We start from the raw sequence: 288358 nt of genomic DNA, 5'->3' as shown, positions 1-288358 counted from the left end.
GAGTAGTCCCCGCCCGGAGATCCGAATGGGGGACCATTTTACCTCCGGAATATTTTACCCAAGAGGGCGCCATCATCATTTAATCATACAGTAAAGCTGCATTTCCTCGGGAAAAATTACGGCTGTAGTCTCCCCTTGCTTTCAGCCGTTCGCAGTACCAGCACAGCAAGGCCGTTTTGGTTAATGTTACAAGGCCAGATCAGTCAATCATCCAGACTGTTGCCCCTGCAACTACTGAAAAGGCTGCTGCCCCTCTTCAGGAACCACACGTTTGTCTGGCCTCTCAACAGATAACCCTCCGTTGTGGTTGCACCTACGGTACGGCCATCTGTATTGCTGAGGCACGCAAGCCTCCCCACCAACGGCAATATAAACTGATTTATTTCTTTTATTTAAATTGTCTTTTTATATATATATATCACCGTTAAGATGAGTACTAAAAGATTATAATTAATGTTAGTCTGGTTGGGAATTTGGTAAGCTAGGCTGGATACCTGGTGAAACAGTTGCTCAGTAATGCAAGGTTAACTTCCTCAGATAGCTCACAGCTTTTAACCCACTTTTATGGTTTTCAATATCAACACCGCTTTCAGAACAAATTAGTGCAATAACATTTCAAGTTACGGTGTGCATTGTATTCTTTCCGTCCACTTTCGGACGTGATATCTACAGGTATCGTCTATGTCTCAAATTGTTTCCCGACTGTCGCCCAGATAATGATGTTGAACATGAGGAACTAGTTAGAAAACGCGACGAGCGTTAGGAGGCGCAAAATCATGTCGCTGCAGAGAGATTCAAAATTTTTAATCTTAAGAAGCACCCTGACCAGTTATTAAACAATGGATTGCTGAACTTAGGAGGCTAAGAAGACATTGCAGGTTCAAATGTTCTTGCGGACAAAATTATAGTGATGTTATGCTACATAATGTAATCACGCAAAACATGTCAGATACACGCATACGAGCTGCTGTCCTAAAATTGCAAGATCCGGGTTTGAAACCAGTTCTATCAATAGTAGAGTCTGAGCATTGTGATTTTGAGGATACATGTGTTTCTCTTGTTCATAGTGCACAAGGCACTCAGTCTACAATTAATGTTAAGGTAAATAAATACAGGGCTCAGGTAAAAGTGAAACATTTTGGTCACGTTGTACACGAGGTGTAAGTCAGAATAAGGTACTGAAGTCTTGTCCACGGTGTTTTTCTGTCCATGATAAGAAATCATGACCATGTCGTGGTGCTTCCAGTGTGGCAAGGTCATATCTCTTTACAACTCCGCCAGACAAGGCGCTAGTCTAATGCACAGCCACATAGTAGCTAACAGCAATTTAATATTGTAACGACTGAGCCTGAGCGTAAGGCACAAACAAGGTCTCACTTTTCTGCATAATGGATACCTTCTGCTGCAGTCCAGAGACAGAACAAACTTTTTGCCCACTTAACAGTGGTTCATAAAACAGTTAAATTTCAGTTAGATGCAGGTATGTCTGTTTCCCTAATCAATAAAGACGTCTATGATATGTTTGGTAGCCACGGCTATGAAAACCTACTCTGTCTGCTCATAACGGACACAAAATACCAGTACCAGGCTTTTGCAGCGTGCCAGCAACTTTTCGTGATGTTAGTAAGGGTTTCAGTCCATGTACTGTGTTCCAGAAACAGTGGGAACGTATTCGCATACGAATGTATGGTCTGGCTTGTAACCACATAGGATCAGTTGCGTACAAACATTAAAACATGGTACACAACATAGCGAAGACAGCAGAAGGCCAAAGCTTTTTGTTAAATCCATAATGTCTGTGGGGTGCATAGTCAATGACTAAAAAGTTGGGCGAGGGAAAACTTCGGCATATAAAAATGGTAACAAACATAGTGGAAAATGTAGAAGGCCCAACCTTCACAGTTAAAGCCTTACTGTCCGTGGGACAGATGGTCCATATGTCAACTTTATTTACCAATTGACTATCTTCCATACGGACATGAAGGTTTTGACTATAAAGATTGAACTTTCTACATTATCTACCATGTTGGTTACCATGATTTGATGTTTATATGCAGGTTTTCCGCCTCCAAACTTTTTATTTATTGACTATCCGCGCTGCGGACATTATGGTTTCAACTAAGAAGGTTAGGCCTTCTACATTCTTAGCCACGTTTTGTACCATGTTTTAATGTTTATACGTGCCTAATGATGTAGCTACAAGATAAGAAACCGGCAGCGCCTTAATAAAATTGGTCTGAATGCAGGTGTTTGCGGAGTTCTTGTTACAAAATGAATATTTTTGCCTGATTTGTTGGATCTGTGCATGTGACAAAGTGTCTCATTCCCTGTTTCTGGCATGTGCAATAGGTACAGTGAACTTTTTGAAGCAGGATTACGAAGGGCTAGAGATTTTTAGGTGCTGTTCATTGTTAAAGACAATACATAACCATGAGTATATCATGCTAGACACTGTACCCCGTGCTATATATGAGCAGATTGCAAATTAAATGCAACAGTGGGCTGATACAACCCATTTTTGCAGGCCTGTGGACATCCTTCTGGTGATCCGAAAAAAGCTGTCATGAGGTATAAGTCTGCGTGCTGATTTCAAATCCACGATAAATCCATAAAGTATCGTAGATTTTTTTTTCCTCTGCCACGATCGGGGCAATTAATGCATGGGGGTATTCTTCTCGAAGATTGATTTACTTGAGGCTGGATGAGCAGTCCAGGCAATTTTTTGTGATTAATACTCACCTGGGATCGTTCCAGTTTCAAAGACTACCATTCGGAAGCGTTTCAGCGCCTGCTATTTTTCAACATTTCCTGGAACAATTAACAGCTAAAGTCGCTTTATGTACGAACTATCTGGATGATATAGTTGTCGTGGCTCGTTCTCCTGCTGAACATTTGGCAAATTTAGAAGGTTTGTTTTATGTTCTCACCGAGGCTGGCTTATAGCGTAAAAGGAAAAAGTGCTCCTTTTTCCACGAAGAACATGAGTATTTAAAAAAAGTAATAAATGCACAGGGTATTCGCCCTGCATTTGTCTGTGATCAACGATTTGCCGACGCCCCGTAACATTAAGGATTTATAGCACATCCTGATGAAACTAACCTATTACATTAATTTTATTGCTAATGTTGCCAAAATTGCTACTCCACTGAATAGACAGTGCTGGAAAGGTGTTCCGTGTGTGTGGTCCCACGAAGATCAGGACGCATTTCAGCATGTAAAGGACTTTTATTTAAATTGTAAGTAGGCTGTTTAGGTTTTTATGTTGGTAACGCCACGTAGTGCTCTGTATGAAAATCGCCGACTGCGCTGTGTGTAGCCTGTGGCTGGTTGGACTCATTGTTGGAATATTCACTTGTGTAGCGTTGGACAGTTGGATGTGAACAGCACGTAGCGTTGGACAGTTGGAGGTGAGCCGCCAGCAGTGATGGATGTGGAGGGAGAGAGATGCAAGAGTTTTGAGAGGACGATCTGGATGTGTGTGCGCCAGAAAAAGGAAATTTGTAAAGATGATTGTCATGAATTGATATATATATATATATATATATATATATATATATATATATATATGTGTGTGTGTGTGTGTGTGTGTGTGTGTGTGTGTGTGTGTGTGTGTGTGTGTGTGATGCTGATGACTTTTGAACATTATTAAGGTAAATACATTGTTTGTTCTCTATCAAAATCTTTCATTTGCTAATTATGCCTATCAGTAGCTAGGGTGCCTTCAGTAGTTTGAATCTTTTATTTAGTTGGCAGTATTGGCGCTCGTATTGTGTAGTGCAGTAGTTCGAGTAAAGAAGATTTTTGTGAGGTAAGTGATTCATGACAGGTATAGGTTAGTGTTTGTCAGGGCCATTCTTTTGTAGGGACTATTGAAAGTCAGATTGCATTACGCTAAAAATATTGTGTGTCAGCTTAAGTGATGATCAGAATAAGTAAAGAGAAAACTGTTTGAGTACTTTGCGTTTTGCTCAGCTGTTTGAAAATCATACAACGTAGAAGTTTACCAGCACGGTCATTCACAATTTTTCTAAGGGGACGTTACAAAGTAATTGTTGTCTAGTTCATTTCGATGCAGCCAAGCCTTTTGTGTTAACTGTATATGGAGCTTCTTAAGGATTGAAGCACTGCTCTCCCATAGAACTGATTCGTCTGATAGGCCTATTGCTTTTTCCTCAAAACTCTGAACAAAGCGCTGCACTGAAACCGAGGCACACGCCACCGTTTGTAGTGTTACAGAGTGTTATTAAATTATTTATCATCGGCCGTCAACAACTTTGTTTGTTCCTTCCAAGGCTGTCCCACCGCGGTCAACGCAATGCAAGCTGTTGTACAATTCCACTGCACAATATTCGAACACTGATTTCTTATCTCGATTACCGGTCAGTAGCGACACAGCGTTTGATTCGTCTGAAGAATCATGTTATCAAATTGACGCTCAAGATTTCGAAATTCTTCAAAATTTTCACCTTTCGTTTTTGGCGTATTACCGCTGCAACATGCTTCCGATTCGGCTCTTTCGGTGGTATGAAAATCTTGTCGAGCCATATCGCTTGATACATTTATTTTATTTCACAGTGACTGTCATCATTTGATCTTTGGAAGTTTTCATGTGACATGCTTGGGCGACGACTGCAAATTCTGTTTACTCACCTTCAATCATGGAAACGCAGTTGATGCAATGAATACTTTATATGTTGTTTTTTTACGAGACTTACAAAACGACGTTGTGTCGTTTCTTATGAGTGGAAAGTCTTCTCATTGTGTTTGGGTCCGTATGCACGTTGATAATAATGCTCGAAGATCCGATGATGACAGCAAGATTCTGTCGAAATTGGTTATTGTGAAATAAAATAAATGTACCAAGCGATGTTGGCTACAGAAGACTTTCATATGTAGCAGTGACAGATCACTCCCTACGAACATTTGCAACATAAACAAAAATATGCAGTGCCAGTTCTTCGGGTAGTTTTGCAATATGTGCACTGTGGGTAGCTACGTAATTTGAAAGAAATTTCCCACCCAGCTACACGTCGCTACCTTTCGCAACATAACACGTCCGCGGTCAGGTGCTCTACTGCGGTAAGTTTTGTCTTTGTTACATCAAGGTCAGCGGGGCGTCGTTAGCACAAAGCAACGTCCCGACGACGTCATTGGACTTGGTAGGGCACGGATGACCAAATGCAGCAAATGACCTCTCGTTGCACAGCTTGTGCGGGCATCATCCCGCTTCGCCTCCAGGCTTTTTTCAGTAGCCCCGTCCACTCTGAGCGTGGCAGCGCTTGCATACCCAATTGGCGGGTCCATTGTGGAAAACGCGATGGTTGTTGTTTGTAGACGCACACAATCCTCATTACCACTACCGTTAGTACTGTATCGGCTTTATCCTCTATGTCCTGAGGTCCTTGTCCAAAACTATGAACCGCAGTTCACGTCAACCGGTTTTGTCCGCGGGTCGTGGTGCAGTGGCTAGGCGTTGGAGCGTCTGCATCACGAGGTCCCGGGTTCGATCCGAAGCCGGGTTGTGGGAATTTCTTTGCCCGGGGACAGGTTGTTTGTGTTCTTCTCATCATTTCATCATCATTCGCGACAGTGGCTAGACTGGAGTGTGTAAAAATTGGGAATTTGTACAGGGGCTGATGACCGTGCAGTTGAGCGCCCCACAAACCAAATATCGTCAGCGGTTTTCAACAGTTTTGTACTGACAGTGGCACACACTATGTAACTCTTCCTCCTTTTTTATCCTCAGTCTAGCGGTTAGTTACCGGGCGGTGTGGCCGAGCGGTTCTAGGCGCGTCAGTCTGGAATGACGCGACCGCTACGGTCGCAGGTTCGAATCCTGCCTCGGGCATGGATGTGCGTGATGTCCTTGGGTTAGTTAGATTTAAGTAGTTCTAAGTTCTAGGGGACTGATGACGTCAGATGTTAAGTCCCATAGTGTTCAGAGCCATTTGAACCCATTTTTGAATGGTTCGTTAGAACGTTCACACGTTGAAATTCCGTACCTCCTATCGCCCCTTGCCAAATGACGAGAAGTCGCGAGCAGACTTATTACAATGTTGGCGTCACCATAACCTGTTGCATCCTCTGCATCTAGTCGAGCGAACACCACATTCCATCGAGTCAGCCTAAGTTCCAACCGCAGGACGAAATTTTCTTCAAGGGTTTTGGCAAAAAACAGCGTTGTGAGCAAGGTTTCTTTACACGAAACTTGGGTCGTTCATCTCAAGATATTCACGGTTTCTCTGGGTTGCACTGGTGTTACCAGAGGTCGCTGCAGCGCTCCACCGCTGAGTTCGTGTCCGTAACCCAGCACGCCGCTGGGATCCGCAACAACAGACGTCTCTCCGCTCCTTACGGTCGGCACGGTACAGCGCGGTGGCTATGGAAATAGACGTCGCGCCGCCGCCGACTTCGTTGCGGGTCTCGCAGCCAGAGGATATGTCTGTGGAGGAACCGCCTCCGGGCAGCAGCCTCGACACCTCTTGAGTTCTGCCTCTCATTCATCCCGACCACGCCGTCTGCGTCCTGGTTCGGGAGTGCACCTTGTGGATGGTTTTTCTGCCTGTGTTCCCGGTCACTCGCAAGGTGGATACAGGGATGCGTACAGGGTGCGCCCATTGGTCATCGCTTCAGTCTGTCTCCTCACCTATGACCACATTCAGGTGACTTCCTCTCCCCCGGTCATCACGTGTCCCGCCACTACATGACGACGGTGTGTAGACTTGTGGTTGTGGTGGTCGGGGTGGGGGGGATGGTGTAGATGTGTAGATTTGGGGTGGCAGGAGTGAGGGGGGGGGGGGGGGTGGAGGAATGTGGTGTCGTGTGAAAGCGAGGTCCCTTGGTGCAGTTGGCATCTCACGACGGAGCCGCAAGCCAAAGAGACTCACTGCCAGACGCTGCCACGAATGAGAACCGTCGACGAAGACAGTCCCTCAAGAAGTTCCGTACGCCGCCGCCACTAGAAGCTTACTTTCGTCAGAGCGCAGAGCCGCTCATCCTCTCCGGCAGCAGCATCATCGTAGTTCGGCTAGTGTCGTTACTCAGAACAGTGTTCTACATTTCAGAGTTACACTTAACGTGTGATATTTTATAGTCGTGTTACGCTGACAACATTTCTATGTACGAGGGTGAGTCAAATGAAAACCTTAAATTTGTAATAACAAATCGAAATTTCGCGCCGTTATCCTGTAAGTTGGTAAGCGTGATACAAACAGCGTGCAGAATGGCTTGTAGGTGGCAGCATAGTGCAGATGAACACAGTATCAGTATAAAGATGGCCGCCCAACTTGCGACTTGCACCAGGGAAGAACAGCGTTCTACTATTCGGTTTTTGCTTAGTGAAGGTGTGAAACCTATTGAAATTCATCGACAAATGAAGGTTTAGTACGGTGATGCATGTTTGTAGAGTGTGCATATTGATTAAAATTTAAAATGAAAAGGTATATAGTAGATGAGCTAAAACGTTTACCTTCAGGGTAATTGTCAACTTCGGAAAAATAGAAATCGATACGTTAACGTAGTCCGCAAATTTTCATTTAAGATGCCGCGTGGGGTGATATTCGGAGGAGCACGTCACTTGCAAAAAGGATTCTTTGCGCAGAAAGCAGTGATGTTCACAGCTATAAAATTCTTTTGTAATAGGGCTATGGAAATAAAATTTCCAATTAACAGTAGGCTTATTTTCAAATATAAGTTAAACATTTTCTCCACAACAATTCCGTCTATACCTCAGATGAATACTTGAAAAGAAGTAAGTAGTCAACTAAAAACCTATGTGCTCACTAATATGTATATATTCCATGCAGTCTTGACATTTTCCTCATAATAACGTTTTCCTGAATATGATTTTCAGAAAATGGAACTTTCTAACTAGCTTCATCTTATTACTGTCATTTTACAATTTGATGCCAAATCTAGTCTACATTTATAAATAACTAATTTAACACAGTTCAATGTCATTCCTATTCATCGACAATGTGCGACAGTTTCTGTTTATGATTAGTCGCAATGTCATGCTGTGCCTTCATTTTCCTGGTTTTCTACCAGATCTCACGAGCTGCATTTCTATGTGGCGTGTTCACAATAGTGCCAGAAAAGTTTCGCTCTGTATTGTGCCTTTGTTTTCATCAACCGTGGCTGCTTGACGCGTATGCTAGTACTTTCTTAGAGGACCTGCAATTCTTTGAGTTTTCCTTCTGCTTGTTGTTTCATGATGTCCATGCAGACTGTGTGGGATCCTGCCCACTCGTTTCTTATAGGATGCCTAGGTAGCTGTTTTCTCGGATAACTAGACAACATGCAAGCAGATCATATTAATGGAGTTTATTACAGTAACTGAATTGAGAATACTTAACTTTCGTTTCTACATGACTGGTCGCAAGCAATTGGCGACATGCAAATAATCAATGTCCTTTGATAGATACAGTTTCCATGCAAGCTAATCACACAAGTTCATAAGTCAGTGGTATCGTTAATGTCACTGTGGCTCTTCTAGCGCGCGTCTTCAACTGTCCGGCAGCGTCTATTTTTTTTCTTTATTGTTATTTTTATACCTTACAAACAAGGTAGGCCGGCAGCGGCCTATTTATGCCGCTCTTCGGCCATAGAAAAGACATAAAGTACGACAGGAATACAAAAAGACAAACATACATGGAGGACAAAATTGGAAGACAAACGTAGTAAAATAATGAAGTCGTTCACTGACGCACTGCTCGGATAAAAGACGAAAAAAAACGCTCAACACTGCACACAACGGAAAATACAGAATGTCACATGTGAACGGAGGAGCTCGGACGGAGAGACACTGATGCACTGACGGGCGACAAACACGAGCAGTGCGGCGACGATCTCCGGAGGGAGAAGACGCACTGTTCACACAAAAAAGCCAGGTGCCTGCCAGAGAGAGGAAGTCAGGGGAGGAATGAGAGGGAGAGGGGGTTGATGCCAGTGAGAGAGAAGAAGGGAGGGGGAAAGGAGAGGGTAGGGGTGTGTGTGGAAGCCCAGTGAGGGGGGGAGCGGGGGAGGGAGGAAGTGAGGAGGGATAGAAGGGAAAGAGGGTGCCCTTGAGGAAAACGGAGGAGGAGGAAGGGGAGGATCGAAGTTGGTAGGAGGGGTAGATGGAGGGGACGAGGGCATCATCAGGGAGGGGGAGTTAGCAGAAGCTACCTTGGGCAAGGGGATGGAGCGTGGCAAGATGAGTGGGTGGGATGCAGAAGTACAGGTGTGGCAGCGGATGGGGATGGGAAAGGACGGTAGAGACAAACGGTTGAGGGGGATCAAGTTTGCGGGAGGTGTAAAGGATCTGTATCCTTTCAAGGAAAAGGACGAGGTGTGGTAAAGGAATTAAGTCATAGAGGATCCACATGGGGAAGGGAGGCGGATGCGATAGGCGAGGCGGAGCGCATGGCGTTCCGGGATTTGTAGAAGGTAGGTGGGGCGGAGATCCAGGTGGGATGTGCATAACAAAGGATAGGGCGGATGAGGGATTTGTAGGTGTGGAGGATGGTGGAGGGGTCCAGACCCATGTGTGGCCAGAAAGGAGCTCGAGGAGGTGGAGTCGGGAGCGTGCCTTGGGTCGGATCGTCTGGATCAACCAGAATACCATACACGGTCGTAGGCACGTTCAAGGTCGAGGGAGAGGAAGATGGCGGAGCGACGGAAGTTGAGTTGTTCAGAGAGGAGGTGAGTGAGGTGAAGGACAAGGTCATCGGCAGAGGAGGATGGCTGAAAGCCACATTGGGTAGAGGGAAGGAAGCGGTGCTGGTGGAGATGCTGGTGGATGCGTTAGGTGAGGATGGGTTCCTTGACCTTGCTGAAGACAGAGGTAAGGCTGATGGGACGGTAGGAGGAGACAGCGGAAGGCGGTTTGCCAGGTTTGAGGAACATCAGGATCCGGGAGGTTTCCACAGGTCGGGGTAGTAGCTGGTGGACAGGACCACATTATAGAGCCTGGCCAGGGTGGAGAGGAAGGAGGCAGGAGCTTCACGGAGGTGACGGTAAGTAACATGGTCGTGACCAGGAGTGGTGTTGGGTTTAGTGCGGAGTGTAGCGATGATGTATTGAGTGGTGATCGGGGTGTTGAGTTCTGCATGTGCTATGTTGTCCAAGTACTGGAAGGCAGGAGCGAGGGGAGGGGCGGAGATGTCAGTTCGATCCGGCCGCGGCTAGGCGGCTCATCGCTTTTATTCATGTAGAGGCGGCTTCTATCGTGGTGACGGCCTAGTCAGCGTGTTATTGGCTGACGTCGCCCCACCGCCCTCTCTGCTTTTCCGTTCTTGATCTTCGTGCCAGCGCTTGTCGTTACGCCGGAACAGACTGCATGGAAATTTTTGATACTCCAATATTAAGTACTCGCTTTCTCCAGATCTGATTTTATGGTTTTTGAAATATCAGATTTCTATTTAGGACAGTTCTCATTTATTTCAATCCGTTCCTCGAACCAGATAGCACGCGTTTAATGTCATGCTTATTTCTCAATATCCTCCTTTTTTAGAGCAACAGACAGCGGACATCTTTCCTGCGTATGTTGTCATGTTGCTTTCCCCACACAGCTGTTCCAGCAGATGTAGATACAGTAATGTCATGGTGCGTTGCTGACTGCAGTTGGTATAAGAAGCTATGGCGTTCGAGACCTCATCGATTTCGGTGTATTGCAAAGTCACCGACGAACAATCCGACACATCTATATGACCACAAATGGTATGCCTCCGTCCACTATTTTCCTTCACCTAATGGTTTCGACCATCATGGGTTTGTGCTGTCAATAATAAACAATCCAAAGATTCGTGCACATATATTCTTTTGTATTAAGGCTGGTACTGACAATCCAGTGTAGGTCGATATTCTGCATCATTCTGATGTTTTTAAGGTCCGGTGTAGTTGATTTGCATTGTCTCCAACTCCCCAAGTCTGCGAGGAATCGGTAAGGATCGGAAAGCGAGAAAATCGTAGCGAAACTCGGGAAGGTGTGCAGAGGGTCGATCGTTGGTGCACGGACTGACAGTTGATGCTCAAAATAAACAAATGTAACATACTGAGAATAAACATGCGGAAATGCCCGTTGCTGTATAATTACACGATTACGCGATTGTCGAACAATCCCTCACAGCATTCACATTCAATAAACAGCTGGGAGTATGTGTACCGAATGACTGACAGTGAAAAAACTACGTAAAATTAATCGTATGAAGCGCAGACGCCAGATTGAAATTCACTGGAAGAATCCTCTGATAATGTGGTTTACTCACGAAAGAGGTAGCTTACAAAGTCGTCGTTCGACCGATATTTTAGTGTTGCTTCTCAGTTTGGAGTCCTTACCCCTCAAGAACCATGGACCTTGCCATTGGTGGGGAGGCTTGCGTGCCTCAGCGATACAGATAGCCGTACCGTAGGTGCAACCACAACGGAGGGGTATCTGTTGAGAGGCCAGACAAACATGTGGTTCCTGAAGAGGGGCAGCACCCTTTTCAGTAGTTGCAGGGGCAACAGTCTGGATGATTGACTGATCTGGCCTTGTAACACTAACCAAAACAGCCTTGCTGTGCTGGTACTGCGAACGGCTGAAAGCAAGGGGAAACTACGGCCGTAATTTTTCCCGAGGGCATGCAGCTTTACTGTACGATTAAATGATGATGGCGTCCTCTTGGGTAAAATATTCTGGAGGTAAAATAGTCCCCCATTCAGATCTCCGGGCGGGGACTACACAAGAGGACGTCGTTATCAGGAGAAAGAAAACTGGCGTTCTACGGATCGGAGCGTGGAATGTCAGATCCCTTAATCGGGCAGGTAGGTTAGAAAATTTAAAAAGTGAAATGGATAGGTTAAAGTTAGATATAGTGGGAATTAGTGAAGTTCGGTGGCAGGAGGAACAAGACTTTTGGTCAGGCGAATACAGGGTTATAAATACAAAATCAAATAGGGGTAATGCAGGAGTAGGTTTAATAATGAAAAAAAAAATAGGAGCGCGGGTTAGCTACCACAAACAGCATAGTGAACGCATTATTGTGGCCAAGATAGACACAAAGCCCATGCCTACTACAGTAGTACAAGTTTATATGCCAACTAGCTCTGCAGATGACGAAGAAATTGAAGAAATATATGATGAAATAAAAGAAATTATTCAGATAGTGAAGGGAGACGAAAATTTAATAGTCATGGGTGACTGGAATTCGTCAGTAGGAAAAGGGATAGAAGGAAACGTAGTAGGTGAATATGGATTGGGGCTAAGAAATGAAAGAGGAAGCCGCCTGATAGAATTTTGCACAGAGCACAACTTAATCATAGCTAACACTTGGTTCAAGAATCATAAAAGAAGGTTGTATACATGGAAGAAGCCTGGAGATACTGAAATGTTTCAGATAGATTACATAATGGTAAGACAGAGATTTAGAAACCAGGTTTTAAATTGTATGACATTTCCATGAGCAGATGTAGACTCTGATCACAATCTATTGGTTATGAACTGTAGATTAAAACTGAAGAAACTGCAAAAAGGTGGGAATTTAAGGAGATGGGACCTGGATAAACTGACTAAACCAGAGGTTGTACAGAGTTTCAGGGAGAGCATAAGGGAACAATTGACAGGAATGGGGGAAAGACAGTAGAAGAAGAATGGGTAGCTTTGAGAGATGAAGCAGTGAAGGCAGCAGAGGACCTAGTACGTAAAGAGACGAGGGCTAGTAGAAATCCTTGGGTAACAGAAGAAATACCGAATTTAATTGATGAAAGGAGAAAATACACTCCTGGAAATGGAAAAAAGAACACAGTGACACCGGTGTGTCAGACCCACCATACTTGCTCCGGACACTGCGAGAGGGCTGTACAAGCAATGATCATACGCACGGCACAGCGGACACACCAGGAACCGCGGTGTTGGCCGTCGAATGGCGCTAGCTGCGCAGCATTTGTGCACCGCCGCCGTCAGTGTCAGCCAGTTTGCCGTGGCATACGGAGCTCCATCGCAGTCTTTAACACTGGTATTATGCCGCGACAGCGTGGACGTGAACCGTATGTGCAGTTGACGGACTTTGAGCGAGGGCGTATAGTGGGCATGCGGGAGGCCGGGTGGACGTACCGCCGAATTGCTCAACACGTGGGGCGTGAGGTCTCCACAGTACATCGATGTTGTCGCCAGTGGTCGGCGGAAGGTGCACGTGCCCGTCGACCTGGGACCGGACCGCAGCGACGCACGGATGCACGCCAAGACCGTAGGATCCCACGCAGTGCCGTAGGGGACCGCACCGCCACTTCCCAGCAAATTAGGGACACTGTTGCTCCTGGGGTATCGGCGAGGACCATTCGCAACCGTCTCCATGAAGCTGGGCTACGGTCCCGCACACCGTTAGGCCGTCTTCCGCTCACGCCCCAACATCGTGCAGCCCGCCTCCAGTGGTGTCGCGACAGGCGTGAATGGAGGGACGAATGGAGACGTGTCGTCTTCAGCGATGAGAGTCGCTTCTGCCTTGGTGCCAATGATGGTCGTATGCGTGTTTGGCGCCGTGCAGGTGAGCGCCACAATCAGGCCTGCATACGACCGAGGCACACAGGGCCAACACCCGGCATCATGGTGTGGGGAGCGATCTCCTACACTGGCCGTACACCACTGGTGATCGTCGAGGGGACACTGAATAGTGCACGGTACATCCAAACCGTCATCGAACCCATCGTTCTACCATTCCTAGACCGGCAAGGGAACTTGCTGTTCCAACAGGACAATGCACGTCCGCATGTATCCCGTGCCACCCAACGTGCTCTAGAAGGTGTAAGTCAACTAGCCTGGCCAGCAAGATCTCCGGATCTGTCCCCCATTGAGCATGTTTGGGACTGGATGAAGCGTCGTCTCACGCGGTCTGCACGTCCAGCACGAACGCTGGTCCAACTGAGGCGCCAGGTGGAAATGGCATGGCAAGCCGTTCCACAGGACTACATCCAGCATCTCTACGATCGTCTCCATGGGAGAATAGCAGCCTGCATTGCTGCGAAAGGTGGATATACACTGTACTAGTGCCGACATTGTGCATGCTCTGTTGCCTGTGTCTATATGCCTGTGGTTCTGTCAGTGTGATCATGTGATGTATCTGACGCCAGGAATGTGTCAATAAAGTTTCCCCTTCCTGGGACAATGAATTCACGGTGTTCTTTTTTCAATTTCCAGGAGTGTATAAAAATGCAGTAAATGAAGCAGGCAAAAAGCAATACAAACGTCTCAAAAACGAGATCGACAGGAAGTGCAAAACGGCTAAGCAGGGATGGCTAGAGGACAAATGTAAGGATGTAGAGGGTTATCTCACTAGGGGTAAGATAGATACTGCCTGCAGGAAAATGAAAGACACCTTGGAGGACAAAGAACCACTTGTATGAATATCAAGAGCTCATATGGAAACCCAGTTCTAAGCAAAGAATGGAAAGCAGAAAGTTGGAAGCAGTATATAGAGGGTCTATACAAGGGCGATGTACTTGAGGACAATATAATGGAAATGGAAGAGGATGTAGATGAAGATGAAATGGGAGATACGATACCGTGTGAAGAGTTTGACAGAGCACTGAAAGACCTGAGTCGAAACAAGGCCCCGGGAGTAGACAACATTCCATTAGAACTACTGACAGCCTTGGGAGAGCCAGTCCTGACAAAACTCTACCATCTGGTGAGCAAGATGTATGAGACAGGCCAAATACCCTCAGATTTCAAGAAGAGTATAATAATTCCGTTCCCAAAGAAAGCAGGTGCTGACAGATGTGAAAATTACCGAACAATCAGTTTAATAAGTCACGGATGCAAAATACTAACGCGTATTCTCTACAGACGAATGGAAAAACTTGTAGAAGCTGACCTCGGGGAAGATCAGTTTGGATTCCGTAGAAATGTTGGAACACGTGAGGCAATACTGACCCTACGACTTATCTTAGAAGCTAGATTAAGGAAAGGCAAACCTACGTTTCTAGCATTTGTAGACGTAGAGAAAGCTTTTGACAATGTTGACTGGAATACTCTCTTTCAAATTCTGAAGGTGGTCGGGGTAAAATACAGGGAGCGAAAGGCTATTTACAATTTGTACAGAAACCAGATGGCAGTTATAAGAGTCGAGGGACATGAAAGGGAAGCAGTGGTTGGGAAGGGAATGAGAGAGGGTTGTAGTCTCTCCCCGATGTTATTCAATCTGTGTATTGAGCAAGCAGTGAGGGAAACAAAAGAAGAATTCGGAGTAGGTATTAAAATCCATGGAGAAGAAATAACTCTGAGGTTCGCCGATGACATTGTAATTCTGTCAGAGACAGCAAAGGACTTGGAAGAACAGTTGAACGGAATGAACAGTGTCATGAAAGGAGGGTATAAGATAAATACCAAGATTAGCAAAACGAGGATTATGGAATGTAGTCGAATTAAGTCGGGTGATGCTGAGGGAATTAGATTAGGAAATGAGACACTTAAAGTACTAAAGGAGTTTCTCTATTTGGGGAGCAAAATAGCTGATGGTGGTCGAAGTAGAGACGATATAAAATGTAGACTGGCAATGGCAAGAAAAGCGTTTCTGAAGAAGAGAAATTTGTTAACATCGAGTATTGATTTAAGTGTCAAGAAGTCGTTTCTGAAAGTATTTTTATGGAGCGTAGTCATGTATGGAAGTGAAACATGGACGATAAATAGTTTGGACAAGAAGAGAATAGAAGCTTTCGAAATGTGGTGCTACAGAAGAATGCTGAAGATTAGATGGGTAGATCATATAACTAATGAGGAGGTATTGAATAGGATTGGGGAGAAGAGAAGTTTGTGGCACAACATGACTAGAAGAAGGGATCGGTTGGTAGGACATGTTAAGAGGCATCGAGGGATTACCAATTTAGTATTGGAGGGCAGCGTGGAGGGTAAAAATCGTAGAGGGAGACCAAGAGATGAATACACTAAACAGATTCAGAAAGATGTAGGTTGCAGTAGGTACTGGGAGATGAAGAAGCTTGCACAGAATAGAGTAGCATGGAGAGCTGCATCAAACCAGTCTCAGGACTGAACAACAACAACCACAAAAAAATGGCTCTGAGCACTATGGGACTTAACATCTATGGTCATCAGTCCCCTAGAACTTAGAACTACTTAAACCTAACTAACCTGAGGACATCACACAACACCCAGTCACCACGAGGCAGAGAAAATCTCTGACCCCGCCGGGAATCGAACCCGGGAACCCGGGCGCGGGAAGCGAGAACGCTACCGCACGACCACGAGCTGCGGACACAACAACCACCTGGAACCCGTAGAGAAAATAGAGAAGATCCAACAAAAAAAAATAAAATAAAAGAGCAATGCGTTTCGTTACAGTTTCATTTAGTAATCGCCAATGCGTCATTAGGTTTTCACTCAGCTCCAGTGGCAGCCGCTACAAGAGAGGTTCGAATATTACGGTGTAGTTTACTGTTAAAATCCCGAGAGCGTATATTCCCACAAGAGTAAACCAATATATTGTTTCTTTCTATCTACACAGGGTGGTCAGAAACAGTGTAAAAATTTTGTAAGGGTGTTACAGGGTAGACTGTGCTGAGAAATATTTGTTATGGAAAAAATTCGAAGCTTTGTGCCGTTTCCGAGTTAACTAGCACTGAAGTTTATGAATCAGGCAGTCGTGTACACAAACTCAAGCAGCCCGTCGGAGACAGTGTCGCCAGACGTGTTCCTCGTTTGGTTTCCTCGACTCGAACAAGAGAGCGATGCAAAAATTGGACGTGGGGCGGGAATAATGATCGAACCCGAGCCAAAGGATGAGCAGTCCGGTGCGCTATTGTTTCATCTACTCAGTGAGAACAACTGACACTAATTGTATCTAGCGGGCCGCTTCATTTGGCGCGTGCAACGTTCTGATTGGCTAACTTAGATGCTAAATGACTCGGAAATGGCGTAAAATATCGAATTTTTTTAACAATTACTTCTCAGCGCGACCTATCCCGCAACACATTTACAAGATTGCCAGAACGTTTCTGTGCGTCCTCTATGTCGCGAAAAAACCTAGAAGATAAAAGTAGAGAAATTAGAGTTTACGTGGAGATCTATCAACAATAGTTCTTTGCGACTGGAACAAGAAACTAGAAACAGTAATACACAAAGTACATTCCGCCACACACCGTAAGGTGGCCTGTGGTGTATGAATGTAGAACGACCATTTGTAGCTATTGCGTCATGTCAGCAGGGGACTGTTCAAGCTGGTGGAGGCTCTGTAATGGTGTTGGGAGTGTGCAGTTGCAGTGTTATGGGACCCCTGATACGTCAAGATACGACTCTGACAGATGACACGTACGTAAGCATCCTGTCTGATCACCTGCATCCATTCATGTCCATTGTGCATTCCGAGGGGCTTGGGCAATTCCAGCAGGACAATGCGACATCCCACACGTCCAGAATTGCTACAGAATGGCTCCAGGAACACACTTCCGCTGGCCACCAAACTCCCCAGACATGGACATTATTGAGCACACCTGGGATGCCTTGCAACGTGCTGTTCAGAAGAGGTCTCTATCCCCTCGTACACTTACAAATTTGTGGACAGCCCTGCAGGATTCATGGTATTAGGTCCCTCCAGCACTACTTCAGACGTTAGTCGAGTCCATGCCACATCGTGTTGCGTCACTTCTGCGTGCTTGCGGGGCCCTGCACGTTATTAGGCAAGTGTACCTGTTTCTTTGGCTCTTCTATGTATAACAAATAACACACAAAGCTCTCCTAACAGAAACCTCTCCATGTAAATGGCTTTCTCAACGTATGGCTCAATGTACTATTTGTTGTTTTGAGACCTTTTATCTGAAATGACTAAATTTTGTTTTAAATTATGTTAGATCCTGAAAACAAGAAGGTAAACTAATGGAACTAAAAGGACGTGACAAACTAACTTACGTATAGAATGAGTGAGTATACGTTGTATATCGCCCATGAATCGAGCTAAGGACGATTTTAATATTTGTGTAGATACAGCAAAAGCTCAAAAAGCTATTAAATTGGTTTACATTAGGATTACGCTTAAATATATTTAAAAAAGTACTCCGTGCTTCAGCGAAATATTACTGTTATTTCATGATAAAAAAATGCAGTTTTCTGTTACGCATACCCTTATGAAGCTACATGTTACAGAACTGGATAGGGGTCGGCGCAGGATGCATCTGTGCCAACCTGCATCAGTAGCTTAGCATGTCGCCGTCGTAAATGCTACAGCTGATATCTGTGCTCATGGTTGGTGTCAAAGACCGTTCGTTATCACCGCAACTATAACAGGAACATTCTATGGAGTTATTCCCTTACAGTCGCCAATGGTCAGTTTGCGCCCAGGTATAATTAAGCTGCTCCACATCACTTGCTGTGAGGACTCCCTCAATGGATGCTACTTCCGTCGCCACAACTCGCATGTGTTTTAACGTATCCGTAATGAGTAGCCATTACAAACTGTAAAATAGTCCGCCTGCTTAGCTGAGTAGTAAGGTGCTTGCTCTGACGGTACGTCACATAAATGGACATTTGGAGAAAGGGAAAAGAAGTTTTTGTTATGAGACGTGTGAATTATAAGTTATTTCTAGACTGTGTACGTGTGCGCGATGTATAACAAATAGTAAAGAACGTAAGTTATTATTATCAAAACACAAATATCGATGTAATTAACGAAACACAGTTTTTTGGTATAATAATGAAGATCAGAGACAATGCTTTGATTGAACCAGCTCTCCTGTTTTGTTTCGTCTAGAGGTAGGCCGCCATTGTAGCGCTGGATAATATTTAATGTAAGTTTGGTTGTAATTTTGCAAAATATAATAGAAATTGTTATTAGAAAGTGTGTATTATTGACTTAGTTGTCACCTCTCATGATCGCAACCATTAATTATACTTAACAAAATTTTTGCAGAACTTCGTAGTGCAGGGAGCTCATCTACCCTAGCAGGATTTAGTTGGCCATTACGCTGACTGTATTATTTCATTGAAATTTCATGCCATAATATTAAATGTAAATGTGAGAGGTTTCTCTACTTTGATCTTACAACAGTTCCAGAGTTAACAGAATAAAAATAGATTTCGTTTATTAATATTTAGAATACTGAATGAGTTCAGTATGTTTCGAGTTTGGCCGCCTAACGGCATATGAGATTCTCTCTAGTTTTGCCTTGCAAATAATGAACAAGAAATATTGGAAAGCAGTATATTCAAAAAGCTCCGCAATATTTCAGTTAATCTTTGTGACATTTGATATATAAATAACCAGTATCCCCTGAGATCCATGTTAATAGTTTACGTAAGAATACGCATATTTTCTTTTCTAAATAGTAGTTCTCACGCAAACTATTTATTATAAGGCGGTGAGTGGGGCGTTGTGTTTAGAAAATATTATATCGTACGTACTTCGGGGCAGCCGATGTCCGTACGAGTGTTATCGCGGTATAAGTTAATTAAAATTCTCATGCTAGCCCACAATATTTAAAGCCACCCGAACCAATTATCATAAAAAATATAATTACAAAAACTAGAATATATAATTGCCCCGTGACAAGTGGCCTCACACACATACACACACACACATATATATACCGCGATATTGCGTCCCATGCTCTGGGCCCGGGTTCGATTCCCAGCCAGGTTGGAGATTTTCTCCTCTCGGGTACTGGGTGTTGCTCAGTCCTCACCATTTCATCCTCGTCATCGGCCGCAAGTCGCCCAATGTGGCGCCGACTGAAATAAGACTTGCACATGGCGGACGAACCGGACTGGGACATCCCGGCCAACAATGCCATACGATCATTTCAATTATTTTTTCATACTATAAAATAGGCGTGTGGCTGAATTCAAATGAAGAGAGTGGTATTTATGCCCCGCACGTATGTAGACGATGATTTGGATGGTGTTCGTGTCGCGAATCTCAAGATAATACGACAGAGAATATACAGTTAATAAAAGAAAAGGCGCGCTGAGGAGCCAGGTAAGAGATACGATCTTAGGACTCGGTAGTAATCAATGGAGACATCCATGTGCATTTGTCAGTATCAATGGCAAGCAAAAGTCTATACAAATGATTACAGCCCGCATCTCGTGGTCGTGCGGTAGCGTTCTCGCTTCCCACGCCCGGGTTCCCGGGTTCGATTCCCGGCGGGGTCAGGGATTTTCTCTGCCTCGTGATGGTTGGGTGTTGTGTGATGTCCTTAGGTTAGTTAGGTTTAAGTAGTTCTAAGTTCTAGGGGACTGACGACCATAGATGTTAAGTCCCATAGTGCTCAGAGCCATTTGAACCATTTGATTACAGCAGACCTAAGCAAACTACAAGATCTGCTTCAATTATCCCTTGAAGAGCAGACGTTTTGTAAGAATTTTCGACATTTGCTGAAAAGGATTACAGTGTGACTGAACCAATTTCTCGAGTAATGAAGCAACTATTCAGTTGTTTGTAAAATAGAAATAAATCCAGCACTATCATTGAGATCGAGAGTGAAATCGCAAAAGCAAAAACGTTTTGTGCCATTTCTAAACAATACGTCTTTCTCCATTTATTTCGCCTATGAGAAACGGTAGGATGTATTTATCTGAACTGGTTGTAATATAGCTCAATGACACAACTCATTGCAGAGGAGAAGAAGTAGGGAATCGTTTGCTACAAAACGAAATCTCACCACTCAAGCATATGAAAGTCTGGCGTTACATGAAGTCGTTAATCAATACCTGTTAGGTTAATAGATCGCTTATTTTTCATGACTGTCATCATGTGAACAAGATCATTTATTTAGTTATGTCTGATCATTTGTTCAGAAAACAGTGTAACGTCACAGTCCACTTATTATGTGAATCTGATGTATGGCACGTTACGTAAGGTGAGAGATACCGACGAGATTACACTTAATCTCATTTGAGTATGACACCTGGTCTGCACCCCAGCTGTTTGAAAACGACATAAAAGCCGAACTGTCAGTCAGAAATGAGAATATTTCTTTACAGCTGCCAATCTGAAATAATAATCTCTCTTAAAAATTATTTATTTGTGCTTGTTGTTCATTAAAATATAACATTACGGAAGAGCCAAATAATCTAAAATAGTTCTGTATTTACAAAACAGTGTTTTTCGTTTTTGCAATTAATCAATTCCTTTTAGGTGGTCTGCATCTGATATAGTATGTCAATTGAAGCCGTTTCTTTGAGCTGTGTGGCCATATTGTTAACTACAAAGGGTATTTAACAGTCGTTAGCACTGATGGTATTTCGTATTTCTAGCCATGTTGACGAGTTTTATTTTTATTTTTTTTTTTTTTTTGCGATATTTTTCGACGGTCAACCTAGTAGTCTTCTTTCGGTGGTCGATCTTAAACTGCAGCCAGATTGTGAGGTGTGAGGCATTGCAGGCAAAATGGAGTACGGACGTCTAAAAATGAGATTGACAGAAAGTGGAAAATGGGAAAGCAGGAATTGCTAGACGAGATGTACAAAAGTCTAGAACCATGGAAAATTAAAGCGGTATTTGAAGGAAAGAGAAACATGTGTACGAACATAGAAAGTTCAGATGGTAAGCCAGTGCCAAACAATGAAAAGTCTAAAGAGTGAAAGGAGTGTATAGAAGGTTCACACAAAGTAAACGAAGTTGATGACTGTAACTTAGAAAAAGAAGAGGAGGTAGCTGGATTGAGAACGGAGATGCGATACTGCGAGAAGACTTTGAGAAAGGACTGAAAGCCCTCAGTCGTTACAAAGCCCTTAGACTACTTGAAATTTCCACCGAATTGTTGATTTCTGCCGCAGAATCGGCAACGACGAAACTATTCTACCTGGTATGCAAGATGTACGCAGGAATATAATAATTTCAATTGCAAACAAGACAGATGCTGACAAGTGTGAATTTTACCGAACCGTCAGCTTAATAACTCAGGGCTGCAAAATATTGATGTGTATTACTTATGGAAGATTGGAAACTGCTGTGATTTCCGGAGAAATGTAGGAGCATACGAGGCAATTCTGACACTATGACTTAACCTCAGAAAATATGTCGAAAGAAGGTAAATCGAGGTTTATTGCAGTTTCGTATTTAGATAATGGTCTGACAGTCGACTAGATTACACTCATTAAAATTCTGAAGATGTAGGGATGAAATACAAGAAGCGAAAGGTTATTTACACCCTGTATAGATATCAGACCGCAATTATTGGACTTGAAGGACATGCAATGGAAGCAGTAATGGGGCAGTGTTGTAGCCTATTCCAGATGCTATTCAGTCTGTACATTGAGGAAGCTGAGAGGGAAACCAAGGAGTAATTTTCAAAGGAAATTTAATTTCAAGGAGAAGAGATTAAAACTTTGAGATTTACTGATGACATTGCAGTTCTGTTAGGACGACAAAGAACTTGGAAGCGCAGTTTAATGGAGTGTATAGTGCCCACAAGAGACTATAAGATGAAAATCGACTAAAGAAAAAGAAGAGTAATCATATTTATTCGAATTAAATTGGATGGTACTGAGGCAATTATAGTAGGAAATGTTACACTAAAAGCAGTAGATGAACCTTATTATTTTAACGGCAAAGTACGCGGTGTGGCTAGAAAAAAACCGGACTAGTACTGGTGAAACAATAAAACGAATGCAATAAGGCTGAAAGTCGCGTGGCCTGTCACGTGACTCTCGCTCCGCCTACTGCTCGAGTTTCATCTGCCTCCTGCACTCAGTCTGCCCGTGGCGTATGTTTTAAGTAGTTGACGTTTTGTCTGTGCGTCGGAAAATGTTGAGTGTACAGAAAGAACAGCGTGTTAACATCAAATTTTGTTTCAAACTAGGAAAATCTGCAAGTGAAACGTTTGTAATGTTACAACAAATGTACGGCGATGATTGTTTATCGCGAACACAAGTGTTTGAGTGGTTTAAACGATTTAAAGATGGCCGCGAAGACACCAGTGATGACACTCGCACTGGCAGACCATTGTCAGCAAAAACTGATGCAAACATTGAAAAAATCGGTAAACTTGTTCGACACTTTCCTTGTCAACTCCTATTAACTCAGACACTGCTCTGATTGTTAAACGGCGATCTTGTCGAACAAGTTTACCGATTTTTTCAATGTTTGCTTCAGTTTTTGCTGACAATGATCTGCCAGTGCGAGTGTCATCACTGGTGTCTTCGCGGCCATCTTTAAATCGTTTAAACCACTCAAACACTTGTGTTCGCGATAAACAATCATCGCCGTACACTTGTAACATTACAAACGTTTCACTTGCAGATTTTCCTAGTTTGAAACAAAATTTGATGTTAACACGCTGTTCTTTCTGTACACTCAACATTTTCCGACGCACAGACAAAACGTCAACTACTTAAAACAGACGCTACGGACAGACTGAGTGCAGGAGGCAGATGAAACTCGAGCAGTAGGCGGAGCGAGAGTCACGTGACAGGCCACGCGACTTTCAGCCTTATTGCATTCGTTTTATTGTTTCACCAGTACTAGTCCGGTTTTTTTCTAGCCACACCTCGTATGTGACGATGGTCCAAATAGAAAGGATATAAAATCAGATTGGCAACGGCGTGATGAATAATTCTGAAAAACATATATTTGTTGACATAGAATATAAATACATGTGTTAAAAATTCTTTTCTGAAGATATATTTGTGGAGTGTAGGCATGCACAGAAGTGAAACGTTCGGACAATAAATTCAGACAAGAAGCTAATACAAACTTTAGAAATATGGTACGAGTGAAGAGAAACCTCAAACAGTGCTCGATGCTAACCGAATTGCTTACCTTTTTCGCTAGTGTTTGTAGCACTTCTCGGCTATTCCAGTAGTGTGTTCTCTATACGAAATGCTACACTGACACGGAAATACATACAGACCTTCTTTGAGAGGTGGGTCGTCTGACAACTCTGTTGGTGGTAACGGAAAGGATTAGCTCCATGTTTCCGAAGGGGCTACTAACTTTTCCGGAATTTGGGGTGGCATAAGAAAAGTAAACAACCCTTCTCTCTCTGTCTCTCTCTCTCACACTCTCTCTCTCTCTCTCTCTCTCTCTCTCTCTCTCGACATCGTTCCCTTTCACATGTGAGGCTTATTCTGATTGCAATGGTCGCTTACAGTTTAAGAAAATTGGAAGATTTACTCAAGAAAAAGAACTTTACAAGTTGAGCAAGTCAGTAACGCGTTGGTCCACCAATGGTCCTTATGTACCCAGTTATTGCGCTTTGCATTCATTGACAGGGTTGTTGGATGCCCTCCTGAGGGATATCGTGTCAAATTCTGTCCACTTGGCAAGTTAGATAGTCAAAATTCGGAGCTGGTTGGAGGGTGCTGCCCATAATGGTCGAAACGTTCTCAGTTTGGAGGTGGGGGGGGGGGGGGGGGGGAGAGATCCGGCGACCATGCTGGCCAAGGTGTGTGAGTAGGCATTATCTTTCTGAAATGTTAGTCCAGTATAGTTTGCAATGAAGGGCAACAAAACGGGGCGTAGAACATCGTCAGTTGGTATCTCACCACTGTCGAAGGCATCTCCAGTCACGTCTTTGCTGGTCATCGGTGTTCTGTTCTAAGCGGGACTCATCACTGGGAACAATTCTACTCCAAAGACCATTACAGGCTGGAGGCATATCTGGAGACGTCCCAGGCAGGGATAGGATACCAACATCACTGTCGCCCACTGTACAGTTCGACAACCAGGAGTGATGGTCTAGGGTGCCATTTCCTTTCATAGCGGGACGCCCTTTGGCTGTCATCCTCGGAACTGCTACAGTACAGTGGTACGTCGACGATAGTTTACGCCCCATTTTGTTGCTCTGTATGTCAAGCCATACTGGGCTATGTTTCAGTAACATAACGACCGCCCGCTCGCAGTCACGGTTTCTACTGCTTCTATTCGTGCTTGTCAAGCACCTCCTTAGGTAGCAAGAGCGCCGGATCTCTCCTTAACTGAGAACCTTTCGAGCATTATGGGCAGGCCCCTCCATCGAGCTCGGGATTTTAATTATCTAACTGGACAGAATTTGGCACAATTTCGGTCAAGAGGACATTTTGTAAGTATGCTGTTTAGGTTTTTATGTTGGTAACGCCACGAAGCGCTCTGTATGAAAATCACTCACTCTGCTGTGTGCAGTCTGCGGCTGGTTGGCATTGTTGAAGTATTCGCTGTTGTAGTGTTGGGCAGTCGGATGTGAACAGCGCGTAGCGTTGTGCAGTTGGAGGTGAGCCGCCAGCAGTGGTGGAATTGGAGAGAGAGAGTTTTGAGAGGTTACTGTAAGCGGACGACCTGGACGTATTTCCGCCAGAAAGATAGATGTCATGAAATGATAGATATATAAGTGATGACTTTTGAACACTATTAAGGTAAATATATTGTTTGTTCTCTATCAAAATCTTTCATTTGCTAACTTTGCCTATCAGTAGTTAGTGCCTTCAGTAGTTTGAATCTTTTATTTATTGGCGCTCGCTCTATTGCAGTAGTTCAAGTAACGAAGATTCTTGTGAGGTAAGTGATTCATGAAAGGTACAGGTTATTGTTAGTCAGGGCCATTCTTTTGTGAGGGTTATTGAAAGTCAGATTGCGTTGCCCTAAAATATTGTGTGTCAGTTTAGTGATGATCAGAATAAGTAAAGAGAGAAATGTTTGAGTAAGTTCAGTTTTGCTCAGCTGCTTGAAAATCAAATACCGTAAGATGTTTACCAGCACAGTCATTCATAATTTTTCTAAGGGGACGTTTCAATTTAACAATGCTATCGATGTATACCAAGCCGAAATACTGCTTACAGGGAGACAGGTGGACCATTGCGTTACTGACTTGCTCAATTTGCGAATAATTCAATTTTTCTCAGACTGTACGTATTTGTTTGTCTGTATGTGATACATGTACAGTCGTGGACAAAACGAGCGAGACCCCTCGCCTTTTCGTTATGCTGATCCGCACGGCTTTAAAGTCTGCTACACAGCATAACAGGCAAGGCGACGAAGTGCTACCAACATACTATGCGCAGGCGTGAAATTGACAAACTATCTGAACTTTTTTAGACTGTATTCCATAATTTCTAAGACTATATTAATGCTGATTAGTGTGTTAAATACAACACGTAAACATAGGACAGAACTGAAAGAAGAAACGCTAATTTGTATGAAACGGACGAATAAAAATGAATTTCAGCTTATCCAGATAACAGACAAAGAACCCCAGACCGTTACGAATTAGCAAAATATTATCCGCATTCGCCCGCGAAACGGTCTGTGTCAACGTTCAGACCAGTCATACTGGATTACCATTGCTGACCTACCATGAAAGTGTGCAAATTTAGCAATGCGTGAAGATTCATAACGAAATTCACTTAAACATCATTCAGTGCCACACTTAAGTCAATTCCATTATTGACAGAAGCGGAAAAAGGAGGCAGTATCATGTATGAAATTCTACAAGAGTGTCATATTGACATCCACAGAGCGCCAGTACAGAATAAAGGTAGCGATAAATCGTATTGGGTGCGCGAGAATTTCTTAAAATTGCTTTACTGATATTCTACCTGCCTCCATAGAGATTAGAACCGAAAACAAACCAGACCTTCCTTTCACTATGCTAGCAGACAACCTAGGCAAACAGCCCTCTATTATTACCCCAGACATGAACAAGCCGGCAATTTCGCAATAAAAATCTGCAGTTTCTGTTGCATAGAGCTTTCTGGACTCAAAAACATGAATTTTCTTCCTTTATGTCACCACTTATGCGACAATCATTCGGGATGATTATCGAAATAACAAATTACTGTTATTAGAGAGTAAATTTTGTAGGATAATTCTGCACCACCCCAGGAAATAAACGGCTACATAGCTGCCAAACGTATTCTGCATTGTTTCGAATTCTCCACTAGACTCGCCACAGCCAGAAAACGTTCATTAGCAGAAGTGTTTCTTAAGCTAGCTAGCAATGAGAATGTTCGTACTTCTAAAACGCGGTGGCATTAATACTGGGATGTGAATTACCACGTGTATAGGCAAATACATTCTATTTGCATTCCTGTAAACGTGATTTGGATCGAAAACGTAGCTACGACTAATATGCTTATGTATCGACAGCAACTAGAACATTTCGAATAAAGAGTAGCGGGTGTTATTTATGCGGCCCTCATCTTCAGTGTTTTCGTTGTTAGGATTTCGTCACCTAAACCGGTAAAAACGGAACCCTACTAGTCTCACTTTCTTGACCGTCTATCGGTCTACCCAACCCTTAAAACCCGTTTACCTCCAGAACGGGTGGACATAATAAGCGGAAATGTATCGCACTTCTTGCTGTAACCGGTCCCTTGCTGGTGTAAAAAAGTGAGCTTCTATGTCAACGCAATCAAAAGATACGACGGTTTATGTAAAGAAAATTTACGCGAAAGGTCAAAAAATGGCTTCAAGAACTATGCGACCTAACTGCTTAGGTCATCAGCCCCTAGACCTAGAACTACTTAAACCTAGCTAGCCTAAGGGCATCACAGACATCTATGCCCGAGGTAGAATTCCAACCTGCGACTGAAGCAGCCGTGCGGTTCGTCACTGAAGCGCCTGGAACCGCTCGGCCACCGCAACGCGGCGAAACCCTACTCACCTCATGTATAATGATAATATATACTGTCTAGTGAGGATAAACTGTATTCTCCAGCAACTCAGATCGTTTGATCACGGAACTTTTACGAAGCTACATTCAAACTTTGTCGAAGTCGTCTGCAATATCCATTACAAACACCCTAGGAACTTCGTATGCGATATCCACTTCTGAATACGCTGGCAGATAATGCAGTACTATAACAAGTAGGTGGGAACTTATTGTTATTGGTCCATGCATGACACTTTATTTCAATATCACTTTAACGCGCCTAGGTGTTCGTATATGGCTGAAATTAATGAACAAAAAGTAAATAAACAGTAAACAACTTCGATGTTCAGATCAAGTGAAAGTCACATGTCGTAATTACAACATAATTTCGTTGTTACATCTACATGACTACATCAACAGGATTTCTTTGCAATCCGGACTTACGTGCCTGGCAGAAGGTTCGGATTATTTCTCTACCGTCCCACTCATTAACAGTGTGCGGGAAAAGGGACTACTTAAATCTTTTCTTGCGAGCCTTGAATTACATTATTACTATGGTTTCTTCTTGTGTAAGTACCCTAGGAAATAATGTTTTGGCATTCAGAACATATGGTGGTGATTGAAATTTCGTGAAAAGATCTCGTGGCAACGAAAAACTCATATGTTTTCATGAATGTTACCCCAACTCGATTATCAAATCTGGGATCCTCTCTCCCCTATTTCGTGACATTACAAAGCGTGCTACCGTTCCTTGGACGTTTTTGCGTGCACAGTCAATCACGTCTGTCAAGGATATTATAGCAGTGGACGGACAAACGTAGTGTAGGCAGTGTTTTCAGTTGGCCTGTTGCGTATTCTTAGTGTGCGGCCAATAAAACGCAGTCATTCGTTTGCCTTCCCCACAAAAGTATGTTTTCGATCTTTCCAGTTTAAGTTTTACTGGGTACTGAGATGAACTGACAGTGCTTCGACTTGTGTTTTGTCATGTAACCGAAAGTTAATTATTGTTATTGGACGCAGCTTTCGTGTTTAATGTATTCCTCAGTCAACAACAGTAGACTCCTCGTACACCACACATAACTGTTTCAAAGTATTAAATTGTTACTGATCTTACCATGTTGCAGTGGTCATCTTAACTTGCCGTTTTGAAAAAAAGGAAAATATTTTAGCGAAATGTAGCAACTAAGAAGCGGAGTATCCAAACAAACAAACGTTTCCGGTTTAAGTAGTTGCAGTAGGTCTACTACACAGTAACGTAAATTAGGAGCAAAGTCCATAAGTAGATCCTCATCAGGAAAACCAGCCCTCATAATGCAAAGTGCAACTACAACAAAGAAAGTTTCCAAACATGTCAATGAGTAGTCGAGGAAAGTGGACGCATTCTGTCTACTGAATCCCAACGCACGCAATTTACGAGGGGGCACGCCAAGTGTCAGACCCCGATCTTGCTTTTAACTACGCTCATTGAAAGAGGGGACAAAATAAGCTTAAACTCTACCGCTTCTGAGAAAACGACGGTCAAAGTGTTCAATGCGTTGTTGCTATAGTGTAGATACCGCTTAGCGGTTAAGGATTCAACTGAAGTGGTGGCTCTGCGGCTACCATAGCGACTTCGGAACTTTGCGCTGCGAGTTCGAAACCCGGTTTTTCCTTTTTTCCCCCCTCACTCTCTGAATTATCTACGAATGTTTATTCCAATTTATGATGAAACACTGTTGTCGTTATTCGTCAGTTAATTTATTGTGTAAAGAAATAAGTTAAAAAGGGAACACACAGTGCGTAGTGGGGCGATCACTCTGTTGTAGAAATAATTCAGAAGCCAAGATCGCTTAAATACTGTCTACTGGATAACCGGTTTCAACACACTAAAGGTGCCATTATCGGATCTAAATGTAGATTAACATTGATAAACCATTTGGATATAACGATACATGAGGCAGACGAGATGATTTTATATCAGCTTGTCTCATTCGTTTATTATTTTTTTAATTCATTAATTACACATAAAGTTAATTGTCGAGTAATGACAACATTATTTCAACATAAATTAGAAAAAAAAACATTCGAAGATAATTCTGATAGAGAGGCAGGAAAATAAAATAATTAAAAAACCCAATATGGTCTCGAACACGGGAATCAATGCTAAGAAGGAACGACGGTAGCCACTGAGCCACCGCTTCAATTGCGTTCTCGGATGCAGAAGGTATCTACACTAGAGCAACAGCGCGTTGATAACTTTGGCCGTCGTTTTCTCGGAAACGGTCGAGTGTCTGCAGATAAGCCGAAACACAAGTTCGCTTATTTTGTCCTCTCCTTCACTGACAAGGGGAGGCCGCCAATTGTGAAATTCAGATTCGATTCATACTGCGCATAATAAAAGCTCATGGCCAGAGGTGTAATGTGGCAAAGCACCAAGATGCACTTCTCAGCCGTTGTCGAGAAAATCGACAGTTAGAAGAAACCGCTGCGGTGAAATACTCTCTACGATTCATAATTTTCTACAGCGTCGTGGCGCAGCGGTAAGCGCTCGAGTTCGTAATCCGAAGGTCGGCGGATCGAATCTCGCTCCATGCAACTTTTTTTTTTTTTTAGTATTTGTTTTTTGTAATTCAAATGTGTGTATAAACACACACACACACACACACACACATATATATATATATATATATATATATATATATATATATATATATATATATATAATTCCCGGCAACAGGTTGCAACAATTATGCATATAATAAGTTGTTGAAAGTCGTTTGTCGTGGAAAAACTGGCGACTTCGAACATCATTATGTTTTCCGCAAACAAATTTGTATTTCACAAATGTTATTAATTGTCTTCATAATGTTAACCACGTATAGTTAGCGGAAGACGTAGAAACGATATTCCGAAACGAATACGTATAGCGTAAGTCAAACGTTCGAATTAGAATAGAAACCCCACGAACACAAATTTGCTGTGGCAGGTATGAAATATAAACTCCGTTAATCGCTCGTTACACTTGAAGGACAGATGTTGAATGGGCCGAAACGAGCCGCCGCATAACAGCGTAGTTGCCTGCTAACTTCGAAAGAAGGTAGATGCGGTCCCTAGCACAACTTATAACACCGTCGAAAATCAGTGCGGACGTGAGAGCTTTGGTACACCCTGTTAAACAAACGGTAAAATGGAGGCGGTACAATTGGAGAGCGATCCGCCTTCACCAACATGCATAAGCAATTCATTAATAGTTTATATATATATATATATATATATATATATATATATATATATATATATATTTGAATTACAAAAAAATAATAATAATAAAAAAATGTTGCATGGCGTGAGATTCGATCCGGCGACCTTCGGATTACGAACTCGAGCGCTTACCGCTGCGCCACGACGCTGTAGAAAATTATTAATCGTAGAGAGTATTTCACCGCAACGGTTTCTTCTAACTGTCGATTTTCTCGACAACAGCTGAGAAGTGCATCTTGGTGCTTTGCCACATTACACCTCTGGCCATGAGCTTTTATTATGCGCAGTATGAATCGAATCTGAATTTCACATTTGGCGGCCTCCCCTTGTGAGCAAAGTTTCGGGACAATCAGCCTATGACACTTGGCGAGTTCCCCTCGCTCGTCGAGTCGCTTCTTACGCCCGGCGAGAATTATGTATGCCTCCGAGTAAACTGCGCCACCTGGAAACACGGCGAGCGGGGATAAACACGTTTTCCTTCTTATAAGGCAACCCTCTACAGATAAAATTCATGAAGTGTTCTTCAGGTTGCCTCAGATATTTCAGAAATGTTTCTTGCCTCAGGCCTGCCGCATATGCAAAACGTAAACATTTCATTTCATGTAATATTTATCAGGATAAGACATGACAAGAGTGGACCAGTCCCTTCTGAGAAAAATTAGAGATTTTAAGTTGCTCCACTATGTAATGACACGGGTATGGGCTTGCGATCTCTCTTTTATGCCATCGATTTCCGTGTTACACATACTTGGCCACTGCGTTGTGGCTGCCATCGTGGAGGAGGCAGTCTGTTTCCTGCCAGCGCTGTTTCCGCAGCCAATATTAACCGCGACGAATCATTCAGTCAACGCTAAATGGCCCATCTGGCTGAGGCAGACAAGGGCGCTATAATAGAACTCCATGCAGAGGGATCTTCAAATGCCGACATAGCAAGAACTATGGGTCTTCACAAGTCGACGGTAGCCAGGTGGATCAGACGAAAGGAAGAGAGTGGTAACTTGAATGGGAGGCCTCATGGCCGTCGCCGCAAAACAACAGCAGCTCAGGATCAGCAGATACGCCGTTTCAGTGAGAACCACCCATTTGTCAACGCACGACAAATTCAGCAAACTTTGGGTCTCAATGTTAGCAGTAAGACCGTCACTCCTCGTGTAAGGGAAGGTGGACTGAGAGCAAGAAGCGCTGCTGTGAAAGAGACATTGACTGTTTCCCAAAGAGAAGCTTGCCTTGCTTTTGCTACTGAAAATGGCGACAAACCTCTCCAGTTTTGGAGGCGAGTGATTTACACGCACCAAAAAGTTTTCTCTACGGCATCATCCGGAAAAGTACTAGTTTACCGGCCTAAATGTGCTAGGTATAATCGAAAATATATTTACAGTTGCCGAAGGAGTGGCAGGTTGTCGGTGCCGGCCGGTGTGGCCGTGCGGTTCGAGGCGCTTCAGTCTGGAACCGCGTGACCGCTACGGTCGCAGGTTCGAATCCTGCCTCGCGCATGGATGTGTGTGATGTCCTTAGGTTAGTTAGGTTTAAGTAGTTCTACGTTCTAGGGGACTGATGACCACAGATGTTAAGTCCCACAGTGCTCAGAGCCATTTGTAGTCGGTAACGGTATGGGCGTGGATATCGGCCGAAGGGTGTGGGCTCCTGTGGGAAGTGGAAGGAAGATTCGATGCGCGCAATTACATATCAATTCTGGAGAACGTGATGTTGCCTGCTGTGGCAGCAAGATTTGGCGATGATCAGATCATGTTCCAACAAGATCGCTCGTCTATTCATATGGCACGTGTGGTTAAGAGGCGGGTCGACGACCATAGTAATATTACTGTAACGGAATGGCCACCTAAAGGAGCTGACACGAATCCCATTGAGAATATCTGGGCAGAAATGGTCAGAGTAATACGAGAAAAGGGCAGTCACCGTCGACTCGCCGACAGCTTTCTGATGTGATTCATGACGCTTGGAATGAGTTACTTGAATCTCCTAGTTATGTGGCTCGAGTTGTGGGCTCAATGCCCAACAGACTTCGAGCTGTTGTGGAAGCCAAAGGAGGCTTCACCAATCAGCTGTTTCAAACTTTGTTTCTTTCTTCTTCGTCTTTTTTTTTTTTTTTTTTTTACTTACAGACGTATATTTTATATAATTTCAAGGAAACGCAGTAAATGGAATGTGGACTGATTTTTGAGGCTTCATTTTGTGACGGCTAAACAGTGCTGCATCATGGGACCCGCTATTTGTCCACATGTGGCTGAACATCAGAGGTGTAAAAAATTTTGAGGTGCCGAAGGTCTCTGGAAGAATAACGTCTTTTAGACAAGGAGATGATTTTTAGTTCATTTCATTTTAACCATTCACACTATGATTTGACATTCTAATCTTTGATTTCATTTTATTATTATGTATCTTTTCTCCAGTGAAAGTCAACGGTAGTAAGTTTCAAGATATGAAGAATAACTGGAAGTTTCTAATTTGTGGAAAGCGTATTTAACAGTTAATATTTTCGACAAATCTGTAGTTATAGGACATATTAAGAAGCGAGTCAAAAATGGCATTGTGGAATGATCAGGTTGGTCTCTAAAGGGTAACGACGATAAAATAGCAAATATGAAACTATGGGTAACAACTATTGTTGATGGTGAGGAGCCATAATCGATATGTCACTTTTCCGTAATTGTATTTCTGAAGTTTATCGTCAATCCTAGGACTGACACCGATACTCTGTTTTACGTAAAGAATACAACCTTCAAAATTTATTTAGCAGCGCAGAATATTAAATCACAGTTTATAGATCAGGAACCTAATCCAACTGCCTTTAATTTTATTTTCACGGATGACATTGAGACAGTAAATAACAAGAGAAATAAGAAAACTCTCAGAATCAATATAGAGAATTCAAGTATCATGTGAATTCAAAAGTTTGCTATAATAGCGATTAATTGCTTTTTACAGACCCCTTCATGCCTACGTTTTCCGTCAGACAGACAATGTTTGAAACTAGGACTAACGAGGTAAACAATTTTTCCACAAATTGTCAAATTGGAAGTCGGAGAGCCAGTTACATAAATTACGATGACAACAAACGTTTTTCAAGTAAACTGATCACAGGAGGCATCCAACGCATTTATTGTGAGTTACATGCACAGTATGTAAACTGGCAACGCCACCAACACACAATACCACTAACAAGGGAACATCCCCATCGCACCGCCCTCAGATTTAGTTATAAGTTGATACAGGGGATAGGCCTTGAAAAACTGAACACAGATCAATCGAGAAAACAGGAAGAAGTTGTGTGGAAGTATGAAAAAAATAAGCAAAATATACAAACTGAGTAGTCCATGCGCAAGATAGGCAACATCAAGGATAGGGTGAGCTCAGGAGCGCCGTGATCCCGTGGTTAGCGCACGCAGCTGCGGAACGAGAGGTCCTTCCGTCAAATTTTCCCAGGAGTGAAAAGTTTAATTTTTATTTTCAGACAATTATTATCTGTCCGTCCGTCCGTCCGATGCGAGGTAACCGCGCCGTAGTATGATGACGCTACACTTAAAAAACATCGAAAGACATGACGTCAGTCGACTATAGCGCACGGAAGAGAGAGTATTCCTGCTAATGAGGCTCCCTGGCTGGCAGTTAACTGTTCGCTACTTTGGACGAGAGTGCATTAAATACGTGCGATGCATTGCGTGGGCAATATGAATCCAGCAAATATAGCTCGTGACTCCAATAACAATGTCAATGAATATTTTCCGAACTGTAAGGCATCGGAAAGTTCCTTAAGGGATCGAACGATTGTCGAACATTTGTATGATTATTTCCTACATTTGTTGAATAACAGTACGTGTGGTGATGATTGTCTGAAAATAAAAAAAATCAAACAACTAACCCGAGGGAAGCCTTAAACCAACGACCTCTCGTTCTGCAGCTCCTCACGCTAACCACGCGACCACTGCGCTCCCGTGTTCAAGCTATCCTTGATGTTGCTTATCATGCACACGGACTACTCAGTTTGTTTGGTTTGAATATTTTTTTCATAGGTCCACACAACTTCTTCCTGTTTTTCGAATGATCTGTGTTCAGTTTTCAAGGCCTATCCACTGTGTCAACTTATAACTAAATCTGAGGAGGGTGCGATGGGGAGGTTCCCTTGTTAGCTATGAAACAACTGTAGCAAAACGGAGCATCCTCGTTATCCATGTGATGGATAAGACGACTAATTCGTAACATAAATGTCAATGTAAGCATCAGTTTCTGTTGGAACGTGCTTCCCGGACCAAATAACATACATTTCCTACGTCTTCAATGCGAATCATGTAGCAAATGTAATTTAAAGGACATAAAAATATCGAGGGAATTTACTAAAATAATTATGAACCACTTGAATTTGCATTCAACAGGCAATGTTCAGAAGTCTGGTGTAGGAGTACTGCATGCTCTAATTCGAAACAACAAAAATCAACAGAGTAACTATTATTGAACGTCATCAGGTCACTCATCGAGCATTCCTATGCAGTACTGTTACTGGTGACGTGTTATGATGCCTTTATCGTTAACTTCCTAAGAAGAAATGAAAGGCTGAGCCCCACCAAAAGACGTAAACTCGAGGAAAGAGTTGCGTGAACATATTATTTTACATCTGATAAATCCAAAAGTGTGTTTTGGGCTACGAATTCTGCCCCCAGGGTGTGTGCAACACAGCTGGAATTTGTTGCCAACAACTGAGACACCTTTCGGTCACAGTGTAAGAAAATCGAGCAACAAAACTACATCACCTGTGCTACTGCATGATAACGCACTATGTTGATTTGAGAAACAAAACTATCCAGGAGATTGATAGGAAAGTCGTCTCTCAGGCACATTTGTATTGATAGGGAAGTCCTCTCTCAAGCACTTGTCCCTCTCGTCATATATTTGTAAAATTTTACCTTTCCCGCTCTAGATCGATCAACCGTCAAGGCAATTCATTTCTAGACGAAAATACTTTTAAAACTACTCTGGTTTATTGACATCGTTAGAACAAGTAGGTTTCTACAGGCGTAGAATTTGTAAACAACTTTACCATTGTCATATCGTTTTAGATATCGTGAAAGAAAATTCTGCTGCTAATTAATTTCTCTTTGATAATTACTGTTGCGTTTAGTAAACTAATGGAAAATGCAATTAAAATATTCACTGTACTAATACAAACTAAAGTCAGCTTAATACAGAAACATCACGACGGCAGTCTATCTTAATAAAGCATTAAGTTTCTGTGAGACAATTGGGCTTATTTTAACACGAATTAGTAGGATATTACAGACTTTACACTTAGAAAAGATCTGTATTTATTTCATTTCCTGTACCATTCGTAAGTGTTATGAAAATGGGGCTTTTCATAGATAAAATTATGTATTCACAACAACAAAAAAATGTCGGCAGAAAACAAAAGTGGCATTATGAATCTGGCAGTACCGTAAGGTTTTCACTCTGACACTAAGAGTTACTGAAAGTAGCAAGAAGAATTTTGCTCGAGCGTTGTCTTACGATTCCCTTATTAAGTTTTTATCTGCCTGCTTGTAGCTGTGCTACAAAAGAATTAAAAATCTGGCTTTCAGCAAGTCTCGAAAGGCGAACAAAAGCAGCTTGCACCTGGTTACTAAGCATGTTACCTGGGGACTGGTTTTTTCTTAAAGCGGGAAGACATCCTTTTGTGGTTCAATTGGCAAATGTCAGTCAGACGTGTGACGTTAGTCTAAGCGTTTCGGTGTGTTGAATTTGTACCAATGATTTTTCTACACGTTTTTTCTGTCCCAAATAGAGTTGAAGTCTCCCATTAGTATTTTCACGTCATCTTGGTGAATTTTGCTCATGGTATTTTCGAGTGTGTTCCAGAATTTTTCAACATTGTCGATGTTTTTCTTATTTTCGATGTTGGTGGGTTCAAATGGTTCAAATGGCTCTGAGCACTATGGGACTTAACTGCTGTGGTCATCAGTCCCCTAGAACTTAGAACTAGTTAAACCTAACTAACCTAAGGACATCGCACACATCCATGCCCGAGGCAGGATGCGAACCTGCGACCGTAGCGGTCGCGCGGTTCCAGACTGTAGCGCCTAAAACCTCTCGAACACTCCGGCCGTCGATGTTGGTGGGGACACGTGCATTGATGAGTGTATATGTTTTACTGGGGCTCTGAATGACCATAGTCATAAGTCGCTTGTTGACGGGCCAGCCGCGGTGGCCGAGCGGTTCTTGGCTCTTCAGTCTGGAACCGCGCGACTGCTACGGTCGCAGGTTCGAATCCAGCCTTGGGCATGAATTTGTGTGATGTCCTTAGATTAGCTAGGTATAAGTAGTTCTAAGTTCTAGGAGACTGATGACCTCCACTGTTAAGTTCCATAGTGCTCAGAGCCATTGGAACCTTTTGATTGTCGATCGGTGTGAATTCTTTGGCAGAGTTGATAGATCGGTGTTCGAGAAATGCAATGCCGAAGATTGGTACGCCTTTCGTTACCTTTTGTTGTATTCTGCTCTTGAAGATGCAATGGTTTCCCTAATGCACGGTTTCATTGTCAGTTAGTCGTGGTTCTTGAAGTGCAAGGATGAGAATTTTTTGTCGGTCCATTTCTTTTGTGAAATTATTTAGTTTTCGTGTTTGGATCAAGGTATCGATGTTTACTTTTAAATGCATGTTTTTTGCTTGTAGGGAAATTTACCAGAGATCTTCGATATTCTCTGTCGTGCTAACCTGGACTCCCCAGAATCCGAAAATCCAACTGCCGCCTGTCGACAGCCGGGTTGTGTACCACCTGGGATAAAGTTGACTTTGCTTGCATAGTTTACGTTTGCTTGTGTTTCATTGGTTGTGCTTGGGTGATACCAGGACCGGACAGGACCAGAGGGTGTTGAAGCCTTTGAAAGCAAATATTTTCAGCCAAGCTCATTGAGCTAACACGGTGACCAGAGTAACGGTGATTTTCACTCAGACGTGTCTGGATTTTGCGTTCAACGGATTGAGTAGCCGTTCAGGATTGTGTTAGTATTTGGTTCACCCCTAGTATTTGATTTCCTCGGTACCACCCATATGGGGGAGGGTTTCCACTATCCGCCACACGCGATTATTATTATTATTATTATTATTATTATTGTCATTATGTCTCAGCAAATCCCATATGGTGTATCTTCCCACCACTGAAATAGATGTGTATTGTTCGATTCAGTATTTCCATCACATAAATGTGGTTTATAATTACGTTACATTGCTACTAGTAGACATATTTCTCACTTTTTCTTAGACAGTTGCTACCTGTTACTCCATCATAGGAATTTATGTGCGAAGCATTGTTGAAATACAGACGTTCAAATTATCCGATTTCTGTAATTTCATTTCGATACCAGATCGTTCTAATCGGATTCAGCCAGGTAGTCTTAATGTGGATATCCGACCACGACTGTCATCATATGATAGACTGTGTAAACCACATTCTTTATCGGACTGTTGAATATAGATCACTTATCTATGACAGGACCTGAATTCTTAAAAACTGTGGAAAATAATAATCCGATGTGCTTATTACAAATACGTTATTCCAATATAAATATGTGAACTAACGAGATAACAGTTTATTTACATGAGCAGAACTAATGTTCAAATGTTCAAATGTGTGTGAAATCGTATGGGACTTAACTGCTAAGGTCATCAGTACCTAAGCTTACACACTACTTAACCTAAATCATCCTAAGGACAAACACACACACACCCATGCCCGAGGGAGGACTCGAACCTCCGCCGGGATCAGCCACGCAGCTCATGACTGCAGCGCCCCTGACCGCTCGGCTAATCCCGCGCGGCTACTAAAAGTATACTCGTCCACAAAACCCATGTGGACAATTATCTGATAATCGGTCAAGCTTTGCTTTGTCGCAGCTCTTTAGGAAACAAGTCCATTTACTTTCAGGCTCTTACATCCAATTCTTGCAATGCAAGGTAATTGAAAAAACTCATCCACTCGACGCCAACTGAGGAACTGACTGGTGCATGTGTTGTTCAACACACAGTAGTTGTCACCCTCACTGGAATCAATGAGTGTGTGCGTGCGTGTGTGTGTGTGTGTGTGTGTGTGTGTGTGTGTGTGTGTGTGTGTGTGTGTGTGAGTGATTTTTCGTGTTAATGCACAATCTGAATCAATACTATTAACATCAGACAGACAACCGGGCATCAAATATGACTGTAAAGTATGTTAATGCGATGGGAAGTTACAAACTGAATTTTCACCTAACCCACGTCCTGCATATTACGTTAAGTAAGATGTATTAACTCCATAGTATCGTTAGCAGAGAGTGCGCTCTTGTTGTCGAGGCCTGCGACAAGCGCAGCGATCAGCACTGCCCAATGCCGCCGCGATTTGTTTATGTTGGCTGAGCGTGGACACTGCAGCAGACGCTTCGCCATAAACAGAAAGAAATCACCTTGGCTCTGACTGCAGTGAGCGGATATCACTGCCTGCGTGTTCTTATAGTAACCAACGTGAGACTCTACTCACAGGTGCCATGGAGCAATTGCAACGGGTATCATGTCATTAGTCATGAGAATATTAACCAGTGATGAAATGTCCACTCTATTTGAATCCTAAGAAAATAGGAACCTTCTCACAAAGGAATGTGAGGTGATATCAAAATTTATCCAACATACAAAAATTAACTGCAGGGCTTTCATGTATGCAGTAGTAGCACACAAGGAAATAATATGTCTTGGAAGCGTATATTTCATTTCCTCTTCTCATATTAACGTCCTTGTTTTAGAATGAAGTGAGAAAATTAACGCGAAAAACTTAAGTTCCTGAGAAGCATATAAGTCATTTCCTCGTCTCATATCATAGCTTTTGTTTTAGTATGAGGTGAAAAAATAAACAGTTTACGGCTCTGAAACATAATATGACACCAGATTCTTATCATAGGCGCTATCGGAAACGCAAAAAGCAGGGAGCTGTCCATTCTTTTGTCCTAAAGAGCTGCGACAAAGCAAAGCTTGACCGATTATCAGATAATTGTCCACATGGGTTTTGTGGACGAGTATACTTTTAGTAGCCGCGCGGGATTAGCCGAGCGGTCAGGGGCGCTGCAGTCATGAGCTGCGTGGCTGATCCCGGCGGAGGTTCGAGTCCTCCCTCGGGCATGGGTGTGTGTGTTTGTCCTTAGGATGATTTAGGTTAAGTAGTGTGTAAGCTTAGGTACTGATGACCTTAGCAGTTAAGTCCCATACGATTTCACACACATTTGAACATTTGAACATTAGTTCTGCTCCTGTAAATAAACTGTTATCTCGTTAGTTCACATATTTATATTGGAATAACGTATTTGTAATAAGCACATCGGATTATTATTTTCCACAGTTTTTAAGAATTCAGGTCCTGTCATAGATAAGTGATCTATATTCAACAGTCCGATAAAGAATGTGGTTTACACAGTCTATCATATGATGACAGTCGTGGTCGGATATCCACATTAAGACTACCTGGCTGAATCCGATTAGAACGATCTGGTATCGAAATGAAATTACAGAAATCGGATAATTTGAACGTCTGTATTTCAACAATGCTTCGCACATAAATTCCTATGATGGAGTAACAGGTAGCAACTGTCTAAGAAAAAGTGAGAAATATGTCTACTAGTAGCAATGTAACGTAATTATAAACCACATTTATGTGATGGAAATACTGAATCGAACAATACACATCTATTTCAGTGGTGGGAAGATACACCATATGGGATTTGCTGAGACATAATGACAATAATAATAATAATAATAATAATAATAATCGCGTGTGGCGGATAGTGGAAACCCTCCCCCATATGGGTGGTACCGAGGAAATCAAATACTAGGGGTGAACCAAATACTAACACAATCCTGAACGGCTACTCAATCCGTTGAACGCAAAATCCAGACACGTCTGAGTGAAAATCACCGTTACTCTGGTCACCGTGTTAGCTCAATGAGCTTGGCTGAAAATATTTGCTTTCAAAGGCTTCAACACCCTCTGGTCCTGTCCGGTCCTGGTATCACCCAAGCACAACCAATGAAACACAAGCAAACGTAAACTATGCAAGCAAAGTCAACTTTATCCCAGGTGGTACACAACCCGGCTGTCGACAGGCGGCAGTTGGATTTTCGGATTCTGGGGAGTCCAGGTTAGCACGACAGAGAATATCGAAGATCTCTGGTAAATTTCCCTACAAGCAAAAAACATGCATTTAAAAGATAACATCGATACCTTGATCCAAACACGAAAACTAAATAATTTCACAAAAGAAATGGACCGACAAAAAATTCTCATCCTTGCACTTCAAGAACCACGACTAACTGACAATGAAACCGTGCATTAGGGAAACCATTGCATCTTCAAGAGCAGAATACAACAAAAGGTAACGAAAGGCGTACCAATCTTCGGCATTGCATTTCTCGAACACCGATCTATCAACTCTGCCAAAGAATTCACACCGATCGACAATCAAAAGGTTCCAATGGCTCTGAGCACTATGGAACTTAACAGTGGAGGTCATCAGTCTCCTAGAACTTAGAACTACTTATACCTAGCTAATCTAAGGACATCACACAAATTCATGCCCAAGGCTGGATTCGAACCTGCGACCGTAGCAGTCGCGCGGTTCCAGACTGAAGAGCCAAGAACCGCTCGGCCACCGCGGCTGGCCCGTCAACAAGCGACTTATGACTATGGTCATTCAGAGCCCCAGTAAAACATATACACTCATCAATGCACGTGTCCCCACCAACATCGACGGCCGGAGTGTTCGAGAGGTTTTAGGCGCTACAGTCTGGAACCGCGCGACCGCTACGGTCGCAGGTTCGCATCCTGCCTCGGGCATGGATGTGTGCGATGTCCTTAGGTTAGTTAGGTTTAACTAGTTCTAAGTTCTAGGGGACTGATGACCACAGCAGTTAAGTCCCATAGTGCTCAGAGCCATTTGAACCATTTGAACCCACCAACATCGAAAATAAGAAAAACACCGACAATGTTGAAAAATTCTGGAACACACTCGAAAATACCATGAGCAAAATTCACCAAGATGACGTGAAAATACTAATGGGAGACTTCAACTCTATTTGGGACAGAAAAAACGTGTAGAAAAATCATTGGTACAAATTCAACACACCGAAACGCTTAGACTAACGTCACACGTCTGACTGACATTTGCCAATTGAACCACAAAAGGATGTCTTCCCGCTTTAAGAAAAAACCAGTCCCCAGGTAACATGCTTAGTAACCAGGTGCAAGCTGCTTTTGTTCGCCTTTCGAGACTTGCTGAAAGCCAGATTTTTAATTCTTTTGTAGCACAGCTACAAGCAGGCAGATAAAAACTTAATAAGGGAATCGTAAGACAACGCTCGAGCAAAATTCTTCTTGCTACTTTCAGTAACTCTTAGTGTCAGAGTGAAAACCTTACGGTACTGCCAGATTCATAATGCCACTTTTGTTTTCTGCCGACATTTTTTTGTTGTTGTGAATACATAATTTTATCTATGAAAAGCCCCATTTTCATAACACTTACGAATGGTACAGGAAATGAAATAAATACAGATCTTTTCTAAGTGTAAAGTCTGTAATATCCTACTAATTCGTGTTAAAATAAGCCCAATTGTCTCACAGAAACTTAATGCTTTATTAAGATAGACTGCCGTCGTGATGTTTCTGTATTAAGCTGACTTTAGTTTGTATTAGTACAGTGAATATTTTAATTGCATTTTCCATTAGTTTACTAAACGCAACAGTAATTATCAAAGAGAAATTAATTAGCAGCAGAATTTTCTTTCACGATATCTAAAACGATATGACAATGGTAAAGTTGTTTACAAATTCTACGCCTGTAGAAACCTACTTGTTCTAACGATGTCAATAAACCAGAGTAGTTTTAAAAGTATTTTCGTCTAGAAATGAATTGCCTTGACGGTTGATCGATCTAGAGTGGGAATGGTAAAATTTTACAAATATATGACGAGAGGGACAAGTGCTTGAGAGAGGACTTCCCTATCAATACAAATGTGCCTGAGAGACGACTTTCCTATCAATCTCCTGGATAGTTTTGTTTCTCAAATCAACATAGTGCGTTATCATGCAGTAGCACAGGTGATGTAGTTTTGTTGCTCGATTTTCTTACACTGTGACCGAAAGGTGACTCAGTTGTTGGCAACAAATTCCAGCTGTGTTGCACACACCCTGGGGGCAGAATTCGTAGCCCAAAACACACTTTTGGATTTATCAGATGTAAAATAATATGTTCACGCAACTCTCTCCTCGAGTTTACGTCTTTTGGTGGGGCTCAGCCTTTCATTTCTTCTTAGGAAGTTAACGATAAAGGCATCATAACACGTCACCAGTAACAGTACTGCATAGGAATGCTCGATGAGTGACCTGATGACGTTCAATAATAGTTACTCTGTTGATTTTTGTTGTTTCGAATTAGAGCATGCAGTACTCCTACACCAGACTTCTGAACATTGCCTGTTGAATGCAAATTCAAGTGGTTCATAATTATTTTAGTAAATTCACTCGATATTTTTATGTCCTTTAAATTACATTTGCTACATGATTCGCATTGAAGACGTAGGAAATGTATGTTATTTGGTCCGGGAAGCACGTTCCAACAGAAACTGATGCTTACATTGACATTTATGTTGCGAATTAGTCGTCTTATCCATCACATGGATAACGAGGATGCTCCGTTTTGCTACAGTTGTTTCATAGCTAACAAGGGAACCTTCCCATCGCACCCTCCTCAGATTTAGTTATAAGTTGACACAGTGGATAGGCCTTGAAAACTGAACACAGATCATTCGAAAAACAGGAAGAAGTTGTGTGGACCTATGAAAAAAATATTCAAACCAAACAAACTGAGTAGTCCGTGTGCATGATAAGCAACATCAAGGATAGCTTGAGCACGGGAGCGCAGTGGTCGCGTGGTTAGCGTGAGGAGCTGCAGAACGAGAGGTCGTTGGTTTAAGTCTTCCCTCGGGTTAGTTGTTTGATTTTTTTTATTTTCAGACAATCATCACCACACGTACTGTTATTCAACAAATGTAGGAAATAATCATACAAATGTTCGACAATCGTTCGATCCCTTAAGGAACTTTCCGATGCCTTACAGTTCGGAAAATATTCATTGACATTGTTATTGGAGTCACGAGCTATATTTGCTGGATTCATATTGCCCACGCAATGCATCGCACGTATTTAATGCACTCTCGTCCAAAGTAGCGAACAGTTAACTGCCAGCCAGGGAGCCTCATTAGCAGGAATACTCTCTCTTCCGTGCGCTATAGTCGACTGACGTCATGTCTTTCGATGTATTTTAGGTGTAGCGTCATCATACTACGGCGCGGTTACCTCGCATCGGACAGACGGACGGACAGATAATAATTGTCTGAAAATAAAAATTAAACTTTTCACTCCTGGGAAAATTTGACGGAAGGACCTCTCGTTCCGCAGCTGCGTGCGCTAACCACGGGATCACGGCGCTCCTGAGCTCACCCTATCCTTGATGTTGCCTATCTTGCGCATGGACTACTCAGTTTGTATATTTTGCTTATTTTTTTCATACTTCCACACAACTTCTTCCTGTTTTCTCGATTGATCTGTGTTCAGTTTTTCAAGGCCTATCCCCTGTATGAACTTATAACTAAATCTGAGGGCGGTGCGATGGGGATGTTCCGTTGTTAGTGGTATTGTGTGTTGGTGGCGTTGCCAGTTTACATACTGTGCATGTAACTCACAATAAATGCGTTGGATTCCTCCTGTGATCAGTTTACTTGAAAAACGTTTGTTGTCATCGTAATTTGTGTAACTGTCTCTCCGACTTCCAATTTGACAATTTGTGGAAAAATTGTTTACCTTCTTAGTCCTAGTTTCAAACATTGTCTGATAGAAAATGTAGGCATGAAGGAGTCTGTAAAAGCAATTAATCGCTATTATAGCAAACTTTTGAATCCACTGGACACTTGAATTCTATATATTGATTCTGAGAGTTTTGTTATTTCTCTTGTTATTTACTGTCCCAAAGTCATCCGTGAGAATAAAATTAAAGGCAGTTGGATTAGGTTCCTGATCTATAAACTGTGATTTAATATTCTGCGCTGCTAAATAAATTTTGAAGGTTGTATTCTTTACGTAAAACAGAGTATCGATGTCAGTCCTAGGATTGACGATAAACTTCAGAAATACAATTACGGAAAAGTGACATATCGATTACGGCTACTCACCATCAACAATAGTTGTTACCCATTGTTTAGTATTTGCTATTTTACCGTCGTTACCCTTTAGAGGCCAACCTGATCTTTCCACAGTGCCATTTTTACTTGCTTCTTAATATGTCCTATAACTACAGATTTGTTGAAAATATGAACTGTTAAATACGCTATTCCACAAATTAAAAACTTCCAGTTATTCTTCATATCTTGAAACTTACTACCGTTGACTTTCACTGAAGGAAAGATACGTAATAATAAAATGAAATCAAAGATTAGAATGTCGAAGCATAGTGTGAATGGTTAAAATGAAATGAACTAAAAATCATCTTCTTGTCTAAAACACTTTACTCTTCCAGAGAACTTCGGTACCTCTCAAAATTTTTTCAGCTCTGATGTTTAGCCACATGTGGAAAAATAGCGGGTCTCATGATGCAGCACTGTTTAGCCGTCACAAAATAAAGCCTCAAAAATCAGTAAATAAAACTATTCTTGTACAGTTGCTCCGAATCGCATATACCAACCGCCCTTTGCTGCGACAACTACTCAAAGTCTATTGGGTATTTGATTTTGTTCTGCTTTTTCGGGCCTCCTTACCTCTCCTTCTAGCCCAACCTTTGTTCTGCAATTACGTCTTCATCGGGGAGCTTCTCCTCAACATTTTTATTTTGTGCTGAACTGTTTTGTACCCTTCTTGCATACACACGTGTGTCACGTATTTTATAGAGACTGAATGAATATATAAGGTGAGTATTTCTTCTCTTATCAAATTAAATATTACATATCTTGCTGTGAATTAATTTGTTTGTCCCCATTCCACTTATTGCGTTTCCTTGAAATTATATAAAACATAAGTCTGTAAAAACAGACAACACAACAGCTGGAAGTCTGTTGGGCATTGAGCCCACAACTCGAGCCACAGAACTAGGAGATTCAAGTAACTCATTCCAAGCTTCATGAATTTGCTGATTTGTCGTGCGTTGACAAATGGGTGGTTCTCACTGAAACGGCGTATCTGCTGATCCTGAGCTTGCGTTGTTTTGCGGCGACGGCCATGAGGCCTCCCATTCAAGTTACCACTCTCTTCCTTTCGTCTGATCCACCTGGCTACCGTCGACTTGTGAAGACCCATAGTTCTCGCTATGTCGGCATTTGAAGATCCCTCTGCATGGAGTATTATAGCGCCCTTGTCTGCCTCAGCCAGATGGGCCATTTAGCGTTGACTGAATGATTCGTCGCGGTTAATATTGGCTGCGGAAACAGCGCTGGCAGGAAACAGACTGCCTCCTCCAAGATGGCAGCCGCAATGCAGTGGCCAAGTATGTGTAACACGGAAATCGATGGCATAAAAGACAGATCGCAAGCCCGTGCCCGTGTCATTACATAGTGGAGCAACTTAGAATCTCTAATTTTTCTCAGAAGTGACTGGTCCACTCTTGTCCTGTCTTATCCTGATAAATATTACATGAAATGAAATGTTTACGTTTTGCATATGCGGCAGGCCTGAGGCAAGAAACATTTCTGAAATATCTGAGGCAACCTGAAGAACACTTCGTGAATATTATCTGTAGAAGGTTGCCTTATAAGAAGGAAAACGTGTTTATCCCCGCTCGCCGTGTTTCCAGGTGGCGCAGTTTACTCGGAGGCATACATAATTCTCGCCGGGCGTAAGAAGCGACTCGACGAGCGAGGGGAACTCGCCAAATGTCATAGGCTGATTGTCCCGAAACTTTGCTCAGTGAAGGAGAGGACAAAATAAGCGAACATGTGTTTCGGCTTATCTGCAGACACTCGACCGTTTCCGAGAAAACGACGGTCAAAGTTATCAACGCGCTGTTGCTCTAGTGTAGATACCTTCTGCAGCCGAGAACGCAATTGAAGCGGTGGCTACCGTCGTTCCTTCTTAACACTGATTCCCGTGTTCGATACCATATTGGGTTTTTTAATTATTTTATTTTCCTGCCTCTCTATCAGAATTATCTACGAATGTTTTTTTCTAAGTTATGTTGAAATAATGTTGTCATTATTCGCCAATTAATTTTATGTGTAATTAATGAATTAAAAAGTAATAAACGAATGAGACAAGCTGATCTAACATCATCTGGGCTGCCTCATGTATCGTTATAACCAAATATTTTATAAATGTTAATCTACATTCAGATCCGATGATGGCACCTTTAGTGTGTTGAAACCGGTTATCCAGTAAACAATATTTAAGCGATCTTGGATTCTGAATTATTTCTACAACAGAGTGATCGCCCCACTACGGACTGTGTGTTCCCTTTTTAACTTATTTCTTTACACAGTAAATTAACTGACGAATAACGACAACAGTGTTTCAACATAAATTGGAATAAACATTCGTAGATAATTCAGAGAGTGAGGGGAAAAAAAAGGAAAAACCGGGTTTCGAACTCGCAGCGCAAAGTTCAGAAATCGCTATGGTAGCCGCAGAGCCACCGCTCCAGTTGAATGCTTACCCGCTAAGAGGTGTCTACACTATAGTAACAGCGCATTGAAAACTTTGACCGTCGTTTTCTCAGAAGCGGTAGAGTGTAAGCAGATAAGCCGAGACACGTGTTCGCTTATTTTGTCCCCGCTTTCACTGAGCGAAGTTTCAGCAAGATCGGGGTATTTCCTCGGGAACACAGGAAGAAACCATAGTAATAATGTAATTCAAGGCTCGCAAGAAAAGATTTAAGTGGTCCTTTTTCCCGCACACTGTTAATGAGTGGGACGGTAGAGAAATAACCCTAACCTTCTGCCAGGCACGTAATTCCGGATTGCCAAGAAATCCTGTTGATGTAGTCATGTAGATGTAACGACGAAATTATGTTTTAATTACGACATGTGACTTTCATTTGATTTAAACATCGAAGTTGTTTGCTGTTTCAAAATGGTTCAAATGCCTCTGAGCACTATGGGACTCAACTGCTGTGGTCATAAGTCCCCTAGAACTTAGAACTACTTAAACCTAACTAACCTAAGGACATCACAACACATCCATGCCCCAGGCAGGATTCGAACCAGCGACCGTAGCAGTCGCACGGTTCCGGACTGCGCGCCTAGAACCGCGAGACCACCGCGGCCGGCTCGTTTGTTGTTTATTTACTTTTTGTTCAATAGTTTCAGGCATATACAAACACCTAGGCGCGTTAAAGTGATATTGAAATAAAGTGTCATGCATGGACCAATAACAATAAGTTCCCACCTACTTGTTATAGTACTGCATTATCTGCCAGCGTATTCAGAAGTGGATATCGCATACGAAGTTCCTAGGGTGTTTGTAATGGATATTGCAGACGACTTCGACAAAGTTTGAATGTAGCTTCGTAAAAGTTCCGTGATCAAACGATCTGAGTTGCTGGAGAATACAGTTTATCCTCACTAGACAGTATATATTATCATTATACATGAGGTGAGTAGGGTTTCGCCGCGTTTCGGTGACCGAGCGGTTCCAGGCGCTTCAGTGACGAACCGCACGGCTGCTTCAGTCGCAGGTTGGAATTCTACCTCGGGCATAGATGTCTGTGATGCCCTTAGGCTAGCTAGGTTTAAGTAGTTCTAGGTCTAGGGGCTGATGACCTAAGCAGTTAGGTCGCATAGTTCTTGAAGCCATTTTTTGACCTTTCGCGTAAATTTTCTTTACATAAACCGTCGTATCTTTTGATTGCGTTGACATAGAAGCTCACTTTTTTACACCAGCAAGGGACCGGTTACAGCAAGAAGTGCGATACATTTCCGCTTATTATGTCCACCCGTTCTGGAGGTAAACGGGTTTTAAGGGTTGGGTAGACCGATAGACGGTCAAGAAAGTGAGACTAGTAGGGTTCCGTTTTTACCGGTTTAGGTGACGAAATCCTAACAACGAAAACACTGAAGATGAGGGCCGCATAAATAACACCCGCTACTCTTTATTCGAAATGTTCTAGTTGCTGTCGATACATAAGCATATTAGTCGTAGCTACGTTTTCGATCCAAATCACGTTTACAGGAATGCAAATAGAATGTATTTGCCTATACACGTGGTAATTCACATCCCAGTATTAATGCCACCGCGTTTTAGAAGTACGAACATTCTCATTGCTAGCTAGCTTAAGAAACACTTCTGCTAATGAACGTTTTCTGGCTGTGGCGAGTCTAGTGGAGAATTCGAAACAATGCAGAATACGTTTGGCAGCTATGTAGCCGTTTATTTCCTGGGGTGGTGCAGAATTATCCTACAAAATTTACTCTCTAATAACAGTAATTTGTTATTTCGATAAACATCCCGAATGATTGTCACATAAGCGGTGACATAAAGGAAGAAAATTCATGTTTTTGAGTCCAGAAAGCTCTATGCAACAGAAACTGCAGGTTTTCATTTCGAAATTGCCTGCTTGTTCATGTCTGGGGTAATAATAGAGGGCTGTTTGCCTAGGTTGTCTGCTAGCATAGTGAAAGGAAGGTCTGGTTTGTTTTCGGTTCTAATCTCTATGGAGGCAGGTAGAATATCAGTAAAGCAATTTTAAGAAATTCTCGCGCACCCAATACGTTTTATCGCTACCTTTATTCTGTACTGGCGCCCTGTGCATGTCAATATGACACTCTTGTAGAATTTCATACATGTTACTGCCTACTTTTTCCGCTTCTGTCAATAATGGAATTGACTTAAGCGTGGCACTGAATGATTTTTAACTGAATTTCGTTATGAATCTTCACGCATTGCTAAATTTGCACACTTTCATGGTAGGTCAGCAACGGTAATCCAGTATGACTGGTCTGAACGTTGACACAGACCGTTTCGCGGCCGAATGCGGATAATATTTTGCTACTTCGTAACGATCTGGGGTTCTTTGTCTTACTGAAACAGTTAAGTCATCTCGATAAGTTGAAATTCATTTTTATTTGTCCAGTTCATACCAATTAGCGTTTGTTCTTTCAGTTCTGTCTTATATTTACGTGTTGTATTTAACACACTAATCAGCATTAATATAGTCTAACAAATTATGGAATACAGTCTAAAAAAGTTCAGATAGTTTGTCAATTTCACGCCTGCGCATAGTATGTTGGTAGCACTTCGTCGCCTTGCCTGTTATGCTGTGTAGCAGACTTTAAAGCCGTGCGGATCAGCATAACGAAAAGGCGAGGGGTCTCGCTCGTTTTGTCCACGACTGTACATCGCGTGTACCTATTTCCGTCCCATTCGGATAATTCTCTGGTGGTACGTCGTCTCTTTTTGTCTTACAATGTACATGGGTCATCTTATCCACCATAAAAAAAGCCAAGTAGACATTTATTTCACCGAATATCAGAATGAGCACAGGCAGAAAATTGAGTCATAGCGTAGAACGTGTGTTCAATACGGCTTTAGACAGTGTGCTACTTGGTGGGTAGCTCACGGTGCGGTTGGAATCAGAGCAGAACACAGACGCTGGACCACTGCTCGGGCATCTGACTGAGGTGACAAGGGGTCAGCCGTCGAAACACTGTCCGCAAAAATTCAGTCGTTAACGCGGCTAGAAACTCGGATACATTAACACAATGAAGAGAAGCGAGCCGCAGGAACGTCAGCAGTGGCACTGTGTGTGTAGCTGAACTGCCCGCCGCCGCCCGCTGCCGGCTGGAGTCCTCGCCCGCCTACTTGCGGCCGCTGCTGCAGAGGCTGCCGTAGTGCAGCCGCGAGTCGCTGCAATCGCTGGGCGCGGGCTCCCGCCGCCGGCGCACCGGCTTCGCGTCCAGGCCGCACTGCACGATGAACCGCAGCTCCGACACCACCGCCTCCCACGGCGTCATCTGCGGCACACACGTCGCAAGTCACATCTCTTTACGAAATTCGCCATGTACACTACTGGCCATTACAATTGCTACACCAAGAAGAAATGCAGATGATAAATGGGTATTCATTGGACAAATATATTATACTAGAACTGACATGTGAATATATTTTCACGCAGTTTGGGTGCGCAGATCCTGAGAAATCAGTACCCAGAACAACCACCTCTGGCCGTAATAACGGCCTTGATGCGCCTGGGCATTGAGTCAAAGAGAGCTTCGATGGCGTGTACAGGTACAGCTGCCCATGCAGCTTCAACACGATACCACAGCTCATTAAGAGTAGTGACTGGCGTATTGTGACGAGCCAGTTGCTCGGCCACCATTGACCAGACGTTTTCAATTGGTGAGAGATCTGGAGAATGTGCTGGCCATGGCAGCAGTCGGAAATTTTCTATATCCAGAGAGGCCCGTACAGGACCTGCAACATGCGGTCGTGCATTATCCTGCTGAAATGTAGGGTTTCGCAGGGATCGAATGAAGGGTAGATCCACGGGTAGTAACAGATCTGAAATGTAACGTCCACTGTTCAAAGTGTCGTCAATGCGAACAAGAAGTGACCGAGACGTGTAAACAATGGCACCCCATACCATCGCGCCGGGTGACACGCCAGAATGGCGATGACGAATACACGCTTCCAATGTGCGTTCACCGCGATGTTGCCAAACACGGATGCGACCATCATGATGCTGTAAACAGAACCTGGATTCATCTGAAAAAATGACGTTTTGCCATTCGTGCACCCAGGTTCGTCGTTGAGTACACCATCGCAGGCGCTCCTGTCTGTGATGCAGCGTCAAGGGTAACCGCAGTCATGGTCTCCAAGCTGATAGTTCATGCTGCTGCAAACGTCGTCGAACTGTTCGTGCAGATGGTTGTTGTGTTGCAAACGTCCCCATCTATTGATTCAGGGATCGGGACGTGGCTGAACGATCCGTTACAGCCATACGGATAAGATGCCTGTCATCTCGACTGCTAGTGATACGAGGCCGTTGGGATCCAGCACGGCGTTCCGTATTATCCTCCTGAATCCACCGATTCCATATTCTGCTAACAGTCATTGGATCTCGACCACCGCGAGCAGCAATGTCGCGATACGATAAACCGCAATCGCGTTAGGCTACAATCCGACCTTTATCAAAGTCGGAAACGTGATGGCACGCATTTCTCCTCCTTACACGAGGCAACACAACAACGTTTCACCAGGCAACGCCGGTCAACCGCTGTTTGTGTATGAGAAATCGGTTGGAAACTTTCCTCATGTCAGGACGTTGTAGGTGTCGCCACCGGTGTCAACCTTGTGTGAATGCTCTGAAAAGCTAATCATTTGCATATCACAGCATCTTCTTCCTGTCGGTTAAATTTCGCGTCTGTAGGACGTCATCTTCGTGGTGTATCAATATTATGGCCAGTAGTGTACCTTGACACAGACACAACCGTTAGAAAATCTCGTCTAAATTATATCAGCCATGGTAATGGTGACTCTCCTCTTTTGCACCTGGCACTTCGTAGCAGTACTTACCAATTTCATTGTTTTTCTTTTGTTTTATTGTTAATAGATGGACAGATTTTTACCTTTATATGAAACATTACCTTGACTACATTAAACAGGTTAGTTAATGTTAATAATTATAATGAAATTTATAATGTATTATAATAATAATCAATAACATCTGATTACTTCCACAAACTGATAAATGTCAAAGAAACCGCTCACTGACCCCAGTAAGCGAACCCGCTAGTCCTTGTTCACAGTACGAGCAGCCCTTAGCGGCTCGCCATCTCACAAGTGTTCGTGACGTCGCCTTTCCGGCTTAGATCTTTTTTAATATGTGACTTGTAGGTACTGCATCTTTTCGCGTCAGTACAAACTTTAGCCGGCCGGAGTGGCCGAGCGGTTCTAGGCGCTACAGTCTGGAGCCGCCCGACCGCTACGGTCGCAGTTTCGAATCCTGCCTCTGGCATGGATGTGTGTGATGTCCTTAGGTTAGTTAGGTTTAAGTAGTTCTAAGTTCTAGGGAACTGATGACCTCAGAAGTTAAGTCCCATAGTGTTCAGAGCCATTTGAACCATTTAGTACAAACTTTAATTCTATTAATGCACTATATACCTAATGTTTTAGTACAGTTAGTCTAATTCTGAAGACGACGCTCATAGTAGCGTCGAAACCAGGTCAATTTTGACTTAATATTTGTGACTGAGGGCTTATTCGTTACTATATAATTCTGACACGGTCACTGAACCTTAGCAGCTATGTTCAAAGTTTTATGTTTAGAGCCTATTACACTTGCAGAAAAATGTGAATCTATGAAAATTGCGCCCAGTGAGATTCGCGCCCAACCAGAAATGTGTGAGATTCGCGCCCAATACCTGCTCCCTTTGTGTCGGGCTTCCCGCGCCCGGGCCGTCCTAATCACCCTAAACTACCTGTTCCTCGGACACAGGGACCTGCCCACCCCTGCCCCCCCCCACCCCCCCCCCACCCACACTCCCCCACTCCCCGGTACTAGGCACAGCCGCCGACTGTTTGATACACAAACACAGCCTTAGTGCCGCTCTGACTGTCGAAGAGTTCACATCGCGCGATTCGTGTATTTTTGACACAGTAGTTCATATATGGAATTTTCAACCACTAATCACGGTAAGCCATGTTGCCACTACGAAGGTTATTCTTACATAGTGAAGAGAACTAAAGAAGATGGAACAGTAACGTGGCGCTGTTCAAGACAGAGAGCAAACCACTGCCGAGGAATGCTGAAAACGAAGGATTCGACAGTGCTTTTGTCATTCGAGCATCAATGTGGACCTCCGGATGTCGCTCGGTTGGAAGTAAGGAAGATTTTGTGTTGTATTGGCAGAAGATCCAACACCGTGTTACGAGAGGAGGCCGAAATGCATGCGTTTTAGCTCACGCAGGCTGGCGTGAGGAGGGAAGAACTATACTGACGTGAGGTCTGGAACATGACAAGGAATTAGAATTCAGAAAGCGGACGTGATTAGTTTCATACTTAACTTTAATCCATTAATGATGAATGTCGCTCTTGACGGTACATGATTCACAATATCAATATCAATAGTAACTGAATATGGCGCCTTGCTAGGTCGTAGCAAATGACGTAGCTGAAGGCTGTGCTAACCTGTCGTCTCTGCAAATGAGAGCGTAAGTAGAGAGTGAACCATCGCTAGCAAAGTCGGCTGTACAACTGGGCAAGTGCTAGGGAGTCTCTAGACTAGACCTGCCGTGTGGCGGCGCTCGGTCTGCAATCACTGATAGTGGCGACACGCGGGTCCGGTGTATACCAACGGAGCGCGGCCGATTTAAAAGCTACCACCCAGCAAGTGTGGTGTCTGGCGGTGACACCACACTTTGAACCACGCAAAGAAGAGGGCAAGAGACGAAGAGACGTCTATTTCAAAAATATATTCAGAGGAGCTGGGTTGCCTGCATAATCGAGGCTATGATTTTGTCACTGAAATGTCAGAGCAGCCAACAACGAAGAGAGCTTTGTACCACCAGCGGGCAAAATCACAGAGAAATGAGAGAGATCCACCGACAAGAGAAGAAATTGGCCTAAAGGCAGATTTACTAGCTATGAACGATGGCAGCAGTTTTCCGTTAAGCGACGACAAACTAGGAGAGAGGATAATAGTTTTTAGCGGAAGGGCAGGAAGAGAGGCTCTAAGGAGTAAACAAGACTTTTTTATGGATGCTACTTCCAAGTGCTGCAGCAAACAGTTTTCGCAGATATACACCATTCACGCCGACATTGGGAGTACAAATAATGAGACAAACATCTATCCAGTTGCCTTTGCACTACTGCCAAACAAAAGAAAAGAGACGTACATCCGTCTTTTCCGAAATTTGATGGAAAAAATTCCAGAATGGAAACCTGCAAACGTGACCGTAGACTTCGAATCAGCTGCGATTTCAGCAATTAAAGTTGTATTTCCGACAGCTGAAGTGCATGGATGTTATTTCCATATGAGAAAGTGTCTCTGGAGAAAAGTTCAAGAGCTAGGACTTACTCATGAATACAAAGAACGTGAAGAAGTGAGACAACATGTTCGCATGTGTGCTACACTGGCGTTTCTACGGCCTGAAGATGTATGTGATGGTTGGCTGGAGATACATTCACATGCACCGGATATCCCCAAACTTTCTGAATTTTTTGACTACTTCGTAGATAGATGGTTGGAGAATTAAGAAACCCCTATCAACCTTTGGAGTTGCTACAAACGGCGCCACCAAACAACCAACGCTGTAGAAGGTTGGTACCACAAAATTAATAACATGCTTGCTAAACCAAATCCGAAAATTAATGACGTTATTAGGTGTTTGAAAAGAGAAGCAGAAAATTCGGCGTGCGCCTTAATGAGGGCAGAACTAAGTATGGAAGGTAAACGGAAAAAACAGTCTACATGAAACGTGATGAAAGGTTGGGAAAAATAGTAAAAAAATACGAAGAGGATGGTGAGATCAAGGATTGCTTGAAAGCCATATCCTACCTACAAAAACGACTGAATTTATCAGAAGATGTATATAGATACAATAGTGTTTAAATGTAAATAGCAACTTATATAAAAATAATAAAAATTTTAAAAAAATGTTGATGATACTTATAAGCTGATTTTAAACACTCCTAAATTACTTTTGCTCTTTAGCCAATCCAAAACCTGGATAAAGTGTGATGGAAATCAGATTATTTTTAAAATACAGTATATGTGTTTTACAATACACCAAAACAAAAGCGAACCCTTTTCAGAGTCAACCCTTTACAATTATACTTCTCATTCAAGAGTCACCACCCCAATTCCTCGCTAGTTTTTATAAATTAAAAGTTAAAATTGAGTGACATTACTAATCGCTAAGTATAGAGTCACTTGATATTTCTGAGTATTCAAGAAGTGTAGTTGTCATAATAAGAGGTGGCCGTGCGGTTCTAAGCGCTACAGTCTGGAACCGCGCGACCACTACAGTCGCAGGTTCGAATCCTGCCTCGGGCATGGATGTGTGTGATATCCTTAGGTTAGTTAGGTTTAAGTAGTTTTAAGTTGTAGGGGACTGATTACCTCAGAAGTTAAGTCCCATAGTGCTCAGAGCCTTTTTGTTATAATGATATTGATAATGACTGCTGTATGGTACTGCAAGTGAAGCAAAAGAATGTAACCTCTTGTATTTACTCTCTCTCTCTGTCTGACGGCTGAAAACTCCAGCTCGGAAACCTCCAGGTAGCGTCCTTCAACTCTTTTGTCTGCCGGGCAAGGGGATTAGCGGACCCGTCCTCGATCCTTTCTGGGCGCGAATCTCACTGGGCGCGTTTTTCAGTACACCGAAAAATGTACGCCTCGGAATATCCATCGATGAAAATCAAATTAGGGCACTACACCAGTATCAGGCCGTCAGTCCTCTATGCAGGAGAGTGCCGATCCCTAACGAGGAAGACCCAGATAAGAATCCTCGAATTACAAGATAGGAAGTTTCTGCGAAAGATAGTGGGACCGAGGATACTATCGGGTGGGAGGCAGTGCTACAGACCTAATTCTGAACTCTACCAACACCAAGAGAACTCTACCAACACCAAAAGAACCTCAGCGATGGAATCACAAGAAGATGACTAGCTTTCTGTGGCCACCAGTACAGAACGGGCGCCCATAGGCTGTACTATAAGATCTTCAAAGTAGCCAACGACGATACAGACAATAGATCCCTGAAGATCACCCAAATAGAGGAAGACCTTGCAGTACTTTGCGTTAAGCAGCACTTAAATAACAGGGCTGACTACCACTTAGCTATTCAAATCAGGCCCTTCCAGAAATTAACCACAATGACACAAGGAAATCGTCAAAGGGTAGCGAGATAGAGTTCAGCAGGAAAAGAAGGATTACTGGGCTAGCAGTAAAGCTCAAGGTGCTAACAAGGAAGCAGCTACTAAGCGTCACCAAGAACACCAAAAGTGACAGACGACAAAAGCACAGAGAAAGTGCAAGCACCGTGGTCCAAGAGTTGTCCAAATGAGTTGAAAAAATTATAAAATTGTCAAATATTCGTGAAACTCTAATAAAAACGATATCTAAAGTGAACTTTATGGAAGAAACATCTCAGCCGTTTAATGTAAAAAGTGTTAGACAGGGGACAGCTTATCACATTCGTAGTTCAGCTGTGCTTTACGAAATATTTAAAGGATCTGGAATTTGCAGCTATAAAAGCATAAAACTGAACCGATAATGCTGGGGAGAAAATCAGATGGTATTAAGATTAACCGTATAGCCATTGCAGACGATTTTGCAATATTTTCAGGAAATTTGACAGCTGCAGTAACTTAAATAAATCTTCTGGAAAAAATAGCCAACAGAACTAGTCTCAAAATTTCAGCTGAGAAAATGATATTAGTGACAAATATACAAAATTCTCCAAAATACGTAGAAACATAAACAGATAAAATACAGCGAATTAATAAACGTGAATATCTTGCAAAAACTGCACTGCATAACTGAGTAGTAAAATTTGAGAGAGCTGTGCGAGTTAATAAAATAGAAAGACCGCATAGATCAATTAACAATACACATACGTAGACTCACCTCAGATGATGTTGCCCGCAGCTGGCAACGAAACGTCAGGGAGAAGTATTTCTACTATTGGACCACGGCCTCTTAGCCCGGAAGTTTTAATTACTGAAGACGCCGGCCGTGAAAGCCTACACGCTATGATTAATACACATACGTGTTATATTGGAAGTGGGTGGTTAGGGACAGTAAGCCTTCCCTGGTGCGAATACACCATCACTAAAATGCTAGGTAAAAGTTTAGCACAAAAAAAATATCCACCTAATGACGATGTACCGTCACTGCCCTCGGTTAATTGATGTGTACAGTAGAAAATTATCGGCGGTGCATCTAGTAATGGTACTAGGCACCGACGTGAATATACCTATCGGCAATTGGTTGTTGTTATGTTACGCAGCAGTGCAGCTATGGTTGACAGCAGAGCAGCTATCGTTGAATCAGTGAAGTTCTATGGACATTTTAGAGTGGAAGGAGGGAATCAAAATTACATATAATTGTGTTCTCATGGGCAGAGGAAAGTACCAGCCATTTATCAGCGAGGTTAAATCGCTAAAATCTGATAGACAGGTGGAAACGACACGAGTATTTGAAAAGATGTGAACTACTTGAGGTCAATGGAATAACAGAAATTAATACAATCTGTTACTGAAGAAGGCAAGATTTAAGTACAAAGTTTATGATGAAGAACTGTATGATATTCTGCATGATGCTCATGTAATGACTGGCCACACTGGACGCGACCGAATGACAAAATCCTTAAAGTCAAAATACCATAATATAACTTACAGAGATGTCCAGATTATTCTTAACTTACGTGAGCATTGTTCACAGATACAAAAAATTCAGAATAAGGAATGGTAGTGAGTTCCGTGCTGTTCAAAGAGTTGAATACAAGATGTCAAGCTGATCTCATAGACTTTCAATTGCAACCAGATGGAGACTTAAATTCATAACTGTTTATCAGGATCATCTCACTAAATTCTTTGTTTTCAGGGCAATGAAGTTAAAACCAGCTGAGGACGTGTACGAAAACGTTGTTGACACCTTCTGGCAAATTAAAACTGTGTGCCGGACCGAGACTCGAATTCGGGACCTTTGCCTTTCGCCTGCAACTGCTCTACCATCTGAGCTACCCAAGCACGACTCACGCCCCGTCGTCACAGCTTTACTTCTGCCAGTACCTCGTCTCCTACCTTCCAAACTTTACAGAAGCTCTCCTGCGAACCTTGCAGAACTAGCACTCCTGAAAGAAAGGTTATTGCGGAGACATGGCTTAGCCACAGCCTGGGGGATGTTTCCAGAATGAGATTTTCAATCTGGAGCAGAGTGTTCGCTGATATGAAACTTCATATCAGCGTAGTTCCATATCAGCGAACACTCCACCGCAGAGTGAAAATCTCATTCTAGAAACATCCCTTACGCTGTGGCTAAGCGATATCTCCGCAATATCCTTTCTTTCAGGAGTGCTATTTCTGCAAGGTTCGCAGGAGAGCTTCTGTAAAGTTTGGAAGGTAGGAGACGAGGTACTGGCAGAAGTAAAGCTCTGAGGACGGGGCGTGAGTCTTGCTTGGGTAGCTCAGATGGAGCTGGCACGGTAGCTCAGCGTATTCGGTCAGAGGGTTAGCTCCCTCTGTAATAAAAAAAAAACTGAGCTATTAAATCAACAACGAACTTAAACGGATGTCTTACGACGTCCGCCCCGAGCAGATGCAACGAACAAAATCGAACAAAATGAGATTTAAAAAAAAAAGATGGTAGAGCAATTGCCCACGAAAGGCAAAGGTCCCGAGTTCGAGTTCGGTCTGGTACACTGTTTTAATCTGCCAGGAAGTTTCATATGAGCGAACACTCCGCTGCAGAGTGAAAATGCCATTCTGGAAACGTTACTGAGATTTCTCCGTTGTCAGGCTCTCCCAGAGCTGCCGTCAGACAATGGTCGAGAGTTTGTTAGCAAAATGATGAGCAGCTTAATAAACCTATGACCAATTTAAGGATTGTGCACTGTAAACCTAGACACAACCGGAGCCAAGGCAGTGTAGAGTGAGCAAATCAGGGCATAGAAAATACGTTAACTACATGGATGCAGATGCACAACACCGCCGAGTGGAGCCCTGCACAAAGATTTATGCAGTTAATGAAGAACAGCGCTGTAAATTCTGAAATTAAAAGGTCCCCGAACGAAACGATGTTTGGGTGCCCTCCTAAACAATGTTTGCCTTCACAAAATTTACCTCCTGAAGTATTGGCCAACGTTCACTCTGAGGAGATCTTCAAAATATAATTAATCGAGTGAGTGCAAGCCGTGAGAAACAGACTGAAACGTTGCAGGATAATGACTGTAGCAAATCTCCAGTTCAAGAGGATAACACACCAACAGGAACAGCGGTTAAGAAGAAAGAGAAAGAATGTGTTCCAGACAATAATGAATACTCCCAGAATTAATCTCACGTGTCAGCTCGTGCTATTAAAAAGCGCAGAACTGAAGCGTGCAAATGCTTAGAGCAACAAGCACTAAGAATACAGCCGTGCTCGGATCGTCTTTTGTCGCCAGTGGAAAAGAGATGTACAGCAAGGAGAAGTGGAAGAGGAAGTGCACCGTCGATCTTCGGAGTCGTCTTCGAGACAAGGGCTGATCGCTTCTAGCGAATCGGAACGAGAGACGGTGTGCTGAACCAGGTTTTGTGTTTAAGTATTTCTGGAAGGTGCGATATGATATGCGACTGCGACTACACCTGTGACAACATTTGGTTTGATGGCCCAGTTCAGTACTTGCCCTCTTAGAATAATGTCAGAGGAAGAAGTCCCAGCTGAGAAAACTGTTGCCCTGAGGACAGGTGCGACGTCTCAGTCGACGGAAAGCGGCCAGGGAGTCTTCAAATGCAACTGTCGCCACAAATGTCGGGCTCTGGATTTGCTTTACCAAGGGAAAAAATGTGTTTTGCAACTCTAATTGCCATGGTACAAGTCATTCTCGCAATAAATTAATTTAATATAATATGACTATGCTTTCAAATTGCAGTTCATGAAATCCAGCTTTCGAAATATGGGTGTGTTTTGTTATTGTAGTACCATGAGTTTTATATAATACGACTATGTTTTCAAATTTCAGCTTATAAACAGCAACTTTCTAAATATGACTGTGTTTTGCTACTGAAACCATCGTTCACGTGTCTTCCCACTGACAGTGGTGGTATATGTCCACTAGCGATGATGCACTATCCACAGTGAATGTGTATTGTTCGGACAAACTTGAATGACTGAAGGAGTCAGTGGCGGTGCACCATCACCAGATGGTATGCGTTCCCTGAAGCATCCAGTTCCACTATAACATACACAACAAGAAATGCTTGTCCTGAAAAAAAGTGAAATGCTATTCTACAACAGTACGAGCCGAATGTTTACGTGCACGTGAATGCTTAACGATGGACTATAAGTTTTTCGAATGGCATGGTCGAAAGACGGATTATTAGGAAAACCGATAGAAACTCTGGATAGTTGGAATATGAGAAGCAATGAAGAGATCTGCCAAAATATTCAGAAAATGTAAAAGTAGTGGCAAAGCGAAGATTAATCTTCTCTGGGCACCTCAGCTGAATGAATGAGTCTAACGAAACAAATATTCCTCCATTTCTGGAAAAAGAGGTCATCAGTGCCATGGATTACAAAAATAAGAAAATAACAGGAAGAATCAACATCAAAGAATTGTAAATAACAGAAAGAACTTTTTCTATGAATAAAATACTCAATTTTGGACGTTATCGCCCTTCACTTTTCGTAACGTTGCACCAGTTCTTTCAGCCCCCTTGCACAGATATTTCCCGCCTGAGAACTTAACAAGTTGACAACGACGGCGTTTAACTGCTCGTCATCTTCAAAAAATCGTCCACCAAGGCACTGTTTCAAATAAGAATGAATTACTGGGCGCTGGGTACAAAATAGGGACTGTAGAGAGTTGATTGACAGAGGCCCAATGGAAATGCTTAATCTTGTCTTTGTACGTGTAACGATACATACACGCGGTTGTCAAGGAGGAGGATTATTTAGGACAACAGTTACCCCGTCATTGGTTCTGGATGGCACGTCTAGAGTTTAGTGAGCTTTTGGCAGTAGACGTCGGCAACTCAGCATCTCCGCTATATTGTGTGCAGCAACTTCCCTTTTTCATAATATTGTTGCATTCCATCCTGGATTTTCCACTGTTCGAGTAATAAGTATAAATTTTTCGATTTTGACGGAGTTCATTGGAATCACAGCACTGACTTGTTTTCATTCTGTGTTGTAAGATGTCCACATCTGGTCGCCCTTAACAATGTAGAGAAACGAATCATCTCCACGTTATCGATAGTGGTCGAAAAACGCTCGTCCGCTTCACATTCTCTGCTCTTTGTTTCGCTCAGTAAGCTATGTGTGCTGACCTTTCACACAATTTTCGGTATCTCAGATATTTTGTTACAATCGTGTGAACAGTGGTGCTTCCAAAATGAGCAAATTTACAAGCCAGAGCACCAGTCAATCGATGATCGGATGTCAGTTTATGGTCCTCAGGTTGCTCGATTTCATCGGTCTGCGAACTGAGCTTGCACCTCCATTCTTCATAACGCAAATTTGTGAGCCTGCTTTTAAAAGTCTCGATACCCTTGTCTAACGTTTCATCACTTATTGCTGTGGACCTACAAACCAGCACATATCGGATTAACGGAAGAGAGAGAGAGAGAGAGAGAGAGAGAGAGAGATTTCCGAAAGTTGCCTGCTAATCAGAGCGAGAGTGGCGTTGAATTGTTCAACGAATGCTAATGGGATGAAACTGCTGTGTATTACAGTGAAACTCGCTCTCAAAATTCTGGTAGTCCATGATATAAGATGAACATCAACAAAAGCAAAACGAAGATAATGGAATGTAGTCGAATTAAGTCGGGTGATGCTGAGGGAATTAGATTAGGAAATGAGACACTTAAAGTAATAAAGGAGTTTTGCTATTTGGGGAGCAAAATAACTGATGATGGTCGAAGTAGAGACGGTATAAAATGTAGACTGGCAATGGCAAGAAAAGCGTTTCTGAAGAAGAGAAATTTGTTAACATCGAGTATAGATTTAAGTGTCAAGAAGTCGTTTCTGAAAGTATTTGTATGGAGCGTAGTCATGTATGGAAGTGAAACATGGACGATAACTAGTTTGGACAAGAAGAGAATAGAAGCTTTCGAAATGTGGTGCTACAGAAGAATGCTGAAGATTAGATAGGTAGATTACATAGCTAATGAGGAGATATTGAACAGAATTGGGGAGAAGAGGAATTTGTGGCACAACTTGACTAGAAGAAGGAACCGGTTGGTAGGATATGTTCTGAGGCATCAAGAGATCACAAATTTAGCATTGGAGGGCAGCGTGGAGGGTAAAAATCGTAGAGGAGGGAGACCAAGAGATGAATACATTAAGCAGATTCAGAAGGATGTAGGTTGCAGTAAGTACTGTGAGATGAAGAAGCTTGCACAGGATAGAGTAGCATGGAGAGTTGCATCAAATCAGTCTCAGAACCGAAGACCACAATAACAACAATGTTACAATGCGAATCAAGAAACATACGAGGGGTATTCAGTAAGTGATGCAACACTTTCTTTCTGAAATCTGATTGGTTTTATTCAGGATTTGAATATATCATATTATTCGTCACTCTTTTGGCTACAAAATCCTACCTTTCAAATACAATCACCGTTCAATGTTCAATGCGAGATATTTATCCCACCTTACGGGGGGGGAGGCTGTATGCCCACATGCAACCGCTCAACTGGCCGATGGTGGAGCTAATGTCTTGCTGCATCAGTGACTTCCCCGCTATCCACGTACTGCTTCCTGTGGAGTGCGTCCTTTATGTCAAAAGGTGCGAGATCCGGGCACTAGGGTTGATGGGGAAGAGCAGTCCAACGAAGTGTGTCGCACTATCAGACAGAGACGTCCAGTTGTGCAGCGAGGTGTTTCACTGTGATCTGTCGATGACCTCGAGTGGAAGTGTCCGCACCTTCCAACAACTGCAGGAGTCACAGCTGTGTGCGGCCGGCCGGCGCACGGGAGATCGGACAGGTTTGCGCCAACTTGTTGCGATGATGACAGACGACTCACACAACGACTCCCCGTGATTTTATTTGCTGCCAGGTCTCCGTAGACATTGTGCAAGCGCCTAAGAAAATTTCCGATGCTCTGCTTTTCTACCAAAAGAAACTCTACATCTACATCTACATTCATACTCCGCAAGCCACCCAACGGTGTGTGGCGGAGGGCACTTTACGTGCCACTTTCATTACCTCCCTTTCCTGTTCCAGTCGCGTATGGTTCGCGGGAAGAACGACTGTCTGAAAGCCTCCGTGCGCGCTCTAATCTCTCTAATTTTACATTCGTGATCTCCTCGGGAGGTATAAGTAGGGGGAAGCAATATACTCGATACCTCATCCAGAAACGCACCCTCCCGAAACCTGCCGAGCAAGCTACACCGCGATGCAGAGCGCCTCTCTTCCAGAGTCTGCCACTTGAGTTTGCTAAACATCTCCGTAACGCTATCACGGTTACCAAATAACCCTGTGACGAAACGCGCTGCTCTTCTTTGGATCTTCTCTATCTCCTCCGTCAACCCGATCTGGTACGGATCCCACACTGATGAGCAATACTCAAGTATAGGTCGAACGAGTGTTTTGTAAGCCACCTCCTTTGTTGATGGACTACATTTTCTAAGCACTCTCCCAATGAATCTCAACCTGGCACCCGCCTTACCAACAATTAATTTTATATGATCATTCCACTTCAAATCGTTCCGCACGCATACTCCCAGATATTTTACAGAAGTAACTGCTACCAGTGTTTGTTCCGCTATCATATAATCATACAATAAAGGATCCTTCTTTCTATGTATTCGCAATACATTACATTTGTCTATGTTAAGGGACAGTTGCCACTCCCTGCACCAAGTGCCTATCCGCTGCAGATCTTCCTGCATTTCGCTACAATTTTCTAATGCTGCAAATTCTCTGTATACTACAGCATCATCCGCGAAAAGCCGCATGGAACTTCCGACACTATCTACTAGGTCATTTATATATATTGTGAAAAGCAATGGTCCCATAACACTCCCCTGTGGCACGCCAGAGGTTACTTTAACGTCTGTAGATGTCTCTCCATTGATAACAACATGCTGTGTTCTGTTTGCTAAAAACTCTTCAATCCAGCCACACAGCTGGTCTGATATTCCGTAGGCTCTTACTTTATCAGGCGACAATGCGGAACTGTATCGAACGCCTTCCGGAAGTCAAGAAAAATAGCATCTACCTGGGAGCCTGTATCTAATATTTTCTGGGTCTCATGAACAACTAACGCGAGTTGGGTCTCACACGATCGCTGTTTCCGGAATCCATGTTGATTCCTACATAGTAGATTCTGGGTTTCCAAAAACGACATGATACTCGAGCGAAAAACATGTTCTAAAATTTACAACAGATCGACGTCAAGTCTGTACATAGAATTTTACTTTCGAATTCACTGAACGCTTCTCGCGTAGCCCTCCTTACGCTAACTTTGACATCGCTTAGCTTCTGTTTGTCTGAGAGGTTTTGGCTGCATTTAAACTTGGAGTGTAGCTCTCTTTGCTTTCGCAGTAGTTTCCTAACTTTGTTGTTGTACCACGGTGGGTTTTTCCCGTCCCTCACAGTTTTACTCGGCACGTACCTGTCTAAAACGCATTTTACGATTGCCTTGAACTTTTTCCATAAACACTCAACACTCAACGACTCCTCTCTGCTTCAGGCGCACCACCGTTAAAGACACCATTGTGAAGGCTACGTATAGCGCCGTCACTAATCGGAACTTCATGGAACAATTGGGGCTAACGCGGGAATGGTCCACGATGTATCACAACAATTTTTTTAATTTTTAAACCGATCTTGGCCGAGAAAAAAATTTATTGCGTTACTTACCGATCGCCCCTCGTACCATATCGACAATGCAGTATGACAGTCAAGACATCGATGTATCAAACTGACAAGTAACAATTAAAATTTACTATCATCTGCCAGACTCACTGATCTTAATATTTCTTTTAAGTACTGATTTCAAAAATTAGACGTTACTCTAGCAGCTCAGAAGTTATTTCATAACTTATTGGTCTGCAAAAACATGAACGTGTAACTCAAGGAATAATCTAGTTTTAATTTCTAACGAAGCTATTATCCTTAACATTAACAAAATTTTTCATACACAATGTGACACTTGCGACATAGAATAATATGACATAAGTCCTGTTCCAGATAATAATGACTTGGAATAACTATAAGTATGAAACCCCAATTAAAGTTCACACGAAGTTTATATTGTAAAATTATCCAGAACACTAACGTGCCTCTTTTTTATCCGACCAGTGTCATGCGTAAATACGATGAAAGAAAAACTAGTTAAATTCAGGCTCATACAAGGTAATATCAATTTCTCTTCATTCAGCACGGTCGCGAGATGATCGGTGACACTCTCTAACTGCAACACACGACGCGATGTGTGTACAAGCCGTTTTTAGGATGTACTGTACATTAAAATATATGTCTGTTAGATGTCTACAGAAACTGTATTTTTTTTCCTTTCATGTAAAGAGTGAACACAGGGAGAATGTGTGACGCCTTTGAAGGCGGACCGCACTGTAGAGTATGTGGTTGCAAGACGCAGCGCGCCGTAGGCCATCGTCCCTGATCTTTCATGAGATTTTTATCCACAGACCACAGCTAGCATAAACTCCGTATGACGTCAGATTACTGAAACCAACACCTAAGTCAAGTGACTCGGGGTACGAAGCCAAGTATGTTGTTACGCATTTATAGTGCACAGTTTATGACATTTTTGTTACAGATTAAATGTTGTGCTTTTTACTAGAAACATATCTTCATTGCACAACATATTGTTCAAAACATTGAGATTTCATTCACGAAATTAACATATAATTTAAGATCATATGATGAAATATCGTTCATCAAAATTTTATTCCAGCTTCAACGTACAGGTGAATACTTCCGGTCTGAGCGCTACCGAAGCTGCTTGCAGTGTTCATATGAACCGAAAAAGATGGAGAGAGTTTATTATTCAGTTTACTCCCCAGTCGCAAGGAACGGATCGCTAGCTCAGTTACACTAATCTTGTGGAAGTTTATGTCCTTGGCGTTGCGAGAGGCACCATTCTACCATTTGCAAACCACATAAATTTTCAAATCTGGAAACCCAGCTGTTTTAGACTACGGATCTCGTGACGGTAACGACATACGATGGTGAGTCAAATGAAAACCTTAAATTTGTAATACCCAATCGAAATTTCGCGCCGTTATCCGGTAAGTTGGTAAGCGTGCTACAAACAGCGTGCAGAATGGCCTGAAGGTGGCAACATAGTGCAGATGCACACATACCGTCGCAGTATCACTATAAAGATGGCCGCCCCGCTTGCGACTTGCACCAGGGAAGAACAGTGTTCTGTTATTCGGTTTTTGCGTAGTGAAGGTGTGACACCTATTGAAATGCACCGACGAATGAAGGTTCAGTACGGTGATGCATGTTTGTCACAGCAGCAAGTCTACGAATGGAGCAGGAAGTTCGCAAATTGTGTGACTTCAGTGGAAGATGCTCCTCGTCCAGGTCAGGCACGAGTTGTGACTCCACAGAACATTGCAGCAGTTGAAGCCATAGTGAAGGAAAACCGCCGAGTGACACTGAATGACATTGCAGCATGTTTACAGATTAGTCATAGTTCAACACACCACGTTGTGCATGATGTGCTCCAGTTTCACAAAGTGTCTGGAAGATGGGTGCCACGCCAGCTGACTCCTGAAATGAGAGAACGACATGTTGATGCTTGTGAAGAACTTCTTCGGCGCTTTAAACGAGAAGGTGATGGCTTCCTTGAAAGAATCGTTACTGGGGACTAAACCTGGGTTCACTTCCACCAACCGGAAACGAAGAGAGCGAGCAAGGAATGGCGCCATTCCTCATCACCAAAACCAAAGAAGTTTCGAACAGAACCATCAGCAGGCAAGGTTATGCTGACTCTCTTTTGGGACGAAAAAGGCGTCATTTTGGAGCATTACATGCCTAGAGGGATCACTGTCACTAGTGCATCATACACAGATTTCCTAAAAAATCATCTGCGGCCTGCAATCAAATCAAAGCGATGTGGATTGTTGTCAGCAGGTGTCCTTTTGCAGCATGACAATGCAAGGCCCCACACTGCCCGTACAAAAGTTGCAACTATCACAGACCTGCATTTTGAGTGTCTTCCTCATCCACCATACTCACCAGACCTTGCCCCAAGTGATTTCCATATGTTTGGACCACTCAAAGACGCAATGGGAGAAAAGAAGTTCCGTTCTGATAAAGAGGTAAGCCACGCGGTGTATGAGTGGTTGCGCGGACTACCAAAAGAATTTAACCGAGCGAGGTGGCGCAGTGGTTAGACATTGGACTCGCATCCGGAAGGACGATGGCTCAATCCCGCGTCCGGCCTTCCTGATTTAGGTTTTCCGTGATTTTCCTAAATCATTCCAGGCAAATGCCGGGATGGTTCCTCTGAAAGGGCACGGCCGACTTCCTTCCCCATCCTTCCCTAATCCGATGAGAACAATGACCTCGCTGTCTGGTCTCCTTCCCCCAACAACCCCAACCAAAAGAATTTTTTTCTGAAGGAATTTATGCACTTCGTAAGCGCTGGAGGACTTGCACTGAGCGTGGGGGAGATTATGTTGAAAAGTGATACAGCTTTGTACCACTTCTGCACAATAAATAATATTTAAAAAAATATTTAAGATTTTCATTTGACTCACCGTCCTAGTTACTGGGCATAAAACGGTGGAGCGTTTAGTAGTGTGTAACACGAGAATGCGCGAATACTTGAACGGCACTGACCATTTCCTCTACAGCGATCTTTCGGCAGTTCCAGAGGAATTCCAACACGGAGACGGCGAAGGCGATGAGCGTGCCGAAGAAGAGCACGAGGAAGACGCCGCCCACGTTCAGGATGCCCAGCTCGGTGCTGTTCTTGTCCGGGTCGTCCTCGTCGCACTTCTGGCCTTCGGGCGCCTTCCACCAGCGGTTCTTGAGCGCGCTCAGGTTGCCGCGCTCCTGCAGCTGCAGCACCGCACCGCTCACCGCCGTCCGGTACGGTGAGTCTGCATCGGGAGGAGAACAATGTGTGAGCAGTTCTGAGCAAAGCCCTTCAGTAACATTTCTAGAAACTGCACTCTGGAGCGAAGTGAACGCCGATTTTGAAACTTTCTGACAGATTTGAACTTGTACGGGAAGAGGAATCGACGGAAGTGCATCTGTGAGGGCGGGTCGTGAATCGTGCTTGGATAGCTCAGGTGATAAAGCACTTGCCCGCGAAAGGCAAAGGTCCCATTTTCGAGTCCCTATCCGGCACACAGGGTTAATATGCCATAAAGTTTCAACTAGGTTTCTAAAGGAAGTACAAATGCGGTGTAACTATCAGTATATGGAATCCATGTTATCAAGGAATAGAAAACACGATGGGAAAACGAAGTCGAAAAATCCACATCGCGATGACAGGATCAGGGAATGATACGGATCGGCGTTACATAAACGTAAACCTGAATTTTCATTCATTTCAATAACGATCGCGGTTAAAAGGACCTTAGATATTCCTGCAGAAAATTCAAGTGGTTTACCAAAACCAAAATCTTCAAATTGCGCCTCAGGCTCTAAATATAAAAAAAAAAAAATAAAGAAAATGGTGTCTCACATTTAACTAGCTTGAAATATGCACATGGCTATCCATTCAATTATTTTCCAAATTTATGTTCTGCACACTCAGAATGTAAGGTAACGAGAGATCTAAATGTCCTGTCAGTCGAGAGTAAGGAATAAGGAAGAACAGTATGCACTGATTGAGAAACATGACCAGCTGCAGGTTGGCTAAAGCCGCAGGCATTTAGCGGACAGAGAAAAATGCCAACCGACTAAACACACAGTGTGAAGGACCTGCCTTTACTTCGCAAGCTGACTAGATCTTAATATCTCGTACATTTTGCCATTCCTTGCGCTATGCTCTCTGCCTCACATCCCTCTCACCTACATAACCTATCAGTTATTCATATTTCCTCCTGTCCTCATGTTCTCCGAACATCACATTCCTCCATTACTCTTCAAGATAAAACCTTTATCCCAGTACTTTTGAAGCCTGATGCGGTGTTGAACTTATACCAGAACATCTTCCGACCTTAGATCTCAATGCCCTCCTTACAGAATCCTCAGGCAGCTTTCAAAAGTTCCGTTTTACTGACTCAGGTATACATTCTAGTGATATCTACTAATCCCAACATAGTTTTAGCTCACAAACTCCTGCTCCTGTTTCCACAGCCCAGTCGTCAAACCTGGCGCTCATAAACGTCTCATTGCACGGTAGATCTGGCAGAATTTTTCTACTGACTGTCGGATAAAAACGTTTCCGGAGTGAAGGAGAAAATTTTTGTGTTATAGTAGTATTTTATAACTTCCACTATAGTTCGACACATAGACACGTTATTGTGCATTTGACGCGCCTCATATTCAAGCACAAAGCTTAGAATTTTTATAAAAAGGAGTAGCCTGTGCAGCAAGGAAAGAATAAATGGCTAGTGGGGCTTCTAATATCAGATTAGTCTGTCCGATATATGAAGTTTTGATGATGATTATCATTCTTTTCTATTCTCAAAACGTACCTCCACTGTGGAGGATGGCAACCTGCACCGTGAAACTAGAGTTGTAGGTTTCCTCTCCGAATCCGCTTTTATTTGTCCCATTCCCTTATTTACAGCACTCGTGAATCACACACACAACACTTGCGTCGAACTTATCTTGAAACAGTCAAAGCCGCTTTTTAATATGTACTAGATTTTCACCCATGGCTTCACCCACGTTTGCATTATCGCATGAGTTGCATTCATATGTGTCTGATTATCTGCTATTTTACACTGTATGACTCCAGAGAGGATGACTAATTTATCTGTGATATTCAGTCCTGTCGTATGATCTTTGATTCCGAAAATCGTTGGCAAAAATATTATGTCGCTATAGTGTTTATTCTCGCAGCCTTGCTGAAGTGCTGCACAGCACGAATAGAAGAAATTAGACTTCATAATTTTAAAGTATTACCAGTCAGCTAAATACAGGAAAGAACTACCAATAGACTTTTTGGAACATTTATCCCCATCCCTATCTGTAGGTGTTCTAGGGTTAACTCATTCCACAGTACAATTATATGTATATAAAGAGTCAGCTGTACAGCAAATTTTGTTGAAATAATTTCATCAAACTTATCAGGAACAATTTAAACCGCTCCCCTAATCTTACCCCTTCTGCCTCACTCATCCCTCTTCCACCTGCTTCATCACACCTGTCCATCTTCCACCTGTGTCTTCATACAGTACTTCTTTACAGACAGTGATCGATATATGTAGCAATTTTAGTTGAATCTGGTCCAGTAGTTTGGGAGGAGCTGTGGAATATGCACACATTCATGAGCACGTATACATTTCCATTTTTATAATATACTAGATGAGTACCCAGCATCATCAGGGTATATATTTATTACAGTCGTGTATTAGAAGACTCTGTCCTCTGCCCAGCTTCTCCTCCCCTTCTCTCTGTCAACCCCCACCTTCAACTTAACTCTGGCCATCTCTTCCTCCTCCTCTCTCTATACAACTAGTCCACCCCCTCTCTTAGTCTTGGCCCCCCCCTTAATCCTCTCTTTGGCCATCTTCTCCTCCCCCTCTCTCTGTACACCTCTGTACACCTCTCTCTCTGTCCATCCCATCTTCCTCCTCACTCTGTCCATATCTCTGTACATTTCCTCCTGCCTCCGCTTCTTTTCCATCTCATCCTACCTCCTCTCTCTGTCCAGCTCCTCTTTCCATCTCTCTTTCTGTATATCCCTTCCTCTGCTTTAACTCTGTCCATCTCATCCTCCCCCCTCAATATCCATCTCCTCCTCCCCTTCTCTCTGTTCAGCTGTGTCCATCCACATATACACCCTCTGGAACAACCACTCAACACACCAGTCATGCAGGGCAGCCTAACTGTCAGGTGTTACCAATCATTTTCACAGCCACTCCTATCCCTATTTGAGGTGGTGAGTCTTACAATAACCAGCAAGTATACCAAATGCAGTTGAAATCTATCCAAATGTTTATGAGGTGATGTGGTACACCAACACTCACACATTCACACACACACACACACACACACACACACACACACACACACACACACATATATATATATATATATATATATATATATATATATATATATATATATATATATTCATGCAATGCTGGGTATATATATACACTCCTGGAAATTGAAATAAGAACACCGTGAATTCATTGTCCCAGGAAGGGGAAACTTTATTGACACATTCCTGGGGTCAGATACATCACATGATCACACTGACAGAACCACAGGCACATAGACACAGGCAACAGAGCATGCACAATGTCGGCACTAGTACAGTGTATATCCACCTTTCGCAGCAATGCAGGCTGCTATTCTCCCATGGAGACGATCGTAGAGATGCTGGATGTAGTCCTGTGGAACGGCTTGCCATGCCATTTCCACCTGGCGCCTCAGTTGGACCAGCGTTCGTGCTGGACGTGCAGACCGCGTGAGACGACGCTTCATCCGGTCCCAAACTTGCTCAATGGGGGACAGATCCGGAGATCTTGCTGGCCAGGGTAGTTGACTTACACCTTCTAGAGCACGTTGGGTGGCACGGGATACATGCGGACGTGCATTGTCCTGTTGGAACAGCAAGTTCCCTTGCCGATCTAGGAATGGTAGAACGATGGGTTCGATGACGGTTTGGATGTACCGTGCACTATTCAGTGTCCCCTCGACGATCACCAGTGGTGTACGGCCAGTGTAGGAGATCGCTCCCCACACCATGATGCCGGGTGTTGGCCCTGTGTGCCTCGGTCGTATGCAGTCCTGATTGTGGCGCTCACCTGCACGGCGCCAAACACGCATACGACCATCATTGGCACCAAGGCAGAAGCGACTCTCATCGCTGAAGACGACACGTCTCCATTCGTCCCTCCATTCACGCCTGTTGCGACACCACTGGAGGCGGGCTGCACGATGTTGGGGCGTGAGCGGAAGACGGCCTAACGGTGTGCGGGACCGTAGCCCAGCTTCATGGAGACGGTTGCGAATGGTCCTCGCCGATACCCCAGGAGCAACAGCGTCCCTAATTTGCTGGGAAGTGGCGGTGCGGTCCCCTACGGCACTGCGTAGGATCCTACGGTCTTGGCGTGCATCCGTGCGTCGCTGCGGTCCGGTCCCAGGTCGACGGGCACGTGCACCTTCCGCCGACCACTGGCGACAACATCGATGTACTGTGGAGACCTCACGCCCCACGTGCTGAGCAATTCGGCGGTACGTCCACCCGGCCTCCCGCATGCCCACTATACGCCCTCGCTCAAAGTCCGTCAACTGCACATACGGTTCACGTCCACGCTGTCGCGGCATGCTACCAGTGTTAAAGACTGCGATGGAGCTCCGTATGCCACGGCAAACTGGCTGACACTGACGGCGGCGGTGCACAAATGCTGCGCAGCTAGCGCCATTCGACGGCCAACACCGCGGTTCCTTATATATATATATATATATATATATATATATATATATATATATATATATATATATATATATACCCAGCATTGCATGAATGTTCATTTATTCCAGTCTTCTGTTAGAAAAGAAGAACATAAACTGTTTTTCTCTCCCCTCTTCCATCTTGTCCTTCTTCCACCCTGTCTCTGTTCCACCTACCTCCGCAGTCCTTCCCAGTAGGTATTCTACCTGTATCTTCTCCCTTAGTACTTTTTCCATCTGTCTTCTCACCCTCTCACCCTCGGCCGTGTGCTCTGTCATTTGCATTTGGGTCAGTATGACAGAGTACGCGGCAGCGCCGCCTCTACACGGTTCTGTATGGATCGGAAAAGCGATGACTATAGTACAACTTCTTTAGGACCCAACCACTATAATGAAATCCGGCAGTTTTTATTCTATGACATACCGTCTTTTATTGATGTTTTGTTTTGACGGGCAACGGAGGTTGGTAAAAAGATTCCGAGCTTTTTCGCGTTGACGCGTGAGGTACATATAGTCTGTAGCTGTGAACTGGGTTCCAGTCCACCACCAATAATGGAGGTTTAGCTTTGACAATGTCAGCCACTAGTGCTGGCGAAACGTCAGAAAAATCTTCAGACGAACGTCGGCCGAAGAACCCGAGACAGAAACCAACAGGCACTTTGTCAACAAGTGGCCACGAAAGCCTTAACAATTTTGTGGTACTTGTAATAGTTGCAAATTCTGTGTAGGTCAGTCTGGCAGGGAAATATGCACCCACTTGAAGGAAAACCACAGAAGGTGGAAACTTAGAAAAGGAAACTCTACTTTCGCAGACCATCTGCTTAAAGAAGGCCACAGTTAAAAGGTACAAAGTGAAGTATTAGATGATATCTATAAAGGAAGGAGGATGAACTTTCTTGAAAGAGTGGAAACTAATAAACATATGTCCATCTGCCCAATCTTAGTTGCCAGACACAGTTCCCTTAATCACCACTTCTAACCGCAGATACTACACATAGTCCAATCCAGACCGTGTTATAAACTACTCCTCTCACTCACATGTCCCATTTTTCCTTCATTTCAGTTACTACAATTTCTCTTCTCGTGTTAACAATTTTGACTTTGTATAATTACAGCTGTTTCACTTACATGCTTAATCTCACTAGTATGTATTATCTGCTTGTAATTTAGGACCTGTCAAAGAAAACATTATTTTGTTCAGCCACATACTTGAAGCATGGCGCCAAATTTTCTCGTTAAATTTATTTTCTTCTATGAACAATCGTTGTGATTTGTATATAGTTCATTAGTTAATTGTCACATACCTTATTAAATAATCTTATGTTTTACTTACTCTGAAATAATTCCTCCCATTTTATCCTAATAGAGCAGTAACATTTTCGTCTCTGGATATGGAGATAATGTGTAGATTTACTAGTTTAAAATCTTGACCCAACAAAATTTCACTTCATCAGATATTTATCTTCTACCTGATGATGGCGTAACAATAAAAAACCGGTTTGTGAAATAAATAACAAATATTGTAGAATATTACATCAGTGTTTTGTTGGTTTCCAGACATTATCTATTAATAAAAGTTAACCGAAGAACTATGCGACCATTCTGGTGCCTTCATCGTTTATGTTGCGCAGGGATCACGAAAATAAGAGATATTATGTACAAGGGAGTACAGAAATTCACTTATCCCTTTGTCCATAGGCAAATCAACTGAGATGCAAAGACGTTAAGGATTCTACGAAGTACCCCCTGCCGTGCAGTGCACAGTAATTTGCCAAGAAGCTGTGTATGTAGATGTAACGCATTAGAAATATATCGGCTGTCGTGATGTAATATACCAATTTTAATGGAAAAATGTGGAATGTAGCAAATGGTATTTACGGAAATCCGTGCAACCCGATGCTCAGTCTAGAAATGGACAATTAGATAATCGGACAGAGAAAATTAAATTTTTATTTCACTGTATGTCATACATAAGAGTATGTATTGGACCAAGTATGCATTGTTGAAATAAGACAGAAACGAAATCTATGAGACAGAAAAATGGAAGTAGACGCTGATGGATAGGGAACGATGGGCGACTTGGAGACTCGTTTTGTGACGTTATGGAAGGTAGGTCGAGGGAGGAAAGCTCTGAAGGTGATCAAGACAGATATTTATTGAAAATGTGAAAGAAATGTGGATAGGGACATACTTGTTCGTGCAACTGAAATTGATTTCTCATAGCTGTGAACATTTTGAGGGCTATTGTAAGACAAGCAGGTGGCCTGGGCGACCGAATGCCTTGGTAATGTTGATGATGAAAAGTTGAAGCAAATGTGAGACCTTACGATTTCTCACCTCGTGGCAGCGCTATGCCGTATCCTTTGGAGTCGAGCTGCCCGCCGACTTTGCGCAGGTCGCAGTTGAGCGCCGTCTGGTACTCGATGCTGGTGGACTCCATGAAGAAGGCGTAGTTGCCCTTCCCCTTCTTCACTCTCTCCACGCCCTCGTGGTTATCGTCGGTAAACACATCTGGCCGTGCCTGCTTCATCACTATCCACATCCGCTGATACAACGAGTCGTTAGAATTCTGCAAAAAATCGAGACATGTCTGTATCCATTGATATATCCTGGTGTCATTGAGACTGTTTTTGTATGCAGAATACAAGCAGACACAACCGAAAAAATTTCTAAACAATCTGATAATGTTGTGTTTCAATTACTTTGCACAAAATTTCTTGGATATATGCGTTTATTAATTAGTCTGTTTGAGTCTTTCAACAGTAGAAGGCGCTGCCGTGCTTTCTGTGTGAAACGAGGGAAAATTTGTACTCATGCTGAGCTCTAAAACCGGATTGTTGTGGCGGTTCAGATTCATCGTTATCTGGCGCACCAAATATCATGGCATAGTTTGAATCAAAAGTTTACAGTAGCCACTATACATCTACATATAATGAATGTTTCTTAATATTCAAGTTTGTATGCAAGTTGCCGCTTACTATGTCTGAATACTGCAGGGTTGTTAACCAAATAGTCATGAAACAACACACCGTAAACTTATAGTATAATCCTCAGGGAAATCGAATCAGCTTTCCCTAGTCAATAAATTTATAATCAAGCAAGATGAACGGGTGTATGCTCGTTACCTTCACTGAACAGTGAGATATCGATCGTTGAGTTTCGCCCCTGTACACAACAGTAACACTGTCATGGTGACTACAACAAGCCTAGGTGTCCACCAGCTTATACTTATTATAAGTAAGTCATATAACCTTGGGAAATATGTTGAGTAATGTAAAGAATCAAGACGCATTAATAGACATTTATTTGCTGTAATTATTGACATGCATCATAATAAAATTATGAGACAACAAAGTTTTATAAAACTCAAACCAACGAACTGCTCAGAATGTGGATTGCCCTACAATACACCCAAACCTCCAGCTGTCAGACACTCAGAGCTGACTAGATGTTGTATGTCGATAGAGTCTCTACCAAAACTCCGATTTAGTTCGAGCTGTGTGCTGTCGTCCAGCAGAACAACGGGCGTAAATGGTAGTTGAAAGGAACATCAGAACTACGGAGCATAGGAAAAGGGTATCTGTGAGTGATAGTTTTGTAGAACTTGCGTGGGTGAGTTGATAGATTGTGATGTCAACGTACCAAAAGTACCGCTGTTGTTTTAACTGTTTACACGTGGAACTGTTATATGGAAGAAATTTTCCTGACACGTAAAAGGACTTTTCGGAATTTGTAGCAGCATGTCGACATGTGCGACAGAACAGACACCACTCGTGATGAAGCAGCTAGTGTATCTGTAGTTTCATAGAATGAACATAAAAAATTGGAACAGTAGAGTAAAGAAACAACTTCATCACACCTGCGGAAGTATTAATAGCCCCATACAAAACTTTCACGCATAATTCAGTTAAAAAATTGTCATCATTGGGGCTTGAATCCATAACCCTTGGTACGATGACCTAACGCTCTACATACTTCCCCATGGAAACTATGCGTATTTTTTACAGTTATGCTTTTCCTGTGATTCGTAGTTCTAGTGTTACTTTTAATTACATTTTACGCCAGTTATGCTGGACGACAGCACGTAGTACAAACTAAATCTGTGTTTTGGTTGATACTCTATTTACTTGCAACGTTTGGTGCCGGTCTGAGTGTCTGATATCGGAAGGTTTGGATGTTAGATTTCCTCAACACAGCTAGCGTGAACCGATCAGCACCAGGATGGTGACCCGCAGAAGAAGCACCCAACATGGCAGCCCAGATCAGAATCGCCCAGAATCCTCAAACAATGTCATCATCTGCCTAACTTTCGAAAATACCATATGGATGGTATCACATTCTCCATGTCACAGACGCGAGTGTTGCCGATTTGACGAGAAAACTGGGTGCGCAGCAGAAACTTCCCAATCTTAGTATACAAAACACACATTAACAGACACGATGTTGGTGCAGGGTTGTAGCGTCACCTCGACTGGACGATTCCTTCGCGCCAGGTACGGTGGCGGGACGACTCAGCTCGATTCAATAACTAAAATTTTGGAGTGAATGCAATCGTTTTTCTCACACTAACTGGGCTACACCATATCATCTCCACCTTTAATGCTCATGCAGAAAAGGCTAAAATGTTAAACTAAACTGATCTCTGCGAACACCAGTGGCAGCATGGTGCCTCCTGACCTCAGCTATGTCCTTCTGGTGCGTCTGTTCAAAAAACCACGAAACGGGTTGCAGTCTCGCTTTTGAAGACCGCCTATCTGCCTGGAAGGCTCGCCTCCCCTAATGATATTCACTGACTACTTTCTGTTGACGACAAGACCCTCAGATGGCACCAGGAGTTCATATTCCCAAAGCGAAAAATGCAAAGCTTTCCTCTTGGTAACTGTTCCCAGTATTCGCAATAAAATATCACCAGATACTGGCAGGAAATGAAAAAAATGTTTCTTGGCAATATATGACAGGAATGTCACATCACCCCTTCATTCCTCGTTCAAAAATAATAAAATGTCCCCAAAAATTTCAATACTTATTCGTCACCTGGCTTAGGCATTCCAGAAATTAAAAATTCTGAGTCACATATGTCATACATCAATAAGTCAAGGTACTTTCCAAGACAGGTTAAAATATGCCTTTAATTAGTAAAATGTCACCAATAGCAATTTTTTATGACTTATCCAAAGCATTTGAGTGTGTGAACTATGACATTATGTTACAGGAATTACAATCTATGGTATTAATGGAACAGCATGTGAGTGGTTTAAGTCATATATACAGAGCAGGAAGCAAAACATTTCTTCGTATGGTTTAAGTGATTTAAGGAAGCTTCCCACTTCATCTAACTGGGGTGAAATTACGTTAGGTCTTCCACAGGGCTTGATCATGGGTCCTCTTATGCTTTTGGTATATGTGAATGACCTCCTTTCTTATCTGAAACAGGAAGCTAAACTGGCACTATTTGGTGATGATACAAGCACCATTATCAATCCAGTAAAAGAAACTCCAGTTGAAAATTATACAAATAATAAAATGGTAATTAAATATACACCCTAGCTGCACACAGGCGTTGATATACTTCAATGGGGACATGTTGAAAATGTGTGCCCCGACGCCTGTTTGCAGCTAGGGTGTCTATTTAATTACCATTTCATTTCTAGCAAAGCTGCATGGTCATCCACGGTATGTGTTCTTTCGAGAACAGATACTACCGTCATATATAATACAAATAATATCTTTGTAAAAGTTATTAATTGGTTTTCTGCGAATAGTCTTGCTCTGAACTTTGAAGAAACACAGTACATTCAATTTTCTGTGGCAAAGAGTACAGTTCGTTCACTTAATGTAACACATCAACAGAAGTCAGTAGCCAGGCCAAAGCATATTATGTTTTTGTGTGTACATTTAGATCAGAATCTTAATTGGAAAATTCATATTTTGGATCTCCTAAAGCGAATAGGTTCAGCAACTTTTGTAATCAGAGTAATTTCCAATTTTGAGGATATAGAAATTAGTAAGCTAACATACTTTGAATACTTTCACTCCCTGATGTCATGTGAAATAATATTTTGGGGTAACACAACATTTAGCAAAAAAACTATTCACTGCTCAAAAGAAAGTGATTAGAATAATGTGTGGGGCTCATAGTTGCCCATCCTGTAGGCATCTGTTTAAAAGGTTAGAAATTCTTACAATAGCCTCACAGTACATTTACTCCATAATGACATTTGTTGTCCACAACATGGACCAGTTTAAAAACAACAGTGACATTCCTGATTATAATACCAGAAGAAAGCAAGACTTACACTACCCTCTACTTAACCTATCTTTGGCACATAAAAGGGTAAAATATACCACTGTAAAAATTTTCGATAAATTAGCAGATGAAATAAAATTCTGACAGACAGCAGTGACAGTTTCAAAAGAAACTGATAGCAAATCTTCTTGACAACTATTTCTATACCGTAGATGTATTCTGGAATAGAAATAAACAAATGTAAAGGTATAATATAGGCATCTTGCGCCATTTAAGGAATTTGGGTAGGTTACAATAATTTTTCATTTAAAAAATAGAACCTTGATTCATGTGTGCTTTTCTTATGCTCTTGACACATTCCGCACCATAACGGTTACCGTGAGATTGATCGATGGGACACTAACTAACTAACTCAAGACAACCACAGGAACCTGAAAACGACTCACAACAGTCTTCCGTCAGAATAAAGATATAGGCAAGGCATAATTTTGCCTGTTTGATTCGTAAGAAGAAACATGACTTGAGGATGAATATGGAACCTCAAGTTTGTACATAAATAAAACGCAAAAGTAAAGTAACACGAAATTTTTTTGCACATCACATAAATCTAATATTTATAAAATTATCTTTCGGCATGAGTTCACAGTGCAGCTTTGATGATCAACTGACTAAATTAATCAAAATTTACTTGTGTCAAATTCCATTAAACCCTTCTGATTAAAAACTCTCCTTGCCTCTCTATGTCATGCTGGACTAGACCTGTCCGTGTATGAAAGAAATGAAAACATTGTTTACTACACAGTCTACTCTTGCTACAACAAATTTAACATCTGTACATAACCCCAAGCACTGAAATACCTTGAAACATTATACAAAAAATCTTGACTCTTAATGTAAATTTACTCAATAAAATCCACCAAAAACAATTACACATAAAACAACCAAATCATAAACAACATATAGTTTAATGCGCCTTGCTATAATATATTGCAGCAGCAGCTTAATGTGCAAGCCGCAAGATGGAACAAAGATGGTTGCTACAAATTTTTGCAGCCTAAGATATGTTTCACAGCGCCGACCTAACTGCAGTTAATAAATTCCTGGATAAGGGTCGACATGTATGATTCTCGTGATTGATGTTTATATGTGATGTTGAGAGGTAGCACGCTACTCTCTCACTTTAACAACACTGTCAGTCAGATTAATATTCATATTCTACGTCACGATCTCGGGGCTCCCCATTACTACATTTGGTATGTCTGTTTTATGACTTTTTACATGAGTACATCGTGCGCAGAATGTTCATATAATTGCCTGTGTAGCCAGTAGAGAACTTGTACCCGAGAGGCCGTAGTGGAGGCGACAGAGAACAGGGAGGAAGGTAGAGTGCGGGCCATAAATGCTGTGCGAGTCATTCTGGGAAGCAGCGCTATGTGGATTATACCTACAGCGGGACTACGCACCATGACACTCCCTTCTTCCCACTTATGGTCAGAGCAGGAGGGAGCCGGTTCGCAAAACATTTTACCAGGACCAAGCAACAGACCGCCGCGAAAGTGGCCAGCTAGCATAAAGTGGATGGAGGGATCCATTTAAGAGAGAATGCTGCAATCTGAGCTTTTGTGCAAATGGTGGGACGGTCATAAAACTCCATGCATTCTCATCTCAGAAGCTGGAATGATACAGACAGAGCGGCTGGTGCATGTGTTTAACAGAGGCAAGACTGTAAGTCACCTGATACCAGGAAGTCGCCAGGTCCTTTTAGCAAGTGGCAAAGACAAATATTTCACGGGCACGACCGTCCAGGAAGCTTATCAGCCTTCTTTCAGAAATTGTAAATGATCAGCCTGGAAAGATTAGATCTCACTGTGAAAGAGGGACTGAGGTCCCATCTAGATGGGCGTTTTTTCCCCAAAACATGGCCATGATTACTGTGAGAACAACGCGTCCTAGTATAGAAGTAGAGGCCTGCTCGCCCAGCGTAGGAACACCGGTGCTGTTTCTGGATTTAATGAATAGAGGATTGTTCGATAGTTTTGTACAGCATGGAGTCGGCTATTTTTTTAAATTTCCTTTTGCTGCTTTGGCTCCCATACCATTTCGAGGCTTGTTGGAAAGTGGTGGTGATTCTTTGTCTTCTTTATCTTCTGGACCTACCCTGGTGGAGAACTTCAGGTCTTTGACTAGTGGGTGAGACTTGTAGTCTGAAACTTGTGGCGGACTAAGAGCCAGTGGCAGTTTCCACCTGTACCGACAGTGGAACTGCATATCATCTCGGACATACCATGTGTCATGAGTCTGCCGTCTGATGTTTGACAATTCCAGCACACACTGTCGTGCCTGTGAGTCCAATTGGTTCGGCCAGACCAGCGCACGGGTGCTGCTCACCCTGAAATCTGCCAGGATTTCAGGGCTCTGTTAGTGAAGTTTCCCGTTTTCTGACAAACAGAACGCCAGGCCTCGTAGTTTGCAAATTTTGGTGGATGCATCAGAACATTACAGCTGCGGCAGCGCGCCGCTCCTCGCCCTCAGCGCGCCGATTTCTGCTGCCACCTGAATCGAAGTGAAAGGGAAAAGTATTGCTGCACCTGCGCACAGTTGTTAAATGATATTCACAGTTCTCTGATGTCTGGTGAACCATAGTTTGTGGTGTACTTGGTCGTAGTTGATTCCATTTGAATAGAATTGAGCCTCACAATTGATTCATGTGAACAAAGTCAGATTGCGTTGTAAAAGGTGTGAGTGTGTGAGTTTTATTTTGTCAAGTTGCGCACTGGGTTGATCCAACAAGTACCCTTTGGCTCCTGCAAGAAACAATTTCCACCTCACACTACTACAGAAGTCAGATAGACGCTCCTGATGTACCAACAAGAACTGCTTGAAAAACATTCAGCAACAAATATCTTCTGGAGTCGTCCGCTGTCAGGAAAAGACACAAAAGTATTTTATATTCTTACGTGACTAGTGGAATACTCGAGTACTGGAATATTGCTAGCCTGGACTTTTTCAACCTCGGTGCGCACTTGCGATTTACTTATTAGATTTGCATATCGCCTACACGAATTCATACAAAACTGACTCTACCTTAACGAGTTTGGGTTCGAATGAAGCGTCTTCATGTGCAGAATACGATTGTGAGGACAGAATATGTAAGAAATGAAGGTCCACCCCAACGAATACTTTGCCAATCAAGCACCATCCTTTTTCTGACTTGTCTTTGTCACTTTTTGTAAAATTTATCTGCTTAATTGTAGTTATAAAAGAATGAACAAAAACTAGTCATAATCTTTGTAAACTTAAATACGCCACTGTTATCATTAATACTCCCACTACTATTCGCCGTCTTTTTTATCTTTTCCTTATTCTTATGGTAATACATGGGTCCATCAGCAATTCATGGTTCAACGCTATATAATCAGTTAATTTGACCCTTAAGCTGAGTTCTGAAAGTGACCACAGACATAGGCAACAAAAGTGCCATGACTAAATTCACTAATTCCATAAACAAAAAATTAAGGCTGTAGCTCATGAGTTCAACGTTACTGGGAAGATAATTATTATTGGACAGATTATAAAAAAGACAATAACATTTAGCATCACTTGGAGATATATTTATGATCAGAGCAAGTGACAGCTTGCAATGTCGCTGCTTATTCCTGTGTGGTTGTTAACCAAATAGTCATCACAGTAAGCTTAAAATCCCAGAGGAAATCGACACCGCTCTCTATTATCAATAAACAGATTTCTATTCAAATAAGATAAGCAAGTGCAATCCTCGTTACCTTCACTGAATAATAAGATAATGATTATTTAGTTTAGCCACTGTAGAAGACGATAAGACCATCGCAGTGCTAACAACAGGCTTAGATTTGCACCAAACTATATTTATTATTATTAGTAGGTCGCCAGACCATGAAAAAGTTGTAGAAAAGCTTAAAGGATCTTGAAATCAAAATTGAGATGAACAGCTATTTATCTAAAAAAAAAAGCTGGAATCCGTTGGCTGTGTGTGCACAGCGACCGCTCAATATTTAAACTGAAGGAAGGATAGCAGTCAGTTGCGAAATCTGTAATTAATTGCAGATTTTGAGTTCGACCATAACATAGTCATTGTCGGTGCTGAAACACAAAATGGATAGAATCAGGAACAGGTACAAAACATCTATTTAACACAGTTACGGGAATCCATTTAAGTGGGAACATAACAATAACATATAATTATCAAAAAGCCGTATAGGTCCCGATGTGTCAGAGCATAACGTACAACTAACTCTGCATGGCAGACAGAGATCTGAGACTGTTGCTGACATCCAGCGCAGACCGCATGAACACACGTCGTACAGGAATTGTGGTGCCTTCTGTTGGAGTACACAGCCAAAAAACTATGTTTTTATTTTTTAAATAAAACCATAACCGGAAAATTGAGCTTATAATAAGGTACGTTTGTGTTGTTGTTGTTGTGGTCCTCAGTCCTGAGACTGGTTTGATGCAGCTCTCCATGCTACTCTATCCTGTGCAAGCTTCTTCATCTCCCAGTACCTACTGCAACTTACATCCTTCTGAATCTGCTTAGTGTATTCATCTCTTGCTCTCCCTCTACGATTTTTACCCTCCACGCTGCCCTCCAATGCTACATTTGTGATCCCTTGATGCCTCAAAACATGTCCTACCAACCGATCCCTTCTTCTAGTCAAGTTTTGATACAAACTTCTCTTCTCCCCAATCCTATTCAATACCTCCTCATTAGTTACGTGATCTACCCACCTTATCTTCAGCATTCTTCTCTAGCACCACATTTCGAAAGCTTCTATTCTCTTCTTGTCCAAACTGGTTATCGTCCATGTTTCACTTCCATACATGGCTACACTCCATACAAATACTTTCAGAAACGACTTCCTGACACTTAAATCTATACTCGATGTTAACAAATTTCTCTTCTTCAGAAACAATTTCCTTGCCATTGCCAGTCTACATTTTATATCCTCTCTACTTCGACCATCATCAGTTATTTTACTCCCTAAATAGCAAAACTCCTTTACTACTTTAAGTCTCTCATTTCCTAATCTAATCCCCTCAGCATCACCCGATTTAATTTGACTACATTCCATTATCCTCGTTTTGCTTATGTTGATGTTCATCTTATATCCTCCTTTCAAGACACTGTCGATTCCGTTCAACTGCTCTTCCAAGTCCTTTGCTGTCTCTGACAGAATTACAATGTCATCGGCGAACCTAAAAGTTTTTATTTCTTCTCCATGAATTTTAATACCTACTCCGAAGTTTTCTTTTGTTTCCTTTACTGCTTGCTCAATATACAGATTGAATAACATCGGGGAGAGGCTACAACCCTGTCTCACTCCTTTCCCAACCACTGCTTCCCTTTCATGCCCCTCGACTCTTATAACTGCCATCTGGTTTCTGTACAAATTGTAGATAGCCTTTCGCTCCTTGTATTTTACCCCTGCCACCTTCAGAATTTGAAAGAGAGTATTCCAGTTAACGTTGTCAAAAGCTTTCTCTAAGTCTACAAATGCTAGAAACGTAGGTTTGCCTTTTCTTAATCTTTCTTCTAAGATAAGTCGTAAGGTTAGTATTGCCTCACGTGTTCCAACATTTCTACGGAATCCAAACTGATCTTCCCCGAGGTCCGCTTCTACCAGTTTTTCCATTCGTCTGTAAAAAATTCGCGTTAGTATTTTGCAGCTGTGACTTATTAAACTGATAGTTTGGTAATTTTCACATCTGTCAACACTTGCTTTCTTTGGGATTGGAATTATTATATTCTTCTTGAAGTCTGAGGTAGAGTTTTGTCATGAATGGCTCTCCCAAGGCCATCAGTAGTTCTAATGGAATGTTGTCTACTCCCGGGGCCTTGTTTCGACTCAGGTCTTTCAGTGCCCTGTCAAACTCTTCACGCAGTATCTTATCTCCCATTTCATCTTCATCTACATCTTCTTCCATTTCCATAATATTGTCCTCAAGTACATCGCCCTTGTATAAACCCTCTATATACTCCTTCCACCTTTCTGCCTTCCCTTCTTTGCTTAGAACTGGGTTGCCATCTGAGCTCTTGATATTCATACAAGTAGTTCTCTTCTCTCCAAAGGTCTCTTTAATTTTCCTGTAGGCAGTATCTATCTTATCCCTAGTGAGACAAGCCTCTACATCCTTACATTTGTCCTCCAGTCATCCCTGCTTAGCCATTTTGCACTTCCTGTCGATCTCATTTTTGAGACGTTTGTATTCCTTTTTGCCTGCTTCATTTACTGCATTTTTATATTTTCTCCTTTCATCAATTAAATTCAATATTTCTTCTGTTACCCAAGGATTTCTATTAGCCCTCGTCTTTTTACCTACTTGATCCTCTGCTGCCTTCACTACTTCATCCCTCAGAGCTACCCATTCTTCTTCTACTGTATTTCTTTCCCCCATTCCTGTCAATTGTTCCCTTATGCTCTCCCTGAAACTCTCTACAACCTCTGGTTTACTCAGTTTATCCAGGTCCCATCTCCTTAAATTCCCACCTTTTTGCAGTTTCTTCAGTTTCAATCTGCAGTTCATAACCAATAGATTATGGTCAGAATCCACATCTGCCCCTGGAAATGTCTTACAATTTAAAACCTGGTTTCTAAATCTCTGTCTTACCATTATATAATCTATCTGATACCTTTTAGTATCTCCAGGATTCTTCCAGGTATACAACCTTCTTTTATGATTCTTGAACCAAGTGTTAGCTATGATTAAGTTGTGCTCTGTGCAAAATTCTATCAGTCGGCTTCCTCTTTCATTTCTTAGCCCCAATCCATATTCACCTACTACGTTTCCTTCTCTCCCTTTTCCTACTACCGAATTCCAGTCACCCATGACTATTAAATTTTCGCCTCCCTTCACTACCTGAATAATTTCTTTTATCTCGTCATACATTTCATCAATTTCTTCATCATCTGCAGAGCTAGTTGGCATATAAACTTGTACTACTGTAGTAGGCATGGGCTTTGTGTCTATCTTGGCCACAATAATGCGTTCACTATGCTGTTTGTAGTAGCTAACCCGCACTCCTATTTTTTTATTCATTATTAAACCTACTCCTGCATTACCCCTATTTGATTTTGTATTTGTAACCCTGTAATCACCTGACCAAAAGTCTTGTTCCTCCTGCCACCGAACTTCACTAATTCCCACTATAACTTTAACCTATCCATTTCCCTTTTAAAATTTTCTAACCTACCTGCCCGATTAAGGGATCTGACATTCCACGCTCCGATCCGTAGAATGCCAGTTTTCTTTCTCCTGATAACGACGTCCTCCTGAGTAGTCCCCGCCCGGAGATCCGAATGGGGGACTATTTTACCTCCGGAATATTTTACCCAAGAGGACGCCATCATCATTTAATCATACAGTAAAGCTGCATGTCCTCGGGAAAAATTACGGCTGTAGTTTCCCCTTGCTTTCAGCCGTTCGCAGTACCAGCACAGCAAGGCCGTTTTGATTAATGTTACAAGGCCAGATCAGTCAATCATCCAGACTGTTGCCCCTGCAACTACTGAAAAGGCTGCTGCCCCCCTTCAGGAACCACATGTTTGTCTGGCCTCTCAACAGATACCCCTCCGTTGTGGTTGCACCTACGGTGCGGCCATCTGTAACGCTGAGGCACGCAAGCCTCCCCACCAACGGCAAGGTCCATGGTTCATGGGGCAAGAAGGTACGTTTAGGTTATACTAATTACATAGAGAATACGTTGTTCTGTGAAAACGTGCATCTGAATTTACATGTAAATAAAGTCGTAAAGGACATTTTGCATCCCCTGCAGGATTATATTGCGACAGAAGCATAGCGAATTTGATAAGACTAATGGATTAAAAGCAATTTACAAAAGCTTCATACAAAGTATTGCACTTAATGTGTGTCAAAATATTTCAAAAAGCCCTAAAAATGTACAGTGAAGTAGAACAGGATTAATGTCGTGCCTTAAGGGTGTCTGGTCTTTCCTTTAAGTGAGGTGAGAATCTGAAGAGCTTCGTATTACAAGACCAAATATCTTTACAAATATACATTACACTCTGTCATATTTCTCTGCTACGACAGAGAGCAAACAAACATTTTAACTTTTTTCCATATTTGAAGAAGAATAGGGTGGTATGATAATGAAAACATCACATACATAAGTTTACATGTTATCATCGCAATTCCTTTTTATATTTGACTTACTGGTTTAGTTTTTACACGTTAATATATGCCCTTTATATTGCGTCACCAGAGAAGCTGAGCTTGGTTGGTTAAGAGAAACTTGTGTCCATGACTTGTTCGTTTTCACACTACCACGTCCTCCTTCAAATATATATTAAAAAAATTGCAATGGTCTCTATTGTATCAGACAGAAATATGAGAGTGTGTAATGTATATTCATCCAAATATCTGACTCATCAGATTATCACCCCACTTTAGTTCAAGCCCAGAGAGGGCGCATCATGACCCTTACGGCATGATTTCTATGCTACTTTACTTGACAGCACATTTTTCATGTTTTAGTGACAATGTTTTTATATCTTTTTACAGACATTAAGTCAAATATGTTGCATGACGCTTTTGTAAACAGATTTAGTCTTAGTATTAAATTCATTATGCTTTTGTCGCAATGCAGTCCTTTAGAGGACGCTACATGTCCTTTATGACTTCATTTACACGTAAACTCGGCTGTTCATTTTTATGAAACTACACTCCTGGAAATGGAAAGAAGAACACATTGACACCGGTGTGTCAGACCCACCATACTTGCTCCGGACACTGCGAGAGGGCTGTACAAGCAATGATCACACGCACGGCACAGCAGACACACCAGGAACCGCGGTGTTGGCCGTCGAATGGCGCTAGCTGCGCAGCATTTGTGCACCGCCGCCGTCAGTGTCAGCCAGTTTGCCGTGGCATACGGAGCTCCATCGCAGTCTTTAACACTGGTAGCATGCCGCGACAGCGTGGACGTGAACCGTATGTGCAGTTGACGGACTTTGAGCGAGGGCGTATAGTGGGCATGCGGGAGGCCGGGTGGACGTACCGCCGAATTGCTCAACACGTGGGGCGTGAGGTCTCCACAGTACATCGATGTTGTCGCCAGTGGTCGGCGGAAGGTGCACGTGCCCGTCGACCTGGGACCGGACCGCAGCGACGCACGGATGCACGCCAAGACCGTAGGATCCTACGCAGTGCCGTAGGGGACCGCACCGCCACTTCCCAGCAAATTAGGGACACTGTTGCTCCTGGGGTATCGGCGAGGACCATTCGCAACCGTCTCCATGAAGCTGGGCTACGGTCCCGCACACCGTTAGGCCGTCTTCCGCTCACGCCCCAACATCGTGCAGCCCGCCTCCAGTGGTGTCGCGACAGGCGTGAATGGAGGGACGAATGGAGACGTGTCGTCTTCAGCGATGAGAGTCGCTTCTGCCTTGGTGCCAATGATGGTCGTATGCGTGTTTGGCGCCGTGCAGGTGAGCGCCACAATCAGGACTGCATACGACCGAGGCACACAGGGCCAACACCCGGCGTCATGGTGTGGGGAGCGATCTCCTACACTGGCCGTACACCACTGGTGATCGTCGAGGGGACACTGAATAGTGCACGGTACATCCAAACCGTCATCGAACCCATCGTTCTACCATTCCTAGACCGGCAAGGGAACTTGCTGTTCCAACAGGACAATGCACGTCCGCATGTATCCCGTGCCACCCAACGTGCTCTAGAAGGTGTAAGTCAACTACCCTGGCCAGCAAGATCTCCGGATCTGTCCCCCATTGAGCATGTTTGGGACTGGATGAAGCGTCGTCTCACGCGGTCTGCACGTCCAGCACGAACGCTGGTCCAACTGAGGCGCCAGGTGGAAATGGCATGGCAAGCCGTTCCACAGGACTACATCCAGCATCTCTACGATCGTCTGCATGGGAGAATAGCAGTCTGCATTGCTGCGAAAGGTGGATATACACTGTACTAGTGCCGACATTGTGCATGCTCTGTTGCCTGTGTCTATGTGCCTGTGGTTCTGTCAGTGTGATCATGTGATGTATCTGACCCCAGGAATGTGTCAATAAAGTTTCCCCTTCCTGGGACAATGAATTCACGGTGTTCTTATTTCAATTTCCAGGAGTGTATATATTCTTCAAGTATTTTGCATATCCCAGACAAATCGTATTATAAGCTCCACTGCCGGTTACAGCTTTACTAAAAAAAATAAAAACATGCGTTCTTATATGCATACTTTAATAGAGGGCACTACAGGTGTTCTAAGACGTATATTCAAGATCTGCGCTGGATGTAAGCAATGGTCTCAGTTTTGTGTCTGCCATACGGAGGCAAGCGTCATTTTGTCATACGTTATGTTCTGACAGGTTGGAACGTATATGACTCTTTGGCAATGATATGTTATTGGTATGTTCCCACTTAAAGGGATTCCTGTAACTGTGTTACGTACATATTTTGTACTTGTTCTCGATTCTATCTGTTTTGTGTTTTAGCATCGATAATGACTATGTTAGGGTCAAAATCTATAACCGCAGTTAATTACGAATTTTGCGACTGACTGCTATCCTTCCCTCCCAGCGGTCGCTATGCACACAGACATCTAATGGATTTCAACTTAACTAAATTCTGGCTAGCTGGGCAAGTGCTGTTTTCCACAAATACTATAAGCATTCAGCATATACCCTTCAACAAACGATGCATTACCAACAGAGTGACACCAACATATGTACAAGCAGTTTTCAACATCAACTTCAGAAATAGGCTTATGATAAAATATAATTCGAGACGTAATTTCTGAGAACTGTTCTCCTGGAGAAATTGTGGTCTGGTCAAAAGAACCTCATAAATAGATTAAAGACAGTCTAGACCGCAAAAACATTTATTTCGGTGGAAACGGTTTCGGTCAGTGTATGACCATCCCAGAGCCCCATACCATGATGGTACGCAGTGGAGATCAATGGAGCGGGTGTTGACGCTCGTGACTTACAAAACCCACTCCATTTCAGCGCCACCGACTACCATCATGGCATCACTAACAGTAAAAGGTTACCACAGAAATAAATGTTTTTGCGGTCGAGACCGGTTTTAATCAATTTTTAAAGTAATTGTATATGTGAAGCGATTGCTATGCAAAATGAAATCATGGAGATAGTTATTAAAAAAGAAGTAATTGGTAAGAAATTTTATAATCTACATCGTGAATCGGCAGGGCTTGTAAAGCCATTAGTTTTTGATAATCTACTTGGTTGCGTAAGGGACATGGTCTAACACAATAGTAAATTCGCGTAAATTCGTAAGTTAATGAGTCAGTCAGTTGATATTAATGCATACAATCATTTAAAGACTTACTTTTTTCTATGGTTGCTATCCCTCACAAATATTTGTTTGAACAAGAAAGAACGACTATTGCTCAAATAAAGCCTGAAGTATAATATTGCAAGTAGCCTATTTGTGTGTTGCCAGCGCTATAGACTGTGTTAATATCGCTGTCAGCGCTCTGCGCCCTCGGCAACAGATTCTGTGTGGAGACTCTGTGTTGGTAGGACATGCATTGTAAAGTGAGATGAAATGATGTGTTTATAAGAAAATATGCAGGGAAATGTATAAGAATGGATGTTGTTGATTGGGTAGTGGAATTATTGACAACTATATAATTTTTGGAACTGATGTCACATGAATAAGGTAAAATTTTCTAAATACAGTGTTTGCTCATCAACAAAATCTTTCTTTTGCTAACCATATGCCTCCTATTAGTTAGGGTGTATAGTAGTTAGAATCTTTTTATTTAGCTAGCTGTTGTTGCTACTTGCTGTAATTGCTGTAGTTTGTGTTAAGAAGATTTTCTGTGAGGTAAGTGACTTATGAAAAAGAATGGGGTTTCCACTATCGGAATTCGTGACTGAAATGAGTTTAGGCAGTTAACAGAGTTGGAGATAGTTTCATATTTTTTGGATTTGTATTATTGTTGGGATTTCTTGAAATTCAGGGGCATTCTTTTACGTTAAGTACTGGAAATCATGTCAATGTACAGCAGTCAGGTTGCGTTGGGCTTGCTTATTGTGGGTGATAAATGAATAGGTTCGATTTGAGTTGTCTTTGTCGGGGAAAATTCTGTGTTTAATAAAAACAAAATAATTAAAGAGGTAGTTTCAATATAAATACGAAGGTAGATCATAGCGCTGTTAAAGATATTATAGCGAAGGTGAAATTTGTATTTGACAGTCTGAAAGCTAAAAAACTTGAACAAATAGGATCCCAATTTCAGCGAATTAAGTTATTTCACATCAATCTAATAAATTTGCCAAACTTTGTACGAAAGAAAAGTTTATCGCAGACAGTTTAAGGCTGAAACAATGTGAGGAGTGGGGAAAGTAATTATAACGAAAGAGCAGCTCGATTGTGATTGTGGAGAAGCTTGAATATATCAACAAAACCAAAAAAATTGATGAAAATAATAGTGAGAATTAACAGGCAATTAATAATGACTTGAGTGCAGAATCATATAGAAAGTTAAATGATAAACTCAAAATGTAAAGGTAAATTATTTCTGCTAGAGAAAGCAACAACTAAGGCTTATGAACCCATGTACACTTACTTTAAGAGCACAACTTACGGCTCACAAGGAGAATATGCCTGTGAGGCTAGTGGTTAATGGTTCTGGAGCCCCATCAGTACAGTCACTCGGAAGTGCTTACATTTATTGATTGCTCATCACTTTTACAGTCATCAATACACAGGGAAAGGTTATGAATTAGCAGATATATTCGTGACATTCCAGAAACAACCAACATGAAGTTTGTGCCTCTGGACATTGTGCATCTATACACTATTACACAGATTGATAATATTATTCATATCATTAGGGGAAATCTGATAGCTCAGAACAAGTTATCATAATGAGAAGTAAATGAGTTTGTTGATTTGTTGTCTTTAATCTTGAAATATAACTAATTCAAATTTAGTAATGAAATTTATCACCAAAAAAAGACCTTGCCATGGGGAGTACCACCTCATGTTTTCTCGCCAATATTTTCCATAACTGCCTTTAACAGATTTTTTTCTTGAGAACCCCCACTTAGCTAAAAAAATGTGTATTTTTTGTGTATGTGGGCGGCATGCTTCTGCCAGTTGAACGGAATGGACAGTGTCTTGAAAGGAGGATATAAGATGAACATCAACAAAAGCAAAACGAGGATAATGGAATGCAGTCAAATTAAATCGGGTGATGCTGAGGGGATTAGATTAGGAAATGAGAGACTTAAAGTAGTAAAGGAGCTTTGCTATTTAGGGAGTAAAATAACTGATGATGGTCGAAGTAGAGAGGATATAAAATGTAGACTGGCAATGGCAAGGAAATCGTTTCTGAAGAAGAGAAATTTGTTAACATCGAGTATAGATTTAAGTGTCAGGAAGTCGTTTCTGAAAGTATTTGTACGGAGTGTAGCCATGTATGGAAGTGAAACATGGACGATAAATAGTTTGGACAAGAAGAGAATAGAAGCTTTCGAAATGTGGTGCTACAGAAGAATGCTGAAGATAAGGTGGGTAGATCACGTAACTAATGAGGAGGTATTGAATAGGATTGGGGAGAAGAGAAGTTTGTGGCACAACTTGACTAGAAGAAGGTATCGGTTGGTAGGACATGTTCTGAGGCATCAAGGGATCACAAATTTAGCATTGGGGGGCAGCGTGGAGGGTAAAAATCGTAGAGGGAGACCAAGAGATGAATACACTAAGCAGATTCAGAAGGATGTATGTTGCAGTAGGTACTGGGAGATGAAGAAGCTTGCACAGGATAGAGTAGCATGGAGAGCTGCATCAAACCAGTCTCAGGACTGAAGACCACAACAACAACATGATTAAATTCATTGAATTATTCGATAAAATAAATTTTACATGTGAAGTAGGAAAATTATGGTTCCATTAAATTTCTCTATTTAAATATCAGTAATTTAAATAGTAAGCACAGTTCTGCGATTTTCTGCTACAAAAAAATTTACACTGTTCTTATAGTTAACTACTACTCAAATATCCACATCAGCATAAAAACGCATTTTTTTATTTGTTTAAACTCCCAGTGTCTCAGAAAGAGCGAGAATTGGGTGTGGGTACAATCACCTACATTACCAAAATGAATAACTAATCACTAATTAAGACATAAATAGTTTCTAGATATCAATACTCATTTTCAAATACCAGGAATTCCGCTTGCTTTAAAGCAATTGCTCTACAGAATCATCTGAGTGGAAGATATGATTTAAAAATTGCAAGTGTACAAACAGCGGCTGACATGCAGTTCACGCACCAAGCATTAGAACACACGAAGTACGATTAACAGGGAGTAGAACTGAGCAATGTTCTACGTAAGCGAAAACACTTGTAATGGTTTTTGATAAGAGACATCTCATAAGAGCACTAAAAACATTTATTAAAGTGATACAACATCAGCATATTTATTTACACTATTTAGAGGATATAATTTATATAAATACCTTTGTGCAAAGAAATTACTCTGTTTAGCACTTTCTCTGAGTTACTCGTTTGTTAACTGTTACACAATACGATCACTTGCTAGCTGTCACAACATTAATTGCGTCGCACTATGTCCTATTTTCACTGCGGACCTTCTGAGATTTTGTGTGGACATCGGTATGTGGCTTCTTAAAAACACGCACAGAGGGTTATATTAGCATGCAGTGAGCAAAATCGAAAACGCTGTCCTCTGGTGGCCCCCGTAGCATCATGCGTAGGAAATCGGCGGGCCCTGTAGAAAGCGATGTTCAACGTGGCATGCCTGATGGCGGCTCTTTTAGAAATAGATTCTTTTGAGGAGTGTGAGAGTTCGCGCCGCGCCGTGCGCGGTCGACAAAGACAACACCGACAGCGCAATTGAAGTGGCTTGCCTCAGTTACCCCGCCCTGTGTGTTGGAACGATACCGATACTGACCAACATCAAGGGGCTGTAGTGCGAGTCTTGATAAATAAACTGAGGGAAAGAAACGTCATTCAGCGACGCAACATTGTGTCGAAGGTGTAATACCAATATCCCCAACTTCTGTTTGCTGCAAAATTCTTGAACACATTCTCAGTTCGAATATAGTAAACTTTCTTGATGCTAAGCAACTTATGTCCACGAATCAGCATGGTATTAGAAAGCATACCTCGTGCGAAACTTAGTTTTCTCTTTTCTCACATGATAAACTGAGAAATGCAACAGGCAAATTCCATATTTCTAGATTTCCGTAATGTATTTGACACGGTGTCCCACTGCAGGCTGTTAACGAAGGTACGAGTATATGGAATAAGTCCACAGCTATGTAACTGGCTCGAAGAGTTCTTAAATAATAGAAGCCAGTATGTTGTCCTTGACGGCGAGTGTTTATGAGAGACAAGGGTATCGTCAGGAATGTCCCTGGGAAGTGTGATAGGACTGCTGCTGTTCTGTGTATACATAATTGATTTGGCGGACAGAGTAGGCAGCAATTTGTGGTTGTTTGCTGACGATGCTTCGTGTACTGCTAGATATCGAAGATGAGTGACTGTGGGCGTTTAAATATCTGGACGTAATGTTGCAAAGCGATATGAGGTGGGACCAGCATTTGAAGATTGTGGTAGGGAAGGCAAATGGTCGACTGTGGTTGATTGGGAGAATTTTAGGAATGAGTGGTTCACCTGTAAAGGAGACCATATATGGGACGGTGGTGCGCCCTATTCTTGAGTATTGTTTGAGTGTTTGGGATCCGTGCCATTTGGGATTGAAGGAAAACACCAAAGCAATTCAGACAATAGCTGCTAGAATAGTTACCGGTAGGTTCGAACAAACCTTAAGTGTTACGGGTATGCTTCGGGAACTCAAATAGGAATCCCTGGAGGGAAGGCGGCGTTCTTATCGGGAAATAGTACTGAGAAAATTTAGAGACCCGTCACTTGAAGTTGATTGTCGAACCATTCTGCTCCCGCCAGCATATATCACGCGTAAGGACCACGAAGACAAGATACGGAGGCGTACAGGCAGTCGTTTTTCCTTCGCTCTACTTGCGAGTGGAACAGGAGAAGAAATGACAAGTAATGGTACACGGTACCCTCCGCGACGCACCTTACGGTAGCTTGCAGAGTACCTATGTAGACGTAGATGTAATGGCTAACGCTTGTCGCTGGGGTACCCTTTCGATGGCGAACGTGAGTCCATTCACTGGTGGCCCACAACAATGTTGTTGTGACAGATGTGCACATGTTCTGTGCCATCTGACGTACTGAATGATGTGAAGCCATTGCGTTACGTTTCGTTTGACATCGATCAATGTCTGTAACCCAAGTTTGCTTCAGAAGAGTAGCCCCACGGCAGGCATGGGCACTAAAATTTCTGTGCTTTTTAGCGTAGTTGGATGACGTTTCCAGATATTGGTTCCTACCCTGAATTTGTTCAAGACTCCGTCTATCGCCCTTCACCACTTGTCGGCATCGTTTTGTTACACCCGTGTTCATGTCTCAAAAGAAATGTACAGGTCCCGTTGAAACGTGACAAACACATGGCACGAGAAGCCATCCTGAATAAACATTATTTGTAGATGTATTTGAAACGCAAGATTCAAGAGTGGAAAGCGAATGAATTGATAGCAGCAGGTACAGGTACAGGTATAGAGATACACGTACTTGTACCAGCCGGCCGCGGTGGTCTCGCGGTTCTAGGCGCGCAGTCCGACTGCTATGGTCGCAGGTTCGAATCCTGCCTCGGGCATGGATGTGTGTGACGTCCTTAGGTTAGTTAGGTTTAAGTAGTTCTAAGTTCTAGGGGACTGATAACCACAGCAGTTGAGTCCCATAGTGCTCAGAGCCATTTGAACCATTTTTACTTGTACCAAGGAGCATGCTGAGACATCAAAACATCCATCACCTCCAGACAGAGCCTCAATATCACTCCAGTGCAGGAACCAGAAGCAGGCTTCCTCTGGCAGAGCATGTTGGTAAAACTGCGCCCTCATTGGCTTGCACCAGTTATAACCGCTCTTTTAATTAAGAGCAATATTATCAGGCTTATTCTCATATAGGAGGGAGGTGATCGATAATATCGGAAATAATTAATACTATTGAAAAACACAATTGTTAAGGCTTTCGTGGCCACTTGTTGACAAACTGCCTATTGGCTTATGTCTCGGGTTCTTCGGCCGACGTTCATCTAATGATTTTTCTGACGTTTCGCCAGCACGAGTGGCTGGCATTGTCAAAGCTTCACCCTCCATTGCCGGTGGTGAACTGGAGGCGAGCTAAAAAATAGAGATGGGGCCCCTCCACGCCCGCACTAACGTGGTGACCAAACCAAAAGTTCTACTGTCACCTCCGTAAAACATGTTAGTTATCTAGTAAGTGGATCACAGGATGCTGGGCTGTGATGTTGTCCGTGCGTCTGGGTAAGGCTACGCATTAACACGGTCCATCAGGTGATAGATAGTGGACGAAACGCGAGTGAGGGTAGCGATTTGAAGAGCAGAGGGAAAAAAGTGCCATGGCTCGTGCCGTGGGAAAAAAACCTCTGCGACAGTGGGATGGGTAGTAAGAGCAGTAGTGGCTTACTAGCTGCGATAGCTCATGCAAGGTTGGATTTGTTAGTATGGGTATCATGCATCATTACCGTGACAAGCGATGGCGATGTATCCCAGTGGCTGCAGCTGCTACATTCCTGGAACATTCAAGATCGTTATACAGTAGTGGGAGATCGGCCATAGATCGTCTCACTGTGTGGGGGATGTGTGGAGCTTGTTTGCATGCGGTGTACGGTACGGCTTCCCTGTGTGGTGCCAGTTATTCGGCAGTGTATTTCAGCTGGAGATCCAGTAATAGCGTCTGATTAACAGGGGCTCGCCTGTGCCGTTATGTTTGCGTATGCTTGGCCATAGATGTTATGCCCTTACAAGTATGTCTTTTGGTCTTTTATGTTTCCATCTATGGTTATGGTCGTAGTTCCCCAGATTCAGAATAAACGGGTTCTGCGAATGTCTGGAGTTTCTGTATAGTCTTGTGGTGAGTTTGTGGATTACCTCCGTGAGAGTCTCAAGTCGGTATTCCCGGTGAAGGTCCGCGATGCGTGTGTATCGTGGAGCATTGCTTATGATTTTGAGTAGTTTGTTTTGTATGAGCTGCAGACGGCGCAGGCGTGTAGGCGCAGCGTATCCCCAGACAGGAGCTGCGTACGTCATCAGGGGTCGGATAAGTGTCATGTACATGGACCTCGACACCCTTCTGTTCAGTGTGCTACGCCTGTTGAGCATAGGATAGAGCTGTTTGAGCCTCGCGCTAGCTCGGTTGGTCATGTGTTGTATGTGGTCCCCCCAGAGTAATTTCCGGTCCAGCCAGACACCGAGGTATTTGACTTTCTCGCGGAAACGTATTGGACGTGCATGTAGGGTTATTGGTCTGCAGTAACGGTGTTTGCGCAGTTGCTTCGGTCTTCTAGTGAACAGAACGGCTTCGCACTTGTCGACGTTTACTCTAACACGCCATTTCTCCAACCAAGGCTCGGCCACTCTGAGTGCAGTCTGTAGGCGTGACGTAATGTTTGATGGTTTCCAATCTTGCGCAAGGATGGCTGTGTCATCCGCGTAGATTGCCATCATTGTGTTGTGTGTGGTTGGGAGATCGTTTATGTAGAGGTTAAACAGTAGGGGCCCTAGGATGCTTCCCTGGGGTACTCCCGCGTGTATACCGTGTCGTGTTGATTGTTTTCCCTGCACATCAGTGTTGAAACTCCTGTCTGTGAGGTATGAGTGTATTAGACGCAGCAGCCCGTCGGGGAATCCCGCGTTGCTGAGTTTGCGGATGAGGCCGTTGTGCCATAGACGGTCGAAAGCCTTTTCGATGTCCAGGAACACTGCCCCTATAGCTTTGTTTATGTTGAAACCATGTGTTATATGTTCAACGACCCGTAGGAGTTGTTGTGTTGTGGAGTGGTGATTCCTGAAGCCGAATTGCTCCGGTCTCAGGATGTCATTTGTTATGCAGTGCCTAGTGATGCGTTTGAGAATCACCTTCTCAACAATCTTACTGAGCGAGCTCAGAAGGCTGATGGGTCGGTAATTTTGTGGGAGGCTGTGGTCTTTCCCCGGCTTCCTGAACATCAGGACCTTGGCCGTCTTCCAAAAGGCGGGGAAGTGTTGGTGTTTTAGTATGGCATTCGTTATGTGTGTTAGGTACTCAGTTGCTTTATCCGTGAACTCCTGGAGGACACGGTTTTGAATGCCATCATGACCAGGGGCTTTCCTAGCGGCGGAATGCATTATAGCCCAGGAGACTTCGGCTGTGCTAGCATGTCGAATGTCGTCGCGCGATGGTTGGGCTAGAATGCGTGTAACCTCTTGGTCAGAAGCAAGTGTGAACACTGGATCTGATGGTACCAGGTTCGGTGTGAATGACGCTGCGAGTGTTCGGGCCATTAGTTCTGCTTTCTCTTCCGCTGAGTATGCAGGTCCGTCGGGTCCTTGAAGCGTTGGGGTGTATATTTTCTCCCTGGTGAAGTGTCGGGCTAGTTGCCACACGCCAGGTCGTGTGGTGTCCAGCCCTTCGAGTTTTTGGTTCCACTGTTGTGTTCTATGTGTTTGTATTTTATCATGTATGATGCCCTGTAGTCTGTTAATGTGCCGTTTGAAGTACGGACGCCTGGTGCGCTGCCATTGTCTCCTGAGGCGATTCCTCATTGAGATTAGGCCCAGGATTTCCTGGGGCAGGGCCGCACTGCGTTGTTGTGAGGTGCGATCAGGTATGGTGCCTGCCATTGCGTCCTGGACGGCGTTAGTGAGGGTTTCTACTGCCTCGTCAATTTGTGCTGTTTCATTAATTTCGTGTATAGGTGGGATGTGGCTATCGAGCGTTTGCTTGAACCTTGTCCAATTCGCACGCCCGTAGTCCAACATCTTGCGTTGTTCCATGTGCTGCAGTGTTTCCTCAATGTATAGTATTACAGGTTGGTGGTTTGAGGGCAGATCGTTTTCAACGGCAACGTTGAGTGTCGTTGTAATGCCCTTGATGAGGGCCATGTCTATCACGTCTGGCCTGAGTCCCCTCTGATAGGGAATGTGCGTCGGTTCAGTCGGCGCTAGTATAATGTAGTTTCTGCCAAGTGAATGTTCGTACAGTTTTTTGCCGTTGGGATTTCGTATACGAGAATTCCATTCTGGGTGTTTTGCGTTCAGATCTGCAGCGACTATTACTCGCGGTGAGATGTTGAATAATGTGCTGATATCACGTGTTGAAATGCCTACAGGGCTGTTGTATACCGATATCAGTGTGGTGTAGGCTCCGTTGAACTTGACTCTGACGGCCGTAGCCTCGATTTTTTCCAGTTCAGGGAGCTCTATGTTTGTGTGCTCAATGTCTTTGTGTATGACGATTGCAGTTCCACCTGCCACGGCGTCGCCCGGTCGGTCGGTACGATAGACACAGTAGCCAGGAAAGTTTAATTGTTTGTGCGGTTTAAGTTTAGTCTCGCTCAGTAGCGCGACAAGGATTCCCTTGCGCTCCATGAACGCGGCAAACTCTGCCCTTTTGTTGTGGATCGAGTCTGCATTCCAGAACAGGATCCGTGATAGTGTGTGCGGGTCTGCGTTATGGGCCAGGTGTGGTATATTATTCATGTAAGAGTGTGAAAGAGTGTTGTGATGGCAGTGTGTATGACAGCCCAGTATTGCCCGGGTTCGGCGCTCATGAGCTGGGTGATGAGTGTAGTGACGGCCATCAGCACCTTGGTAAGGATTTCAATGGTCGTGTGTCGGGGGAATAGTGTTTCCAATATTCCCCCAGGTGATGTGTTGGTGTTGGGTGTGGCAGCCTGAGGTGCTGTTGTGGGGTTAGCGGCCGCTTGTGCGGGTATTGGTGTGTTGTTTGGGGCGGCATTTGTGTTTTGTAACAGAGGTTGTGGCGCCTGCGTTACTTCTGTGGTGAGGGGGATGGTAGTGTGAGTTACAGTCTCGGTGTCTTGTTGACTGTTTTCCTGTGTGTTGCTGTTCTGTTGTTGCTGCGTGGCCTGTTGTTGTGATTTCGTGTTCCCCGCCCTGTGTTTGCGTGTAGGTCTATTCCTCCTCTGGGCTTGGGGTTCGGGGGGTTCTTGTGTGGATGTGTTTTCCTGTATATGGTGCGTTTCTTCGCAGCTCGTGATTTCCGGGAGTGGGGTCGTGTTGTTTGGCGGCATAGGTGTTGGTACCGATGCTTGTTGGGTTTCAGGTGTTGTCTGTGGCTGTTGTGTGGCTGTTGCAGCGGTTGTTTCACGTGTGTGTGTAGGGCGCTGAGGTTCCGCAGCCTGTGCCGTTCCGCCAGGGCGTGCAACCGTGGCAAACGTTACGCCGTTCCTTACTGGGTTCGGCGCTGGCCTTGGGCGTGGTATGTCGTACAGTATCCTGCTTTTGTCTTGTTTTCGCTTCAGCGCCTGTTTGTATGAGTTGCACTGTCTGAAGTTGGCCGCATGGGGCCCACCGCAGTTGGCACAGCGTCGCTGGTTTGGTTGTGTTTGTGTGCAAGTGTTGGATCTGTGGTTGCCAGCGCATCCGCGGCAGCGAGTTGCCAGGCCGCAGCGGAGGGCCGAGTGGCCGAACCGCTGGCAGTTGTTGCATTGTTGGGGGACGTTGGGTGGTTCGTAAAGTTCTACACGTACGTCCATCCGCAGAAAGCTCTTTATCTGCAGGATGGCGCGGGAATCAGCCGTGTCGGCTAACTCAACCATGTAGTGTGGTAGCGGTGCGTGTGTACGGAACCCTGTCATCCGGGAGGCACTTTTACAGTCGAATCCCAGATAACAAAGGGCCGCATGTACTGTCTCGTTGGGGGTGCTGGGGTCCACTCCCTTGATCACGTACTGCTGGGTTCTCTCGTCCAGCGTTCTGTACGTGTAATGTTCGATCTTCCGATCTTTGAGGAAGGTCAGAAGATCTTTGTATTCGTTGTCTGTGGCAACGTACAGTGAGGCCCTATCCCCCGAGTACTTTGCATGTAATGTGCTGTTTATGTGCCTCTCCGCGAATGCAGTGTTAAGGGCACTAAGGTTCCCGTAGTTTTGTATAACAACTGGGGGGAAACCAGTCTTGTGTTGTGTGGGCACTGTTGTGGCTTTGTGTGCTTTGTTGTTGTTCGCCACAACTGTGTTTGCGTTTTGTTGTGTGTTAATGTTGCTAGCCTGAGGTGAGCTAGTGGGTGTAGGCAACAGCGCCTTTCGGTTGCCTAGCGAGTTTGGTTGCTCGCTTGTTTGTGCTGGTGTTTTTTTGGGTCTGCGTTTTGGGCCCTCCACCTGCCAGGGCTCTGTGTAATAGTTTTCTGTGTCCACATCCGCCGTCGCTGCCTCGATCTCTTGAGGCTGCGGCGTCGGTGGGAGAATGGTGCATGACTGTCCAGTGACAGGTGAGTGTAATGTGATGCTAAGTGTACTTGTTTTTGTGGGAGAGACGTCCGCCCCGAAAAGTTCGGTGATTAGCCGGCGCGACTCGAGCTGCTTTTGCGCTTTCGCGCCAAGCTGTCGAGCGTCGCCAGCCGCTCCCTTGCCTTCGGTAGCGGGCGGGGCGCGAGTTCCGGCGGGTGCAGTCGATCCTCGCGCCTCTTGTGTTGCAGTCTTGCTGCGGGTGACAGCGGGGGAAGTGCTAGTATAGTAGCGTCCGCCATCTCGCACTTAGGACTATTTATTGGGTGGGAAGGGGGAAACGACAATTTTACTTTTCTCGAAAGGCGAGAGAAGTGTTGCTTGTTCCCTATGGAAGTGGGTGGTCCCTACTTTACGCTAACATGCGCTGTTCGTGCAAGCGCGGCACCTAAAGGAGGTGCGGAAGAAGAATGGCCTGCAGCACGCGGGCTTGGTCCCGTGAAGGAGCCCTGGTACTGCCTCAGATTCCCTAAAAGAACGTGAGAATCACGTTGGGGGCGTTGGGTAACCGGAGGCTACCGGGAGCTGCGAGCCGAAGCTCTTTCGCGGCAGTCCGCGACTGGTTGCGCGGCTTTGCGTCGAAGGGGAGCAGGCTCAACCCTTCGGCACTCGGCCGGTAGCCGCTGGGCGGCTGCGCCGGGAGCGGCTGATGCGCACTCCCCGGGCGACTGGCTGCGGAGCGCTGGTAGCGGCCGGCTGGCGCGCGGCCGGTTGGCGGCGGGGGGGGGGGGGGGGGGGGGGGGGGTAGCGGGCGAGCTACGGCTGCTGGCGGTCGGCGGCTGCGCTGCGAGGTCCTCTCCGCTCGGCGTCCACGCGACGACTCCTGGAGGCGAGCTCGCGGCCGCAGACTATATGTACCTGGCGCGCCAACGTTCGAGGGCTCCGCGGTCATTTCCGGTGCGGTTCTCCTCTTGCTACCTGCGACGGTCGTTCGCTGCAGTACCGGAAGCCAGGATCAGTTTACCTTAATCCCCTTTCTTGTTGAAACTGTTCGCGTGTTTTTGTATTTCTACAGCTTCTCTGAACAAGCACGTGTGATAGTGCTTCTCTACAGCCAGAACTTCCGTGTCGGCGAATTTTATTACGTGGTCGGTCTCATTCAGTGCGTGCTCTGCCACGGCCGATTTCTCCACCTGCCCCAACCTGCAATGTCGCTTATGCTCTTTGATCCTGGTGTTAATGGATCGTCTAGTCATTCCGACATAAACTTTTCCGCATGTGCAAGGTATACAGTATATTCCCGACATTGCAAGTGGGTCTCTTTTCTCCTTCGCCGATCTAAGACACTCTTTGATCTTCCTTGTCGGTTTGAAAATCGTCTTTACGCCGTGTATGCGCAATATACGGCCGATTCTGTCCGTCACTCTGGGAATGTATGGCAGAAAGGCCGTACTCGACATTTCTTTTTCTGGTTCCTTACTTCGCCGAGTGTTTGGCTCTGTTACACTTCTAATGTAATTTGTGGAGTACCCATTGCTCCTCAGAACAGTTTCCAGGTGTTGCATTTCTCGTTTGAGGTGTTGAGGCTCACATATTCGTCCTGCTCTCGTTACGAGCGTACTAATCATGCCTCTTTTCTGCCTCGGGTGGTGGTTTGACAGTTTGTGCAGGTATCGGTCCGTGTGTGTCGGTTTTCGATACACGCTGTGTCCCAGGTTTTCGCCGTCCCTTGTGACCAGCACATCTAGAAATGGCAGTTTCTTGTCCTTTTCTACTTCCATGGTAAATGTTATGTTGGCATGGAGGCTGTTCAAGTGTCTCAGGAATTCACCGAGCTGTTCTTCACCATGGCTCCACACCACGAAAGTATCATCGACGTACCTGTACCACACCTTAGGTTTGCAAGTCGCCGAGTCCAGTGCCTGTGCTTCGAATTGTTCCATGAAGAAGTTGGCCACCACTGGACTGAGAGGACTACCCATGGCGACGCCTTCCAGCTGTTCGTAGAAATCGCCATTCCACGTGAAATAGCTCGTGGTGAGACATGCATGGAAGAGCTTTTTGATGTCTTGCGGGAACATGGAACCGATGAGCTCCAGAGCGTCGCTGAGTGGCACTTTCGTAAATAACGAAACAACATCAAAACTGACCAGGATGTCGTTTGGCGCAAGTTTCAGTTTCTTCAGCTTCTCAATGAAATGTCCTGAGTCCTTAATGTATGTGTCGGTCTTTCCCACGTGTGGCTGGAGCAGAGAGGCCAAGTGTTTCGCCAGTTTATACGTTGGTGAGCCAGGAGCGCCAACGATCGTTAAAAACGCGAACAGTTTCAACAAGAAAGGGGAAACCCTTAAGGTAAACGGATCCTGGCTTCCCGTACTGCAGCGAACGACCGTCGCAGGTAGCAAGAGGAGAACCGCACCGGAAATGACCGCGGAGAAGCCCTCGGACGTTGGCGCGCCAGGTACATATAGTCTGCGGCCGCGAGCTCGCCTCCAGTTCACCACCGGCAATGGAGGGTGAAGCTTTGACAACGCCAGCCACTCGTGCTGGCGAAACGTCAGAAAAATCATTAGATGAACGTCGGCCGAAGAACCCGAGACAGAAGCCAATAGGCAGTTTGTCACTATTGAAAAAGTTTTAATTAAAATTATCGATCGCCCGCACCAAAGTAGCATTTCAGGGAAATCAAGGGCTGCTTTTGTTTCTAAATTCTACTATATAAACCATCAGCGGGTATTGTTAGTTCTCCTGTCTTGTTTTCTGCGCTCTGAATAAGTTGACGTAGCTTGGTTCAAATGGCTCTGAGCACTATGGGACTTAACATCTATGGTCATCAGTCCCCTAGAACTTAGAACTACTTAAACCTAACTAACCTAAGGACAGCACACAACACCCAGCCATCACGAGGCAGAGAAAATCCCTGACCCCGCCGGGAATCGAACCCGGGAACCCGGGCGTGGGAAGCGAGAACGCTACCGCACGACCACGAGATGCGGGCTTGACGTAGCTGCGGCGTGCGATATAGCGGGCATTTCAGTGTGATATGCTAGGGAAGGGATATGGGCACTTTTCTTAAACTACAAGAAAATTGACTATATGTTAATTTTTACGGGACAGACTTTCACCGTAAGGGCACGGACTAAGAATATCTGAGGAATTGTATGCGCGAGAAAAAGTAGCGCCCAGTATTAAATTCTATTACATGCCGAATAAATGGCAATAGGATCTGTGGAATATACAAAGGGGCGTTAAATCGAATATAAGAACGGAACTGGACGTAAGCTTTGTGAAAATAAAAGCGTACGAAGTTTGAATTACTGTATCGAAGTATAGTAATGGACTATAATCCTTTCTATAATATCTTTGAGTGATGAACTATAAAAATCACAGACATTTTAGTCGCCGTAATCGCTGAGAGTAATTGTAGAATCAACCCTCCTTTTCCCTCTATACAAAACGCCGTCATTCATGATCATTTAATCATTATTGAATATTCTTGATAAAAAACTAAAGTGATTTCCATAATTGTGTATTAGTAAATAACAACTAACATTCAAAGAGGTTATTAACAATCTTGTCTTTGGTGATGCAACAACAAATGAAGGGTGATCGACTGAGCAGCCCGCATCTCGTGGTCGTGCGGTAGCGTTCTCGCTTCCCACGCCCGGGTTCCCGGGTTCGATTCCCGGCGGGGTCAGGGATTTTCTCTGCCTCGTGATGGCTGGGTGTTGTGTGCTGTCCTTAGGTTAGTTAGGTTTAAGTAGTTCTAAGTTCTAGGGGACTGATGACCATAGATGTTAAGTCCCATAGTGCTCAGAGCCATTTGAACCATTTGAGAGCCGACTGAGCAAAAAGTTAACATTAATTATTACGAAAACCCGAAATTTAGTCGCCGTTGCAGTGAAGATGTTTGTGGATGCCCCATCTGATGTATAGATACAACTAAAAGTCGGGCATCTACAGCCGATAACAAAATCAATAGTTTACATCAGGGGAGTTGACGGCAGCAGATCGACTGAGGACGGTTACAACTGGCGCCCAACACGTGCCTCGAAAAAAGGTATGAAAACAATTATTACGAAATAAACAGTTGTAAAATATAATTTTTGTGATTGTGTAATGAACAGTGACTGAAAACTTTCAATTATTTGTTTCATATTCTCCCATACGACAACCCACGACGCACGCGCAACGACACAAGTTGATTGCGGACGGAAGATGGCATCTGCGAGTGCGGCCGGCAAAGAGGCGCCAACCTCCGTGAAGTACAAGACATCAAAAGCTGTAGGAAAGGTAGGAAATAATTGACTTGTCTTACTGCGGATCCGACTAGGGTAATTTCTAAGAATGATTGCCTCTCGAAGTCGCGGGACCCAAACAATACATATCGAACGCGCGATCCAAAATCGAACACGCGACTCTGGAGGCGGGCGTCATGAGTATGTTTACGGTGGTCACTACAGCAACGACAAAAGAAGAGCGTTACAAAAACACTTGCAATTACAAAGGATACGACTTACCTTACTCAAATAGCTCTAAGTACTATGGGACTTAACTTCTGAGGTCATCAGTCCCCTAGAACTTAGAACTACTTAAACCTCACTAACCTAAGGACATCACACACATCCATGCCCGAGGCAGGACTCGAACCTGCGACCGTAGCGGTCGGGCGGTTCCAGATTGAAGCGCCTAGAACCGCTCGGCGATTCCGGCCGGCGACTTACCTTACTCATTGTCGGTGTTGTCATGTGGAAGTTGGTGCGATGTGTACGCTACGGGAACAATTCCCTTTTTGCCATTAATTCGTGGAGGTGTGTAACTTAGAGCAACTAAGGGAACAACGGAAAACAGATAAAAATGACGATCACAAATAATTGATCATAACACCCGCCGCCAGAGTCGCGTAATCGATTTAGGATCGCACGTCCGATATGCATCGTTTGGACCCCGCGACTTCGAGAGGCAAACATTCTTGGAATCACCCAGACTTGTATGTTTAAAGACTTTTTATTACTGGCTGAACAGTACTTCATTGCGCTTCCTTTTAATTTTAATTGCGTGAATAAGGCAACTCCATGAAGCAGAAACTGTGTAAATAGTTAGAGTTATACTTTATTTATTATGTATTCTTATTTTGGTGTTATTCTTAGAGTGTATATTGATAACAATAAAACGGGGATACCATTTAAAATCGAATCTAGATACAAGTCTAGGGACTTTTGGGAGAGAAGATACGAGCGAGGACGAAAACCGCGTGAAAAATATAGATGTTAACAGGACAGAGCTAAATAAACTACGTAATCTTAGAGATAAAGCCTTTAGAGAGGAAATTTTAGAGTAAAACGAACAACGCGAGCTTATAGAAAGGGAACAAGAGAAACAACGCGAACTTGCCGAAAAAGCTTTTCGGGGGGGGGGGGGGGGGGGAAGATGTTAGAATTACAGAACCAACGAGATTATCAAGACCAAGAATTTGAGGAAGAGGTATTAAAGACTGTTAGTGATATTGAATCACATACTAAGAAAAGGGATGAAAATTTATCTTTGTCGGCATTTAAGTAGACATTAAGTGCAAAATCTTGCAATGAAATGAACGAAACATTGAAAAGTTCGGTCTCCAAATTAGAGTGAACGTGGAAGCAATAAAAAGAGAACAGACTAAAATAGGTGAACAGATCGACAGAGTTACTAAACAAGTAGAAGATTTAAAAATCACAAGACAGGAGTATATTGACGACTAAGATAGAGGAGGATTTGTCAGAATGGTTAGAAGCAAAGGCGGGAGAAGTTCACACGCAAGTTGAGAATGCTATCGAGAACGCGACGCTGCAAAGTAAACCAAATACACTGCGACGGCATTTGGTTTAAAAAGTGTACTTGGAAATTACATCACTTCTCGAAAGGAATGGTGCTGCAACGTATTGATGGACGATGGAAAAATAGTCCCGTGTACTGGATCACTGAAACAGACGACAGTGAACGTTGCTAACTGCAAGTATCTAGAGTACCGAAAAATACCACAGTGAATCAGATATATGACGATCAGATAGTTTGACCTAATCAATGTAGGGCTGTCTTGATTAAAGTTCTGGTACTGTTAAGACTTCCGTTGTTGTTCGAGAAAAATGTTCATTAATACTCAACTGATGTATGCAGCAGAACTTCATATATTTTGATAGAACATTTTGACCCGTTTGGTACAGTATTTTTTCAACGTGGTCAAATAAAACCATCGAATATTATTAATTTTCCAGCACCTGTACCCTTCAGATTTTGTCGTCTTTCGGATATTGGAGAAAGGGGGGGGGGAGGGGGAGATATATTAATAATTCTCTACTGCGAATGTGTAACATGATTGACCATCTTGTTACTAGAGTCTTTTCCCCATATTGTCAGCAAATGTGTATTTCGATTCTATGTGTGTTCCGCATGTGATAGTTAAGCACCAGATCGGAACTTAGAGTTAAAATTTTTTAGTTTGGCGTTAATCAGCTTCTTAGGATAGTCAAGCCGGTAAGAAAAGTGGAACACATGGCCTTCAGCGAAAACCAAAGATGAACTCTAGATTGGATGAATTCCTACAAATAACCACCATTCTAGAATTCAGTTGTCGTAGATAACTGCCATTGCTACGTGGAAGCTGTATCATCTTACTGGCTTCTGTAATGTCCCATTTCGGCTACATTAAACTCACTATTCGGCTTCTGGCGAACTTTGGTCGTGGCACTGAGACCCTCAAACATATATCAAGAAAAAGCCCACGATTGCTTCGTACACGCAAATCACGGGTTTCGCAGCTGTAAATCTCATACTGTGTCTTTTAAATGCTTGTAGTCTGTTCCAGATACAGTAGGAAATCTTCCGTTTCTAAAAAGGGTGACGTCACTTGTCGTAAAGCATGGTGAGGAAATGTTGAAAATTGACCAAATAAAACGCCGGGAAAATATTCATAAGACTGACCCGGAATTGACATTTGTTAATGAACAGGAAAACTTTCTAGCACAGGAAATGCTGGAAGCTATGATTTCTAGGCGCCAATCGATTGCTGTCACATGTCAGGCATTCGGTATTCCCCTCATGCTGTGTCCCGAGTAGTGCGCTGTGCCGTTACGTCTGAATGAATGTGAGGAGCACCCGTGTTTAGTGACTATCTAAATTCAGCACAAAATGGTGCTCATGGAAAAGCATCCGTATTCATCGTCGAGATTTATGTGAAGCAAAATTCGCGGAAAACGTACGGGGATCTGTTTGCGCAGTAATTTAAGACTGGAAGATTTTTGACAAAACCTTCAGCAAAGTCTGCAATGAAGAACTTAGAGACAAAATGGAGCGGAACGGTCTCCATTTCCAGCACCTTCTGTGCTGTTCGTTACCAAAATTCATTCTGCATATGATTGTAAATATTTTGCAGGCCAGTTTTATTTCCTCCGCCCTGCACAACATCATATGGACTCACGATGACATAACAAAAATATATGCCTTACAAAGGTGTAAAGTACAAAAAATACATAGGTAAGACAGTTGCACTGTTCACAGGTAATCTGTTAGCAGTTTCGCGTAGATGTTAACGTTTACATCCGACGATCAGCTGAAAGTTCTTTCTTCAAGATGTCCCACGTGAAACACTACATTCTTATATTATATTATTAGACGTTACTGCTAACGAATGGTCAGACTATGTTGGGGTACTTTAAAACTTGCCTTGAAGAACGCTGCCGTGGAGCCCCTGCCGAAGGTGCCGTACTTGATCTTGGTCTGTTTGGCCAAGTCCTGGACGCTGTTGATGGGTGACTCCATCCTGCTGATAGTGAGGAAGGCGGCCAGGTTGGCCGTGTACGACGCGATTGCGATCAGCGTGAAGAACCACCACATGCCCGCCAGCAGCCGCGTCGACACAGCCCTGAAAGCAGGCTGTGGCAGTTACACTTCATGGTGGCCACTTGGTGAAAACGAAATCTTATCTTCAAAACTGGAGATTATTTAACGTGTACTTCCTTGTAGATGAAAATGGTATCGTGAAAATCTGATATTTTAGAATGAATATGGAATATCATTGTTAGAACTTTCAGTCGCCACAAAACTGAATAAAATTCTCCGGAAAAAAATTGCTAGTTGGTTAACAAGTGAGTAAGACGATTTGTAAGTCTTTCAGGTGCTACCCGAGCAATGCTCACAGTGTCGTCCTCATCATGCGATGTTCAATACCACCGTCAAGCTCCAGAGCCTCATTCCTTAATCAAGGATTCAATTAACATTCACGTAATTTTGATGAAGTCAGTTGTCATCAACATTTGACTTACAAGAGTCAAAAAAATATTGTTATTAAGTTCCTCATCAGAAGACTTGACACCAAAGCTCTGACTTAAACGTCAAATCCCTCCGCAATATCTCGTAACCTGTAGGTATGTGCCACTGTTGTTGGATAAAGACATTCAGTTCGGTGGCCTCTTTGATGTTATATGAGACGAGAAGACCGTGTATCAGCATCGGATTTCGTCATCTCCCTTCTCTCTCTCTCTCTCTCTCTCTCTCTCTTTCTGCCTGTCCGCCTCTCACTATTATGAATAATATGGACAAGAAATTATACCATACAAGCACTCATCACAGAAGATATTTTAGTTCTCACTCGATAGGTAACTAATAAAGTGGAAGTTTGAGAATACTTCTCCTTAGCGAGTAAACCCCCAGGGGACTTCTCACCTAACAGTGAAGTGTACGTTATCTTAGTTAACTGGATGTAAACATAAAAGAGATTAGGCTCTACCTGGGTGCCTCACTAAACTTCGTGATTTTTCATGAAAAACCTCCGATCAAATTTTAGAAAGTGTTATTAGTAACATAAGTTCGCAAGGAGCATTAAATAAGCTCGTTGCTGAGATTTAATTCAGCTTTTAGCCACAGAAGTGTCCGGCAGCACAGTCTTTGCCTATAGCGCAAGCGTGAAAGGCCGTTCTTTGACTCCCGCCAGGGGTCACTTTGCGCACAGCTTTCATCCAACTGCGGGCGACTTCCCGCGCACGCTTATTGCTTGCTCGTAAATTTTGACACCGTCGTGCTGTTATCATCAGTCGTTTCTTGCAGCAGTGACTACAGTAACTAACACCACTTGAAGATGTTGAGCAGTTGTATCGACGAAATATTGTGGGATTTGCACAATATTGTCAAGCAGAAAACCCGAAAAATTTATTTAAAATATTATTTTGGTTTATTCATGTATTTATATCAACTGGCATCTAATCAGATATCCTTAGAAATTTATATTTCAATAACCAATCTTAAATAAGCTGTACATAATAATAATTATTGTTATTACAATTGATTATAATATTATTATTAATAAGAAGAACAGTAATAATAATAAACTTATAGTAAAAAAATTTGTTCTTGTAACAATCTTTAGTTTTTTTTTCCATAATGTGACGTTTCTGTGAAATGAGAGTAGTGAGATACCAAAAGAATTGCAGTGCAGGAATTCACAGACAAGCAAATCCGGAAAAGTATGTGGCTGCTATAGGGAACCAGCATCAAACAAAATAAGAAAACTTTAGCAGATAATATGTAAGAAAAACGAAGAGAAGCGGCAAGAATGCATGGATAGTTTTGAAAATGTGACAGAAATACTAGTTCGCTGTTGGACGCAAGGAAGCTATCTGAAAGAAATAGAAAAAGATTTTATGTTAAATATACGTTTAGCCAATACGTTCTATTGCTGTTATGGAATGATGATAGGTATTTGAAATGTGAGGCAGTATGTCGAGGACACCAGTGACTAAAAAGTCGGTGAAGAGAAAAAATCGCATCAGCCATCCTGTCACATTCACTCCAACCGAACATAGGAGGGACTTAACGTGACTAAACAACCCAACGTTACATATCTATCTTACGCAAATATTCATTGCTAGTTCGGTTCGTATGAACCTTTAGCTATTTGTGCCGTGTTAAGTTGCATCACAATAGTAAAGATGCGCCGGAATTATAGATTGGACTAGTTTTTATTTTATTTTAGGGAAGAAATTTTTCTAAATTTTGAACTGCACGTAGCAAAAGAGAGATTTCCTGCGTCTCTGACAGTTTATTTTTTCCCAGTTTAGATGTTCGTTCAAGATTATGGACTGATCTTCTAATATTACCTGATGAAGTAACTGTATACCACTGAAGAGTGTGCGAAGAACTGTTGCACAAAAATTCCGCAGTTAAAGTTTCGTTGCGAAATGAGCATGACCTGTAATTTCCTAGGGTTTACTTTGAAAGGAAGAAAGCAAGATTAAGATTTGATATCCCGACAATAATGAGATCATTAGAGACGGGCGGGTGGTTTGAGGCCCGGGTCTTGTGTTCTTCGTGATACTGAATAAAGGTTATCTTTCTTTTATATGTATAGTAGCGCAGCTATCCGACGCTGCCCATGTATTTACTTATAGCTGTGTGTCCACGTCCGTATCACGCAGTGTATGGCCTTGTGCTTCATACTTACGACGTCATACTTCCTGAGTTATGTGACGCCCAATTACATAATTTTCTAGGTACTTTCAGCGGCATGTGCGGATACTGTCTGTAAAATGTGTTGCGAATGGAGATAGTATCAATTAAGTAATAAATTTAAACGTCATGCACAATGAAGCAGTTTTTCACGCACCTCATTGTTTATGACGTCATATGTCCTGTACTGTGTATCGTACAGTAATATAATTTTCACTTATATTGCGTGATACATGTGCATACTTTCTTTAAACTGTGTCACGAATACAGTTAGTAGTAAAAAAGTAATAAATTACAACCCACTCCCCATGCGGAACTTTTACTGAATGAGCGGCGGAAAAATAGTAAGGGATAAACATATTTCCTTTCATGATTTTGTAGGAGTTGTAAGCGAGAAAAGGTATCGTAAAGATTGAAATTGTGCACATAGTTTCTCGCAAGGCGCTAAGTGATCTCGTTTTCAAATACTGAGTGGATGAAGTCTGGAAATTCATGCGTCGTTGGCTACACTTCTTTTTCATCTCCACCGCCCACACCTTTGACAGGTAGGTGGTTTTTACCCTCAAAGCGATTGTCGCCTGAATGTGAGGTGTATGTGTACCAAATTTGGTTGAAATCGATTCAGTGGTTTAGGACATCTGGAAGACACACACACACATTGTTATAAGATGTAATGATCTGCACTGATAATAAAACCGTCGTGTCTCCAAAACTGCTAGACGATTTTTGATGTGGTTTCCAGAGGCGACTCGAGCTTGGGGCAACATATAGACTTCATTTCATCAAAATCGCCTCACGGAAAAAATGCGCATCGTAATCTAAAGTTTTAGGAATCAGCGCAGCTTAGTAGTTCAGATTTTTACCTTAGTGACACGACTGTCACGGCGTAACACGCCAAAGAAACAACAGATGGCGCTATTAGTTTCGTAGTACACAAAAGAACCCATGGATGGCGCTGTTTTTTTTTTTTAACCTCAGTGAGACAAGTATTTTCGAAAGTTCACGTCAGTGGCAGAATTACGTTACAAATACAAACTGACACTGAATTTACATGGCTAGGATATTTGGATTTCATGATTTCCCTTTGTGCATTAAAAACGTAACGAAATTGCTTTGCTTCTTTCGATAGGTTTTATTTATATTTGACTTCTTGCCTAGGAAAAAAGGATTTACTGTATAGATGAAGTATCCCATAGCGGTTCCGTTTTTACCGACTGAGATAAGGAACCCTAAAAAAGGACGGTCTGCAAAGACCCTTCTTTAACTTCCGCTGCGAAGCACGGCCGTATAGTGAGTTCTAAATAAGACAAAAATATGGTTCAAATGGCTCTGAGCACTATGGGACTTAACATCTATGGTCATCAGTCCCCTAGAGCTTAGAACTACTTAAACCTAACTAACCTAAGGACAACACACAACACCCAGTCATCACGAGGCAGAGGAAATCCCCGACCCCGCCGGGAATCGAACCCGGGAACCCGGGCGTGGGAAGCGAGAACTCTACCGCACGACCACGAGCTGTGGACTAAATAAGACAGATGTAATGTTCTTGTCAGCAAATAAGTAATACTTACAAGAATATAACATTGATGAAATATCACTGATATACAGGGAGAGAACCAACGGACGAAGGGCCAAATCTTCGAGGATTCAGGAGAGCACACACTTCCAAGATGGCTGTTCCTATCGGCACGCGAATCTTTGGTATCGACAGACGTTGTGGTCGATACGTTGGGCATTTTCTTGGAAGCGATTTCAAATCATGTAATGCAATACTTCTTAAGATAAACTGTGTGCATCCACATGTGGACATTCCTTTCTCAGTAAGCTGAAGGAGATATTTAACGACTCACTTTGGTAGGAGATCGCATCCGGCACCCATGAGAGATCCCATTGTGAACCAAAGAATGTTTATCAAGCTGAACGTGTTTTCAAGTTCTGAGCTATCTTGATCACAGGGATGCGGTCTCGCCCATTCATTCGGTGCCATTCTGAAACGAAAAACATATGATCTTTTTTATGTAGTTATTACATTGGTGTGCATATGTGGGACAGATCACATTCATGGGAAAAGCATAAATCGAAGTTAATGAAAAATGAAATGTATCACGAAATTTTAATCTTATTATGTCCATAAACTTTCAATCATCATACTTCAAAAATGCTGTGGTTCTATTTACTAAATGGTCAAAGTAATAGAGAATGTAGATTATTTGTATTGTCATGCGTGCTTTTTTATCTCATTTGGTCTAATAAATGCATTCCTTCTGTATTACAATACACTATTCATTAGACTGAACATCACACACAGAAGTTTTGTAATAATAATCAAGCACATAATGCTAACAATTTTCACGCGTTATTCTTAACATTTCGCAGGACATATACCAAAATAAGTGCACAAGACACAAGAGAAGCCTCATTTTTGTTTAACAAGATTAGAAAGAAACACCAACAAAGACAGGAACTAATTTCAGTGTGAATAAGTATGTAGAAGTGAACAGACAAAACACATAAGGACATGTCTCAAGTTAAAATTTAAAATTTGCTTGCAGGTAATCAGAAGGTAATTGGATTACAAACAGTGTATGACACAAAGCTCATATGAAACTTCCCCATATCTAACAGCCACTCATCGGCCGTTAATAGTCTTGTATTAGAGTCATGGAAAAAATGTAACTTTTTGTTGAACAAAGAACAACCGACTTGAATCTGCAAAAAGTGTAGTTTGATTCCTTTTGTTATTAAGAAACATCTGCTTTATTTGGGTTACGCTATACAACTGTGAACTCGGCTTTGAAACACTATCCTGATTAAGTTTGAAAGTAATACCATTTCTTTCACCTAACTAACTTCCGCTTGACAACGATGAATTGGTTTAGTTATATCTTAAAAACTCTGAACAGAATATCTCCAAAGAAGGAAATGAAAAAAACATACAGTGACTTATTAATATCACAATAGCTTCGACAGCAAATAAAGGAAGTACGTAATTGCACAACAGGCCTGTTCGTAATACTAGACTTGATAGAAATGAAGTAGACAAGTGGAAAAATGAATGAATAAATAAACATAGGATTAACAGAAGTGATGCATAAATATAGTTTTAGGCCCAAGAGAAAGCAAAGACAACTGTATGAAACTTATGCTGTGTTAATTTGGTAGTTGATGAACTCTTTACAATGACAAAAGAAATACTTTATTGTAAACACAGCAAAGTAAAACATCGAGCCAAAGAATCAAAATGCCATATATTTAAGAAATTACGCAACGCAGAACAAAAAAGTTAGCGAAAGAAGCAACAGAAGTGTATCAAAATGCTTATTAGATAAAATGATTCCGGACTGAAGAAGAGAACAGATGTATGTAACCTCATGCAACATCTGTGTATTACAAACCTTGCTAAAACGAAGAAAATCGCAGATACGCCAAGAAAAGCAGTTGCCATGTAGATCCATACATCTATCGTGAATGGGTCCAGAAAAGAAAATAGGTTGGGTGGGGGCTTCTCGGGCTTGGTGTAGAGGATGCTGATGCCTGAAAACACGCCCATACTCAGCGTAGTTAAGTCGACTCTACAAACTTTTGCTAAAATAAGATCCACTTAAACTACCTAAAAAATAACAAACGTACACTCGCATCCTGTTCATCTCATTCTACAATGGCCAGCAATCTCCTATGTTGTCCTGTGAATAAAGGTCTCATTTGCTGCATAAATCATGTGGCAATATAATCTACAATATTCTGGACATCCTTGGTTTTGCTTATGATTTAGGCAGGGTCTAGAAAGCCTACTGCCGAATGCTAGCCTGTCCGTCAGTGGATCCATATCAGCGTGTTCTCACTAGAGTGTACATCTCATGCACATCTCATGGAGCATTACCAGCAGAAACGAGTAAATGAAAGCGCAGATCGGCGTTCCTTTAGCCATACATACTTGTAACTTATCTGTGGTTATATAAGTGATTTTTCATAACTAACCCAATTCTGACCTTATTGTAAATATGGAGTAGATGGTAGTAACTCCACAATGCTCATAGTACACAGTACACACATACCACGAAAAAATGCTTGGGTATGGCGATTGAAAAGGTGTACATCGATTCCACATTCGACAAGCTCATATGGTAACAGTAAACATGGCACAGTGAGTTCAATAGAAGAGTGTGTTATTGTAGTCACTGACTCTACGTTTTCGAGACTCGGTCACCTGCTAGTAGCCACAGTAACCAAAATTCTCTAAACACCCATAGCCAGAGTTGGAAATGACTTACGAAGGTGGAGATAGCTCTCCAAAGGTGTCCAAAATCATGCTGTGTGAAGCAGAGATGAGATTCTTACTCGCACGTGATGCTCGAGGCTTGTCAATAATTACTGAGAAAATGTCGCCGGTGGTGCACTCGTGTGTAAATACTGAACAATATTTTACTAAGTTAATTTTCTCTGCACGTTAAATTTACTGTTCAATATATACCAAGTTGCACCTTGTTTTCATCGGGTCGATCAACATCTATACTTGGCGATTATAGCTTTGAATTTTCAAACGCGCTGAAGTAGAATTTCTGCTTGTAATTTGAAATGAAATGATCGTATGGCATTATTGGCCGGAAGATTCCGTCTGGTGCTTTTCGTGCGCGTGATGCAGGTCTTTCTATTTGACGCCACTTCGGTGGCATGTGCGACGATGGTGATAACATGAAATGATTAGGGCAACACAAACAACGTGTAACCGAGGGAAGAAATCTCCGACATGTGCGGCAATCGACACCAGGACCCCCCGATCTAGAGGCAGCCACACTAACCGCCAGAGTAGGAGTTGCTTAAAATAAATCCCTTGCTTTTATAATTCTTGTCTGGACACTTTGCCTGAGTTGCGCCGCTAGAGAACTTAGCAATAAAATGGCCCTGCAGCACTGATAGTAGCTGCTCACTACATGTTTTACATACGTAATTTCGGTATTTGTACGGCCTATTAGTACCATTAGGGACATTTGAGGAGTGTTTGTGGAAAACGGCATAAGTGCCAAATTGTATTTTTTTTTTATGAAAGGAAAAAAATATCGAACGTCGTATAATATTTGTTTGCCATTAATAACTAATACAGAAAATAAAATACTTCAAAATAACAAATACAGAAAAAGAAATGTTAAGTGTTTTGAAATTTAATTCCACTCCTCTAGATTTCAATTTTTTTTTTTTTTCAGTGGCTTCACTGACAAATGTTTCTGTAAAGCATGTGGTATTTTTCATCCGAGTAAGGAATCTTTCTTGAAGACTGAATAAGAATTCCATTCCTCAGTTTCATTGAAAATTTTCTCTACCAGAATTTTGTTGGCCTTAGTCACTTTAGCTCAGTAGCATTGGATCAGCTTGTGTTTGGGCGTATTGATGAACAGATCTGCTAGTGCACCCATATCACTACGTTGTGATGTAGTGAGGCCTTCTCATGAGCTCCGAAATCTTTCCTGGCAGCCGATTTCTTCCTAACGGGATTACGTTCTGTATTTAGGTCCATCTTAACACAATAAGCAAGTAAATAACGAACTGAAGCACATAAATGTACATGTTCACGGGCAAAGCACAGAGAACAGAATGTATGGGAGGCCTCTAACTGTCAGCGTAGAAGGCACTTATATCGATCTCCATGAGGAATGTAACTGAGATACTCCAGGTGCCATATTTGAACATGCCTTTGAACTAAATGAGATAGGGTTGGTACTTGCATCGTTTCCTACAGTATTAGCAGCAGTACAGACAAAGACTTCAATGCAAAATCTGAAACTGAGATGTCCTGGCACTCATACAGTTTTTATACAGTGTCCTACAAACAGTCCTCGTTTGTTATTGTTAGAAAACTACTCCAGAGCTGCTTTTGGGCAAGTATAGTAACGACATCTAGCGAACTTAGATGTAAGCGTATGAGATGATGGATACATTAAAATGAATAAATTAAAGTAAAATACACATTTGACTAATATTGATAAAGCATGTGAATGACCAGCCAGATTTAAATGTGTCATAGTGGTTTGTAAATATCAAGTAAATTATTCAATACTCGACCACTGATTAGTATTGCATGGCCAGTCTTATCAGTCAGATGTGTATATTAATGTGTTAAATACATTCACTAAGTGTCTAGTGTTGAAGGATTGCTGGTGTAATCATATCGTGGCGTTCTGAAGTGTATCAGATAACGGTAAGTTATTAATATGTGTGAAGGATTCCAGCTAGAGTGAAATAACATACATGTGTTTGCGAGACACAATAAGTAAAGAGTATAAACGGTTACTTCGCAGATTAATATATTCATTGTTCACTCGAAAGTCTCTCGGCGCTGTAAGTGAAGGGAGCAACTGTTTCATTAGAACTGGAAGACAATGTATGACTTCAAACCGATATTCACTTGTTTACGGTCGCCATCAATGTTAGCATGCAATACTTCGTGCTGCTACTTTGACATTGTTGTAGCCATATAGTTTCGGAGTTAACGTCACCCTGTGATTATGATCTTCCGTAAAACACATCCACTTCCGAACATTTGAAAGCAATAATGTGTTTTGGACTATGAGCAGGGGAATGGCGGCTGTATGGGCCATTCAGGCCAAGATTGGTATAGAAATTTTGTTGTTTTTTTGAAATGTGGTATAGCTGCATAAAACCTCTATGTGAACATTTGTTTTGCTGAAAATGGCGAAAAAAAGATTTCTAACCAGACGACATAACCATTAAAAAAATTTGGAAGACTTACAGTCGAGATACTGAAGGAATGTCGGATAGTATGAACCATACAACAAAATACAGCTATTAGAAAAAAAGTTGTTTTTGTTGTTCACAAACAAATGTAAACTGGTTGTATATCAAAAGTACAACAGAAACATAAATTTTACCATGAAAAATAATATTTTGACTCTTTAGCACAAATTAGCTGCAAACACTTGTCTAATTTTCAAAGATGAAACTAAAAACAAAAGTTTTTCATTGTAATACAACGAATACTCAATTTCTGCACAAAGTTCGTGTGTCCATCCCTCAAATCTTTCACAATGGATCCAGTTTACGTAAAGAAATTCCCCACAAATAGCATTGGTGTGAAAACCTCATCATGTCTGCTGATCCTCTACAACTGATTTTTATCTCTTCTTCAGTATAGGAAAATTAAAATGATAGGCAGCAGCCCTTTCGGCCATTTCGGCTTCCAAAACTCTTGAAACCGCTCGGTTCACTGTAGTCTCAAACCACTCCCCTCGACCGTCAACGGCACGTTTGTTCTTCAACTCGACATCACATCTTAAAAACAAAATCAAAACAAATAAAAATATACTCGTTTATCCCACATCACCCGACATGGGCATTGCGCATACTACCCGACTGAAGCTGCATTTTTAAACACTATGGAAGCCGAAACTGTACTGAGTGAGTGGAATTTCATTACACCATTCAACCTAAGTCAGAAGTAAGTCTACGTGCGCGACCGATACGTGCCCATGTAAATCCCGCTTAATGTACCATTCCATACCTCCCAGGATCCTTAGGAAACTAAAGGGAGACAAATACGGCGTAGTTTTTTAGTTAATGCTGATTTTTACTGCACTACATGCTGTCTCTTTTGTGAAGACTATGTTGTAAGTCAACATGAACGATACTACTTGCACTCATCCCTTATCTGATTCAGAAGTGAAATTTACTGTCCGCTTGGGGCACTCCAGTCGCTGTGCATACGAAAAACGGGCAACAGTGTGGGGAGAATAAGCTGTTAGCCTAGACTGTGCTTAGACTGCACAGCACCCCTCATCCGCCGTGCCCAGACATACACAAATGTGCGTCAGGCGTGTCACAAAATATTTAATGCCTTCTAGTCTTCCGACCAACGGCCTTTCCGCAGTGGTAACACCGGTTCCCATCAGATCACCAAACTTAAGCTCTGTCGGACTTGGCAAGCACTTGGATGGGTGACTGTCCAGGTCTGCCTAGTGCAGTTGGCAAAGGGGGTGCAATCACCACCAGTATGATAAAACATATTACCTCTTACCGTCAACAGTACAGACCGATCTAGACTTTAGAACGTTCACCAGTTTCGACACTCAAAAACAAACAAAATTTAATTGTGACACAAACTTAACAGTTACATCATTTAAGTTGCACCAAATGATGAACTGACGTCTGTGCTTCATTCCAAGTACTGCATACGTCCGTTGGTCAGCGGCAGACACGAGAAGTACAAAGTGACCTATACTTCTAGTCGGCCCAAACTAACCACCGTTTCCCCTACGTAAATGCACGGATCGCAGCATTATCTGCTAGCCAAGATTAAGGACGTTACCTGCGTTGAGTAACTACCAACCGAGACCATTTGTCTTTTATCGAAATAGCTACTCCACCAGCTACCACGCAGAGAATTCTATTAGAGCAAACCATAAGCACACCAAACAGATTGATGTATGCTATGCAGTAGCTATTGCTGTGCAAGTCTCATAGACATCGTAGAAATCTCGGTATTTGTTAACACACATTTTGGACGTATATCCTTTTATTTTATGCAGTAGACCGTGAATCAGTGCAAGTTTGGGAAAGTGTCTATCAACGAGTATTCAACACTCTGCTATAATTGTTGGATTTTTACAAGTCTTCTCATCCAAAGATCAAAAGACAAATGATAAATACACTGTGTCACTGAATGTGTTCAACAATGACTGTTGTTGAACACCCTGTCCGTATTAGTTCAGTATTCTTTTCACTGATTTGCTTCGTGATTTTCAAAGTGTTTAGTGACAGAATAAGTCTCCTCAGGACACATAAACCTTTGATTGTGCATTAAAGTGTGCCGATGCAGAAATAGTTGAACGAAGGTAAACAGTGATTCATTATCATTTGTGCAGACACTCCCATGTGGAATAACAAAACTCTTTAAATATTATTCATACAAATGAAGAACCAACAGTAAAAAAGTTTTACTAGACACAAACAATAAATGAATGACAGCGTCAATACTGCACGTTGTATCGAATGCTTCAAGAAGTTCATATAAATTTAACTATTAATTATGTAGTAAAGAAAATAAATTACGCAAGGTATTCTGAATGGATCAACAGAAATGTAATTGAGCAATCACATCGTGGTTCCTTAGTGGGAAAGACCATTGGATAGTTCTAATTTATACAAGGTGGTCCATTGATCATGATATCTCACGAAATAAGCGTCAAACGAAAAAACTACAAAGAACGAACTTGTCTAGCTTGAAGGGGGAAACCAGATGGCGCTATGGTTGGCCCGCTAGATGGCGCTGCCATAGGTCAAAGAGATATCAACTGCGTTTTATTTAAATAGGAACCCCCATTTTTATTACATATTCCTTATTACGTAAAGAAATATGAATGTTTTAGTTGGACCACTTTTTTCGCTTTGTGATAGATGGCGCTGTAATAGTTGCAAACGTATACGTACGTGGTATCACGCAACATTCCCTCAGTGCGGGCGGTATTTGCTTACCCTTGTTAAAATGGACCGTTTACCAATTGCGGAAAAGGTCGATATCGTGTTGATGTGCTATGTGTGCTATGTATGCTGCTCGGTATCCTGGACGGCATCATCCAAGTGTCCGGACCGTTCGCCGGATAGTTACGTTATTTAAGGAAACGGGAAGTGTTCAGCCACATGTGGAACGTCAACCACGACCTGCAACAAATGATGATGCCCAAGCAGGTGTTTTAGCTGCTGTCGCCGTTAATCCGCACATCAGTAGCAGACAAATTGCGCGAGAATCGGGAATCTCAAAAACGTCGGTGTTGAGAATGCTACATCAACATCGATTGCACCCGTACCATATTTATGTGCACCAGGAATTGCATGGCGGCGCCTCTGAACGTCATGTACAGTTCTGCCACTTGGCAGAAGAGAAATTACGGGACGATGGCAGATTTTTTGCACGTGTTCTATTTAGCGACGAAATGTCATTCACCAACAGCGGTAACGTAAACCGGCAAAATATGCACTATTGGTCAACGGAAAATCCACGATGGCTGCGACATGTGGAACATCAGCAACCCTGGCGGGTTAATGGTTCAAATGGCTCTGAGCACTATGGGACTCAACTGCTGAGGTCATTAGTCCCCTAGAACTTAGAACTAGTTAAACCTAACTAACCTAAGGACATCACAAACATCCATGCCCGAGGCAGGATTCGAACCTGCGACCGTAGCGGTCTTGCGGTTCCAGACTGCAGCGCCTTTAACCGCACGGCCACTTCGACCGTAGGCTGAAGGCTATGCTAACTATCGTCTCGGCAAATGAGAGCGTAGTTTGTCAGTATAGCATCGCTAGCAAAGTCTGCTGTACAACTGGGGCGAGTGCTAGGACGTCTCTCTAGACCTGCCGTGTGCCGGCGCTCGGTCTGCAATCACTGACAGTGGCGACACGCGGGTCCGACGTATACTACCGGACCGCGGCTGATTTAAACGCTACCACCTAGCAAGTGTGGTGTCTGGCGGTGACACCACAAGAGGAATGTCGTTACACGTAGTGCCAAATGCATTGAGGTTGACGGACATCATTTTTAGCATTTATTGCATTAATATGGTATTTACAGATAATCACGCTGTAACAGCACGCGTTCTCAGAAATGATAAGTTCACAAAGGTACATGTATCACATTGGAACAACCGAAATAAAATGTTCAAACGTACCTACGTTCTGTATTTTAATTTTAAAAACCTACATGGTTTGGTGCGGCAATTTGGGAGGAAGGATAATTGGCCCCCATTTTATCGATGGCAATCTAAATGGTGCAATGTATGCTGATTTCCCACGTAATGTTCTACCGATGTTACTACAAGATGTTTCACTGCATGACAGAATGGCAATGTACTTCAAACATGATGGATGTCCGGCACATAGCTCGCGTGCGGTTGAAGCGGTATTCAGCATATTTCATGACAGGTGGATTGGTCGTCGAAGCACCATACCATGGCCCGACGTTCACCGGATCTGACGTCCCCGGATTTCTTTCTGTGGGGAAAGCTGAAGGATATTTGCTATGGTGATCCAGCGACAACGCCTGGCAACATGCGTCAGCGCATTGTCAATGCATATGCGACCATTACGGAAGGCGAACTACTCGTTGTTGAGAGTTGTTGTGAATTGGCAGGAGCCAATTCACGGGGTTTGGAGGAAGCCGAAATGCACGCGTTTAAGCTCACGCAGGCTGGCGTGAGGTCTGGAACAGTTAAAGGAGTTGAGTCTAATAAATAAAGTAGGGAGTTGCTTGAATACTTAACTTTAATCCATAATTGGAGAACGTCGCTCTTGTTGATACATGAATTATAATCTCAATATAAACCGGTAATGGCTCCTTGCTAGGTCGTAGCAAATGACGTAGCTGAAGGCTATGCTAACTATCGTCTCGGCAAATGAGAGCGTAGTTTGTCAGTATAGCATCGCTAGCAAAGTCTGCTGTACAACTGGGGCGAGTGCTAGGACGTCTCTCTAGACCTGCCGTGTGCCGGCGCTCGGTCTGCAATCACTGACAGTGGCGACACGCGGGTCCGACGTATACTACCGGACCGCGGCTGATTTAAACGCTACCACCTAGCAAGTGTGGTGTCTGGCGGTGACACCACAAGAGGAATGTCGTTACACGTAGTGCCAAATGCATTGAGGTTGACGGACATCATTTTTAGCATTTATTGCATTAATATGGTATTTACAGATAATCACGCTGTAACAGCACGCGTTCTCAGAAATGATAAGTTCACAAAGGTACATGTATCACATTGGAACAACCGAAATAAAATGTTCAAACGTACCTACGTTCTGTATTTTAATTTTAAAAACCTACATGTTACCAACTGTTCGTTCAAAAATGTCAAAATTGTGAGAGATATGTTTGTGACTATTTCAGCGTCGTCTTTCACAAAGCGAAAAAAGTGGTCCAACTAAAAGATTCATATTTCTTTACGTACTACACGAATATGTAATAAAAATGGGGATTCCTATTTAGAAAAACACAGTTGATATCCGTTTGACCTATGGCAGCCCCATCTAGCGGGCCAACCATAGCGACATCTGTTTTCCCCCTTCAATCTAGAGAAGTTTCGTTCTCTGTAGTTTTTTCGTTTGACGCTTATTTCGTGAGATATTTGACTCGGACATGATCAATGGACCACCCTGTACACTACAGACACCCAGCTTGGTAGTACACTTTACTGAAAACGCGTTGATATTGCTAATGGTGTCCTAAAAGATATTTCAGGTTCTGGACCGTACTTACACTTGAAAACCTCTTTAAAAACTATGTTTTAATGGAAGTCAACACCAAATAACGAATTTTTTGTAACTTTTTATGGTATGGACACCTCCTCCACCCCTTGGTATAGTGCGTTATGAGAAATGCGTCGGTACTGCTATGGTTAAACCAAGTAACAAAAAGTTAATTTACCAACTGTTCGTCTAAAATTGTGAGCCATATGTTTGTGACTATTACAGCTCCATCTACCACAAAGCGAAAAAAGTGGTCCAACTAAAACATTCATATTTCTTTACGTACTACACGAATATGTAACAAAAAATGAGGGTTCCTATTTTTTAAAAAAAACGCAGTTGATATCCCTCTGACCTATGGCAGCGCCATCTAGCGCCGGACGGGGTGGCCGAGCGGTTCTAGGCGCTACAGTCTGGAACCGTGCGACCGCTACGGTCGCAGGTTCGAATCCTGCCTCGGGCATGGATGTGTGTGCTGTCCTTAGGTTAGTTAGGTTTAAGTCGTTCTTAGTTCTAGGGGACTGATGACCTCAGATGTTAAGTCCCATAGCGCTCAGAGCCAGCCAGCGCCATCTAGCGGGCCAACCATAGCGCCATCTGGTTTCCCCCTTCGAGCTAGACGAGTTTCGTTCTTTGTAGTTTTTTCGTTTGATTCTTATTTCTCGAGATATTTGGCCCGGTCACTGTCAATGGACCACCCAGTATATTTCCCACTCCCACACTTTCCTCCCACAGTGTAGTAAAGGGTTTGTAGGCTTATAGACCTCGCACGTGTGTCAGTGAACGCTGATGTTTCATTACGAAACATTTTCCAAATTTAAGAGGCGAATAATATCTGTCGTGTTTTCTTCTTAGAATTCAGAAGCTTTTTAGTACAAATGTTCGACAGCCGTCATATCGTTCCACTGGCTATGCCACAACTCCCATTCTCATGCTACTGGGTGTGGTCAAAATTGTTGTTTCGAAATGGTGTAAAATATTTTTTTTATAAAGATGTGAAACTTGAAAGTCTGGACTGTTGGGTAAACTAGCGAACCTAAAAAACACGAAATTTATTGTTCGCGACGTATCCAACTTAATGACAAAAGATGTACATCTCACAACGACAGTGACGTGATCATCATGTGACTATGACGTCTTCTGTGCTACTCTTAAACTGCAGCGAGAATTTGATGCTCGCTTGAGACAACGGATCTGTTCGAACCATTTTTACTCTGAACTTTACCTCTCGGCTGCTGAATGATCCGTGTCACAAGATTCACAGAATGTACGCGAGAATCAAGAGAGTCCCATAAACGTTCATATCGATTACAGACCGGGGAATGTGCAGGTCAAGGAAAAACTGAGATTTTACACGTGAAGTTGCTTTACATTACTTCAAAAACCTCACCCACAGTAACTTCCTTCCAGCACAGTGACTGCTATTACTTAGGTGACGTTAACCCAAAGTCGGCCAACGGCCTTGCCACAGTGATAACACCGGTTCCCGTGAGATCACCGAAGTTGAGCGCTGTCGGACTGGGCTAGCACTTGGATGGGTGACCATCCGGACTGCCGAGCGCTGTTGGCAAGCAGGGTGCACTCAGCCCTTGTGAGGCAAACTGAGGAGCTACTTGACAGAAGTAGCGGCTCCGGTCTCGTAAACTGACCTACGGCTGGGAGGGTGGTGTGCTGACCACATGCCCCTCCGTATCCGCATCCAGTGAAACATGTGAGCTGAGGATGACACGGCGCCCGGTCGGTACCGCTGGGTCTTCCAAGGCTTGTTCGGATGGAGTTTAGCTTAGTTTAGTTTAACCAATAATCATAATGAAGGACTAGTACTGGACCATCCAGCAACACTAGCATCACACGTGGCTCCGTAAGTTTATTGTCGGTCTGAAGAAAATCATCGCCATTGGTGGAAAGCCGGCCCAACACCTAATAGTTATCAGATGAAGTGGACGTTTTGATTTGTGTGTACAAGGCGAACCCAAGGACAGAATAAAGAAAAAACTCGCCAGCCAATGACAGCCAAAGTGATTCCCTGTCTGAATAATTTTCTAGCAGTGCGAAAGCTCTCCACTCGCTGTTGTTCTTTTACAGAATACGTTTTGGCAAGGCCATAGCCTTTCTTTTAATGCTGAAAAGAAGAGCACTATTCAGCAACTACCACAGTAACGAGAGAAAGAAAAGAAGTTGGCAATCAAAAGTAAGGTCACATCCAGGAACGAAATTTTGCAGAATACTATGGAAGATATGAGAATTCAAGGTATTCCATCTATGGGAGACTTTCGAGTTACACTTGATGTGAGATAATTCTCCACGTTCTAGAAGATCACCCGTTACTTAAGCACAAGGGAAAACAACCAGTATAGAGTGACAGCTGCTAAACACTTGGTCCAGTCCTGCCGGGTTGCAACTACGCATACAACAGCCACTGGACACACAAAGCCTCAAGCTGGCCGCCCACCCATTGCTAATGAAATACACTGATGTACTCGAGTAACAGTCCGCCTGTCAATGTTCCGTTTGCTTCAAAGTATGTAACCATTGGGTTATCATTAATAAAATAGGCATTTTGTTGTAAATCTTAGTGTGAGATGGAAATATGTTTGTTGCCGTGGTTTAAACCCTGTAGAGTGGGTTATTGAGCAGTTTCGTAAATGATAACTACTATTAACTTATGCATCGTCCATGAAACAAATTTTGTGAGAAAAAACTGTCATGGTGTATTGCATTTATTTCTTGAAGCCTCCATTTATTTTACAGATCGTAAATGATGCACATAGGCACACTACTTCGATTAGTTTGACAGCAACAAGCCAAACCTTATACACATTATATGGCTTTAATAATCATAAGAAATGTAAATTGGTTCTACAAGCTGAATACTAGAAAAAATCATCTCTGCTTAAAATAGTATTTGGTTTTCTAAAATCTGCCGTGTGCAAAACACAACGTATTTATTTTTTATTTACCCACCCGACATGTTTGGACACCTATGTGTCACTTTCAGTGAGTATCGATTTCTTTCTGTAAAATATCATAGAAAGTTCATTGTTGTTTTTTTTTTTCTTTTTTAAGCTTGAAAACTGTACATTTTGCTTAATTTGTTTCAATTGCACACCTGTCCTCTCTGTGTTTGTCATTTGTTGGTGTTCATTGCTCTCTGTTGTCGATACTAATTTATACATGAAACTTCCTGGCAGATTGAAGCTGAGTGCCGGACCAAGGCTCGAAATCGGTATCTTTGCCTTTCGCAGCAGGGTGGGAGACAAGGTACCGCCGGAAGTAAAACTGTGAGGACGGATCGTGAATCATGCTTGGGTTGCCCAGTCGGTCCAGTCTGTCTTTAGCAGTTGTCGGGAGAGGACGTGCCGTACTTCCACCTGCAGAGTGTGACCTCGTGTTTGTTTACAATGCGACGTAACCTGAGAGGGAACTAGTAGGTTCAGGAAATCGGCATTACGTTTCAACCTTTACCCGGAATAAGCACTACCGAAAGCCTTAGATGTGGAACGGTTCGTCCGTGAGGAGGCGAAGAACCCACCATCGAAACTTCAGGGTATCTACCTCTCCATTCTTAGGATCACCGTTTACGTTAAAATGATCAATGACACTGCTTGAAAGTGCGATTTAAAGGCGATCAAACAGGGACTCCGTTTCTGTCACGCTGACGGTAAAGTCGGCGTTATCATAGTCGAACATGCTGGATTAGGCATTAAAACAATTCGCGTGTTCGAACTGCCATTCGAGGTACTTGCCGAGGACGTCATGGCGGCTTTCCGGCCATACGGCGCTGTTCATAACCATAAGGCAGAACGCTGAGCTCACCTCCGCACATAACCTGTTCACAAGTCATTATATGACCCACAGAGGATGTCGGGCCATAATCATGTACGACGGATAGTGGCGTACTTATTCTGGGTGTGGAAAAGACGGCCACATCAGATATGAAGATACCGTCGTCTACGATACTTCCGACCTCACACGCGACGGCGTTTAAGTTGCCGCCGGCCGCCCGGCGGCTCTCGGAATCACACGAACAGCTGATGGGTAGCGTTCCGATCCTTCCCGACGCGGTTTTGGACGAAGTGACTGGTGATGTGAGTTCAACTATGTCCTCAGTTCCTGTGGTTGCCCCTGCTGCGCCCGTGGCCGACACGTGACTCCTTGTCGACTCTCTGGTTGTCTCGAAGACGGCCTTTCTGCGTTACCGGCGCGACTCCTTCCTGTCTTTGGACACGCAAGGGCGATTGTGTAAACAACGCTCCCCATAACAACGCAAAAGTGGGCCCCGTGCGATTTCGGAACGAGACTCTTCTCCCTGTCCAGATGATACACTGAGTGTTGAGCAACCCAACGTTTCAGCGTCTGAGATCGTGTACGATGGCGTCGTCAGTGCGTCTGTGGAACTTTGGCCGTCAGTGGTTCCCGCATCGACGGAACGGAATGTTCCTGCCTCTGAAGTCCCTGTTGGAGAAGGAATGGTACCAGCCGATCTGACGGTATCGGCAGGCGTTGAGCATGCGGATACCACGCCGACGAAGTCACCGCTAGCGTGGAGCGGGGATTTGAAGAAAACAGCAGATCACGTACAGGAGTCTCCGCCGTTAGGGGAGGCGACCTGCTGGTGCCAACTTTTGCGCCGTGCGAGGGTGCCTGCCACCCTGTGCCCCGCCTCCTCGCAGCATCGACCTGTAGCCCCATCCCCCCAGTGTGGCGCAGCTCCACGAATACCGTAGCACTACACTGAATGTCAACGGCGTCCGCTTGTTCGTCAAGATACATCTCTTGGAAGAAATCATATGGGCTTTAGAACTAGACACTGCACTGTTACAGGAGGTGCATTTAGCAGCGCTACAGCGGGTAGCAAGCTATGAGTTCTAAGCCTCTCACGGCGGTCACCTTGGACATGGAATGGCGGTGTATGTAAGTGAAGGCATCCCAATTGACGACCCCATATATCTCCCATATGCCAGGGGTATGGCGTATAAGATTCACTCCACGCTTGTCATTAAAGTCTGTGCGCCTTCTGGTACCGGATGTCGGCGTGAAAAGGCACGATTTAATACGGAGGAGATTTCCCTACTGTTCTTAGGTCGACATGAACATCTTTCCTCTGGGGTCGGGATGGGGGGTGGACATTAACTGCATACTCGGCCAGAAAGAAGAATACCCGAATTTTATAACGTTCCAGGAGCTGCGTCTCATAGTTCGCAATCCAGTCCTGCACGATATCCGAGAGGTACGACGCGCAGACGACCCGGAATTCGCGTTTTACACTAACCATTCGGCTAATCAGTTAGACTGCATTGATGTACCCCGTTGGCTGGTTGAAGCGGTGTTCGATGCAGAGAACTGACCTTAAGTGTTCTCTGGCCATTGCGTGTACACATGTACACTGCTCCTTCCCCGCCAGTAGGTTTCGGGCAGTCTGGCACCATGGAAACTCAACACTCAGCAGCTGCAGGATCTTGATTGTTGCCAACGTATCACAGAGACGTGGATATGGTGAGAACGGCGTCTCCGATCCTATGTATCAGGGGTGGACTGGTGGCTGGAATGTGCCAAACCAATGATCCGATGCACATTCGTCACTTGCAGCGGCGAGGTGGCCGCTTGGCATAGGCACTACTTTAGCTTCCTCAGCGACCTTGATGACCAGCCACCTTCCCTGAAAGTGCAAACTGAACGCAGCACGATTAAGGCTAAGCATCTAGCGGCTACTCGCCGGAAACTACAGGGGAGTACGGTGCGTGCCCACAGACCTGATGTGGTGAAGTTGGAGAATCCCAGCATGCATCATATTGTGCACAATCGCAGGCAATGCAGACGGAACTTTATCACCGTACGCAACGCGTCATCAACCAAGCGGACATAGTCGATAGCTTTATCTAACGTCATTGCCAAGTCTACCGTGCCGCCGATGGGGCCGTCCTGGACTTCGACCCTATCGCAGTACACGTTCTCCCAGCCCTCACGCTTGAGGAGGAGGTTACGTTATGGAACCTTTCACCTCCTAGTGGGTCACTATCGCCATCTTCATGGGTGCGTTCTGCAAGTCATCAGGCATCGATGGACTCCCTACCGAATTTTATCGTACGTTTTGTAATCTCATGCTTACACGATGGGCGAAGATGTTTAATGAACTGATCACTTCTGCATCTGCGATTCCGCAAGCTTTTGTCGAGGGCATTATTGTTCCCATTCATAAACGACCACCTGGAATTATTATGGCCCACTGACGTCCTATCGCCTTATGCAATACTGATTACAAGATTTTTATGCGGTTATTGGTGGCGGGCTGCAGACCCATCTTGTCATATGCCCTCTCACCGAAAAAACAACGCCAGGTAACACAGTTAATGGCCAGACAGCCACTGAAGGCTATCGTGGCGTGATTGCCTGGCGGAGGCGAGCAGACTTCGCGCGGCGATCGTAGTCGTAGACATTGACGGCGCGTTTGACAGAGTGCGCCATGTATTTTTATATTCTACATCTACATCTACATCTGCGTGATTACTCTGCTATTCACAATAAAGTGCCTGGCAGAGGGTTCAATGAACCACCTTCAAGCTGTCTCTCTACCGTTCCACTCTCGAACGGCACGCGGGAAAAACGAGCACTTAAATTTTTCTGTGCGAACCCCGATTTCTCTTATTTTACCCAAGATGATCGTTTCTCCCTATGTAGGTGGGTGGCAACAGAATGTTTTCGCAATCGGAGGAGAAAACTGGTGATTGAAATTTCATGAGAATATCCCGTTGCAACGAAAAACGCCTTTGTTTTAATGATTGCCACTCCAATTCACTTATCATGTCTGTGGAACTATCTCTCATATTTCGCGATAATACAAAACGAGCCGCCCTTCTTTGTACTTTTTCGATGTCATCCGTCAGTCCCACCTAATGGGAATCCCACACCGCACAGCAATACTCCAGAATAGGGCGTACAAGCGTGATGTAAGCAGTCTCTTTAGTAGACCTGTTGCACCTTCTAAGTGTTCTGCCAATGAATCGCACTCTTTGGTTTGCTCTACCCACAATATTATCTATATGATCGTTCCAATTTAGGTTATTTGTAATTGTAATCCATAAGTAGTAGTCTTCAGATTTGTGTGACTTACCGCGTAATCGAAATTTAGCTGATTTCTTTTAGTACTCATGTGGATAACATCACACTTTTCTTCATTCAGGGTGAATTGCCACTTTTTGCACCATACAGATATCTTATCTAAATCATTTTGCAAGTCGTTTTGATCATCTGACGACTTTACAAGACGGTAAATGACAGCATCATCTGCAAACAATTTAAAACGGCTACTCAGATTGTATCCTATGTCGTTAATATAGATCAGGAACAATAGAACGCTTATAACACTTCCTTGGCGAACGTCGGATATTACTTCTGTTTTACTCGATAACTTTCCGTCTATTGCTACGAACTGTGACCTTTCTGACAGGAAATCACGAATCCAGTCACACAACTAAGGCGATACTCCGTAGGCACGCAGTATGGTTAGAAGACACTTGTGAGGAACGGTGTCGAAAGCCTTCTGGAAATCTAAAAATATGGAATCAATTTGACATCCCCTGTCGATAGCACTTATTACTTCATGAGTATGAAGAGTTAGTTGTGTTTATCAAGAACGATATTTTCTGAAACCGTGCTGACTATGTGTCAATAAACCGTTTTCTTCGAGCTACTTCATAATGTTCGAATACAGTATATGTTCCAAATGCCTACTGCAAATCGACGTTAGTGATACAATCCAGCGGATTACTCCTGCTGCCCTTTTTGGGTATTGGTGTGACTTGAGCAATTTTCCAGTCATTAGGTACGGATCTTTCTGTGAGCGATTGGTTGTATATAATTGCTAAATGTGGAGCTATTTTATCAGCATACTCTGAGAGGAAACTGACTGGTATTCAATCTGGACCGGAGGCCTTGCCTTTATTAAGTGATTTAAGCTGCTTCGTTACTCCGAGGATATCTACTTCTACGTTTCTCATCTTGGCAGTTGTTCTTGATTGGAATTCAGGAATTCTGCCTTAGAGCGGATGGGCTTCCGTGCCTGGTTCAGCAACGTCCTTCGGCAGCTCTTTAGCAGCGCCCGCTCGTTGGTCCAGGTCAACGGACGTGTGACGGGTCTGATCCAACCGCCGGTCCGCCAGGCTGGCCCCTACCCATGCAACCTTTGATCAGTAGCGCTGGAGCCGCTCATAGATCTGCCGACGGCGCATTTGTTTGGACTCTCCTTACACAGCTACACTCTCCGATGTCGCTCGTACGCAGATGACGTCGTGCTGTTGGTTCGATCTCGGGAGGAGGTCGCACAGAACCTCGACACAATTACGGCTCATTGGAGGGCAGCTGGAAGTGTGACAAATGTGCGCAAATCCATGGCGGTGTCTATTGGTCGCCATCTACGTCCGGACGATCTGGCGCCCCTGCCCCGTGTCCAATGTCTTCGCTATCTTGGGATCATCCTTACGTCGTCAACACTACGTACAGTGGCGATCAACTTTCTTCAAGTTTTGAGAACTACCAGTACGACGATCAGCCACGACTCGCTACGTCGTCTCGATCCCTTGCAGTGTGTTGCCTATCTGAATGCCTATGTGGCGTCCAGAATGGTTCATATTGCGCAGATTTTATCGATGCCGATTATGATAGAACGTTGTATTTAAGTTACATTCGGATATCTTCTGACGGATGGTCCACCTTCACAGTACACTGTGAAACGCTTGCTTACCCCCGCGTGCAGGAGGGTTTGGTCTTACGAAACGTACGGCTCCACTTTACACGGCCACGATGTACAAACAGCGGCGCGGTGTCGAGGCCTCCATTACACACCTTTACCTGCCGTCCTTACGCCGGTGTCCCTCTCCCCGCCGTTCCCGGTCTGTAGTATCATGAACGCGTTTGCACACATCGTGGCGTTCACTGTGGAACTGCCGAACTCTCACGAACGCGCCGGCCGCGGGCAAAGGACTTCTACGTCCTTTTACTGCGTAGCGTAGCCTGTAAGGTGGTAGAAAGCAAGTTCCCATTGTTACGGTGGACTGCGATTTGGCGGCACATTCAGCACAGTTTGTTTCCGACGCGTATCCAATCGACTTGGCATTATGTCACCTTTGGGAAGCATCCAACCAATCAGCAGCTCCATGCCATAGGACTGGCGAACTCTCCCCTCTGCACCGTCTGTCGTAGTGGCGACGATGATCATCATCGATTCAACCGTCTATCCATTACGGATGTCTGGTTGTTGGGGCGAAAAAAGGTCGTTTTCTACGAGCGCTGCTGCATGTTATTGACGCAGAGTCCTTTCTTCACCCAGCGGTAGAATATTTTCCTGTCACAAAGTCTCGGTCGGTTCTCTGGATAAAGAGCTAGAGACCTTGCCATATTTATATGGAGATGCTCATCACTCGCGCCTTGATTTCTGGCAGTTCTTGTGGATTACACGTGCAGAGGTTGCACTCTGTTCCCGTTATCGCGCATATTCTGCCAATTGTCACAACATTGTTTCTACCACGCCCTCACTAAGCTGGAGCGTTCCCGGCGTGGCAGGCATTCGCCCGATTCGGAAAGATACATGACACGCCTACATCTTGGACTAGGCCCGCCTGTCATCGTTCATCACCTTTGGGGTTTCCAGGGTTCCATATCGGTGGACAGGTTTCAACTTGTTTTTTCACTGTATGTATGTGCAGAAAAACAAATAAATACGTAAAATAAGAAAGAGCACTGTAAAGGTACAGCACAGCGTTAGGGGAGGGGGAGGGGAGGAATCGTGGCCAGGTCTCGGGATTAGACCTCTGCCCACCTTGTCCCGGCCGCCTCCATCCTGTAGCTGACTGTGACCCCAATAAAAATAAATAAAAATAAAAATTTTTAAAAAATTATTAATGAAAGTTCATATGTTTTAGTTGTTTCAAAACAATGAGAATTTGTAAAAAAAAAAAAAACTCAGTACGATTGTGCCAGCGAAAGGCGAGATCCCAAGTTCAAGTCTCGATCCAGGACACAGTTTTAATCTGACAGAAAGTTTCATATCAGTGTGCAGTCAGCCGCAGACTGAAAATTTCATTTTGGAAATTTATGTTTGGCTTGTTCTTTCTTAATTTGCCTTGTTATTTTATTGCTCATTTTGTGCATTATTTGTGTGTTATACGTATTCTCTCTCTGGCTACCTGATATGTTGTCTGTAGTTCCTGCGTATAGATCAGTTTGGCCAGTGTAATTCTGTTAAGTCTGTGAACTTGCATCTGAAACTTCAGTGTTTGTGTATCATTGGGTGACTGGGTTGGTTGTGAATTATTGTACCTGTGGCTGTACGATTACTAAATATTCCACGGTTATGTTTTTTGTTGATTCTATGTATTGTGACTTCTTAGAAATTAAGTTCCCTATCTTCTTCTGTCTCAATGGTGGACTTTATTTTAGGGTGTACTGTGTTCACGTTGCAGTGTAGTTGTTTTATCTGGGCGTCTTTTTCATCTACCAAATAAATGACGTTGTCCTCATGAAGGTATCAATATATAATCTTTTATTATTTTGAATGTATGATTTTACTGAATATTGTGTTTTCAAAGTGGTTCAGAAATATGTCTCCAAGTCAACCACTAGTGTGTGAGGCCACTGTTAGACCTTCTTTTTGTAAATAGAAGTCGTTGTTGAAAGTCCAGTAGTTCTGTTCTGCTATAATATTTAGAAAGGCTCCAACTCCATTTGGGTGTCCATTTATTGTGTTCCCTTGTTTCTCCAGTATTCTTTAATAGTGCCGATTGTTTCTCCCACTGGACATTTGTGTACATGGATGTGATATCCAAAGATATGAAGTTTGCTGTTGGGGGTATATTTATGTCGTTTACCTTTTCTGTCAGTTCTTTGGTATTTTGTAGTTTCCTACTAGTCGTGAAACTGTGCAGTTTCTGTAGTAATGTATGTGTGTCTAGCTAGGTGGTAGGATGGTGCAATTTGAGATTAATTGTCGGTCTAATAGGACAGCTGTGTTTGCATATCTTTTGTGGAGTATTTAGGTTGGGACTCCTTAGTGCCATACTCGTATATTTTATTTGAAATTTTGTGATGGTTCTTTTGACGGTTTTCAGAAGTTTCCCTGTGTTTCGTCGGTACCTCATTTTGGGATCAGTGATTAATTTAATTAGTAGTTAGCAAGTTCTCCCACAATAGAACAGTTTTCACCAAACATTCAAAATTAATGCTGTACTAAATAGAAACAAACCAATGAATAACTGAGTGGCTAAAATAACACAGGACAACTCTATGATTATGGCAACATAAATGGTTTACTCATATCCAATTTTTTTTAAATATGTGAAGGCTGGTTACAATGAAATATAAAAAAAAACATGGAAAACAGCGTGTTCAATAGCAACAGAAAATGGAAACCCATCAGAAATGCACAACTGGGTGAAAAATGTAAGTATAAAGACATATATAACCACATTCAGGAAAAAGTGTTTCAAAAATAAGCATATTTCTTCACAACTACTTTGCAGGTGACATACTGTCAAATATAAAAAGACAAAAAAATAAGCTGACTCAAAAATGGAAAAACAGCCATGAACTTTGCATATTTTACAGCAACAAATGGAGACCCACTGAAGATGACATATATGTGTCTAAACATTTTTTGGCAAATATAAACACAAATATGTGTTTTGTGTAAGATAGAGTTTAAAACCCCAAATTTTATTTGCAGTGACGGAGAGAACCTCAGCAAGGGCATCCAACCTATGCATGTCGATTTGCACAAAGTTTTTCGGTCACGATGCACCGACTTGGATTTTATGATGGAATGTGTAATATACAAGAAGGAACCAAAGTACTATATACTTTTTTGACAATTGGTGATTGTTTGTTCGCCCCAGTTTACTGTAAGTTTGTTGATCATCTGAGACCCTAAATGTGTTTGTGAATTTATTACACTTCGTAAATAAAAACATTAACTTAAATTTCAGGTTTTTGCTTCTCACTTGTTTTATAAATGGAGCCTCTAGTTTATAGTTTACAGGTAAAGATATAATCTCACATTATTTAAATTAGATTGTGTTGTCGTTGTTGTTGTGGTCTTCAGTTTCAAGATTGATGTAACTCACTACATTAATTTGTCTCGTGCAGGCCTCTCCATCTGTACAATTTTTACCGCCCACACATCTCTCTATTACAAGCTTGATGCCGAGGATTGTTCCATCAGCAAATCGATTCTTTTAGTCAAGTAGTGTTATTTTTTATCTCCTCATTTCGATTAGGTATCTCTTCATTAGTTATTCGATGACCCCACCTAATCAACAGCATTATCCTTAACACCACATTTCAAAAGCTTCTATTTTTCCCTGTACTGCTAACACTACACTCCAGATAAATACCTCCAGAAAATACTTTCTAACATGTAAAATTATATTAGCCATTAACAAATTTCTGTTTTCCAGAAACACTTGTATTGCTGTTTCCTGTCTGGATTTCACAACTTCTCTACTTCGGCCGTCGTTATTTTGCTGCCCAAATTGCAAATATTATCTATTACCTTTAGTCTCTCATTTCCTAATATTGCTCTCCCAGTATCACTTGATCCAATTCTGTTACATTCCATTATCCTTGTTTAACTCTTGTTAATGTTCGTCTTTGACGTGTTTCATCTACATCTACATCTATACTCCGTAAGACAGCTTATGATTTGTGGCAGAGGGTACTTAGCGCACAAGTGTCACTTCCCTCATTGCCTATTCCAACCACAAATGGTTTATGGGAAGAATGATTGCTGGTATGGTTCCATGTGGGCTCGAGTCTCTCTAATTTTATCTTCATTGTCTTTTCGCTAGATATACGTAGAAGTAAGCAATATATTGATTGACTCTTCTATGATTGCACACGATGATGCAGAAAGCCTCTCTTGCAACGATTACCAATGGAGTTGGCTGAGCATCTCTGTGACACTTTCGTGCTTAGTAAATGAACCTGTAACGAAACGTGCTCCTCTTGGATCTTCCCTATTTCCTCTAGCAATCCTATCTGGTGCGGATCCCAGCTACACGAGCAATATTCAAGTATTGGTCGCACGAGAATTTTTGAGCTACTTCATTTGTTGACAGACTACATTCCCTGAGGGTTCTTCAATTAAATCTCACTCTAGCATTTGCTTTACCTGCCATTAATTTTGTGCGGTCGATCCACTTTAAATCCATCCATACGCATACTCCTAGACATTTTATGGGAGTAACTGCTTCCAGTGATAGTTCTGCAACCGTGTAATCATATAATAATGACAATATTAATTCTGTTCAACTGGTCTTCCATCCCTTTGCAGTCTATGACAAATTTACAATGTTCCGAAAAGCTGAAAAAAGATTTTCCTTCTTCGCCCTAAACTTTGTTTTCCTTCCAAATTTATCCTTGTTTTCCTTTAGCTTTTGTTATTATTAATGGTGTGTGTCTAGCAATTATGTTTCTACTTTTCAGTAAGCTACATATCAAGTAACTTCAATCTTGTCACATATCTCCACAATTTTTAATCTGGTTATTTTGTTTAAAATCATTGAAATAGAAAGTTTTCCTTCATCGACATTTTCCTGCCGATATTGGTGGATGAAGGACGGAGGAGTGTAGGATATGGTGAAGTAGTTTACCGCTCACCACATTTGTCTAGTATGCAACAATCCAGAAACATTGATGCCCCACAGTGCTCTTCATCGTTTCATATGTAAGCTAGGCTATGAAAGACTTGCAGAGCTTTTAACTATATATAGTGCCTTGCTAAATAAGTCAGTAATAGGCGACTCTGAACACGAAAATGGACTCTGGGCTACAGCATACTGGATCTGCCACGCAAGGAGATCAGAGAAGACAGAGACTCGATGGAGTTCTGGGAATGATCATCGTCTGGCATCAAAGTGGAGACATTTCTGAGAGAGCACATCTGTTGTCAATGTAGGCCAGTGCACAGTCACAGGAAGCTTTCGGCTGATTCTAGGAACACGTTACTCTCCTCCTGCTCTCTGGTTTCTTAGAAAAGACAAAGTTACCATATCCAGTCATTGTCGCTCTTGGTATTAGCCTGAGATCTCCGATCAGTTTCAGTTTCTACAGTATTCTCCACACAATTACCCACTCATATCCTGATCATAATAACTGCAATGCAGCCACCCAGTCCTTCATAACCACGAAAGTCTCTCATTTTCCATCTTCCCAGCTCTCAGGATATGTCACAAAACTAAGTTTGTTCCGGGAGAGAGTTTTCCACAGGAAGTACTCAGCCTAAAATACCAACGTGAAGAAAATGCTGGAGAGAGTCTCACCAATGATACGCACCCACTCAGTGTTCTGTTGGCTAAGTCGCCAAATATAAGTGGCAATAATAATGTAAGGAAGTTGTACTGCAGCCTGGACAACTTGTGAAAGGGACGTTGATCGATAATCAACAGGAAACATTCTACATCCGTACCGACATCTACACTCAGCAAGCCACATGACGATGTATGATGAATGGTATCTCTGTTACCGTTATCACTTACTTCCTTCTCTGTTGAATTCATGAATGGTGCATGGGAAGAATGATTGTCTTAAACTTCTGCATGGAGAAGAATAATTTCCTGTAAACTTCCACATGAGATTTAATTTACCCGATTTTCTGATTCTTGTCACTTAGTGAGACACATGTGAGAGGAAGCAATATGTTGCCTCACTCTTCTTCGACTGTGTAATGTCAGAATATCAACAGTAGGGAATAGTGGGGCTTGTTGCAACAAGACGTAAATTGTTTCATGAAAATTATAAATTAATCACTGGTAGCAATGCACTGTCCTGCTAGTAAATGGTAGCACAGATCGTACGGTTCACTTGCCAATGGCTGGAGGGTAGGCTATCAGTGTTACAGAGAGGAAACGTTGTTTATATGTCTTTTACAATTTTTTCTTCTCTTAGTTTTCCTTTAATGGAAATAAAGCCTTTGTGTGTATTACTACAAAAGCTGTATCATCTGAAAGTCTGACCATCAGGGGAGTGATAAAATGTTTAAAATTTCTCTACAATCGAAAATTGATACGTATCTGACCCAAATACACTCCTGGAAATTGAAATAAGAACACCGTGAATTCATTGTCCCAGGAAGGGGAAACTTTATTGACACATTCCTGGGGTCAGATACATCACATGATCACACTGACAGAACCACAGGCACATAGACACAGGCAACAGAGCATGCACAATGTCGGCACTAGTACAGTGTATATCCACCTTTCGCAGCAATGCAGGCTGCTATTCTCCGATGGAGACGATCGTAGAGATGCTGGATGTAGTCCTGTGGAACGGCTTGCCATGCTATTTCCACCTGGCGCCTCAGTTGGACCAGCGTTCGTGCTGGACGTGCAGACCGCGTGAGACGACGCTTCATCCAGTCCCAAACATGCTCAATGGGGGACAGATCCGGAGATCTTGCTGGCCAGGGTAGTTGACTTACACCTTCTAGAGCACGTTGGGTGGCACGGGATACATGTGGACGTGCATTGTCCTGTTGGAACAGCAAGTTCCCTTGCCGGTCTAGGAATGGTAGAACGATGGGTTCGATGACGGTTTGGATGTACCGTGCACTGTTCAGTGTCCCCTCGACGATCACCAGTGGTGTACGGCCAGTGTAGGAGATCGCTCCCCACACCATGATGCCGGGTGTTGGCCCTGTGTGCCTCGGTCGTATGCAGTCCTGATTGTGGCGCTCACCTGCACGGCGCCAAACACGCATACGACCATCATTGGCACCCAGGCAGAAGCGACTCTCATCGCTGAAGACGACACGTCTCCATTCGTCCCTCCATTCACGCCTGTCGCGACACCACTGGAGGCGGGCTGCACGATGTTGGGGCGTGAGCGGAAGACGGCCTAACGGTGTGCGGGACCGTAGCCCAGCTTCATGGAGACGGTTGCGAATGGTCCTCGCCGATACCCCAGGAGCAACAGTGTCCCTAATTTGCTGGGAAGTGGCGGTGCGGTCCCCTACGGCACTGCGTAGGATCCTACGGTCTTGGCGTGCATCCGTGCGTCGCTGCGGTCCGGTCCCAGGTCGACGGGCACGTGCACCTTCCGCCGACCACTGGCGACAACATCGATGTACTGTGGAGACCTCACGACCCACGTATTGAGCAATTCGGCGGTACGTCCACCCGGCCTCCCTCATGCCCACTATATGCCCTCGCTCAAAGTCCGTCAACTGCACATACGGTTCACGTCCACGCTGTCGCGGCATGCTACCAGTGTTAAAGACTGCGATGGAGCTCCGTATGCCACGGCAAACTGGCTGACACTGACGGCGGCGGTGCACAAATGCTGCGCAGCTAGCGCCATTCGACGGCCAACACCGCGGTTCCTGGTGTGTCCGCTGTGCCGTGCGTGTGATCATTGCTTGTACAGCCCTCTCGCAGTGTCCGGAGCAAGTATGGTGGGTCTGACACACCGGTGTCAATGTGTTCTTTTTTCCATTTCCAGGAGTGTATGAAAGCCAATATGTAGGGCACATTGTTACAGTTTCGTTGAGCTAGCTGTTATCGTGTTACAATCTGCTCCATATCATGTACAGTTTATTATTATGCAATCTTCTTGAGAAGGCAACATGAGAAATTACATAACGAACGGAATGCCATAGAAACACATAGTGAATAAGGCTTTTCTGTAATATTCATCTCATTTTACGTGCAAGGTCAAAATAGCAATAAATAACAAAAAACTATTAGGTTTTTGATCAATGCTTAATAGGTTACTCTATGTGGAACAACTTTGCCCATTGTGGGATCAATTGTTGCAATGTGGATGACAGGAGTAATATCGAGTCAGTGTTGACAGCACAGTATAAGGAAAACAATATGCAGTAAGCCGGACCAAATGGTGCTACATTATAAGGTATTTCACATTAAAAAAGCTCTAAAACTTTTTTGTACAAAAATGATTGAAAACTTATAACAACTAGCCCTGGTTTCCCCTATCTTCTCTGTGATGCACAATGCCTCTCTTGTAGTGACACAGACTGATAAATAATACTCAAGAATTTGTTGGGCAAGTGTTTTGCAAGCCACTTCCTCCATAGACAGATTACATTTCCTTAAAATTCTTCCAATGAAACTCAGCCTGGGATTTGCTTTTCCTGTAATTAACTTTACATGATCATTCCACTTTAGGTCGCTCCAGATGGTTACTCCTAGGTATTTACGGTTCTTACGGTTTCCAGTGATCTTTCATCTGTAATGTAATCCAACAGTGATGGAACCCTTCACCAATTTACGTGCACTATGCTACATTTCTTTAACATTCAAGGTCAACTGTCAGTCCCTTCACCAGTCACTGATACCCCCTTCACCAGTCACTGATGCTCCACAGGCCACATTTCGCTACTCTCTTCTGGCGCTACCACCTTCCCGTAGGCAACAATATCTGCAAAAAGACTTGTGGACCCCTGAGGCAATCCACTAGGTCACTTACATATATCGTCAACAGTAATGGCCTGTAATACTCCGTTGTATTACTACTGAAGTTATCTATACAACTGTTGATTTCATCCCGTTAAGAATTACGATTTATTTCTGCCTCATAGAAAGTCCTGGATCCAGTCACAATTCTGGTCCAATACTCGGTGAGTTCGTGCTTTATTCACGAAAGAACAGTGCACAACATTGTGGAAGTTATGGCAACAGTTACTTTTACCTTCGAAGAACGCAAGTACAAATTAGATGAGTTCGTGGTACTCTTTGACTTCTCTATAAATTTGATAAGGGAAACAGAAGAGGATTTGTTTAAAAAATTGGTTTGTACTTATCGGAAGAAACAAATTACTTCTGTCAGACCTCTCAACCTCCAACTGCCAGGACAAGAGAATCATCCTCATACAAAATTACAGTAGTTGGAGAACCATAGCTTATTATGCTTGTCAAAAGTTTAATTTTAACCATGGGAGTTGTGGGGGAACCGCTCTATGGGCAACTGGAGCCAGTATCCGATAACACTGGTTTCAAAAAGTTATCTGTAATCATAGCTCCACATAGACGTAATGGAGGACTAGCAGCTGTGTGGAAAGCCAGCCATACAAGAGTCACTGACGCAAGGGAGAAACCACTATTCGTTTTGGGAGCAGATGTTCAACAGCTACACTGTTTCGAATACATTTATTTATCCTTCCTTAGTTGCTACTACAGGGTTGTAGCGCCACATTCAGGCACTCATTCTTGCCATCAGCAAAGCTACAAAGCTGGGATCTCGCTTCGCCACTACTCATAGCTTCCAACAACACATACGGTCCATAGTTAAGCCCTACAATGAGCTCTGAAAGATGGAGGCGTTGTTTGGCGTAAGATAGTGGCTGCACTTAAAAGTACGGAGCTTGCAGAAGCTTCACTCAACCGCATTTAGCAGTGTCGTCTCGTGTACCTATTCCAAAGGGCATTATACTTCAAGGAATGCTATAGGCATGGCAAGCATTACCGATATTATCTGTTCCAATTTTGAAACGTTATTAGTATTACTTCTAATATTATTTACAATATTGCCTTTTGTCTCTTAAGAAACTACTTTATTTACTGAGACAAATCGAGACTAAAATGAAAATTCATTGCTCCATCAATAAAACATCTACAATATCTGTAGAGAATTGCATATTCAAAAATTTTACAGCGAATAATCTGTCAGAAAATTATAGTTATGACTTACCAAGATTCATAAATGGCATAGTAAAGTCGACTGCAGACTGTCTTTCTTCCGTTATGGTCAAGTCACATATAGCTAGGTCAGCCCTCTGAAACAATGCAAAAACAAGCAGTACTGGTAGATAAGGTGTTTATCGTCCTGCTCAGTTTTCTGGATATAATTGTATGAAAATTAAAGGAATATTAGATGTTTGCGACAGCTGTCGGATTGTCTTAATTATTTTACCTCAACAAGAACGTCTGAGTATCTCAGTAAGGTTATCTTAGCGTTATTCCGACGTCTTTTTCAGTTTGATTCTGTTACTGTTGCTCACAGTTCCCTAGAGCCTCAAAAAGGTTAATTGTATTCAAGGATTTAAAGCACTCGGGGGTGCATTTGTGGGGCGGTACGGAATGATGGACAGGTCGCTCCAAGCTTTCTGCCTAGTCCATCCCCGTCTCTCTCTCTCTCTCTCTCTCTCTCTCTCTCTCTCTCTGTGTGTGTGTGTGTGTGTGTGTGTGTGTGTGTGATGGTGAGCGAGCAGTCCAGTCCCCAGTTCAGTTTCCGTCGGTTGTAACTGTGAACGCACTAACACTTTCTGCTTGTACATTCAAGTAGCACAATGTCTGGCAAAAAGGCAGAAGAAGACTGAAAGTTGCCTCTAAAATACGCAAATTCCAGTTTCTCATGTTGTACACGTCCGTGATCAAAACAATTTGGAATATTATTACAAGGGAGACAGCGCAACCAAGAGTACAGGATGACAGCATTACCATCAAAGCGAATGGAAACTTGACAAACAACAAGCCGGAAGTCGAAAACATTTTGAATAATCATTTTTTAAATGTTGTAGAGAAAATAGGATCTAAATTTTCATTAGAATAAGCAAGGCAGTTAATGGAAGAGACCTTACCCACACCATTTGATACAATTGAAATTCCACCCACCTCTCCTTCTCAAATTAGGAAGATAATAAACTCTCTCAAGAATAAAAGCTCACATGGAATTGATGGCATTTCCAGCAGGATAATAAAAGCTTGTCCCCAAGAGATAAGTGGCATTCTTAGCCACATATGTAATAGCTCTCTGAAGCAGGGTATTTTCCCAGATAGACTGAAGCATGCCATTGTCAAACCACTGCATAAACAAGGGGATTGTCTGATGTCAACAACTACCGCCCAATCTCTCTTCTGACTGCCTTATCCAGAATTCTTGAAAAATTAATGTATTGTACAGTAGCTTCACACATTTGTAAAAATAATGTTTTAACAAAATGTCAGTTTGATTTCCAGAAAGGTTTTTCAACGAAACATGCTATATATACTTTCACTAATGAAATATTAAATGCTCTGAGTAACCAGATGTCATCCGTTGGGATTTTTTGTGATCTCTCAAAGGTTTTTGATTTGGTAAATCATGGAATACTTCTAGATAAGCTCAAGAACTGTGGTATGAATGGGACAGCGATCAAATGGTTTAAATCATACCTAACTGGAAGAGTGCAGAAAGTTGAAATAAGCAGTTCACATAATATGCAAAAAACTGGTGATTTCTCAAACTGGGTAACAATCAAGAATGGGGTGCCGCAAGGTTCGGTCTTGGGTCCTCTGATGTTCTTAATATATATTAATGACTTGCCATTCTATATTCACGAAGATGCAAAGCTGGTACTTTTTGCCGATGATACAAATATAGCTATCACACCCAACAGACAAGAATTAACTGGTGAAATTGTAAACGATGTTTTTCAGAAAATCATTAAGTGGTTCTCTGCAAATGGGCTCTCATTAAATTTTGACAAAACCTCAGTACATACAGTTCCACACAGTAAATGGAATGACCCCATTAATAAATATAGACTTCGATCAGAAATCGGTAGCTAAGGTAGAATATTAAAAATTTCTAGGTGTATGCATTGATGAGTGGTTGAACTGGAAAAAACACACTGAAGATCTGCTGAAACGTTTGAGTTCAGGTACTTATGCTATGAGGGTCATTGCAAATTTTGGCGATATACATCTCAGTAAATTAGCTTACCATGCCTATTTTCATTCTCTGCTTTCGTATGGCATCATATACTGGGGTAACTCATCATTGAGTAAAAGAGTGTTCATTGTACAAAAGCGTATAATCAGAATAATTGCTGGAGCTCATCCAAGATCATCCTGCAGACACTTATTTAAAGAGCTAGAGATCTTCACTGTAGCCTCACAATATATATATTCACTTATGCAATTTTTTATTAACAATCCGAACGAATTCAAAAGTAATAGCAGTGTACATGGCTACAACACTTGGAGAAAGGATGATCTTCACTACTCAAGGTTAAATCTAACTTTGGCTCAGTAGGGGGTAAATAATGGTGCCACAAAAGTCTTTGGTCACTTATCTAATAGCACCAAACGTCTGACAGATAGCCATATATCATTTAATAGGAAATTAAAAGAATTTCTTAATAGCAACTCCTTCTACTCATTAGATGAATATTTGGATACAGTAAGTGGGTAATTTCCCAAACCCCCAAAAAGAAATTAAAAATATTAAGTGTCATGTAATATTGAGTGAAATGTAATATCTTGTATAGACACCTTTTATTAACCTGACACGTTCCACGTCATTACAAAATGTCGTATTCATGATCTGTGGAACAAGTAATAATCTAATCTTATCTAATCTAATCTGGTGTCGCGAGCAGACTGTACCCTTGGATCGATATCTGTGGTGTATCCTCTCCAGTCGCAGCTGCAATGGCTCATCTTCATTGCGACCTGCATTTCTCTGCGTACGAGCAGTAAAAGGCAAGATAATATTTGCTACAATCCATAGCTTGGCAACGATACCGATGCAAGGTTTTCACGTCTGTTCTGAGCCACTGTGAGCAGTGTGGTCGAACTCACAATTTCGATTATTGTGGATCGGAATCTGTTTTTCCATACGTTTCTTTTGTCTGATAATTTAACTAGACAATACGCATTCTTCTTTCACAAAAAGCTTCGTTGCAGGTTTGTGTGTTCTGTTAATATTCTATGAACAAAATCTTTGTAGAAAGGTAGAAAAGTGACTGGAGAGAAATCACAAAGGGTTTCACGGCGTTCAGTTCTGGTCCACTCCAATTCCTTATAGATGTGAACGACCTTCCACTTAACATTCAACAACCAGAATTGGTACTTCTTGCTAATGATACTAGTATTACAATAAATCCCATTAGGAGAACGCAACAGTAGTTAATGACGTTTTACGCAGAGCTATAAGTGGTGATCCACAAACGGACTATCCCTAAATTTTAATAAAACACACTGCATTCACTTCTGTACAACAAATAGAGTCATACCAACAACTGATGTAGCACACTGACAGGACTCAGTAAATAGGGTATAATGCTCTGAATTTTTGGGTGTTGAACTGGAAGTAGCGTATTACTGAGCTTCTAAAAAAGTAAGTTCAGCCACTTTTGATCTTCGCTTAATTGCTAGTCTTGGAAACAATGTTCACTCGCATCAACAAGTGGAGTTTAAGTTTTGTTGTCGATGTGTGTCATCTTACGCTGAATGGATGATAGCAAGACAAGAGTTCAGCAAAATGTTTAGTCAGCGAGTCCAGTCTTGCTGATTCGTGCTCGTCTAACTTGTGACATCCGGCAACAAATTACATGTGGAAAATTATTAATTTACGGCTCCACTCGAACTTCGATGTATGCAAGTGCTGCTTTACGTAATTTTTTTGGATAAATACTTTTGAATGGCACAAAAAGAGCATTTGGATCATTTTGTGCACTGTGTAAAACACATTGAAATACTGGAATTTAGACCTTTTACGTAAGTTCCAGTTGAATATCATGCAAAAAAGATTGCTCGGATACTTCTGAGCATTTTGTAAGTGCTTTTTACGAACACAAGTGCTGTTTTATATAATTATGATTGAAATGGAGCAAACAATTCAGCGCTTTCGGGTGATTATGAACACTCTGTAAAGTACTTTAAAATACTGCCTCGTTTTAATACTACGCTGAGACTGGCTGGAAAAGGGGAAGAGAGGGGAAGGGGAGGGACAAATGTGCAGGGCTCCATGAAATCATAGATAACTGGATGTGGCTCATGAAGTCAAGTTAATGACCCGGATCACATGATGTAAACAAAGTGGATCAGAACTTACTACGTAAACAAAGTGACAAGAATCTTCATAGCAATACTACCGCCGTTCCTAAAGTGTCTGTCAGTCATGTTTCGTGGCGTCGTTTGTGTTTCAAACCATGGAAGATTCATTCCCTGGAAGCCCTTTATGGTGGTGACAAATAACAACCTGCAGAGTTTTGTGGAACACTGTTGTAGCCACAGACTCTTCGATGCTTCACTTGTTTTGTGACGTTTTCCGACTTAATTAATATGCCTTGTTCTTTTTGCGGAAAAGATGCATACAGGAGCGACCATAAAAGAGGAATGACCACATAAAACGAAAAGTAGGACAAGTAGAAGCCCGATTGAGATTCGCAAGAATAATCTTAAGAAACTGTAACTGATCCACAAAAGAAGTGGCTTACGAAAGACTTGTTTGGCCGATTATGGAGTATTGCTCATCAGCGTGGAAACCTTGCCAGCTTGGCGTAATAGAAGAGAGGGACAAGTTCCACAGAAGAGTGGCGTGTTTCGAAACGGGATCGTTTAATTGGCGTGAGAGCGTTAAGAAGATGCTCGAAAACTCCAGTAGCACACGCTACAACAGACGCGTTTTGCATCAAGATTGAATTTCCAAGAGATTATGTTCCTCGAAGAGGCGGCCAACATATTGCGTCCTCCCACATATGTCTCGCGAAACAACCACAACGAGAAACTGCGGGAAATTAGAGCTAATTGACTGATTTATCAACTACCTTTCTTCCCACTGACCGTTCGCTTCTGTAACATGGAAGGCGGGGATCAGTTTCTCTTTTCTTTTCTTTTTCTCCTTTTTGAGCCATCAGCAGTCTGCTGACTGGTTTGATGCGGGTCGCCTCGAATTCCTCTCCTGTGCCAGTCTCTTCATTACAGAGTAGCACTTGCAACTTACTTCCTCAATTATTTGCTGTATGTACTCCAACCCCTGTCTTCCTCTACAGTTTTTGGCCTCTATAGGTCCCTCTTGTACCAAGGAAGTCATTCCTTTATGTTTTAACAGATGTCCTATCATTCGGGTCCCTTCTCCTTGTTGGTGTTTTCCACATATTCCTTTCCTCTTCGGATCTGTGCAGAAAGTCATTCCTTACCTTATCTGTCCATCTAATCTTCAACACTCGTCTGTAGCACCACATCTCAAATGCTTCGATTCTCTCTCTTTCGGTTTCCCCACAGTCCATGTCTCACTACTATACAATGCTGTGCTCCAAACGTACATTCTCAGAAATTTCTTTCTCAAATTAAGGCCTATGTTACATACTAGTAGAATTCTCTTGGCCAGGAAAGACCTTTTTTCCAGTGCTTGACTCTGATGCTGTCCTTGCTCCGTCCGTCATTGGTTATGTTGTTGCCTAGGCAGCAGAATTCCTTAACTTCATCTGCTTCGTAACCATCAATCCTGATGTTAAGTTTCTCGCTGTTCTCTTTTATATTACTTCTCATTACTTTCGTCTTTCTTCGATTTACTCTCAATCTGTAATCTATACTCATTAGACTGTTCATTCCATTCTGCAGATCATGTAATTCTTCTTCATTTTCACTCAGGATAGCAATGTTATAAGCGAATCGTACATTGATATTCTTTCACTTTGAAATTTATTGTCACCGCTGAACCTTTCTTTTATATCCATCATTGCTTCTTCGATGTACAGGTAGAACAGTAGGGGCGAAAGACTACGTTCCTGTCTTACATCTTTTTAATCCGAGCACTTCGTTCTTAGTAGTTCAGTATCACTATTCCCTCTTGGCTCTTGTACGTATTGTATATTACCTGTCTCCCCCTGTAGCTTACCCCTATCTTTCCCAGAGTTTCGAACATCTTGCACCATTTTACATTGTCGAACGCTTTTTTCTGATCGTCATATCCTATGAACGAGTCGTGATTTGTTTTTAGTCTTGCTTCCATTATCAACCACAATATTAGAATTGCTTCTCTGGTGTCTTTACCTTTGCTGCAGCAAAACCGATCGTCGTCTAACACAACCTCAGTTTTCTTTTCCATTCTTCGATATATTATTCTAGTCAGTAACTTGGATGCATGAGCTATTAAGTAGATTGCACGATACACTTGTCGGCTCCCGCTGCCATCGGGTTCCTGTGGACGATATTTTTCCGAAAGTCAAATGGTATGTCGCCAGATTCATACATTCTACGCACTAACGTGAATAGTCGTTTTGTTGCCACTTCCCCCAGTGATTTGAAATTCTGATGGAATTTTATCTATCTCTTGTGCCTTATTCGACCTTAAGTCCTCCAAACCTCTTTTAAATTCTGATTTTAGTACTGGATCCCCTACCTCCTCTAAATCGATCAGTTGCTGGCACAAAATGCTGTCCGCCAAACACTGACTGGTGAATTGAGGAGTATAGATGTAGATGGCCGACCGGAGTGTCCGTGCGGTTCTAGGCGCTACAGTCTGGAACCGCGAGACCGCTACGGTCGCAGGTTCGAACCCTGCCTCGGGCATGGATGTGTGTGATGTCATTAGGTTAGTTATGTTTAAGTAGTTCTAAGTTCTAGGGGACTGATGACCTCAGAAGTTGAGTCCCATAGTGCTCAGAGCCATTTGAACCATAGATGTAGATGAGGAATTATGTGTATGTTGGAGGTCTAGATTTTTCAATAATTCCTAGAAAATGCCGAAATTTTCATTTTCAACAGGACCGAGCTCAACCTTGGCGGCACCTGCATTTAAGGACAATTCCTATCATTGAAATGCGTCAGTGATGGATCGATTGTAAGGAGAGTACGGATCTCGCACTGCACCATGGGCCTCAAAGGTCACCAGATCTTTTTTTTTTTTTTTTTTTTTTTTTTTTTTTTTTTTTTTTTTTTTTTTTTTTAAGTAGGGGTTTGTGAAAGACTCCGCCTATGTGCCTCCTTTACCAGCAAGTTTGGGTGAACCATGGCGCAGCAGTACCTGGCATGCAGCAACTCAGGACATGCCTATAAAAATATGGAATGAATTTGACTATTCTGTGGAATTTTATATTACTCCTGATGGAGGGCACATTAGATATTTTTGAAGGCTAAAAGAAAACTTTAATCCTAAACATAAGTGTAAAAAGTCCCTCAATAATATCTGTGCATGTATGTAAAAGATATACTGTTCTAAAATCTGATGGTTCTTTTGAAAATAAAAACTTCGCATTCGTATTTGAAAGTTAAAATTTGCTCCAAGTTTCTGTGATGAGCTATTTAGGTGACACAGTCCTATGACATTGGTTGAAATTTTTTGAGACACCCTGCATGAGTTTACAAATGTGATGTAAGGCACTTGACTATGGTATTATATTAAATTTTCGGCACCCAGAGCTTTGCTAATATCAAAGCCGTAAGTCAGTCGCAACCTGAGGTAAAAGCTTCATGCTTGTTTAATATACGTAGTGTAAGGTATTAGAAATTCTCAGAAAAATAGGTGTATGATATAGGGAAAGGTGGGACTTACACGATAGATACAAGAAGCAGAAGGCAACGCTAAGAATAGAAAATAAGGGAGGAGTATGAGACTGAAGAAAGGTTTAAGGCAGGATCTTTCTCTTCTACTGTCCAATCTGTACATCGAAGGAGCAACCAAGGATATGAAAGAAAGATTACCAAGAGGGGTTACAACTCATGACGAAAGGATATGAATGATGAGATTTGGTGACGTCATTACTATCGTCTATAAAAAAATGACTCGTTTAATGGAATGAGCGGACTGCTAAGCACACCATATAGATTAAGAGCAAACCAAATATGGACGGATGTATTGATGAGATCAGCGACTAACTTAACAAAAATAATGGGGACCATGTTGAAGTTGTACAGAAATACTGCACGTCTGAAGCAAAATAACGCTTGAGGGTCGAAGTAAAGATGACGTAAGAAATAGACTAACTCAGTCAAAGGAAGAATTGCTCGCCAAAAGAAGTCTACTGGAATGAAACTGACCGCTCAGCTCCAAAGGCGGACCTTGTATGCGTTGAATTGTGGACTGTGCGGTAACTGTAGCTGAAGAGAATGCAAGCGTTTAAGATGAGGCGGCACAGAGGAATGTGGATTCCTATCCGAAAATAGGAAGCTCAGCTACGTAAGCGGGTTCGAAGGCACAATTATGCAACTGGATATTTTCTTACAAACGATCTCCAAAGTCACTATAAGATTTTTTCTTTTTTTAACTCCACTGATCAGCAACGTTCGCTCTTTTCTTATTTGCTGAACTGGAGACTGACTAAGTCTCCTAAGAGTTCACGTGCAGAAGTGGCTCAGCACTGGCGTAGCAGGGCAGAAGAGGTGGGACTTACCCCGTTGATGAGTTCTCCGACGAGGCCGTTCCAGGTACCCTTCCTCTTGTCGTACGTTCCGTATTCGCCGTCTGGCGCCAGCTTGAATTCAAACGTGAAGTTTAGCAGCTCGGCGATGTTGGCGATGAGGTCCATGGAGTAGCCCTCGTAACGGTCGTTGCCGACTCGTGGAGGTGTGGTGGGCGCCTTCATACGCAAGTATGGTGGATCCTGCCAAGTAAACGACGGAACACGATTCAGTCTAAGGCAGAGACTGCAGGAACTGCCTCGCACCTGCTGTCAGTGAAATCTCCTTAGGGCAACGATCGGTAAACTCATTAGCGGGTAGACCAGCAGTGCAACGACTGAAATTTATTTTGAGAATCGTATTTTTTAAACTTATACAACATAAGCAGGTACATTGTTATTAGCTTAATTAGTGTATTTCTAATCTGGCCTTTGAAAAACGCCCTCTATCTGATTGAGGTATGTTCAATGAAGTCGACCCCTTCCAATCTCCCAATCAGACTCGTTTGCTTGTTTCGTTTATCTCCTTTCGTTCATCCTCTCTGTATGTCTGAACCATCTCAAAATACGTTTCTCAGTACTCGATACTACAGTCACTTTCACGCGACAGTGTCTTCTAAAATTAATTTAATTAACTTCACTTGAAATTTTTAGTCTCAGTTAAAGTATAGGTACGTTGAACAAAATTTGATATCATACTTAATAACGACGTTGTTCATTGATTAAATTAAGTAGTAAGGTATCCATAGAACTAAGTCATGACAGTCATTCACGAACAGCAATGTGATCAATGGCCTGGTAACTCCTTGGGTAGTTTAGGTAGGTCAAGTTTGTACATTATTTTCAATTTTAGGGTCTCATCAATAATTTTACTCTTCATCGGGTCCATGCTTGAAAATGATTGGTGGAATGAATACGAAGGCCCAAATAAGGAGAGGACAGCGAATGCTAGTTTTCTGAGCTCATTGCGTGAGATAGAAATACTCTACTGCAAGTGTTAAAAATCGACAAAATTATCTTCCTTCAATAGGTCTTTCAAAGCCGACCACTTGTTCTGAGAACAAAGTTCACATTTATTTTGTCTCCAATAATTCTACATCAGCACAAAGACTTTCAAATTTCGAGCTTTTCTCTTTCTTTAAACAAATCCAAGAACTACATTTCAAAGTTTACACCATCTGTATTAAAGGGAGGAAAACGCAATTCTGTTACAGTAGCGTTAAGCGATTTTTAACAAATCTAACTTCCCTTTGCTGTTTATGAATTCCTAAAACATACTGAGAAAAGAATCCCTGGCATTAAAAGTGTTATTTTGGAATATTATTTGTTGACTATGTCGCAACATGGTTGGAAAGTGAATCAAGGTATCTCTTTCAACATCTTGAGCAAAAGAGACAATTTGTGTCCGGATGAAATCTTCTAACAACGAACAAATTGTTTACTTTCGCCTGGAGTTTACGATTAAGCTGATTTAGATTAGACGTAACGTTTACCATCAAATAAAATTTTTGTATTCACTGATAGTTTCGTTAGTTCTGGACAGCGAATGCCCTTTTCCATGAGAAATGCTTTAACTTGTGTTAATAAGGAAGCGAAATATTTCAAAACGTTTCTCTTAACAACCAACGTACCTTCTTATGTAGCAGAAGACCTACCTCATCACTGTCCATTTCAACTAAAAATTCTTTAAATTGGCGGTGGTTAAGATCTTTAGTTATAATTGAACCGACAATTTGAGTCAAAAATTCTATAACTTTGCAAATTTCTTATGGAAATGTCTGTACCCAAAGCGCTTATGAGACTGATGCAATGGTACGTAACTATTTAGTGATTAATTTTAAAAAAACGGGACAAACACATTTCTAAAACCACTCATACTTTTCGCGTCGTCTTTTGAAATTTAGATAATTTTATAGAATGAAATATGATGTTTTTCAGTGCACTAAATTACAGTATTTACTATATCTCCTGCCCGTGTTTGGCCTTTGTGAGGCAGTAATTCTAAAAGTTTTTTTAGGAGCTACAGATGAAATAGATCGTACAAAAAGTGAACTTGCACTTTATCATTTATGTCACAATTCTCGTCAATTGCTATGCATAAAGCTGAAAGCAATTTAAGATCTTCGACTTGCTGGTTGTTTATATTCGAAGACGTTTTCACTGTTCTGCCCTTCACTGTTTTAGGAAATAATAGTAACACTTTAATCAGTTCTAAAAAAATCGGTTTGTTCTTAAAAACCAGAAGCAGCTTTTCGAACGTATTTAAAAAACAACTTTCTCTATTTGTTTTTTTTCTCTCTTCACCAACTACAAAACATGCAATATTTGCATTGTTGGAAGACTGCATCCAGTATTTCGATACAGAACTTCATTTTTCGTCACTTATGAGGTTCAACTCTTTCTTCAACGACAGGATACATAGTTCTAAATGTCAGATGTTCAGTTACTAAGTGTGTCTTAAAATTTGATTTCTTGTTATGAGTCAATTTTTCCCACAGTAAGACGGGTTAGAAGGCCATTAACTTTAAATACTCGATTTTCGTCTTCCGTTTCCTTTGCTTCTACCTCATTCCCATGACAAACAGGGCACAAAAAATACATTTTATAATAATATAGCCAGCAACACAAAATAATAACAAATTTTAAATTTATTACAAAAATAGCTGTAGGGTTTGGAGATCATGGGATCACTAAACACTGCACTATGAGACTGCTGCCTGAATGACGATCTCAACTCGAGCTTCAATCGCGCGCCTCCCCCCGCACATCAAGCCGATTGAATCTTTGTGGCCCCTATATGCCCAGAGCGGCTGTGAGTGGAGAGGAAAAGTGTCGCGCTTGTGGGATTACCTTGGAGGGCAGGCAAATCGCTTCGCACAGAAGCAGGCGGGGTGCGAATTTTATTTGCAATCCTAGTCTTTCGCGTATGTTCCACGAATTTGCCGTCGCGCTCTACGTGCGCCCAAGCGTGGTATTTGTAGAAGAGCCACTCTCAGGACCAGAGAGCACCCTGTGGCTCGTAAGTCGCAGTTTATCGACCACTGCCCTCGGGGGACTGACATATATGTTTATTTAAACGCATGCTTGTTAAGGCATATCTGCCTCTCTTAATTTCAACTAAGAAGTTGTAACGACTTTACAAACAGAGCGAATATGTTGTTTCGACTCGGTTCAATGATATCTGGTTGACTGTCGGCTGGTGACCATTTTTCGATTGCCCTTAGAGTCAGCGGTGAAGCATCGTAGGCCCTTAATGTTGCCTATGCGTATGCGTCTGCATACGACATCGTCACTGAATGCTTCAATATAGACACCTGCGAAGTTCTTGCTTCGCGACTACACTAATCACTGACTTCCGAGTTATCTATATTATATGAACAACAATTGTTTCAAATAGTAGCCTCGACAGCGTACAGGATATGTAAGAAAGTATGATAAATCGAAAAAATTGTGGTCAAAGAGCAAACACACACGGTTGTATTTCTTTATAATTAAACTGACTCCACTGACAGTTTCTTTAAAAGGGTCGAATCACAGTCATGACAAGAAAAAAAGAAGAGACAATACCGTAATTGCCCGTCAAGGTTTCGCCACAAACAGCAACTGTGGTGTTTGTATAGAAAGGGTGTATTATTTTCTGAGGTAGGCACGAAAATCAAGGACTGTCTGTTTTGACCTCACAGCCTATTAAGAACTGTATTTCGCCCGGGGACCGTCATAAATCGCGGTGGCTTCAGTGTAACTACTACATTTGAAGAAAAGTGTCGTTTCTGTTCGTCTCATTGCGCCTTTCTTTTAGTTACCTTCTCTAATATTCTGTTGGAGTTATTTTTACGTATGGTCCAAGTTTCATAGAGCTTGGCAGTGATACATCTTGCGAAAGTTAGTTTCTTCCTTAACTTTTGCACACCAGTGAATAAAAGTGCGGGACTACAGAAGAAACTGTCTTAGCGACTCAATAGTTATTGGCAAGACTACAAACTGTAAGCTTCCAAATTTGCCTGCCTCTTTGCATTAGAAACTCTTGCTATAGCTAAACTTGTCTCCTGGTCGGAAATTTCTTATACCTGAAAATTCCCCTTCCATTTCATTCCACGTTAAACTGTAATAATCACCACAGTGAGTTGATATTCATGTTGAAATGATACCAGTTCTTACCATACCATCTACATCTACGTGATTACTCTGCTATTCACAATAAAGTGCCTGGCAGAGGGATCAATGAACCACCTTCAAGCTGTCTCTCTACCGTTCCACTCTCGAACGGGACGCGGGGAAAACAAGCTCTTAAATTTTTCTGTGCGAGCCCTGATGTCTCTTATTTTATCGTGATGATCGTTTCTCCTTATGTAGGTTGGTGCCAACAGAATGTTTTCGCAATCGTAGGAGAAAACTGATGATTGAAATTTCATGAGAAGATCCCGTCGCAACGATTGGCTCTGAGCACTATGGGACTTAACATCTGAGGTCATCAGTCCCCTAGAACTTAGAACTACTTAAACCTAACTAACCTAAGGACATCACACACATCCATGCCCGAGGCAGGATTCGAACCTGCGACCGTAGCAGTCGTGCGGTTCCAGACTGTAGCGCCTAGAACCGCTCGGACATCCCGGCCGGCCCGTCGCAACGAGAAACGCCTTTGTTTTAATGACTGCGACTCCAATTCACGTATCATGTCTGTGGCACTCACTCCCCTACTTCGCGGTAATGCAAACTTAGCTGCTCTTCTTTGTACTCTTTCGATAACATCCGTCAGTTCCATCTGATGCGGATCCCACACCGCACAGGAATACTTCAGAATAGGGCGGACAAGCGTGGTGTAAGCAGTCTCTTTAGTACACCTGTTGCACCTTTGAAGTGTTCTGCCAATGAATCGCACTCTTTGGTTTGCTCTACCCACAATATTATCTACATGAGCGTTGAATTTAGGTTACTTGTATTTGTAATCCCTAAGTATTTAGTTGAATTTACAGGCTTCAGATTTGTATGACTTATCGCATAATCGAAATTTAGCTGATTTCCTGTAGTACTCATGTGAACAACTTGACACTTTTCCTTATTCAGGGTCAACTGCCACTTTTCTCACCACACAGATACCTTATCCAAATCATTTTGCAAGTCGTTTTGATCATCTGATGACTTTACAAGACGGTAAATGACAGTATCATCTGCAAACAAACTAAGAAGACTACTCAGATTGTCTTGTATGTCGTCAATATAGATCAGGAACAACAACATAGTACCTAGTGCTGTAAAGCACCATGTAGTGCAACCCAATCTTTGGGACGATGACTGATTTACTTATGACATTTGTGAAGAAGTCATGCCCGCAGCTTCGGACCTGTCGGCACATATTAGTGTAGTGTCAGACTGTCATCAGGCCACTGACCAGGCGGGATGAGACGATGAGGTGCCGGCCTTCTATGATGCTCTGCGTCTGTCGCTGCGCCTGCGTCTCGGTGCGGCTGGAGAGGAAGCCCTCTTGCGGAGTCCACGTGGCGACGCGCTGGAAGCCGCCGGACGAAGACTCCAGCACGTCCAGGGAGAAGCGCACGCGCGAACCGCTCGCGTCGAACAGGATGTCGCCGGACAGGCCCTCGTGCCGCATCTGGGACCACACAGCCACACGGCGCTGCACAACTGGCACAACAAATTCTGTGCGCTGGTGACACAGCAGACGTCGTGAAAAATGATTATTGCAGGCACAATTAACACGAGTTTTACACAGAAAAAAAAGAAAGAAAATCCATACAGTTACTCAGACGAACATTTGTAAGGGATGGTACAAAAGTCTTACCAAGTCAAGAATAGTTTTATGCAGAGATGCAAACAAAATTTGAATGTGCCTTTACAAATGGTTTCTATTGATTTGCTAGTCAATAAACTTCCAAAAGATACACAGTATGCAAATCAGAATAAACAGAGTACGGTGGGTCTTTCTGAATCACGAGGCTATGTTGACAGAAATAAGGACATATTCTACCGCTCAGCCCGTATGTGAAGCTCGGGTGCTATTATGTTACAGAACCATTGCTAGACAAGTCGTGCACAAACGGCAAGAAGCTTTTTCCAGATATATTTAATCTAGGCAGCAATCATCCACAATGAAACAGAAGACATAAGACGGTACTACTTATAACAACCCGCCATACAATATTACGCTCCTGACTAAAATAAGGCCTATTGCTGAAATGTATAAATGCTAGTTATAAATCCAGTTGTATAACATCCCCCAGGTCGGTCAACATAGAGAGCCTATATAGGGAGAGAGTGGCCAATCGGCCCGTGTCCGCCATGTTTTAACCAGATTGCGCGCGTGACATGCAATTAGGTAGCAACGCAAGCAGAAAGCCAGCCACTTTACGAGTGAATTAAGACATGAGTTTGACGCATGAGACCAAAGCAGATCTTCTAGCTTAATACCTGGTACATGATTAAAACCAATGCCATTCGTCTATGTTTATATTGGCCCAATAAATTTGTGAGCAAATGAAAGTATCGTGAAGTAGTGTGTATGTCTGCTGAACTCAACAGCTGTATTTTATGATGCTATATAAACATTGAGAACGGATTGATAAGAAAAATAAGTTTCATTTAATGTATCTCAGAGTACATGATGCTATTTCAGATTTTTCCGTGCGGATATTCATCGCTGAAATTGGTAAACTCTTGTCTCTTTCCGTCCCAACATGATGCATTTTAAGTGTGTGTCGATCTTATAACATTTTCTTATGCTGGCAAAACACGTCATTCTGTACACACTTTTAGGAACTCTGTACAACAGAAAATGGGAATAATATCAATACTTACGTACTCTACAGAAACAGCAGAAAGTAATTCAAAATAGGTAACTGTATTTCCACACGATAATTATAACTTACAGGAATGTGAATAGCCAAGACTACAGAGCCAAGTGGGAGTCGCCAGTCGGAAGTACGTAGACTTAGGGTTCCGTATACATGTTAAAATACATCGTGTCACTCAAGAACCATTAAAAGTCTAGAAAATAACGTTTAAATAAAACCTGGGTTGAGCAGGATTCCAACTCACAACCTTCGGATTACAACGAGCATCATACATCCATCTTCACTTCGGTTTTTCCACCCAACAGCGGAGCAATCAGGCATTCCTCTTGACTGTCCTTAATGATTTTGTAATTCATATTATTAGTGACATTCAGTAAATCACTTTAAATAAAAATTTTGCCTCTACAATTGCTGTAAGTTCTAAAAGTATCGTCATAGATCCGAGCAACAGAGTGAATGTAAGGTAATTTACATAAATAGAATCCACAGATAACATGCAAAAGTCCTTCAATGCCTACCGTATTACAACCTGTACATAATTATACAATGGAATTGAAGAGAACCAATAGTACAGAATCACACTCAGTATTTATTTATATTCGTACCAAGTCAGCGTCAGTTTGGTAAAAACATGGCCTCCTCGGCTCTCAGCCAATCAGCGACGCTATCACCATTGGCCACTCTCTCCCTCTATGTATGGTAGGCTCTCTAGGCCAACAGAACAACTAGTGACATGTGCTATAAATTTGAACAACTGCTTACATTTAAAAAATAACAAGAAATTGGGCTATTAGAATCAGCCTTTGTGCGCTTCCAGAAATGTAGTATAATATGTATTATTTCTTCTTTACTAAAGTATTTATGTAGCCTAAGTACACACAATAATCACTCAACCTTGATTACAAAATTTGTTTTTGGTAAAATTTTCGACGCAGCCTGGAAACATAGAACTAATGTAGGAAATGAAGTGAAGGAATTTGTGTCCACGGGAATTTTCCCCTTCAATCTCAACAAAATACCAGCATGCAAATTGCTTCCTTTGTCCACATTCCTGAATGATGAGTCCTGCTCTGTTACCATAGAATCAGAAGTAAACCCAACCCTGCAACTTTTAGTCCTCCAAAAAATTCGGAAAGTCTGAGCTCAGGAACATCATCATAATTTTCTTCTGTTTTGCCATCCCCAACGAAAACCACTGGTACCACAAGTGCCTGTAGAGAGAAAAATTCGGCTTCTCATCTTGTAAGACGTGTATATTTCTATTGTCTATTGTCAAACCACAATTTATGAAAGATGTTTATATTTTATTAATAGGATTAAGTAGGAGTAATTAATATTTGTCATTTTGGAAATAATTGTGGTAGCAGGGAATGTCTGCACCAAAGTATTGTTGGCGGGAGAGACCGCACATTGATATAATTTTAAAAAGGGCGGGAGAGACCGCGTATGGATACATTTTAAGAAAAGAGCGGGAAAGACGGCGCATTGATACATTTTGCAATGGTAGCAGGGATTGTCTGCACCAGAAAGCATTGTTGGCGGGAGAGACCGCACTTTAGCGTTCGTAGGAAGTCAGTAGTAAGCGAGATGTGAAGCGAGTCGGTAGCAGGTCTGAAGCGAAAGGTTGAGAGGAGCGGTGTGCCTACCAGCCACCAGCTATGATTTACAAGAGATTATAAACGGATGTACAGAGACATCAGTTAACTAATATCATAAGAGGAACTAATGTTATTGAATTATATATATATATATATATATATATATATATATATATATATATATATATATATATATATTTATTTTTTTTATTTTTTTTTTTTTTTTTTTTTTTTTTGAGAGACTGAAGACTACTGTGCAATGCTAGTTGTAAGATTATTGTAAAAAGTAAGTTCTATTTGAACGTTTGTAAAATCATTTCATTACCAACAGTAAATATCTGAAGAATCGTTTTCAGAATATAATAAATTTTTGCCAGGAATATTGCATTACTGATTATAATCCATCCCAAAAACCATGAACGTAAAACTCTTCAAAATTTTATTGTTGTCAAGAAAACGTTTAACTATGAATTACGTAACTTCAGTCAAATTAATTAAAGAATAACGTCAGATTTGCTATTAAATAATGTCAGCTTTGGTAATAAATACAGGCACTTATTATGACAGCCCACCAGCAGCTAATAGAGTCAAATGGTTCTGAGCACTATGGGACTCAACTGCTGAGGTCATCAGTCCCCTAGAACTTAGAACTAGTTAAACCTAACTAACCTAAGGACATCACAAACATCCATGCCCGAGGCAGGATTCGAACCTGCGACCGTAGCGGTCTTGCGGTTCCGGACTGCAGCGCCTTTAACCGCACGGCCACTTCGGCCGGCAGCTAATAGAGTATAGTAAAACAGAGTAAGTATATTCATGTCGCAGTTCGATGTAGCAGTCAGATGGCGATCCAGTAACAGTAAAAAAGGTAAGGAACAGTTTTGGGTTATTGCAGGTAACGACTGAGGGCCACGACGACGACACATTCTGTATTTCGTCGAAATAATCAGCAAATGACTTTTAATAAGCAGCATTTAAATTTGTATGCGAAGATTGCACTTATTATTATTGAGAAAGAGAATTAATTTCAAAGGGAAAATTTCATTTGTTATTATTAAGCAAGAGACAGAAATCCTAAGGGAAGGTTTCATATGTTATTGTGGAAGGGAAGGTTGTGTAACAAAAGACATATAGAGGAGGCGGGAAGGTTTCAATCTCTCTACACTAGTTCATCTCAATCTTACAAGAGAGAAGCGAAAATTGCATTTTGAAAACTCCCAAAGAAAGAAGATCTAGGGTTGCAGAAATGATCTGGATGTTCAATAGAAACCTTCAGATCCAGAAGAGAATTCATCTTCATCATCACCTAAAGCTGAGTCGGAGGAATAAAACATATTTTGTGGTTTCTGGAACATTAAATATTACGACCCTAGACCTGCGAAGAAAAGGAAATGGATCGGGTGTGATAAGTGCAAGGTGTGGCTGCAAGAAATTTGTGTGGGGTGCTCGTCGTAACCGATTCCGCTGTGGGAAATGCATGTAAGCATTATTGGAACAACTAAAAAATGTTATATTCTACGTAATGCACAATTACATGACAGTTTACAATGACAGACGACGCCCCATTTACGATTTCAACATTTTAAATTCTGCTATTTACAATGAAGAAGAGTAGATCTTGAAGTATGGACCTTTATCATACAAAACTTATAACTATTATTTACTCACCACTGCAATTTAACATGCATTGAAAAACATGTACTACCCCTTTAGGGCCCAAAAAGTTGAAATGATTCATTTAGCTCACCTTACTCTAACTCGTGTCGAACAAGCTTATGTCAAATATATTCTGTCAAGATGTTAGAAGACGTAGATATTATTAAATTCTTGGGGTTACAGCATGATTTAAATACAGATGGGACCAGCACAATACTGAACTGCTGAAACACCTACTGAAATCTTTTCTTCGATGCGAAACTTGTCTCACGCAGATGATATGTAAATTTAGAAATGTTTACTTTCATTCCATAATGACATAAGAACCATATTTTGGGGTAACTCATGAAACAATGCTAAGGTTTAAAAGAGTGAAAAATGTTGTAAAACGAAGTATTTGCTGTGTGAAATGGAGAACGGTCTGTATAAACCTGACCAAAGAACACCACATGCATCCGACATCCTCAATTGTTTGTTGAATACATTTCAATTTCTGTCGTCCTTTAGCGTTTTTGGCCTCTGTGGCTCACTCTAGTACTATGGAAATTGTTCCCTGATGTCTTAACATATGCCCTATATCCCTATCCTTTCCCTTCCTCACCGTTTCTGTTGAAAAGCTCGTTATTTTGTATTTTATATGTTCATTTAGTTTTTATCGTACTACTGTACCACCAAATCTCAAATGCTTCCAATTTCTTCATTTCCGGTTTTGATAGCAGCACGCTTCTTTCAGCAAAGACTGCTCCCTTTGCCGGCGCTAACCGGCTCCTTATAGGTTCCTTGCTTCATCCGTCATGTGGTAGTTTATTCTGTGAAGCAGATTGCCATCACATCTTCTACTATATTGTCCCTAAATATGGTGTTAAGTTTCTCCATAATCTCATTTTCGCTGCTCATTCATACTTTCGTCTTTCTTTGGTTCAGTCTCAATAGATACTCTGTGCTTCGAAGACTACCCCATTCCCTGTAATTCTTCCTCTCTTTTCACTGATACCCTGAACTTTAACCAGTTTCTGAGTATTAGCAAGGAGAACACACTAAGGTTCCGTGAAATTGAGAAGTGTTTCCCTTCTTAATATTATTATCATGTTCTGCCAAGTACCGACGGAAAATTTAGTTAATGCCATTTCTGAATGTTTCTTTTGTTTACTTCGTCGCTTCTACAATATGCAGTTTGTAGGAGAAGCTGTACGCCCTTTTTAATCCGATAACTTCTCTTTTAGTATTCTATGCTTAACTGTTCCCGCTTCGATCTTGTACACATTGCACATTATTCGTTTTTCTCCACAACGGCAATTGTTTTTTCTGCAGGTTCAAAAAAATTGCACCATATGAGATGCTTCACCGTTTTCTCTGCATCGATAAAACAATAGAAAGCCTTCTGATCTGTTTTTAATATTGATTCTATTATCAAGCGTGACATCAGAGCTACCTCTCTGGCATCTTTACCTGTCCGAAGGTGAAACTGATAGTTACGTAGTGCTTCTTCAGTTCCTTTTCCATTCGTCTGTACATTATCACGGTCAGCAATATTAGTTTGGATGCATGAGATGTCAACCTGACGGTGCATGTATACAGTCTCATTGTTTCTGCATACTAATTTGAATATTCGTTTGTCTGCCACTTTAATTGTCTGCTAGGTGGAACACGTAGCAGAGCAGCATCTTCTGACTTCTTGGATGCAGCTACCCTATCACAAAGGTGACACCAGAACGTGTGTGGTGGTCACAACGCAAGAGTGGGCGTCGAGGGTCCCTGCATCTAAAAGAACAGCTGCCGCAGCTATCAGATGCGGGTGCTGACAAAAGAAATTCCCCATCGCACCCCTGTCGGATTTAACCATAACATGGCCGTCAAAAACTTGAACACAAATAAAGCATGAAAACAGGAAAAATGTGTACTGAATTGTGAAAAAAGAAGCAAAATGGAAACAGTGAACAGTCTAAGCTCCAGGTATGCAACAAAGAGCGAATTACTACAACGACTGCGTCGTGGTTCTGTGATCACGGTGTTGGACTGCAAAGCCGGAGATCCATGTTTTCTTTTTAGAAAACTATGAACTTCCCATCCGCTCATTGACGTATCTGTTCTCCGTCTGTAGCATTGACAATTGTCATACTGTACATTGATTATATGATTATAGTATATCAGTCATGTTGTAAGAATATATTGCCGTCACAAGAGAATGTGATGAATAGTGACAGCAGGCGAGATGACGCATAGACCTCTCCAAGAAATGAAAGCAACAAATGTATGGGTGTGACCTATGTTACAACAAATGAATCCAAGAATTAAAAATTCCACAACGGGACGCAAGAGTCATAACATGGGGCACTTGTGTAGAACAAATAGGAGTATGTATGTCTGCAGGTCCGTTCCAAACACCTCGCTGTTGCAGACATTACACAACGACACAGACACAAATTTGGATACAGGGTGGTCCATTGATCGTGACCGGGTCAAATATCTCACGAAATAAGCGTCAAACGAAAAAGTACAAAGAACGAAACTTGTCTAGCTTGAAGGGGGAAACCAGATGGCGCTATGGTTGGCCCGCTAGATGGCGCTGCCATAAGCCACACGGATATCAACCGAGTTTTTTTTTTTAAATAGGAACCCCCATTTTTATTACATATTCGTGTAGTACATAAAGAAATATGAATGTTTTAGTTGGACCACTTTTTTCGCTGCGTGATAGATGGCGCTGGAATAGTCACAAACATATGGTTCCCAATTTTAGACGAACAGTTGGTAACAGGTAGGTTTTTTAATTTAAAATACACAACGTAGGTACGTTTGAACATTTAATACGGTTGTTCCAATGTCGTACATGTACTTTTGTGAACTTATCATTTCTGAGAACGCATGCTGTTACAGCGTGATCACCTGTAAATACCACATTAATGCAATAAATGCTTAAAATTACGTCCGTCAACCTCACTGCATTTGCCAATACGTGTAACGACATTCCTCTCAACAGCGAGTAGTTCGCCTTCCGTAATGTTCGCACATGCATTGACAATGCGCTGACGCATGTTGTCAGGCGTTGTCGCTGGATCACCATAGCAAATATCTTCCAACTTTCCCCACAGAAAGAAATCCGGGGACGTCAGATCCAGTGAAGGTGCGGGCCATGGTATGGTACTTCGACGACCAATCTACATGTCATGAAGTATGCTATTCAATACCATTTCAACCGCACACGAGCTATGTGCCGGACATCCATGATGTTGGAAGTACATCGCCATACTGTCATGCAGTGAAACATCTTGTAGTAACATCGGTAGAACATTACGTAGGAAATCAGCCTACAATGCACCATTTAGAGTCGCATCGATAAAATGGGGGCAATTATCCTTCCTCCCATAATGCCGCACCATATATTAACCCGCTAAGGTCGCTGATGTTCAATTGTCGCAGCCACCGTGGATTTTCCGTTGCCCAGTAGTGCATATTATGCCGGTTTACGTTACCGCTGCTGGTGAATGACGCTTCGTCGCTAAATATAACGCGTGCAAAAACTCTGTCATTGTCCCGTAATTTCTCTTGTGCCCAGTGGCAGAACCGTATACGACGTTCAAAGTCGTCGCCGTGCAATTCCTTGTGCATAGAAATATGGTACGGGTGCAATCGATATTGATGTAGCATTCTGAACACCGACGTTTTAGAGATTTCCGATTCTCGCGCAATTTGTCTGCTACTGATGTGCGGATTAGCCTCTACAGCAGTTAAAACACCTACTTGGGCATCATCATTTGTTGCAGGTCGTGGGTGACGTTTCACTTGTGACTGAACACTTCCAGTTTGCTTAAATAACTTAACTATCTGGCGAACGGTGCGGACACTTGGATGATGTCGTCCAGGATACCGAGCAGCATACATAGCACACGCCCGTTGGGTATTTTGATCACAATAGCCATACATCAACACGATATCGACCTTTTCCGCAATTGGTAAACGGTCCATTTTAACAAGGGTAAAGTGTCACGGAGCAAATACCGTCCGCACTGGCGGAATGTTACCTGATACCACGTACTTATACGTTTGTGACTATTACAATCCCATCTATCACAAAGCGAAAAAAGTGGTCCAACTAAAACATTCATATTTATTTACGTACTACACGAATATGTAATAAAAATGGGGGTTCCTATTTTAAAAAAACGCTTTTGATATCCGTTTGACCTATGGCAGTGCCATCTAGCTGGCCAATCATACCGCCATCTGGTTTCCCGCTTCAAGCTAGACGAGTTTCGTTCTTTGTAGTTTTTTCGTTTGATGCTTATTTCGTGAGATATTTGGCCCGGTCACTATCAATGGACCACCCTGTATAGCGAACAGACACGTCAATGACCGGACGGAGAGTTCGTAATTTTGTGAAAAAAAATGGATCACCAGGTAGATTTGAACACGGATGTACCCCTGGGCACTCCAACACTTACCACAAAACCACAGCGACATGGCTATTGCACTTCGCTCGATGTAGCACATCTTGAACTTGCACCGTTCGCTGATTGTATTTTGCTTCCTTTTTTTTTTTTTTTTTTTTTTTTTTTTTTTTTACAGTTCAGTACACCTTCTTCCTGTTTTCATCCTTGATCTGTGTTCGGTACTTGACGGAGTATCCGTTGGGCCATCTTACTACTAAATCTGTGTGTCGGGGGCGGGGGGGGGGGGGGGGATGCGATGGGAAGTTTGCCTTGTGGGGAGCGGCGATGCACCGACAGGCAGGCGGAGCGCTAGCACTCACGTCGCGGATGAACTCTCGGACGCCGATGCCGTGGTCCCAGACGGCGCCGACGCCGCCGTGGCAGGGCAGGCGCTGCTCGCGCACCGGCTGCGCGGTGCTGCCCTTGAAGAGCGCGTTGGCCAGCACGTGCACCGCGTCGAACACCAGCGCCGTCTCCGTCTGACGCAACGACATTCCGTCACAACCACACCATCACACGTCTTACAGGGTGACAATTACTGAACCACATGAAATAAGATCGTCTTAACTTCTGGACAGTTTGCGTCGGAACGTTCAAAATGCACGGATGGCCGCGGGGCATGATGGAAGTTAATATGTGCATGCGCACGCGACTTGCTGTTGTCGGCCATTTGCACGTGAAAACTTCACGGTGCCTGAACGTATAGCGCTTTTGAAAGCCTACTGTGTGAGTAATAACAGCCCAGTTGCGACTCAAAGGAAGTTTGCCATCGAGTTCGTGATTAACACAACCGGTCCAAGTGTGCTAACAATCGTGAACTTCATTCGCAAGTTTCAAAGAACGGGTAGTGTTCGTGATGACAGAGTTGGCAATGTTGGTCGTCCAAAAAGGGTGAAAACGCCTGAAAATATCGAGAAGACACGCGCTGTGTTTCAAACCAGGTGCACAACAGGTGGGAATCAACCGGAATACATTGCGACAAATTGTTGCTGAAGACCTGCATCTCTCCCAACACAAAATTCAAACCCATCAACCATTAATCCCCAGAGCCGTGGAACAGCGGTTGTGTTTCGCCAACACTATTGTCCATAGAATTGACGAACAGGACTTCGATGTGAATATGGCTTAGTTTAGCGACGAATCCCACTTTCATTTGAATACGTTCGTCAATAAGCAAATCTGGCGCGTTTTGGGGGACTGAGAATCCGCATTTCGCTATCGACAAGTCTCTTCACCCTCAACAGGTGACCGTGTGGTGTCAGTGTCCTGTCACGGGATAATAGGTGCGATATTCCTTGATGACACAGTGATTACCGAACGGTAAGGTTTTGGAAGATTATTTCATCCCCATTATCCAAAGTGACCCTGATTTCGACAATATGTGGATCACGTAAGACGAAGTTCGACCCCGTCGAAGCAGGAGAGTGTTTTATGTCCTGGAGGAGCACTCTGGGGACCTCATTCTGGCTCTGTGGTACCCAGAAGCCATTGGCATAGGCCTCAATTGGCCGCCAGATTCTGAGGATCTGAACACATGCGTCTCTTTTTTGTGGGCCGATGTTAAGGACCAGATGTACAGCTATAGCCCCAAAACCATTTCTAAGCAGAAAACAGCCATTCAGGAGATCATCGATAGCATCGATGTTCCGACACTTTAGCGGGTCACACAGAATTTCGCTATTCGGCTGCGCATCATCGCCAATGATGGCACGCATATCGAACATGTCATAACCTAAATCCGCATACCTGTAATGACGTTTACATGTTGACTAAAGTATGTGCACGCCGTAGTTCATGACTAATTTACGTTTTTTTTATATATAGTTCAATAATTGTCACCCTGTGCCTGCTACACAGCAACTACTAAAACAATACAAAACAGACAGTACGTAGAAATAAACATGCTACCCTAGTAACTATACTATCTGGTCAAAAAATATAAAGCTAACCCTTGGGATTAAAAAAGAGCAGAGAATTAGGGTGAAGTGTCTGGATTTCTCGGACAACCTTGCGATTCTAAGGAAAAATAGAGAGGAAGCCAAACTTGCATTGGTAAAGCTACATGAAATCTCACATAAAACTAGGCTACAAATCTCCTACAAGAAAACACAGTATATGGAAAACAAACACGTAGATAATCTCCTCATTACTACTCAATACAGGAAAGTGGCACAAGTTGCCCACTTCATATATATGGGAGAGATAATCCAGCCATCAGGACTGAACTCAATAGCCAATAAAGATAGAATCTCCAGACTACAAAAAGCATATAAGCTCACTTGGAATCACTATAATAAGAAATATCTTTCTGTGAATGCGAAACTAAGGCATTACAACACAGCAGTCCTACCAGAAGCACTTTATGCTGCAGAAATTGCAGTGAGTCATGGTCATACGAAGATCAGAGAGATTGAAAAGCAGGAAAGAAAAATTCTGAGGAGAATATATGGACCAGTGTTTCGTGGAAGGAATTTGGATGAAGAGACCAACTAGAGATATTTAGAAAGACACAGAAACAATAACAGACGCCATTAGAAAGAGAAGGATGAAATTTTATGGCCATATCAGCAGGATGAATAAAAGCAGGCTCACAAGAAAAATCTTCGAGATAGTAAACAAGAGCAAAAACAAGACAAAGTGGATCACTGAAGCAGAAGAAGACATTAAAGATCTGGGGATCACACAAGACGACATAAACAACAGAGAACAGTTAAAAAACATCACATAGAAACATACACTTTAACAATAACATACGGAGAACAGAAAGGGAAAAAGGTGGTCAGAAGAACGCAAGAGAGAACACAGTGAACGGGTGAAGAGAATGTGGGAAGAACGAAGAAAGAAGAAGAAATCATGACTACTCAAGTTCAATCGCTCTCTCAAAAGGGAATAATCGAAAATAATAATAATAATAAAGCTAACCCTGTGTAAACCGCAATTTACTACTAGATGTCACGAATGGTTGGCCCATCAGCATAAAAGGACGCAAGGAGTATTGTGTTGTCAGCAGAGAAGCAGCAACGGCAGAATGGGCCGATCGGAAGATCTCTGAAACTTCGAACGTGGTCCAGTCACTGGATGTCAACTGACATGAGTAACAAATCTTTCTAAAGCTGCCGAAGTCCACTATTGATGGTGTGACTCTGAAGTGGAAACACGAAGGAACAGTCACAGCTAAGCAAGACCAGGTAGACCTCCTACACTGGCAGACAGGTATCATCGACCATTGTGGAAGGTGATTGTAAAAATCGCATGAAATCAGCAGAAGGAATCACTAGTGAGTTGCAAAGTGGTGTCAGCCAACCAACCGGCACAATAACTGTGCGTATGGAGTTAAAATAAATCACGTGCAACTGTCGATCAGCTCCTCATAAGCCCAACTTTTCTGTATTCCATGCTAAGAGACGCGTGAGGAGGTGTAAAGAGCGTCGCTACTGCACACCAGTGGAACGCTGGAAGGCAGTAATTTGGAGTGATGAATCACGCTGTACCCGGTCTGAAACCGATGGATATCTGCCGTCGTGTGTAGTCACAACAGTGAATTACGGAGGAGGTGACGTTAAGGCGTGGATTGTTTTACGTCGTTCCAGGATGGTCTGCTTACTGTGTTTAAGAAAATTCTAAATGCAGAAGGATATGGGCACAGTTTATAAATTTGTCCATAATGTACAAAATAGGAACAGTTCGGAAACGATGACTAATTCTGTCACCATGACAATTCACCCTGTAATAAAACAGCATCCGTGAGGCAATGGTTTGGGGGGAATAACATTCCTGAAATGGAAATTTTGGAAATTTGTGGTAAGTTCCTATGGGACCAAACTGCTGAGGTCATCGGTCCGTAGGCTTACACACTACTTAATCTAACTTAAACTACTTTACGCTAAGGACAACACACACACACACCCATGCCCGAGAGAGGACTCGAACTTCCGACGTAAGGTAGCCGCGCGAACCGTGGCAAGGCGCCCTAGACCGCACGGCTACCCCGCGCGGCTTCTGAAATAGACTGGCCTTCCCAAACTCCATACCAGAACCCAGTGGAACACCTTTGGGTTCAATTACAACGTTGACTGCGCTCGAAATCTTAGTGTCCAACATCACTACAATCTATGGTTTCGGCTCTTGAGGAAGAATGGGCTACCATTCCTCCACAGACATTGCCACCTCACTGTACTGTCTCAACGTATTTCAAGCCGTCAAAAGGCGAAGGAGCCACATCCATATTAGTGTCCCCTAACAACATTCTTGATACCTTTAATCGGGTAATTTATAGTGGCAAGTCCGTAGGCAATAACGCCGGCCTGCGCTGTAAATCATAAGGATTGTGGTAGTGGTGGTGGAGAATGTTCCACACTGTCGTCTGGCTTACTCCGTAATGGCAGGCCCCCTTCCTGGGGCTGATACCGGGGTCACGGTCAAAGATCTTCTATCTTTATACTGGATATTTCTGGCCACATGTCCCTACAATCTTTTTTGCTCCTTATCATCTCAGGGATTGTTCACAGCAATTTATCCCCATTTCACGAAATAATCCTGCATGAGTGCAGATGAATTACATGTGGTCGTAATGAGACGTGATATGGAGAACACGCGTGGCCAGCAAAGAGTGCATCGCGAAGATCAATATCATTAGATGTAAGGGCGTGACGTAATAAAGGATGATGATGTTGGTTTAAATGGATCTGTGGTCATCAGTTCCCTAGAACTTAGAACTACTTAAACCTAACTAACCTAAGGACATCACACACATTCATGCCCGAGGCAGGATTCGAACCTGCGACCGTAGCAGTTGCGCGGTTCCGGACTGAGCGCCTAGAGCCGCTAGACCACCGCGGCCGGCATGATGATGTTGGGTTTGTGGGGCGCTCAACTGAGTTGTTATCAGCGCCCATACAAATTCCCAATCTTTACTCAGTCCAATCTGGCCACTTTCATGAATGATGATGGAATGATGAGGACAACATAAACACCCAGTCTCATGGCGGAGAAAATCCCCAACCTGGCCGGGAATCGAACCCGGGCCTCGTGATCCAGAGGCAGCAACAACGGATATAACAAAGGAAGGCCTTAACTGTAAAATCTTCAGTCGTACGTCTCTTTCAAATACATATTATTTTTCTTGTAGAAGTTATTGATTTTGGGATATTTATCAACCTTCCAGACGTAGCTTCCACTGACAGCTTTGTTCTTTGTTACATCGACTGAACACAAGCTCGTTTGTAAAACCGTGCTATCTGTCTGGCACACATAGCGAGACCTAAAGTTATGTGGCTACAGCTTGGGCTGTTTGCGTTATGCGTCAAATGTTTACTGTGGCGAACGTCTGTTTTGGATAACATGTCTAAACACTACAAATATAAGATAATTAACGAGCAAGCAAGAATGAACAACATATTGGTTCTCGACTGGTCAGTTTGCGAAACACACGCAAAATTTCACACTAAAATTTCTAAAATGCTTATATCGAAAGAACTGTACTATGTTCACTAATATGTGAACGAAGTGACACTGCGACGAACAGACTGTCTCCTACTAAGTAGCCTACATCTGTAGTTCGCCTTCTGATTTTCCACACTGCAGCCTCACCCGCAGAGTCTCCGGTCTGATGTGGATGGGCTGCGCCGTGCGCAGGTACTGGAAGTCCTGCATGCTCTTCAGCACGAGCTCGCTGTCCGGCTGGACGAGCCGCAGCGTCGTGATGTTGGCGCCGCTCTGCTGGTAGCGACCCAGGTTCAGCGTGTGCGTGTCCTGCAACAGGGGGCCGATCACTAGCGTATGGAGGCGAGGTTGACAGTAGTGATAACGATATAGCAGTCAACAACGTTAATACTACAAGCGCTATGAAACTTGGCTGGGAGCGCAGCAATCGATAGAATTCTGCCGGCACTGACTTGTGTGAATGTTAATTAACACACAGTATTGTTCACATTAGCATAGGATGGCAGAAATATGAAATTAATAACTGCTTTACGTACTCCTTGAGCCGTGAGTGTTGACCAGGCGCGTCGCAGAGATGGCATATATCCGCTCCTACCAATCCTCCCCCCTTTTCCCGCCTTTCTGAAAATGTATGTTGCACATACAGTACGTATAGAGGATGTACGAATTTATGAATACGAGAACATTGTTGACCGAGAAGACGATCGTTTCTAAGCAGCGGTATAACCCTGCCTGCAAACTGAAGAGCGAGTAGGCCAGTCAACGTTCTCTCCACCGAGCTAAGTCACAAGGAGCATCTACAGGCTGATCCACAAAGTTATACCGACTCTACTACAGTGCGTCATTTAAGTCAATGGCGGCGCATTGTGCAGACATATGCGGGAGTAAATGATAATTAATTGAAACCCTCAGCTGCCGACAGGTATTATTGATATACCTCGATGGGGACAGCTGAAAATTTGTGCCCCGACCAGGACTCGAACGCGGGATCTCCTGCTTACATGGCCGACGCTCTATCCATCTGAGCCACCTAGGACACACATGAATAGCGCGACTGCAGGGTTCGAGTCCAAGTCGGGGCACATATTTTCAGCTGTCCCCATCTAGATATATCAACAACACCTGTCGGCAGCTGAGGGTTATAATTATCATTTATTCTAGAGAAGCTGCACGGTCATCTATGGTATCTGTTCTTTAGAGAACAGTTACTGTCTTCATATGTGAGTGTATTATTTTTCAGTAAGTGCGTTTCAAACGAAATACAGAAATAAGTACCGAATATAACTATTGCAAGGAACGTACATGAACAGATTTTGCGAAAAGAATAAAATGCTGTACTGCAGTGCTGCACGGGAAGTTGCTTCTTCGACACTGTGAAAGGCAGATGTATCGTTCTTCCGGGGAAGACCTCTCGCCCACCATGAGCGGTGCTCGGTTTTTAGTTTACAGTCACACTATACCAAAAAAAAGAAATAATAAGCTTCATGTCTACATTTACAAGGATGTACTTGAGATTTTCCGTTCCTTAACGACCAATGAACAGCATTAGCTGTATGTAATTTGCTACATTCCCTCTACGACGTTTGTATCTGGCTGCCTACGGAACTCCTTTATCATCATGAAACGACAGTGCTACGAGAAAGGAAAAGCAGGCATGATGTTAAAACTGTGATAGTAATAGGAGTTATGTTCGCGCTGTGTTCTGTGTCACACATCCAGTATTGCTTCGAACTGACTCGTTCACGTGCGAGCTGCAACCGTTAATCTACGCCACTTCCACCACCCACTGCGGCAGCTGCATGGATAGCGATGGGATCGGTGTGATGGAGGGTGTAACGGCTGATGTATATGGGACGCCCACCCGAGCAGAGAAGCAGTCATCAGGAATTACCTCAAGATGGAAACTAGTTTGTTTGCCTAAATGCTTACGACGTGGGCCAGGCAGACGTTCGGAAAATCTACAAAAGGCTTCGTTTTTTCATGCATGATGTCAGAGAAAACTTCAGATCGCACATAAAGACGGAGCCATACAATACCATTACACTTACGGCAAAACGTTCCCACATAGACACCTGCCTTTATTCTGCTGTAATCATGCTAGAACCAGCTGTAATCATGCTAGAACCAGCAAGCAGTTTCATTTCGCACTGCTTCAATCGAAGAGCATAATGTCCAGACTAACTAAATGTTTAGGTGTATTATCACATAAGGTATATCTACATCTACATCGATACTCTGCAAATCACATTTAAGTGCCTGGCAGACGGTTCATCGAACCACCTTCACAATTCTCTATTATTCCAATCTCGTATAGCGCGCGGAAAGAATGAACACCTATATCTTTCCTTATGTGCTCAGATTACCCTTATTTTACCTTGGTGATCGTTCCTCCCTATGTAGATCGGTGTCAACAAAATATTTTCGCATTCGGAGGAGAAAGTTGGAGATTGGAATTTGGTGCGAATATTCCGTCGTAACGAAAAACACCTTTCTTTTAATTATGCCCAGCCCAAATCCTGTATCATTTCTGTGACACTCTCTCCCATATTACGCGATAATAAAAAACGTGCTGCCTTTCTTTGAACTTTTTCGATGTACTCCGTCAGTCCTATCTGGTAAGGATCCCACACCGCGCAGCAGTATTCTAAAAGAGGACAGACAAGCGTAGTGTAGGCAGTCTCCTTAGTAGGTCTGTTACATTTTCTAAGCGTCCTGCCAATAAAACGCAGTCTTTGGCTAGGCTTCCCCACAACATTTTATATGTGTTCCTTCTAATTTATGTTGTTCGTAATTTTAATACCAAGGTATTTAGTTGAATTTACGGCTTTTAGATTAGACTCATTTATCGTGTTTTGAGTTCCTTTTAGCACTCATGTGGATGACCTCACACTTTTCGTTATTTAGGGTCAACTACCACTTTTTGCACCATTCAGATAACTTTTCTAAATAGTTTTGCAGTTTGTTTTCGTCTTCTGATGACTTTATTAGTCGATAAACGACAGCGTCATCTGCAAACAACCGAAGGCGGCTGCTCAGATTATCTCCAAAATCGTTAATATAGATAAGGAACAGCAAAGGGCCTATAACACTACCTTGGGGAACGTCATAAATCACTTCTGTTTTACTCGATGACTTTCCGTCAATTACTACGAACTGTAGCATCTCTGACAGAAAATCACAAATCCAGTCACATAACTGAGACGATATTCCATAAGCACGCAATTTCACTACTGGTCGCTTGTATGGTACAGTGTTAAAAGACTTCCTGAAATCCAGAAATACTGAATCGATCTGAAATCCCTTGTCACTAGCACTCAACACTTCATGTGAATAAAGAGATAATTGTGTTTCACAGGAACGATGTTTTCTAAACCTATGTTGACTGTGTGTCAATAGACAGTTTTCTTCCAGGTAATTCATAATGTGCGAACACAATATATGTTCCAAAATCCTGCTACATATCGACGTTAATGATATGGGCCTGTTCAAATGGCTCTGAGCACTATAGGACTCAACTGCTGTGGTCATAAGTCCCCTAGAACTTAGAACTAATTAAACCTAACTAACCTAAGGACATCATACACATCCATGCCCGAGGCAGGATTCGAACCTGCGACCGTAGCAGTCGCACGGTTCCGGACTGCGCCCCTAGAACCGCGAGACCACCGCGGCCGGCGATATGGGCCTGTAAGTTAGTGGATTACTCCTACTACCTTTCTCGAAGATTGGTGTGACCTGTGCAACTTTCCAGTCTTTGGGTACGTATTTTACGGTTGTATATGATTGTTAAGTAAATTCGTAGGACAACAAAACTGATAGTATGCAAAATAAGCTGCCATTTTTGTCTACACATCGTTGAACCCAACGACAGACAGTTCCAAGTTTATAACATACTGAGCTGAAAAGGAGTGTTGTAGAACCATTACTGTGAACCCAACATCTACCAACACAATTTCGGAGGATGTTCAGATATATTTAGGCATTTTGGTGTAAAGGAGCCATGATCACCGGTGGCTGATTACAGATTAATTGAGTTTCGTTTGACCTGTTGTCCCAGTTTACACTGTCCAGTCACATTAATGTACCGTCTGTCAGGAGCCTCAATAACCAGACGTTCAGGATGAGAGTCAGTGAAATTCTGGAATATTCTGACAGGAATGTGGAACCATGTCGACTCCAGGGCCGTGGCCAGCTGCGCTAGGTTTCTCGGTTGAGGATTCATGGCACGAACATCCGGATCAAGGTGGCCCCACAGATACTCGACTGGGTTTTCATCCAGGGAGTTCGGTGGCCAGGGGAGTCGGTAAACCCATCCTGGTGTTCTTCGAACCACGCACATACGCAGCGAGCTGTGTGACACGTTTCATTGTCCTCCTGATAGACGCCAGCGTGCCGATGAACAACAACCTCCACGTGGGGCTAGATGTTGTCACCAATGATAGATGCATACTTTTGTAGATCCACAGTGCCTTCCAGCGATAACGACGAGATCACCCATGGAATTCCACGAAAAGGTTCCCCATATCATACCGCTCCTCCTCTGGCCTGTGCCCCTTGATCCCAGATGTTTCCAACGTGAACGCCATCGACCGTCCGTTCCAGAGCATGAAACGTGATTCATCCGAAAAGGCCACTTGCCGCCAGTCAGTGGACGTCAAGTTGCGGTACTGGTGCGCAAGTTCCAGCATTCGTCGCCGATGAACGGCAGTCAACATGGGCGCATGAACCAGGTGCTGCGGAGGCCTATACGCTGCAACGTTCGCTGAACGGTAGTTCAGAAGACGGTGTTTCTAGCTCCTTGGTTCATCTGGGTAGTTGCACGTCTATTCGCCCGTACAAACCTCCGCAGCCATCGTTCATCCTTGTCATCAACTGTCACCACAGTTTCCTCAGTGAAAGCGCAGTTTTGCCATGTGGGGTTTGTTTCAGCCATAGCGGCACGCGAATATTTTTCAAATTAAGCTGGTTCGGAAATGCTTCCCCCGTTGGCAGTCAATGGTAATGCCCGTCTGGACGTCAGATAAATCGCTCCGTTTCCATATTACGACGATGACTGCACTATTTTCCGCTTCCTTCCGACATGCTCCAGTGCGAGTGCTTCCACCTGCCGTCTGTGAATGGATTTTGCACGTTAACGGCGAACATATGCGGTGGTCACATTAATGTCACTGGACCACAGAGTAAATGTCGACGGTATGCCCTGCGAATACTTTGTGGAAACAATCTTGTTCCAGTCCCTCTCGGTACTGGCTGTTGACAACAGTATTGCCCACTTTACTCTTAACCCTCCAGCTTGGCGGTTCTGTCAGATGCTGTTTTTCCCGCAGCAATGAGGTTTCTAAGGTGAACGCATTTCGCTTCGGTGAAACATGTCTATTGAACAAGTGCCCATAATTCCTAAAGTGTGCATATGAGAGCTCAATTTTACTGGCTCTTTCTTTCTTGTTTTGGTGTCCTCAAAGTCTGTAAAGGGAATTTAGTTACACCCTGTATGCATACCAGGTTAAGATTTCATGATTGTACATTCATCATAGCCCGAAGGCTATTGCGGGGCGAAAGCTTATTTACTCGAATATTTATGTCACTGCGCAAGATGTTAGGCCATTTGGAAAATTGAGCACGAACTCCAAGTTTGTTTGTCATATGCATTCACTCTGTTAGTTGTACACTTCATACCCTTAATACACTACTGGCCATTAAAATTGCTACACCACGAAGATGACGTGCTACAGACGCGAAATTTAACCGACAGGAAGAAGATGCTGTGATATGCAAATTATTAACTTTTCAGGGCATTCACACAAGGTTGGCGGCGGTGGCGACACCTACAACGTGCTGACATGAGGAAAGTTTCCAATCGATTTCTCATACACAAACAGCAGTTGACCGGCGTTACCTGGTGAAACGTTGTTGTGATGCCCATGTCAGGAGGAGAAATGCGTACCATCACGTTTCCGACTTTGATAAAGGTCGGATTGTAGCCTATCAGTATTACGGTTTATCATATCGCGACATTGCTGCTCGCGGTCGTCGAGATCCAATGACTCTTAGCAGAATATGGAATCGGTGGGTTCAGGAGGGTAATACGGAACGCCGTGCTGGATCCCAACGGCCTCGTATCACTAGCAGTCGAGATGACAGGCATCTTATCCGCATGGCTGTAACGGATCGTACAGCCACGTCTCCATCCCTGAGTCAACAGATGGAGATGTTTGCAAGACAACAACCATCTGCACGAACGGTTCGACGACGTTTGCCGCAGCATGGACTATCAGCTCGGAGACCGTGGCTGCGGTTACCCTTGACGCCGCATCACAGACAGTAGCGCCTGCGATAGTGTACTCAACGACGAACCTGGGTTCACGAATGGCAAAACGTCATTTTTTCGGATGAATCCAGGTTCTGTTTACAGCATCATGATGGTTGCATCCGTATTTGGCGACATCGCGGTGAACGCACATTGGAAGCGTGTATTCGTCATCGCCATACTAGCGTATCAGCCGTCGTGATGGTATGGGGTGCCATTGGTTACACGTCTCGGTCACCTCTTGTTCGCATTGACGGCACTTTGAACAGTGGACGTTACATTTCAGATGTGTTACGACCTGTGGCTCTACCCTTCATTCGATCCCTGCGAAACCCTACATTTCAGCAGCATAATGCTCGACCGCATGTTGCAGGTCCTGTACGGTCCTTTCTGGATACAGGAAATGTTCGACTGCTGCCCTGGCCAGCATATTCTCCAGATCTCTCACCAACTGAAAACGCCCGGTCAATGGTACCGAGCAACTGGCTCGTCACAATACGCCAGTCACTACTCTTGATGAACTGTGTTATCGTGTTGAAGCTGCATGGGCAGCTGTACCTGTACACGCCATCCAAGCTCTGTTTGACTCAATGCCCAGGAGTATCAAGGCCATTATTACGGCCAGAAGTGGTCGTTCTGGGTACTGATTTCGCAGGATCTACGCACCCAAATTGCGTGAAAATGTAATCACATGTCAGTTCTAATAGAATATATTTGTCCAATGAATACCCGTTTATCATCTGCATTTCTTCTTGGTGTAGCAATTTTAATGGCCAGTAGTGTAAAATTAAGTTACAGCTGGTTCAGGATAACACTTGCACATCCCTCCAGCAAAACTCAACTTCCACTGATATCCTGCACCACATGGGAATGTGGAAATTGGAAAGGCAGCGCCACAGAACAAGAAGAAATTAGAAAAATTCTCAGTGAAGACATCAGAGGATGAGAGGAACGGTGACTCACCAGCGAGGTGATGAGGTAGGACTGGTAGACGCCGATGAGCTTGATCTCCTCGGCCTGGCGCATCACCTCGGGCACCGTGTCCGTGTCGCAGTCCAGCACCAGCCGCGTCTCTCCAGACTGCCTGATCTCCTTCAGCAGCGGTCTGCGTGAAGTCAGAGAGTACTGCATCTCTTACTCCTGCAACTCCTAAAGCATCACTACTACACCTCGCATTCCTTTGATTTTAAGGAACGACTACGAGTATATGCTGCGACATAATTCATGCGATACCTGCTAATATCGTGTCGGACATCATTTTTCCCGGAGTAGTGCAGCAACTCGATGTGCCGTGGACTCAACAAGTCGTTGGAAATCCCCTGCAGAAACAGTGAGCCATCCATAATTGCGAAAGTGCTGCTGGAACAGGATTTTGTGCACGAACTGACCTCTCGATTATGGCCCATATATGTTCGATGGGAGTCATGTCGGGCGGTCTAGATCGTTGGCTCGAACTGTCTGCAATGTTCTTCAAACCAACTGCGAACAACTGTGGCCGGTGGCGTGGCCCATTGTCTTTAACAAAAATTCTGTCGTTGTATGGGAACGTGAAGTCCACGAAAGGCTGCAAACGGTCTCCAAGTAGCCGAACATAACCATTTCTAGTCAATGATCGATTGCGTTGGCCAAGAGAACCCAGTCTGTTCCATGTAAACACAGCCCACACTAATATGGGGCGACGACCGGCTTGTACAGTGTCTTGTTGACAACTTGGGCCCATGGTTTCGTGGGGTCTGTGCCACACTCTCACCCCAGTATCAGCTCCTACCAACTGAAATCGGGTCTCATCTGACGAGGCCACGGTTTTCCAGTCGTCTAGGATCCAATCGATGTCGTCATGAGCCCACGAGAGGCGCTGCAGGCAATTTCGTTCTGTTAGCAGAGGCACTCACGTCGGTCGTCTGCTACCATAGCCCATTAACGCCAAATTTCGCCACACTGACCTAGAGGATACGTTCGTCGCACGTCTCACATTGATTTCTGCGATTACTTTCTGCAGTGTTGCTTGTCCGTTGGCACTGACAACTCTGTGCAAACACCGCTGCTCTCGGTCGTTAAATGAAGGTCGTCGGTCACTGCGTTATCTCCGGCGAGAGGTAACGACTGAAATTTGCTATTCTCAGCACATTCTGAGGGTACTGTGGATCTCAGAATACTGAATTCCCTAAAAATTTCTCTAATGGAATGTCCCATGCGTCTAGCTCCAACTGTCATTACGTGTTCGGAGTCTGTTAATTCCCGTCGTGCGTCTATAGCCACGTCGGAAACCTTTTCACAAGAATCATCTGAGTACAAATGACAGTTCCACCATACATTTCTCACCTTAGTATATTATCATGCCGGTTTACACTGCAACGTGGGAGAGCGTTTGGCAGCCCTGTGGTGTCTTTTTCAGATCGTCAAGCTATTGTCACCAAAAGAGTTAGTCTATATTGTGGAGGTAGATATGAACTTCACGGGCATGGAGAAAATGAGGTTTACTAGGTCTAAGAAACTTCCTATCTGCTCCGACTCTCTGTATGCGCTTCAATGAAAAGTACCCAGCGGAGAAATGACTCCACAAGATCAGTACGCTCACTCCCCCTACAGACCGCAGAAAAAGGAAGCAAATTTTCTGCGAGGTATCAACTCACGCCGATGTTCAGACCAACCAATTGACGAATGCAGCAGCCAAGAAGGCTTACACACTACCAGCTGTGCTGTTCCCCTGTTGAGGAACAGATTCATTGTTATTAGAAAACATTCTCATTTCGATTACAACAGTTTTCCTTTAAAAATAACACTTTCTTTATGTAATTGCCTAATTGTGTTCACACATTTTGCTTTACAACTCGTACACGTAAGTAAACTAATTGATTCTTCCTTGTCGCCGGCCGCGGTGATCTAGCGGTTCTAGGCGCACAGTCCGGAACCGCGCGACTGCTACGGTCGCAGGTTCGAATCCTGCCTCGGGCATGGATGTGTGTGATGTCCTTAGGTTAGTTAGGTTTAAGTAGTTCTAAGTTCTAGGGGACTGATGACCACAGATGTTAAGTCCCATAGTGCTCAGAACCATTTTTGATTCTTCCTTGTCAGTGTTGTTTACTGGTTGGTTGGTTGGTTTGGGGAAGGAGACCAGACAGCGTGGTCATCGGTCTCATCGGATTAGGGAAGGATTGGGAAGGAAGTCGGCCGTGCCCTTTCAGAGGAACCATCCCAGCATTTGCCTGGAGTGATTTAAGGAAATCACAGAAAACCTAAATCAGGATGGCCGGACGCGGGATTGAACCGTCGTCCTCCCGAATGCGAGTCCAGTGTCTAACCACTGCGCCACCCCGCTCGGTCTGTTGTTTACTACCACAGAACATTATATTCTGGAAACAAACATACGATCGTGTGGAATATAATCCACATTACTTGCCTTTTATGAGAAATTATAAATGGATATACACTCCTGGAAATGGAAAAAAGAACACATTGACACCGGTGTGTCAGACCCACCATACTTGCTCCGGACACTGCGAGAGGGCTGTACAAGCAATGATCACACGCACGGCACAGCGGACACACCAGGAACCGCGGTGTTGGCCGTCGAATGGCGCTAGCTGCGCAGCATTTGTGCACCGCCGCCGTCAGTGTCAGCCAGTTTGCCGTGGCATACGGACCTCCATCGCAGTCTTTAACACTGGTAGCATGCCGCGACAGCGTGGACGTGAACCGTATGTGCAGTTGACGGACTTTGAGCGAGGGCGTATAGTGGGCATGCGGGAGGCCGGGTGGACGTACCGCCGAATTGCTCAACACGTGGGGCGTGAGGTCTCCACAGTACATCGATGTTGTCGCCAGTGGTCGGCGGAAGGTGCACGTACCCGTCGACCTGGGACCGGACCGCAGCGACGCACGGATGCACGCCAAGACCGTAGGATCCTACGCAGTGCCGTAGGGGACCGCACCGCCACTTCCCAGCAAATTAGGGACACTGTTGCTCCTGGGGTATCGGCGAGGACCATTCGCAACCGTCTCCATGAAGCTGGGCTACGGTCCCGCACACCGTTAGGCCGTCTTCCGCTCACGCCCCAACATCGTGCAGCCCGCCTCCAGTGGTGTCGCGACAGGCGTGAATGGAGGGACGAATGGAGACGTGTCGTCTTCAGCGATGAGAGTCGCTTCTGCCTTGGTGCCAATGATGGTCGTATGCGTGTTTGGCGCCGTGCAGGTGAGCGCCACAATCAGGACTGCATACGACCGAGGCACACAGGGCCAACACCCGGCATCATGGTGTGGGGAGCGATCTCCTACACTGGCCGTACACCACTGGTGATTGTCGAGGGGACACTGAATAGTGTACGGTACATCCAAACCGTCATCGAACCCATCGTTCTACCATTCCTAGACCGGCAAGGGAACTTGCTGTTCCAACAGGACAATGCACGTCCGCATGTATCCCGTGCAACCCAACGTGCTCTAGAAGGTGTAAGTCAACTACCCTGGCCAGCAAGATCTCCGGATCTGTCCCCCATTGAGCATGTTTGGGACTGGATGAAGCGTTGTCTCACGCGGTCTGCACGTCCAGCACGAACGCTGGTCCAACTGAGGCGCCAGGTGGAAATGGCATGGCAAGCCGTTCCACAGGACTACATCCAGCATCTCTACGATCGTCTCCATGGGAGAATAGCAGCCTGCATTGCTGCGAACGGTGGATATACACTGTACTAGTGCCGACATTGTGCATGCTCTGTTGCCTGTGTCTATGTGCCTGTGGTTCTGTCAGTGTGATCATGTGATGTATCTGACCCCAGGAATGTGTCAATAAAGTTTCCCCTTCCTGGGACAATGAATTCACGGTGTTCTTATTTCAGTTTCCAGGAGTGTAGAATGTCATTATTATTCATCGGAAAAGAGCTGATGCGAAGAAGTGTGTGTTCCGGAGTTCCGGTAACGAAGGGTATGCGCAAGATCAAAATACAGGCAGATTCTACAAGCGGGAATACACAATATACAAGTAGCGAGTAGAAAGAGTTATTAAAGCAGTAGGAATATTGAAGGCTACATTTAACTTGATACGTGTATGTAATACCTGGGCAGCATGATCTTAAATAACCTCCTGGAAGGCGAAAGCCAATCGAATACGACAGTATCAGAGCAGTCTACTTTGTCCTTGAATAACGTATATGAGGAGTCACTCGTGCTGTCGTTCTTTTGTTCCGTAGTGCTGATCACGGAATCTATCCATGCGGCGCCCCTCTGGCTTGCTGGTCGAGTAGAGGGAGATAGTCAGGGGTCTGTGTCATACGTGTTAATGCTGGCCCACGCCCCAAGGTGACAACCATCCCAGGGAGGACTGATGCAATGGCTGCTAGGCTGTGACTTCTCACCAGCGTTACCCAACACGTGCTTAAAAGCTGTGTAGCGGTAACGCCTTCGTTATATGCTTCTTGAATGATTGCGTTATCCTGTCAATATCATTATTAAATACTGTGTAATAAGGGGGCGTCGTCAAGTGATCGATGTCGTTATAGGTGCAGTCGTTAGCGATCTGTTGTGATGTAAGCGTCGTGTCATTGTTGGACTCGGCAGAGCATGAAACCCTGTCGATCGTTAAATTTTTTGTCAACATTATCAGGAGTCAAAAGAATGTTCAAATGTGTGAGATATCCTAAGGGACCAAACTGCTGAGGTCATCGGTCCCTAGACGTACACACTGCTTAAACTAAGTTATGCTAAGAACAACACGCACACACATGCCCGAGGCAGGACTCGATCTTCCGGCGTGAGTGGCCGCGCAGTCAGCGACATGGCGCCTCTAACCGCGAGCCACTCCTCGCGGCTCATCAGGAGCCAATGTTGTAGTGGAACTCATACGAACATTGAAATTAATCTTTGATACTGCATCCACTACCGTAAAACAAACTGGTTGAAGAGCCAGCCCAATGATGTCAAAGTGTGGTCACATGGCTCGCCAATGTGAGTTGGAGGGGCGCCTTGGGACAAACTGTGGCGGTGAATCTTACCAGTACTCTGCCCACCCCCTGAGCACTGGCAAGGCGTTCTTTGTAGTCTATGTTCGCTGACAGGTATGAGTGACGCTTGATCAAGCTTTCATCGTGCTGCCGAGAAGTAGTTCCACAGAGGAACTACACTACAGGCCATTAAAATTGCTACACCACGAAGATGACGTCCTACAGACGCGAAATTTAACCGACAGGTAGAAGATGCTGTGATATGCAAATAATTAGCTTTTCAGACCATTCACACAAGGTTGGCGCCAGTGGCGACACCTACAACGTGCTGACATGAAAGTTTCCAACCGATTTCTCATACACAAACAGCAGTTGACCGGCGTTGCCTAGTGAAACGTTGTTGTGATGCCTCGTGTAAGGAGGAGAAATGCGTACCATCACGTTTCCGACTTTGATAAAGGTCGGGTTGTAGTCTATCGCGATTGCGGTTTATCGTATCGCGACATTGCTGCTCGCGGTCGTCGAGATCCAATGACTGTTAGCAGAATATTGAATCGGTGGGTTCAGGAGGGTAATACGGAACGCCGTGCTGGATCCCAACGGCCTTGTATCACTAGCAGTCGAGATGACAGGCATCTTATCCGCATGGCTGTAACGGATCGTGCAGCCAGGTCTCGATCCCCGAGTCAATAGATGGGGACGTTTGCAAGACAATAACCACCTGCACGAACAGTTCGACGACGTTTGCAGCAGCATTTACCCTTGACACTGCATCACAGACAGGAACGCCTGCGATGGTGTACTCAACGACGAACCTGGGTGCACGAATGGCAAAACGTCATTTTTCGGATGAACCCAGGTTCTGTTTACAGCATCACGATGGTCGCATCCATTTTTGGCGACATCACGGTGAGCCCACATTGGAAGCGTGTATTCGACATCGCCATACTGGCGTATCACCCGGCGTGATGGTATGGGGTGCCATTGGTTACACGTCTAGGTCACCTCTTGTTCATATTGACGGCACATTGAACAGTGGACGTTATATTTCAGATGTGTTACGAGCCGTGGCTCTACCCTCCATTCGATCCCTGCGAAACCCCACATTTCAGCAGGATAATGCACGATCGCACGTTGCAGGCCCTGTACGGGCCTTTCTGGATACAGGAAATGTTCGACTGCTGCCCTGGCCAGCACATTCTCCAGATCTCTCACCAACTGAAAACGTCTGGTCAATGGTACCGAGCAACTGGCTAGTCACAATACGCCAGTCACTACTCTTGATGAACTGTGGTATCGTGTTGAAGCTGTATCAAGGCCGTTATTACGGCCAGAGGTGGTTGTTCTGGGCACTGATTTCTCAGTATCTATGCACCCAAATTGCGTGAAAATCTAATCACATGTCAGTGCTAGTATAATATATTTTCCAATGAATACCCGTTTATCATCTGCATTTCTTCTTAGTGTAGCAATTTTAATGGCCGGTAGCGTAGTTCATGCTAGAGGCATTCTGAGGCAAAGGCAAATGAAGTACTTCACGAATCTGCTTAGAAGTGTATCATTTGTTCAGTGTAAGTAGCCATGATCGTAAAATCTGCGGTGTCATAAAATTTCTTCACGAATTTGGCAACAAATGGCTGTGTCGGGTTAAATCCTTATCTGGGCCTAAGGGGAAACGAGAAATATCTTCCGCACTCCCAGGTTCAGAGGCTGGATCACAACGAATTGTTAATTGCATTTTCTTAGGACCAAAGCCGAGCATTGCATACACTGACACGTCTTCTTGGGCCATCAAAATACGACCAGCAATGACATATTATGGTCAATAACAATGGGGAAATTGGCGCCGTAAAAAGTAAAGTGAAATTTTCTGGACTGCGTAGATTATCGCTTGTGCGTCCTTTCCAGTTTGCTTGTAGTCGATCTGTGCAGGATCGTGGGTGCTTATGTACAAAGCTGCAAGGAATGTGTGCCTCGCGAAGAGAGTGAGTGCTGCAGACGCCTTGTTGACGAGATGCATGTGTTGCTACGACCACGATGTTACCTTGAGGTACGTGGTTAGCCACAACAAAATACCGGTTTTTTTTTTCAACCTTAAGGCATGTTCTTTTTTCGAAGTGCATTAAGGTGCTTTGAAATCTCTGACACGGTGGAATAAAATGTTGTGTGTTAAGTAATTTTTTCCAGGAACTATTGTGGTTCCCTCTGATTCGAAGGTTTAGATAAACGGTCGATTGTAGAAAGAGCTGCTGTTTAGTCTGTAGGCCACCCTTGCTCAGAATAAGATACGCGACATAAGATGGAAAAACTGCGACAAATTACATTTTAGTGTGGCTGTTTTTAGTTGTGAGAAGAGTGTTTGCCAGTTCTGCATACGTTTCTGCCTTGCTCTCTTAATGACGGTATTGTCCTGGGAGTGGATATCGCCCATCTATTTCATTTTCATAAGTTGTTCTGATTTATAGCGGGCGCATCGTCAAGCCGAAGAAAACCTCATAACGATATGGATATAAGGCATGTCGTTATCATAGCTTTCTTCGATCGTTCATTCACATCCGCGCGGTCTGGGGCGCCTTGTCACGGTCGGTGCGTCTTCCCCTGCCGGAGGTTCGAGTCCTCCCTCGAGCATGGATGTGTTTGTTGTCCATAGCGTAAGTTACCTTAAGTAGTGTGTAGGCTTAGGGACCGATGACCGAAGTAGTTTGGTCCCATAAGACCTTACCACAAATTTCCTTACATATTCGCCTCATTTTAGCTGGGTAAACAATTCAACAAATCTCTTCATCAAATCTCTGAGGGAAATGGGGGTTGAATACTGCCTGTGCGTTAATTTTTTATTTGTTGTATTTATTTGACCTCTAACCAACTTTGTGTTAATTGTGGCTTAAAAACGCCGCACAACCGCAAGGTTCAGTTGGACTTCCGCTCACACTGTGATCGAGGAAAGGGGACGTTGCTTCCCAGGGTGCTCACTAACATCGTCCTACAGTACGGGACGAGTCGGAGGTGGGGGAAAAAAACGAGACAACGCAAATGGCTGTGCTCTGATGTGAGTGTTTATTTTCATTTGCTGAATATGAAATTGTACCTGCCAAGAATAATAATGCACAGACAATCTTTTTATGGTAAACCATTAAAAATATGGATGGATATATTGTGGCCACGTATGTTAACAGACAATAGTGCGATGCTATAAGTTGAGGCGAATCCAAATGAACGTAGTTTGTTTGGTTTCTGCGAGAAACAGGTAAACGTAAATCCACTTGCAGAATTAATTGTGAGCGTATTTGGCTTGCCTTCGATGGGTTCTACCTGATTGCAGCCGTCGTGCCATCTGCGAAAGACACACGTTGCCGTGCAGTGCGGTACAGGATACATCACAACGCTGAGGATGTGGGGCCACCATGCTGGCAGTGAGGAAATTCAGCAGATGATAGAGACAATGCTGTACAACGATGATATAGCAGTAATTTGTACTAAATAGCTGGGAGGTTTGGGGGCATTCCGATAATTTGCAACGTTCTTCAACGTAGTCTGTACCGATCCACGATCCACATTAGAGCTGTCATCGCTATTGTTTATTAGTGCAGAGAACTGCTTATTAATTTCTTACTCTTGCGCAACCAATCGAGGTGGCACAGTGGTTAACACACTGCTCAAGTCTTCGAGAGAACAACGGTTCATATCTCTGTCCGGCCATCCATATTTTGATTTTGTTCAGTTGGTTGGTTGGTTGTTTGGGGAAGGAGACCAGACAGCGTGGTCATCGGTCTCATCGGATTAGGGAAGGAAGTCGGCCTTGCCCTTTCAGAGGAACCATCCCGGCATTTGCCTGGAATGATTTAGGGAAATCACGGAAAACCTAAATCAGGATGGCGGGACGCGGGATTGAACCGTCGTCCTCCCGAATGCGAGTCCAGTGTCTAACCACTGCGCCACCTCGCTCGGTCTGATTTTGTTCAGTAATAGAAGAGATGTCGAACAATGTTATAAGAAATGTGTGTCAGTTTTGTATGATAAGTTTTTATCACATGATTTATTTTGCAGATATTGATTATCTGCTCAAATATATATGATACCATACTCGACAGGACGTAATGAGTGGTTGATTTATTTCAAATTTCATTTTTACAGTACCAGAAACTTTACGTGTCTGTCACATCAACATCGAATTATTTTGCAACGAACCATTAGGTACCACAATCTCGCCGGCCGGGGTGGCCGAGCGGTTCTAGGCACTACAGTCTGGAACCGCGTGACCGCTACGGTCGCAGGTTCGAACCTGCCTCGGGCATGGATGTGTGTGATGTCCTTAGGTTAGTTAGGTTTAAGTAGTTCTAAGTTCTAGGGGACTGATGACCTAAGAAGGTAAGTCCCATAGTGCTCAGAGCCATTTGAACCATTTTTGAACCACAAGCCCATTGCCGGCTAGCTGCAGTGTTTTCACTGCCGAGCTGGTCGCCATCTCTCGCGCCCTTGAGTATATCCGCTCCTGCTCATGTGACTTCGTTATCTGTAGTGACTCCCTGAGTGGTTTACGAGCTATCGACCAGTGTTTTCCTCGCTCTCGTCTGGTGATGGCTATCCAGGAGTCCATCCACACTCTTGCCCGTTGCGGCCGCTCCGTGGTTTTATGTGTACGCCAGGTCATTCGGCATCCCGGGTAATGAACGTGTTGACACGCTGGCCAAATTGGCTGTCGGTGCACCGGCTTTCGAGATTGGCCTTTCGGAGAGTGATCTCCGTTCAGTTTTGCGGCAGAAGGTCCTTGGTACCTGGGGTGATGAATGGCGCACCCTACCTTCACCCAACAAACTTCGGGCCATCAAGGAGACTACCGGTCTGTGGCGCTCCTCCTTGCGGGCCTCTCGCAAGGGCTCAGTTGTCCTCTGCCGGCTGCGCATCGGCCACACCTGGCTGACGCAGGGTTATTTATTGCGCCGCGAGGACCCACCTCTCTGTCGCTGTGGTTCAGCATTGACAGTGGTCCACATCTTGGACTGTCCACTTTTAACGGCGCTCAGGCAGACGTTTGCGCTACCTGATACGCTCCCTGCACTTTTAACGGATGACGCTGCCGTGGCAGGCTTAGTTTTGAGTTTTATTTGTGCAGGGGGCTTTTATTGCTCGATCTGAGAGTTTGTCCCTTTCTTTTGTGTTGAGTCTGGCCTTTGGCCTACGGTATTAGATTGGGCTTTTTAGTGTGTCTCTTGATGGTTGGATTTTCCTTTTTTTTTTTTGTTTCCATGGTAAACCAACCATTGTAACACTCTGTGTGTTTTTAATTCCTCTTTTCTGGTCTTTGTCTATGTCTTTCTTGTTCTGTGCCATCCCATGTCATCTCCGTTACTTGTTTCTGTTCCTTGTGGGTTTTTCATGATCGTGGAAAAAGGGACTGATGGTCTTAGTAGTCTGGTCCCTTCAACCCTCACAAACCAACCAACAAACCACAAGCTTCTTCTGTCACACCATTGAGCAAATGTGTGCAAGAACAACTGAAAGCTTGACCCAGCATGGTGGCGCAATGGTTAGACAGTGGAGTCGTATTCTGCAGAACGGTGGTGCGTACGTCCACCCTGCCATCCAGACTGAGGTTTCTCGTTATATCCCTAAATCCCTCGAAAGGGCTCGGCTGTTTTCTTCCTCTTCCTTCCCCCATTGCCGCTTGTGCCCAGTTTCTAATGACTCTGTCGTTGCCGGACCACTAAATTACAATCTTCCTACCTTGCTTGCTTTCTGATAGCTTGCCAGTGGGGCCCTTGTTGACATACCTGTGGTCGCCATCTTGGCTGAGCTGTCGGACGGCGACGGGCGGGTCCCGGGGCTCCCTCTCCTGCAGCACACTGCGCAGGCGCACCAGCGACTCGTCGCCCTGGTACAGCACCGTGTACGACCGCCACTTTAGCTCGCGCAGCACGTCCACCAGCGCCTGCGGCAACACAACTGCTGTCTGTCTACACTACCTAGTCTCCAGGACAAGCAAAATAAAGAAATGACAGCACATCTACAAAGAGCGATCAAAAAGTTTCCATTTGAAGGCGTTATTACAGCGTACAAGAAACGTAGCGTTACTCCGATGCGGGTGTATAAGCACCAACATGTAAGTAAGGTATTGGTGTCACATTCGTATCTTTCCGACTTGAACTTTGGCGACGTTATCACCAAATGCGTCCAAACAGGGCCAACGTGCTGTTATTCTTTTCCTGGCTGCCAAAGGACGAACACCGGCATATATCAATCAGGGAATGAAGAATGTGCATGGGGCTGCATGTCTGTCGAAGACCACCGGTGTGCAATGGTGCACCAAGTTATCGTAAATGGCTTAACGGAGAAGTTACGCCAACTCAAACACCCACCCTATCGTCCTCATCTCGCACCAGGTAATTACACTATGTGATGAAAAGTATCCGGACACCCCCAAAACCATGCGTTTTCCATATTAGATGCATTGTGCTGCCACCTACTGCCAGGTACTCCATATTAGTGACCTCAATAGTCATTAGACATCTTGAGAGAGCAGAATGGGGCGCTCTGCGGAACTCACGGACTTCGAACGTGGTCACCTGATTGGATGTAACTTGTGTCATACGTCTGTACGCGAGATTTCCACACTTCGAAATATCCCTAGGTCCACTGTTTCCGATGTGATAGTGAAGTGGACACGTGAAGGGACGCGTACAGCACAAAAGCACACAGGCCAACCTCGTCTGTTGACTGACAGAGACCGCCGACAGTTGAAGAGCGTCGTAATGTGTAATAGGCAGACATCTATCCAGACCATCACACAGGAATTCCAAACTGAATCAGGATCCACTGCAAGTACTATGACAGTTAGGTGGGAGGTGAGAAAAATTGGATTTCATGGTCGAGTGGCTGCTCATAAGCCACACATCACGCCGGTAAATGCCAAACGACGCCACGCTTGGTGTAAGGAGCGTAATGTGGCACACAATGTGGCGATCCGATGACAGGGTGTTGGTATGGCGAATGCCCGGTGAACGTCGTCTGCCAGCGCGTGTAGTGCCTACAATAAAATTCGGAGGTGGTGGTGTTATGGTGTGGTCGTGTTTTTCATGGAGGGGGCTTGCACCCCTTGTTGTTTTGCGTGGCGTTATCACAGCACAGGCCTAGATTGATGTTTTATGCACGTTCTGGCCTCACCAACCGACATCGATACCTCTCCTCAGTGCAGCACTCCGTGAAGAATGGGCTGCCATTCCCCAAGCAACATTCCATTACCTGATTGAACGTATGCCTGCAAGATTGGGAGCTATCTCAAGGCTAAGGGTGGGCCAACGCCATACTGAATTCCAGCATTACCCGATGGAGGGCGCCACGAACATGTAAGTCATTTTCAGCCAGGTGTCCGTATACTTTTGATCACTTAGTGCAACACGTGTTCGCTCCCTTATAAAGGCCTTGAAGGGATGACGATTCCTCTCGGATGAGGATGTGCAGCAGGCAGTTGTTTTATCAAAAGTGTGTCTTCAGCCTGATGTGTCGACGTCAATTGTCACAGCGATTTTGCCTGATTGACGCATCGATATTAGACTGTACGGACTTCGAACGGAAACTTTTTGATAGCCCTTTATTAATCTACAGATACATAACTGCAATTCACACTAAAGTGCCTGGCAGAGGGTTCATCGAACTATTCCCCTATCATTCTAATTGCAAATTGCGCCTCGGCAGTATTAACACATAAATCTTCCGGTGCGAGCTCTGATCTCTCTAATTTTTTATGATGATCATTCCTCCTGTGTAGGTTGGCGTCAATGAAATATTTTAGCATTCAGAGGAGAAAGTTGGTGAATGGAATTTCGTGAAAAGGTCACGCTGTCATGAAAAACGCCTTTGTTTCAACGATTGTTGCCCCAACTCACATATCATATCCACCACACTTTATGATAATACAAAACCACCTGCCTTCCTTTGGACTTCTTCAATGTCGTCTGTCTGTCCTACCTTGGAAGGCTCCCACACCGTTTAGCAATGCTTTAGTAGAGGACGGAAAAGCGTAGCATTGACAGTCCCTTTAGTAGACCTGTAACAACTTCTAAATGTTCCGGCAGTAAAAAGCGGTCTTTGGTTTGCCTTTCCATTATCTACGCGATCGTTTCAAGTTTACTTACCCATAATTGCAATTCCTAAGTATTTAGTTGAACTGATTGTCTCTAGATTCCTGTGTAACCGAAATGTAATGGATTCCTTTTAGTTCTCATTTGAATGACCTCTCAATTATCCCTCATTTGAGTCAATTGCCGCTTTTCTCATCACACAGATATCTTGTCTAAATCATTTTCTAACTCGTTTTGAGCTTCTAATAAGTTTTGTAGACGGTAAATGACAGCATCATGTACAAACAGTCTACGAGGGTTCCACAGGTTGTCTTCAAAGTCGTATATACAGATCTCTCAATGGGACATCTGAAACAGTTGCCATGCAGTGGTGTCCAGAATTAAATCGAGAGGTCTACAGCCTGCCGAATCCTTTTCTGACAAGGAACAGAGCAGAGGCTGGACGAGTCCTTTGTGGTGGTTGCTGGGCTTTCGGTTTATCTTCTCAGTGCGTTCCGCATATGCTCTCCATGATTCAGATTCCGAGTCTTAAATGATCTCGTTTGCGATGGGACTTTTGAAGGGCCTCGAATGTTCTCCTTGACATCTCGAAAATAAGTCATTTGATTAAAGATAACCGTGACAGCATATTTGACTATTAAAACAAGAACGTCTGGTTCGATCCCAACCACCGTCTAAAACTTGAATAAAAATCATCAGCAATAGCCGCCAAGCACTTTTGGTAAAGGAAGTCACACTCGTTCTCCTTACGAGCATGTTAAAGGAGGCAGCAGACCGGACAGTTTTCCGCAGCACCCTCTCGCACTTCGGACATAAAACTGTCTCTAAAATGCGAGAGAATCAGCAGGGATCATTGGCTTGAGGATGCGGAAGGTAATGGAAATGGAACCCACTTCGTTAAAAACACGTAATGTGTATCCACAGGTTATGTGGGCTGTAACTGGAAATGTGGAATGATGATCTCTCCATTGGCAAAAGATGGCCCCATTTGGATATCCGGGTATGGACTACCAACGAGAAAAAAATTTTGTACGGGAGAAGGATTTGTCATGAATACAAAGAGAGACCATATACTTACTATAGACACATCAATGACAGGATTATTTTCATCAGAATCGACAACAAAACAACACCAACAACAATAGTTCAGGTATACATGCCGACGTTCTAACATGTGTGAGACTGGTTCTGATCTACCTTCCTACCACAGTTGCGCAGGGATGCTCTGCGAGTGTTTTAGGAATTTGTCTTGAACTTACAGCCAGCAAGGTAGGAAGATAACAGCTCACCATGCAGAGCTCAAAAGAGTGCAACAGTATGGACACTGATGTAATCAGATAATGATCTCAATGTCGGTTTCACTAAACTCCCTATAAAGGAAACGTTATCGCTAACAGAAAACAGTGTATTGGTTCAGGCATAATTTTATGTTGGCAAAAAATTAAAATCTTAGATTTTCATTGTTACAGTTTATTTTTACTCTAAATATGACTTTATGACGTAGTAATTAATTGTAATAAGTACAGGATGGTAAAATATTGATACTGGGTGTTCATAACTGTGAAGCGAAATTCCTAACTATTCTAAGGTTTAATAGTAAGATGGTTGATGACCATGTCTGGGAGTCGATAAAATACAAACAAATTAAATACAATTGGGGTCAAAGATATCAATTAAGCTAAAATGCACAATGTAAATACCCAAAACTAAATGGGGTCTGTATATGGTACGTAAATATCACTGCAAATAAAATTGCACAACGAAAACATTTCAATAACTTCAGATTATAAAGCACTCTGCAAAAAAATGGTTCAAATGGCTCTGAGCACTATGGGACTTAACATCTATGGTCATCAGTCCCCTAGAACTACTTAAACCTAACTAACCTAAGGACATCACACAACACCCAGTCATCACGAGGCAGAGAAAATCCCTGACCCCGCCGGGAATCGAACCCGGGAACCCGGGCGTGGGAAGCGAGAACGCTACCGCACAACCACGAGCTGCGGACAAGCGCTCTGCAGTGGCTGATCAATCCTTTTCGCTAGATCGGATATATCATGTGTTTTCCTTTCAATTAAGCTCGACAATCATGAATATGTTTAACTTCAGGTCATGATTGAAAGTACGAAAAAATAGGAGAGACGGAGATTACCGTAGTTCTGAGTGTCAGTTGAATATCACTTGCTGGCGTAGCGCGAGCGCGCGTGTTCGCCTTTCGTCGGCGGCGGCAGTGGCTGCTGTCAGCGCGAGTTGTGAACCTGAGAAGCTATTCTAAATCTCTCTTCACTGTTAAACACCAGTCTGATACATTCCCTACATCTTCGGTGAAGCCGAGACTCCTAGCTGTTCCATATCTTAACTTTATTGGCATGGTACATGCTATTTCGCTGAAACAGTACATACGTCGTTGCCCTCAAATCACTCGCATGCGTTAACTGTCAGTGCTCGGTGCAATTCTCCATACTAGGAGACTTTGCAGTTTAACTCCTTAAGAGTTAAGATGAGCCTGTGAAAAAGTGTTCACATAATTACTCTCGCAATCGTCTCAGTATGGCGTGACTCGCCTTGCTCAAACACTCAATGATTTGCTGCAAGAGAAGAGCGAATTTTTCTTTCTGCATTTTGCCTATACCAAAGCCGGTGGCCACGCTTTTTCTTTCTCAATCAGAGCATTTTTACTTGTTGCAACTCCGCCCACTAGAGTTTTTGTAGCCTATCAAAGGCCTTGTTTCTTTCATAGAGCAGAGTTTAACTTCTGCTACATAATACTGAGACAAACAGCTCTTTGCATGTGGGTTTTAAGACATGTGGCTATAGTGAGTCACCAATGTTTTGAGTTGGGTTTTTTCCGGGCGTTTATCTGTCATCTCCAACTATGTACCTGCAGAAAGGCTTTTTGAATGGTCTTTGTTAAATGCTAGAACAAGGGTGACTTTGGTCAGCGGCCTGTACAGTGGCTATGGCGCCTCATTGTGTACACTGCATGTCCCACTGTGAAGGTTTCAGCCAAACAGGGGACAGGCATTGCTGTTGTAAAATTCTCCTTTCCTCAGAAATGCGCCTCTTAGCTTGGGTCTGGAAAATTACTTGCTTGCAATTCCTAGTGTGACTGTTAGTGGTTTATATTCACGAGATGTTGGCTTGTATATTCAATTTTCATATCAAAAAAATTCGTACATTTTCACGTAACTATGTCTTATGACATATCAATTTAATTGTAATTCTTTCAGGAATTCAGCGGAAGGTGTGTTATTTGTCTGGCACCTTACAACGTCACAAGCAGAAGATTAAGAGATGGGAAAAGTATATGAGAATACTGAAAGTGAAATTCAGCACATAAAAAGAGATGAAAATTTAATAATCGTGAGTGACAGGAACATTGTAGTGAGGGACGATGCTGAAGTTGGTTTTAAAAGTGAATATGGGCTCCATAGTAGGAATGTGAAAGGATAAAGACTAATTGAATTTTGAGTTAAATTTCAGTTAGTAACAGTTAATACACAGTTCAAAAATGACAAGAGGAAGAGGTATATTTGGAAAAGGCTTAGAGACATGAGAAGGTCCCAGCTGGATTACATCATGGTCAGATAGTGGTTCCGAAATCAGGTATTGGATTTCAGTGGATACCGAGGAGCAGATACAGACCGCGATCACGATTCAGTAATGATGAGGATTAGATTGAAGTTTACGAGAATCATCATGAATAATCAGTAAGGGAATAAGTTGGATACTGAAGTACTGAGGAATGATGATTGTTTCAAGATCTCTAAGGCTGTAGATACTGCGATAATAAATACCACAATAGCCAATTCAGTTGAAGACCAGTGGAAATCTCTGAAAATGGCAACCATAGAAGATGGGTACAGAAATATAAGCACAAGGAAGGTAACTGCGAAGAAACCCAGCGTAAGAGATACTTCAAATGATTGACAAAAGATGGAACTACAAAACTTTTAAGTGAAAGCAAGAAATATAGCAATATAGAACACTTACAAACGAAATGAATAGGAAGCACAGGGAAACTAAAGCTAAATGGTTGCAGGAAAAATGCGAAAGAAAGGAAAAGGAAATGGTCGTCAGAAGAACTGATCCAGCGTGTACAAAAGTCAAAGTAATTTTTGATGAAGTTAAAAACATAGGCTTCAACATCAAGCTTACCACAGGGATTTTACTGTTAAATACAGAGGAGAGAGAGGTTTGGTGGAAAGAGAACACTGAAGGCTTCTACGAGAGGGAGGAACTATGAAATAACGTGATAGAAGAAGAAATCGGAACCAGTGTGGAGAACTGGGGATCTAGTGTTTGTGTCATAGTATAACGGAGCTCTGGAAGAGCAACGATCAGATAAGGCGGGGGTAATAGATAATACTCCTCTGGAATTTCTAAAATCACTGAGGTAAGTGGTAACCAAACGATTATTCAAATTGGTTTAAATAATCTATGAGTTGGAGATGTACCAGCAGACTTCCAGACTCCTATCAGCCACACCATGCCGTAGATCCTGAAGGGCAGATATGTGAGAGAAGTATCACACAATCTGCTTAACAGATCACGAATCAAAGTTGCTAACAAAAATGTACAAAAGAACGAAAAAAGACTTAGAGTCTCGTAGGTGATATCAGTTTGGTTTTAGGAAAGGTAAAGGCACCACAGAGGATGCACTGTCGCACTTGATTATGGAAGCAGGACTGAATAAATCGAGATATGATCACAGGAATTATAGACCTATAATGTTACAACATGATCGACATTCTCTGGAAATGGGATCTAAACCATACGAAAAGAAGGGTAACATAGATTACGAACAAAAACCAAGAGGGTAAAGTAAGAATGAAAGACCGTAAATGAAGTGCTCGCATTAACAAAAAATGGCTCTGAGCACTATGGGACTCAACATCTGTGGTCATAAGTCCCCTAGAACTTAGAACTACTTAAACCTAACTAACCCAAGGACATCACACACACCCATGCCCGAGGCAGGATTCGAACCTGCGACCGTAGCGGTCGCGCGGTTCCGGACTGAGCGCCTAGAACCGCTAGACCACCGCGGTCGGCGCTCGCATTAACAAGTGGTGTAAGACAGGGATGTAGTCTTTAGCCCCTACTGTTCAATCTGTAGATCGAAGAAGCAATGATGAAAGCAATAGACAGATTCAGAAGTTGAATTAAAATTCAGGGTGAAAGAATACGACGATAATACTCGCTGATCACACTCCTATCTTCATTGAAATTGAGGGATAATTGCAGGATGTGTCTAATGAGTAAATACTATGGATGGAGTGTAAGCTGAACAAAGACGACAGTTATGAGGAGTTGCATAAATGAAATTAGCGATAAACCTAACATCAAAATTTGGGACCACGAAGTACACAAAGTAGGAATCTTGCTATCTTGGAAATAGTGTTGTAGCACAATGTAAACATCACATTAAAATTATGCCATTGCTCTTCAAATGAGAGCCAGAAATCACACTAAAATCACGCCATTTCCCTTCAAATGCATCCTTGTATGCAAATCAAATGGATGAAAACATGTTTTGTCGCACTCTCTCCGTGATAACCAGAAACCAGTGTTGAATGGTGAAATGATGGTCAGCCACGCTACGATCAACTCAAACATAGGACACAGCTGGTTGTTTTTCACTGTGCATGCGCTTATGTACCGTCATCCCTTCCGGCACTACGAGTGCTACGTTTCTCACACCAACACATAAGTATCTTTCTTTGAAATTGCGTGTCACGTATTGTGGTAGCATACAGGATGAGGGATTTATGAGCAGCTTTTGTTGTAACTGTGCCATCGTTCATTGGCTTAGGACTAATGCTCTATTTCGTGGTGCTATGGGAATGCGCCGACCAAGTGCATTCTCCGGACTGGCAAGCGATGGTTCAACGAACGAAGGCCGATATTTTATCCATCACGTGACGCCGCTGCGAAAGTGTATTGGTCAGGACACGGGCACTAGACATGGTTATAGAAGAACGCCCAGCGACGATTAACATCAACGAAAGCACAAGACGACGAGAAGTCCTGGTGCATGCCGTGTACAGACACCAAACGTCGCAACAAGAAATAGGAAAGGAGTTTGTAGAACATTACGGTCAACTTCACACTGGAGAGGATGCTAATATGGCAGCCAATTTCCGAAGTTACTCATACAATTCTTTGCACCACTGAACCAGAGGCAGAAGCACAGCCGGCCGGGGTGGCCGTGCGGTTCTAGGCGCTACAGTCTAGAACCGCGCGACTGCTACGGTCACAGGTTCGAATCCTGCCTCGGGCATGGATGTGTGTTATGTCCTTAGGTTAGTTAGGTTTAAGTAGTTCTAAGCTCTAGGGGACTGATGAGCACCGATGTTAAGTCCCATAGTGCTCAGAGCCATTTGAACCATTTAGAAGCACAACTGATAGAGGCGATTACAGAGGAGGAAGTGCTGGAGGGCATTGGTAGGGAAACGGTGAATACATCACCGAGATCAGATGGCCTCTCTTTGAATTCTATAGGACCTTTCGCTGGCACCCAGATGGACTGCTATCTGCCGCAAATTAATTCTTCCTGACTTACCCTTACCGCCAGCTTTTTTGGAGGACTTGATCACCCCAATACACAACCTCTCAGGCGGCACATGGATACGGGACTACCACCACAGACGCTCCTTAATTGTGACTGTAAAATATTCATCAGACTATTAGCAGCTTACCTCTGAGGAGTATTACGCCAAATGATCTCACTCGATCAAATGTCACTCAGCGGGCACGATAACATCTAGAAGCTGCTCCGTTAATTTTGATCAAACCTTCGATTGAGTGAGTCACATCTATCTTGCAGAAGTCCTGATGCTCACGTAGTTCCCATGACCATTCATCAATGTCGTGATGCGGCTACTCTGCAATGCCTCCTTCAAAGACCTCGTCAATGGATGTACGACGAAATCTCTTATCGTAGCGATATTGGTCAGACAAGGGTGTCCCCTATCTGCCATATTATATGCACTGGCGCTCGACCCGTTACTCTGCGGCCTTCCTCACGGCCAGAAAGGATTGACTTTGCAAGTGCATACATCTAAATACAAGGCATATGCAGACGAGCTGATGCGTGGTGTGGGCTGGAAACCACATACATGTGGCTTCAGAATTGATCCACAAATATGGAACGGCCAGTGTCCGCTGCATAAATAAGGACAAGTCGGTGGTGATGAATATTGGTGTTGCACTAACGGAAGAATCTGTAACAGCTTTATGGCACGTGGATATCTTAAAATCCCTATGGATTGTTTTTACCGATGACATATTTAGCGCAGCAGCTTACAAGTCTAAGAGACTACTACAATCAGTCCGGATGGGCGTCTAAGGGAACATCACACAGACCTTAGACATGCTCCATCGGGTCACATATGTTAACACCCTACCTGGCGTCACGAATTCCACACTTTTTCGATGCCAGTGATGAAAGCACGAAGCATATTGGCGGCGTTCGGGTCCTTCATGAGTGCAGGTCTACCATTTAAAGTTAAATACGAAGACCTTGGTAGAGGTGGACTGGGTATTGCGCATGTTCACGTTCGAACAGAGACGCTACATAGCAGCACGGTGTTGAAACTGTGGGGCCGTCATCAGATATGTCTGACAGGAATCTTAATAGAAGAGCAAGCACTAGTTCCTCGAATGGTGCCAGTGGTGCTCCAGCACATTTCCCAATCGCTTTCCCATACAAGCGCTTTTTTTTTTTAAATCGAATACAGCTACGTTCAGAGGGCTCTGCCGAAAACCACATCTGCGACGGCGCGCGAAATCTGCGAGATACTAACGACTGGACAACCTAGCAATCTTACTGACAGGCAGCATATGGTATGACGATTGGTACATAATGTCTGCTCAGTATGGTACCTAACAGTTAGTGGTAAAAATGTGACCCGGTCCAGACTTCATGCGATTCATACGACGAATTCACCCTTATGCCCTCAGTACCAAACTCTAGACGACGATGAACACCGCCTCATATGCGGAACCTCGTCAGAAGTGTGGCGTTTGGTGACACAAGTGATCGATTTTTTTTTCTTCTAATGGGAATCACAACATTGGACCAGGACTGTATTCTTCGTGGACGGATACTAAAATGAATGCAGAAATGTGGCTTCGAGGCTAGGCAGTGCTCTGTTTGTTTAGAGATGGCCCTAAGAATGTGGTGGACTTCTGGACCTTTTTACAGGAACATCTGAAGATCGTGAGCAATCCGAAGTACCGACTGAATTTCTCTAACTTCGTATGGAGCGCGTTTCAAGACCTCCGCTAGCTGGAACATCCAGAGTAGGAGAAGTTAAATTATCACTGTGATGAACAAATGAACGGAAGATAAGAATCGGTGAATACCATGTACATACGAGAAGACGTACCCAGATAAAAGAGCAAGAGGGGGATTGGAAATCAGATGCTTCATTATGCTCTCTGTTTATTTCTTTATGTTACGCGAGAATAGTGTTAAATTTATATATCTTTCAAGTAAAACAGAAATATTATTTTGTGGTATGACAATGAAGCTGTTGTTACTTAAATTAAAGTTTACTTAACTATAACATGTGTAACTATATAGATTTGATTTAAATTTTTAGCGTGATATGTTGAAGATATTCATTAAAATTTGAAATCTAATTGGAGAGGTGATTTTTTCAAAAAAACAAGTGGTTAAGGCAGCCGCTTGCGATAAGCGGGGACAAATTAAACAAAAAACAAAAGAAATAAAAATTTCGGTAGGATTCTTGTCCGTGAAAGGCAAAGATCTCAAGTTCGAGTCTCGGTTGGCACTCATTTTTTTCTGCGAAGAAGATTGGTATTTATTTTTCTATTGAGATAGCGCATGTAAAAAAAATAATCGATCCTCGCTGTTACCAACATTTTTATTTTCATTTCACTTCATTCGTTAACTGTTTGTTGTAGAACTTGAGTATATTTAAACAGTTTAATTAAGATATGTAAACTTAATATATTCAGTGTAGTTTCGATTACTACAATTGTAAGTCCAAACATGCCATAACATTGTAGAGCAAACAGATAAAATTTTGCCTAAGCCGCACTACATCGAAGTAAGAAGAACATAAAATGTAGACTAGCACAAACACAGAGAGCATTGCTGTCCGAAAGCATTCTGTTAGTATCAAACAATGGACTTAATTAAGGCAAGGAATTTTTCAGGACGGACGTTTGGAATACAGGATTTTATGGTTGTGTATCATGTAATGTGGAAAAACCGGGAAATAAGAGATGAGTGAAGGTTAAACAACAAAACTGAACTATGGCTATTCATTATTTCAAGAAAGCACTTTGATATGCCTCGTGCTGGTGGAGGCGCAATGAGAACATAGTCCGCGTAAACAGTGCAAAACAAGTTTATTAAAAATCGCATAAACAAAGGCTCCTTCTCCAAGTTAATTACAAGAACTGTTTGTAGTGGTTCGTGGTAATCACTCATTTTACACAAGTTCGTAACTAGGCAGACGGCCACAGTAGCCGACAAAGGAACTATGTGGAAAACACTGAGAAGAAGAAGGATCAGTATGACAGGATACGTGTTAAGAAATTAGGGAATACCTCCATAGTACAAGAGAAATCAGTAAAAGATAAAACTGTGGGGGAAGACAGACGTTTGAACACTTCCGACAAATAATAACCGAAGAAGTTGGGTGCAGGTGTGACTTTGACAAGAAAGAGACTGGCGCAGAAGAGGAATTCTCAGCGGGCCACATCAACCTAAGCAAAAGACTGATGACTCAAAAAAAAAAAAAAAAACCTTAAAGATATTGAGTACGGGATGTAGTTTAACAAAATGTAGCAAATTAGTGATCGTACATCAAACATTTATGATATTTAGTGTCACCAGTTTCATAAGAAAGCTTGTATTCTTCTACCTGATCTTAATGCACTACTGGCCATTAAAATTGCTATACCAAGAAGAAATGCAGATGATAAACGGGTATTCATTGGACAAATATATTATACTAGAACTGACATGTGATTACATTTTCACGCAATTTGGGTGCATAGATCCTGAGAAATCAGTACCCAGAACAACCACCTCTGGCCGTAATAACGGCCTTGATACGCCTGGGCATTGAGTCAAACAGAGCTTGGATGGCGTGTACACGTACAGCTGCCCATACAGCTTCAAAACGATACCATAGTTCATCAAGAGTAGTGACTGGCGTATTGTGACGAGCCAGTTGCTCGGCCACCATTGACCAGACGTTTTCAATTGGTGAGAGATCTGGATAATATGCTGGCCAGGGCAGCAGTCGAACATTTTCTGTATCCAGAAAGGCCCGTACAGGACCTGCAACATGCGGTCGTGCATTATCCTGCTGAAATGTAGGGTTTCGCAGGCATCGAATGAAGGGTAGAACCACGGCTCGTAACACATCTGAAATGTAACGTCCACTGTTCAAAGTGCCGTCAGTGGGAACAAGAGGTGACCGAGACGTGTAACCAATGGCACCCCATACCATCACGCCGAGTGATACGCCAGTATGGCGATGACGAATACATGCTTCCAATGCGCGTTCACCGCGATGTCGCCAAACACGGATGCGACCATCATGATGCTGTAAAGAGAACCTGGATTCATCTGAAAAAATGACGTTTTGCCATTCGTGCACCCAGGTTCGTCGTTGAGTACACCATCGCAGGCGCTCCTGTCTATGATGCGGTGTCAAGGGTAACCGCAGCCATGGTCTCCGAGCTGATAGTCCATGCTGCTGCAAACGTCGTCGAACTGTTCGTGCAGATGGTTGTTGTCTTACAATCGTCCCCATCTGTTGACTCAGGGATGGAGACGTGGCTGCACGATCCGTTACAGCCATGCGGATAAGATGCCTGTCATCTCGACTGATAGTGATACGAGGCCGTTGGGATCCAGCACGGCGTTCCGTATTACCCTCCTGAAGCCACCTATTCCATATTCTGCTAACAGTCACTGGATCTCGATCAACGCGAGCAGCAATGTTGCAATACGATAAACCGCAATCGCGATAGGCTACAGTCCGACCTTTATCAAAGTCGGAAATGTGATGGTACGCCGCTTACACGAGGCATCACAACAACGTTCCACCAGGCAACGCCGGTCAACTGCTGTTTGTGTATGAGAAATCGGTTGGAAACTTTCCTCCTGTCAGCACGTTGTAGGTGTCGCCACCGGCGCCAACCTATTGTGAATGCTCTGAAAAGCTAATCATTTGCATATCACAGCACCTTCTTCCTGTCGGTTAAATTTCGCTTCTGTAGCACGTCATCTTCGTGGTCTACCAATTTCAATGGCCAGTAGTGTACGTTCGATAACTCAGCATTCGATAGCTCAGCAGGAAGGCACAATATAAGTGGTCATTTGTCACTGTGACCACATCCAGTTAATAGTAATCTGAAGTGGTGATAGATGTTTAACGTTAGCGCACAGTCACGGACTGTAGCGAGCGGCAAGGAAGGGCCAGAGCTGCGGCGCTGACCTGGGCGATGAACTTGGCGTCGGGGTGGAGGTTGAACTGGTAGGCGCGCCTCAGCGGCGGACGCGGGTCCCAGTTGGTGACGATCTGCGGGATCTCCAGCCGGTCGCACACGGAGCGCACGATGTCCGTGGAGGCGCTCTGCCGCGGGCCGACGATGCCAGCCACGCCCTCAGACGTCAGGTTGCACACTGCAACAGCACCAGCGCACAAAGCTAAACCAGTCCAATGAGAAACATACTACGCTTAGAATAAAGGGACTAAGGAAAAAAAAAGGTACTAAAATTCGTCGAGAACGTTCCTCACATTTAGAAAAGAAAATCTACGTTTCGCTTCCAAAAAGAGGTATCTGATTTCAAAAAAGTGAACGCTGCATGAAAGGAAATAGAAACTTTGGGTGAATATTAAGTTATACGTCGAAATGAAAAACTCGCCTTGCCAACGGCTGTAGGTTGCTAGTACATGTGGTTGCTAGTAGGGGTCTCCCTGGTGAATCTACCTCACTCATTCGCTCTTTCCTTCGCCAATGTGCATCAAATCGCGTGACGATCACAGCGGCGAAACGCGTTCTTCAGTATCCGTGTCAATGGGCGATATTCAGTCTACGATACTACGGCGCTGCTTCTCCTACAGTACAAAGCGTTTGACGATGGCACCGTCAGTTTCTAGACACTGCTCCTTTATGTAACGGGAAAACCACAGCTGACACCGGTACGGTCGCAGGTTCGAATCCTGCCTCGGGCATGGGTGTGTGTGCTGTCCTTAGGTTAGTTAGGTTTCAGTAGTTCTAAGTTCTAGGGGACTGATGACCTCAGAAGTCCCATAGTGCTCAGAGCCCTTTTATATATATATATATATATATATATATATATATATATATATATATATATATATATCTCGGTACGCTCGCCTGCGACGTAGAGTGCGTTAAGAATCTGCATGCAGTCCACAGATGTCTACACGTTGTGTCAGCCACACGTTAGCGATTCCTCGTGTGTGTGTCTAGCGTGTTTTTCGGTGATATCTGTGTCTGAAAACGTACAAGATTCATCTGCTACAATCCAGTCATGATGGTGATAAACGACAAACTCTAGAGCTTTGTACATGGTCGTGCTGGAAAGTACTGCTTCCGAATTTTTTATGTGAAAACTCTCAAAGCCATTTAAATAAAACTAATCCTCATTAGAGGATCGTGTAAAAAATTGAAGAAAATCGATCAACTACTTTCCGAGGTTTTTGGTGACAACTTTAAGCAGTGGCTTGCCTTGATAAAGTAATATAGATTAAATCATAAATTTAAATTATTACTGAAGAGTTGAAGTCGAAGACAGTCTGAATCGAAAAACATGCAACCACTGCTATGAGCATCATGTACACAGTCTAACATACACAGTGGTGGGAAAGGTGTTACTGTCTGACGGCTGAATCAATTCTAGCGCCCCTAGTGGAGAGAAAGCAGCTAAAAGATTATCGTTTGTTTTTAATTATTTTTCTACTTAATAAACGAAATAGATATCACATTTTTGCGCTCTAAGGACTAGTAAATTATCGATAGACATGAATGATAGTGAAGTAAATATAAAAACAGCATAATCTCACTGATTCAGTGCCATAAGCTACCATTTATTCATGAAGAAATACTTTCGAATATGTGTATAACTGCAGCTTATACAGCTGAAATCAAAAGAATATAAACCATATTTCATGCGTGAGGAAAATGTATTTCTGTTGCTGTCTTGTTATTATGATAGGCACTTCCCTTGACACGTAACCATTTCGTATTGGGTCTAGCGATTCGCATATTCTTGCATTCCATTCGACTTTCCAACGCACGAATATTTTTGTAAATTCAGTCGCTTTTGGATCAATAGTCAATGTGTTGAAGATCTTTGCTGTTTGTGACTCAGATGTAACAACAATACTGGAATTGGTTTCTTCTGTGATGGGAAAGAGTTTGATTAATTTCGACGATTTATTGTCACATCTGCGTGATTTTCCCTAACGCTACAGCTATGGTGACTTACTTGGCACGTGAAATAAAGTAGATATTGCATTCAATATAAGTTTTCTACGTTCCATATTCACCCATTTGACTGGAAGTCCAGAGAAGAAAACTTAACGTTGTTGAGCAGATATACGACGTCTTTCTGCAAAAGGTCAGGCCTTCTACTGTTTACTCACCACTTTTGGTCTTAGAAGAAAACGAGATTCTTCATTAAATATCTGTAGGTTACAAGAGAATCGTAAATAAACTTTTTCTGTAATGTACCGTTCCACACTTCCTAAGGTACTTAAGAAACAAAATAAAAGGCAAATGTGGTGTTATTTTATAGCTATTGTCGACTTTTATGTTATTACAATCGCTTCCCATTGCAAAAACTACGTTATAATTCAGTATAGATGACACTGTTCGTATTCATCCGATATCGTTTTCAGAAGTGTAGCTTACTAGCCGCTTGAAGACCTGCAGTCGCATATTATAACAAAAGTGAGAGGTTGTGGCACTACTGTTTGGTTTAGACGGTGAAGATGTGCACATTCACCCACACCAAGAGCAGCACAAAAGGTTCTGTAATGCGGACATACGCTGAACGCGACTGCCCCTCGCCGCTGCGAACTGGTTAGTCTGTATACACGGCGAGAAACGCCACGCAGCTGAGGAACACGCTAGCTCAGCAGTGGTGTTCGAGTCTCCCTGCACTGTCCGACCCGTATTGATACTCTCGCAACATTCTGGCCCCTGGCGGCACACTATTTGAAATTTTCGAAGTGACTATAGTTGAACAAAACACAAGAGTAAATCAAGAAGAATATATTAATAAAAACTGCAGTACAACGAAGAAAGCACATAAATAATGTACAGGGCGTTTTTAAAAAGCTATCTCATTTTCTTACACAGCCGGTAACAACCATAAAAAATTACCTTAAAAAATACCTGTAGAGATAGGGGCCATTCTACTTGTGACGATAACTGGTGCAAGCTGCCTTGCTGTTAACGTTCACTGCTCATTTCCTATTTGATGATGATATATGCTGATGGGCACACAACATATGCGTCTTTAAATCTATTACGAAAAGCTTTAAATGATAAATGTGCTTAAAAGAGCATTTTTCCAATCTCCTGTAAGAAAATGGCTTGTGGAGCAGTCAGAGTCGGTTGTTCGGTGGTAGTTGTAACGTTCCCTGGCAGCACACACACTATTAATAAAATGAAATGACATTTAATTGTACTATGTACGCTATGAAGCAATTCGTATGTACTGTAATTGTTTAACAAAAAAATATTATTTAATTTTGTATAAAGGACATTCGTTACTATTGTAATATTTTCTGTTATAATATTCTCGATGTATTTATGATTGTAATATTTCTATACTCATAATGTAATTACGAAATATGTTAATATCTGCGATAAGAAAAATGTAAAATACAGCCACAGAGGGGAGTAATGTTGTAAGATTGCAAAGAGACATTAACGGTCGGCAGTGGTATAAATAGGAATACATAATGTGCATTCTTTGTCGTCTTCCTCGAGAGCTGAGAGAGAGAGGAACCTGTGACGTAGCATTTTATGAATGAGTAGACTTCTTTTGTCTGTATCTATCTTTAGCCGCCATTAGAGGAGAAATTACAAAGTAATGTAAGTTGAATTATTGTGGTGGTCTAAATACATTGTAAGTTATCAAAATTGTGTATTACTAATGTAAATTAGCTTGCCCATGTCATCTATAATATTTCTTTAAAGAATTTTCAGCATTTTTAGCAATTATCGTTGGTGTTGCTGGGCTGTGCCGCGACCGAACGATTTGCAGCGGCGGCACATTTAAAAAATTGTTCCGCTAAGAAAAATTAACCAAACCCGTAAATCGGGAGCAGATAAAATTAGCAGTGAATTACGAAAATATTTTTCTTTTACAGCGATCCTGAGACTGACGGAATTTGTTACTGGTTTCACATTTGTGCAATCATAGGCGGATAATTAACGTTGAAGTTGTTCACCTGTTGGTTCTTTCAATTTCTAAAGAAAATAACTTAAACGTATAGTGAAGTGTATTTTATCAATGATAATTAAACGTTCAGGTCGGCTTGGCAATATTTAACCATTTTCTGCTAACAGAGACAGTCTTGTGTTCCATAGCTAACGCCGGGAAAGAATTCAGTAACTTTTTAAAAAACCACTGCATTTAGAAAATGTGTGCCAAGGCCGAAATACGTAAAAAATTTAATTTATACGATTTTCAACTAAATGTTCTTAATCAGTTAATATGAATTTATCAGCATGAGAGGGTTGACTAAGGTTCACGTAATTTTAAATGTGCTTAATTCTGTCTAAATGAATTTTTATTACCACATGTAAATAAGGGGTTCTACAACAAAGTTCGTACTGAAAGAGCAAATAACAAAAACAATTTAAAGTAACATTTCTCCCCTCCATTTTCATCCACTTTCATTCATTTTATTTCTTTTTCCACATAATAAATAAATATATATATAATAAATTTTATTTCATTAAATTGGCGCCCAATAACGTGGGGCCCGAATAAGCAGTGGCCACAAAATACCCATGAGATAACTAGGGAATTATTGTAGTCGAACTTTGTTGGAGAACAATTAATAATTTTTTCATGTATTGTATGTATTGCCTAACCAATATTGTGTGGTAATACCTGTATATGATTTTTTGCATGAGAACACTATATACCCAGAGGCAAGCTGAAGGAGAGAGCTCATTATATCCAAAAATTAATTACCTACCACAATACCAGTGGGCAGCTGCACCCAAGATAGATCACCAAAAGGTAAAGCTACAGTGTAGTTGTCGTGTGGGTAGTAAAGTAGCCTCAGTGCGGTGTTCTCGGATCATTAGTGGTGTGCTTGTTGTTAGTGTTCCTTTTTTAAAATAACAGGACATTTGAGTAGTTAGTCATCGTAGTATATAATAAGTGTGTTTCAACAAATGACCATTTCTTGTGTGACTATGTCAGTGAAACCTGAGTGTTAGGATATTTAGTTCAGATTTTGTTTCTTTTGTTGACTATGGTTAGATTGCGTAGTCAGAAAAATATAAACATGGATAATGAACAACAGTTAGCAAGCAGTGATACCGAGTTAGAAAGTGAGGCACAAAATAATGTTAGTGGCGTAGTTCAGGAAGTACAATGTGAGAATCTGGGGGCAGAAGGGCAAGAAATGTTGCCACTGCCAGCCAGTGATTCAGTTGAAAGTAGAAATACTGTGCCACCCACAAGCACTAGACACGGACCAGAGAGTGGTGAGGTGTCAGAAGTGCAATCATTAAGGGTTATGTTCGAGCGCATGCTCAATTTCCAAGCTGAATTTGCACGTATGCAAGCATAAAGTGATAGTGAACATGATGCTAAACAAGCAGAGCGTGATCGATGCCAGCATGAGAGAGACTTGTAGTTAATGCAATCTTTGGAAGCTATGCAAAGTGAGATCGTTAGTTTGAGACAAAACTATGAAACCATACCCAAAGCGGTGCAAGAACTGAGCGAAAGAGTAGATAATATCCAGGTGGCTAACGCCAGTATCGTAGATGAAATTAGTGTACTGGCTAACAGGATGGAAAAATTAGAAATTGACACAAGTCAAGCAATAGAGCAGAAAATGTCCGAACAGGCGAGCAAAATTGAAAAGGAATTTACAAAAAAAATAGACGAGAGGGTGCACGCCGCGATTGCGGCCAAGGACTTGGGCTCGAGTGTGGAAGTGCAGGACCTAAAAAGGGCGGTGCACACTGACATTCCGCTGTGGCAGCAGAATGTCAACCGTCGTCTTGCAGTGTGACGCCAGCTACGTCCAACAATGATAGGCATATAAATACAGCAGTGAAAAATTGCGACTGCGAGACAGAACAGGCAACCAGTGTAAGCGAAACAAACAAATGTCACTCCAAAATAGTGATTGAAGAAAGTCTGATTAAAAACCGACAGTTTCAGATCTTTACAACGGAGAGGAAATCTGTTCCCCCTGTAGTGTTTATCAAGGGATTTAGAAACATTTTGCCTAGCGTTTGGAGTCATACACAGAAAATACAGTTCGTTATGTCTTACATATAAGGAGATGCTGCATTATGGGCAACCGAAGGAGCTGACAGTTGCGATACATATGAGCAATTTGAAAAGGCATTCTTGGCCAAATATTGGTCAACATGTATTCAGGAGAGATTACGGAAAGAGGTATATAATCCAGAGCCGTATTCTCCACGATTAGGCAATTTGCGAAAATATTTTGAGAAATACATTAATAAGACCCGTTACTGGGACGAGCAGATTCCATCCCGGGATTTGATCAGACTTTTGAAATCACACTTGCCGATACACGTAAAGGAAAAACTTATACACGTACCGGAGAACGACATGGAACATTTCTTGTCTGTTCTGGACTCAATTGACCTGATTCAGGAGGATGTTAAGGCAGTCTCTGAACAGGCTAGAAGTAACGGAAACGGTTACAGAAATGGTCGAAATAACACGCCTCCACCAAATAATGGAAACGGCGGAGGTAACAATAGGAGACAAGATTGTGTACAAAACGGGAATAGAGGTAGAGACCGGAACGGCAATAGTCCGCCGGTGAATAATGACCGGAAAAGGAGGTCCGATGACCGATATGAAACAGGCCCACCAAGCAATAGTAGATTGAAAAATGCCAGGGGGCCGTGGAACAATAATACCTAAAACGATGCAAACCGAACTTGGCCACAGAACCAGAGGCCCAGTCCGGACCGGCAAAACAGTGAAAGATATGACAATAACCGACCGCCACCACAGAATGCGCCAATTGCGCAACCGTGGTTGCCGACACAACACAACTTACACATAGTGGAGGTCAGCGACACAGAGCAGCCACACCCGTCCACCAGTAATAATCCAACAAACTACACTCCTGGAAATGGAAAAAAGAACACATTGACACCGGTGTGTCAGACCCACCATACTTGCTCCGGACACTGCGAGAGGGCTGTACAAGCAATGATCACACGCACGGCACAGCGGACACACCAGGAACCGCGGTGTTGGCCGTCGAATGGCGCTAGCTGCGCAGCATTTGTGCACCGCCGCCGTCAGTGTCAGCCAGTTTGCCGTGGCATACGGAGCTCCATCGCAGTCTTTAACACTGGTAGCATGCCGCGACAGCGTGGACGTGAACCGTATGTGCAGTTGACGGACTTTGAGCGAGGGCGTATAGTGGGCATGCGGGAGGCCGGGTGGACGTACCGCCGAATTGCTCAACACGTGGGGCGTGAGGTCTCCACAGTACATCGATGTTGTCGCCAGTGGTCGGCGGAAGGTGCACGTGCCCGTCGACCTGGGACCGGACCGCAGCGACGCACGGATGCACGCCAAGACCGTAGGATCCTACGCAGTGCCGTAGGGGACCGCACCGCCACTTCCCAGCAAATTAGGGACGCTGTTGCTCCTGGGGTATCGGCGAGGACCATTCGCAACCGTCTCCATGAAGCTGGGCTACGGTCCCGCACACCGTTAGGCCGTCTTCCGCTCACGCCCCAACATCGTGCAGCCCGCCTCCAGTGGTGTCGCGACAGGCGTGAATGGAGGGACGAATGGAGACGTGTCGTCTTCAGCGATGAGAGTCGCTTCTGCCTTGGTGCCAATGATGGTCGTATGCGTGTTTGGCGCCGTGCAGGTGAGCGCCACAATCAGGACTGCATACGACCGAGGCACACAGGGCCAACACCCGGCATCATGGTGTGGGGAGCGATGTCCTACACTGGCCGTACACCACTGGTGATCGTCGAGGGGACACTGAATAGTGCATGGTACATCCAAACCGTCATCGAACCCATCGTTCTACCATTCCTAGACCGGCAAGGGAACTTGCTGTTCCAACAGGACAATGCACGTCCGCATGTATCCCGTGCCACCCAACGTGCTCTAGAAGGTGTAAGTCAACTACCCTGGCCAGCAAGATCTCCGGATCTGTCCCCCATTGAGCATGTTTGGGACTGGATGAAGCGTCGTCTCACGCGGTCTGCACGTCCAGCACGAACGCTGGTCCAACTGAGGCGCCAGGTGGAAATGGCATGGCAAGCCGTTCCACAGGACTACATCCAGCATCTCTACGATCGTCTCCATGGGAGAATAGCAGCCTGCATTGCTGCGAAAGGTGGATATACACTGTACTAGTGCCGACATTGTGCATGCTCTGTTGCCTGTGTCTATGTGCCTGTGGTTCTGTCAGTGTGATCATGTGATGTATCTGACCCCAGGAATGTGTCAATAAAGTTTCCCCTTCCTGGGACAATGAATTCACGGTGTTCTTATTTCAATTTCCAGGAGTGTAGATTCAGCCGAGATACGCTCTCCCATCGTCGGTTGAGGTTTGGAGTGAGAGCAGCCCGACAGAGAACAAACCATCGGAAATCTGTATCCTCAGATATAATGACGGGGTACAGATGGGACATGAATTGATAACTGAACCACCCACGTGGATAAAGGAGCACAAAGAAAAAGTACAAGGGATAATAGAGATAAAAATTAACAATATTGATGTGCAAGCAATCGTAGATACAGGTGCTACTGTCAGTGTCATGAGTAAGGACTTATTCAGAGTACTGGGGAAAGAAAAGCGTATGCTGACTTTTCCTGTGAACAATTGCAAAGTCACTGGAGCCATCAGTGCACAGCGACAAGTAATTAAACTCCAAGTGCGGGTAGAGATGTATATAGGGAGAGAAGCCATAGCATGCTCGTTCCTGGTAGTAAAGGGTTTAAAGGTAGCCTGCATTTTGGGGGTAGATTTTTTGAGAGAAAGGGACGCAGTAATCTACCTTTCTCGGGGAAAATTAAGTTTGATGAACATGGGTAGGAGGATAGAATTGTCCATGCTCAGATCTGAAGAGGTACCTGTGCCTAATTGTAACGCTATTAACATAAAATGTAGGAATCAGTGGATACTACATTTAGACAATCATTCTCTAGGACAAAATCTCTATTATCCAGACGTACAAGGTGATCAATTAAAAGCAAATGTGGACGCACTTGTGAACAAAGTATCACATTCCGAAAATTTGAACTCAATGCAACAGCAGGATTTGGTACAGTTATTATCTAACTATGCAAATGTATTTTCAGAACGACCAGGAATTGTTAAGGGATATCAATACAATATCGAGGTGAAGCCTCACAAAACCTACTGTCGAGCCTCATACTCCATTCCTTGGTCCAAGAAGGAAATAGTAGCTAAAGAAATTAGAAAACTGATCGAGTGGGGAATAATAGAACCGTCTTTGTCCCCTTATAGTAGTCCTTTGGTGGCGGTGGCAAAAGCAGATGGACAGGTACGGTTAGTATTAGATGCGAGAGACATAAGCGAAATTATTTTACCTGTCAGGATTCATCCGGAAAACTTAGATGAGCAATTTCAAAAATTCCATGAAGTGAAATATTTGACATCTGTTGATATGAAAATTTCATTCTGGCAAATCCTGCTCACACCCGAATCGAGGAAATATACTGCATTTGTATTTGGGGGAAGGAGCTACCAATTTAGGGTACTACCTTTTGGCCTAAATGTAAGTGCAGGAGTTTTCATAACAGCCCTCGACGCGGGTTTGAGTCCGGATTTGCTGCAAAGGGTAACAGTGTATGAAGACGATCTGGTGATTGCTACTGCCACCTGGGAGGAGCACGTAGAACTACTGGGTAGAGTCTTAGAAAGGTTTAAGCAAGCAGGAGTAACAGCGAATCTTGAGAAATCCAAATTTGGACGTAATCAGATTAAATTTCTAGGTCACATAATAACACCACAAGGCATCAAACCTGACAGCAAAAAACTTGACGCAATTCGTGGGTTTCCTAGCCCGAGAACTAAGAGACAACTCAAAGCGTTTATAGGTCTTGTATCTTTTTTTAGACGGTTTGTTCCAAACCAATTAATGACCTGTTGCGTAAAAATGCGCACTGGGTGTGGACAGAAGAATGTCAACGGGCATTTGACGCTATCAAAAACGCCTTGGTGAATGCAAACATACTGTGACACCCAGACATGACAAAAGATTTTTGCATAGCGTCAGATTCATGTTCATACGGTTTGGGCGCTTGTTTGTTTCAGTGGGACAGGAGCAACGACCCCACAACAATCAATGTAATCGGTTTTGCCAGCCGCACACTAAATAGCTGTGAGAGAGTTAGAGGCTCTTGCAGTGGTTTGGGCGGTAAAGAAATTCAACTATTACATCCATGGCAAAGAAATCAAAGTATTCAGTGATCACCAGGCTCTGAGCTATTTAATGTCTTGCAAATTATACCATACCCGCTTGCTAAGATGGAGGTTATCATTGCAGGAATATAAAATTAAGATTATGTACATAAAAGGACAAGATAATGTTGTAGCTGACGCCTTGTCGAGGCTCCCACTAGGGTAATCCTCAGTGTCAAAGATTTTGGAACAATCGGAGGAATATCGAATACCCTTAGTACAAGATAAGGTACATAGGAGGGACTTTTTACATATGTGTAAGAATATGTCTACATTGCAGAAAACTGATCCGATTTGGCGAGATGTCATTAGCAAAATTAAAGAAGGTACCAATCTTAAAAGTGTTCAGAACTTCAAAATAGTAGATAATATTCTGTATTATAAAACAGGTGTGTCAAATGACCATGGAGTCATGTGTATACCGCAACAGGCTATCCCAACTGTAGTGTGGCACACGCATTTAGCATGGGGTCACGCTGGGATAGGCAAAACAATGAGGATTTTATCCAGATACTGTTACTTTAAGGGAATAAGCCAGCAGACTCGCACCATTATCAGGACTTGTCCTCTGTGCCAAAAAGCTAAGTTTCAAAATAAATCCACAAGGTTTGAACTGCATCCTATAGTGCCTCAGCGGCCACTTCAGTTAGTATCTATAGACATAGCAGGACCCTACCCTCAAGCCAGGGGTGGATTAAAGTACATTTTAGCGGTATATGACCTTTTCTCTAAATACTTAAAAATATACTGCCTTAAATCAGCCACCGCTCGTGGAATAGTTAAATGGTTAGGGAAAGAATATTTTACACAGGTGGGTAAGCCTGAAGCGATAATATCAGATAATGCTTCCTATTTTACAGGTCATACCTGGAAGAACTATTTACATGAACAAGGTATAAAGCACATACTAATATCCCGTTTTCATCCACAAGCAAGTTTAGTAGAAAGAACATTTGGAGAGTTAAATAAATTTTTCAGGTTATACGTTGCATATAAGCACACAAGATGGCCAGATCTGATACCTAAATTTTTGGAAATTCACAACGCAACCCCGCATGCCTCTACGGGGTATCCACCAACCGAGATTATAATGAATAACAATAGAGTACTGAATGAGTGGCTGACACCTTTGCCTAAGGTCCCAGTCATTCCTGAGCCTAAGGAAGAGAGGATAAGGAAAGCAGGGTGCAACCTTACCAGGTGCGCTCAGAAAAGGAAAGAAAAATATAATCGACATGTGACGAATAATCAAAAACTTAGTGTTGGGGACTTGGTATTCTTATGCAATCATCCTAAGTCCTCGGCATCCTTGAAACAGAATAGCAAGTGGCAATTGGTGTGCAATGGACCTTTTAGAATAGTAAGTGTGCCACATGAGTGTAGCTATCTCTTAGCAGATCCCCAATCAGGAAGAGTACGGAGACTGTATCCGCGTAAGGATGTGAAAATATTCCTGCAGTAAATGACTAATAGTCCTATGTGTTATGTGTGAAAAGGGACACCATTCTTTCGGAAATGAATGAACATTAATGATGTGTGAACTGTAGAGATAATGTACTAATGTAGAAGTATTTAGTTACAAGAATATGATTGACTTTCTCTTTTGTTTATGATTATTTGTGTTATGTCTTCTTTTTAATTAGTGTTAACTTAAACATGCTCTAAATGTCTGCACAGATAACCTGATTAATGCAATTATTTGTAGTGTTAAATTGTGACAGAGATCAGTCAGGAGGAACATTTTAGTAGTGATTAGTTTGTGTACTGCATGATATTCCATATGTGTGTCAAACTTGAAATATTTCTTGGTACAGTCTTCTCTATTGTGTGTGTGTGTGTGTGTGTATGTGTGTGTGTGTGTGTGTGTGTAGCTGTCAGATTGACAGGTTCGAATCCAGAATAATATTAATAATATGAAACCCTGAGAACTTTATTTTCTACCAGTGTTATCAAAGAGAGTAATGCACCCAGTAGTGACCCGAGGGCACCATGGGAGGCAAACTTATTGCAAATTTAAGTAACGCAAAGTTACGCACAAAGAAGCTTCAATTGAAGCATGTGCAGATCGAATCAGTAAAAAGAGCTAGCCTGATACAGTCCAAGTCAATTTTAACCTACAGAGACTACACTGTAGTTACATAGGACCTTGCAAGTAAAGTGAGACATAATTTCAAAGGAGTTATTGAACAATATGCCTGAATCCGGCTGGAATGCACAAATAAAATCTACTAGAACATAAATATAGATGATTTTTGGGCAAACTAATACGAAATTTTAATATTTGTTACCATGTACGCAATTATCACACACCTTGGTAAAGAGCGAACAAAGAAGTTACGAATGTGCTGTTACAAAAAAATTGCACAACGGACATTGTAACTGAAAAAAACTTGAACAAAAGTGCAGTATTCTGTGGCAGAGACAGACAGTGACTGTTAAAACTGTAGCAATACGTCACGAGGTTGTTTTGAACAAGCAATAAGAAACTGTATCATCGCCGTGTGTTCAAGTGGACAAGGAACTAGCACGACACGAACAGTGAGCCGATAACAGACGGTGGACCAAGCTAGTGTCAAACTATAACTCTGTGTGTCAAGGGACGCCAGGAAAGCGCATTGACTACAGAGATACATTTTGTTCTAAGGTGAAAACTTGCGTGTGACTAATGACAAGTCATGACATGGTGAAAAAATGTTGTGTGCCCATAAAACGTGTTACTGTGACAACGAAACATTGTGCAAACCAGACTAGTGAAGGCCTACTGAATAATAACTGCCAATAACAGTGTGCGTTCTTTCCCACAGCAGGAAAAATGCCCACAAGGATAGTACACTCTTTGTGAACTTGTTGCATGTTTGCTGGAGCACTGCAAGAAAATGTCACACGGCCGAGCTGATATACAACGCGCATCCGGCTACTTCAGCCATGCAGCGGCCGCAGCAGCCCGTAGCAGACCAGGCAGCCACACGCCTCTCCGCGCCGTAGCTGCCAACACTGGGGGCGGTGACCTACACGGAGCCGACGCGCCGCGCCGAGCGCCGCTCAACAATCACTCCGCACCGCTCACCAACTACAGCATTATTGACATATTCCAAAATATTTACACAAACTGCATAACATGTCAATGGACTCGATTTTTGACAAACATTGAACGCTTATTATGTATACCCATAAATTGACGAGAGAAAATGAACACTAACAAGTGTAGGAGATGGATTTGTAACACGTAGGTAGTGGGAACATTATGAAAAGTGACGTTGTACTAAATGATTTCAAAAAACTAAGTGATATATCCTAGGACAAGTGACCTTGCAGTATATCGCAAAAATGATAATTACGAGTTGTTAATCACACACAACAAACTTTCGTTGAACTGTATGTAACTGTGATATTACGTAACCGTTGATGACAAACTGCTAAATCATTTCAAAAGAATGACTGTTAAAGAGACAAGATTAATCATGAACCAACTGGGATGGCTGGGCTCCGGCACAGTTTTGCCCAGGTTTCCTGTCTGACTTCGCCCAAATGGGGGAGCCATGAACATATATAACCCTGGGACTAATTAAAAGAGCCGTTCCATTAAAAAAAAATACAGAATTGTAAAGAACGTTACTGGCACCATTGTGTCAAAGTATAGAAACTCTTTGCCAAATGCTGCCAGGGGGCAATGTAACGTTCCCTGGCAGCACACGCACTATTAATAACATGAAATGACATTTAATTGTACTATGTACGCTATGAAGCAATTCGTATGTACTGTAATTGTTTAACAAAAAAATATTATTTAATTTTGTATAAAGGACATTCGTTACTATTGTAATATTTTCTGTAATAATATTGGCTCAAAATGGTTCAAATGGCTCTGAGCACTATGGGACTCAACTTCTGAGGTCATTAGTCCCCTAGAACTTAGAACTAGTTAAACCTAACTAACCTAAGGACATCACAAACATCCATGCCCGAGGCAGGATTCGAACCTGCGACCGTAGCGGTCTTGCGGTTCCAGACTGCAGCGCCTTTAACCGCACGGCCACGTCGGCCGGCCTGTAATAATATTCTCGATGTATTTATGATTGTAATATTTCTATACTCCTAATGTAATTATGAAATATGTTAATATCCGCGATAAGAAAAATGTAAAATACAGCCACAGAGGGGAGTAATGTTGTAAGATTGCAAAGAGACATTAACGGTCGGCAGTGGTATAAATAGGAATACATAATGTGCATTCTTTGTCGTCTTCCTCGAGAGCTGAGAGAGAGAGGAACCTGTGACGTAGCATTTTATGAATGAGTAGACTTCTTTTGTCTGTATCTATCTTTAGCCGCCATTAGAGGAGAAATTACAAAGTAATGTAAGTTGAATTATTGTGGTGGTCTAAATATATTGTAAGTTTTCAAAATTGTGTATTACTAATGTAAATTAGCTTGCCCATGTCATCTATAATATTTCTTTAAAGAATTTTCAGCATTTTTAGCAATTATCGTTGGTGTTGCTGGGCTGTGCCGCGACCGAACGATTTGCAGCGGCGGCACATTTAAAAAATTGTTCCGCTAAGAAAAATTAACCAAACCCGTAAATCGGGAGCAGATAAAATTAGCAGTGAATTACGAAAATATTTTTCTTTTACAGCGATCCTGAGACTGACGGAATTTGTTACTGGTTTCTCATTTGTGCATTCATAGGCGGATAATTAACGTTGAAGTTGTTAATCTGTTGGTTCTTTCAATTTGTAAAGAAAATAACTTAAACGTATAGTGAAGTGTACTTTATCAATGATAATTAAACGTTCAGGTCGGCTTGGCAATATTTAACCATTTTCTGCTAACAGAGACAGTCTTGTGTTCCATAGCTAACGCCGGGAAAGAATTCAGTAACTATTTAAAAAACCACTGCATTTAGAAAATGTGTGCCAAGGCCGAAATACGTAAAAAATTTAATTTATACGATTTTCAACTAAATGTTCTTAATCAGTTAATATGAATTTATCAGCATGAGAGGGTTGACTAAGGTTCACGTAATTTTAAATGTGCTTAATTCTGTCTAAATGAATTTTTATTACCACATGTAAATAAGGGGTTCTACAACAAAGTTCGTACTGAAAGAGCAAATAACAAAAACAATTTAAAGTAACATTTCTCCCCTCCATTTTCATCCACCTTCATTCATTTTATTTCTTTTTCCACATAATAAATAAATATTTGTATAATAATTTTATTTCATTAAATAGTGACCAGAATTATAGAATGATGGCGACTGTGTACGTCAAGGAGTAACGCCTGACAGTCCTTTTATTTGTCAAAAAACTGCCTTATTTTCCGTAGTTCCTCTTTATGGACAAAACATGTCGTCAAGCGGTTCATTAGCGAGTAGTTCTATCTCTGATGAGCGGTTCTAGAAGATGCGCGAAATATCCATCTACAACAGTCACAGTGTGTTCATAGCACCCAAAACATTTCCCAACCATAAATTTCCCTAGATGTGAGAACAGGTGGAAATCGGGGAATACAAAATCCTAAGAATATGATGCCTGTTTCTACACTCTATACTTAAAAATCTTCCTTTTTCCCATTCTGAAATCGCCTTTCACTGTGTTGAGGGAAGGAAGCTTTTTAATCTGCAATCAAACTCTTTTCTTCTCGCAGAAATTTTCGTTCAGCTGTTCATAAAAAATGTACGGCGTTCTTTTCTTCTGATTTGCCTGTAACGTCAGTGCCTTTGGTCTCCGGTTGTGTCCGCAGCTCGTGGTCGTGCGGTAGCGCTCTTGCTTCCCACGCCAGAGTTCCCGGGTTCGATTCCCGGCGGGGTCAGGGATTTTCTCTGCCTCGTGATGACTGGGTGTTGTGTGATGTCCTTAGGTTAGTTAGGTTTAAGTAGTTCTAAGTTTTAGGGGACTGATGACCATAGATGTTAAGTCCCATAGTGCCCAGAGCCATTTTTTCTCCGGTTGTCGAGTATTAATGTGTGTACTTTCACGTCGTCTTCATCTGTGCCTGCAGTTCTGGGACATCCTCCGAGGGGATTATCTTCAAGATTAGAACTGCCTTATCTGAATTCCACAGCATGCTTCTTAGCTGCTGAAAATTAAAAACTAAACTCAAATTCTCATCAACTTCCATGATGTCTATGAACGAACCTCTAATGAGGTTTGTAATTAAAATGTTTGACAAAATAATGATCTTTCATCGTCTTTCACGAAATTTACTTTGGCTGAATAAAGGATAATTTACGCTGCGAAGAAAATGTTACTCAGTAATGTAGGGTCTCTACCAAGGGAATATAAGTGAGAAGGAAACTGAAAATGTGTCTTGTTGACAAAGCCTTCTACAAACGATTTTATTATTTCGAAAATTACGAGTACTTATGACATAAAATGAATTTTATCCATAGTGGATGCTGTCGAACTCCGTGACTGTTCCTTTATCGGGTGTAGAAAAATATCCGCTTCCAGTCACAATAAAAGGTTATTTATCTGTCACACGACCGGTTTCGGGCTTGCTCCCATCCTCAGGTGTTTATACATTCATTGACATGTTTATACTGTTGGAGATCACTGTATAAATACAAAAAATTATTTGTTGGTGACTACACAGATACAAGTGGGACAATTGTAAGTGGTAAGGCAACCTTTGACGAAAATATATCTGTACTTACATAAAGATGAAGCACCATTATTACAGTTATACTGTGGTGACAGTTTTGCCACTTAGTTACACACTTATTGTCATTTTCACGTCCATATTTTAGTTTTACCAAGTATAGCTTCATATTTTACTATTATGAGGTGCACTCTTTAAATACACTATGTTTACATACAAACACGTGGGCTGTCGCCAAAGAACTTAGATGTAGCAGATGTAAAGATGTTGCTCATACAGAAACTTGTAGGTTATGGTCATAGAACTTAGCCACAAGAAGTGCAAGGGTGTTTCATATATAGAAATTTAAAAAGTTATTATAGACTGCGAGTTTTTTGATACACATTTTGAAATGTTTTGATTCACATTTTTGTCGGAGAACTTAGATCTAGGAAGTACAATGATGTTATATATATGAAATTACTCAAAGCTATTACAAATTAAAAATGACAGCTAGAACTGTTTTGAGCCACACTGTTGTCAGAGAACTTAGATCTAGGAGGTGCGATAATGTTACACACATGAAATTTTGAAAGCTCTAATAACAAAGTAATATTCGATGGAAATTAGATGTAGCAGTCATACAACATTCCAAGTGTCATTATCGTAATTTGTAACAATTATATTGTAAACACAAGCTGTAACTGTCATTGTATAATGTGTAATAGCTTTCAAAATTTCATGTGTGTAGCAGTATTGTACCTCCTAGATCTAAGTTCTCTGACAACAGTGTGGCTCAAAACAGTTCTAGCTGTCATTTTTTAATTATACGTCGGACCCGCGTGTCGCCACTATCAGTGATTGCAGACCGAGCGCCGCCACACGGCAGGTCTAGAGAGACTTCCTAGCACTCGCCCCAGTTGTACAACCGACTTTGCTAGCGATGGTTCACTGACAAAATACGCTCTCATTTGCCGAGACGATAGTTTAGCATAGCCTTCAGCTACGCCATTTTCTACGACCTAGCAAGGCGCCATTATCAGTTACTATTGATATTGTGAATCATGTACCGTTCAGGCCGACGTTCACCATTAATGGATTAAAGTTAAGTATTCCATCAGCTACGTCCGTTTTTCTAAATTCTAGTTTCCTTGTCCTGTTCCAGACCTCACGCCAGCCTGCGTGAGCTAAAACGCGTGCCTTTCCGCCTCCTCTAGTAACACTTAGCTCTCCTGCCAACCAAAACAATAAACACCTGAGGATGCGCGCAAGCCCGAAACCGGTCGTGTGACAAATAAATAACCTTTCATTGTTACTGGTAGCGGATATTTTTCTACACCCGACTTATGGCATAGTTGTCGCATATATAAGATTCAGAAGTATCAAAGGCTCGGCTGACCTTTGGTATTCAGACTGCATGACTTACTGTGGCCTCTGGAAATATTTTGTGTCGATGAACAAATAAAGCTGCATCAGGCTTTGAATTCCAAATTAAACCGTAGGAGCACTACCGAACTTCGGTGAGTCGGGCGTGTGGTCGGGGAAAGACAATGTCAATATCCTCTGCAGACTACTGTGTTGTCCAAAGCAAATTTTGCAGTGGTGGCCCTTGGCTCGTAACATACTTTCAGAAATCGGCAGTGAGTGACCTGCGCAGCCTGAGCTGTGGGGAAAAAACCGGCTAGTCCCACAACATGGAGAACGAAGCTGGGAGGTGAGCTGTAGCAGTCAGGGCGGACGGGGAGGCTGACCTGCGCGGCCGGTGCCGAAGCTGTCGCCGCGACTGAGCGTCCTGAGGACGGGCTCCAGCGTGGGCCGGAACACGCGCTGCGGCGCCCACGACGCCGTCTGCCGGTTGATGGCGTCCACAGCCGACTGGAAGGCGAACGCCCACTCCGGGGGCGCGCCCTCTTCGAACAGCCCGGCTGAAACACCACGGGCGTCTTTTACACCGACTAATACCAGTGCTGCAAACGTTTTTATTTATTATTTACACTCGTGTTCAGAAAAACAGAACACCTTGAACAACTAGAGATAGGATGGTCATATTCACAGCATATGTAGACTAATACTCGTATCCAGAATGAGATTTTCGCTCTGCAGCGGATTGTGCGCTGATATGAAACTTCCTGGCAGATTAAAACTGTGTGCCGGACCGAGACTCGAACTCGGGACATTGACTTTCGCGGGCAAGTGCTCCACCAACTGAGCTACCCAAGCACGACTCACGCCCCGTATTCACAGCTTTACTTCTGCCAGTACCTCGTCTCCTATCTTCCAAACTTCACAGAAGCTCTCCTGCGAACCTTGCAGAACTAGCACTCCTGAAAGAAAGGATATTGCGGAGACATGGCTTAGCCACAGCCTTGGGCATGTTTTTCAGAATGAGATTTTCACTCTGCAGCGGGGTGTGCGCTGATGGGAAACTTCCTGGCCGATTAAAACTGTGTGCCAGACCAAGACTCGAACTGGGACCTTTGCCTTTCGCGGGTAAGTGCACTACCAACGGAGCTACCCAAGCACGACTCACGCCCCGTCTTCACAGCTTTACTTCTGCCAGTACCTCGTCTCCTACCTTCCAAACTTTACAGAAGCTCTCCTGCGAACCTTGCAGAACTAGCACTCCTGAAAGAAAAGATGTTGCGGAGACATGACACACAGTTTTAATCTGCCAGGAAGTTTCATATCAGCGCACAGTCTGGTGCAGAGTAAAAATCTCATTCTGAAAACATGCCAAAGGCTGTGGCTAAGGCATGTGTCTGCAATATCCTTTCTTTCAGCAGTGCTAGTTCTGCAAGGTTCGCAGGAGAGCTTCTGTGAAGTTTGGAAGGTAGGAAACGAGGTACTGGCAGAAGTAAAGCTGTGAAGACGGGGTGTGAGTCGTAGTACTCGGATATTCTGCCGAAATTATTAGCATTCCAGTCGTGGGGGTTCAGAATGTGTCCCGTTGCGCAGCAGGCACAGGGTCTGCCATGGGCCCTTATAACTTGTTCCATGTCTGATGGCACCGGCAAGTATAAGGCGCGAATGGCGTCCTGTGGTATAGCCATCCATGCTGCATTCACCTAGTTCCAAAGTTCTTCTGTGGTGGTTGGCACTGGGTCACAGTGTTTCAGCCTGTTTCACAGCGCTGATGACCTCGATGTTCAGCGCCCATAAGCCCCCCCCCCCCTAAGTTTCACCATATCCCACACATTTTCGATTGACGACAGGTCTAGTGATCTGGCGTGCCAGGGCAAAAGGCTGACATCCTGTGACACTAAGGAGGTGCGGTAACATGTGGTCGTGCATTGTCTTACTGAAAAATAGCTCCTGGGGTGCTATGCAGAAGGGCTATGGCAACGGGTCGCAGAATGTCATTCGCTAAAGCCACACTGTTCACAGTGCCTTGGACACGCACCAACTGTGGTTCAGATGGCTGTAAGCACTACGCGATTTAACATCTGAGGTCATCAGTCCCCTAGACTTAGAACTACTTAAACCTAACTAACCTAAGGACATCACACACATCCATGCCCGTGGCAGGAGTTGAACCTGCGACCGTAGCAGCAGTGCGGTTCCCGACTGAAGCGCCTAGAACCGCTCGGTCACAGCGGCCGGTACACCAACTGTGATTTGTGGTTGTACACAATAGCACACCACACCATAAGGCTTTGAATTACCGCTGTATGTCTTGTCTGGGTGCAGTCACTGTGATGCCACTCCCCCTGTCTGCGGCGAACCAAAATGCGGCCATCATTTTCAAACAAACAGAACCTGGATAAATCCGAAAACACTATCTGATGCCATTCCCGTCCCTAGTGACGTCGCTCCATAAACCATTGGCGTCTAGCATGTTTCTGCTCATTCGTGAAAGTAATCCATGCCGACAGTCTATCACCCCTGATAGAGTGCGATGTGTTACACTGTTTCACAGCTGCCCGAGAGCCGAGAAGGACGCAAATCTGTCGTGCAGTGCCATTCGGATGAGGTGCCGATCTTCTCTGGGGGTGGTATGGGTAGTGAGGCCTGGCCCATCTCATCCTGTTCTAGGGCCTCCCGTGGACCATTCGGCACACACCCGTCGCACTACCGGAACACTTTGTCTCACACAAGCTGACTCGTTGATTTGAGGGTAAGGTTCGCGCACATGTCTGTGAGGCATCCTGCGTGTCTGCTCAAAACACACTGATCCGTTACCTGTGATTTATATCGGCAACGAGAGCGAAAGGCACGTTTTACCGGTAGGCGGTGTTGCGCTGGGGTATCGATGTTAATCTTGAACGCGCGGGATGACACGGTTCAAATGTTAATCATTTCTGCAGAACATAGTAATGTACGTGTCCTGTCAATATGAACGTCCTATCTCTAGTCGTTCAAGGCGTTCTGTTTTTTGTGAAAGTGAGTATATTTAACTTTCAAGATTAGAACTATCAGGCCCGCTCTTACATTTAACTTTCTATAGATTTTATGTGACATAAATTACGACTAAAAATTTTAACTACACTTGGAGATTCAAAATTACAATAGTACAGATAGAAAAATACACACGAAGTTTACAGTCGCACCTGAGAAGTACAATAACAAATGCTAAATACAGGAAGGCAAGTTTTAATTACGAGTGTTAGTAGCAATATGCGTGAAAGAGAGGGGTAGGAGAAAGAGGAACGTGGTAACACAAAAAAAGGGGAAAAGAAGTGGATTGTGTCACAGAGAAATGGAAAGAGAAGGAAATGCAACTGAGAGATGATAGGAGCACCGACTTTACTATTTGACAGAGAGAAAATTGGCGACAGACGCTTATGTTTGGGAAAATGTTATGAAGCCAACAGAAGGAAGTGCTTCAGCTTTTTAACCTTCTCTATCCTGGGTTTAGGTTTATGAATGAAAGCTTTTTTACTGGGATCAGTGCATTGTTCTGGGACAAAATAAGACTAAAATACTAGATTTAAAAATTTGTTGTGATTCGCCAAAATTTAGGGCATGAAAGATATATGCTACATCAAGATTTAAATACCTTTTTCATCCTAGTAACGGCACGTTTTCAGAAATTAATTTGATGTACTTCATTTATAAATTAACAGCTGAGAGGCATAAATATACACTTTGTGATCAAAAGTATTCGGACACCCCCAAAAACATAAGTTTTCATATTAGGTGCATTGTGCTGCCACCTGTTGCCAGGTACTCCATATCAGCGACCTCAGTAGTCATTAGAAATCGTCAGAGAGCAGAATGGGGTGCTCTGCGGAACTCACGGACTTTGAATGTGGTCAAGTGATTGGGTGTCACTTGTGTCATACGTCTGTAAGCGACATTTCTACACTCCTGAACATCCCTAGGTCCACTGTTTCCGATGTGATAAGGAAGTGGAAACGTGAAGGGACACATACAGCACAAAAGCACACAGGCCGACCTCGTCTGCTGACTGACACCGCCGACAGTTGAAGAGTGTCGTAATGTGTAATAGGCAGACATCTATCCAGACCATCACACAGGAATTCCATACTGAATCAGGATCCATTGCAAGTACTACGACAGTTTGGCGGGAGGTGAGAAAACTTGGATTTCATGGTCGAGCCAAACATCACGCATGTAAATGCCAAATTATACCTCGCTTGGTGTAAGAAGCGTAAACATTGGACGATTGAACGATGGAAAAGCGTCATGTGGAGTGAATAATCACGGTACACAATGCGACGATCTGATGGCAGGGTGTGGGTATGGCGAATGACCGGTGAACGTCATCTGCCAGCGTATGTAGCGCCAACAGAAAAATTCGGAGGCGGTGGTGTTACGATGTGGTCGTGTTTTTAATGGAGGGGGCTTGCACCCCTAGTTGTTTTGCGTGGCAATATAACAGTACAGGCCTACATTGATGTTTTAAGCACCTTCTTTCTTCCCACTATTGAAGAGCAATTCGGGGATGGCGATTGCATCCTTCAACACCATCGAGCATCTGTTCATAATGCACGCCCTGTGGCGCAGTGGTTACATGGCAATAACATCCCTGTAATGGGCTGGCCGCATATACCTGTGTGGTATGCCATATTTTAACTGTTTATATATATATAGGGTGTAACAAAAAGGTACGGCCAAACTTTCAGGAAACATTCCTCACACACAAATAAAGAAAAGATGTTATGTGGACATGTGTCCGGAAACGCTTACTTTCCATGTTAGAGCTCATTTTACTACTACTCTTCAAATCACATTAATCATGGAATGGAAACATACAGCAACAGAACGTACCAGCGTGACTTCAAACACTTTGTTACAGGAAATGTTCAAAATGTCCTCCGTTAGCGAGAATACACGCATCAACACTCCGTCGCATGGAATCCCTGATGCGCTGATGCAGCTCTGGAGAATGGCGTATTGTATCACAGCCGTCCACAATACGAGCACGAAGAGTCTCTACATTTGGTACCGGGGTTGCGTAGACAAGAGCTTTCAAATGCCCCCATAAATGAAAGTTAAGAGGGTTGAGGTCAGGAGAGCGTGGAGGCCATGGAATTGGTCCGCCTCTACCAATCCATCGGTCACCGAATCTGTTGTTGAGAAGCGTACGAACACTTCGACTGAAATGTGCGGGAGCTCCATCGTGCATGAACCACATGTTGTGTCGTACTTGTAAAGGCACATGTTCTAGCAGCACAGGTAGAGTATCCCGTATGAAATCATGATAACGTGCTCCATTGAGCGTAGGTGGAACGACATCACCAACAATGCCTGCCCAAACGTTCACAGAAAATCTGTGTTGATGACGTGATTGCACACTTGTGTGCGGATTCTCGTCAGCCCACACATGTTGATTGTGAAAAATTACAATTTGATCACGTTGTAATGAAGCCTCATCCGTAAAGAGAACATTTGCACTGAAATGAGGATTGACACATTGTTGGATGAACCATTCGCAGAAGTGTACCCGTGGAGGCCAATCAGCTGCTGATAGTGCCTGCACACGCTGTACATGGTACGGCAACAACTGGTTCTCCCGTAGCACTCTCCATACAGTGACGTGGTCAACGTTACCTTGTACAGCAGCAACTTCTCTGGCGCTGACATTAGGGTTATCGTCAACTGCATGAAGAACTGCCTTGTCCATTTCAGGTGACCTCGTCATTCTATATCTTCCCCAGTCGCGAGTCATAGGCTGGAATGTTCCGTGCTCCCTAAGACGCCGATCAATTGCTTCGAACGTCTTCCTGTCGGGACACCGTCGTTCTGGAAATCTGTCTCGATACAAACGTACCGCGCCACGGCTATTGCCCCGTGCTAATCCATACATCAAATGGGCATCTGCCAACTCCGCATTTGTAAACATTGCACCGACTGCAAAACCACGTTCATGATGAACACTAACCTGTTGATGCTACGTACTGATGTGCTTGATGCTAGTACTGTAGAGCAATGAGACGCATGTCAACACAAGCACCGAAGTCAACATTACCTTCCTTCAATTGGGCCAACTGACGGTGAATCGAGGAAGTATAGTACATACTGACGAAACTAAAATGAGCTCTAACATAGAAATTAAGCGTTTCCGGACACATGTCCACATAACATATTCTCTTTCTTTGTGTTTGGCCGTACCTTTTTGTAACACCCTATATATATATATATATATATATATATATATATATATATATATATATATATATATATATATATATATATATATGTGTGTGTGTGTGTGTGTGTGTGTGTGTGTGTGTGTGTGTGTGTTGTGTGTGTGTGTGTGTACACGCTAAATACACTGGTATAGGGACGCGTATTCAAATACAGAGATATGTAAACAGGCAGAATACGGCGCTGCAGTCGACAACACCTACGTAAGACAACAAGTGTCTGGCGCAGTCCAAAGATCTGTTACAATCCCACATTATTAAGATTTACGTGAGTTTGAACGTTGTGCGCATGAGCGATAGGACACATCATCTCCGAGGTAGCGAAGAAGTGGGTATTTTCCCGTACGACCATTTCATGACTGTGCCGTGAATATCAGGAATCCAGTAAGACATCAAATCTCCAACATCGCTGTGGTCGGAAAAAGGTCCTGCAAGAACTGGACCAACGACGACTGAATAGAATAGTTCAACGTGACATTAAATGCAGCCCTTCCGCAAATTGCTGCATATTTCAGTGCTGGCCCGTCAAGAAGTATCAGCGTGCGAATCATTCAACGAAACATCATTGATATGGGCTTTCGGAGCCGAAGCTCACTCATGTGCCCTTGATGATCGCACGAGACAGAGCTTTATGCCTCGCCTGGGCCCGTCAATACCGACATTTGACTGTAGATGACTGGAAACGTGTTGCCTGGATTGACGATGGGGTATGGAGACAATCTCACGAATCCATGGACCCTCTATATCAGCAGGGGACTGTTTAAGCTGGTGGAGGCTGTGTAATGCTGTGGGACGTGTGCAGTTGGAGTGATACGTGACCGTTGATACGTCTAGATACTACTCTGACAGGTGACACGTACGTAAGCACCCTGTCTAATCACCTGCACCCATTCATGTCCATTGCGCTTTCCGACGGACTTGGACAATTCCAGCAGGACAATGCGAACCCCCCTCCCACACACACACAAACACACACACACGTCCATAATTACTACAGAGTGACTCCAGGAACGTTCTGCCGAGTTTAAACACTTCACCTGGGCACCAAACTCTCCTGACATGAACATTACTGAGCATATCTGGAGTGTATGCAAAGTGCTGCTCAGAAGAGATCTCTACCCTCTCCTACCCTTACGGATTTATGGACAGCCCTGCAGGATTCTTGGTGTCAATTTCCTCCAGCACGACTTCAGACATTCCTTTATTAAATTTCTATGTGCCTATCAGAGTCCATAATGGAGGAAACGCTTCTTGTGATCTGTTGATATTATTGTGATAGAGTGTCCACTTGATCTTATAGACTGAAAGTTAAACAGTTGCGTTTTAGATCTACGCGCAATCATATTTATTGTAGATGGCAGTCTACATGACTCTATTTTTCAGCACAGTCACCAAGTCTCTGTAAACTGTGATCGAGACGTTACCTATCGTTCAGTTTCTCGCCGACAGAAATCCGCACCTTGATCACGGAAGACCGAGCGAGGTGGCGCAGTGATTCGACACTGGACTCGCATTCGGGAGGACGACGGTTCAATCCCGCGTCCGGCCATCCTGATTTAGGTTTTCCGTGATTTCCCTAAAGCGCTCCAGGCAAATGCCGGGATGGTTCCTTTCAAAGGGCACGGCCGACTTCCTTCCCTGTCCTTCCCTAATCCGATGAGACCGATGACCTCGCTGTCTGGTCTTCCCGAAAACAACCAACCAACCTTGATCACGGAGACGTTGGAGAACCGCTGTGTGAACTTCCTCATCCTGGAAAAACCTGCCATTGCTGCGAATTAGGTTCCTTGATTGCATGGACTTTGTCCTCTGGGTCGATGTAGACGGCCCTCCTTTTCGGTCAGCATTGCCCACGCAATGCGGTCACGGTCAAATTGTTGCCATCATTTCCCAACGGTTGGACATGACATTGCATTTGTTCCGTACACCGCCAGAATTTCAAGGTGAATCGAGGTGCAATTTACACGTTTTACCTACAACAGTTGTACTACTCCGCGTATTTCAACTTTCCAGCATATTTCCAGTTGCCGTGCCCTTTTACTCACACACTGTGATGCTCCTGATTTTTACCCACACAGCAGCACAGGTATCCTTCAGGACGCCCACAAAATATTCTCTCTTCCACCAACGCGTCCCAGCGTGCGAAACCATGCGCAACTTACTTTTGAAGGCGAGCTCTGTTAATCATTTATGGAATTTCAAAACCCGTTCCCTTTTTCTGTGAAGCAAGAACACGTATTTACTGCACTGAACAAATGTAAAACCCTTACATCCACGCAACCCACATCTGAAATGAGATTTCTGGGTTTCATTTATGATCTCAGGTAGATATAAGGCTTGGAAAATCTTTACTGTTGGTCATATCACAGCTTTGGTGTTTTGGTGTGTTTCCTCCCTGGAAGTATGTGATCTTTGTTATCACATTCCTCCTCTTCTTCTTCATCCTCTTCTTCCTCTTGTATTCTCCCTCGTGAATGTGGACGTACAGATCGTAGCCGAATGTAGATCCGGTGTTACACCGAAATAAATGTACAGCCGTATTGTTAACCAGCAAATAAATGATCACTTATTCGATAGTGCAGGGTTTATTACCCGTTCGGAGCATACTCTAAACACGTTCTAGTTCAACACTGCTAAAATTCAACAGTAATTACCTTTATTTCTCGAATCGCGCTAAAATTTCGAGAAACAGCTTTCTTGGAACAGACGCTGAAACCTACAGGGACCTTGCATGAACGAAAGCATGTGTCGCATAGAGAGAACATAATGTAAAATATACGCTCTAAGCAGGCACAGCAAGTTTAGTTAATTTCCTGACACAGAAAAAAATGAAGGTTGGATGTAGCATGTATGCGACACGACTGAGGAGGTTAAAAGCAACAGGGCATTGAATTGTGTGCAGGATTAACGGCAGCTTGCTCCATAGGCAGACAGCAGCAATAGCGAAGAAGTTTGCAAAAGTTCTTGTTTTATGAACGGGTGCAGCTAGGATACTAGGTAAGAGGGACCTCGTGTTTCGTCTATGATGAAGTGACAGGAATTTAATCTCTGATGCGAGGTACTGTGGTGTTTGCGCACTCAGAAGCCGGTGACGTAGACGTCCCGTAACTTCTCTGGCCTCAACCAAGCTATTTGCATCTATGAAGCACAGACATGGTCATATCGATGGATGTTGCTGGCGTAACGCACACAAGTATTCATGGTTAGTTCTAAATGTCAAGTATTTTCAGTGATAGTGCCGCATTGAATTACATCAGAATAGAGGAGGTCCGATAAACGAGGCATTACACAAGTTTGCGTTTCGCATCCTGTGGAAATATGTTGCGAAACTTTTTTAGAGCGCAGAGGTAAGCGGAAGTCTTCCGGCACCTGACGATAGTAATTGCCACCTAGATGAGCTGCTCATCCAAAGTTACAAACAAGTTCTGCACTCTTTTCTGATATGCTACATATTCTCGGCTCTTCAAGGGGGAAGGGATGACATTAAAACTGAAATAGTGTGAATCTGTGAAAAGGGAGATAAAATTATGGGATATGTCATTAACACTTCCAAGATTGGCAAGGACCCAGAAAAATTAAATGCTATTGAAAAATGCCCTTCACTCAAGAACAAAAAGCAGCTTAAGGAAACCGGAACGATGAAAATGACAAAATTAACATTTTTGGTTTTTTCATTATAAAATTATTTGGAGTTTCCTGAATAAAACAAATCAAGTTTCACCCTTCTAAGTGAATTCTAAGTGAGTTTTTTTTCGCTGCACAGTTGACGTGACGCGAAACGGTTGTAGCGACTTGGTGTGTCACCTCTGAGGCGCCGCTCGCTGGCTGCAAGCACGGTATCTTCGCCGAATTAAACAGTGTTTTGTTTTCCAACGTTTTATGGCTTTATCCCTGTGACAAGTGACTGTTCATATCGGTAAACATAAACGCTATACCGTGTGTGTTGGCTTGTGGAGTTTTCTTTGTGTTGTTTAGCTGTTCACTTTTGGGTATTTGACAAATTTCGCTCGTACCTGTTTTACGTATTTGGTTTGTGGATATCAATATGCCCCGATTCAGCAATCGAGTGTTTAAGAAAAGGCACAATGAGTGGAAGAAGAAATCTTTTGTTGTTTCGAAGGGAGATGCTGCTCAGACTGCTTCACCGACTACTCAAAATGAATGTGATAGAACTTCTTCCAGCAAGAAACTTTGTACAGCAAAGAAAAATTTGAAAACTATGAAAGTGATAGTAATGATGTGAATGAAATAATTAACATTTCCTTGCTCTCTAATATTTTGAAACATAACATATTATGCCAAGTTTGCCAAAGAAAGAGGACTGGAATTTAAAATAACTTCAAACATTGGTTTGGTACGTAAAATGTTATTGAAGTATAACAAATTTGCTGCAGAAGTTTCGTTTTCTAATTCTAACAGTATTTCTCGTAGTGGTAATAGTGGAAAGAAGGTGTATGATATAAATGTTAGGCTGGTGTATGGCTTGCGTTGCATTGGCAAGGGCAGCGCTGCAGGGACGATGTTATGTGGAATTATAAACTTGCCAAACCCATCAACCAAGTTTGGATTTTATAATAAATTGGTGGGATCTTCTGCTGAAGATATTGTTCAAGCAACAATTAAGTAAGCAGTTGAAGAAGCTGTGACAGATAATGGAAATGTAGAGATTTAACTGTTGCTTTAGATGGATCATGGCAACGTAGAGGTCATAAATCTCTAAATGTAGTTGTGACAGCTACCAGTGGAGACAGTTGCTAAGTAATTGAAGTTGCTATTCTCTCAAAACATTGTAAATGTAAGGGCAATACCAAGGACGAACACAGTGAAAGTTGTGAAGCAAATTTTCACGGCACAGGTGGAGCAATGGAAGTAAAGGGAGTGAAAGCAATTTTTCCCAGATCACAGGAGTGGTATAATGTACGATACACTAACTATCTAGGAGATGGTGATTCTAAGGGATATAAGGCTGTAGATGAACTCAAACCTTATGGCAATGAAATTCGCATTAAAAAAACAGGAGTGCATTGGACATGTGCAGAAGTGCATGGGGCTCACTTGCGCAAACTAAAGCAGACAGAAGCTTAGTGATGGTAAGATCCTTGGAGGAAGAGGAAGATTGACAGATGAAGCAACTGATAGATTGCAGAGGTATTATGGGTGTGCAATTAGGCAAAATACAAGAAGCATTGAGCATATGAGGAGAGCAGTATGGGCATTATTTTTTCATACTGCATCAACAAATGGGCACCCACAACATGCACTGTGTCCCACAGGTGACGACTGGTGTAAGTACCAATCAGGAAAGGAATATGCCCATAAAAAGAGTTTGCCAAATGCTGTAATTGATGTAATTAAACCTATATTCAGAGTTTATCACAGCCAAGTTTATTGGAAAAGTATTTATATGGGAAAACACAAAATCCAAATGAAAGTGTAAATAATTTAATTTGGATTAGGATTCCTAAAAGAGTGTTGTACAGATAAAAACATTGCATTTTGGAGTGTATGATGCAGTGGCCACATAAATGAAGGAAACATTATCAAATGTGATGTGCTGAAACGTTTAGGTTTCCAACCAGGACACAACACCATTTCCACAATGCGCCTAATTGATGAACAAAGACTAAGAGGTGCAAGAAGAAGAGACAAAAGCCTACAACATGCAGCAAATGGGAATAAAAGACCAGTGAAAAGTAAACTAACACTGAAAAAAGAAGAGGATGCTGATAATCCATCATATGGGACAGGAATGTATTAAAAAACTTTTGAAGCCATTTCCCGCAAATCTAAAATTTTCATCTTTGAGGAACATTTTCTCAAAAGCTGCTAACAGTATATCAATGAAATTTATACACAATATTGTTTACTTCTTTTCCTTCATTTTTATAACAAATTGTAAGAAAATATTGTATAATTCAAGAGTCATAGAAGAAAAAGTACAAAATTTTAGAGAAAAAATAATCATCTGTTTAAAAAAAATTGTAAAACAAAAACCAATACATGTTTCTTAACTTGGCATTTTAACTTTGTAGAAAAATATTCACTGAACATGTAGTCCAAATTTCAGACTAATATGTTTAATAGTTTTAGAAAAAATGTTTCTTCTAATTGCTAGAATTAATATAGAGGAGATGGATCGTTCCGGCTCCCCTTATAGCTTTCCCTGGTCTTTGCGGATTTTATAGCATATTTGCAAAGGGGCAAGATCTAAACAACATACTTAGAAAGAATAGTGCTTTTATTCGGACTAAAGAATGTCAAGATCACTTCAAAACATTAAAATCGTAATTAATGAGAAATAACGTTTTACGCCATCTCGTATTAACGTAACACTTTCACATGAGTGGTAATAACAGTGCGTATGGAATCGATAAACTATTAGTATGGAAGAATCACGTTACAAAACAATATCCTTCGTAACTAGGAACTTTAACTAAATTTGACTAAATTAAGGAGTTATATCAGGTCAGAGAGAGAAGCCTTAGCAATCATATGAGGTTTGAAACAATTCCGAAATTATTTAAGGAGGCATAAAATAATCATCCATACACACAATAAAGCATTAACGTTTCTGGAAAATTGCCACTTATTAACCGGCAGATTAACCCGTTAGGATTGTACCTTCAATATTTCGATTACAAAATCTGTTATTTCACAGGCTCTGACTGTTACGTAGCCAATGCCTTATGTATATAACCAGAAGATATAAACTGTGTGCCAAAAGAAAATAATGAAGACGGTACTTCTCAAATGAGGTTCATTAAAGAAGTCACTAGGAAAAGGAAAACTGAATACATTTGTAAAAACATGAGGCATTAGCAAAACTGTGATAGTGTAAATTATCCTCAAATTGCTAGATATTAGAAGATCTTTAAATGCCCTTTGTATCAATAAAAAAATCTGGGTAGGGATTATCGGAAAGTATGTTGGCGAGACTGAGGTGACAGACTACTTTCACCTCGCATTCGGACGCTGTGAACGAAAAAACGTGTAAGATAGCTTTCAAGTGTAATGGCATTAATCAGTAAAGCGTCCAAGAAAGTAACCGATCATACAAATTCGTGTGACATTTGCCAAAGAGCAAAGGTAGCGAATCGAACAAGTCAAGGTCTTTTAGAAAACAACATACTGGAAGATACACTGGATTTATTGTCCGTGGATTTGTACGGCCCTCTCCCGAAAACTTCTGGACATTGTATGTATGTTTAAGGAGTATTAGATGTATTTTTCAAATTTATAAAGCTTTACCCTATCAAGAAGGCAACAGCTGAAGCAGTATTCAGAAGGATTGCAGAATACTTTAATATCTTAGGAAAACCTAAATCAGTGCCAGCAGATAATTGGAAAGAGGATATGGAGCATTACAATGTGCAGGTAAAATATATTTCGTCCTAACACCCAGAAAGTGGTTCGGTTCAACGCTATACGTATAAACAGGGTAAATTATGCAGAACTTACTGCCACCACAACCGTAGACCAAAAGGTAGGTTTGTTTCGGAATTTGAAGTTATCAGGAATGTCCTACACCATGAATCCATCGGTCTTTCACCAGAAGAAATTAAGCTAAATAGCAAAATCATAATAGAAAAGACCTTCGAATTTTCACCCTATGTAGACTTGGGGATGAACAGGAAAAAGGAATTAGTGAGGGAAAGAATGGAGGAAAAATCGGAAGCTATATCTAAGAGGCATGATAAAAACGTTAAAGTTACCAGTTCAGAGCTAGAGATTTTGTACTCGTGAAAACTTACGAGAAATCTAGGGAATTAAATCATGAAATTTCCAAATTTAAACATATTTACAATGGCCCGTGCTGTTTATGTGGAGTGAATAATGTTGGGATGTGTTTGCAGTTTTTTCTCTCCCAGCACTGTTAGAGGTTCCTTAACAGGAAACATCACTTAAACATGGAGCTCTTATCGATATACCTATATGCGTCTTATGTAACTTCTTTTTCCATTTTTGCTTAATGTGAATTTTGCATCGCCAAGGTCTTTTATGTAACATCTATGTACATTTTTTTATATTTACATTAATTTATGTCAATGTAATTAATCTGTGGATGTAATTTTAAAAATAATATTCTGTAAAAGAATGGAAACGTTAAAATTTGCTTGTAATAGTGGTTCATACATAGGGAAAGCAGGTTTGAAATCATGTCAAATTTGGAGGGAATTCCATCAGCATATGAAACGTGCGTGGCGGGAATAGAAAAGGTGGCTTTGGCGATCAAACTGAAATGTTCCTTTGTGGCAAGAGAGAGTCAGTGGCTAGCAGGCAAAGTGTTCGCACCTTGTGAACTGAACGCGGCAAGAAGAGCAGCAAGATTATTTTGTGTAACCTCGGTTGTGTAAGAAATTAGGCTCATAGTTCGGATTGATTGCTTGGATCTGAAATACGAAAGTACGACGCCAAGAACAGAATTTTCGAAGCTTGTTGTACAGAAAGAGCCATGGATACTTTCGCCGGCTTTTTTTTTTTTTTTTTTTTTTTTCTATGAGACACAGGAGATCGATACTGCCACCACTTCATCTCCACGATTCTGCGAAGTACTGTATAACTGCATGCACCAGTTAGTATTTTTTAAGTTTGTGATCGTTAAACCTTGTGTCGGGTACCCGTATGTTATCCTTAGTCATTTCCCTAGACAAGGTCCTATTCCAAGTGCTGCAACAATTTCATTGTACTGAAAAGTACAGGGTGTATCTAAAAGAATCATCCCATTTAAAAAAGTCATAACTATTATGTTGTTTGAGATATGTGCGTATAGAACGTACTGTTAGAAAGAGCAAACAAACTCTCGAGTTTTGCATGGTTCCCGCTAGGTAGCATCAGTGTGCAACCACTTCAGTTCTAGTAAAAATGGTGTCGGTACAACAGAAAGCATTTTGTGTTCTACGTTTTGCGCAGAGCGGGTCAGTAATAACTGTTGAGCGTGACTTTCGTACTAGGTATGGTGTGGATCCTCCTACAGCGCAGAGCGTTAGACTATGGCATGAACATTTCCGAGCAACAGGCTGTATGTGTAAAGGCAAACCACCGGGGCGTGCCCGAGTGTCTGACACAGACGTCGAACGCATCCGCCATAGTTTCACAGGGAGTCCGCAAAAATCCGTTCGTCGTGATGTTCGACAGCTCAGCATGCCCCCATGTCCGTCGACGTTTGCACATGAAACCATACAAAATTCAGCTGCTGCAAGCTCTTCGTGAAGGTGACAAAGAACAACCTGAGGAGTTTTGCAATTTCGTTCTTGGCAAGATGGAAGATGACAATTTGCTTCCGCGCTTAGAGTTCAGTGACGAGGCAACATTCCATTTAAATGGAAAGGTGAACCGTCGTAATATGAGAATATGGGTTACGGAACAACCACATGAAGTTGTACAACATGAGAGAGATTCTCCAAAATTTAAGGTGTGTTTTGTGCAGTTTCACGGAAAAGCTGTGTGGTCCATTTTTCTATGCCGAGGACACTGTTACAGGTATCTCGATATCTTTGAGAACTTTCTTTTTCCACAGTTGGAGACTGATTCGAACGACTTCAGCAGGATGGGGCACTGCCACACTGGCATCTGGAAGTGCGGGAATTTTTAAATCAAAGGATTACTGAACGATGGACCGGTCGCACTGGTCCAAATGATTTAGCCTTACATTACTGGCTTCCAAGGTCACCGGACCTGACTGTATGTGATTACTTCTTGTGGGGGTTTATGAAAGGTTCTGTTTATGTGCATCCGTTACCAACAACACTGAATGAACAGAGACATCGCATAACTTCAGCTGTGGAAACTAACTCAAGATATGCTCGCCGTAGTGTGGGAACAATTTGAATACTGCATTGACATGTGCCGTGCATCTCAATTGGGGCATATTGAACATCTATGTAAAGGTATGAAAAAAACTTTTTTGAGTTTCCCGTTCATCAAAAAACAAAATTCATTGTATATGTTTATTAGTTTCAGAAATATAGACGTGCCAAGTCGGATGATTCTTTTTGAAGCACTCTGTATTAATCTTGCTTAATAAATTATTATAACTTTTGTGGTAGTCAGTATAATAATAATTCAGTGAACCTAGTTTTTGAAGTACTCCAAGTATTTTTCAAAAACGATGGTTAAAGTTTTACTGAAGTATAACTGCCAAGAAAAGATTTAAAGTATTCAGCTTGTAGATTGTTCTTGTTGAAATCTCAATACAGTATCACATTTATCCACAAAAACTATGATAATTCATAATAGTTACTGGCTAGTAGACTTGAAGGGCCAGTTTAAGGATAATTAGTTATTGTGCAGGTTTGGAAGTAACAGTATTTACATTTTCATTCATATATTACATTTTCATATGTATCTTTAAAGGCATTTCTCATTATGTATTATGCCTAAAAGGTTCAGTCTAGTTCTGCGTCTACTGATAGACAGCATTAATGAAGTGCATTTTCCAGTCTTCTAACATTTTTGTAGTGTAATAAGCCAACATCTACAACTACTCAGGGTTCACTAGATCCAGGTATCTCAAGTCCCATTTGAGCTACACACAAGGGACCGATGACCTCAGCAATTTGGTCTCATAGGAACTTACCACCAGCTACACTCACTGATCGGCAAGGACTGTATGACCACTGAGCTACTATCGGTATAAACCCATCCAGGCGATAGCAGCGTCACCTGGAAGAGGAATGACTGCTAGTCAGACATAAGCGTATAGAATAGGGAGGTCTCGCTATCTATCTGAGTTTAACCGAAGGCAGACTTTGATGGCTCGGAGGCTCGGCACGAGCATTTCGGAAGCTGCACGACTTGACGGGTGTTTGAGGAGTGCTGTGGTGAGTGCCTCAACACGTGGTGAAACCGAGGTGAAACCACGTCCACACGTCGTGGGGTAGTGCGGCCACCCCTCCTTACAGATGTCGGACGTCATAGGCTGGGTAGACTGATAAAACAGGACAGGCGGTGTACAATGGCAAAAACCACATGAGACTTTAATGTTGGGCAGAGTGCAAGTATGTCTGAGCACACAATGCACCGAACACTCTCAACGATGGGCCTCCATAGGCGACGACTCATGCATGTGCCACTGTGAACACCACAACATCGGTAACTACGACTGAAATGGGCACTTGACCATCGGCACTGGAGGTTGGCGCAGTGGCAGAGCGTTGCGTGGTCTGACGACTCCCGATGCGACTCTACATTACGCAACAGCTCCATGACACCTGTACCGCGGGACGGAGGCAAGCTGGAGGCGGCTCTTTATGTTCTGGGGAACATTTACGCGGGCATCTATGGGTCCAGCGGAGCTGGTGTAAGGCACCATGAGGGCCAACGACTATCACGCCCCTTCATAACGATAATGTTACCCGCAGTGGCATTTTTCGACAAGCCAATGCGCCATATCACAAGGCCAGGACTGTGACTGAGTGGTTCGATGAACACAGTGCCGCGTTCCAGTAGATATGTTGGCCCCCCAAGTCGCCAGATCTGAACCCGATCGAACACATCTGGGATGTGATTGAACGTGGTGTCAGAGCTCATCGGCCCCCTCCCCAGAATTTATGGGAATTAGGTGACTTGTGTGTTGTAATGGTACTTGAATTACGTAACCATTACGGCACCTCACCTCAACCTCTCGATACCAGCAATATTCTACTGTGTTTCTGTAAAATAGTTAACATATTTCTGTGACAACATTCAGATTTGATTTCATTAATGTAGAGGTACTTCGATTCATCGATATGTATATATTGCAATGATATTATTCTTATGTGTATTCTTTCTTTCGTCACTATGATCTTTGACGTACTTGTAACTCTTATTTTTGGGCGCGTAAGCGTTTATTAGAGAGTCAAGCTTTGGTAGTCATGTTAAAAAGACGCAAATTGTAGTCAGTTTATGAAATGTGAACTTTAACCGTGAGGAAGATATTTTCAAGTATGTTTTATATTGTGAAGTGATGTTTCGGTACGAGTTACGTGATACTGCAACAAAAGTAATAAAAAAGAAATGTAACTTACCTGTAAATTCGGACTGCTGATTACTTTTTTATATCACCATTTTCCTAACTTGCAAAAGTTTAATCTTCAAGAATGGTTTATGAAGCGAATCTATAAAACTTTTGAATATCGCAGAATAACACCTAGGCCTCTTTGCATCCGAGCTTGGAATCATCACTACCTAGATTTTCTACGATTGAGTCATGAGTTCACAACGAGACCAGCGTGGGAAACACGAAAAGATGAGTGCCTAGTTATCCATTATTTCAAGAAATTACTTTATTAACTGTGCTCTAATGACACCTGCCACATAATATAACTTTGTTGTTGCCCGAAAATGCAATATTTAGCAGCGTGAGCAACACTACAATCATAATTATTTTTTACCTTTGCTGTGATGGACCAGTATGGTCGAACCTGTTAGTGAAAAGTTTTCCTTGTGATAATTTGCACCCAGTTGATTTTTTGCACCATTGCAAGGACAGTTTTGCGCCGGGAATGTCTGATAATTCAAAAATTAAATTTGTCAAAAAATGTCTTGAAGGGGAGGCCCTATCCTGGGCTAACCGAAATTTCGATCAGTGGGAAACCTTCGTAAATTTTGAGAAAAGCTTCCTAAACAAATTTTGGTCAGAATCTGAACAGGGGAGGATTAAATCTGAATTTTTAAATGGACCTATTTTCAGAGGGAGAGTGGGCACCATGAAAGCATTTTGTAAAGATTAATTGAGAAAATTAATACATTTAGATAAACCTTTTGATGAAATGACACAAATAGATGCGCTGAAAAGAAGGCTACCTGAAAAATTGCAATGGAATTTATTTCATGGGTCTGATGGTTCTTTGGAAAATTTTTTAAAATATGTGGATAAATTGGATATGGCATCAGAAAGAGGGAATATGCAAAATTTTAACAATGGTGAACACCAACAGGGGGAGGGGGGTGGTAATCAAACAAGTATGGAGAGAGGAGCGAATACAGAGACAATAGACATGCACAACACAGGGGAAGTAATAGGGATCATAATGGTAATGACAGAGACAGCGATAGAAATTTTGGAAATAGAAACAGGTGGGATGACAGAAACAGGGGGGAACAAAATTGGAGATCAAACAACAGAGAAAACCGGCAGGAAAACTCCGGACTGCCTCAATGAGTGTCCGTAATTTTGAGGCGAGAAAATTTAATCACAATAGGACCTACAATAGCAACTGGGAATTTACAGACAGAGGAAAAAGGAGAAATGTAACTTACTATTATAAAAAAAACAGTGAAAGACAAAACAAATACACACCACAAATAACAGACACCCATGTTCAGTACCAAATTAATACTTTAAGTTTTGATCAGAAATTTTGGGATACAATAAGAGAAAATAATCATGTTGAAAGCAAAAAGGTAACTACTTCTGAGAACAAGCAATTGTGCCAGAATTTTATAATTGGTAGATAATAATAATCTATGTGATTCTGAAGTATCTGAGAAACATTACAGCTCTGATTTGAATAAGTTATTTAATGAAAATTAAAAGTTATGTGAAGAGAGAGAGATGGAACTTAACGTGACTGTGGATAGGATGCATGATGAGGAAAGTTTTGATTTTGATGAAAATATGGAAGCTAATGATGTTGTTGAGAGTTGTACAGAGGTAAGTAATGATGAGATTAATGCTGTGGGTGAGTATCAGGTATTCGTCGAGATTATTTCAAGTGAAGTAGTGAAGCTATGTGATAGTGAAGTTGATAATTGTGAGCATTATGATGAGGTAAGTGTGGTTAGTAATGAGGAAGTGGACACTCTCGCATCTGAAGAACAGGTAAAGTTAAGTCAGTGTAACCAATCTAATGTAGCAGAGGACTGTAATGTTGTGCCAGCTAATAGTATGAAGTATTTAAACCCACATTCAAGTTCTGAAGGAAAAGATGAAATTTTTTTTAAATATTATGGAACAGTTGCAATTACAAAACAGATAGGGAAGATTTTTGGAACTATTTAGCTAAAATTTGTAGAAGGTTATATCCTCACTGGTGGCAAATTGTAAAATGTAATGAATATCTGTTGTATGCTCAACCTGTTGTATCCATAGATGATGTTAATGAAAGTGTCAATGTGTGTGTGAAGCTATTAAAAACTGATCAGGAAAATAATGAGGGTAATTCTAGAGAAATTGAAAATGACAGTATGGTAGGGTTGTTAGAGTGTCCAGATGTAGTGCCAGCTCCCTCCAGCGACCTACCAAGGCCTCATTGCTTCCATGCCACGACGCGTTGCCGGTGTTAGCCGTGCCAAAGGTGGAAATACCGGTTCTTAGGTAGGTGGTCATACCGGTCTGGCTGATCAGCGCAGTATAAGGAAGAAAATGCTGCTGGAGAACGCAAATAATAATCGGTAAAAATTATATAATTATACGAAAACCATTTCAATGACATTATTTTTCAATAATTCTACCAACAAAAAAAAACATCAGTTACAAATTAATAGTCTTCCACGGTAGGTAAATCTTATGCTTGTAATAATCATTACTGTGCTCCTTTATTATATAAGTGTTATTGAGAACCAGTTGTTGACAAACTTATTAATAATCCTCCTATGTAGTTCATTTCACACCACTCATACACTACTTGTTAAATTGCGCCATTCTCTTGTAGCTTATTTGCAAAACAGAATTTCGGTATCAAGTAAAACCAGTCTTAATAGTTAACTTTCTACATCTACATCTACATATATACTCCGCTAGCCACCAAGCGGTGTGTGGCGGAGGGCACAATTCGCGCCAAAGTCACATCCCCCCCTCCCCCCCCCCCCCCTTGTTCCACTCGCGGATCGCGCGAGGGAAAAACGAATGTTTGAACGCCTCTGTACGAGCTCTTATTTCCCTTATCTTTGAATGGTGATCACTGCGCGATTTGAAACTTGGTGGTAATAATATATGCTCTACATCCTCGGCGAAGATCGGATTTCGGAATTTAGTGGACAGCCCCTTCTGTTTAGCGCGCCATCTACCTGCAAGTGTGTCCACTTCAAACTTTCTATGAGATTTTTAACGCTCTCGCGATGGCTAAACGTACCAGTCACGAATCTTGCCGCTCTTCTTTGGACCTTCGTAATCTCTTGAATCAGACCCAACTGGTAAGGGTCCCATACAGACGAACAATCCTCCAAGACTGGACGGACTAACGTATTGCAAGCTATTTCCTTTGTTGAAGGTCTGCATTGCTTCAGGATTCTACCAATACACCACAATCTAGAGTTCTCCTTACCCGTTACTTGTGTAATATGATACTTCCATTTGAGATCATTTCGAATAGTCACACCCAGATATTGACGGACGTTACCGCTTCCAAAGACTGGGCATTTATTTTGTACTCGTACATTAACGGGGATTTTCGCCTTGTTATACGCAGTAGGTTACACTTGCTAATATTGAGAGATAACTGCCAGTCATTACACCACGCATTTATTTTCTGCAAATCCTCATTGATTTGTTCACAACTTTCGTGTGATACTACTTTCCTGTAGACTACAGCATCATCGGCAAACAGTCTAAGGCCGCTATCAATACGAGGTGCATTCAAGTTCTAAGGCCTCCGATTTTTTTTTCTCCGGACTGGAAAGAGATAGAAACATGCGCATTGTTTTAAAATGAGGCCGCGTTCATTGTCAATACGTCCCAGAGATTGCAGCACCGTACGGCAGATGGAATTTTACCGCCAGCGGCGAGAATGAGAACTGTTTTAAATACTTAAAATGGCGACGTTTTCCTTTTGAACAGTGTGCAATCATTCGTTTTCTGAATTTGCGTGGTGTGAAACCAATTGAAATTCATCGACAGTTGACGGAGACATGTGGTGATGGAGTTATGGATATGTCGAAAGTGTGTTCGTGGGTGCGACAGTTTAATGAAGACAGAACATCGTGTGACAACAAACCGAAACAACCTCAGGCTCACACAAGCCGGTCTGACGACATGATCGAGAAAGTGGAGAGAATTGTTTTCGGGGATCGCCGAATGACTGTTGAACAGATCGCCTACAGAGTTGCCATTTCTGTGGGTTCTGTGTACACAATCCTGCATGACGACCTGAAAATGCGAAAAGTGTCATCCAGGTGGGTGCCACGAATGCTGACGGACGACCACATGGCTGCCCGTGTGGCATGTTGCCAAGCAATGTTGACGCGCAACGACAGCATGAATGGGACTTTCTTTTCGTCGGTTGTGACAATGGATGAGACGTGGATGCCATTTTTCAATCCAGAAACAAAGCGCCAGTCAGCTCAATGGAAGCACACAGATTCACCACCACCAAAAAAATTTCGGGTAACCACCAGTGCTGAAAAAATTATGGTGTCCATGTTCTGGGACAGCGAGGGCGTAATCCTTACCCATTGCATTCCAAAGGGCACTACGGTAACAGGTGCATCCTACGAAAATGTTTTGAACAAGAAATTGCTTCTTGCACTGCAACAAAATTGTCCGGGAAGGGCTGCGCATGTGCTGTTTCACCAAGACAACGCACCCGCACATCGAGCTAACGTTACGCAACAGTTTCTTCGTGATAACAATTTTGAAGTGATTCCTCATGCTCCCTACTCACCTGACCTGGCTCCTAGTGACTTTTGGCTTTTTCCAACAATGAAAGACACTCTCCATGGCCGCACATTCACCAGCCGTGCTGCTATTGCCTCAGCGATTTTCCAGTGGTCAAAACAGACTCCTAAAGAAGCCTTCGACGCTGCCATGGAATCATGGCGTCAGCGTTGTGAAAAATGTGTACGTCTGCAGGGCGATTACGTCGAGAAGTAACGCCAGTTTCATCGATTTCGGGTGAGCAGTTAATTAGAAAAAAAATCGGAGGTCTTAGAACTTGAATGCACCTCGTATCATCAACCAGATCGTAAACCCTATTACGCTGCCCTGGGGCACACCTGAAGTTACGCTTGCTTCTGTTGAAGTTACCCTGTTCAGGACGACATACTGCTCCCTGTCTGTTATAAAACTTTCTATTCAACCGCATATGTCATCGGATATACCGTAAGCGCGCACTTGTTGTAGCAAGTGACAGTGCGGAACAGAGTCCAACGCCTTTCGAAAGTCGAGAAATATGGCATCAACCTGCGAGCCAGTATTTAGAGCCTGTTGTATATCACGCACAAAGAGGGCCAGCTGTATCTCGCATGACCGCTGTTTTCTGCAGATGAGCATCTCAGAGTCTAGAAAGGTCATTATGTCGGAACACAAAATATGTTCCATGATTCTACAACAATTCGATGTCAGTGAAATTGGCCGGTAATTATGTGCATCCGATTTTGCACCCTTTTTATAGACTGCTATGACCTGGGCCTTCTTCCAGTCCCGTGAAACTTTCCGCTGTTCCAATGATGTCTGATAGATGGTGGATAAGAATGGTGCTATATCTGTAGCATAGTCAACACAAAATCTTACGGGGATACCGTCTGGGCCAGATGCCTTCCTGGCGTCTAAGGATCTTAACTGTTTTACAATCTCAGATACACTAAACACTATGTCAGCCATCCTTTCGTTTGTTCGATAATTGAAAGGGGGAATGGTGCTGCAGTCCTCTACCGTAAACGAGTTTTTGAAAGCTAGGTTTAGAGTTTCGGCCTTCCATTTATCATCATCAGTTACATTACCCGTACTGTCAGCAAGAGAAGGTATTGAATTATTTGTAGCTTATGAACAACGCTAGTACATGGCACACTTCTGCCGAATTAGGCTGACGACCGTTTTCTTTTGCATAATTGCAGTTTATCTTATTGCTAACACAAACTTCGATTCCCGTTTCTTTTGCTGCTCCTTCCTTTCAATAGTAATATTTTCGAGAGACGACTTCCGGAAAGCGTCTGAACTCGGTGCCCCCTGCAGACTCCTAACTAAGGTACGAGCATATGGGATTGGTTCCCAAATATGTGAGTGGCTCGAAGACTTCTTAAGTGATAGAACCCAGTACGTTGTCCTCGGGGTGAGTGTTCATCGAAGGTGAGAGTATAATCTGGAGTGCCCCAGGGAAGTGTGGTAGGTCCGCTGTTGTTTTCTATCTACATAAATGATCTTTTGGATAGGGTGGATAGCAATGTGCGGCTGTTTGCTGATGATGCTGTGGTGTACGGGAAGGTGTCGTCGTTGAGTGACTGTAGGAGGATACAAAATGACTTGGACAGGATTTGTGATTGGTGTAAAGAATAGCAGCTAACTCTAAATATAGATAAATGTAAATTAATGCAGATGATTAGGAAAAAGAATCCCGTAATGTTTGAATACTCCATTAGTAGTGTAGCGCTTGACGCAGTCACGTTGATTAAATATTTGGCGTAACATTGCAGAGCGATATGAAGTGGGACAAGCATGTAATGGCAGTTGTGGGGAAGGCGGATAGTCGTCTTCGGTTCATTGGTAGAATTTTGGGAAGATGTGGTTCATCTGTAAAGGAGACCGCTTATAAAACACTAATACGACCTATTCTTGAGTACTACTCGAGCGTTTGGGATCCCTATCAGGTCGGATTGAGGGAGGACATAGAAGCAATTCAGAGGCGGGCTGCTAGATTTGTTACTGGTAGGTTTGATCATCACGCGAGTGTTACGGAGATGCTCCAGGAACTCGGGTGGGAGTCTCTGGAGGAAAGGAGGCGATCTTTTCGTGAATCGCTACTGAGGAAATTTAGAGAACCAGCATTTGAGGCTGACTGCAGTACAATTTTACTGCCGCCAACTTATATTTAGCGGAAAGACCACAAAGATAAGATAAGAGAGATTAGGGCTCGTCCAGAGGCATATAGACAATCATTTTTCCCTCGTTCTGTTTGGGAGTGGAACAGGTAGAGAAGATGCTAGTTGTGGTACGAGGTACCCTGCGCCACGCACCGTATGGTGGATTGCGGAGTATGTATGTAGATGTAGATGCAGAAATTGAGTCCGATACCTTATCCGCTACACACAGCCACGGTCAAATTAAAGTCCTTTCACAGAAGTAACATTATCTGTGTATTGTTAATTTAATAGTAAGCCGTAGTGTTACACTTTGAATCGTTCGCTCCGATGGGCGTGACTGGCTAGCAAAAGAAAGGGAAGCCAAACTACTTTGATACACATTAAAATATTCTCCTGGCCCAGTCTGGCAGGAAGTCCGGACAACACTTAAAACCTTAAGACTGTATCGACCGTTGTCCCACTGTAACCTAAAATTGAGGGGAAATTACTGCTCACATCTCTTACTGCATAGATAAATAAACTGAGACGTACCAAAACTGTTACGTGAAAATTGGTGAGGTCTCTCCTCTCATCGGAGGAAAGCGTTACCCTAGCATTAATATTCTTCATATAGTTGATTCACTTTTCTTTTTTTCAAACACATTGGTTTAGGAGTTAGCATCTGTCACTATTAATCCAAATGCCTTGAGTGCTACGCTTGGTCACAGTTATTGCGCAGGGTTTGAATAAAAATCGACTATAACGACCGAAGACTTGCGCCATATTCAGCTAGCGGAGGAACTAATAGATGTTCAGGTCTCTTTATTCCTCCCTTCAATAAAGGCGGAAGAATCAGCAATATCTGACTTACCATCATATTTCCTGAAAGTATTATTATCGCATTAAGAAAGAACACACGTGCAGGTATATGTGGACACTACTGGACGATTAGAAAGACAAATTACATTTGTAAACTTCTGATGAGAATGATACGCAGAAAAACGAATGAAATAATGAGAACTTACTGTAAGAAGAGCGATTGAGCTTTAGGAACGGTAAATGTGCCAGAAAAGCAATTCTGACATTGCACTTAGCAATGGAAGACAGGTTGCATAAAAATCTGAAAACTTGCCTCAGAATTTGTGGTCCTGGCGTCCCCCTTGGCAATATAAAACTGAATAAGATCTTTACAATCCTTTTAAGATTGTGGTTAAATGTAGAGGCAGACGAATAATCTACAAAATCTACAAAACCCAAGTGAGAGTAATAAAAGTTAAAGATCAGGGAGGGCCGAAACAAGGAATATATAAAAAGCACAATGATATAGGCGGATGAAGCTTTGTTAAGTGAAAGAGCTCCATTGACGTGAGGTATTGATTTGGAACTTCCTGAAGGTATATGTCTGCAGTACAATATTTTACGGAAGTCAGGCCTGCGCCATTGGAAAATCCAAGGAAGACAAAACTGGAAGCATTTAAAACGTGTTGCTGTCGAAGAATGTTTAAGGCGACAGATAAATCACAACATGACAAACTACTGAAAAGAACAGATGAGTCCATGAAAAAGCCTTGCTAAAAGAAAGTATCGGTTATTTGGACACCTGCACAGGCATCCAGAATCAGTTGATTTGGCTCTGCAAACAGCAGTTAGGAGAAAAAAAATTAACAGCAAACCAAGAACAGAACACGCAAAACAGATCATAGAGGATAGTGAATGCAATAGTTACGTAGAGAAAAAAGATCGGTACAACAAAAAGATATACGTCATCAAACCAGAAGAATGATGACTCTGAAACGGAAAAGTTTTTTTCTGCACCGAAGCGAATGGAGCGATGTTTGTCAAGACCTCGTCGTTCGCTCCACTTAGCCTAATTCGCCCTTTTGTATGTCCAGTCACTCAGTCACAATTAAGACATGCTCCATCCCCTCTACTGTGAGGTAACACCCTTCACTGCAAATGGTTCGTTGCCTCATCGTACGTTCCTCGCTCATTCGCAGTGAATCCTAAATGTCCTGGTATCTTGCAGAATGTTGCTTCTCCACGTTATCGATGTTTCAGGAGATGCTTATCCGGATACTCTGAACCATTTTGTTCATTTTGTACATTTGTAGATTATTCTGAATTGTCTGTAGATCATGTCTCACCCGCTCCTAAGTCCTGAAGAATTCGTAGGGGTGTGCGATAAATAAAGGGAATTCTTTTGAAAGTCGGCGTCTACAGACAGAGACACAGGAAACAGTGGAGTAGCAAACTACAGGGTGGCGCACGAAATGTGTTACCATTTTGTTTTTGAATATAAATTTTATTGACAATACAATCTGAAAGGAACATATACTACAATGAAGAGCCGTCCATGGAGATTTGTTCTAACTCAGCACATGCTCAATTTGTCCACCATTTCGTTTCCTAACTTCCTTCAAACGAACACTGAAGTTAGTAATTACCCTACGGCACATGTCTTCCGTAATTTCACTGCAAGCTTGAAGAATAAGTCTTCTGAGCTCCATTAAATCACGTGGACGTTTCGGGAAAAATTTTTCCTTTAGGTACCCCCAAAGAAAAAAGTCACATGGATTGAGGTCTGGACTATTGGGGGGCCAATTTTGTCCGTCATTGAAACGACCTGGAAACCTGAGTGCAATGATCCGTATGTCGAAATGCTCGTGTAAAAACTCCAAAACAGTGTTTGCAGTATGTGGTTTTGCTCCATCTTGCATGAACCACTGTGTGTTGAAGGGCAAGGCATTAGCAAGAAGCTGTGGAATGAAGCTATTGCGAAGCATGCTCAAATAACGCTCGCTGTTCACAGTTTCTTCAAAGAAAAAGGGTCCAATAAGTCCGTGACCACGCTGTAATCCTCGGAGCATAATGTTGTCGTTCATGAAGCACTTGTGGGTTTTCAGTGGCCCAAAAGCGTACATTTTGTTTGTTAACCCCACCGTCTAAGTGAAAATGCACCTCGTCTGAAAACCAAACGTTGTTGAGAGTTTCTTCCCTATCCTCCGCCCACTGAGCAATCAGTAGTCTCTGCTCCTTGTGTTCTTCAGTGAGCTTCTGTGCACAGGTCATCTTGTATGGGTACATATGGAAGTCACTTTTAAGAATGCGTTTAACGGAGCGTCTGGATATTCCCAGTTGCACTGTTGACTTTCTACACGATTTCCCGGGACTTCTCTGTACAGCAACTCGTACCGTTTCAATATTCTCCGGCGAGCAAACAAGCTTAGGCCGAAGTCGCTTCGCTTCAATACTGTTCCTTCCTGTACAAATTTATCGTACAACCTGTGGATAGTCTTCTTGCAAAGGACCCATCGTGTGTTAAAAACTGTTGTCGAAAACGCCTCTGAGTCACAACAAGGCTTTTCGTTTCATGAAAAAGTAACACAATTGCCGATGGTTGCTGTGTCGTCAGTCTTCCATTGTTAGCCATTGCAGCTTACTAGTCTCCTAGCGGCAGTATCGTGAATTATACGTCATTTCGTAACTCATTTGTTTTTCCAAGCTCTGCTGGCACTGCTGTAGAGATCCCAGCGGGATATCTAAAGTGCGTCGTAAATTGTGAAAGAAACAATTGGTAACACATTTCGTGCGCCACCCTGTATATCTGCTTCAAAGGACAAATCTTAACAATCAGATTTTTGTCTACAAGCATAATACAGGGCGTTCAAGGATGAATGGTGAATGATCAGTGACATGACAGGAACCATCATTCGAAGCAAAGAGCTCCATTAAACATGGGCTCCCAAATGTATACCTTAAGAGGAATGAGCTACATCTTCATCTTCCATACTGCGAAATAAATCTTTTCTATTGCAAAATATTTTGTTTTATATTTTGGGAGGAGATATTATGGACCTAACCAAGAAAAAATTGTCTGGTAAATATGGGGACTAAATTTCGCACCTTAAGAGCTGTGAACACTTGTTCAATAGGAGAGTTATGTTTCACAGTAGCGAAAATATGAGTTTTAGAGCCCATGCTTACTAGACTTTTTTGTTTCGAATGATCGTTCTTGTCTTGTCACTGAATATTAACCATTGCTCCTGGGAGACCCCGTATAGAGACAAGATTTCCTGTACTTCCGTCAATGGTCGAGTTGGCGCTGTGACCAGACACAGGACTCATATTCCAAAGGATGACAGTTCATAACCCACTTCGGGCCTGCTTACATTGCAGAGCCGAAACATTATGACCACTGCCTACCGCGATATTGCGTATTGACTGGTGGCGTTGCGGCCTCGTTGTAAGGTGGTGGAGGCAACCAGCCCACTGGAAAGTGTCTGTAGGAGGGTGAGTTAGCACGCAGCTGCGCCAGCCAGGGACCAAAACAGTTTTTTGCCAGAGAAAATGGATAATGGCCTGCGTTTCCACCTTAAAAGCAAAACCCACTGTATTGTTTCGGAAATCCCCAGCACACACATTTTTTGACAGACCTAGTGCGCAGTTTCAGAGTTGTCACAGGAGTTCTCACAGGTGCCTAACGCAGATGCTATATAATTCCAGACTGGTCGGCTTAAACGCCATTCTCCTGTTTGTAAGAGTAACGCTGATTCGCGGACTATTTCTGACGCAATGAGCCAGAGGAGTGAGGGAAAGACAGCGGATGATATACCCTTTCGCTTTTTGCTTGGAGAGAGGTCGTTCTGATGACGCTCTCGAAGCGGGAACACAGCGGGAGCGAGTGTGCTCGTGCGTGTACGCAGAGAGTGAGGAACAAAGTCTCTACTCAGTACTGCACTGAGAGAGCACCTCTGTTGCTAGCGAATCAGAGTGATATTTATATAATGAGTCACTCACGATTAAGCGTTTGTTCACCGTGTTGGCCACAACACTTAATGTGTGGTGTGAACACAGAGTATTAGTTAGAGCCTGCGAGCGAACATTGAGTGGCATCACGGTGGACTGGTTATCTGACCGGTGTACCACGCCAATAATTATACCAGGGGCGGATAGGAGTCCTTGACTTCATCAAGGCGTAGTGAAAGTTCGATTGGCGAAGTTCAATCCAGATAGAAAGAGATAGTTTTGTTATTTTTCAGCGGTGAACGACGCAGGCAGCAGTCGTCGCAGCTCACGGTATTGTGCGCTACAGTGTAGGCTCGACCCATCTTTCCTCCATTAGAAATAACATACTTCATTCACATCACTCCATTACATTTCTCACGCGACAACCTCGACCGTACTTAGAAAAATTCAATTGGATAATTATTCAAGTTGAGTAGGCGCGGCTCTCAGCCTTTCTGCCGAGTAAATAACATTCTTACAGAAAAGGGATAAAAGAGCTTTCCCACACTTTGTATATAAATTTCATTAACAGGATTCCTATCCATAAGAGGTAACCTCCTATTCCGAAAAGAACCCGGAAATTTGTGTATCAGTTTATAGATAAAAGTTTCACTTGATTTTCTCAGATTTTGCAATAAATAATATTTTCCGTTCATTTAATGTTTTTCTTACACTAACTAGCAACACTCCAGTACGCAAGTATCCCACTGTTTACGTAATGAAATATAATATTTTTGTGTGTTCTGGACGACTCCAGACGATATTTATTGCTGAAAGTTTTTCAGGCAGTTCTTGTTGGTACGTTGGAGCGTCTGTCTGACTTCTGTAGTAGTGTGGGGTGGAAATTGCTTCTTGCAGGAGCCAAAGGGTGCTTGTCAGAGCAATCTCTTGCGCAACTCGTCAAAATAACACCCACACACATACACCGTGATGCCGTAATGAAAGTACATAAGCGAACACAGACTAATGGGGAATCATTGTAAATAGGGAAAAAAATGGTTCAAATGGCTCTGAGCACTATGGGACTCAACTGCTATGGTCATAAGTCCCCTAGAACTTAGAACTACTTAAACCTAACTAACCTAAGGACAGCACACAACACCCAGCCATCACGAGGCAGAGAAAATCCCTGACCCCGCCGGGAATCGAACCCGGGAACCCAGGCGTGGGAAGCGAGAACGCTACCGCACGACCACGAGATGCGGGCGTAAATAGGGAAATCCACTGATATAAACGACTTTAACAAAGGAGAGGACAGTTATGGCCCGTCTTCTGGGGACACGAATTTCGGAAACTGCTAAGTTGGGCAAAGTATTCACGCGTTGTGAGCCTCTGTGGAGAGTGAATGAAGGCGAAATCGCGAGTAGGCGAGAGAGTATCAGAGGTCCACGCCTCATTACAAAATGCCGATGTCGGGGGCTTACCCGCCCTATAAATTAGGGCAGGAGGCGCTCTGTGGCAGAATTGACGGCAGAGTGCATTACTGATTGAGGCACAAGTGTTTAGGGTCAGACCGTTCAACCCACGTTACACATGGGGCTCTGCAGCAGACAACGTATAAGTGTACCCATGTTGAGCCCCGTCTCTGATGACCCTATTGTCGCCGGGACGTTAAACGCTAACCGCGTCCCCCTCTTCCATATTGATCCATACGATATCGTCACTTATGAATGGGGCGGACAGGGGAGCATTGAGACTGGACTGTCGATAACGGAAACAAGTCGCCTGGTCGGACGAAGCACGTTTCTTGTTAGACCAGGTCGATGGTGGTGTCTGAATACGCGTTCATCCAAGCGAACCGCTGCTCGAAACATCTGCATCTACACCTACATGACAATTAAGTGCCTGGCAGAGCGATTGTGAAACCACCTTCAAGCTACTTCTCTACCTTTCCACTCTCGAACATCCCGCAGGAGAAACGAATACTTAAATCTTTCTGTGCGAGCTCTGACTTCTCTTATTCTATTATGATCATCATTTCTCCCTCGCAGTGAAAAACACCTTTGTTTCAGTGATTGCCAGTCCAATTCGCGTATCATATCAGTGGCACATTCTCCACTATTTCACGATAATACAAAATAAGCTGCCCTTCTTTGAACTTCTTCGATCTCCTCCCTCAATCCTATCAGTTGCGGATCCCACAACGCGCAGCAATACTCCAGAAGAGGATGAACAAGCGTAGTGTAGATAGTCTCTTTAACAGATGTGTTGCATTTCCTAAGTGTCCTGTCAATAATTCGCAGTCTTCCGTTCGCTTTCCTCACAAGTTAAGTTATGTGGTCTTTTCAAGTTAAGCTATTCGTAGTTGTAATCCGTAAGTATTTAGCTGAATTCACAGCCTTTAGTTTTTTTGCGACTTATCGCGTAACCGAAAATTAACGGATGCTTTTTCGTACTCATATAAATGACTTCATACTTTTCTTTGTTTAGAATCAATTAACACTTTTCGCGCCTTACAGATACTGTACCTTGTCTAAATCATTTTGCAGTTGGTTTTGTTGATGTGATGACTTTACCAGGCGGTAAATGACAGCATCATCTGCAAACAACCTAAGAGGGCCGCTGAGTTCCCTAAATCGTTTATATAAATCAACAACGGCAGAGGGCCTGCAACACTTCCTTGGGTAATGCCAGATATTACTTCCGTTTTCTCGATGACTTTGCGCTGGTTGCTACGAACTGTGACCTTTCTGACAGGAAAACACTAATCCAGTCTGACAGCCGAGACGATGCTCCGTAGGCCGGCCTGGGTGGCCGAGCGGTTCTAGGCGCTACAGTCCGGAACCGCGCGACCGCTTCGGTCGCAGGTTTGAATCCTGCCTCGGGCATGGATGTGTGTGATGTCCTTAGGTTAGTTAGGTTTAAGTAGTTCTAGGGGACTGATGACCTCAGAAGTTAAGTCCCATAGTGCTCAGAGCCACGAGACTCGGTAGGCACGCAATTTGGTTAGAAGTCGCTTGTGAGGAACAGTGTCAAAAGCCATCTGGAAATACGAAAATATGGAATCAGTTTGACATCCCCTGTCGGTAGCACTCATTACTTCGTACAAATAAAGAGATGGTTGTGTATCGCCAGAATTCGTGTTGGCCCTTTGTCAAAAACATCGTTTCCTTCGAGGTAATTCATGATGTTCGGAAGCAATTCCAAGATCCTGCTGCAAATTGACGTTAGCGATGTGGGTCTGTAATTCAGCGGATTACTCTCATTTCCATTCTTGAGTACTGGTGTAACCTGTGCAACTTTCCAGTCCTCGGGTACCACTTCATGGACACAGTCCGCTGGGGGCAGTATTATGCTATGGCGGATATTCACTTGGGCTTCTTCGGGAATTGTGGTAGTAACCGAAGGCCGCACGACACCTGTGGACTACGTGAAAATAATTGCAGATCTCCTGTGTCCTTTCTTGCTTGATTTGTCCCCGACGGCGAAGCCATCTCCCACCAGCATAACAGTCCGTGTCACAAGGCCACAACCGTGCTGCAGTGATTTAAGGAACGCCGCAGTGAACTGACTTTACTGTCTCGTCCACTACATTCACTTGATCTGAGCACGATGGAAAACATCTGGGACGCCTACAGACCACCGGCCAGCATTTTATGGGAATTGTGTGACCTGTGCGTAGACGCCACCGGAAACCTATCAAGGACATGTCAAACCCATGCCACGCAGGGTTGCTGCTGTATTCTCTTCCAAAAACGGTCCGAGACGCTATTAAGAACGGTCCGAGACGCTATTAAGCAGCTGTTTATGTTTGACTCGTCAACGTAATTTTTGTATTTCGTGGTTCCTCTACATCACTTCAAGGTGAAACTGCAATGCTTATTTTGTAAGGCCATGGCCGATTTAATTCCCCATACTTGCCTATTTCCAGCTTGTGGGTCGGCTCTAATGACCTAGTCGCTGACGCGACACTAAACGCTATCCACACTCCCCTCTTGCTTGTGATCACTCAAATTTAATAAAATCCTCAATGTCTGTAATACATAAGGTCGATATTTCTTTAAATAGTCTTATACGCCATACCTAACTTTATGAGGTGTTGCTTTGTTGGGTCCGAAATAATGTTGAGTGTCTACAACAATGAAACGGGAAAGGTGGTCGACTAGAGAGGTTTAAGGCAAGAAACCGCAGATTCGATTTGACCTTAGAGCCTACTAGTATGTCGCGCCATAGCGCAAGCCATTGCTTACGAGTTTCAGTGAATTCCGAACTGCTATTAGGTCCGCCCAGCCCTTAAGACAACAGATGGAAATAGAATTTGGAGCAACGGTGGGAAGCGGCCGCGGCCGACACGCACCAGTGCAACGAGTGTCGCTGGAGGCTCCGGCCGCTTCTAATTCCGTCGCTGGTGCGAACATCGCTTTGTGAGCCCGCGGCCGGTATTTCTGGTCTGGCCACGCGCCACCGCGATACAATGACGACTGCCGGCCGCTTCCTGCCGGAAATGGCCGGCCGCTATGCGCCTTCGAAGCGCAGTGTCAGCCCTGACGTCTTCAGCAAAACTTTCCACTACACGTCATTACTCTTACACCGCCATAAACGGGCACTGACAGCGCGTTGTGCTGGCACTGGAATCTAAATGGCTGATACTGGAACCGTACAAATGTCTGTCCCATCACATTCGGGGCCATTACGCTGTTACTACCACCATGCGCAGTGAAAGAAATCTAAGAATATGTCATGATAACGTAGTGTATAAGATGTCATGATCGACAAGAGATTGTGCGCTTGGAGGCAGCCTTGATTCGGAGAAGCTGTCCTTGTGCTCATCATCGTAATGAAGTTTTCACCCTGCAACGGAGCGAGCGTTGTGACTAAGCCATGTCTCCGCATATTCTTTCTCGCAGGAGTGCTAGTCTTGCAAGTTTCGCCGGAGAACTTCTATGAAGTTTGGAGGGTAGGGAATGAGATATTGGTGGATGTAAAACTGTGAGGGTAGGTCGTGAGACTGTACTTGGGTAGCTCTGTGGACAGAGCACTTGCCTGTAAAAGAAAAGGATCGCGAGTTCGGGTCTCGGTCGTGCACACTGTTTCATTTCGCCAGGAAGTCCATAACCGTATCTTCAAAACCGTGGGACAAATATTTTAATTTAACTTTGGACATTAGTCAGTTAACCACACATGTTACATAGGGGACAGATCTGGTAATGTTTCTCACCACTGGAGTACCTCAAGATCACGCATACTGTGCGTGGAAAATCGTTGTATGATGTGATGAATGAATGTATACAATGTGGCGATCCGATGGCTGAGTGTGGGTATGGCGAATGCCCAGTGAACGTCATCTTCCAGCGTGTGCAGTGCCAACAGTAAAATTCGGAGGCGGCGGTGTTTTGGTGTGGTCGTGTTTTTCATGGAGGGGGCTTGCACTACTTGTTGTTTTGCGTGGCACTATCACAGCACAGGCCTACATTGATGTTTTAAACACCTTCTTTCTTCCCACTGTTGAAGAGCAGCTCGGGGATGACGACTGCATCTTTCAACACGATTGAGCATCTGTTCATAATGCACAGCCTGTGGCGGAGTAGTTACACGACAATAACATTCTTGTAATGGACTGGCCTGCACAGAGTCCTGAGTTAAATCCTATAGAACACCTTTGGGATGTTTTGGAAAGCCGACTTCGTGCCAGTCCTCACCGACTGACTTCGATACCTCTCCTCAGCGCAGCTCTCCGTGAAGAATGGGCTGCCATTCCCCAAGAAACCGTCCAGCACCTGATTGAACGTATGCTTGCGAGAGTGGAAGCTGTCATGAAGGTTAAGGATGGGGCAACACCATACTGAATTCCAGTGTTACCGATGGAGTGCGCCACGAACTTGTAATTCATTTTCAGCCAGGTGCCCGAACACTTTTGACCACATAGTGTAACTTTTATTATGATGACGATGACAGAAGTCTCTAAAAGATCGATACTGACGACCGAAATGTCGATGCTCTTTGTCCACCGTATGATAGTTTGAGTCGTTCTAATAATGGCTAACGATAGCCGATATTAGTTAACAGTACAAATTATTTTCTGTGATTACATCAAAGATAATATTAAGTATACAATATTGTAAAGGCACACTCTAAGCGGATTTTGAGTAGTGGTTTGCTACGTTAAAGGTGACGAAGGCTGAACACCGCGGACAGTACGTACCGATACGCAGAGTGTGCGCCACGTGGTACTTGGCTGCACAGTAGCGCGCAGGTCCCGGAAGAAGCAGCAACACCAGAAGCAGTGGCTGGAACATCACAGCCCCACGACACCTCACCTGCAAAAGTCGGGAAATAAGGTTACAGTCTATAATGGAAAGGGAGAGTTATGACAGTCTCCATTTATTGGTATATACTAGAAGGGAAATGGGAGAATGGGATAGAAGAAGTCAGTTTTTGCCCTTGGAAGGAAAATCAATTGGCTGGCACTAATTTCGAAAAACATGCGCCGCCCTACTTCTACTTCGCTCATTATGAATGAAAGAGAGAAGGGGCGTATTCTGGAGGAACTGTTTTCAAATCCCTGTCCCACCATTTAGATTTACGTTTCCTTGAATTAATTAAGGCGAGTGGTTTCTTTGAGAAAGGTCACGGCCGATTACACATATCCTGGTCGACCTTTAGGTTTACGAGGCCCCAATTCCAGCGCCTGAGCTTCGAAATCTTCCATGAAGAAGTTGTCTTCCACTGGACTAAGTGGACTACCTATGGCGTCGCTTACGGCTATTCCTTGAACTTGCCATTCCACGTGAAATAGCTCGTGATGAGACATGCATGAAAGAGCGCTTGGTGATGTCTTGTGGGAAAATGGAACAGTATACTCCAGAGAATCACGGGCTGGCACTTTGGTAAACAAAGAAACAACATCAGAGCTGACCAGTATGTTGTTTGATACAAGTTTTAAGTTTTACAGCTTCGCAGTGAAATGTCCTGAGTCCTTGATGTATGTGTCAGTTTTTCCCATGTGCGACTGGAGCAGAGAGGTCAAGTGTTTCGCCAGTTTATACGTCGGTGAGCTCGAAGCTCTTAATCGAATATTATTCTTATGCACTTTTGGTAATCCATACATCAGAGGTGATAGAGCTTCTGTGTTCCGCAGGTTCCTCTGGATATCCACCGAGAGAGAAGACGCCTTGAGTAACCGATTCGTATTTCGTATGATCCGCTGTGTCGGATCTGCGTTTAGTTTTGAGTGCCTCGTCAGATCCCAGAGGTCTCGGATCTTCTGCTCATATCTTCGGTCTTCATTACGACTATCGCATCTCCTTTATCAGCAGGGAGTACCAATACTCTTGTCGGCGTCAAGACTGTAGGTAGTCTGATACTCTTCTTTCTTCAGCTTGCAGGCTGGCGGTTCCAATGCGTGTTTCCTCAGTTCTTTCACAAGGATGGGCTCAAATGGCCGCTTCGGTATTAGCAATGATGTCCTCCATTGGTGATGATAGCGAAATTCCTTCCTTTTTGAAGGACAGACTGTTACTCTTTGATCAACTGTCGTTCACTGAGGTTGACTACTATGCGCGACATGTCGGAAATCGCCTTGTCAATCTGCTTCATGCATCTTGTAAACTTTCTTCTGTCGCTCGGTGCAGCAGTGGAGTTCGTTCTGCATACTCCTCTGAATGATGCTGATGACCTAGTCTCAGTCGTCTCGATTCATGCTGCCACTTACACTACTGGCCATTAAAATTGCTACACCATGAAGATGACGTGCTACAGACGCGAAATTTAACCGACAGGAAGACGATGCTGTGATATGCAAATGATTAGCTTTTCAGAGCATTCACACAAGGTTGGCGTCGGTGGCGACACCTACAACGTGCTGACATGAGGAAAGTTTACAACCGATTTCTCATACACAAACAGCAGTTGACCGGCGTTCCCTGGTAAAACGTTGTTGTGATGCCTCGTGTAAGGAGGAGAAATGCGTATCATTACGATTCCGACTTTGATAAAGGTCGGATTGTAGCCTATCGCGACTGCGGTTTATCGTATTGCGACATTGCTGCTCGCGTTGGTCGAGATCCAATGACTGTTAGCAGAATATGGAATCGGTGGGTTCAGGAGGGTAATACGGAACACCGTGCAGGATCCCAACGGCCTCGTATCACTAGCAGTCGAGATGACAGGCATCTTATCCGCATGGCTGTAACGGATCGTGCAGCCACGTCTCGATCCCTGAGTCAACAGACTGGGACGTTTGCAAGACAACAACCATCTGCACGAACAGTTCGACGACGTACACAGCAGCATGGACTATCAGATCGGAGACCGTGGCTGCGGTTACCCTTCACCCTGCATCACAGACAGGAGCGCCTGTGATGGTGTACTCAACGACGAACCTGGGTGCACGAATGGCAAAACGTCATTTTTTCGGATGAATCCAGGTTCCGTTTACAGCATCATGATGGGCTCATCTGTGTTTGGCGACATCGCGGTGAACGCACATTGGAAGCGTGTATTCGTCATCGGCATACTGGCGTATCACCCGGCGTGATGGTATGGGGTGCCTTGGTTACACGTCTCGGTCACCTCTTGTTCGCACTGACGACAGTTTGAACAGTGGAGTTACATTTCAGATGTGTTACGACCCGTGGCTCTACCCCTCATTCGATCCCTGCGAAACCCTACATTTCAGCAGGATAATGCACGGCCGCACGTTGCAGGTCCTGTACGGGCCGTCCTGATACAGAAAATGTTCGACTGCTGCCCTGGCCAGCACATTCTCCAGATCTCTCACCAATTGGAAACGTCTGGTCGATGGTGGCCGAGCAACTGGCTCGTCGCAATACGGCAGTCACTACTCTTGATGAACTGTGGTATCGTGTTGAAGCTGCATGGGCAGCTGTACCTGTACACGCCATCGGAGCTCTGTTTGACTCAATGCCCAGGCCTATCAAGGCCGTTATAACGGCCAGAGGTGGTTGTTATTGGTACTGATTTCTCAGGATCTATGCACCCAGATTGCGTGAAAATGTAATCACATGTCAGTTCTAGTATAGTATATTTTTCCAATGAATACTCGTTTACCATCTGCATTTCTTCTTGGTGTAGCAATTTTAATGGCCAGTAGTGTAGTTGATAGCAAATGGCAAAACCTTCCTCATCCGTTATTGCCAAGTATCTCCGTGTTGCATGAATTCGCTCACGAAGCAAAGCTCGTTTAATTATACCATAGGTACGATGTGCTTGGGCGGTCGTGACTTGGCTCTTACATTTCAAGATTTTTGATGTGGCCCCTTGATACCGGCACCGCGAGAGAAAGGCGAGAAAGGACATTGCGTTATCTTCTTCCATTTTTGTTCAAGGCGTCGCTACAATCTGCAAATCTACTCCCCTTAGAGGCGTATTACAACATTGTTAAGGTTTCCGTGGCCGCTTGTTGATAAACTGCCTATTGGTCTCTGTCTCGGGTTCTTCGACCGACGTTTGTTTGATGGTTTTTCTAACGTTCCACCGCACGAGTGGTTGGCATTGTGAAAGCTTCACCTACTGCTAGAGACAGACTGGAGTCGATCTCGCGACTGCAGATTTTATGTACCTGGCGCGCCAGCGTCCAAGGAGTTTTTCGTGCTTATTACCGCTGCGATTCTCTCCTTGCTACATGCAACGGTAGTTCGTCGCAATACGGGAATCCAGAACAATCTGCAAATCTACTCCCCATATAAGCGTAGTACAAAACTGTTAAGGTTTTCGTGCTTGCTTGTTGACAAACTGCCTGTTGGCTTTCTTCTTTCCTGCTTAAGCTATTGTTTATTTCTATAACTTCTGTGAACAAGCGGGTATAATTCTCTTCTTTGCAGCACGAATTTCGGTGTCGCCGAATTTTACTCTGTCGTCGGTCTCACACAGTGCGTGCTCCGGACGGCCGATTTCTCCAACTTCCCGAACATATACTGCCGCCTGTGTTCAGTGATGCTAGTGTTGACTGATCGTCCAGTCATTCCAACATGGACTTTTCCACATGCACATGGTATGCGATATATTTCGCACTTTGCAAGTGGGTCCCTTTTTCTCCTTTCCTGATCTGAAACACTCTTCGACGTTCTTCATCAGTTTATAAATAGTCTTTACGCCGTGTTTGCGTAACATAAAACCGATCTATCCGTCACTCTGGGAATGTATGACGGAAAGGCCGTACTCGTCATTTTTTTTCTATGTTTCACTCCCCAGAGTGTTTGTTATGCTTCATTTATAACTGGCGGAGCAGCCATTGCTCCTCAGAACGCTTTCCAGGTGCTGCATCTCCCGTCTGAGTTGCTGTGGCTCATACATGCGTCTTGCTTGTTAAACTCACATGAAGTGTATTACAAGCTATGATATGCAAATGATTAGCATTTCAGTACATCTATACAAAGTGCACGGGTTGAACAAAAATACAGAAACATAGCCAGCATGCTTGAACTGTAAGTAGACTGTTTAGGTTTTTATGCTGGTAACGCCACGTAGCGCTCTGTATGAAAATCATTGACTGTGCTGTGTGCAGTCTGTAGCCGGTTGGCATTATTGTAATATTCGCTATTGTAGTGTTGGGCAGTTGGACGTGAACAGCGCGTAGCGTTGTGCAGTTGGAGGTGAGCTGCCAGCAGTGGTAGATGCTGGGGAGAGAGATGGCAGAATTTTGAGAGCGGACGATCTGGACGTGTGTCCGTGAGAAAAAGGAAATTTGTAAGACTACATTGTTTGTTCTCTATCAAAATCTTTCATTTGCTAACTATGCCTATCAGTAGTTAGTGCCTTCAGTAGATAGAATCTTTTATTTAGCTGGCAGCATTGGCGCTCGGCAACCGCCTTGCCGCAGTGGATACACCGGTTCCCGTCAGATCACCGAAGTTAAGCGCTGTCGGGCGTGGTCGGCACTTGGATGGGTGACCATCAGGGCCGCCATGCGCTGTTGCCATTTTTCGGGGTGCACTCAGCCTCGTGATGCCAACTGAGGAGCTGCTCGATCGAATAGTAGCGGTTCCGGTCAAAGAAAACCATCATAACGACCGGGAGAGCGGTGTGCGGGTGGGCCACATGTGGCCTGATGACGGAATGAGTATTGGCGCGCGCTGTATTGCAGTAGTTCGAGTAACGAAGATTTTTTGTGAGGTAAGTGAGTCATGAAGGTTATAGTTTATTGTTACTCAGGGCTATTCTTTTGTAGGGATTATTGAAAGTCAGACTGCGTTGCGCTAAAAATATCGTGTGTCAGTTTAGTGTTGATCAGAATACGTAAAGAGTGAAATGCCTGAGTACGTTCATTTTTGCTCAGCTGTTTGAAAATCAAATAACGTAGAGGTTTACCAGCACAGTCATTTATAATTTTCCAAAAGAGACGTTTCAGAACATAAATGCAAATCGTGTCCAAGATGCGTTGCTGTATTTCTCCATAAATGTCACCTGTGCAATGTCCTCAGTACATTACAGTAACAGTCGTGGTCAGAACAGTGTTCTGTGTAATTGTGAGTGCATTATGTCGGAACTAAGTGAATTCGAACGTGGGCAAATTAATGGTGCTCGTATTGGGGTTGCTTCCGTAGGTAAGGCAGCCGAAGTGCTTCAAGAGGCATCAGGTCGAAGATTTATACCGCATACATCATCCGCTAAGTCACAAGGTGGACGAAAGTGGGTGTTAAGTGATTGTGACAGACGGTCATTGTGACCAAAACTAAGGGGACGACGGCTGAAAGTCTGTGCAGAACAAAATATCGCACTATCGGATCTTCACAGTACCAATACAGCAGGAAAGGAGGTTCAAAAGGAGGGACATGTAGGTCGAGCTTGTACTCCCAAAATCGTTCATCAGTGATCCAATTGCCCATTTTTGGAAACTTTGCTGAGTGGACTATGGAGTAATGGAAGAAAGTCATTTAGTTGTATGAGTCTTGTTGCACGCTGTTTCCAACCTCTGGCCGAGTTCACGGCCCAAGAGTGAAACATGACGGTGGTTTGGTTCAAAATGGTTCAAATGGTTATGAGCACTATGGGACTTAACACCTGAGGTCATCAGTCCCCTAGAACGTAGAACTACTTAAACCTAACTAACCTAAGGACATCACACACATCCATTCCAGAGGCAGGATTCGAACCTGCGACCGTAGCTGGTGGTTTGGTGATGGATTTGGACAGGCATATCGTGGTACTGGGAGAGCCCCATGGGTGCTCTGCAAAGTCACACTACTGCCATGTGGCTATGTTGGCTGATCATGTCCATCCCATGGTACAATGTTTATTTGCCAATAGTGATGTGTTCCAAGCCGAGAGGGCCCCTGTTCACACTGCTTGCGTCGTCCAGGACTGGTTCCGTGAGCGCGACGATGAATTGTCGCATCTCACCAGGCCACGACAGTCACCAGATCTCAATATCAGAGAGCCTTTGTGGTCTACTTTGGAGAGAAGGCTCCTTGATCGCTACACACCCCCATCATCGTTACCTGAACTTGCCACTGTTTCACAGGAAGAATGGTATAAGATTCCCTTGAAGACCATACAGGATCTGTACTTACTCACTTAGAGACGAGTATAAGCTGCTTTGAATGGCAACGGTTTCCTTACACCGTATTAAGCGTGGTGATGTGTCGTGTTTTTACTGTTTCCATATATTTGTCCATCCCCTGTATGCAGAAGTACAGGAACGCCAAACACATTTTGTATAAAGGCAAAGTTTACATATTCGATTTTCATTCATAAATCGCAGTTGAATGTTGCTTGTATGTGAGAACATAATCTTACATCTACTGTAAGAAGGCGAAACATCTCGTAGCACGTATCGGAATCCGAGAGCGGCGTGATCCTGGGCTAATGAGATCACGTTTTATGGTTCTGCGATATTGCCTGTCACGTTGGTCTGGACCCCAAGAGTGTCACGCAAATACGAAATTGATTGGTTAAGGATCTCTACAGCCCACGCACCTAGGGCCCGAGACGACAGACATGTTGCTGGATCAGTCATGCGGGATCGTTCAGCCACTAAGTTGAGTCAGAGAAGAGGGCTTGCTTGCAGCAAGATATGTGTCCACACTCGCAGTGCGACGAGGGCTGGAGCACCACAGACTGTCAGCATCGGGTCCGTGTGTGGAGGCTCCGGAGAGAACAGACGTTGCTGTGTTGCATTCATCAATGTCATTCGGTCCCAACATCTAGAGGACTGACTCTCAAACTTTTTTCCTCTGGGCCGCCTTCAAGAGGAAAAATAGTGTCAGCCCCCTCCCCCAACCTAGATGATTCATCGAAATAGTCATTTTTTAAATATTTTCTTTAGCTTATTCTCCGTTTCATCAAATTCAATTTAGAAAGATTCTACGCAACAGAAACCAAAAATACATGAACTTTTATAACGAAAATGCGTAACAAATTACTTATCACATTTTCATTTTTTCAAAAATTATTAAGTGAAGAGTACTTATAATTCAGCAAACAAGAATTACAAGAGCAATATAAATTTAAATTAAGAAGTTCAATGCGATGGATGAGATTGCTTTTGAGAAGACAGTTTCTTAAGACGTGATTCAATAGCACAAATAGCCACTCCAAAATCGTTACATACATTTGGTTTTGAGCGGTTGTTGCTGCCAAAGCTGAAAAGCCACTTTCACACAAGAACCTTGTCGGAAAATAAATCAGTATCTTCGTCGCATTTTGGCTCACTTTTGGGAATTCCTTGCTAATACGTATCCAAAACTCCAACAACACCTCATTAAATTTACTTTTCAGTGAAGTCTCATAAGTAAGATCAGTAAGTTGTTCTTGCTCTTTTATATTTAGACGTGATGAGCCAGGGGCATTTTTGAATGGATTTTTAATCCAGTTAAATGTATAAAAATCGTCGCTGAAATACTTTTCGAACTGAACCTCTAGTGTTGGAAGACGAAGAAGAGGACCGTCTTTTATCTCCATTGGAAGTATCTCGGGCATGGTTGTGTGTGATATCTTTAGGTTAGTTAGGTTTAAGTAGTTCTAAGTCTAGGGGGACTGATGACCTCACATGTTAAGTCCCTCTAACAGTGACACTAGAGCAGGGAAAATATCTAGCACGTCACTTTCCATTCGGATTTGCCACAACTTTAATTTACCAATGAATGTCTTCACTTTTTCATTACTAAATACAACAGCTGTCTGATTAATTTGAAGTGAGGTGATACGAATATTTAGTTTCTCAAAAATAACAATCAGGTAAGCAATTTTCAATAGAAAATCTCAGTTGCTGAAACAATCTTCCAGAGTCTTTTCTCCTTTAAGAAGCAGAATATCTCATTCCTCAATGGAAACATTATTTTTAGTACTTTACCCCTTGAAAGCCATGGAGTATTACTATAAAAAAAAAGAGTAGTTGAGTGTGTTCAGAACCCGTTTCTTTCCATAGCACTTTAAAAAGACTTGAATTTATAGATTTTCCTTTAATAGTGTTAACTGTTTCTGTAAACGTTAGTAGCACTTCATGAATGGGTGAGCTAAAAGACTAAGTTCTCTAGCGGTCAGAGCTACCGTGCAGGGAATCATTACTGCGTCAACAGCTAAAGCTTCAACTTGCGCTCGCCAACCACCATGAATTCCACACACTAAGCGAGCTCCATCTGTACATAATCCAATGTTCCATGATATCCCGGTTTGGTCGAAACAAGTGTTAATCATGTCAAAAAGGATTTGAGGTGTAGCTGTTCTCAGTATCGGCGCACAGAAAAGCAATTTCTCTCGAATGTTAAAATTATCAACGAAACTAACACAAACAATCACACGAGCATTTTCATGAATATCAGTCGCTTCGACCACTTGTGCTGCTTCGGTCGCAGGTTCGAATCCTGCCTCGGGCATGGTTGTGTGTGATATCTTTAGGTTAGTTAGGTTTAAGTAGTTCTAAGTCTAGGGGACTGATGACCTCACATGTTAAGTCCCACAGCGCTCAGAGCCATTTGAACCATTTTCGACCACTTGGATGCAAAACAGTTGTTACGCAATTTATCGACTAACTGCCCGAGTAAATCGTCAGAAATGTCTTAAATTGTTCTATGTGCTCTGTCGTTAGCGAAAGGAATACTTTTATACATTGTTGATACTACATCAATCCCTGGTGGTAAAATTAGAGTTTCTGCAACAGTGTGTGGTTTATTGCTTTTAGTACTCCCGTGCGAATGGTGTAAGATTCCCTTGAAATCTGTAAAAGGCTGAAAGAGCGTTGGAAGTCACATTCGTCGCTTTCGCTAACTTGTTCTGGGTAGACTGCAAAAAAAAAAAAAAAATGTTTCTTAACAAAAAATATTATCGGTTTTCTCGTTAATACAGGATATCTGGTTTCAAGATGACCGTTTAACTTGTTTCGCTTCAGGCTATCAGCAGCTAATATGATTAAACAAATTACAGACTGCGGACGTCTTCACCATTGACCAGCCGGCCTATGTGGCCGAGCGGTTCTAGGCGCTGCTGCTGCGGTCGCAAGTTCGAATCCTGCCTCGGGCATGGATGTGTGTGATGTCCTTAGGTTAGTTAGGTTTAAGTAGTTCTAAGTTCTAGGGGACTGATGATCACAGATGTTAAGTCCCATAGTGCAGAGCTATTTGGACCATTTGAACCATTGACCGTAATGTTGGTGAAGTCGAGCAATAAATATCATCATACTTTCTCATTGTCGCCATCGAAGTATCTCTCTCCTCTCCGCCGACTAATAAACCACTGACATATTCTAACCCGGAACTGCTTCATGCTGCTGTCAAGGCTTCCACGCGATGTCTGCAAGACTATTAAGAAGGCGTCGAGATACACAAGCCAAAGCCTGTACTGTGCATGGTAGATACGGATACGGTGACAGTGCAGCCGACAACGGGAGATTCCGCCGAAGGCCGACGTCGCCCAGCTCGCCCGATCGTTTCAAACAATGCTAAAAATATGACCGCGGTTTCACTGTCCTCGACCGCGTCTGGCGTAACACCAAAGTCGGCAGAGATTCAGTCCACATCGACGGCGTCTTCTTTGTTCGAAGGAAAAGATAACTTACTGATTGTTACTAAGAATTTTTTTTTTTAATATACGGCGCCCCCATCTTTCACGCCATGCGCTGTCGCCACCCCCCGCCACCGTCCCCGCCCGGAGGGATCGCGCACCCCACAGCTTGAGAACCACTGACCTAGAGTGATGGTATGGGTGCCACCTCTGGTTCTAATAGGCAGTAATTTGTGCAGCACGATGTCTTTTTCCTGTCTTCGAGGTCTATGTGACGTTTTGCTTCCTTCATCAAGAGAATAAACCTGATATAAACAAACACATTCGCGATGATAGGCCAGCAGCAGTACCACCCGTACACGGGTGTCGTTACGCGCTTGGAAGCAGGTCCTACTTAAGTATTAGATAACTTATTACAATGTTACTATAAATGAAACTTTGGGGTATTCTAATATATTAAAAATATAAACGTTTTTCTTAATCAAGCGTTAACTAAAGTCGTCTACATTCGCCGTCTCTGTAAATGGTAGCCGGCCGGTGTGACCGTGCGGTTCTAGGTGCTTCAGTCTGGAACCGCGTGACCGCTACGGTCGCAGGTTCGAATCCTGCCTCGGGCATGGATGTGTGTGATGTCCTTAGGTTAGTTAGATTTAAGTAGTTCTAAGTTCTAGGGGACTGATGAACACAGATGTTAAGTCCCATAGTACTCAGAGCCATTTGAACAATTTTCTTGTAAATGGTAGTTGTGCTCAGATTGACGCGCTGTTAATACGTACTGTTAAAATCGCTGATGCTGCTTACTGCTCCGTTGAGGAACGTGCGCAAGGAACATCGTTAAAAATTGTGACAAACAGCTTGTTTTTAATGTTTTCCGCAAGTTCACAGGACGAATCAGATTTGAATTTTACTGTGGGATTATGTCTACTAAAGTTAAGGCATCTTTCAAAAGGAGTTGCATGGCTTAATCGGTAGTGTTTGGAGTCTAATACTCTGGTATTCATTGAATTATTGGTTCGATTGCTAATAAAGATTGCTTGAATCAAGAAAGTATTACAAATTAAATTTTTGGGGAAAAATGAAGAAAAACAAATACTCTTTATTTGGCCTATGTCCTTTTTTTGTGTTGCACATGTGGTCTTCACGATTCAGGGCGATAAGCATTTTAAAAACACGAAAAACAGTATTTTAAACGGCATCGAACACACCGTAGAAATGCTCCATTTTTGCAGCTGCAGCCATACCACTGCATTCTGAACCCAGTAGAATTGATCTGGACCCAAGTTAAGCGATTTTTCGCTAGAAACATCAAGACATTTAAGCTGCCAGATGTTCTGGATCTAATGCAGGAAGCTTTGTCACACGCCACTGACGAAAGTTGGCGGGACACAGAACGGCACATCATACAAGGAGAGGAGAAAATGTGGATTTAGTCGTCGTTTGCCTCATTATCAACGGAGTACGTGACAGTTACAGTACTGAAACGTATTCCTCGGATTCAGATACGGAAGGAGTTCAGAGATTACCAAACGGCTGACTGTAAGTAATACCTTCAGTGTTTTCAATATTTAACTGCACAGCGAAACTTCTACAATGCGCTTTTACGTCACACGTAGCTCTCACAGAAAAATTACTCTCTATCTAAGTTAGGAATTTCATCACTCTTATTTTTAATTAGAATACAATGTTACCTAAGAACGAGAGCATGCGATGTTTCCCTCCTGGTCCTCTAAGAAGATAATTGCCGGATTTTTGCCGTATATACTTTTATTCTGTTCAAAACTGAAAAGACATTCGAAACTATATTGTTTGCCTGCTCGTCTCTTTTTACGTCATAACTGCAACTGTTCACATCACTGCAAGTCAGTTGGACCATCTGAATGGCCAGTGCTGTCCAAGTTAAATGCGCTGATTGTGAGTCGATGAGCGGGTAATGCACAGCATAGAACATATCCTTATTATCGTACTTGACTGTACTCGAGAGAACTTGGCTTCGGATCCACGTGAATCTAAATTCAGTGAGATCATAGCAAATGCGGAAGAATATATAGTTTAATATATACATCAGCTTCTTCCTAAGATGAACCCAGGACAGTCCATCTTTCACAGAGAGAGGTGGCGCAGTGGGTAGTACGCTGGACTCGCTCTGGAGGACGATAATTCAAACCTGCCTCCGGCATCCAGATTTAAGTTTTCCGTGATTTCCCTAAATCGCTCTAGGTAATGGTGACCTGGTTCCTTTGAAAGGGCCCTGTTGATTTCCTTCTCCATCCTTGACATAATCCGAGCTTTTTCTCCACCCTAGTGACGTCGATGTCGACGGGACATTAAAGCCAGTCTCCCAACCTTCCTTCTTTCAACAAGATAGAGCGAGACCACACGTTGTCAATCATGTCACAATATACCTTGATACTGGTGTTAAACTGAGGTCTTAGCTAACACTTTCTTTATATTTAATAACAATGTACGTATAGCCACCTTGGCTGCGTACAATTGTTGTCAAATAGGCCATGGTTTCGACAGCTCTAAGGCGGTCTTCATCAGAGCAAAAACCGCATACAATTACTTAGAGATCATAATGACATGGCTCAAAAATACAATATAATTATTAGGATTACTTCCATATACTGTACAAACACTGTACTTCACTTAATCACACAATAGGCGAAAAACATCTGAGCAAAAATGCTCTTGTCAAATTCATATAATCACAAGAATAAAAATTAAGATTAATCAACGGGTCATGATGCAACACACGTACTGGGGAACTGGGAAAACCATAGTTCAAAAAAATTGCACCAGGAGAGAGGGGCGGCAGTTGTATGTGTGTTCTCAACGATGCGCGGTTACAAACTAACGAACTTAAAGCCTCTCTTACCTCCCCTCATACATCCCTCTCCCTCCCTCACCACAGGAGGTAGCAATACACCCCTGTTATATCTTGTCTCTGTTGGTGGACAAGAGATCCATGTGGTGGCGGTGATATACTGTCTCTGGTCTCCGAAACTCAGTCACAGTTTGACGCTTCCTGCAAACCAGTAAACATGTTTCTTGGAAAGACTGGAACACCAATGAAATTAAAGGGAACACACCAGATCGCTTTTTCAAACAGACAACTGCTACCGTATCTGCATACCGCCTATTGTAACTGCAGCGACCTGCCCCCCCCCCCTCCCCACCACACACACACTCCACCAGCCCATCACATCTGAGAGCAGAGTCTTCAGTCCAATGTGTCCCCAGTGGAGCACGTGGCTACCAGGCGATAGGACATTTATAACGATGACGACGTATATAATAGAGCGGGGCGCCGGCAATCCACAGAAAAAGGCAAGATGAATGACGGCTACCTCGAGCGCGACTTGTCTAATATGGAGCTGCGCTGCGCCATCCACCCTACAGAACCTCCAACTGCAAGCGAATGCTGTTCTGCGATGGAGAACACTTGTATTTGACGTCAACACGCCTCTTATAAGCGAGTATCTACTAAAAAAAGAAAATACCATCTTGACGATAATGAATGTCCTGTTTCCAAGAACATAGGCGCAATCTTTTTTCTTTTAATCTTATGAGCACCATAGGTATAGTTTTTTCTTTCGACTGCAGAATATAGTTCGCATCTCTCTCTGTGATCACCTCCCGTTATTTTGCGACATCCAACGAAGTGAAAAAAAGAAACTATAGAACTACCGCTAATTACAGATGACAAAACTGCAAGGTCGGTACTATACATCTGACAGATGTATTAACTTATCTCACTTTTCCAATACACGTCCAGTTTGTATAAAATCGAAAAAAAATTCCACTGTTTAGCGCAGAAACTACTGATCACTGCAGAATGTCCACGTTATTTCGAAACGTTCATCAGAATAAAGAAAAACGAACATTTTAACTCTGAAGAAAAAATATCTATGATCAGTGATTTCTTTCAGTTTGATGGACAAAATTACATGTTTTCAGAGCATCTCTGGCATTGAAATCAGTGTCTATAAACAAATTGGCAAGCATGTGTAATTACAAGCATTTCAGACATGTGAAATAACATTAAAGAATTCAGCCTTTCACGCTATTTGCTCACATGTCGGAAAAAACACACTTTACTTCCAACAATAACATGGTATAATTCAAGAGGGCATTGTTGCTTTGTATACGATGGCAGGTCCCGTGTTACAAATTCGATGCTACATCGCACTGGCTTATATGAACTGTATAAAGAAAGAAAGAAAAAAAAAAAAGATCTTGAGAGAATGGCCTGGTAGAGAACCCTATAAGATTCCTCTGAGACATCGAAAACAAATACAGACTTCGTGCTACATTTGATATTTTTTATCCATAACTCCCCTCTACCAACCTGTGTGAATAGTTTAGCCGCACATATTTGATGAAACTGTCCAAGTGCAGCAGACTATTATTCGCAACAATAACAGATTCTTGCATTCTAGTATTGCAAGTAATTTCATCATCATATAACAGTCCGGAAGTGCTGTCTACTTTACAATTACGGGCTATGAAGTATGAAATAACACAGAACTTGCAGTAACACATTTTTGAAACACGAAAATGTGTTGATAATAATAAAAACAGTCATGACGCCACAAGAATAGATACAGGTGATTTCTATTAGTTATTTGAGCAAAATTGGAGTAGGTTTAGAGAATTCCATGTGTTCAAATTACATAATTTAATACACGAGGGCATTACATTCATTCCAGCTGTATGAAATACTGATACCGTTCAGATTCCACACAATCATCTAGTACATTCAAGAGCAGCCCTCATCTTTTATTTGTAACACCCACAGTAGGCAAAAAACTATGAACTATATGCATCCAAACTTTAACCAGTCATACCACTCCTTGTAATAGAACCTCATATAAGATTTTACCGCGTCTCTCTTCCAATGTATCAAAAATCAAATACTGACTGAGTGTTGACATGGAACATATTACACATATATGCATTGCTTCAATCACAAGATTCCTATGTTGTTCTTTCACAAGTAATTTAATATATTGTTTTTCATCTGGAGCACATCCGAGCACTGTATGACTACATCTTTCTACATCACCATACATTTTGTTTTGCTACCATGACTTCGAGGTCTATTTCAGGTGCTAAACCAACATTAACAAATTTTGATCCATTTACTCTTCCTGAAAGCTGAACATGACATGGTGTAAACTATGCTGCTCCCACAACACACAGGATAACAGAAATAAAACACAGAGGCAAAGTTTCTCATTGACGCATATGTGGAAGACCTCGCAATGCATGGAAACAGGACGAGTTTGCGGCATTGTGGAGCGTTTTCAAACAGCTATCCTCTATAGTTAATCTCATCTTCTACAGTGATTGGGTAGCAGATGTATTTATGTTCCATTACGAAGAGCATTTTTCCTCATTTTGCAGATATGTACGTGATCACTGTTCTGGTGTTGACCATCGCCAGCAGGTGTTGTTCACAACATGTGCAGTATGGTAGACATGAAAGTGTTCATCATGCTTACTCCATCGTAAGAAGTCGCTGTTCCTTCGCGTGCATTTTCGTGCAGCAGGGTATGGCTGGTAGCTCAATATGTCAACTACCGAGTGTATTCATGTCGTTTTTCCTTTACTCTGTTTCCTAATAACGCATAGTCGCATCCGTCAAAACTGCTCATACTGCCACGATCACCACTGACACGGGAAATATGATTCAGTGTACGTACGTTTCCGACTTAGAAAGACGTATAAAATTTGTCTATTTCTAAGAGGCGGAATAGCTTTCTCCCGACTCGTTGTGTTGGTTTATAAGCAGCTTGAGTGGAGGATATGCACCGATAATAGCTTCATAGTGGGGAACAGCTCATTCACTTCCTTGGACGCCAGGATAATGTAGATGGAAGCAGTTTTATCATTTTGGAGTTTGTCACCACTGATTGGCTAGAAGTGGGGTGGTTGTATTTCGAATGTTCGACGTCTATGTTCTGCATAAGAGTATGAAGAGCGTTACATTCCACATGGGTAATACTTCGGAAATCATATGGCTTTAACAGTATAGACAAACCGTGAAGCTCTAGGAGTTTGTGTTTATTCTCAACAAACATTTCTCTTGTGCCAATACCTTCTTGGTACTGACTCCAGACATTGGAATAATACTCCAGAATTGATAGCACATTTGATTTATGGAAAATATTTCAAACCCCATCCAGCTGGAGTTCCATCATGTATAAACCACACGTTTCTTCTTAACAGTCTGTTATATCATCACAACTCTCTCGTGTCTACTGTACATCAATAAGGTGTGCTAAACTCCTGGAAATGCACTCATCTGGAGAGATATTGTGCACTTGGATAGATGCTGTGGGTAAGGTTGATGTGGAACAGTCTTTGCTGAACAACAGATATGGACACAGCTCTCTCTGTTCCGTCACGAGATGTAGAAGGTTGTGGGTATAGTCCCCTCCTACTTCTGTCAGTTACAGATTAAATCGACAACCGTTCTTCAGGGACGATTATCAAGCACAATATGGATGGGCCTGTCGATCTCCGACTTCATCCTATGAATGCGAGGTATACTCCGTGACTCCCACCAACATAAGGAAAGATGACCAGTCGTAATCGTAAATTCCGTACTGTGATCGATGTGTTAGAAATACGAGTATGTAGATAACCTAACTGCATAGTTTAAGGATGCTGTACATCACTGAACAGGTGTACTGCACAGTCCATCCATCTGCATTCCCAGTCTAGTATATGGCACTTGGAGAATAGTGGGGGGTTGATTTAGAGATGATATAGAAATTGGGAAGTATTCTGCTGGTCACTGGCTGGCGTTAAAATTACGGATATCTGGTGAAATTGCTAAAATTTAACCCGCAGTAAACTGCGGTTCTTTTTCCAGTACATCGTCACATATCGGCGGTGTCTTATCCATCCCGTCCATACACTGGTTTGGTGTTGACTACTACATCCACAGATTTTTTTTCAGTAATAACGTAACAGTACCTCTATTGATGTCTACCATACTGCACATGTTGTGAACAACACCTGCTGGCGATGGTCAACACCAGAACAGTGATCATGTACATATCTGCAAAATGAGGAAAGAATGCTCTTCGTAATGGAACATAAATACATCTGCTACCCCATCACTGTAGAAGTGAGATTATCTATAGAGGATAGCTGTTTGAAACGCACCACAATGCCGCAAACTCGTCATGTTTCCATGCATTGCGAGGCCTTCCACATTTGCGTCAATGAGAAACTCTGCCTCTGTGTTTTATTCCTGTTATCCTGTGTGTTGTGGGAGCAGCATAGTTTACACCATGCCATGTTCAGCTTTCAGTAAGAGTGAATGGATCAAAATTTGTTAATGTTGGTTTAGCACCTAAAATAGACCTTGAAGTTATGGTAGAATAATAAAATGTTTGGCGATGTAGAAAGATGTAGTCATACAGTGCTCGGATGTGCTACAGCTGTAAAGCAATATATTAAATTACTTGTGAAAGAACAACATAGGAATCTTGTAATTGATAGTCTGTGGGATATGGTCTTCCTCCAGTAAAGGCGACAAAACTTTACACAGATCTGTGCGAGAGACATCGATCACTGGCTACCTGCTTAAATGAAGCAATGCATATATGTGTAATATGTTCCATGTCAACACTCAGTCAGTATTTGTTTTTTCATACATTGGAAGAGAGACGCGGTAAAATCTTATATGAGGTTCTATTACAAGGAGTGGTATGACTGGTTAAAGTTTGGATGCATATAGTTCATAGTTTTTTGCCTACTGTGGGCGTTACAAAAAAAAAAAAAAGATGAGGGCTGCTCTTGAATGTACAAGATGATTGTATGGAATCTGAACGGTATCAGTATTTCATACAGCTGGAATGAATGTAATGCCCTCGTGTATTAAATTATGTAATTTGAACACATGGAATTCTCTAAACCTACTCCAATTTTGCTCAAATAACTAATAGAAATCACCTGTATCTATTCTTGTGGCGTCATGACTGTTTTTATTATTATCAACACATTTTCGTGTTTCAAAAATGTGTTACTGCAAGTTCTGTGTTATTTCATACTTCATAGCCCGTAATTGTAAAGTAGACAGCACTTGAATTACATTTAATTGTGGAACCTAGAAGTGACAATGTTGTTCCCAACATGTGAGTAGATTGCGAGAAATGGACTGTTATGTGATGATCAAATTACTTGCGATACTAGAATGCAAGAATCTGTTATTGTTGCGAATAATAGTCTGCTGCATTTGGACAGTTTCATCAAATATGTGCGGCTAAACTATTCACACAGGTTGGTAGAGGGGAGTTATGGATAAAAAATATCAAATGTAGCACGAAGTCTGTTTTTGCTTTCGATGTATGTTATAGGGTTATCTACTAGGCCATTCTCTCAAGATCTCTGTTTTTGTCTTTCTTTATACAGTTCATATAAGCCAGTGCGATGTAGCATCGAATTTGTAACACGGGACCTGCCATCGTATACAAAGCAACAATGCCCTCTTGAATTATACCATGTTATTGTTGGAAGTAAAGTGTGTTTTTTCCGACATGTGAGCAAATGGCGTGAAAGGCTGAATTCTTTAATGTTGTTTCACATGTCTGAAATGTTTGTAATTACACGTGCATGACAGTTTGCTTATAGACACTGATTTATGTGCGAGAGATGCTCTGAAAAGATGTAATTTTGTCCATCAATCTGAAAGAAATCACTTATTATAGATATTTTTTCTTCAGAGTTAAAATGTTCGTTTTTCTTTATTCTGATGAACGTTTCAAAATAACGAGGACATTCTACAGAGATCAGTAGTTTTTGCGCAAAGCAGTGGAATTTTTTTTTCAATTTTATACAAGTTGGACGTGTATTGGAAAAGTGAGATAAGTGAATACGTCTGCCAGACGTGTAGCAGCGATCTCTGCAGTTTTGTCATCTGTGATTAGCGGTAGTTCTGTAGTTTCTTTTTTCACTTCTTGGATGTCGCAAAATAACGGGAGGCGATCACAGAGAGAGATGCGAACTATATTCTGCAGTCTAAAGAAAAAACTATACCTATAGTGCTCATGAGATTAAAAGAAAAAAGATTGCGCCTATTTTCTTGTTAACAGGACATTCATTATCGTCAAGATGGTATTTTCTTTTTTTAGTAGATGCTCGCTTATAAGAGGTGTGTTGACGTCAAATACAAGTGTTCTCCATCGCAGAAGAGCATTCGCTTGCAGTTGGAGGTGCTGGAGGCGCGGGGCCGGCCTGGGGGATGGCGCAGCGCAGCTCCATATTAGACAGACAAGTCGCGCTCGAGGTAGCCGTCATTCTTGCTTTCTTCAGTGGATTGCTGACGTTCCGTCCTATTATATACGTCATCATCGTTAGAAATGTCCTATCGCCGGTAAGCCACGTGCTTCACTCGGAAACATTGGACTGAAGACTCTGCTCCGAGATGTGATGGGAGGGGGGCAGGTCGCTGCAGTCATCATTGGCGATATGCAGATACGGTAGCAGCTGTCTGTTTGTAAACCAATCTGGAGTGTTCCCTTTAATTTCATTGGTGTTCCAGTCTTTCCGAGAAACATGTTTACTGGTTTGCTCAAAAATGGCTCAAATGTCTCTGAGCACCTTGGTACTTAACATCGGAGGTCATCAGTCCCCTAGAACTTAGAACTACTTAAACCTAACTAACGTAAGGACATCACACACATCCATGCCCGAGGCAGGATTCGAACCTGGGACCGTAGCGGTCGCGCGGTTCCAGACCGAAGCGCCTAGAACCACTCAGCTACACCGGCCGGCAACGTAATTAGGAATGATGTTTACTCCACTTTCCCAAACAGAATAAATAAGGTACACTACGCTAACCTTCTTTTCTCTTCCATTTCATCTGTATAGTTTTGATGGGGGGCTGAGGGGTGCACTTGAGCTTCCTCTCCAGAAGGACCGTGGTTTGAGTCCTGGAAAGATCATTTTCAATTTCCTGCCAATTCCTGGACGGGGAATGGGGTGGGACGTCAGCACAGCCTTGAGACAAGGAATTTCCCCCAATTTGAAATTTCCAGTTTTTTTAATTTCCCACCAAAATTGGAAATTCCCGCCAAAATTCGAAATTCCAGCCAATAGGGTAGGTAGGGGAGGGGGAGTAAGAGGGATAGGGAGGGGGCCATGGAGCCACATCCCAGTTGGAGAAAACACATGACATCATCGTGGTGACTGGGGGGGGGGGGTGCGGGGGTTGGAATGGGAGTATTAATTGATCAATTTAATTAACTTGCATACTTACAATTTGTACAGAAACCAGATGGCAGTTATAAGAGTCGAGGGGCATGAAAGGGATGCAGTGGTTGGGAAGGGAGTGAGACAGGGTTGTAGCCTCTCCCCGATGTTATTCAATCTGTATATTGAGCAAGCAGTAAAGGAAACAAAAGAAAAATTCGGAGTAGGTATTAAAATTCATGGAGAAGAAGTAAAAACTTTGAGGTTCGCCGATGACATCGTAATTCTGTCAGAGACAGCAAAGGACTTGGAAGAGCAGTTGAACGGAATGGACAGTGTCTTGAAAGGAGGATATAAGATGAACATCAACAAAAGCAAAACGAGGATAATGGAATGTAGTCAAATTAAATCGGGTGACGCTGAGGGAATTAGATTAGGAAATGAGACACTTAAAGTAGTAAAGGAGTTTTGCTATTTAGGGAGTAAAATAACTGATGATGGTCGAAGTAGAGAGGATATAAAATGTAGTCTGGCAATGGCAAGGAAATCGTTTCTGAAGAAGAGAAATTTGTCAACATCGAGTATAGATTTAAGTCTCAGGAAGTCGTTTCTGAAAGTATTTGTATGGAGTGTGGCCATGTATGGAAGTGAAACATGGACGATAACTAGTATGGACAAGAAGAGAATAGAAGCTTTCGAAATGTGGCGCTACAGAAGAATGCTGAAGATAAGGTGGGTAGATCACGTAACTAATGAGGAGGTATATTTGGAAGGATTGACATGATTGGTCGTATATTTTTGTTTATTATCGCTAAGTGACCGAAAATCGATTTTGCGATAATAAACAAAAATATACGACCAATGCTGTCTATCCTTCCAAATATACCCATTATCTGGTCGTAGTGCACAGGACACTATGGAGTCGCCAATCAATAATGAGGAGGTATTGAATAGGATTGGGGAGAAGAGAAGTTTGTGGCACAACTTGACTAGAAGAAGGGATCGGTTGGTAGGACATGTTTTGAGGCATCAAGGGATCACAAATTTAGCATTGGAGGGCAGCGTGGAGGGTAAAAATCGTAGGTACTGGGAGATGAAGAAGCTTGCACAGAATAGAGTAGCATGGAGAGCTGCGTCAAACCAGTCTTAGGACTGAAGACCACAACAACAACAACAACCAATTTGATACCAATTTTGTCCTCGGAACCCCCTTACCCTACTACTGTCATTGTAATAATAGCAAAATTGGGTGCTACACACTACTGATACATGTCTTTAATTTAGCTACTCATAACTTAATCTGCTAGCTGAACTAACAGAACTGGAAAGAACGATGGAAAAGACAAGAACAGAGACTAGTGGAAACATTGAGTGTATTGTATTGTACTGTATGTTAACCGGGGACCTAAAAACGACGGAGAGGCTCCGTCACCGCCGCAGCCGCAGTGGTCCACAACCCCACGACGACTACCGCAGTCCGCTTCTCCCCTCCGCCGCCCCACACCGAACCCAGGGTTATTGTGCGGTTCGGCCCCCTGTAGACCTCCCAGGGAACGTCTCACACCAGACTAGTGTAATCTCTATGTTTGCGTGGTAGAGTAATGGTGGTGTTCGCGTACGTGGAGAACTTGTTTGCTCAGCAATAGCCGACATAGTGTAACTGAGGCGGAATAAGGGGAACCAGCCCGCATTCGCCGAGGCAGGTGGAAAACCGCCTAAAAACCATCCACAGACTGGCCGGTTCACCGGACCTCGACAAAAATCCACCGGGCGGATTCGTGCCGGGGACCAGGTGCTCCTTCCCACCCGGTAAGCCGTGCGTTTTACCGCACGGCCAACCGGGTGGGAACATCGAGTGTAACATGTATTCCGAGACAAAACGACCACATAATCATACATCATACATAACGAGAACAAAAAGGTAGGGAGGCATCATTTCAGTCAACTAAGAGGTATAAAAAGATTCTAATCCAACAATCAGAGTGGAACAACCTGTTATCAATCCTAAAGTTGCTCCACAGCGACAGTCCATCTTTAGCGTATTATCAGAAGGTCAAACATTAGCATAGTTCTGATTACACACAGAAAATGTAGTATGGCAGTGTTCAGAATTTAACAAATGTTTTGAGATACCACATACACAATATTAATGTCTCTTCATCCATCCTGATGGACTTACGAAGTGTTTAAGAATTTGTTAGCTCAAATACAGGGTGTCCCACTCAATCCTCCCCGATTTCAAAGACCCAGAGAAAAAAACCAAAGTAGATACGACAATGATAAATTCACCACATTGTAGAGCATCTCAAAGAATTTATTTATCATCAATACACCTATACATGTAAACCATCTGTAGCACGAAGAATATCGAGACTATATTCAATTTCTTGCCAAGTTCTTTGTAACATTTCCTCTGTAATTGTTGCAATCGCATTGGTGATACGATGTCATGTCGCAACGTAGGAATATCTTCCACTTTGGTCGCATACACGCGGTCCTTCACGAATCCCCACATGAAGAAATCAAGCTGCATAATGTCGGGTGAATGTGGTGGCCAGGCAATGAGTCCTCCGCGTCCGATCCAACGATTGGGAAATTTCCTATCTAGGAACTTGCGAACAGCCGTTGACCAAAGCGGCGGAGCTCCAGCTTGTTGAAAAATGATGTCGGGTTGCAAGTCTTGTATCGGAGGGAATACAAACTGCTCCAACATGTAGAGATATACTGACCCACTCTTTGTTTGTTCCGCAAAGAAGAACGGTCCAACAATCTTGTCGTGCATTAAACCGCACCAAAAGTTTAGTTTAGGGCTATCAGGAACATGTTCAGTGACAACGTGCCGATTTTGCAACCCCCAAATCAAATATTATGCCTATTAACCCTTCCTGATAGATGTAAGGTTGCCTCATCTGAAAATAAACATCTTTACAGGAAGCTGGCATCCATATCAAAACGCTGCAGCATATCCGCAGCAAATTGTTGTCAGCATGGTTTGTCGTTCGGTGTCAGATGTTGCAGAATTTGCACTTTGTAAGCACACATACGAAGACGCTGGTGAACTACACTATGCAATGTTGATCGAGGTACATCAAGTTGCCTAGATGCTTGAGGAATTGACTTCTATGGACTTCTGAGAAACGTTTTTCTGATGTCCTCCACTGTCTCTTCTGAAACTCTGTAACGCGCACCGCCAGAATGCTTCAGGACACTTCCTGCTGCCAGAAACGTCCTATACCATTCCTTAATTGTTTTCACATCAGGTGGATCACATTCATACACACGACGATAATTTCTTTGCACAGTAATCGGCGATTTTGTTTCTGCAAACCACACTCACGTTTGCGAGCGCTGCTGTGGAGTTGCAATTTTCACTTCATGTGACCATGCCCGCACTCTGGCGACGATACTTGACCCATCTGACGTGGGAATATAAATTCTTTGAGATGCTCCACAATGCAGTGCATTTTTCATTGTCCTGTCTACTGTGGTTTTCCTCTCGGGTCCTAGAAGTCAGGGAGGTTTGAGTCGGACACCCTGTATTATGGGTCACTGATGACAGACTAAAAACAAAAAAATCGTCTTGTAGAGATATTGTAGCAAAACAACGCTCACCACCGACTTCTTGTGTTTCATTTCTGACTTTTAAAATACCTGCAATTTAAGTCTATTTGGAAATTTTTGGTAAAGTCTTATGGGGCCAAACTGCTGAAGTCATCGGTCCCTAAGCTTACACACTACTTAATCTAACTTACGCTATGGACCTCCAACGGTGGGACGGTGGCAGGGGGGGGGGGGGGGAGCCGCACGGGCCGTGACAAGGCGACTCTAATGCTTCGATTATGTCTATTGGTTCGATTAATTGGTATGGCACCAAACTGATGGAGATGTCTTATTTCACATCGTAACATTTTTAAAAAACTGTTCACCTGGACCGCCCACATTCTTTGCCTCAGTTGCATTTATGCACTGGTTGTATGCGTACTAAAAGACAAGTTTAGAGCCCTTACACTACACAGCCATCTCTTAACTCAAACTGGATGCAATATACACACACGTCCCGTGCAATAGTAGCCCATCGTGCCAGCGAATGTCGATTGTTTGATGTTCTCACAGTGTCTAAATATAGCAAACGAATTGGAACCACGAGCACACATTAGAAAATATGAAAATTATAAATACAGCAGAAACTTCAAACAACTTCTTTTGAGGATTCTGTGTAGAAAAATTTGCGAAAATAGAGTTGGTTCAAATGGCTCTGAGCACTGTGGGACTTAACTGCCGAGGTCATCAGTCCCCTAGAACTTAGAACTATTTAAACCTAACTAACCTAAGGACATCACACACATCCATGCCCGAGACAGGATTCGAATCTGCGACCGTAGCGGTCGCGCAGTTCCTGACTGAAGCGCCTAGGACCGCTCGACCACCACGGCCGGCGAAAATAGGGAAATCTGTATATTGGCTACAATTGAACCTTAGATTGTTGAGACACATAAATATATTCTCAGTTGTTCTGTCAGCATCATTTGTATATTGCATCTTTTTTTTCATTTCTGTAATTACAAGAAAAAAAATTTCCAATAAAAATTTCGTCATATGAATATCACATTTGTTTCTTCTTATGTTATCTACAAACTTTCCAGCAACATCTGCGCTTTATTCAGTACCTGAAAATGGGCGTTAATGTAAGCAATATCGATTTTTTTGTTGCAAAATAAAGTATAATTCATTGTTCTAAATTTTTTATTGTGATTGTATTGAAATTTTTTCGAACTTCAACTTACGTAAATATCCTAAAACAGGCAGCCACAACGCATAGTTTTACATCTCCAAAAAATCTTGTCAAAGGCATAAATTCCACACTTATACAAGAATTTCAATCATTTTTCCCGTATTGTAAGAAAAGTTTCATGTCTATTTATACCAAAATTGGTTCAAATGGCTCTGAGCACTATGGGACTTAACATCTGAGGTCATTAGTCCCCTAGAACTTAGAACAACTTAAACCTAACTAACCTAAGGACGTGACACACATCCATGCCCGAGGCAGGATTCGAACCTGCGACCGTAGCGGTCACGCGGTTCCAGACTGAAGCGCCTAGAACCGCACGGCCACATGAGCCGGCTATACCAAAATTTAATTCTAGTTTTATTTTCTGGGAAAGAAGTTACCACTGAAGACACCACAGAAGCAGATGAATGCTTTTTAGTCAAAAAAAAATAAATATATCAAACTTCCCGGAAGATTAAAACTGTGTTTGCCGGACCAAGACTCGAACTCGAAAAAAATGGTTCAAATGGCTCTGAGCACTATGGGACTTAACTTCTGAGGTCATCAGTCCCCTAGATCGTAGAACTACTTAAACCTAACTTACCTAAGGACATCACACACATCCATGCCCGAGGCAAAATTCGAATCTGCGATCGTAGCGTTCGCGCGGTCCCAGACGGTAGTGCCTAGAACCGCTCGTCCACCTCGGCCGGCTACTCGAACTCGGGACCTTTGCCTTTCGCGGGCAAGTGCTCTACCACCTGAGCTACCCAAGCTCGACTTACGTCCTTACCTCACAGCTTTACTTCTGCCAGTACCTCGCCTCCTACCTTCCAAACTTTACAGAAGCTCTCCTGCGAACCTTGCAGAAGTAGCACTCCTGAAAGAAAGGAGTTTTAATCTGCCAGGAAGTTTCATAACAGCGCACACTCGGCTGCAGAGTGAAAATCTCATTCTGGAAACATCCCCTAGGCTGTGGCTAAGCCATGTCTCCGCAATATCCTTTCTTTCAGGAGTGCTAGTTCTGCATGGTTCGCAGGAGAGCTTCTGTAGAGTTTGGAAGGTAGGAGGCGAGGTATTGGCAGAAGTACAGCTGTGAGGATGGGGCGTGAGTCGTGCTTGGGTAGCTCAGATGGTAGAGCACTTGCCCGCGAAAAGCAAAGGTCTCGAGTTCGAGTCTCGGTCCGGCACACAGTTTTAATCTGCCAGGAAGTTTCGTATCAGCGCACACTCCGCTGCAGTGTGAAAATCTCATTCTGAAAACCTGTACTACCGCACCTGGATTCGAACCCAAGATCTCCTGCTTACTAGGCAGTTGCGTTAACCACTGCGCCACCGAAACACAATTTTCTTTTCCGCGGTCCCCGTCCTCCACACTTACTACTTTGACATTCCCACCCGAGATTGAACATTATTATGCATCCGCACTTAATGTGGATCCATTGTACATCGCGGACAATCAGTTATATGAATGCGTGGTGTCTGCTCTCCTGTCCGGAAGTGTTGATTTGTCGGATTTTGACGAATGGACAGCTAGTTCAGTTACACACTAAAGCTAAGAAACTGAGCTTCCATAAAATGTAATGACTGTCTACTACTGAAAACGAAGTGTTCGCTCTGGCGACCATTCTTAACACATTAACAACACAAACACGAAGTAATCATATGCTAGTGGTGGAACTGCGGTGTCGCATGCCATGCAGCACTGAAAGACAGCTGTCAGCTGCGATGCACGCCTACTACGCAGCAACTAGAGGAACGAGCAGACGCCGAATTCCTAACAATGGAAAAGCTTCTGCGTCAAATTGAAGACGAGTTGAAAGTGCCTCGAAGGCGCCAGTGTTCATGGAACCGCCTCATTAAAAGAATAAGTATTCCCGACACTGTGTTAAAATTTTTCTCGTGTAGTATTGATATTAAAAGGTAATGCAAGTTCAGTACCACATGACTGAGAGTGATTTGCCACAGAACATTAAGTCACGCCGTTGCCCCCAAAGCTGAAGAAAGAGAAAAAAGAATGCTGTTGACATTTGAGAGAAACATTTTTGTCAGTGAAAAAACGCCCCTAATCATTAAAACTGCTTGAACAGTAAACTAGGAGCAATAATTAATGATAGCGAAATGAAACAAAATATGTAATTTGAGAATATTAAATGCAAAATTACAGTAAATGAGGTTGTGAAACTGTAAAGTTTTGTAAAATGTTAAAGTTGCAACGTCCAGCTGCTTGAAATCAGCTCTGAACGACATCAGTCACGCTACGACTCTAGGGATAAGATTTGTTCCATCACAGAAATGTCGATTTTGACGCTGGCGGAGTCGTCGCCTAAAACAGACGCCAGGTCTCCAGTCAAATCACTTGATGCTCTCTAGTCAGCGTACGGAGGGAACGCTGTCAAAATATGGCGCATCGTCAGCGCTTCCGAACAAGAGTAACAACTTTGGTTGTTCTTTTTGACGAAGAAGGAAGTTATAGATTAAATACCGGGACCAAATGTGGGAGCCACATAATATTATTAACTGATTGGATGGCGGTGCTGTACCATGGAAAGGTCACCTTAAGAATCCGAAGCTTCTTCTCCTTCACTTCCAGCCACTCTCTTTCCCGTTTGTCAGTGCCTATCCCGCTAAACAGTGAGGTCACGTGACAAAGCGGAACAGTGCACTCAGTCGTAGCGTTTCCTCGACAAACATGTTTCGCTGCTCCACGTGTCACATCGTCGCTAAGAATCCCGGCATGTGCTGGTAGGCGCAGAGGAGGGTGCTTTGGATGTCATAGGCAACTTTCTCTGCTGCATACAAAGGCTCAGACGTCTGAACAGCACTGACCGAATCTGATTAGGTGTGCAGCCCCAACGCGCAACCCCGTGCGTCCGTCCAGACTTCTGTTTCTCTAAATCGCTTGAGGCTAATTCCCCTGAAAAGGACATGGCAGACTTCTTTCACCGTACGTCTCCAAACCCGGTGGGTGCTTCGCCCGGAAGACGTCGTCGTCGACGCGGTGTTAAATTCTAATCTCCCTTCCCGGCCCCTGAGCCGGGAACGGGTTTCACCCTCTCCTTCCTCTGTCATCGACTCCGATAACACTATACTCCATGTGCACTCGTCACATCCGAATGGACTAAACAGTTGCACTCACAAGTTACACTTCACGAAGGAAAACTGCGAAAACGTACCTAGGTAGAAAAGTTCTTCCAATCTAGAGGTGAGCCTTATCTTCAGAAACCAACAGTCAATACCACTTTAAAAAAAAATTAACGATCAGGCTGAGGTCCTCCAAATATAGGGTGTTACAAAAAGGTACGGTCAAACTTTCAGGGAACATTCCTCACACACAAAGAAAGAAAATATGTTATGTGGACATGTGTCCGGAAACGCTTACTTTCCATGTCAGAGCTCATTTTATTACTTCTCTTCAAATCACATTAATCATGTAATGGAAACACACACCAACAGAACGTACTAGCGTGACTTCAAACACTTTGTTACAGGAAATGTTCAAAATGTCCTCCGTTAGCGAGGATACATGCATCCACCCTCCGTCGCATGGAATCCCTGATGCGCTGATGCAGTCCTGGAGAATGGCGTATTGTAACACACCCGTCCACAATACGAGCACGAAGAGTCTCTACATTTGTTACCGGGATTGCGTAGACAAGAGCTTTCAAATGCCCCCATAAATGAAAGTCAAGAGGGTTGAGGTCAGGAGGGCGTGGAGGCCATGGAATTGGTCCGCCTCTACCAATCCATCGGTCACCGAATCTGTTGTTGAGAAGCGTACGAACACTTCGACTGAAATGTGCAGGAGCTCCATCGTGCATGAACCACATGTTGTGTCGTACTTGTAAAGGCACATGTTCTAGCAGCACAGGTAGAGTATCCTGTAAGAAATCATGGCGGTGAATCGAGGAAGTACAGTACATACTGACGAAACTAAAATGAGCTCCAACATGGAAATTAAGCGTTTCCGGACACATGTCCACATAACATCTTTTCTTTATTTGTGTGTGAGGAATGTTTCCTGAAAGTTTGGCCGTACCTTTTTGTAACACCCTGTATATGTCATTTCAGCGACTTCTCCGTCACCCTAGTAACCCTACCGCGGAAAGAGTGCTTACAGTTTAAAGGGGGACGTATGCGAAGTTGCAATAATTTGAAAAAAAATCTCGTAAAGTCCAAAGTTTTCGAGCCAATGTCACTAAATTTGGCAAAGTTGTTAAGGAACTTTATATTGATAAACACATACGTTTTCAAGCTTATTGAAGTTAAACGTTTTTAGTTATAAAAAACTGAAATTTTTTTAGCAAGGTGACTACAGAAGTTCCTTTTTTGAAAAATCTGTCAGAACGAATTTAATGTATTTTTGTACCAAGGTTTATATACCTTTATTACAAATATCTGTGGAACAGTCTGGTGATATCTTCTTTTGCTAGATTTTTACAGCTCTCCAAATTTCTGTGGAAAAAATCTTAGGGTTCTTGTCTTTAATAAATGCCTTACTAACGTAGCGAATGAAAATTCCTCCCACAGATTGTTTTAGTATAGTATTAACTAACTGCGTGCCAATTTTAAGTACTATAATGTCAGTGGTTTGTGAGGAAAAGGTACGTAACTTTGCCAAAATGTGAGTTACGGGAAACTTGAATCAAAGATTAGACAGTGTTTGTATAAGACCTTACCTTATCTGGGTGAACTAGTGCAAACCATATGTAATCTCCTCTTCATCCTCAAGCAGTCTTTTCTTTGCTTGTCCTCTTAGATTAATCGTATTATCAAACTGCATAACAATAATGTCAGCTGCATCAATTCTCCTCCTATCGATTTCCTTCAATAACGACAGTGTGAAAGGTCCTAGATCAAATCCTAGCTGTCTTAGAGATCGTAGTCTACGAAAATTAACACAGTTAATAACTAAAAAAGCACCATACGCTGCAACTTATGAGCAGTTGTGGAAAGAAATGTTGTCTTGGAGCGTGGTTTTCCTATCAGAGAGTTGTAAGTTTCGTTAGTATTTTGAGTTTTTCCACGCACACGCCTTTGTAGAAGTTCTGGATCTGCTAAACACCGAAATATTCCCCACGTTGTGACTGCATAAAACTGGAAGAAAACACCGCAGGAATAAATAATACGAGCAAATATAGAACACGAAAGGGGCATAGCCCCATGCAAGCTTTTGTTAATAACTATTTTCCTCACACTTACGAATGATATTGGAACGTAATATTCAGGAACTGAAATTTGAATACCATGTAGTAAATGAAGATCCAATAAAAGAAATCACAATTTTGGTCGCTTCCGCATACGTCCCTCCCTAAAGTGGAATCCGAACCACGCGTCGCTACTGGTAAGAGGTGAAGGCGAGTTTAAAGGCAGACAGAAATATCCTGCGTTCTTTCTAAAGAGCAAACACTCTGTGCAAAGCTAGGGGTGTTAATAAGCTCAGCCACTACTTCTTAACAGTATTTCTTTAAAGTCAGTAGCGCCATTAGACTGCTGTTTACTTTCAGTGTTATATTTACACATACACGATCACGATTTCGGCTTCAAAGTGCCATTATCGAGCATGTTAAGTGTTATAAATTGCCTAAGATGGCATACTGTCTTATTAAAATATACTATTAGACACATTGTCTTAACAGTACGTGACAGCGGCAGTGCGCAGCAAGCATAGTTCAAAGCTCTAGCAGGCAACACCGGAGACGCGCTTTTGGAATTGTAGCCAAGATACTTTGAAAGACACATACCAAGTGTCGAGTGAAGGGTGCGTATTGCAGCATGGGAAAAGCCCGGTTTTAGAAAACTGTATCGACGGCACATACGCACCGGCAAGCTGTCGACGTGGAGTAGCACACGTGGTAGCAGAGGCAGCAGTGAGCCGAAGAGACGTGGCGCGGACGGCTGCAGCGGCGTGTGTTCCAGCTGTGCGGCCGAGAGGGCGGCGGCAGCGGCGGCGTGCAGCGGGAAAGCCAGCTGTCAGCCGGGCCACGCCCGCTATAATTAGAGACGGCAGGCGGCTCCACCCCCAACAGCCGGCCGTCCCATGCCCTGCCCTTCCCTGCTATACTCTGCTGGCGGTCCACGGAACGCTGCCTGCTGACCGCACGGCCGCTCGCTCGAGCGGCCATCCAAGTCCTCAAAGTCACGTCGTCAGTCTAGTTGGTCATTACTGTGGAACTACACTACTGGCCATTAAAACTGCTACACCACGAAGAAATGCAGATGATAAATGGGTATTCATTGGATATATATATTATACTAGAACTGACATGTGGTTACATTTTCACGCAATTTGGGTGCATAGATCCTAAGAAATCAGTCACCAGAACAACCACCTCTGTCCGGAATAACGGCCTGA

At 43.0% G+C, this 288358-nt stretch overlaps 1 protein-coding gene and 2 pseudogenes across 1 annotated transcript; 2 read left to right on the top strand and 1 right to left on the bottom strand.

Annotated features, from left to right (window-relative positions):
- Positions 1 to 50152: 50152 nt before the first annotated feature.
- Positions 50153 to 287919, bottom strand: LOC126234556 (glutamate receptor ionotropic, kainate 2-like). Its single transcript, XM_049943257.1, has 17 exons — positions 287827 to 287919; positions 257272 to 257386; positions 221790 to 221963; positions 203216 to 203403; positions 189417 to 189574; positions 178670 to 178811; positions 171547 to 171708; positions 166278 to 166436; positions 156857 to 157075; positions 151459 to 151668; positions 143049 to 143133; positions 115499 to 115637; positions 113954 to 114091; positions 109323 to 109521; positions 75370 to 75601; positions 68287 to 68549; positions 50153 to 50773 (listed from the first exon to the last, which is right to left on the bottom strand). The coding sequence occupies exons 2-17, from the start codon at positions 257363 to 257365 to the stop codon at positions 50618 to 50620; spliced, it is 2718 nt and encodes a 905-aa protein (XP_049799214.1). The 5' UTR covers positions 257366 to 257386; positions 287827 to 287919; the 3' UTR covers positions 50153 to 50617.
- On the top strand, positions 125805 to 125922 carry LOC126238427 (5S ribosomal RNA; annotated as a pseudogene).
- Positions 261891 to 262008, top strand: LOC126238504 (5S ribosomal RNA; annotated as a pseudogene).
- Positions 287920 to 288358: the final 439 nt, after the last annotated feature.

The sequence above is a fragment of the Schistocerca nitens genome, chromosome 2 (genome assembly GCF_023898315.1).
Source record: "Schistocerca nitens isolate TAMUIC-IGC-003100 chromosome 2, iqSchNite1.1, whole genome shotgun sequence".
Classification (NCBI taxonomy): Eukaryota; Metazoa; Arthropoda; class Insecta; order Orthoptera; family Acrididae; genus Schistocerca; species Schistocerca nitens.
This window is presented reverse-complemented; position numbering and strand designations above follow the sequence as displayed.

What these genes read in the sequence shown, in the direction of transcription:
- LOC126234556 (XM_049943257.1), bottom strand. Translation starts at nt 257,365, where the DNA reads ATGTTCCAGCCACTGCTTCTGGTGTTGCTGCTTCTTCCGGGACCTGCG. An exon ending in AGCCAAGATGGCGACCACAG is followed by an intron (nt 178,812 to 189,416) that starts GTATGTCAACAA and finishes GACTTCACGCAG; the next exon opens with ACCGCTGCTGAAGGAGATCA. An exon ending in TATGCCATTTATGAATCTTG is followed by an intron (nt 115,638 to 143,048) that starts GTAAGTCATAAC and finishes GCGTGTTTTCAG; the next exon opens with GCATCAGCATCCTCTACACC.